General features: G+C 38.3%; 1 protein-coding gene across 4 annotated transcripts; it reads left to right on the top strand.

The window, feature by feature from the left end:
* The first annotated feature begins 123,531 nt into the window (after window positions 1–123,531).
* Window positions 123,532–280,926, top strand: GLRA2 (glycine receptor alpha 2). 4 transcript variants are annotated; one of them, XM_084869863.1, is made up of 11 exons: window positions 123,532–123,745; window positions 123,928–124,105; window positions 124,976–125,044; window positions 126,245–126,378; window positions 163,409–163,476; window positions 171,730–171,953; window positions 188,940–189,022; window positions 191,609–191,746; window positions 193,778–193,992; window positions 246,761–246,910; window positions 279,372–279,777. In XM_084869863.1, the coding sequence occupies exons 2-11, from the start codon at window positions 124,038–124,040 to the stop codon at window positions 279,648–279,650; spliced, it is 1,428 nt and encodes a 475-aa protein (XP_084725989.1). In that variant the 5' UTR covers window positions 123,532–123,745; window positions 123,928–124,037; the 3' UTR covers window positions 279,651–279,777. The 4 variants fall into 4 exon arrangements, with proteins under 4 accessions (XP_084725989.1, XP_084725990.1, XP_084725991.1 ...); XM_084869864.1 differs by lacking the exons at window positions 124,976–125,044; window positions 163,409–163,476 and adding an exon at window positions 163,572–163,639 and having other exon boundaries at window positions 279,372–280,926; XM_084869865.1 differs by lacking the exon at window positions 124,976–125,044 and having other exon boundaries at window positions 123,532–124,105.
* The last annotated feature ends 7,432 nt before the right edge of the window (window positions 280,927–288,358 follow it).

Raw genomic sequence — 288,358 nt, 5'->3', positions numbered from 1 at the left:
TGAACTCAAAAAAAACCTTCTGCCTGCCCCCCTTTACTATCTGCAAGAATGTGAATTAGTGGTCTTAACCACAATAAAACTTACCACCAGAAATGACATTTTCTGAACTATCTATAGGGCAGGGCAAACTATTGAACATCTGTCCTTCTTACTGTCCTACAAATGGCCCTCTTCTCCTCTGAGGCCCCAGGTGCCTCACCTCATTCCCTAGCCAAGGATATCATAGGTCCATCATTTTACCTTTCTGTCCCTAAACTCCCATGTATGTGGGGTTCCCGTGTATACATATGTATTGATTGTGGTTATTTTTCTCTTGCAAGACTCTCTTGTGTCACTTTAATGATTAGACCAGCTAAGAGAACAGAGAAGGGGAGAGGAAAGTGTCATCCTCTCCCACAGCTGGAAGCTAGACTGATACAGAGAGTGTTAGAAGAGTGTGTGTGTGTGTGTGTGTGTGTGTGTGTGTGTGTGTGTTTGTGTGTGTTTGTGTGTGTGTGTGTGTGTGAGAGAGAGAGAGAGAGAGAGAGAGAGAGAGAGAGAGAGAGAGAGAGAGAGAGAATCTTTGATATATCTTCCCCTCCATAAAAAGAGCAGGCATACACAATACTAAACAGAATTGATAGAAGGAATGAAAGGTGGGAGCAGGAGGCCTGTTTTGGACAAAGTGTATCTGCCTGTCTTCACCGTCTTTCCCATTTCTCTGTCACACTCTGGCAGAGCTAATGATCTGAAGGAGCTCACATTTCAGGCAATTTTTCCAATTAGTGTTCATACTTTGAGAGTCCATTCAGGTCCTTCCTTTGGACTCAAAGAGAGGACAAAAAAAACCTAACCAGCCTTTTGCACACCGTTTTTTTAACCCCTGTACATTTGCAATAAGATGTTCTTGGGTTGAGAAATACATTATCTTAATGTTGAAAGTTTGAGAGCGTTAGAGAATAGGCAACCTTTCTTTAGATGCCCCTCCCACCCCCCATAAGGGACATAGCTGCTCTTGAAACTACTTGGAGAAAGATGTCAGGAGAAAAATTACTGAGGGAAATTACCCTGTCTGATGTCTGTTGAAAGTATTTACTGAGAGGAGCTTCTTAAATAGGAAAACCTGACTGCTTAGCTGGTGTGTGTGTGTGTGTGTGTGTGTGTGTGTGTGTGTGTCTGTGTGTGTGTGTGTGTGGTTAGTTAACAGAGCACAAGTGTTGTAGGAGCAAGATGTAGGAGAGTGAAAAAATGGCTGACAGGGGCTGATAATCACAGATCAAATACCATGCAAAGACAATATGGAGAGCTTGTGAGACGTGCAGGATAGAATGAAGCAATAAAAAAGTCATTTCACTCTGCCTTGGAGAACAGTGAAAACTGTTCACATGGCTGCAACTTCCATGATATGGGCTAAAGTTTAAGCACACTATTACAAGTGCAAAGGAAACACAGCTTTATTTTTTTATTAATATTGAAAGTATTTATATATATGCCATATTGAAAGCATTTCAATATTGAAATTATTTATATATATATAATTTTATATAGATGCACAAATGTGAGTATGTATATATGTATATGCTGTGCTCTTTTAGATCATGGGTCAGCAAACTTTTTCTATAGAGACCTAGAGAGTAAATATTTCCAGCTTGGGAATCATAAAGTCTCTGTTGCAACTACTTAACTCTGCCATTACACTGTGAATTCAGCCATAGACAATACATAAATAAATGAGCATGGCTGTGTTTTAATAAAACTTTATTTATAAAATTAGCAGTGAGCTGCATTTGGGCCAAAGACTGTAATTTGTCAATTTGTTTTAATTATTTTTCTCGCTTTTCTGTCATACTAGAGGCTCAGTGCACAAAATTCGTGCATAGGAGGGTCCCCTCAGCCCAGCCTTTACTCTCTCCAATCTGACACCCCTTGGGGGATGTATGACTTTCAGTTTAGGACCGCTGGCTCCTAACAGCTCACCTGCCTGCCTGCCTGATCACCCCTAACTGCCCCCCTGCCAACCTGATCACACTAACCACCTCTGCTTGCTGGCCTGTTCACCCCTAACTGCCCCTTTTGCCAGCCTGATCACTCCAACTGCCCCCTGCTGGCCTGGTCACCCCCAACTGCCCCCTTGCCAACCTGGTCACCCCTTACTGCCACCCCCCACCAGCCTGATCAGCCCATGCAGCCTGATTTTCAATCATTTGGCTGTTCCTCACTAACTCCCCTGCCAGCCTGGTCACCCCATGCAACCTGCTGTTCAGTCATTTGGTTATCCCTCACTAACCCCCCTGCTGGCCTGGTCTCCCCATGCAGCCTGCTGTTCAGTTATTACTGTGTTGGTGTCCCAGACAATTTGCATATTCCTCTATTATTAGTATAGTTTGTACTCATTCTCAGATCCAGGTTAAATGTCATCTCTGCTCAGTAGTTTTCCTATATGTTCCATGAAGAATTTATAGTTTTATTAATTCGCTGCATTATTAATAGTTTCTTAATTTTTAGTCTTAAATAACTTTACATATTAGACCTGGTCACGATATTTTACGTCATTTTGCTCAACTTGTAAGTCTGGGTCCATGCTAGTGTGTAGACTATATTAGGTCAAAGCTAGTGATTTTGTTAAAAAATGATTTTATCTGTCCCAGTCCTAACATACTGCTGTATACAAAATTTGCACTTTGGAGCCAGCTCTTTTGGTTGAATTGCTGTCTTTATGAAACTTGCTTACACTTTTTGTACTGCAATTTCCTAAACTAAAAAATAGAACCTACCTCATAGAGTTGTAAGGATCAAATGAGATGATATTTCTAAAGTTCTTAGAATAGTCCATGGAGTACAGTAAGAACTATGTAAGTCCTTAATAAAAATAAATATTTGTAATAAATGTGTTTTATCTGGCCAGCTGAAGCCAATCAGGATTCTGCCCTTTCTAGTAGTAATTATGTCATTATTGGATATGACCTTGAGTGGAGGCTTTCCCATCTACATTGCCCCAACTAATGGCCACTGTTCAATTGTTACCTGAAGCTCTACCCTGTTTTCCTGAAAATAAGACAATGTCTTATATTAATTTTTTTCTCCCAAAGTTGCGCTAGGTCTTATTTTCGGAGGATGTCTTATTTTCAGGAAAACACGGTAGTACTGTAATTGGTGGGTGCCCTCTGTGTCCCTACCTGTTACTGGTAGAAGTGAACTCTTGGGGTAAAGGAATTTCCTGAGATCCCAGTGGGAGGATGAGGTATCATGGAAAGCTTTATTTCTGTGGAATTAAACTCCTGGATTTCCAAGGTCCTATTTCCCTCCAACCTTCCTTAGAAAAAGTTCAGCCTTGTGTTCAGCTGAGCCAGGATTAAAGCCACTTCCCAGACTTTCCACTCCATATTAAATTCTAATCCAGTGCAGCATCTGGCTAGCTTAGCTTGTGCTCCCAGCTTCAGTCCATTGTGTGGAGGTCCACATGGCTCTGAGACATGTCGCTGCCTAAAACTACATGGCAGGCTAGCACAGGGTGAGTGCAGGTCATGGAGCAAGCAAGAAACAGGAATGCAAAAGAGCAAACAAGCAAGAGGGTGAGAACCCTTTGTCTTGAGGTTATAACTAGGAGCGTAACCAGCCCTTCAGGATTTTGTGCGCTGACAGTGCCTCTGCTTCCCCTGCCAATGATATTTGTTCCCCAGCTTAGACTTACAGGCAAGCACCTTCTCTATGTTACCCCAACTTCACTACATATGTGTCCATTTCCTTCTTTGTTGGATTCCTTTCCCCAGTGAATTGCAAGGAATGGACTGGTGGTTATTTGGGGAGTTGAAACTGTAGCTTCCCGGTGAAGCTGTCCAGATGGCCATGCTTATAATGTCAGGACTCCCCTTTGCTCTCTTTCTATTATGAATACTAACTAGCTAGTTACAACAGTAATAGTGCTGCATGTGATATTAGTACAAGCTGCCATGGCCTTGTTGTAAAGCTTTCTAAAATGTAAATATCATGCAAACTAAAAATCCTTTTGAACCTAACTTTGTAAGAAGAGCAAATGCAGTAAAAGAACAGTTCTGTATAGTTAAGCTGATATGGTCCATACTGGTTGCCATAAGAAATATTTCAGATGTCTAGAAGTATAAAAATAATTAAAATTGTGTGTGTGTGTGTGTGTGTGTGTATGTGTGTGTGTATGTGTGTGTAAAATAGAGAAGTCATATGTGTCTGTCTATTGAGGATATGTGACAGACTGGTTCCATGGTATAAATATTAATGCAAAGGCCAAGGCAAGAAAAAGACTTAATGATTGTAGAAAGACAGATAAGAGAGCTCAGAAACAAAAACAGTGGATGGCATAAAATGGGATTCCATAATGCAAGAACTCTTTCCTACATTACTTAATTACCTACTTTCTCCAACTAAAATCCTCACCCTTAGTCAATCAAACATGACTTATCTTTGGATTTGTTCTCAACAACTAGATAACTTACGGACATATGAATTGAACTGCAAGTATATTTATCCCTCATTACATTGAGATGTCGGGCTTTATGTGGGGAGTTTGACATAAACTCATCATAACACCACAACTCATATTACTCTTCCAGAAATCCTCCTAAGGATGTAATACATGATCAATATTCTGATTTATTTACAATAACATTAATTTCAGATGCATTTATAGTAGCAGAAAAAAAAGGAAACTGTAACAATGAAGAAAGGTTAACTAAATTATGGACTATGTATATTCTGGGATATTATGCAGCTATTTAAATTCCTATTCTCAAAGTTCATTAAATGACAAAGAAATATATTAATATAATAAATGTTAGGTTTTGTTATAAGATTACAGAATTAATTGCACAAGATAACCCTTATTTTATGAAAATTTATATATATGCATTGACTCAGAGGTGAAAACTAAAAGAAAAATGTCAAAAAAGTAATATTAAATATATCTAGGTATTAGATTTATGAGTCACTTGTATTATCTTCTTGTACTTTTTGTAGTTTCCAAATGTTCTTTTATAAGTGCATATTACCTTTATTAAAAGAACAAATACATTGTAGCTAAAATAATATTCATTTTTATTGACAATTCATGTGAAACACTGTTAGGTTAGGAAATAGTTCTTTGGACAAAATTTTGCAGAGCTCCAGAGTATAGTTGCAAAAGATGCAGAACTGATTAGAGCTACAGCAACCAAAACCAACCCATAGCTTAAAATGTAAGAAAGAAAAATGTTTTTGTATCACTGTAACTAACCTAAAGATACAGTGGTTTAATTACAAAACCAAAATTGGAGTTCTCTTTGTCTAGAGCTCTTTCACTGTATTTCTAGTAGGTGGGGTAACAGAAATTATTGGGAAGATCGTATATGTCGGTGCCCAACCATGGCCACCTAGGTCCAGATTTTTAAAATCATAGTATTACTTAGCAGCATGATTTCTGGCCTCCGTGATGTATATTATAGATCTAGAATCAGAAGCAATGTTATAAACATGCTAAACTTGTATATGGACAAACTTATTAAAAGTCACCAAAGAACACAAACAAATGTTTGGGGTTAGAAAGTCAAAACAATGTAAATATACAACTTTTTTTCCAAATTGGTCTGTAGAATCAGTGCAAGCAATTCAATACAAATCCCAACAGATTTATTTTTAAAATTCAAAAATGTATATGGAAGAGAAAAGAGTGAAACTTTTCTATACATTCATGAAGAAAAATAGGGAGGAATTATTTATTATGGGAGATTCACTATATATTATAATAAAGACAAAGGCATAATAATTAGTATGGTGAAGACTTCATACAGGGGTAGAAAAAAATAGACCAGTGAAACAGGAGAGCCCAGAAACAGATACAAAGATAGCATTTCAAATCAGAGGAGAATAGATGGGGCTCTCAATAAGGACTGGTCTGACAATTAATCTATAAAGAAAAAACAGGATCCTAATCATAGCTTATCCACACAATCAGTTCTAGGTAATTTAAAAACATAAGTGAGAAAAGCAAAACTTTAACATGTCTAGAAGAAAAATAGGAGACTATCTGTATGAATTTGGGGACCGAACATTTTTTATAAAGTCCATACAGGGTAGAGCAAAAGTAGGTTTACAGTTTTTCATATGGAAAATAATACAATCATTAATAAATAATAATACAATAAACTATGAATGAAAAAAATAATTTATAAATGTGACTACACTTTTAAAAAAGAACTTTTGATAATCAAAACGTTATGTAAAGAAACTGGAAATATAAGCTATAAACTGGGAGAAAACATTTGCAACTTGTATGACCAAGAATCAGTATCCAAAATACATTAAGAAAATATAAAAATTAATATAAACATCCATAGAAAAATATAAAATCCATGTAAGTCCATGTAAATATAAGCAAATCAAGGATAAATGATTGAGACATTTATTAGAAGAAAAAAACCTCAATAACCAATAAATTTATAAAAAACATGTTTGATTTCATTAAACATCAGGGAAATTTAAAGGAAAACTATAATGAAATGTCTTTGCATTTCACCAAAGCTATGAACTGAATTGTGTTCCCCACCCCAAATTTACTTAATGAAATCACCTGATATGACTTTATTTGAAGTAAGTGATTAAGATTAAATGAGATCATAAAGGTGGGGCCCTAGTCTGATAGGATTAGTGTCCTCATAAGAAGATACACAGAGACCTCTCTTTCTCTCCCTGCCATGTGAAGCCAAAAAGAGAGAGCTCTCACTCAACTATGCTGATACACTTACCTTGGACTTTCAACCTCCAGAATTCTGAGAAAATAATTTTTTGCGTTTAGCCATCCAGTCTACCATATTTTTTTAAATGGCATTTTGTTATGGCAGCCCAAACTGATTAAGCTAACCAGATAGGCAACATATTTTAAAGTCTAACAATACCAAGTAGTGTGCATACGAGTGAGGGGAAATCTTATGGATTCCTACTTATAAATGAGTACTTTGGAAAAAATTGGCACTATTCAGTAACTTCAAAGATAATCTAACCTCCAACCGAGATAGATATTCTACCTCTTACTATTACCCTGTCTCCTCTATGTGCACTCAGAAAACAAACAAAAATGTTCCTAGCCACATTTTTGTAATAGGAAAAAAACATGCAAACCAAATGAAAATCAAGAACAGCAACAACAGCCGAAACCGGTTTGGCTCAATGGATAGAGCATCGGCTTGGGGACTGATGGGTCCCAGGTTCGATTCCAGTCAAGGGCATGTACCTTGGTTGCAGGCATATCCCCAGTAGGAGGTGTGCAAGAGGCAGCTGATCAATGACTCTCTCTCATTGATGTTTCTAACTCTCTATCTCTCTCGTTTCCTCTCTGTACAAAATCAATAAAATTATTAAAAAAAGAAAAAAAGAAAAGAACAGCAACAACAATGTGGAAGTCTATAATAGGAGGACTAGAGGCCTGTTGCATGATATTCATGGAAGAATAGACCTTCCTTTCCCTGGCTTCACTTCCGGCCACTCTGGAGCTGCCAAGTCCCTGCTCCAAGGCTGCCTGGAGCTGGCAAGTCCTTGTTCCTGGCCCAAGCATCGCTTCTATAGCTCCCTCCATCCCCACCCCTTCATAGCAGGCGTCCCATCCTGCCCAGCTGCTCTGCACCTGCATATGCAAATTGAGCCACCATTTTTGTCAGGTTAATTTGCATACTCGTTCCTTATTAGCTGTGGGTGTAGCGGAGGTGCGGTCAATTTACATGTTTGCCTATTATTATGTAAGATGGTTAAGAACATTCTGGAATAATAATGTAATGGAACACTACACAGCAGCAGAAACTAACAACCTAGTACTAAATTCATCAACATGGGTTAATCATAGAAACATAACACTGAATAAAAAAGCAAATTGCAAAAAAAAAAAAAAAGTAATTGCAGAAGAATACCATTTACAAGAATTTTAAAAATGAGTTTAAACTATTTGCATTTAAAAAATGCATAGGTATTTGTCTACACGTGCCACAAAAATCTTAAAGAGAAACAACATAATAATATAAACACTACATTTTGATAAAGACTGCCCTGGAGAAATATGGGAGAAGGAGTAATGAAAGGGCTTCAAATTTTGGTAGTATTAAATTTCTTAGCTTGGTGCATAAGAGCGTATTTTATTGATATTTTACATGGTGCATATACTGATTTGTATTTGCAAAATATTTTAGAATAAATGATAAAATTAAAATTATTGAGACGTGAATTTTGGCAATTAAATGTAATTTTCTTAATTAATGGGTGCATGTTCTTAGGTTCTTCTAGACTACACTGGAGGAATACAACTAAAGAAACAAGGTGCATGAGTCATGTCAGAATATGAATATGACTAATTGGAGCTAATTGCTCAGAGGCACCATGTGAATTGCTCAATTTTATCATTAAGTTCAGGGCAAGAGAAACTACCATGAAAAATCAATGAAACAACATCTCAAAATGTACTTTGCCCAATTATGCAATGATTATGTTTAGCTTCAATTAATTATGACAATTAAGTAGTCCTTACTATACTGGTAGCATTAACTCATTACATTAATTTGTTAGCAAAAAAATTAGCTTGTGACCTGAAAGGGGATCTTGTGATATATAGCATTTGAAAAATAATTAATATACCTCTTTTGTAGGGATGAATGCAAATGTTCCTTTCATTCATCCCACCCCCAACCCCTGCCCTTCTGACATATGTCAGTCTGTTCATGTATCCATGCCTCTAGTTCTGTTTTGTTTCTCAATTTCTTTTGTGCATTAGATTCTCACAGATGAGTGAGACCATGTGATACTTGTCTTTCTCTGACTGGCTTATTTCACTTAGCATAATACTCTCCAGGTCCATTGATGCTGTCACAAAAGGTAAAAGTTCCTTCTTTTTACAGCTGCATAATATTCCATTGTATAAATGTAGGTCTTTTTTATCCACTCATCTACTGATGGGCACTTGGGCTATTTCCAGATCTTCACTATTGTAAATGATGCTACTATGAACATAGGGGTGCATACATTCTTTCTAATAGGTGTTTCAGGATTTTTAGGATATATTCCCAGAAGTGAGATCACTGGGTCAAAAGGCAGTTCCACTTTTAATTTTTTGAGGACACTCCATAATGTTGTCTGCAGTGGCTGCACCAGTCTGCATTCCTACCAATAGCGCAATAGAGTTCCCCTTTCTCCATATTCTTATCAGCACTTGTTTGTGATTAACCGATGGTAGCCATTCTGGCAGGCGTGAGGTGATATTCCATTGTGGTTTTAATTTGGCTCTCTCTGATGATTAGCGACTTTGAGCATTTTTTCATATGTCTATTGGTCATTTGTATGTGTTCTTTGGAGAAATGCCTATTCAGGTCCTTTGCCCATTTTTTAATTGGATTGTATGTCTTCCTGGTGTTGAGATGTGTAGGTTCTCTATATATTTTGGAAATCAATCCCTTATTAGATATATCATCGCCAAATATGTTCTCCCATACAGTGGCTTCCCTTTTCATTTTGTTGATCATTTCTTTTGCTGTGCAGAAGGTTTTTAGTTTGATTCAGTGCCATTTGTTTATTTTTTCCTTTGTTTACTTTGCCCTAAGTGATACAGAGGCAAAAATATTGCTATAAGAGGTGTCTGATATTTTGCTGCCTATGTTTTCTTCTAAGATTTTTGTGGTTTTGCAACTTACATTTAAGTATCTTATCCATTTTGAGTTTATTCTTGTGTATAGTGTATGTTGGAGGTCTAGTTTCATTTTCTTGCACGTACCTGTCCAATTTTCTCAACACCATTTATGGAAGATACTGTCTTTACTCCATTTTATGCTTTTGCCTCCTTTGTCAAATATTAATTGACCATAAAGGTGTGGGTAGATTTCTGGGCTCTCTGTTCTGTTTCATTAGTCCATATGTGTGTCCTCATGTCAGTACCAGGCTGTTTTTACTACAATGGCCTTGTAGTATAGTTCTATAGCTGGTATTGTGATCCCTCCAAGTTTGTTCTTTTTTCTCAAGATTGCTGCAACTATTCAGGGTCATTTTTGGTTCCATATACATTTCTGGAATACTTGTTTTAGACCCATGAAATATGCCATTGGTATTTTAATGAGAATTGCTATGATTTTATAGATTGCTTTGGGAAGCATGTACATTTCATTGATGTTAATCCTTCAAACCCATGAACACGGCATATGCCTTATTTGTATCTTCCTCAATTTCTTTCTTCAATGTCCTATAGTTTTCCGGATATAGGTCTTTTACATCCTCAGTGAAATTTATTCCTACCAGGCAGGTACCTTATTGTTTTTATTGTTGCAGTAGTAAATGGGATTGTTTTCTTAATTTCTCTGACAGTTCATTGTTGTTGTATAAGAATGCCACCCATTTCTGGATATTAATTTTGTATTTAATCACTTTGCCAATTCACTTATTAGATCTTCTAGCTTTTTATTTTATTTTATTTTATTTTATTTTATTTTATTTTATTTTAGTGTAGTCTTCAGGGTTTTCTTTGTATACTAGTAATATCATGTCATCTTTGAATAATGACAGTTTCACTTTTTCCTTTCCAATTCGGATGCCATTTTATTACTTCTTGTCTAATCACTGTTGCTAGGACTTCCATTACTATCTTGAATAAGACCTGTGTTGTTCCTGATCTTAAGTGAACCACTTTTAGTTTTTGACCATTGAGTATGATGTAGGTTTGTCATATATGTCCTTAATATGTTGAGGTATGACTACTCTATTCCCACTTTGCTAAGAGTTTTTATCATAAATAGGTGCTGGATTTTATTGAATGCTTTTTCTGCATTAATTGATATGACCATGTTAATTTTATCTTTCATTTTGTTTATGTGATCTATCACATTTATTGATTTGAGAATATTGTACCATCCTCATATCCCCAGAATTAATCCCCTTGATTATAGTGTATGATCTTTTAAATATATTGCTGGATCCAATTTGCTAATATTTTGTTGAGGAATTTAGCATCTATGTTCATAGGATTATTGTACTATAATTTTCTTTCTCTGTAGTGTCTTTATCTGGTTTTTGAATTAGGATAATGCTGCCTTTGTTAAAAGAGCTTAGAAGCTCTTTATTAAATTTTAATTTTTTTTGGAATAATTTTAGGAGGATAGGTGTTAGTTCTTCTTTGAATGTTGGTAAAACTCCCCTGTGAAGCCATCCAGTCCCAGGACTTTTGTTTGCTAGGAGGCTTTTTTTTTTTTCCTGCTCAAATTTTATTAGTTGTTATCACCCATCACCCTATTCAGCTTTCCTAATTTTTCCTAATTTAGTTTTGGAAGATTGTATGTTTCCAGGAATTTGTCCATTTTGCCAAAGATGTTTAATTTGTTGGCATATAGTTGTTCATAGTATTTTCTTACAATCCTTTGTATTTCTGTAATGTCAGTTGTTACTTCTCCTCTTTTATTACCAATTTTATTTATTTGTGTCCTCCCTCTTTGTTTCTTGATGAGTCTGGTTAAAAGTTCATCAGTTTTGTTTACCTTTTCAAAGAACCAGCTCTTGGTTTCATTGATCATTTATATTGTATGGTATTTTTTTCTTTTTAGTCTCCATGTCATTTATTTTTGCTCTGATCTTTTATTATTTTCTTCCTTCTACTTACTCTGCCCTTTTCTTATTGTTCTTTTCCTAGTTCTCTTAGGTGTAGGGTTAGATTGTTTATTTGAGGTTTTTCTTGCTTCTTGAGGCAGGCCTGTAATGGTGTGAATTTCCCTCTTAGGACTGCTTTCTCTGTGTCTCATAGACTTTGGGTTCTTGTATGTTCATTTTCATTTGTTTCCAGGTAATGTTTTATTTCTTCCTTGATCAGATTGATAACCCAGTCACTGTTTAATAACATGTTATTTAGTCTCCATGTATCTGAATGTTTTTGAGGTGTGTTTTTTTTTAAATTGTAGTTGATTTATAATTTTTTTTTATTCCTGGATGTCTTTGATTCCAGGACCAGAAAGAGGATGACCCACGCCTGTTGGTTACTAAGGTATAGCAGCAAGACCATTGCAGCTAGGGATGGCCCTGAATAAAGTGAGCTACATGTTAGCAAAGCAGAATGTCTGTCGGTCTCTTCAGGGAGCAACGAGCAAGAGAACTTTGGAAGCAAACAATAAAGTAGTGCACCAGAGAGGAAAAGGGGAATCAATCATATAGGACAAGCCGTTGAAGCTCAGTGCCTATCCATCGTTTAGTAATACTAAAAATGCATTGAAAATATAACTCACTGTAGCATCTCTTATCATCAAGCAATCTTGATTACAACGTTGGGTATACACATCCACATTTTTAAACAGTTAATGAGAGCCAAATTATGAAGGAGAGACAACAAACACAGCAAATGAAAAAAAAAATTACATCCAAAGTAACAGAAAAAATAGAGCAAATGGAACAGAGTTCTAAAATAAGTGTAATTTGTATCCTTAGAGAATAAAAAGGATGTGTACCTATCAAGTGAAACAGAATGTTGTAAAAAAGAACTAAATGGAAGTCTTAGATATTAAAAATAGTAATTATAAAATAAAAAACTGCACATAACAACTACTAACTGGTCTAGAAATTTCAATATCCTTAAATATTTCTGGTAAGAGACAATGGAGATAATAAAGTATGATTCAAATGTGAGGATTTTCCCATAGTAAATAAAGAATAGTGTATGGGTTAAATGGCCCAACCAATTGCTGAGCAAAAGAAATAGAACAATGTTCCCTGCCCATACAAATACACACACACATTTAGACATACCATAATTAATGTTTAGGACATCAGTAACGAACAGAAAACCCTAGAAGATTGAGTGGATAAATATAAGTGAAAGAATAATACTTGTAATGATATTAGAATAAAATCAGAAACTATGAATTTATGATAGTTTTGCAGTATCTTCAAAGTGGAGAGCAAAAAAATCACTTTAGCATTAGAAATTTTCATCAAGTTAAAATATCAATCACGTATAACAACAAAAATGATATTGTGCCTCAGATGTGCTACCAGCAACTAATTCGTTCTGAAACAATTAATTAAAAAATGTATTCAAGCAAGAAGAAAAGTGTGTTCAAGCAGAAGAAAAAATGAATACACAGGATAGTGGGGTCAAGAACCAATGCTAAGCAGAGAAATTAGTAAGACTTCTTGTTAAGTCAAATGAAGCATTCATTATAAAGTTCAAAACATTCCATAATACATCTCCACATTAGGGGAATGACAGAGAGTAGGTAATCTGAGCATGCTAATTCTTTTGTTTTATTCAGGGAAGGATTTGTATATTGATTAACCTTAGTTTAGAGTAGGGAAAATAAAACTCAAACCATCAAAGAGCCAGAAAGAAGAGTACCTACAGTGAAAAAAAGAGAGAATATATCATAGATTTACATATATTAGTATTAAAAATAAATATGTCTATAAAATATAATTCAGATAAATAAAAACATGAATAAAATATTTCAGGCAAAATGCCACTAATTAAATGATTCACAAACTGATTAAAAATAAGTCATTGTAGAATTCTACTTAAAAAGCCATTACAAATGAAGTTAGCACCTATACTGGGACAAACCAACCTTATGTGTCCCCCAATATCACACACCTAGAAGGCCACAAAATCACTGCTGTAGTATTCCTGTTGATAAAGAATAACCTGAAATTTAGTCATGAGAAAACATTATGAGGGACATTCTGAAAGATTATTGGCCTATCTCTTCAACAATGTCATGATTAAAAAGGACAAAGAGGCTCTGAGATAGAGAGTAGGAGTGATGCTACTATCTTTTATTATTTTCACAATGACAAAAAAAAAAAACAACTAGGAAAACTGCCTTCACAATTTTCTTGAACCATTGAAAAGCTGACTTTTCAGAGCAACCATTGACCCAATATCCACAGGAAGGCAGGCACCCTCGGGGACAAATGAGAAGCAAGTGCTGATTCGCCTGGGGTAGACATCCGTAAGAAGAGATCAATGAATTTACAGAGGTTTTAAGTGTACTGAGGAGAGAGTGTGAAGCTTCTGGGGACTGCATAATTTTTCTCATACCCCGCCTCCAAATACACACAAAATAGATTTGAAAAAGAATTAAGCAAATGCCCTTTGTGGAGCAATTGGCGGCGGGGGTTGGGGGTTGGGAGGGAAGCACAGTAGCAGCTGAGGAAGTGGTACAGACCATTCTCCATCTATTTTTCCCTATGAAATGAAATCCTATCATAGAAATGATAGAATGGCTACTGAAGTTCAGCTGGCTCTTTAAAATGAAACCTGTATTGAAATTTAATATATCAAAAAGTGCTGAATAACAGTACAACTTAATGCATCTCATAAAATAAACACACCTGTGTCACCAGCATCCACATAACAAAAACAACATTAATAAAAAAAAAAAACCAACAGAATCCTGACTCCTATTCTTATCTCAGTGTTTTCTTCTCATCTATAGTAAAAACTATCCTGACTTCTAACACTACAGATGAATCCTGCTCACTTTTGAACTTTATGTAAATGGAATTGTGACGTATGGATGTACAGTTAGTTTTAACATGCCAGGAAAATAAAGATAATAGATCATAAATAAGCTTCAAATTCCAAATCCTCATTAACAATGTCTCTTGTGTCAAATAGTATTAAATAATCAGCCAAAGAAACCCAGTGATTGCCAGAGGAAAGTGTGCCATACCTGTGTGCTCTATCTTCAATCTTAATGATTTAAGTTTATAGCTAGAATCCTCGTTAGAGAGTATACGCCCATTAAAAAGTGACTCAAAAAGCTTGAAAAAGTTATGAGGTACTCGTTAATATTTAGCTGTTAAAAATGTGACAGGAGAAGCTGGGGCAAAAACAAAAAGAAGTTGGTAACTACAATATACCAGCATAGGAATTCGCAAACCTGTCTGTTTGTGAAGAGTGATCCCTGAGAGCACCCTTTTCCAGAGCCACCTTAGGAAGTATTCCATCTGTTGTATCTGTGGTAGTTGTCACTATTGTTTTGGAATATGACAGGTTTGTATTTTCCTGTCTCCTTGAAGCAGTCATGTAACTTGCTTCAGTCAATAAAATGCAAGAAGTAATCTGAATAATTCCTAGTTGCTAGCTTTAAAAGCCAGTGATTTGCCACAGTCCTATTCTCTGATGTGGTAATTACAAAGCAAGTGCTAAATAAAGCGCATTCATAGAAACCCCTGCTGACCTGTGCTGCTCATATGCCGTAAGTGAGAAATGATGTTTACATGCATTAAGCAGCTGAAATTTGGGGGCTGTTTGTTGCTGTATCATAACCAAATCCTGCCCTACTAAAAGAATATAGATTCCCATTTCTTTCTTGAAATGATTGAAAGATAAAATCTTGATATGAATATTTTTTTTCTTGAAAGAGAAATGTTTTGAGATTATATTCACAATGATATTTTATATGATATCGGTTATGTATGGCGATTAATGGAAATCATAAGAGCACACTCAATAATGACTCAAATTAGAACTTATCTGTAAAGTTCCCAATAGCTGTTTCTATCCTGAGGCAATTACAATTAAATTTCATTTAAGAATGAACTTGGCTGGCCAGTGTGGCTCTGTGGTTGGGTGTTGACCCATGAACCAGGAGGTCATGGTTTGATTCCCAGTCAGGGCATATGACCAGGTTGCAGGTTCGATCCCCAATAGGGGGTGTGCAGGAAGCAACCGATCAATGATTTTCTCAATCATTGATGTTTCTATCTTCCTCTCTGAAATCAATAAAAAAGGTATAAAAAATAAAGAATGGGCTGAAGGGCAAGACAGACTTACAAGCACACTGAGGTTTTAAACATTAGCTAGTGAGAGCATGGAAAGGACAATAGCTCTATGAGTTAACCTAGAGATGACCTCCATCAGACCCACGACTTGCATCCATTTAGTCCAAATTCTCAATTTGCACATCAAGATTACTCTAAAACTCCCAAAGACAGTGTGAAAAATTAAGTGGTGAAAATTATATAACTGTGACTTTTCATCCATTGAAAATGAAGGCCATCCACACCTGGCAGGTGTTGTTTGGATACTTGCAATTGCAAAGAGCAGTGGCTATCTCTACTTATTGTCACTTAGCAACAAAGCTCCAAATTATACAAATAAGCCAAGTCAGTGTTGAAATACAACATGCCAGAATCCTAAATATTATGCCATCAAAATACACATTGTTAAATATTAATTTATGATTTGACTACTCAATCACCAACTCAAATATTTATGTAACTTTGAATTAAATTTGTTAATGCATTATAACATTTTCCTTAGAAATGAATTTAAAATAAATCAAATAACTATCTCACTTAAACAGTTAAAAGTAAAATTGTCTTTATGAATTATGATTATTACTATATTTTAATTAAACATTATATTAAATTATTTAACAGCATTATGACCTTAAATAAAACATATGTGACATTTTCCCTTAAAACCACTTCTTTACCACTTTCCAGGCAAAAACTCCTTATTTAAAAAATGTTCTAAAGAGGTTTAGAGTATTATTATATCTATACTAATAAAAGGGTAATATGCTAATTAGACTGGATGTCTTCTGGATGTCCTTCCTGCCAAAGCTGGGCCTGGGAGAAGCCGCCCTTTAGTGGTCCCAGGTGCCTGCAGCAGGCCAGAGGGAGGGAAGCTTGGGTCCTGGGTGTGGGGCCAAGCACAGGTGTTTAGGGGTGATCAGGCAGGCAGGCAGAGGGGTTAGGGGCAATCAGGCAGGCAGGCAGGTGAGCGGTTAGGAGCCAGTGGTCCTGGATTTCGAGAAGTATGCCTGACTGTTGGTTTAGGCCGAAGGAGTCCTGGATTGGAGAGGGTGTAGGCTGGGCTAAGGACCCCCTCCCCCCCGCCGCCAGTGCACAAATTTTGTGCACCAGGCCTCTAGTATTTTTATAAAAGAAGATCACAAGTCAAGTTAGGTTTGCAAACAGTGTTTTAAGAAAGCATTATTATCTTTATAAATAAATTGATTTCTAGAGCTAACCATTCTATTAAATCAATTGAATATAATATTAATCCCAAGTAGTAATTGTAGAGCCATTTGTTGGTAAACACTTTTACATTTTATTTTTATTTAAAATTATTTATTTTTTTAAATAGCTGAGTGGATTAAAGAGTTAAAGAAACTTGCCTAAAGTTAACACTTTATGTAATGGGAGAGCCAGGATGAATCTTCTATAAATTATTCATTCTCACTATATTAAGATCAGGAGGAAATATACCCAAAAGTATGAAATTGTATGAGAAGAATTAAAAGAGCTAAACATGTTTGGTCTGAAGATAAAAAAAGAATAAAGAAGAGTAAAGATTGCAGAATGTAGGATGATTACTATATTATCATCTAGTATTCTAAGAGGTGAATTAAGATTCTTTTTATAAATCCTTTTCTTACAGAGGGAAAAATCTTCTGTTTCTTAAATATTTTATATATGCAAAAAGTCACAAATGTTCTGTGACATGATTGAGTCCTCCTACACAAGCAAGGCTACAATTAGAACTTCCAGCCCAGCTGGCATGGCTCAGTGGTTGAGTGTTGACTTTTGAACCAGGAGGTCATGGTTTGATTCCCTATAGGGCACAAGCCTGGTTTGCTAGCTCAGTTCCTAGTAGGAGTCATGCAGGAGGAAGCCGACTGATAATTCTCTCATGATATTTCTCTCATCAGAGGTTTGTAATAGCTTTCTAACCAGATTCCCTGCATCCAATCTCATCATTCTCAGATCTACTTTTTACAAGTACAGCCCAAGAGATATTTTTGAAATGCAAATGTTATTTCTCCAACATAAAGTTTTTTTTTCATGGCCCTGAGGAAACAGACCAACTCCTTGACTAAAAGGTTCCCCATGACAGGAATCACACTGATCTCTAAAATCTCACCCGCTGGCTTTTCTGACCTCATTCTCCATGTATTGGTGGTAGAGAATGAATGGCTTTTCTCCTAATAGGCCATGTTCTGTTCCATCTCAGAGCATTCACATAAGCTGTTCTTTCTGTATAACACCTCTGCACTTTCAGCCTTTCAAATTCTTACTGATCCTTTTGGTTTCTCCTTAAATGCCACTTCTTCCAAAGGGGCCTACACTATGAACATTCTGATGGCAAGTGCACTTCCCACTTTATAACATCCTCAATCTTATAATTATTGTCTAAGATCTGTCTTTCTGTCTTAGTGTAAACCTTCCTAAGAAGTGAGATGGTCCATCCTGTTCACTGACTCCATTATAGCAATTAAATAGGGCTTAATAAATCTTGGTGAACAAACAAATGAACAAATTAAGGAGTTCCCATGCTGAAGCTTTGCTTAACACAGATCCCCCCCCCCTCTCTTAAAAAGGTGTGTTGGGATAATTCTGATCTTTGAGAAGACTAAAGTGAAGTAGGAACCCAAATTCCTCTTTCAATTTAGTCTTGTGCAAAGAAAGCTCTGAGATGAACAGGCCAGAAGGGAGAAAGACAGGCATGGCAGGCATGGTTTATAAGACTTCAGCACAGACATAATAATAAGGTTCAATCAATGAAAATGCTTGAGTGAGACAAAGGAATCTTTAAAAGGTGAGCAAGAATAATTTTCTATTTCTTCTGGATCAGTGACCTCCCACAGGACTTAGAAAAGTATTAAGACACATGATACCGTGTTGTCAAAGAGCGGGTCGTCTTCTCATCAAGTCCAGAGTAAGCATGGAATCACTGAACGACGTAATCAATAATACAATTTAGATTTCATAACCATTGTGTCATGACACTTCTTACATTGCTATCTCCAAAAGTACTTATTTCAAGAATCAGGTATTCATTGGCTAGAAGATGAGAATTTATAATTGTGTCTAATACATTTTTATGAACACATAAAACTTGATTCTATTTTCCTCTAACTTTAAGGTTAGTCTTTCACTGCTTTTGTAGATAACATCCTTTCATGCTAATATTAATTTTTATTGCAGGATACAAGGTAAGCCTATTTTTAAAGCTTTCTTTCTATGTCAAAATGCAGGATGAATAATTACTTCTTTGTGTTTTTTTTTTTTCTTTCATCCTCCCTTTCCCATTTATTTCTTTATTAATTGGTAGAGGCAGAATGAAAGGAAACATAAATGAGTGTTTTCTTTTAAAGTCTATTAATTATCCTTTGCCATCAATTCCACCGGGAACATAAAAAACAAAGCCCAGCCCAGCAGGCATGGCTTAGTGGTTGAGCATAGTCCTATGAACCTGGAGGTTATTGTTCAATTCCCAGTCAGAGCACATGCCTGGGTTGCAGGCTCGATCCCCAGTGTAGGGCGTGCAGGTGGCAGCCGATCAATGGTTTTTTCTCATGTTTCTATCTCTCTCTCCCTCTCTGAAATCAATAAAAAAATATATTAAAAAAAAAACCAAATACCAAAACACTAATTTCAAAAGGTAAAAATAAACAAAACACAAACTTTTCCAAAGCTAATGTTTTTATTTTTTGAAAGAAGTCCTGACATACCAGTCTTTGGTATAAAAACATGACTATTTAAAAAGCTCTCTGTAAACACAACTATTATTATTATGGGAAGTAGATGTTGTTAGAGATTTTTAGTCACTATCGGTGGGAGAGAATATATTATGAAAAGAAATTCCCAAGGCAGTGATATCTAAATCATCTCCCTTCACTCCAAATATCTCTCCAAATATTGATTGATTTTTCTACTTAATGTGCTTAAAATTCTGATACTGGGATATTCAATTAGCTTTTCAAAGCTATCTTTTAAGAATTCAAATTCTTTTGGAAGGATTAATGAATTATTTTCATGTTAGTATAATTTAGTGCAATCTAATATCTCAATTTCACTGAATGACTCAGACTTTCAGAGCTTTGATGGGAAATGGATGGAGAATTTGGGACATTATGAAGATACAGATAGCCTGAAGAGAGGGGCAAAAAGGTAAAATAAGACTCATAAAGAGAGATGGGAGAGTACCCATGTAAAGGACATTTTCTTATTTTTCCTAACATCTGAATGAATCCAGTAGTCAGGCACATACTAGTAATAGCAGGGGCTAGCTAAAACATAGTTCATACAATCTCTTAAAATTACCCACAAGACGTAGCTGACATTTAAATATATTTTATTGATTGAAAAATATATTCTGAAATTGGAAAGATATCCTGAGATTCAAACCTTGATGTATAATCATACTTTTAATATTATAGATTGTTCCTAAATTGTTATATGCATCTAATTGATAGGGGTACTTATAATCCAATAGATAGAGCACCTGAATTAATCTGAAAGATAATCATGTTATTTTAAATTTTAGAACACATATACTTATGTCAATAGAGGGTTAAATTTCTCATAGGTAAATAGGGGGTTAAGTTTTTTTCAACTTTCCTTTTCAAGGCCTGTGCAAAGCAATTAAGGAGGTGACTTGGCTGTGAATTCAGCAAGTAGTACTGATAAGCATGGTTAGACTGACCCACCAGGAGTCAAAACATCATCTTGTCAACTTCCATCTCATCAAAGGACAATAGCTGACTTTGCGGACCTCCAGGGCTGCATTTCATTCCTAACCTCACCCTAGTCCCTTCCCCTTTATAATCCTGCCCCCCTGCACCTTACTCTAAGACAGGATTTGCATTAAGTGCCTGTATTTTTGGTTTGCTGGCCTTCTCAATAAATATGATTCAATACTGCCTTTGTTATTGGATATAGCGACAGGCAGCCTGAAACCAACTGGGGGTTTCCCGGTAACAATATTACATCACTTTGGAATATAAATTTTGTAGCCAAATACAGTAAAAACGTAGAGTCTAATTATTAGTTATGGTTTTTTACATTTGTAAAAAATCTTAACATATCTGCTCCTTGGCTTGTTGTGAAGAAAAAAAGCCAAACCTTTCTGTAGTACTTTTCTAGACTAATACTTACGTTTGAAAAGTAAGCTGTTAGAGTCTTGTAATGTTTTATAAGGAAAACAGAAAAACACCCTCACTTTGTCAGTTCTCAAGTTGCCACAGCAAAAATAGGAAGAACCCAATTGTCAATCATCAGGGAATGTTTCAATTAATGCTTATCTATCCCATAGTATGCTATACAGCAATTAAAAATCCACTGGCCCAGAGCTACATGTATCCACAGGGATGATAATCTAAGTTTAATAGTGAGTGAGGAAAGCAACTTTCAAAGGATAAAAATTATATATCTCTTATGTAAACTTTAAAATATTAAATATTATTCAAATAAACATACATACATAATAAAACTTCAAAGAAATTCATATTACTCACCATATCTTAGGCTGTGATTACCTATGGAAGAATATGAATTTTGATCAAAAAGGCATTAACAGGGAGCCCTAATCCTTCTGGTAATATATTATTTACTTTGGTAGTATATCATAAGTTGGGTCAGATGTACATATATATCCATTATATAAATTTAATAACATTTTTATGACTGAGATATTTCAAGATAAATTAAAAAATTATAAGATGATATGAAACATTAATTACCACATACCAAACCAAGATTCTCTCAAATGAATATCATTAAGATGACAACAGAGTTATAGTTCCCAGAATTCAAGTACTTGCTAAACTCAACTAATATAAATAAAACTGAACTTTAGGAAGTGGAAAAGTACATATATTCAGATACTAATGGGTACACACACATAATTATAAATGCACACATATTCACCTGCACACTCATTTGTAGCCAAGTTAAAAAAAAAATCCATGCATGAAAGACTTCTATATTACACTTTGAAAAATACCGTAAGTAGACATGTTCATAGCTATAATAACTGACAATCAACTTCAAGGAACAGGACAAAAATAACAATTATCCAGAAACAAATTGCAAAACTTTAGAAGCGTGGAGTTATATAATATAGTTCCCAATGTTTATGGTAGTAACATATGTTATTATTGAAGTCACTGCTTTTATCATCAATAAACCTGTCAATTTTCTATCCATCTTTTATTCCCCTAACACTATACTTTATCCAATCAAGCACATGTTGCATTCTCCACTTAATTCCAGAAGCTAAACCATCAATCACATGTCCCTCTTACTCATGCAAATGGATTGATTAATCCTAGGTAGGCTATGAAAGAAGGGCAAGAGGGAATTCTACTCCTTGAACAGTATAATTCACCTCATGTCCCTCTTGCCCCTCTGAGGAAGGAGAAATGGCTGAAAAGACAAAGCCCGCTGGCCTCACCATATTATGGATCTATAGAAGCAGTTTCTATAGTTTCTAGTTCTTTGTATTTTTCTTCAGGGGAATACTTTTTAAGGAACTAAAATAATTCATTCTTCTTGCTCAAGATCATTAAGATTTGCTATTGTCTGGAGTATATCCAGGATAGCCACTCAAAATTAAGCCATCTTCATATTGGACAATTTTTGTCTTTCTGTTCTCTGTAGGGAAAGAGTAGTAAGTAATATTAAAGTAATATTAAACCATTTCATGTAGTTTTATACAGGGTGTAGCAAAAGTAGGTTTATAGTTCCTCATGTGAAAAATAATACAATATTTAATAAATAATAATACAAAAATAAAAAATAATAAATAATAAAAAAGATTTGCTATTGTAGAATTCCTTAGTTGTTTTCACAACTAATGTTGTATCTTCCCTTATTTATCTATATAAAACCCTAATATGTAAATCAACTGAACAGTGGAATGACTGCAGAATGACCAGTCACTATGACATGCACTGACCACCAGGGGGGCAGATGCTCAATGCAGAAGCTGTCCCCAGCCCGCAGGCCCTGACCAGCAGCAGTGGCAGGAGGGGGGATGGAGCTGGTAAGAGGGCGTGCCAGGCCAGCCAAGGTGGGTGTGAGCAGGCCCCCCCCCCATCACCCCACCAGTCACCCCACAGATTGTCCCTGATCACCAGCCAGGCCTAGTAACCCTACCTATGCATGAATTTCGTGCACCAGGCCTCTAGTTCAGCGGTTGCCAAACTTTCAGAACTCATGGACCAAAATGGCCCTTGAACCACCAGTTGGCAACCGCTGTTCTAGTTCATATATAAATTCCTAGATTCCATCCACTTAGTTTATATTAATAACCAGGTTAGATTCATTTGGATTCAAGTTTTTGTTTCTCTTCACTCCTGGAGGCTTTAATTCTAATTATCAGCAGAAATGCACTCTAGACTGGCAGGTTGGGAGTAGAATTATTTCTTGTTCATTGCCAATACTTGCCTTGTAGGTTGATGTGATGAGTAAAGCTAGTGGTTAATTCCATCCAGACAGAATTTTTCTCAAGAACGGCATGCTCCGCAGACCTTTTCATCCTGAAATAAAGGAGCAAGTAGTCATAGTACCAGTTAAAGCCTTCTATTAACACCTACTTTATAATGTATCCCAGACAAAATTGGAGATTGTAAATTTTTACTTGTATCCTTGAGCTTTATAAATGGCCCTGAGAATGCCATACTAGTTAACGTATTTCATTAGTGAAAAGCTAGTTATCAAAGGGAGAATCCCAGAGGAACAGTAGGAATGGATGAGAAAGTAGTGCTGTTTTGCATTTTAATGAAAATAGCTAATAGAATGTAACTTGATTTCATCCATTACTCCTCAAGAAAGAAAACCACCAGGGCATATATGTCAATTTTAAACACATCTTTAAACACATTGTTTGGAAAGACCATTCGTTTACAGGGTAAGGAAATAGACTCATAAATTAGATAGTGGGTCATTTTTGGAGAAGGGCAGAGTGGGTCCTCTGCTGCTGTGTCTGAGGTTCAGTCAGAAGCTGTCCCTTTTGGTAAGATGTGTCAGCAGGAGGCTAAGTAAAGGGCTAGAGAAGACAGTCTTTTCTGTGAGCCAGATACAGTGCAGTCTGGCTGATGGATTGGTTATCACCTACCTCTGGCAGGTCTGGACAGCCTTTGGGCTTCTGTAAATATAATGCCTGTTCTACTCTGGAACTGCCTTTCAGATATTCCAGAAATTTCTACCTACCCCCTATTTATTAACAGACCAAATCCTAGAAATTCCTTACCTTTATTCAAATGGTGGCTAGATTTGTTGACTACTTTTTTTTTTCCTGATGAAGACTCTGCTTTCCCCCTTAATAATGGCCATTGCCTTTTTTTTCATCTTGAAGTACCATGGGTAGGGTGAGACCCTTCTCAGTTGGTCATCTGAAACAAGTAAAAAAAAAATCAATAAAATACTAATGACAAATTTAGGAGAAAAAGAGGAGAGGAGAGAGTGAGGAGGGAAGGAAAGAGAACAATGACTATTTGCAATAGAAAAGCAAAAGCTGACTCAGTCTACCTCCATCTTTCATCATTTAGGACATCATTACTGTACATAATGAATGCTATTTCATCAGAAGAAATAATTTTAGTTTCTCTCCACTACAGAGGTTTTGACTCCAGATATTTTACTGTAATCCTATCCTCAAATGTAAACACTCAGACAATGGACGTCCAAGACAATGCCTTATTGAATCCTTCTTTAATGATAGCAACAATTGTTTTACCTAGAATCAAAGTTTCAGAGAACCATTAGTGTGTTTCTTGTCTAACAGGCCCAACTAAGTCCTATGCTCTCTGTGGCCTTTGGGGCAGCTTATCTGGATTTCTTAAACAGTTTTAGGTTAGGGCTCTGTAGCAGACATCATCCTCTCAACACATCTCTGATTTCAGTCCCTGATGAATCAGGCCGAGAGTTATTTACAGGCTTAGTCACACTGTGTTGATAGTGTCTCACCCAAGAGTACACATTGCACATATTCCTGATTTTTCTTAGAATATTCTCTGACTCTATTGTAGCCCATGTGATCCAATAATACAGGAGAATAAACACACCAGGGGGCAACCTTCCAAACAGTTCTTGGAGGCATTTATATTATTCTCAGAAGATGCTGGTGGAATCAAACTTCATTGCCTACAGCAATAACTTGGCAAACTCATTGTTATATTGTTTTTTTAATTTCTCAGTCTCACTCCAATTTCCTTATTCTTGCTTTCTGGTATAATTTCCAAAATCCTTGCTTCAGATTCTACTTGGAGGAAACCTAAGCTACAACAAGACCCTGAAAAAAATGTACATTATGCAAAATCTGATTCAGGTACCTCGTGTAGGAAAATTAATAAATGCAACCAAGCCTTTCCTGTATGTCTACTGTCATGATCATTATTGGTAAACACAACAGTCAGTATCCCCAATTTCAATGTATAATCTGTCAAATACATCAGGGAACACAATTAAAGTGAGGCTAAACTTAATGATATCTGGAGAGAGCTATATCCCTTTTTGAAAATAGGATATACAAATGCTAAAGTCATTATAGCCTAGAGTTGCCAGGTAAAGTAGTATTCAAGAGATAGGAAGGGAAATTATTAAATACTACAGGGCCAAGAAATCACTCTAATGTTTTTATCCTTGATATTTGACCTTCTATTCTATGTCCCTTTCAAAGCTCTCTTCTTAAGACAACTTCCCCATTATCTCCCTCAATTTTTCTATCAAGGAAAGTGATCTAATAAAATAATTGAAAACAAGTGCTTTGATGAATCACTATGTTATGCTGGCCATAAATTTCCAGAGATATTTACACTCGCAGGCCTATGTTTTTAAGAGCTATGCCACCATCCAAAAGAAAAAGCCCATCTACTCCATTTATTTGGGTGTGTTGCTATGATGTGGTGGTAATGATTTGCTAGTAACCTCTAGTTCAGTGTTTCCCAAACTTTTGACATATGTGTACCCCTTCTATAATTTTCGTAATGCTGAGTACCCCTCGTACTCATGAGAATGTAGAATTAGGCGCAGCTAAGCACGGTGCAGTGCATATCCCCACCAAACTCTGGTGCAACGCGTACCCCCACCAAACTCTTCCCGTACCCTTAGGGGTACACGTACCACACTTTGGGAAACACTGTGAGATGCTACAGCAGAATTTATCTAAAATGAAAAGATTTCCCTTTCTTTCACAAAGCATGTAACACTCTATTGTCCATCTCAAAAGGCAAATTCTGATTGTGTTACTAAAAGTTGAATTTTTAGAAAATCCATTGTCTTCACTTTGAAATATATACATTCTTCTTTTATTATTAAAACTTTTCAGTTTTTATTTGTCCTTAACCTTACTGTTACATGATCCTGAGACTTGTATTTTATAATCAATTCATCCAAATTCATCAGGCCAAATTAGTATCAAAAGCCTTCTCACATGGTTACGTAAGATTTTTAACATTGGGGGAGGATCCAAACTCTCTTTGCAACTCTTCTGTAAATCTAAAAATATTTCAAAACAAAATGTTTTCTTGTCTGTTGTTTTTGTTTAAAAGTCTTTCCAGGTGGATTTCTTCATTTGTCAGTGTCACGACACTGATTTCCTATCTGAACTTTATTACTTTCCTTTTTCTCTCTGAGACAGAAGGTATGTGCTGAAAATTATAGTAAAATAGATGCACTTTTTATGTCAAAAGTATGTATTCTTATGAGGTTCTTTTTTTTCCATTTAAGAAGGGAAAATGGCCAATCCTTTTAAACCTAGAGAGTGTGAGATAGTGTGTACACTCCAGTAGGAATCTAGCTGATTCTTGAGATAAGTGTGAAAACAATGTTTGTCATCTCCCCCTCATATGAGAAATAAGCTCAAACTTTAGATTAATTCATAAGATATAAATTGTTTTATTAAAAGCATTCTCCAGAACTGATTTCTTCAAATCCATTATTTTTATCAGAAAAGGATTTTAAGCTGAAAAAGTGCTCAAATAAATTAGGCACAAGTGCAAATTAGTCATGGCATATGCTTTCCAATCATGTTTCCATTTTGTAAACAGAATTATAGACAATAAAATTTAGCAGAGATGGGTGAGTTGCAGGCCCCATTGGGATGACATATAAAGGCAGATAATGGGATGCAGATCTTCCTAGTCCTTTGATATGCACAGTATTTTAGTAAAATAAGAGCCTTATACCAAAACAGACTTGGAATTGGGCTTTCTTTTCTTCTCTGCCATAGTCCTCTTATTAACTAAACTAGTGGCCCGGTGCACAAAATTCATGCACAGGGGGGTGAGGGTGTCCCTCAGCCCAGCCTGCACCCTCTCCAATCTGGGACCCCTCAGGGGATGTCTGCAGGGATCAGGCCTAAACTGGCAGTCAGACATCCCTCTCACACCCAGGACTGCTGGCTCCTAACCATTCACCTGCTTGCCTGCCAGCCTGATTGCCCCCTAACCGCTCCCTTGCTGGCCTGATTGCCACCTAACTGGCCTCCCCTTCCAGCCTGATCACCTCCAACTGACCTCCCCTGCCAGCCCTATTGCCCACAACCATCCTCCCCTGCTGTGACCCGCCTCCTCCATGCCACAGGGAGCCACAGGACCCCCTGGCTTCACTGTGCAGAGTGGCCCCCAGGCCCCGCCTCCTCTGTGTTCATGACTATCTTGTGGCAGCCATCTTGTGATGATGTCATGCACGAGGGGCATCTAGGCTTTTATTTGTATAGATAAGCCATTCATTCAGGGAAAGGACCATTTTTTATTTTGTACTTCTAGGAAGCACCAATATATATGGAACCCTCTTTTATAAAACTACATCTAGCACTGGCAATTTATTTTCAGAGTGTTTATTTTTGTCTTTGGCAGGCCTCAACCAACCCTTCCTAGGCAGTCTCTCCTTGGATAAGCATCCCAGTGATATCTCGGCAAGAAGAGAAAATAGTTCTCACTTTGGGACCAGTTATGACTCAAGTTGTTGGGCAGACTGAAGATGTTCTCAGGAGGCTGTTCTTAGTCTAACATTCTGGATTCTTTTTCAGTAGATTCTAGATTTGGGCTTGCCTTAATGTTTCTCTTCCACTTGAAATGTTACCAGGTTCTAGGTTTATGGATTTTTTTTCCTGCTAACTTCTGAAGCCCGAAATGTATTGGCTATGCCTAGAAAGAAGCAGGTGACCTCTTTGAGGCTGTTCATCTCTTCTTTCCTCTCTTGATGGCCAAAATTATTAGTTGCTTAAGGAAGCTGGTCATGTTGTTGAAACTCAAATCTGCCAATACCACTGGGGAACTGACTGAATCTTTTTGTAATCTAAAAAATTAAGGTCATAATTCTTACCTCTTAGATATTTTATGAGAGTTTAACATTATTGATTTTATATCTATATAGACATAGATATATAAAACCCTAATTCAGGTGTTCCCTATCTTTGGTTTACTTGCCCTTCTGAAAAGATTCTTGTTTTTCAATGCTGCTCCTAGAACTGGCAATAGTGGCTCCTCTTAGTCCATCTAGAGGGCGGTCCCATTGAACTTGACCCACTATTTGGTGTAGATCCATCCAGATGTCTCATTTTTAAGTGATGAGTGCAAAGTACTTCAGGGTCCCTAATGGAGAAAGACTTGATGATACTATGCAATGTTTTTCCAAAGTTGATAGATACTCCATCTAATGCACCTTGAAACCTAGTCTTGCAATGACTCAAGAGAGGCCACCAAGTAAGCAGTAATCATTACTGCTTCCTCTGCAGTGTTCAACTTTGTTACCAGAAAAACTTGGCCAATGTTTCTGGGCTGAGAGTCATGGAGTTCAAACTGAATCATAGATATTCTCTATTACTCAAGCCCAAAATCTAAACTAAGCCCAATAGTTATGCTAGTTTGTTTACACATAAATACATTCACCATTATGGATTGTCTGGTCTTCCATCCTGTTGTACCCAACACTTTATGCCCTTCCTTTCATTGTTCCTTATTTTAATTCTATTGACCTTTTAAGCTTAAAATTCATCTATTCCACCAAACCTCTCCAGATCACTAAACTCAGACTGAAGTTATGTATCTCTTCTCTGAATTGCTGTTGGTATAATCATGCATAAGCTTATGATCATCATCATACTCTCAAAGAGTCATTTAAAATTTTCACTGTTATTTAATGAGAAACATGTATCAGGTTTTATTTTCTCAAAAAAAGATGGTGAACCCTTAGAGAAAACATTAGGCTTTTTGTATCTGCTATAACGCCTACAACTAATGTTAGTGGACATGATATTTTCATTTGCATAATGGCTTCTTCAAATACCTGTGTAACATCAATTCTCAAATATTTCTGCTACTGGAGTCTGTTTCTATTTTGTTTGTTAGTTTATTTTGTTCATTAGACTAACAAACAAAATTAAAACCGACTCCAGTAGCAGAACTCTTCCAGAGGGAAGGGGGGTTGTTGCAGGGCTGGGTGAAAAGTGTAAAGGGATTAAGCAAAAACAAACAAGCAAACAAACAAACAAGCAAACATCAACTCATAAACACAGACAACAGTATAGTGGATTATCAGAGGATAAATAGGGCAGCATGTTATGATAGAAAGTCACTCAGGCTATGCCCCTCATCATTTACTAAATAATAGATACCATTTTTTTTCTATGTGTAAGATGCTATTTATTCTAAAATTATTAGATTGAAAATTGAAGGGCTTCTACACAGAACTCAGCTTAGGAGGGAGCCCCTGGATGCGTAGCTGCCCATACCTTGTCAAACAGGCTTCCTCCAGTCACGAGCCTTATTGTTACTGATATCAGCTGAGGCAGTAATTGGAGGTGGAGGTGGAGAGTGCGCAGATGCAACAGGGACTGGAGGGTTCTGAGCCCATATAGATGTAAAAAAATAAAAATTTAAATACCAGTAAGTGATTGTCTTACTCTGCAAAATTCAAACTGAATGTAATCAGCTATGCAAAAGAGCATGGACATAGAGCTGCAGAGAGATCCTTTGGACCTCCTCCCATTGAGTGTATGAGCAGACAGTGGAGAAAACAGCAAGAACAACTCCTTAAGATGCCAAGAAAAAAGAAGGCCTTAGGAGGAAAACCAGCAAAATGGGCAAACTTGGAGCAGAGGTTTAAGACTTGGATTATGGAGCAGGGCCAGAGTGGCTTATGTGTGTCAACCAAGCTTATTCAGTGTCAGGCAAGAATGTTTGAAAGTGAAATGAACATTGTTGATTATACAGGAAAGGCAAAATAGTGCTTCAATTTAACGAGGAGAGAAGGGTTGGCCATGAGAACACGAACAAAGTTAGCTCAGAAAATGCCACCAGTTTAGGAAGATGATCTCACATATATAGACAGTGACTCAGAAGACAGCAGTGATATCGTAGAAGTTGAAGAAATTGATTTGTCTGGAACTAATAGTGATGAAGAAGAGAGCAGTGATACAACAGAGGCTGAATAAAGTGGTATGTTGCATAATATCATAATACTGGTATGTAAACATTACCTGTGGCGGTAATTACTAAATAAAAATGTGTTCTGTTTTATGTTTAAAATATTAATTTCTTAAGTTGGGGCTGGAAAAGTGGGGGGTGTCTTATACATGGGGGCATCTTATAATGGAAAGCATGGTACTTTCAAGACTATTATGGGGAATATTTGTTAAGTATCTAGTACAGAGTCTCGTATATAGTAGAGCCTCAAAAATAATAGCCAGTGTTGGTACCTATAGAATATCGGAGTATATTTTATCATGATGCTGCCTCAGACACTAGTAAGCACAGCTGTTTCATTATGAGCCTGGGTAACAGTAGTAACTATCTTCAGGGGTTTCTGCTCATCTCCCTGAAGTAACATCAGGAAAGGACACAGGCCTAATTCAGAATCAGAAGCCCATGACATAAGCAATGGAACAAACTTAAGTGAGCAGCTACAGCAAACTTCAAGGACAGACAAGGTCCTTGAAAAGGCTGATCTATTCCAAATTATAAATCAGGAATTCTGTCTTCAGCTTTTCTTTCTCCTCCTTTAATCCTTTCCCCCCTTTCTTTACCTAGAAGTGCAGTGTGGACCTGAAGCTGCTTTGCTCTGCCCATCAATGGGTATAGGAAGCAGTCTGATCAAACTCCTAAAGACTAACACTTAAGAAATTTATTAAGTCACTCTTCCCACAGATATTGGTGTTTGAAAAATATTTCAAGGGGTGGACAGTATTTAAATTATTTTGTCTGTGAGAAGGGGTTTGGGTGTTAGCAACCAATCAACAGATGAAGTTGAGAGTGAGGTGGTTATGACCAGAATTCATTTTGTATGGAGAAAAGCAAGGTGAAAGGAAGAAGTTCTTGGCATTTAGAACTATGGGAAATAACTTAGCATCTCAACTCTGGCACTTTTTAGATATTGATCCTTGTCAAGCAATTTTACCTCCCTGTTCTCATTTTTTCAAGTGAGTAATGAGAATGATAGTCCTTACCTAATACAAGATGTTCTTAGGGTTAGATAAGCACTTCCCAGATTGAATGTGCACACAAACCACTTGGGCGTTTTGTTAAAATACACATTCTGATTCAGAATTTCTGGAATGGGGCCCGATATTCTGAATTTCTAATGAGTTATCAGATGTGCTAATCCAAGGACCACATTTGCTGCAAATCCAAGGACCACATTTTGAGCAGCGAGAGGCTGTTAGATAATGTAATTAATAATCAAGTGGGCTTTTTTCCCAGGCAATTTGGTGGGAAGAGATCATTTCTTGCCCTTGACTTGCTACCAGTTATTAAAAAAAAAAAAAAAAAAAAAGTTGAGTTGAGGCTGGAGACTTGTCGAGAAGAAAAATTGCCACCAGGATTTGGGGAGGGAGCTACTGCTTAAGCAGAAAGGCTGAAAACTGTATTTTTCATCTTGAAAGGAGCTTCTTCAGAATCTCCTGGCCACAGCTGCTGAGGGCGGTCAATTATGCTGTGAGTTTTTCTCCTCTGAGCACCAAGCAATGGCTGCTCTGTTTCCTGAAGAAGGCTGCTTCGTTCTAGTGCTGGTTTTTAGCTGTTGCTCATTTGGTTGTAAACATGATTATATTTATTTTAAGGAAAATAATCTTAGTTTTAGTATTCTCACATTTTATCCCACTTCTATAAATGTGAGTAGCTAGATTTCTAAAGGTTTGCTTCATACATGTGTTACTTTCTCTTCTCAGAATGGTTCCTCCCCTACACTTTGTCTTTAGTCTTCCTCATTTTCTTTGTCCAGCTAATGATGAAATTTACATTCTTGAGGAATGTATTCTGGTATCAATTACAGCCACATCACTCACATTCTCTCATTTACTGGGTCAATTATCCTGTAGTTGAAAAACGTTGTGTGTTTCTATGCATAGGATAAAAGTCAGCCTCTTGACCTAGACTTGGTTCATTTTAATCAGTTGGGAAAGCATGACCATTTCATCTAGGGCAATATTACCTCCCTGAGTCTATGCACACGTTGCTGGTAAACACTTGTTTAGTACCATGTTGGGTGCTAGTCATGCACAAGACATTGCAGAGAAAATAATGAGAGCAATAAAAAAGGAAAACTATATTCTCCCCTAGCGGGGTGAAGAAGAGAATGTGGAGGAGGTAAAGGGGAGGGTGGTAAGAGAAGATGCTCCAGTGTTCCTTTGCCTAAGTGGGTCTCCCGTGTGCAAAATGAAGGTAGGCTTTAGTGAATCTGTAAAATAAATTATAAATTGTTTTAAAAAGAGACTCTTGTAATTTAAAAAGTTAAACCCTTGACAACCTGGTTTAAAAAATTAAGGGATATTTTTTTATGCACAGAACATGGACATATAACACATAGCAAATACTTTAGAAGCACAATTTAAGTTTTGACACATATATACACCAATAAAACCATTATCACAATAAAAATATTGGACATATTCATTCCTCACCCCAAGTTTCCTTGTGGCCCTTTGTAGTCCTTTCTCCTGCCCTTCCGGTCACATCACTCATCCCCAGGAAATAATTGGCTTGCTTTCTGTCACTATAGATTAATTTGCAGTTACAGAGTCCAACAATATGTACTTTTATGATTGAGTTCTTTTACTCAATATTTTGACATTCATCCAGATTATTGTTCACTTTTTTTTTTTTTTTTGCTGAACAATATCCAATTTTATGAGTATATAATAGTTTGTTTATCTATGAACATGTTGATAGATAATTGGATTGATTCCAATTTGTGGATATTACAAATAAAGCTTCTATGATAGGCTTTGTATGGGCATATACTTTTTTTTTAATTGGATAAATACCTAGGAGTAGGATAGTTAAATCATTTGGTGGGTGTTGAATGTTTTAAAAAATTGCACAAACTGTTCTCATTTTATATTTGTTACGCCCAGACTTCGTGATCCCCAAGGACCACCAGGGAGCCGAGTCCGATGTAATAAACAAAAGAGCCTTTTCCATGCTAGCATGGGCTCTGTCCCACTCATGCTGGCAGCATGGCAGAAGAGAGCTAATTTCGCCCAGCCCAGGGGTTTTACTCCAGTCGGTGGTGATGTCACTGCCTCGGCTAACCCTGATTGGTTGGGTGAGGGCTAGGGTTCAGTTTCAAAATGGAGGATAACTCCGCCCTGCCCCACAGTGGAGTCAGGAGTTTGTCCTCGCCTCTCCCTGCCCTCTCAATATTCCCACCAGTGTATGAAAATTTGTGTTCCTCTACATCCTTGCCAACACTTGATATGTTTAGTATTTGTTATTTTAGACCTTTGAATATGTGTGGTAGTATCACATTGTGGTTATAATTTTAATTTCACTAATGACTAATGATATTGAGCATATTTTTATTGCTTATTTGTCATTTGTATGTCTTCTTTTTTAATATATTTTATTGATTTTTTTACATAGAGGAAAGAAGAAGGATAGAGAGCTAGAAACATCGATGATGAGATAAATATTCACCAGCTGCCTCCTGCACATCCCTTACTGGGGATGTGCCTGCAACCAATGTACATGCCCTTAACAAGGAATCAAACCTGGGACCTTTCAGTCCACAGACCGACGCTCTATCCACTAAGCCAAACTGATTTCAGCTGTATGTCTTCTTTAAGTATATATTCAATCTTTTGCCCGTTTTATATTAGAATATATATATTTTTTTACTTTTTATTGAGTTTTATAGTCCTTTATATATTGTGTACAAGTCTCTGACCAGAAAAATGCTTTTCAAATATGGAGCTAGCATTTCAGTGGATTCAGAGGTTAGTATAATAAGAGCCAGGCCTTGCTCATAGGAGCTCACAGTTCACTGAAGGGGCCAGGACAATAAAAAAATAGTTGAAGACTAGGGGATACAATTGAGACTCTTGCAGAATGCATGGGAATGTTCATGAGAGTACAAGTTTCACCTGGGAGAACTTGGAAAGATTTCCCAGAGGACGGGAACTTAAAGCTTTGTTTTGAAATGTGAAGAGTTGGGTAGGTGGCTAGCATTTGTAAATGAACATTTTTGGCAAGGAGATTCTGTGAGAAGGCATGAGGGTAGTGAAAGGTGAATATGGTAGTGGGTTAGCATGGTGGTGCGTGGGTAGGGTAAATGGCCATCTCAGATGGTAGATAAAGAAAAATTGAATTTATTAGGGAAGGGGATAGGAGATGGGATATCCTAATGGAAGGGCTGCACAGCATGGAGTCAAGGGGACAGTGGGTTGAGATGGCAGGACCCAGGAGCTGGACTTTCACCCTTATCTGCAGTCACTGGTGGGAAACTCTTGTCAGTGTGTTTAGGGGCTGAGCTGGGCTGGGAATGCGATGGAACGCAGGTGTGTGACCAGGTGCCTTAAGGGCAGTTTCCATTCCTTGTGTGGTCTGACAACTGCTGTCCAGCAAGCTTTTCCTGGCCTTTGTCTCCTAGGACAGGAAGCTTACAAATTGCCATTAAGGATTTTATTGCCCTATAGGACTAACAGGTACGTTTGTGGATCATGAGTTCTGGATGGTCAGAAGGGACAGGGAGGATGAAAAGAGGTAAGGCAAGGAAGGGTGAGACTATACAGTGTTGTCAGATTGTGGAATGTTTTGTTAATCAGACTTAAGAATATTGTGGGAGTTTTTTCTTCAAAGCAATAGAGATTTTGATAAATGTTCTTAAGCACCTGAGTAAAATGTTTAGATTTGCATTTTAAGAAAATGTTTTGCAGTGATGGTAAAGGATTGGAAGATAATGAGTTCAGAAAAAAATGACAAGAATTAAACAAAGCCGTGATTGCAGGGATAGAGAGGATACAATTGCTTATAGGAGCTCACTCTACGGTGTGGCTCAGTGGTTGAGAATCTACCTATGAGCTAGGAAGTTGTGGTTTGATTCCCAGTTGGGGCACATGCCAAGGTTGCTGGCTCGATCCCCAGTGTGGAGCATGTAGGATACAGCTAATCAATGAGTCTCTCTCATAGTTGATATTTCAATCTCTTTTTCCCTCTCATTTTCTCTCTGAAATCAATAAAAAAATATGTAAAATAAAATAAAAAGTTACAGGTGAGGGCTCTAGCTGGTTGTCTTCAGTGGTTAGAGCATCAGCTTGTGGACTGAAGGGTCACAGGGTCATAGGATAGATTTCTGTAAAAGTCACATACCTTGGTTGCAGGCTTGATCCCAGGCCCCATCAGGGTGCATGTGGGAGGCAACCAGTCAGTGTATCTCTCCCACATCAATGCTTCTCTCTCTCTGTCTCTCCCCTTCCCTTCCATTTTCTATTAAAAAATCAATGGAAAAAAATATCCTCGGGTGAGGATTAAACAACAACAAAAAAATGTTGCATGTGAGGGAGATGGTGGTATATAGAATGACTCCCGGATTCTACTTGAAATAATGGGATGATTTCGGGTTACATTCACTATGCCCAGGAGTAGATGAACAGGAACAGAAGAGGTAGAGAATATTATGGGTTCATTTGTATCACTGATTACATTTATTCAACTTTTTAAAACTGAGTGTCCACTATATATCAGGAACTGGGAATGAGATGGGGATCAAAGCACAAACTGCACCAGCTTTCACAAAGTAAAAAGTCTAGCATGGAAGTGAGGAAACACATGTGTCATTTAAAACAATTAGCTCTAAATTGCTTAAGGTAAATAATGAGGTGTTTATATAGTGCATTCAGGTAGACTTCAGTCTAAAAAAACAATACTTTAAAGAAGTTATGTTTAAGTGAATATCTGAAGAAGTTAGGCTGGTGAAGGTTAAGAATAATGTTTCCAATAAAAGGAACAAGACATGTTAAATATTGTAGGACATCGGTTTCCAATAGCAGACAGAAACACGCACTCAGAAATGAGGCCTGAGATGAAGTTATTAATCCATGGTGGCAGGTAAAAGTATGGCAGAAAATGAAAACTTCAAGGGAGGTTTTGTCTGATAAGGAGAGAATAAATCTGATGCTTGACCTCTGGGATACCAATATTAAAGTGTAGACAGTGTAGGAGTGCAAGTCAGCTAAAGAATAATCAAGCATCTAAGAAGAGAAGAAAGAAAAGACAAAGCCAAGAAAGGAAATTTATGGCTATAGATGCGCAGTGTATGGAAATGACTGTTCTGGTTTAATAAATTCTACTTCTCCTCACCTTATATGGAAACCTCTGAATTGTATCAAGTAAATTGTGATCATTGTCTGTTGCCAGGCTGAACCAGGTTCCTACCTCATTAAGTCTCAGGGAAGGTATGCACATAAAGAAAAAAAATATTTTATATTGATATGAAATGTTCTCAAGGAAATCTGTTTTGGCATTTCCCCCTCTGCTTGTCATTCTAAAGAGTGATTGATAATTTTGGATTCATGAAATCACTTCCTAGCATATTTTAAATGTAATTACATTCTACATTATGTACTCCTTGTTCCATGAAATGAGTTAGAATACTGTGGCCATTTCTTCTCTTCCAGGAAGAAAAATCAAGATCCCCCCAAAAGTCCTCCCTCCCTGAAATAATGGCATGCATCCATACATGAACAAGAATGTTTGCTAGGCAGCTACTATCCTCCTCTCTGCCTCCATGCTCCTATAGGTTGGTCCTTCAAAGTCTAACTCACAGGTGTCAAACACAAGGCCCGCGGGCCAAATCCAGCCCGCCAGGCCTTGCAATGTGGCCCGCACTGCGCTGTCATCACTGCACTCCGCTGTCAGTTTATGACATTGCCAGTTTATGACTGTTCAGTAAACCATTCGGCCCGCGATTTTGGCTGGATTTTAGATTTTGGCCCCTTCTCTGATTGAGTTCGACACCCCTAGTCTAACTCATCATCTTCTGCATAAAGTTAACTCCACTATTATAGTCCTCTATTCGTTGCCCTTCTATTAATAACAATCATTTCTTAAGAACCTGCTGTGTATCATGCACTGTGCTAAGCACTATTGAACAATACATTGCGAGGTAGAATTATGACAGCCATATTATAGCAAAGGAGGCTAGCCATATTATAGCAAAGGAGGCTAAGGCTTAGACATGTTAAATTATTTGTCAGATCTTTTGAAGCCTAATAACCATCAAGTATCACACAAATCATGATAAAGATCATTTATCACTTAGCTATGCGGTAATAAACAACTATTTTGTTATTATCTTTTTAAAAATATATTTTATTGATGTTTTACAGAGAGGAAGGTAGAGGGATAGAGAGCTAGAAACATCGATGAGAGAGACATCGACCAGCTGCCTCCTGTACACCCCCTACTGGGGATGTGCCCACAGCCAATGTACATGCCCTTGACCGGAATCGAACCTGGGACCTTACAGTCCTCAGACCGACGCCCTATCCACTGAGTGAGTTATTTATTTATTTATTTATTTATTTATTTATTTATTTTAAATCCTCTTCTGAAAGAAGTGCTATGAACTTGGAGCTCATTTTTCAATGGTATACAGAAATTTGGTTTTCAGAAATAATTTAAAAATATGCAGAGGACATATTATAGAATTGTACTCCTGAAACGTATATAATTTTATTAACCAATGTCACCCCAATAAAGTCAGTAAAAATAATTTTTAATGTGAACTAGACACATTCCAAGTAGAAAATCAAAATTATTAAATTAAAATATGAAACTGCCAATGGAAAAAAAATAATAACAACTAATCCCTTTTTGAAAATTCTGCTCAAAAGATGTGCATGTAACCCAGTGAAATAAAGTATTAAGAATGTCTGAGAAGTTGTAAACTATATTCATAATTATGTCCAGGGTGAGACATCGTTCCAAAGGACACTGATTAGAAACCATCTCAAGACAATACAACCAGTGTTAAATAATTGATATTTGAAGACAAAATTTTACTTAAGAAAAACTGACCTTGGGACAGAACCAACTGAGATAAAGAAGGATATACTGGCAGAAGCCTAGATCTTCTTAATTTTTGGGAAAAGACCAACTATTTTTTTCCTGTCTGTAACTTATAGAATTTTGACTTGAAACTGTAAAATGGTGCATGTAGGGGGTGGGGAGGAAGAGTAGGGGGATAAGGGCTTTTCCCCCACTCCCACCTTTTCAATGAAAGAGAATTCAAAATTGGGGAAATTCCTCAATACAAGTTTGGCTAACTGAGATTTGATATTAAAATAGTCAAAAAGAAAATAAGTTTTTTAGTTTTCTTAGGCAAATTAGTAAGGATCCTGAGAGAAGGAAAGGCAAACAGGGAGGAAATACCTTACATCTCAAAAAAAAAAATTAGAACATTGGATCCCCAAAACTAAAGAAGGATTAAGCCTTTCTGCAATATAGATCATAGATGGACACACTGCAGACCAGTGGCCATTAAAAGTAAAACCACTGGATGAAAGAAGCTGAAGGGATTAGTCAAATATATATATATATATATATATATATATATATATATATATATATATATATATATATATATATCAGACACAGACAAAAGTGTGGTGATAGCCAGAGGGCAAGGGCAGTGGGAGGTAGTGGAAATGGGCAAACGCGGGGTGGGGGTGGGTTGGGGGGATGCAAAAGACTTTTTTGGGGAATGGGTGCATGATGCAGTGTGTAGATGATGTTTTATTGAACTGTACAATTGAAACATATGGTTTTGCAAACCAATGTCACCCCAATAAATTCAATTAAAAATAAAAAAGTACAATATATGTTTAAAAAAGTAATACCACAAGAGATTTTAAAATGGTGGCCAAATAGACAGTATAATACACGCCTCCTGGGGCCAGGCTAGAAAAGCAACTAAATCGGAAAACATCCACCTAGAATTAACAAATTAGACACAGCTGAGGAGATAATTTTCAAAAAGGAAGGGCAGAGGACACATAGAAAATGCCACTTGCCAGCCATAATTCACATGGAACCACCACCGTGCCCTGGAAGTGAGTGGTGCAGTACCTCCCGCCAGGCTCCCAGATGTCTGCAGAGAGCACTTGCCAGAGTGACCTCCCACGCCAGACCTCCTAACCAGTTCAGAGACCCAGCATCCCAGGATCCAACTCCAGGACCCCTCAGTGAGTGCAAGCCAGGGGAGCCCATGTGCTCCACCCCTGCCCCAGACCCCAGAACTATGCTGCCAGTCTGACCCAGAGCCACTTGGTGCCTGATCCACCCTGAGCTCTAGGACCTGCTGCTAGGATGACACAGAGCAACCCAGTGCACACCCCATTCTAGGCCACAGGAGAGCATTTAAATAATTGGAGATCATATAGTTTGAGCCACATAGACCAGCAAATGATTAAAAATAAATTAATTACTCTTGGCTTCTTCTAGATTCAAGTGGGAATCCCAATATACAATGTCTGTTTAGATTTGGGCAAAGCAATATCTCACATTTGAAGATCTTATGATGCCCTATTCACCAAGTTCTCTAGAAGAAAGAGACCTCTTGTTCCTTGTCTGTAGTAGTTGTACACAGAATTAAACATTAAAGGGGCTAAAATCCCTGTAAAATGTTGGATAATTTCATCAAAATATTCTATGTCTACAACTTGTTAAATCCTCATATTTGTTTCATATGGGGATTAAAACTTCTGGGATAGGTCCAAAAATGTTGGAAGAATTTCTTGTACAGAGAGATTTGGGAATGTTAAAATGTAATGTAATTACAAAATTGCAAATGAAATGTACTATAATCCAAATTCACTAGTGTTTTCTTTTTTTAAAATATATCTTATTGATTTTTTACAGAGAGGAAGTGAGAGGGATAGAGAGTTAAAAACATTGATGAGAGAAAAACATGGATCAGCTGCCTCCTACATACTCCCCACTGGGTATGTGCTCGAAATCAAAGTGCATTCCCCTGACCAGAATTGAACCTGGGACCCTTGAGTCCACAGGCCAACACTCCAGCCACTGAGTCAAACCGGTCAGGGCCACTAGTGTTTTCTGAGTTAGCTCTTATAGAATTTAGGTAATTCATAGAAATTATTCTACTTGGACTCTTTGGGACTAAGTCTTGGTTGTATTTTCTTTTTCTTTTTTTTAAATATATTTTATTGATTTTCCACAGAGAGGAAGGAAGAGGGATAGAAAGCTAGAAACGTCGATGAGAGAGAAACATCAACCAGCTGCCTCCTGCCCAGCCCCTGCCGGGGATGTACCCGCAACCAATGTACATGCCCTTGACTGGAATTGAACCTGGGATCTTTCAGTCCACAGACCGATGCTCTATCCGCTGAGACAAACCGGTTTCGGCTTGGTGGTATTTTCTAACTCTTAATTGGTTTTTGAAAAAATGGACTGGTATAACACTGAGGTAAGTAATTTTAATATAATTTGTATCAGTTATTTATTACCACGATAACACATGACAAATAGAAAACAGTAGCATAAGACACTAGGTATTTATACTTAAATATCTGGAGTTGTTGGTTAGTATGGCTTTGCCATTCTTGGCTAGGTTCTATAATATTATATGTGTGATTATTGCTTGCTGTTATACTGGTTGATCTTGGCTGGCTGTGGCTTGGGGGAAATATTAAAGATTTATAATGATCTATATTGACCTAATTCTTGCTTTTGCTGGTAAATTTATTTTATGGAATCTAGCTGAACTTCTGGCAGCTTGTGTCTCTGTATTCTTTAGTATGCGCTTAGAACAGGGGTGAGGAAAGTCTCACTTGCAGGCCATATAAGGCTAACAAAATCATTTTGTCTAGTCCTGCCAAGGCAACCACAGGTGAGACTCAAAATTCAATGAACTAGGAGCTTTTTTCATAGCGGCATAAATTTATATTAAGTGAATTATATTAAGCAAATGATGCTATAAATATCCAAATGACCTTTGGCAGAATAAAGGTTCCCCATCCCTACCTTATAAGGATGTTGGATTTTTTTTTTCTTTATTGATTAAAGTATTACATATGTGTCCCTATTCCCTCCATTCCCCCCCCCATCCCCACCCCCACTTGCGCCCTCACACCCCTAGTGTCTGTATCCATTGGTTAGGGTTATATGCATACATACAAGTCCTTTGGCTGATCTCTCTCCCTTACTCCCACCCTCCCCTGCCTTCCCTCTGAAGTTTGACAGTCTGATCGATGCGTCTTTTTCTCTGGATCTGTTTCTGTTCATCAGTTTATGTTGTTCATTATATTCCACAAATGAGTGAGATCATGTGATATTTATCTTTCTCTGACTGGTTTATTTCACTTAGCATAATGCTCTCCATTCAATCCATGCTGTTGCAAATGGTAGGTGTTCTTTCCTTTTTACACCACTGTGGTATTCCATTGTGTATAGATGTATCACAGTTTTCTAATCCACTCATCTGCTGGTGGGCACTTAGGCTGTTTCCAAATTTTAGCTATTGTAAATTATGCTGCTATGAACACATATATTCTTCTGGAAAACAAATCAGTTTCACTAAAAAGAGATGTTGACAAAAAGCCAGGAAGGCTGATCAACAACCTTAATTGCTCTAACCACTCACCCTTTAGTTGAGACATTGTTAGCTGAGGAGGTTCCACCTTGTTTGTCCTGTGAAAGTTTCTGTTATTTCCTGCCTAAGGGCTACATGTGAATTTCTGTTTATGTTGCCTAAGATGTTTTCCCCAAAGCCTTAATAAAAGGGGATGGCAGGGCGAGGGCAGGAGTAGTTCTCCCACTAGAGTTGGACTACCGCCTGGCCCCCCCATATCGCCAAGTTGAATTTCTTCAAGTCTCAAGTCTTTTCATTGGTGTGCGGCCCTTCTCCAGAACTCAAACCCTGAATTGGAACTCTTTCAACACGGGTCGCGAAAGAGATTCCTACAATATTCTTTCTGATTGGTGTTTCTAGTTTCTTGGTATATATTTCTAGAGGTGGGATTACTGGGTCAAATGTGAGTACCATTTTTAGTTTTTTGAGGAAACTCCATACTATTTTCCACAGTGTCTGCATCAGTCTGCATTCCCACCAGCAGTGCATGAGGGTTCCTTTTCCTTTGCATCCTTGTCAGCACTTGTCATTTGTTGATTTGTTGATGATAGTCATTCTGACAGGTGTGAGATGTTACCTCATTGTTGTTTTGATTTACATCTCTCAGATGATTAGTGACTTTGAACATGTTTACATATGTCTCTTGGCTTTCTGACTGTCCTCTTTCAAAAAGTATCTATTTAGGTCCTTGAACCATTTTTGATTGGGTTGTTTATCTTCCTTTTGTTAAGTTGTATGAGTTCCCTGTAAATGTTGGAGATTAAACCCTTATGGGATAAAACATTAACAAATATGTTCTGCCATGCAGTGGGTTTTCTTATTTTGTTGATGATTTCTTTTGCTGTGCAGAAGCTTTTTATTTTGATGTAGTCCCATTTGTTTATTTTCTCCTTAGTTTCCATTGCCCTAGGAGCTATATTGGTAAAGATATGTCTGCTATTTTGCTGCCTATGGGTTTCTTATGTTTTTCAGACAATTGGTAATTACAGACAATGAAAATCATTCAGATTGAGAGATGGCAGATAGTAAATATTTCAGATTTTGCAGGCTAGGCAATCTCTATGACAGCTACTCAACTCTGCTCTTATGGTGCAAAAGCAACCACAGACAACTTGTAAACAAATGGGCATGGATGCTTTCCAGTAAAATTTATTTTAAAAATTAAGCAATGGGCCAGATTTGGGTGATGGGCTGTGGTTTGCTGACCCCTGATCTAGATTTTCATACTTCGGTGCCAAATTTGATGATGCTTGAGCAAAAGAGAAAGAAAATAAAGTAAAGATTTCTAAATTTGAAGCAGCAGTAAAAATTGAGAGCATTGTTTGTAATGACAAAATATGGTATTATACACCAGCAGTTACTGGAAAGAATAAATAAAATAGTTTAATAAGATCTCATATTAGAAAATGATGAAAAGGACCAGAATGCTTAGACTTTGAAGAAAATGATTGATGTTCTTTCATTATATTCTGGACATCCTATCTATAATAAAATAATAATATGCAAATTGACCATACTTCCGCTATACTCTCACAAGCTAGGCCCACCAGCCACACCCACCAGCCAATCAGGAGTGAATATGCAAATAAACCCAAGCGAGATGGCTGTGGCTACAGAGAGCAGGAGTGAGGCTTGGGTTTCTCTGGTAATGGAGGAAGCCAAGCTTTCTGCCTGCCCTTGCTGGCCCAGGCTTCCGCTTAAGGCTACAAAGTTTCAATTATAGAAGATAAATAAATCCTAACAGAAATGGCTTTCACCACAGAGCAAGCAGGAGGCTTGGCTCCACTCAAGGCTACAAAGTTTCAATTGTAGAAAATAAATAAATCCCAGATACCAGGGCCTCTGCTTGGGTTGTCAGGGGGTGTGGCTGGCCTGCAAACCACCACAGGCCTCTTGCCTCGGCTGTACCATGCCTCAAAGGAACCCACACCCTGACTTGGGACCCCCTTCAGGGCAAACCAGCTGGCTCCCACCCATGCACCAGGCCTCTATTCTATCTAATAAAAGAGTAATATGCAGATTTACCATCATTCCAACACACAAAATGGCTGCCCCATGTGGTCAAAGATCTTGCCCCCATGTGTACACAAGATGGCCACCACAAGATGGCCAGCAGAAGAGGGCAGATGGGGGTGATCAACCCTGCAGGGGAGGGCAGTTAGGGGTGACCAAGCCTGCAGGGGAGGGCAGTTAGGGGCAAATAGGCTAGCAGGGGAGCAGTTAGGCATCAATCAGGCTGGAAGAGGATTGGTTAGGGGGTGATCAGACTGGCAGGCAGAAGCAATTAAGAGCAATCAGGAAAACAGACAGTTGGGACCCAGCAGTCCTGGATTGTGAGGAGGACCCCATTGGAGAGGGTTGCAGGCTGACCTGAGGGACACCCCCACCCCCATGCACGAATTTCATGCACTGGGCCTCTAGTCTCTAATAATATTCATAACTTAAAAACAGCTTGTGTTTAGAAAAAAATTGAATTAATGCCAAATTAAGAATACAAGGATCATGGTTTCACATGGAGTGATTTTAAAGACAGAAAGGAAACATTTTTATAATTAACATGAATATAAAACTTTTTTAAAAAAAACATTGCATATACATTAACTTATTTAATTTTTGCAGTGGTTCTTTTGCATATAGTTGGTATTATTTTCATTTCACGGATGAGGACACTGAGGCACAGACAGAGTAAACAAACTGTCCAAGCTCACACATCTGGTAAGTCACAGAACCTGCCCTTGAACATGGATTTTCTGCCCCCAAATACTTTGCCAATTAAATATATTTGCAAAGAGTTAGGGCAAAATATTAATTTTGAGGGTACAGTCTCCAAGACTGCCTTTACTTCTGAAACCAATTGCAAGTTTGAGGGGTTTCCCAAAATAACCTCAGTTATATATGTCCTCAGCTATTATACTCATGGTATGGTTTATTACAGGGAAAGGATACAGATTAACACCAGTCAAGGAAAGTACATAGGACAGAGTCCAGGAAGGTTTCAAACACAAAATGTCCATTGACTTCTTTCCATGGAGTCAGGACATATTACTTTCCAGGTATCAGTAATTAACAATATGCATGGAGTATTGACAAGTAAGGAGACTCACTCAAGCTGCAATGTTCAGAGTTTTTATTAGGGCTCCATTATATAAGCAGGTAGATCAACTGATTGACCACATAGTTGATCTCAATCTCTAGGCTGACTGATACCTCATGACCCATAGACCATACCCTAAGTCATAGTGTATTCTGGCATTGCCATTCCCCCACCTTATGACTATATGGGTGTGGCCCTAAATAACTTGGTTAGACTGTCCAGTATAACTCAAGGCACCCAGGAAAACAAAGATACTCCTAGCAGGCATACCATTACAAAAGGCCAGAGACTACCTCCCAGAAAGAAGGCAAGGCCAAATTCTTTACTATACAATCATGTCAGGAAGAGTTTTCATAGCCTAAAAAGATGTACAATGAAGACAGTTGGTAAATGCTTATGTATACACACATATGTCAACATGGCTGGTTGAAATCAAATTTTGAAACTTGATTTGGTTTTGTTGTTATATTAATATTTTCCCCTAGCCGGAAGACAAATGAATTGGGAAATGTGAGAAGTCCTAGATGACGGGGATTATGTCATTGTCATGGTTCAGGTATAGCTTTTGTAGCTTATAATAAGAGTTACAACTGTGAGAAGTGATAAAAGCATACAGTCTATTGTTTGAGGAGAAAATTCTGCTTGGTTTATGGTTTTTTTGTGTATTTTTTTAAGGAGCTCTTAGTTGTTTTCAGTTTAAAAAATTGATATCCATTATCAGACCAGCAACAGTCAACTCCTGGGGCCTTTTGCTAAAATTAGTTTTGATACCTTAAAGAATATTGATGACATTTTAGAGTAGAACAGCCTAAGAGATCCAAAATAAAAGCTTTCTAAAAGAGACTTTATCCTGTAGCTTTATCGAGGCCAAAAAAGAAATAAAAATGAATTCTGCTATTAGACATAAAGGCTCCAGTTATTTCTATTTATACAACTGCTCAGCTTTATCTAGCATAAAATAAATTAGAAGGAAGCCGTGCCATATATCTGAGTAAGCTGGGTATGTGCATAGTAATTCCTTTTGGCTTAAAATTTATTTTCCTTTGGTATAATTTTTAACCATTGAAGTAGATGGGGACTATCTCTGGTGCCCTGAAACCCCAAACTACTACTTCCCATGCCCGTTTGCCAACTCTGTCCTCTCAGAGACCCCCTTTTAAATCTCCTGAAATTCTAAGACATCTTCTGTTTCTTGGATTTTCCTGGGAAAAAGGAAATTCTGTGATTTTCGGGGTGGTTTTGTTTCATGTGCTACTCCTCTTCTTATGAGCATTTAAAATTAAGAGACTATCATGAAGATTAATTTTTCTAATTATATTTACCATTCTGGGTTTATTGGTTAGGATAAGCAAAGCTCTACTGCAGTAACAAAACTCAAAATTTCAGTCGTTTGACACTAAAAAGGTAGATATTTCTATTAGAGCAGATTCATGTGCATTGGGGGTTTCTTCTGCCTGCTATTCTTTTCTTTTTAAATCTTCAAGTGTATTTTAATGTATTCATATAACACCCCTTTTAGATTGACAAATGCTCATATTAATATCCCATTTTAATGGGTGGAAGAACTCAGAAAATGGTCTATTGCTGAAGTCACACTTTTGTCAAGTAACACAGGCAAATTTTTGAAATCTCCATGTTTTCCAGTAATCATCTGTTCTAAATAAATATCCTATATATGCAGTGTTACTTTCATTGCCTTTTAAGTTTATCTTTATTATTGAAAGTATTACAGTTGTCCCCTTTTGCTTGCTGCTCTTTCAAATGTTGACTCAGGGACTGATGACTTTTATTGTGCAATTCTGATGTATGAACCTAAGAGAGAGAGAATGGAAAACATAGCCTGCTCTTAATATCCTGGAACTGGATGTGACACACCTTTACTCAAGCTGCATTGGTTAGGATTAGTCACAGAGAAGCATGACAGCTAGAAAATGTAGAGAGTAGAATGAGATATGTTTGGGATAGAGGGAATTTCAGGAATGTACAAATCATACTAGCAGAGAATTGCTACTTTACTAAACAAACAGCTCAAGTTTGTATCAAGAGTTCAGCAGACCTAGATTGTTGATCTATTCTGAACCAAGAACTGTGCTAGATGCTGGGTGCACACAAAAGGAAAATGTGGTTGTTACCCTCAAGAACATCACAGTTGAGTTAGGGAGGTTGACAGGTACAGCCCTACCTACAATGCACTATGATATCCTATATAATAAAGAGGGAATATACTAATTGACCCTCACACTGTCAAAAAGATGGTGGCATCCACAGCCAATAAGGAGGGGATATGTTAATTGTATGCCACGCCCTCAAAGATGGTGGCACCCAGTATCCTCAGCCTCACCAGGTCAGTGGCATGTGGCAAAACTGGGCCCACCCCCAGGCAGGCCTGGCCACTCCATGCGCCTGCCTCTGGAGTCTCCCAGTCCCCTCTGCCCCTCAGTTGCCCAGGGCCTGCCCAAGGTGCAGGCAAGCCTTGGATGGTGGCTGCTCAGCCACCCAAGGCTCCCTAAGGCTCAGGTAACCAGAGACAGCCAAAGCTTGTGCTGCCAGCAGTGGCAGCAGCAGAGGTGTGATGAGGCATCACCTCCCACCACTGAGGGCTCCTGGACTGTGAGAGGGAGCAGGCCAGGCTGAGGGACCTCCCCTCGAGTGCATGAATTTTCATGCACTGGACCTCTAGTCTACAATAATAGACATACAGTATGTACAAGTTACATTTGTACAGCATGTAATTCTGTAAGACCGCAATATGAGGGGTAGAATTAGGGAAAGCTTTCCAAAGGAAGTGACCGCTACACAGATGTTGAAAGAGTTTTCTAGGCAGAAAAAGAGGAAGAACCTGTGAGAAAGATAATGTCAAAACTGCAAAAGAAACTGAGAATGTAGTGTGTTGAAAAACCTAAAGTGGAATGCAGAAGATTCATTTCAAGGTGGGGCATAGTAGAAGCCACCTAAAGGTTCTGGGCAGGGAGAAGATCAGTATCTAAGCTATTCCTAAAAGCTTAAAACACTTCTAACCTTTACTGAGCTTTCACCATGGACCAAGCACAGAGTGAAGCACTTTCTGGGCATGATCTTATTTCATCCTTTCAAAATATTATGAGGTATTATTATTATTACTACTACTATCATTTCTAGAACATGCAGCTAGTATGTAGTGAAGCCAGGACTGAAACCCAGGCAATATGATATATAGTCAGATCCTTTTATAAACCATAGCTATCCAATAGAAATATAATATGAACCACCTAAAAAATTTTAAATTTTGTAGCCAAATGAAATAAATAGGTGAGATTATTTTTTTTTTCATTTAACTCAATATAGCCAAAATATTATCATTTCAACCTGTAGCCAATATAAACATTATTCGTGGGTTATATTACATAATTTTTTTTCATCCAAGATCTTAGAAATCTGGTGTTTTACCTTTGTAGCACACCTCCATTCAGACCAATCACATTCTAAATACTGAACAATGACATGTGGCAAGTGGCTACTGTATGGAAGGATTATTTCTGTGATTTTAGAGGAATTCAGCTGAAGGGTAATAAGAAACCATAAAACTAAATGTCTGCCATCCTTTTCAAGTGGATTGTTTATAATCATATACATATACTCACAAACAGATTAAACAGCTCAATTTGAGACAATTTTCTCCTATCAAAACTTTTTTCTAATTATCCTTTCCTCCTTATAGCAGTATTCAGTAGTAATTATGCCTCTAATACTAAATGAGCACACTTAGCATTGATAGGTGGCATGGTTCATTATCAAGACTAAATGACAAATGGACTATTCAAACTCCACATACGGAAGGAACCATGATTTGTCTGGCATGTAGTAAGTTTTCTCTTCCTATTTTGTGTCCCTCAAAGAGATGATAGATGTTATACATACCCAACATGTTTTGAATGCCAATGTGAAAATTCTAGAAAATCCAATTAGGGTCAGCTTGTCATACTCCTGAGAGTAACATTAAACATGGATAATTGAGTTTCCTAAATAAAGGATGACCTCACTGTTTACCCTTCACAAATATGCATGGTCTCTTAGCCTAATTCACTAAAATGCTATCTAAATATGTTCTGTGTGGAAAAGGAGTTTAAATAAAACCATCAAATAGTCTCTCAATCTCCCTACTCCACCAGGTTTCTTTGTGTCTATTATATGCCTTTATTGAAAATCTATCTATCTGTTATTGCCATGCTAACCAAGATAATTCAAACTATATTTTGAAGCACATAACACACATGATAAAGTTGTCTGTGTGCCAATGGAGTAAGTTTTTATCATTTAAAACCTACAATTTAATAAATCTCTTGGAGTTTCTATGACTAAGGAATTATCCTAGATCTTGGGAGATGAAAAATGATACAAAAATGATTATATATTGCCCCTGACTACAAGGAGGATAGCACAATGGCTAAAAGTTTAGACCCTGATCTGAGATGAATCTGTGTTAGAGCAACAGCTTCCTTGCTTATTTGACCGTGGAGTAAGCTCTCTAGGCTTCACTTTCTACATCTGTAAAATTGAGTTAATGATACAGGTTGTGAGGTCAAACCCTGAGTTCAAAATAAGACCACCAGAGGCTGATGATTGATTTAAAAAGCAGGCAAGGATTTATTTAAATAACTGGCCAGGACAGCCGCAAGAGTACCACACTCAGGTGGACTCCACACTGACTGCACTGTTTCAGGGGTAGGCAGTCCCTTTTAAAGGTTAAAACCACAGGAATTTTCCTTTGTTCTAAATTCTAGATCCTAAAGACTACATTCTAAACACTGGGGTCCTGCTGGACATTGGAATGTGGCCCTATCTTACTATAGCCTATAACACAGAAGCAGAGCTCAGAGGTTATCTACAGTTTTTATCTCTGAAGGTTATCTACAGTTTCTATCTCCTGTGGTCCTGGTCCCAGGCAAGGGAAAATTACCTTAGCCTCCAGGTCTCCACCTGGAAGCTGAGGTAAACATTTGGTTGTTTACTCAGGTTTAGGTGCCAGACTTAGCAGGGTTAAAATTCAAACAGCAGTTTTTACCAGAGATGTATATTTTTAATGTCTTATTTCAATACAGAACCTTCTTTATAGAGTTGTTATCTGAATTCAAGTATGAGATATGGAAGGCACTTAGCCCAGATACTGGTAAAAAGGTAATTGGTAAATAAATACTCTTTTTCATTGTCTTTTTCTTTCTATTGTCACCATCTCCTAGTGGGGGAAGGCAGAAACATAAACACCTATAACAAATGCTAATTGTGGTGCAAATCAACACTAGGAAGGTAGAAGAACTATTCATTCTGATTAGGGGTAGAGATATTTTAATGGAGGTGATAGCATTTGCCTAGGGCTTTGAAGAATGAAAAGGGACAGAGAAGAAAGAAGGAAATATTTGGCAGAAGGAAATAGTTGCAGCAGAAGAGATTTGTGTGTTTTTTGTGGAGTATAGTTTGGTCCTCAGTAAGAGTTCTGAATAGTAGATTAAGAAACTTGGCACCTTCTTAGTAAATGGACAGCCATTACTTGTTTGTGAGAAGGGCAATTACATACAATGCATGTCTTTAAGAAGGTAACATTGAAGGCAATGTAGAAAACAAAATTAAGATGGAGGCCATCTGGGTAGATTCAAGACATAGCCAGTATTTTAAGATGGATCATGAAAAATTAAAATTCTTGATTTTCAAGCCTCACCTGGTATTAGCACAAAGATATTCTAAATAGAAAAGAGACTATGTCAGTGGCTGTGAACTCCATCCCTCCTCTCTTTTCACCATGTGTATTTTTAAGCCTCGAATAATTATAAAATAGATCTGTAAAATACATCTACCCCTAGTCAAGGTGATACACACATTTAAGATCTCTTATTATGATCTGGTATAATCACAAAAACACTGCACTGTGGTAAGAAAAAAATCTGGAGTACTTTTTAAATAATACTGATGCCTATATCCCAGCTGAGTTCAATTACATCAGAACCTCTTGGTGTGAAAACCAATGATCTTTCTTAGGTGCTTGATATGAATTTGGATATTTAATAAGCAATGACTATGACTTGTGATAATATATACATGATGTTACACACAGATTATCCCAAAGTATCCATTATGGCAAAATATAATCTACTCTCAGGGAACTAACAGGCTTATCTTTTTGAACGAAGCCTTTTAAGAATACTACATTTGCACAATACATTTATATTTGCTTAATTTAAAAATAGTATCAAATGAAATTCCATCAAGTAAAATTAACATGCCAGAAATTCACCAGGGTTTCCTGTGGCTTCCCTTCTGCCTGACATCTCCAGGAATACATGCAGAGCAGTTGAAGATGCATTGAGAGCAGAGAGGTTTCATTAAAAATGATCAGACTTGAGATTTAAATAGTTCTGCTACTAATCAGTTAAGTGGCTTTAATAAATAACTTGACCTTTCTGGCTGTGTGCATGTGTGTGTGTGTGTGTCTGTGTGTCTGTGTGTGCGCGCGAGTGTGTGTGTGTGTACATGCACGCACACACACAGACACAGAGTAAATGCTATTTGGAGCCCTTTTATATTAAAAATATTGCAGATGGACATTTTGTAGGCTCTTATAGAGAACTGTAAGTAAGAGACTTGTATCCAAGAGGTGAAACAGAAAAATTCTCAAATGGGAGGTGTGTGCATTTACATGATCTCACTAATTTGTGGAATATAATGAACAACATAAACTGATGGGGGAATATATATATTCAGAGACATAGAAATGCCAATCAGAATGTATAACCTCAGGGCAGAAATTGTGAGTTAACCAGAAACTCAAGAATGCCTGAGAACGCCTTTCTAGCCTACTAGCAATCATCAGATGTATGGTAATATTACCTGGGGCAAATAGGGAAGTCTTTTAGCCATGCTCCTGACACTTCACAGGTAAGACCCCTTACATGGCTGATCCCCCACCAAATGTAGTCATCAATAATACTAAACACCTTGGTCATCCAAGAGGACCATGGGAGGGGCAAGAAAGTGAAATTATTTTGTTTCTATTTCCTTGGGAGTCCATTTCACAGAGATGTAAATTTACTCGAAGTTTGGAAATCTTACTTTTTCTTTCTAAAAACTTTAAAACCTTCATTTTTTGCTGATAAGTTGCTTTTTAAAAATGTCATCGTGAACAATTTCCCTACATTGTGTTTCAATGCTCTTTTGCTGCATAACAGCTACCCCCAAAACAGAGTGGCTTGGAACAGCAATGATCTATTACTCCTCACAATTCTCTGGGTTGACCAGGCAGTTCTGCTGCTCTCATTAGAACTCATTGCACTCAACTTTGGGCTCTGCTTGGACGGTTGGGCCTCTCTCTTCAGATGATCTTTCATGTCAACTTCTCCACCATGGTTTCAGGGGCCCAGGAGGACAAACCCCAACAAACAAGCATATATTAAGCCTCTGCTTCAATCACGTTTTGTTGTTTGATTACCCAAAGCAAGGGACACAGCCAAGTCCAGTGTGGGATCCCTTAACAGGACCCGCGTGGTTCAGGGCTCTACTCAGAGTCCAATTTCTGGAAAAGGCCGCACACTAAATGAAGAAAGACTGGAAAAAAAGTTAATTTGGGAAAATGGGGGCCAGGCGGGAGTCCATCTCTAGGGGGAGAACCACCCAGGGCTCTGGCCTTCTGCCATCCCTTTATTGAGGTTCTGAGACAAAGACATCCCTTAGGCAGGAACTTCCAACAACAGAAAATCAATAAGAATTTACATATGATTAATAAATTAAAGTTCCCTCAACTACCACTATCTCGACCAAACAATGAGTTGATAGCTCCGACCATTCAGAGCCATCAAGGTTGGCCAGCTCTTTTTACATGTTACTGCTAGTAACAATGTTCAGTTTCAGCATCCAGAGTCCAAGTGGGAGAGAATCACATAGGGTAAGGCTTCTGGGATGTGTGATTCACTGGGAGCCATTACTTAACAATCTACCACAACTATATGTCCACTTGAAAAAAGTGGGGGCAACACTGTGATTTGAGGAATGCTAGGAAGACATTCTCTCTTTACAAAAGATCCCTTTGGCCTTGGCTGGTTTGGCTCAGCGGATGGAGTGTCGGCCTGTGGACTGTAAGGTTTCTGGTTTGACTTCAGTGGAAAGATGGGGGCACATACTGGGGTTACAGGCTCAATCCCCAGTCGGGGGAATGAAGAGGGCAGCCACTCAATGGTTCTCTCTCATCATTGATGTTTCTCTCTCTCTCTCCCCTCTCCCTTCCTCTCTGAAGTCAATAAAATATATTAAAAACCTCTTTGCTATATTCTCAGGGAAATATTCAGTTTCATTTCATTAGATTAAAGCAGTGGTTCTCTACTGGAGTTCATTTCAGAACTATTGTGGCATTTTCTTAAAAGACAGAGACTTGTCTGATTCCCCTGGGCAGAGCAATAGAATCAAATCACTCCACAGTTGATTCTGACACACATAGCTGGTTAAAGCCAACTGGGTTACAAATCCCATTTCCAGTAATGGTGGCTTAGCTTGTGGGAGAGCAAACCAAAAGTGGAACAGCAGTTCCTAAAGGGCAAGAGCAGGACAAGAAGGAAACTCATTGAGGCTTTCCGATTCCTCCTTTTCCAGTCCCGCACAATGGCGCAGCCCCTCCCTCCAGAATGTGGGGATTGTTGCCAATGATTGCTTTGTTCTCCAGTCTCTCAACCAAAACTGGGAGTTTCATTTGAATATCCCGTTACAAGAAATTTAAATGTTGAATCCTTCGGAAGTTGCTTATTTCTCCCCACTGTATGTAGGTAAGTACCACCAGGTAAAGAAAAACAGGTTTTTCCTGATGGGGTTAGGGCTTACTCTTCTTGAAGATAACTGCTATGATAGATCAGTACATTATTTAATCTATTCATTTCGAGTACATTTAAAATATGTGAAAGAATAAAACATACTAATGAAATGCTCTTGAGCAATTAGGGATAAGCAATATCAAATTTAGCACCGCATTTAATTATGATCTTGCTTAATTTAACTCCAGTTTGTCTTCCAAAGTTGAATAAAGAAACCATGAGCCTTTCTCATCTCACTCTGCTAACAGTGCTTAGCACTCGCTCTCTCAAGGGAGAGAACCTGCTCGCCCTTCTAACTTCCTTTGTCCTCTTCCCCAGTTGGCAGAGGCAAGGGGGAAAACAACAGGCCGTATTAGTATTGTGACATTCCAGGTCTCAAGTGAGAAAATAATATACCCAAACCACCTATTCCTTTCTTGTAAAGATGCTTGAATCAGCAGGCATAAGGGTTATAAATACTAACTTCAATCAGACTCTTGAGATTATCCATTAACCACTCACACAGGCACCTGGCTCCTTTGGAAACAGTTCTATTTTTAAGGGCTACACCCCCTTTCTATTTTTGGACGCCGCTTTTGAAATTCATTTGCAAAGAACCGCCTCTAAAGGAGCAGGTACAGGCGCTGTGGAATGCGCTGGATGACGCAATCTGGGCAGGAAAAGCTGTGGGCTTTTTACTTTTGCGAGACTCGGTCATCATGCAGATCACATCCATGGATGGGAGCGAGCCACAGCACTGATTTGATTCATAAGACTGGACCTGCAGTTCTGGCTCCATCATCAATTATCTGTGAAGTCTGGAACATGTCATATCACCACGGGAAGATTTATTTCCTGTGTGGTAAAAACAGGGGGTGGGTAGTTGCTAGTTTATTTCTAAAGCCATCACTGGATCTCCTAGCTGACAATTCTGAGCACATTGCACTTGGCTTGGTACTGACTTGATTCAGACTCCGGTTTGAGGTCATAAATATTTTGATAACCTACATTTCCTTTAAGAATATGTTACACAAATGTTTGAAGGAAACAAGGGGGTTGAGAACTGTTCTTACTTAGCAGGAATTTTACATTTAATGCACTCAAAATTTGCAGCCTTTTCTTACTGGAACTGTGAACCAATATGGGCTTATATATTCTCCAGGGGTTCTCTTATAAATTACCATGATTGGACAGCTAGGAAACTACATGTTGATTCATGAACAGACCAGGTAGGTTAGCAAATTATTTATAGTTGCATTCCCCAAGGCAATGGCAACCCTTTTACTAGTCAGTAAAGTGTTGTGATAGTAAACATGCAGAAGATTGGAACAACACATCACTGAAAAGATGCCATTTAGAAATGTTCTGAGACTGGGTACCTCCAATGTAACACACAGACACCACCTGGGCATCTTATTAAAATGCAGTTTCTGCCGAAACCGGTGTAGCTCAGTGGCTAGAGCGTCAGCCTGCAGACTGAAGGGTCCCAGGTTCGATTCCGGTCAAGGGCATGTACCTTGGTTGCAGACACATCCCCAGTAGGGGGTGTGCAAGAGGCCGCTGATCTATGATTCTCTCTCATCGATGTTTCTAACTCTCTATCTCTCTCCCTCCCTCTCTGTGAAAAATTAATAAAATATATTTTTTAAAAATGCAGATTCTGATTCAGTAGGTCTGAGAGAGGGTCTGAGATTCTGCATTTCTAGCAAGTTCCCTGCTGAGGCCAATGCTGCCATACAGCCCTTCGCTTAGCAAGGCGCTAAGGTGCTGAATAAAATGCGTGTGGATCTCTCATCAATTATAAGGTTGCCCATTCTAAAGATAGAAAGGCTGTACACCACTTCCAAAACACAATACCTGCGCTACCTTGAGAAGGATCCCTTTTCAAATGGCACATCAATAGAACGGCGTGTTTCAACTTTAAATATTCATGGCTTGTCTTCCTCTGGTTTCTTTCAAGCATTTTGACATTTACTTAAGTAATTACTGTCACTTTCAAATGGCGGCCCATATTTTTGTCCTTTGTAAATCCCCTACCTTATTATTCATGCCTTTGTTCTGCTCCTACTCTTGGAAGCCGCCTTTATCAGGTTTGCCAGGCGGATGCTGCACATATCAGAATTAATCTCCGCGGCCCATCAGAGTGGAGCTAACTTCATTTAATCAAGGAAGAAACAGGGAGGGAAACGGACTGGGAGGGACACTGGAAACCTGATGACCACTGCAACTTATGAGGATGAAACAAAAGAAAAAAGACACTCTCCACTCATGTCTTCTTAGCACTAACATCGCCAGAATCTCAATGTGCTTTGCTAAATGCATTGCAAAGAGTTGTCTTCCAGACATACAGATGGATATGTTAGTGTCATATAGAGAGTCTTTGCTTCTCAAGATTATCTATATATAGCCAGATATTTTGGAACTGACACATTGTCTTCTTCCCTCTTTGTGAGTCCATTTGGGGGTTGAGTTGTGGGAGATGCTTAAAGGGGAAGGGAGGTGATAGGTGCTATGATTTTTAATATATTTGTAATCCTCTAAGCCTATTTAGTGTTTTTCACATGTAAGTAGTTATGCATGAATCTCCTCTGAATGGCTGATTTTTTTATTAAAGGGAAAAATCATTTTATGATTAAGCAACTTTTTAAAGTTCCTTTTTTATTAACAGCCTTTTTTAATGAAAATTCTTTTGGTTCTGCCATACAGAAATAAAGAATCAAAGATCTCTCAGTATTGCCCATAAATATTTTTGTACTTGAATACTTTTAAAGTAAAAGTTGAAGTCATTTTCAAGTTGATCAATTAGTCTACCAAGATTAAGTACATTTAAGTGTTAGCGTGCTATTGCATAACACAGTGAGCTGGAAGAACAGAGAGTAATCAGCCATAGCTTGTTTATTTTCTGGAGACCATTAGGCAGGCAATTAACCAGTACTTTACATTTTTCTTCTTTTTTTTTTTTTTTAGGTAAAGTAATCCAGAATGTGTTAATTAGCTTAACGCAGGATCTGAGTGAATCAGATGGACAGTTGAGAAGCTACTGTTTTATGGTATCTGTCACTGTAGCAGTTTAATTTGGGGGGAAATTATATTTTAAAAAATGACCTCTTGACAATATTTCTTTTTTTTAAAATATATTTTATTGATTTTGTACAGTGAGGAAGAAAGAGAGATAGAGAGTTAGAAACATCGATGAGAGAGTCATCGATCAGCTGCCTCTTGCACACCCCTACTGGGGATATGCCCACAACCAAGGTACATGCCCTTGACCGGAATCGAACCTGGGACCTTTCAGTCCCCAAGCCGACGCTCTATCCATTGAGCCAAACCGGTTTCGGCCAACAATATTTCTTTAGTATTGATAATAAACATTGTTTTTCTTTTTTCCTTCTGGCAGGCCATATGCCTTCTTCTTTTCCCCAAGAAACAAAATAGGCCCTAACTGGTTTGGCTCAATGGCTAGAGCGTCAGCCTGTGGACTGAAGGGTCCCAGGTTCGATTCCGGTCAAGGGCATGTACTTGGTTGCGGGCACATACCCAATAGGGGGTGTGCAGGAGGCAGTTGACCAATGTTGCTCTCTCATCGATGTTTCTAACTCTCTATCCCTCCCCTAACTCTCTGTAAAAAAAAATCAATAATATATATATATATATATATATATATATATATATATATATATATATATATTATTTTTTTTTTAAAGAAACAAAATAGCACTCCTTGTAGGCAGCTTTTTGCTATGTGCTCCATACTGTTGAGTCTGAGTACCACGATGCTGTGAGACACTGCTCATCCTGTGAAGTGGTATATGCACCCACTCGCACACATATATTTCCTTTGCAATCAGAACTTTCCGATTCTGCCAGGTCGCATTTGGAATCGTTGAGGTCAGCACTGTGACGTCAGAGAGCGTTCCTTTTAAGGAGGGAAGGTTCTCTGTAGGGTGTGCTGACGTCTATCTAGCTATGGAATGATTTCAGTACTGATGCTCTGACTCCTCCTTTTGGGGCTACAAATCCATCCTGACACACATCTGCAGGGAAAAAATAGCTCACAGTTTCATTCACGCAGGCACAGCCTTTTTTGGCAGCCTCTGGGCCACTGCAGGTGAGGTCTACCACCTGCGTGTTTGCGAACATCACAGAGCAGAGAGAGAACACAGGACTATGGTTCAGGCTACCCTTTGCTGGGCTCATTTCCATGTTCCTTTGGCAGTTAATCTTTTGTGTCCTCCTTTCTATATAACCTCTTAGCTCTTGAAATGTCTGATATTGAATATGTTGACCTTATTTTACGCGGTAGATGCTATTAGGAATTGGAAATATCAGCGGGGACACTTTAAAAAGTATATGATTGTCTAACTACCATGATGTACACCTGAGATTGATACAAAATAATATTGAATATAAACTGCAATTGAAAAAAAGAAAATATAAATATGTTAAAGAAGAATTGGTAACTTAGGGTTAATCGTCTGTCCTCTGGACTCAGATCATCATGTGAGATGATTTATTTTCATTTCACAGTGATTTAACATTTGATATTTGGCACCATTCGTCAGTCAAGTAGTCAGTGATCTGTAGACCATCACAATGTACTAAGGAATTTTGTTATTTACAGGGGCTTTCAATGCAATGCTGCAAGGGTTAAGGGGTGTGAATCAAAGAAGTATGATTCTTTTTCCTCTGTGATGTCTCTTTGTGGTAAGCATATTAATATTGGAGAAAATTATATTGGGAAAAAATAAACTCTAGAATTTCCCCCTAATATTGAGTTCGATACCACTGAATAATATCTGATATTAGAAAGTAAACTCAACATCCATATCACTAGTGAGGAAAATTTTAATCTATCAGAGACTGGGGATCTTATAAAATGAGGCTTGACATGGGAATAATACATATAAGTGTCTATTCCATAAGTGGAATAATGCCTTCTAGTTCACATTTCCCCCTGAAATGGTATTATACTATCACTTCCAAACTGGATGATTAGAATTATAGTCCAAATTGTTATTTCCTTTACAATCCTGTTTAGGAACTTTTGCCTACTTATAAGCCATGAAAATAGAATCTTTTTCTTTATTGCTCTTTATATCCACACTAGAGTCCCAGTGCACGAATTCATGCACCAGTGGAGTCCCTCAGCCTGGCCTGCGGGATCTGGCCAAAACCAGCTCTCTGACATCCCGGAGGGATCCTGGATTGCGAAAGGGTGCAGGCTAGGCTGTGGGACCTCACTGGTGCATGATTGGGGCCAGGAAGGGATGCAGGAGATTGGCTAGATGAGGAGGGACCGCAGGAAGGCTCCACAGCCAGACCCCAGCAGCAAGCTAACCTACTAGTCATAGCATCTGTCCCCTGGTGGTCGGTGTACATCATAGTAATTGGTAGACTGACTGTCTGCCCCCTGGTGGTCAGTGCACATCATAGCAAGTGGTTGAGTGGCCTTAGCATATCATTAGCATATCACACTTTGATTGGTTGAATGGCTGACCAGCTGACAGGACAACAAGACTCTTTCTATATAGTGTGGGACAGTGGTCAAGATTCATTATTTTTCTCATTTGGACATTTAAATAATCCAGGACCATTTATTGAAAAGATAACCCTTTTGCTCATTGTCAATTTTGTCATAAATTATATGACTGTATATGGGTGAGTCTGTTTCTCCACTCTCTATTTTGTTCCAGTGGTCTATTTGTCTCTCTTTGTACCAATACCACATTGCTTTAGCTCTATAATAAGTCTTAATATCTAGCAATGTGCCTCAGCTCTTCAAGATTGTCATGGATGTTCCATATAAATTTTATAGTCAGTTTGTACATTTTCACAATGATTGAGATTGCATCAAATCTATGCATCAAGTTGGAGAGAAGTAGTACCTTTATAATATTGAGTCTTCCAATCCATGAATATAGTATATCTTGAGGAGCAGAATTAATGTTTTTAAAGGTCTAGACTAAATCTTGCTCCCTCCCAAGACATTCAGTTGAGTGCCAGATAGATACTTTAAAAAATGTGAAGGTGAATATTAGCCTTAGTCTTTCTTTCCATTCTTTCTGTCTTCTTTCCCTTTCCTACAACCAAATGTCCAGGAACTTCATGAATTCTTTTGGGTGTCTAGGCATTCATTTTAATTAAACTTCATACCACTTCTCTGCAATCAAAATCCAGTAACACAAAACAGAATTGTGATGAGTTACAGTAGCTGTAATTACAATACTGCTGCCTAACAATCAACCACAGAATCTTAGAGGCATAAGCTCATACTTTCTGTGTGAGCTTTCTCAGAGGAAAAGGGAAATAGCCAGAGTAAGTTCTTCTCATGGAAATAGGAGAGGTATAAGTGACAAAGCCCAACCGCTCCAGTGGTTTCAAGTTTCAGGTCTCCTGACATCTCACTGTCTAATGCAAGTAAATTAGCAAACCCAGAATCAAGGGATGGCCAACTATATTCTACCTACAAAAATGGGAGAAGGGTGAGTAAATAATTTTTAATGTATACCATAGCTGGGAAATTTTACCAGTACTTAAATCATATGAACTAGTTAATTGCCAATGAATAATCAAATTCTGTTTCAATGAAATAACAAAAATTAATAGGATGTTATGTTGCCCAAGAATTCCTTTGTTTCATATGTATCCACAATTCACATTTCATTAGTGACATGACCTCATAAAATATGACTCCAAAATTCATTCTATTAATCCTGTCCTTTCAGGATTTCAGTTCACTACAACCTCAACCTGTCCAAATTGGCTCTCTCTGCATTCCTCCAAGTCTCTGAGAATGGTCCATCTAGATCTTCAAGCAGAAGTTTGGGAAACATTCTTGATTATTTCTTTCTTTTGGTCACCCTTTATATTCAATGAATGCCCAAATGCTAGGAATTATTTTTTTCTAAAATTCTCTCAAATCAGACCACTGCTTTTTATAGTCCAGGACACCCTCATTTTTCATTTGGCCTACTGCACTAACCTCCTAACTGATCTCCATATTTCTTGGCTTGATTCCCTCTAATCCACATTCCATAGCTTAATCTAAGTGATTTTGCAAAAATATAAATCTCCTAATGCTACTTCACTTGCTTTCCAGCTAGATCTCACTGTACAACTTACCAACTGAATAGTTGTGTCCAAAACTGCTACTGGCCCTCATTATCCATTCTTTCCTTTTTTAAAAATATATTTTATTTATTTTTTATAGAGAGGAAGGGAGAGAAAGAGGGACAGAGAACTAGAAACATCGATGAGAGAGAAACATCGACCAGCTGCTTCCTGCACACCCCCTACTGGGGATGTGCCTGCAACCAATGTACATGTCCTTGACTGGAATCGAACCTGGGACCCTTCAGTCCGCAGACTGATGCTTTATCCACTGAGCCACAGCAGTTTCGGCCATTCTTTCCTTTGACCTTTATTAGTAGTATCCTTGAATTTTTCCTGTACATATGACTGACTGCATTTCAGCCTCTCTTGCAATCATATCACTAGGTACTGGCCAAAAGGATGTGAGCAGAAGTGATGAGTGAAATACTTGGTTCATTCACTTTAAAGAAAAGGAGCATGTCTTCCACACTCCTCCTGGAACACAGCCATAATGGTGAGAGTTGGAATGGCCATTCATATCATGAAATAGAAGTCATGGGCTAGAGATTACAGAGCAACAAGATGTAAAGGGCCTGGGTACCTGCTGTAGATCTATCGTATGGCCCTGGATGATTTATGACTGGAGTGTTACATGAGGGAAAATGAATGCCTATCTTTTTAAGCTACTGATATTTTGGTGTCATTGTTAAAGCAGCTAAGCCTATATCCTAAAATAACTGATGTCTGCCTATTTTTACTGCCATATTAATGTATCACTTTCCAACCTAGCTGGTGATCCTTGCTTTGTTACATCTCTGTGCCCTTACATGTGTGCCCCACCCATCTGTTAGATTAACTTCTATCCTTTCAGTAGGTCTTTCCTCCTCCGGAAGCCTTCCTAACGCTTCCCTCCTGTTGTGTATTTGAAAATGTCTGTCCCTAGCTTCCCATAGCACTCACACTGTGAATTCATCTATTAAAGCACTTAATACATTGTATTCAAAGTGGGATTTGCTTGTCTGCCTTACTTTAACATGTCTTCTCTCTCAACTGTCCCATCCATTCCCTTATTGTGGCTTGCATAAGGGTAGGACTGGTTTTTATCTCTTTATAAAAACCAATTATTAAACCAGGTAATTAACAGTGGGCTATAAGTAAACTCATGTTAAATTATGAAATGAATGAATAATTTGTGCATATTAAGTGAGTGTAGTTCTTCTTGGGCTTTTTTTTTTTTTTTTTTTTTTTTGTATCCAAGAAAGTAGCAGCATAATTCAGTCAGAGCATTTGTTAAATTACATGTTTTTGGTCTATTTAGATATTTTATGTATGCCGAAACTGAACTCTGGTTGGAGTACTCTTATTTTTATTCAGATAAGAAATGGAAAAATTTTTCAGAGGAGAAAATTACTTAAATGTGAAGTCTTATTTTTATTTAAATTAAAAAGTAAGTTGCCAGATAAAATCTCAAGTTATGCTTGACCTCAGGAAGAGACCAAGTATTTCTACACCTATTATATTTACATCTTCTGTGACTTTGGTCTCTTTGAATTTTCTTATTGAGATTTATGAAACAATGGAATGGAAAAACTCGAAATGCCCCTGAAGAGAAAATGCGTTGATGACCTATCTTTCTAAGTAGCACTCACGCAGATGTGCCTTCCCCCAGCTTACATCTGTTTGTCCTGTGAGGACCTATCTTCCCTCCTTCCTCCTTGAAAGGCCAGTTCCTTCTTCTTCAACAGCCCAAAATATGAGATCCTTCTGATTCATCCATTCACTGGCAAAAGGGGAGAACCAGTTCCAGAAATTCATAGGACATAGAATTGTAACCTGATAGTGACATTTGAAACTCCTTAACTTTCTGTTGCCTTGAGTGATAGCTAAGTTTCTGGGTAGAATGCAGAATTAAAGATGCTTATATTGACATTGGGACTCAAAAGAACTGTTGGCCCAGAAAGAAACTCACTACAGACTGATTCGTTTGCCTCTCAGCATAACCATTATGGCTTGTCTCATTTTTGTTTCTTATAAGTGTATTTCTAGTATCACATGATCTCACGCACCTAGGGGAAATAATGAACAACATAAACTGATGAACAAAACAGACCCGGAGACAAGGAAGCATTGATCAGATTGTCAATCCTCAGAGGGAAGGTAGGGGAGGGTGGGGGTAAGGGGAGGAGAGATTAACCAAAGGACTTGTGTGCATGCATATGGGCCTAACCAGTGGTCACAGACAACCGGGGTGTGGGGGCATACGTGGTGAGAGGTTTGGGATGGGAATGGGGGGATGAGGACAAATATGTAATACCTTAATCAATAAAGAAATAAAAAAATAAAGATGCTTGTTATGTATATTTTCTTTTAATGTACCTAAAACCTCAAGATTTGGTTTAAGAATTTCTTTAATGTACATTTTCCATTAATCAATTCCTTTTTCTAGTAATAATTTAATGTTTCTAAACAATGTATAGTCATTGTAGAAAATATAGAAAATAGCAAAATAAAACAAATAAAACTTAAATGATCCCTAATTTCAAGTATATATATACTCATTATGGAAAATAAGAACATATAGTAAAATAAAAATAATAATATTTAAAATATCCTTAAGGTAAACATCTATTAGAATAGAACCACTATTAAAATCTAATAGAACCACTATTAAAATATCTTTTTCTCTCCATGTACATATACATATTATATAAATATCTACGTTTGTGTATATATAATTCACATATGTAAACATGTTTTTAAACAAAAATATATTGTACATGTTGTTTTTAACCTATTTTAACTTTATACTATATAATGAACATTAATATTTTCCCAATTCTTTTTTTTATATATATTTTATTGATTTTTTACAGAGAGGAAGGGAGAGAGATAGAGAGCTAGAAACGTCGATGAGAGAGAAACATCGACCAGCTGCCTCTTGCCCACTCCCTACCGGGGATGTGCCCGCAACCAAGGTACATGCCCTTGACTGGAATCGAACCTGGGACCTTTCAGTCTGCAGACCGACACTTTACCACTGAGCCAAACCAGCTTTGGCTCCCAATTCTTAATTATTTTCCATAATATTACTCTAATGACCAGATTATATTCCATTGTGTTATATAATTAATTTACTCAGACCCCACTTGGTATATATTTAGACTGTTTGTTCTCTCATGTACATAATTTTAGCAAATACCCATGTAGCCATAGATTTTCAAAGCCCTATGATTTTTTTCTCCCTTCGGATAAATTCCTAGCAGTAGATTTGCTAGATCAAAAGATATGCAAAGTACAAATTAAGTCTTTTCATATGCAATGCCAAATTGCCTTTTCTGGATTTATTTTAGTACTTATATTCTACTTTTCAGTTATAAGCAGCATGCCTTATAAGCTTATCCTATCTTTTGTTCACTTCCTATGATCTCCGGGAACCCTGAGGGACATGGGATATTATGAGCTGTGGTTGTGCTACCTGCTGACTGAGCTTGCAGAGCCAAATCCAAATCAGACACACACGGGTGTCTGCCTTGCTGGGGTTCATTTTTTTACAGCAAGGCCCTAAAACTGCCCCTTAAGCCTTCATTGTGGCCTCTTGGGGAACAGCCGGGCACAGTGTCAAATCTTACATCCGGTTCCATGCCAGCAACAGCTAAAAGGGCCCACTGCTGGTGTTTTATTTTTAAAGGCTAGTCAAAATACACACTAGTCGCAGACTTATTTATTCCTCAGAATCAGTTTTTTCACTGAGTGCATTTCACAAAGGATGATATTCTCGCCATACTTTCTACATAGACACTGCTAAAAAGAAATCACTGTGGGAGTGGGTGTATAAAGGTTACTGTTAATTCAAAAAGAAGTATGAATATATGACAGTCGTGGCCATCTTCCTAGCACAGTGCATTGCTCACAATGGACAGTCAGTAAACTTTGGTTCAAAATGGAATGGATAAGTAAAGAATCTTGTCTACTCTTCTTGATGTGTAAAAGAGTTTATGTACAGTTGTAATACTTTAGAATCTCTTCCTATCCCCCCCCTCTACTTCTTTGATGCTCTGAAGATTATTAAGCATTTATAGACAAGAATTCGTATTCATTATATATTGCTACATAACAAGTTACTCCAAATTTTAAATCAGTATACATTTATTATCTCACAGTTTCTGTGGGTCAAAAGGCACATATAACCTGACTGGATTCCCTGCCACATATTGTCAATCTAAAATATCAGTAGTGAAACACCTATCAGATATTTTAAAATAAAATATAGTGACACATCATGTGCTGGCAAGGATAGAATCACTTATGCATTGCCGGTTGGAATGCGAAAAGGCATATCTACTTAGGAAAAGTTTGGCATTTCTAATAAAACTAAACCTGCAACCACCAGAGGAGCCAGCAATTGCACTCTTGAGCATTTAATCAAGAGGAATGGAAATGTATTTTCCTACAAAGTCCTATGTGCAAATATTCAAAGCAGCTCTACTCAGAATAACCCCAAACTAGAAAATACACAGGTGTCCTTCAATAGATGAATGGTAAAGCAAACTATGCTTCATTCATACTGTAATATTACTTAACAGTAAAAAAGAATAGACTATTGATACACCAACTTGGATGAATCTCCTGAGAATTATGCTGAGTGAAAAAAGCAAATCCCAGAAGGTCGTATACTATATGATTCCATTAATATATTTTTGAATTGAAAAATTGTAGAAATGGATAATAGATTATTGGTTGCCAGGAGTTAAGGACAGGGAGAGGGAGAGAAGATGGAAGGTAAGAGTCTTTTTAAAGGGCGATATAGAGGATTATTGTGGTGATGGAACTGTTCAGGATCTTGACTATAATGGCGGTGGGTTGACAAATATAACCATGTGATAAACTTGAATGGTACGACCCCACCCCCCACACACATACCAAGGTGCGATTAAAACTAGAGAAATATGAACAAGTTCAGCGGGTTATATCAATATCAGTATCCTGGTTGTGATATTGCATTATGGTTTTGTTGTATATTATATTGAGTAAAATGTACATGGATATCTGCATTATTTCCTATAACTGGATGTGGATCTATAATGATCTAGAAATAAAGAGTTAAACTATTTAGACTCACATACTTTGATTTGCTCAATCTTTCAGTAGAATATACTTTTTCTTTCACCATATAATTTTTGTTTGCTAATGCTACTGTATTTCCTAACTACTCATGCTTCACTAGGCCAGTCAGTGGTTGGCAAACTGTGGCTCAAGAGCCACATGCGGCTCTTTGGCCCCGTGAGTGTGGCTCTTCCACAAAATACCACGGCCTGGGCCAGTCTATTTAGAAGAAGTGGTCTTAGAAGAAGTTTAAGTTTAAAAAATTTGGCTCTCAAAAGAAATTTCAATCGTTGTACTGTTGATATTTGGCTCTGTTGACTAATGAGTTTGCCGACCACTGCACTAGGTTAAGAAAATCTAGCCTGTTGCCATCAATACAAATACAGCACTAGAAATATGGCCATTATTTATCAGACTCTAACTTATCTCAAATATATCATGATTCATAGAAAGAAAGGATAATAATATAAAGCATAGTCTCATCAGATATTTTAAATATGGGTGACATTCTTTTAAATGAAGTTTTCAAAATAGTTCCTTCATTCCAAGTTTTATTTGCTCAACATTCTTAATTAATGTTTTCTATTGGAACTCCATAGACATTGCCCATGTAAATGTTGAGTCTACTATGTTTGTTCTTCTGTTAATTTGTTACTGCTAAGAATATATCTCTATTTCTTCTGTTCAGAATGAACAGTGATTTGCCAAACAGTTCCCTGGTGCTAGTTGCTTTGCTTCTAAATCAGAGTCACTATCATACTTCTGGTACTAATGAAAATTCAGAGTGATGGGTCAAAAATATAAAACCTGCTTTGTAAAATGAGGGATATTTCTATTTCCGAAACTGTGGAAGATAGAAAGCAATAGGAGAGGGTGAGGTCTTTCAACTCTTCTGTTTGATTTACTTGACAAATAGAAGATAATAATAGTCTGTATGTCAGAAAAAGAGAGAATCAGTGTCAGCATAATTTCAGAGAAACATCTGGAAAATCACATAGGACAATGATATTGTATGCCTTTGAAAGCTGAGCAATATGGTACTTTAAGAACTTATCTGGCAAAAAAATTTGAGGATAAAATTGGACTAATTAAGGCTCAATAATCTAGTTGCTTTACTAAAAGTATTCTTTGTTTTCAACAATGATTTTGATAACTGAATGAGTGTTTCTTATTGAGCAGGAAGATGTTGAAAAATTACGTGATGAATAGGTATCATTGTCTTCATCTTATTTTTAATGGAAATGTCTCTACTATTTAGTAAGAAGTTTGTTGTTAGGCTTTGATAAATATGCTTTGCTCAAGTTAAAAGGCACATTTATATTCATCACTAAAAGTTTTTAACATTAACTTCTGTTTAATTTTAGTACATAAATCTATAAAGATTATCATATGTATTTTTCTTCTTTAATTGTATAAATTGTTTTGTGATGTTAAATTATTCTTATTATTTTTCTGTGTAGTATAATATTCCTTTAAAATCTACTTTAATATTCAATTTGCTAATGTTTTCAGTATATTCATAATTGAGATTGGATTACAGTTTTCTTTTGCAGAACAGAGATATAATTATCTAATTGGTGTGCTAAAGATAAATTTGTCTCTTAGAAATAAATATAGACAATCTTTTCCTTAGCTTTGACATAGTTTAAATAGAATACATACTATCTTTTCCTTAATATACGATAGCTCTGTTCCATAGAACTAGGTGGTCAGAGGGATTTTGTAGGGGGAAGTAAACATTTTCACCATTTATAAATTTTTCTTTTATGGTCTGTTCAGTCTTTTTAACTCTACCTGGGTCATATTTAATAATTTTTATTTTCTTTGAAAAATGTTCCAATCATGTATATTTTCAACGCTATTGGCATATAACTGTGGTATTCTCTTGCATGCTTTTGTATAACTTAGACAAAGCATGATTTGAAAATATTTACTTCTTCCTACCACCAGCTATTGTATAAAAAATATAGATTTAGGGAAACATATCCTGATTTACCTGTGGGAAAATTAGGACTTGTTTCTTAAGTGTCATCTACTTTCACAAAGCCTTGCCTTAAACATAGTCAGAATTGGCAGTTGCCTGGATGACATGCATTAAAGGGAATCAAAAGCCTCTTTGCCCCAAATTCTTTACTATTTCTTAATCAAAATAAGGGGCAATTGCACCAATTAATCACTTCTCTACATTCGGACTTTGGAGACCTCAGGTTAAGTGAAAATATGCTCTAGGAAAAGAGCGTCATTCTCCATTTTACCTTATGACAATTCTGTTCAGCCCTAATGGATCCTTGGACATCCTGGTGGCACACACACTCATGGTTTTCAAATTGAAATATAAATGGCCCCAAGTGCTTGCCCTTGAGAAATATAGCAATGCTTATTGTTTTATTCCAGACTTTGTATTCTAGATATTATTCCACGCCAGGCAACATAAATTTAATTTCTGCCTCAGATTTGTTTGTATGCTTGATTTTGGATATTTAACCCTGGGTTGTGATTTTTGGTTAACTAAGGCATAATCCTTCGGCAGGAAAATTCTGAATCCCCACACTAGATGCAGATAGATGTCCATTGGCCCCAGGTAAGCTGGTGAAGTTAATTAACAATTAAGTAATTAACAACCAAATACAGGCCATCAGCATGTATGGAACCAATGGCTGGGAAACTTAGTTATTCATTACCCTGGAGATTTGTGTTGACTAAGATGTATCTTAAAGGCTTCTTGGCATTCATTTACCTCCTTAATATAAAATCAAAGGATGGCTAGGACTACCTAATAGTAAACCTAATGAAACTAAGAAGTTAGTTTTCCTTAATTCTAAAAAAAAAAAAAAAGGAGTCTGGGGACACCACAACATAGGGTATTCAGCTAAGAGCTAGTAGTCTGGAATTGAGCTCACCATGTTTAGCTCTCTCCACACATTCTCTCCATCTGCTCTAAGATTGAGCATAATAAATATTGATCCCATTACCTCACAGGGATTTTTTTATGCAGTTTAATGAGCTGCTTGTGTACAGCTCCTTTGAGACAGCAACTGCTAAGACACAGCACTTCAAAATGCATGCAAAAGAAATCAATCACAGCCTTATCAAATAAGATTAGCACACAGTCACACACACCACCTCTTAGAATCCCTGAGGAAAGTCACACTTTAGGGGTGGGGGGTGTTTAAATCACGAAAGCATTAAAGACTCAATTCCTTTTTGCCATTAGTCCTGGGAAAATAGCTGTAGGGAAATTGGAGTGGAAGTGCCGGGATCGAATAAAGCCGGAGCCTGATTGCATTTCTGCTGTGCATGGGAATGCCTCCAGACAGCTTCACGCAAGGAGGTGAGGGGGCTGCATTGATTCCATCCACACCCCTCCACAGCTCCGCTTCATGCCAAGCCGGGCTGCCCAGCTTCAGTTGTTAGTCCCCGGAGGGAAGCAGACTGCCTGTTAGCTTACTTTATATCAAAGTCAAATAGCCTAAATTAGTTACATGGGCCATATTTCATATTCCCTTTCAAATGTTTCAGAAGGGCTCTGGGTTTGTTTCTATTTCACAAAATCAAAAGTTCGTACACCCACTATTTAGCTTTGGTGTATATTTCAGAACAAAAAGGGATGTTTGAGTTCAGAAGAAGGTAGCAAGTAAACATAATGCTTTCCAGTGTCTCTCTCACAAATCAAATCCTTGCTTTGTAACATAGTTTAGACCAATGTTTTCCTGATTTAAAGTGCACAAAAACCCATGAGGATTGGAACTGGGTGGAGGGAAGCAATGAGGGGGGGGGGGGCGAATCTCAACAATAAAGATTTTTAAAAACGCAGAATCTGGCCCAGCTGGTGTTGCTCAGTGGTTGATCATCAACCCATGAACCAGTCAGAGCACATGCCCAGGTTGCAGGCTCGATCCTCAGTAGTGGGAGTTCTCTCTCATCATTGATGTTTCTATCCCTCTCTCTCTCTCCCTTCCTCTCTGAAATCAATAAAAATGTTTTGTTTCATTTTTTTTTAAAGCTCAAAGCCATGTACATTTCAAACAGTCACAATTTACAATATTTTAAAGAAAAAAATGCAGAGTCTGACTCAGTAGGTCTGGATGGGGCCTGGGATTCTGCATTTCTAAACAATTCCCCAAATAATGGCCAAATAGCTAGTTTACAGACCACACTATGAGAAGTAGAGCTATACTGTCCTACAGAGACATTAACCAGTCTTTAAATGTCATAGGATATTAAAATAGAAACAAAAAAGAAATGAAAAAGAGAAAGTAACCTGATAAGAAAGAAAATATGGGAAGGTCGCCCAGATAGTGTAGTGGCTAGGTGTTGACCTATGAAGCAGGAGGTCACAGTTCGATTTCCAGTCAGGTTGCAGGCTTGATTCCCAGTGTGGGGCATGCAGGAGGCAGCTGATCAATGTTTTGCTCTCATCATTGATGTTTCTATCTCTCTCTATATCCCTTCCTCTCTAAGATAAATTAAAAATGAAAAGAGAACATATGGAAAGTCTGCATTTTCAGACAATAAGTGAACAATAAAAATTTACTACCACTGAGCAAAACACTCCAAATTGGAGGTGTGATGTGATGGGCCTGCATGCCTAATCACTTAAGCTCTTTAAAGACAGAAAACAGATCTAATGGAGATAAGCAGTAACTGTTCTGAACATGTATTCCACTTCAGTCCCCAGATGGATAGAATTTCACTCTCTCATGATTACTCAGGTAATGAGAAAAAACTCCTGAAGAGTGACATAAATGGCCTTCAATAGGCATTAGTGTTTCAAGACAAAAAAAGAAAAAAAGAAAAAGTTTTTTACTTCAAGGTTACTGGGGGAAAGGGATCATTTCAAATGAGCAGAAATGGGGATAGCAAGTGATGAGGCAGAAGTTTTCTTCTTAAGTGGGTCAGTTAATGAACTAATCAAGTCTGTTTATAATCATCCAAATATTCTCAGGCATGAGAGTGTATCGCAGTGTGAGGTTGACTTGTATCTTGGGAGGAAATGTCAGAAGGACTATTTCCTTCTCTGTTTCCTTGAGTGGAGGAAACTTTAGGATGGATATGGAAGGGAAAATTGGCACCTCTTGATCTTTGAGTAAAGGTGTAAGAAAAATGAGCCAGGAGTCAGAATATCCAAGTTCTAGTGCCAACGCCACTACCTGTTGGACCTTGAGCAACAACTTTCTGAATAAATTTCTTTCTTGAGAGGATTCATCTAAATTAGCATTCCCCAGAGTGTGACAGAATGCTAACTGTAGTTATGTGGGAAAATGCTGTCTGTGTTCAAATGAGGCAGACAGACAGATACTGGGTTAAATACACTTAAACAGGTTTCATTAGCACAAGCTTATTGAATTCTTTTTCTGGAGACTCTGAATATGGAGAGTAGTGTTTTCCAAACTTATTTTATTATGGAATCCTTTTTATAAGGAGCATCTCACAAGGTTAATATTCCATGGGACTTATTCTTGGAAAAATTTTTTTAAAGGATACTTCCACTTCTAGCACAATATTATCCTAAATGAGGAATATCCAGAAAACTACCTATATGAAAAACTTAAATTAAAAAACAATGTGGTAATGCTGTTTTTAATTAGTTGCTATTTTAATTTGATAAAATGTGTTTTTAAAAATAATCTCTTGATCTGATTTTAAAGCCAATGCACTTTTATTATAAATTTTAATTTGAAAAATAAAGAAGTCCACAAAAATATATTTATTAAGATAGTTACAACCATTAATATTTTCATAGAGATCCTTCTAAAAATAAAAAAGTATTTCCTAAATTAATTAACTTTATTGTTTTCATTCTTAAGTCAAGGTTTTTATTTCTCATTTAGCAGGTCTCATATTCAAGTTTGCTTATGGTCATGCCACATTCACATTTTGACCCATTGTTGTTATTTTTTTTTTTAAAGGACCTTAACATACAAAATGTTTCTGAAGTTGAAATAAGCCAGTCAGAAAAAGATAAATATCACATGATCTCTCTTGTTTATGGAATATAATGAACAACATAAACTGATGAACAAAAAGAGATCCAGAGACAGAGAAGCATCATCGATCAGACCGTCAAACCTCAGAGGGAAGGTAGGGGAGGGTGGGGGTAAAGGGGAGAGATCAACCAAAGGACTTGTAAGCATGCATATGGGCCTAACCAATGGACACCCAGGCGGGTGAGGGCATGAGTGAAGGAGTGGGGGTGAGGGGGACAATAGGGCGATAAGGACACATATGTAATACCTTAATCAATAAAGAAAAAAATAAAAATAAGAAACATTGAAGCTTAAAATACCCTCAAAATTAAAGATAATAATAAATTGCAAAGTAGAAAATTAGTTTCATCATTACAGTCATATACACTATTCTCATTATAATATTCTAAGGCTGAATTCATGTTACATATGGATATTCTCTGATGGTGGCATATTTATAACCTATCTTGTTATAAGCATAATTTACGATGACTGTAAGTATCTTTAAATTGACTCCAAGAATTAAAACTCACTGGCTTTAAGATATTGAGAGATCATAGCCTCTTAAATATCTCTGAGGGTAGGAGATGATGACTTTCATTTCATATATTCATCAGAATAGCAGGATTAATCATAATACCTGGCTAATACCTTCACATTGGGTGCTTTTATTGAAAAGGCTAGAAGAAACTCTAGAAGACTTTGTTTATAACCCTGCCTATAAAAATGAGGGAGACACTAAATGACTTCTGAGCTGCCTTCCAATCTGCTATGAATCCTTTCATTGGGAAAAAAAGAAAAAAGCTATTCAAGGAAGAAACAATAAGCACAATAAAAATAGTTTTTCCTCAAAATGGGTTTTCCCCTTAAAATTGTGCAGTCATTTTCTAATCTTGCAGTCATATTACTGATGTTTAAGGGACAAATCACAGGTTTTTGACTAGAAAGGAGTTTTATTGACTTTCTATGATTAAGGGATAAAGAGAAGATTGTGCAATGCCAATCTTCCTTTGCCAGCTGCTGGTATTTTGATTGTAAATACCAAAACATATTTCTCTTTCGTACTCTCAGAAAAATGAAAGCGCATCTAAGAATTGGAAGTAGTCATAGTTCAGAAGGTTTGCTGTCAACTGAGACCCCCGGATAGCTTAAGGATGAACAATCAGGCTCTCATCCTAAAACTTTTGTTTTTAATAATTAACACAAAGTATGTGTTGCCACCACTGTTCTCCACTTAATTACTTTTCTTTTTGATCAAACACATTAATGAAAAGAGACCTAATAAATCATGTGCCAAAACAGTAAAGCACTTAATTAACATGCGCTGCCCTGATTGATAGTGATGGAAAACTGCAGCCGTGCTGAGCAGGCTCACAAGGGCACCTTCAACCAACCTGGTATTTTGAGCAAACATAAGGCTGAGAGCAAAATACATGAACCCCATTCTCATTAAGAACCAGACATGACAACTACAGATCACATTGTGATTACAGTGTTTTTTCTTCTCTTTGGCTCGGGGGTTATTTCCTCCTGGCCCAGGAGATGTTAACAGTATGTGGGAAACATAAACCAATGAATGCTGGGGTAGGCTATTTCTAATACTAACAGCCAGTACTTACTGAATGCTTATTATGTTCCAGATACTATGCTATGTGTTTTAAAAGATCATCTTTAGAAACAGACTCATAGATACAGAGAGCAGACTGATAGCTGTCAGAAGGGAGGGGGGTTGCAGGATTGAGCGAAATAGGTCAAGGAATTAAGAAATAAAAACCTCATAGACACAGACAGCAGTATGGAGATTACCAGAGGAAAGGGGGGTGGGAGGAAGTGGAAGAGGGTAAAAGGGAGATAAATAATGACAGAAGGAGACTTGACTCGGGATGGTGAACATACAATAAACAGATTATGTATTATAGAACCGTATATCTGAAATATACATAATTTTATTAACCAATGTCACCCCAATATATTCAATAAAAAATTTAAAATAAAAGAGTGCCTTATGTAACTCCTCAACAATGTACTTAGCTAGTAATCATTACTATCCTCATTTTATAAGGAAGACACTGATGCACACAGATGGAAAGCAATGGCCATATTGCACAGCTAATAAGAGAGGTAGCCCACTCAGTTTTATCCCATACCCTCATTTGATTAGAGACCCTTCAGGTGCATCATTTGTGTATTAGGGGATGTGAGGGGAAGGCTAATATGTGATGCATCTCAGTTCTGCTAAATGCTCACGTATAAGACGACCGAGAGCAGAGTTCTGGTGGCTGAAGTGAGCCAGGGGAATCACAAAGGATGCTCAGAGCCAGGACAATTCCTTTGGATCACGAAAGAGGCAAGAGAGCATCAGGTATATTGTAGACTAAGAGAAAAAAAACTTCAACTAGGTGAAAGGACCAAAGAAGAAATACATAGAAGGCTGTAGTGAAACTGGAGAGGAAAATGGAGGAGTTACTCCTTTTTGCTTGACCCTGTTTTAGGCCAAGAGATTCCAAATTAACAATTGGAAGATTTTTTTCTTTCCCATGAGAACACACGCCTAATTTCATTATACAAGGAGAAGAAAAAATTCACATTGTATATGCAATGCAAAGTACATCTGTGTAAAGGATAATCAGGGTCTGGTTTAAAAAGAAAAACACAAGGACAGATAATAATTCGGGGAAGACCTGGGAAGGGGACAGGAGCAAGGGTGAGAGGGCCAATGGGGGTGGGTGGGGGGAGGGGACATTCGTAATACGTTCAACAATAAAGATAAATTAAAAAAACACAATTGAACAACAGCTCTCCATGGGAATGAACTGAGATGCTTGCGAGTTAAGATTCCATTACTGGAATGGTTCTTAGCTTTTTGGAAAAGGTAATAAGGATAAAGATTGTTTTATAAATCTGATGAAAGCGACTTAACCCACTCCACAGGATCAAAAACCCACATTCACACATATGAATTGTACTTAGTCCCGGTGTTTCTGCATCCCAGCCATGGCCAATCCATGGAGCCCATTAAAAAACACCAGCATTAATGATTGCTCTGTGTTGTGCCAGGTTTCGTTTCTTCCCCAATAGGTGTATACGTGTTGTCCTTGTGTTGTAGGCATCTCTGTGTTTTATCATCTTCTATGAACCCAACTCATCTTTCACTCGATAGTTGTCCACTCCCACTTTAGAATGATAAACCAGACTGTTCAGACTGCATTTCCGCACAGAAGGGACTGTGCATTGATAGGACTTTCCTTTTTCTGTGATCAGTGCAGGCATTTAATGATCTCATGAAAATAAACTTTCAGATTTGAAAAGGAAAAGGAAAACTTTCTGAATTGAAGAAAATATGGGCGAGAGGTTCTAATTTCTTCCTTTCACATTTGATAGCAGGGTAAGTGGTTTTGCACACAATCCAGATTAATAATGAAATATTGAAGTACTTACATCTTCTCAATATGTATGATTTTCTTAATAAAAATGGCCAAAAGCAATTCTTAGGCCTAAGAGGCTGTGTATATAATGACTACCCTAATTACAATTGTCAATCTGGAATTTCTGTAATGCTGTACAATCCATTATCCATTGAATGAGTCTGATCATATCATTAGACCATCCAATTTCCCAACTCACCAGGCTCTTCTTGAATCACTTCAGTCTCTCACATCATCAAAACTAAACCACTCTACCAGGCAGAGATTTATTGGAGATTATCAAGCAGCCTATACAGTTTACTGTGGCTTTGAGATACCTTGTACCTCAAGCTGCCTTTTGTAATGGTGTAGCTTGTTCCTAGTACATGTTGTTGATCTTAGGGGGCTTGGGTAAAGACTGAACTCCAATCAGAGCTTACTAGCTAAGTGTCTCATTCACGTCACTAAATACCCCAATACCTCAAACTGCAGTGGCTTAAAACAATAACTATTTTTTATCATAAATATTATGGATTGGCAATCTGGGTTGGGCTCAGCTGCATGGTTTTTCTACACCTGGCTGATCTAGACTAGCTTGCTTTTTACCAATAGTCAGCTGGTGAGTGGGCTGAAGCTGGCTAGTTTAGGGTGGCCTCAGCTGGGATGGCTTGGGTGACTAAGGCCTCTTCCCTTATAGACTCTCATTATCCATGTGGTTAATCGGGCTTGTTGGCATGGTAAGAAAGGTTATTGAGAGCAGTAAGAGGGAAAACCCCAATGTATAAGCTTTTTTCAAGTCTCTGTTTTCATCATGTTTGCTAATGTTCCATTGGTCAAATCAAGCCTTCATGACAATGTAGAATGACTGTAGGAGGGCAATACCAAAGAGTTTGGATAAGAGACAATACTTTGTGGCCCATTTTACAATCTACTACACAAAACCATGGCACTGGCCTGAGTGTACATTAGCATGATGGAAGGGGCAACTTTTCTAGAGGATTCAGCCATTAGTTGTGACTTTCCCTAATTTCATTTTCCCAGAGTAACCTTTTTTTTTTTTTTTTTTTTTTTTTACTACTCACAAATGCATTATATGTGCTAGCTGAGACTGATTGCTCCAAAATATGTTTTGTCTTCCAAACTGGATTATAAGTGGTGAATAACATCCTCTGGGATATTTTACCCTTTTTCTGTTTAGTAGACTTCCCAAATTAAGCAGTCTCAAAAATAGAAACTGCTTCTTTAAATTTTTATGTCTTTGAGGGAAGGATCCATTTTTTATTCAACTCTGTAAACTCCATAGCCTTTACCCTAGCATTAATTTGGGCTCAAAAATAATCTGCATTGTTAAATTTTTATCCTGAATATTACTTACAATCTCTACCCTAGAACCATATTGTTCAAAGTGGATCTGTGGACCACTTGAATCAAAATCACCTTGAGTGCTTGTTAAAATGAATATTCCTGGGTCCATCTTCAGTCTAGTGTACCAAAATCTCTGCTTTGGGCCTAAAAATCTATCTTTAATCCACCTGGGTACTTCTTGTGTGCATTAAAGTTTAAGAATCAACATCTTAGAGAAGAGATTTTTGCAATGTTTTGAACTCTATCCACCCTAATCCCAATCACACACATTCACACAGAGACAGATAACTAAATAAAAGATTTTGAGGAGAAAATACCCTAAGTGCAATACATATTTTCTAATTTATGTAAGTTTTCTAAATGCTGATCAGCGACTTGGATTTATTTCATGACCTAATATTGTGTCATGACCTGGTTTTTGAAAAATACAGCCGTAGGGAATATGCTTATAGTACATTTACTTAGAGACATTCTTTCTTCTCCTATGTATACATGACAAATATATAATGCTTCTCCTATAATTAATAAATGCCTCTTAATATCCATTCCCTGGTTCTGGAGGTTCTCAAGTTTGTTAAATCACAATTTCTGGAGGCCCCCCTCCAGAGTTTTTGATTCAATGAAGCTGTGGCAAGGCCAAAAATGTGCATTTATAACAAATTCCCACATTGATGCTGCTCCTCCAGAGACCAACTTTGAGAACCACTGCCACCTATGTTCCAGCCTCTTTTATTTGGTCCTAAAACTCTAAGAAATTCCTAAGTTTAATGATTGACTTTTATTACTCTTTTCTAACTGCATTTGTACCATCTCCTGATTTATTATTACTACTACTACTACTACTACTACTACTACTACTACTACTTTCCAACTACATTTGCTTCAACTGGGTTTGCAGACTTAGCTTTGCATGGCATAATGAACATACTGGATTCAGCTGGCATTTTCCTAATGGCATGTTTCCTAACTATGGTTCTAAAGTTGTTCTTTTAGGTCCTCCATTTCTTCAGGATGCACTAAGGTGGCTCAGGTCTCAGTCTAGCGGGCTGTTTGGTAAACTTAGATTACTGTCATCTCAGAGACAGCAGATCAGTCCTTCAAGAAGGGTATTCTGATACTACCAATACTTTCTTCCTCCAAGGCTCTGCTAGGTCTCAGCCTGAGTCTACTGGCCTGTGTTATTGTGCCTTATACTATTAGAAATTCATTACAACAAGAAGAGAGTGAAACATTTTTGAAAGTTTTATGTGTTTGCTGGGAATTGGACAAAGTAGCAAGTTATTATATTGCCTTCTCTTCTCCTAATGCATAAATGTGACTTTTGTTCTAGCCATTCTATCCAGTTTCTCTGAGCTGTGAAGAAAGGGGAAGGGATACCCAGATAAGTCTAGATTTCCCTAGAAATTCTGAATTATCCATGGTAAGACCAGCTTTGCATGTTTTAATACAGGGAATAGGGGACTCATTCCTAACCCAAGAACCCTGAATCCGGCCTCACAATCCTCTTGGTCATGATAAGCTGATTAATGCCTATGTCACAAATGCTTTCAAAGGAAAACTATTTAGAAATCTAATATCATTGTGTTTTCTCTCCTTCGCTTGTGACCTAGACATTCACAGCCAGAATGCCGTTATGGTGGTCATGGCAGTTGACCCTAAAATCTCCCTGTAAAGTTTCCAAGGTCAAAATGATCTCTCCTCTATCCTATGTTCTCTGTTTATCTGAGGAGTGGGGTTGGATCCCTAAGTTCTCATACAGGATTTTGAGAAGAATTTAAGTTCTTTTCTGAGGAAAATTAGGACTCGGTGCTTAGGTCCATCTGATGCTTTATTCCATTTAAAAGTAGGATGACTTTTTACCTAAGTGAAAATACAAATCAGATTCTTTAATTTTACAAAAGAAGGATGTTTATTTAACCTTGCCACACAGTCATCTGAACAGAAAGCATATGGGTTTCATTTCATTCATCAATACAAAATACATGTCAAATGCTCATTGGAAAGCTTGTTTTGAAACTGACATGTGCCTTTGGCCAAAATCATGGTTGTGAAAGATTGTACATGCAATACATCATCTAGCTTATCAAGCAATAATTCTAGGATCTTTAACTCCTAGCTTTATATTAAGTATTAGATCCCCTGAAAGTACTGCATTCCATAATATTATCTTGGTTGCACTACAGACCTTCTTCAGAACATCATGCCACTCACACCCAAAAGTGAGAGTAGTCTCCTGGCAATCATTTTGTGTGATATGGCCTTGACTTTCTGTGCACAGTTGATTGGTTCAGACTTGAATGTGTGACCCAGATTAGACAAAATAGAGGACCATTCCTGAAATTTGGAATTGGGATTGAATTTCCAGTTTCCACCAGGACCGTTTATTTAAAAGGAAGCACCGCAAGTCCATGAGTGATAGTGTGATCCTATTTTTCATCATGTGGACTGGAGATCAGAGAAGCCCAGGAGGAGGAGAGAGAAACTTACAGGAAAGAGAAATAAATGAAGACTTGTAGAGTAATGCAGAGATGAGAAATGGAGATAGCAAAGAGGGTGTGTTAAGCCCTTTTCCTAATCTATCACCAAGGCCTTTTTGACAATGTTATTATATTTAAACTAGAGGCCTGTTGCAGGAAGATTCCTGCAATAGGGCTTCCTGCTATGGTCACTGCCCCATCTGCTTCCCTCCCTTCTCCCCTTCCCTGCCCTGCTTGCTTGCTTCTCTGCAGCTTCCCTCCCTTCTGCAGTGCTTGGCTTCTTTTACGCTATCTTCAGTCTTTGCTGTGGCCTGAATATACAAATTAACCACCATCTTGGTTGGATTAATTTGCATGCTCACCCTGATTGGCTGGTGGGCATGGCTTGTGAGCACAGCAAAGGTGCGGTAAATTTGCATGTTTCTCTTTTATTATGTAGGATAATAAATGGTGGCTTTTTTGTTTACACTAGTTTGGGTACACTTAAGCCTCTATCTGGTATATGCAACTAAAGGAGTTTTAATAGCACTTATTCCTTCTATGAACAACTATCTAATGTTATCTCTCAGCTTGTATTGGAATCCTTACAGAAAAGACATCTGTGTTTTATATAGAGTCATGGTTAAAGCAGCCCCTTTTGCATTGCTAGCTTGGTAAAAAATATTTACACTGCCTGGCCAATGTGGCTCAGTGGTTGAGCATTGACCTATGAACCAGGAGGTCACGTTCGATTCCAGGTCAGAGCACATGCCTGGGTTGCAGGATTGATCCCTGGTTTAAGGCATGCAGGAAGCAGCCAATCGATGATTGTCATCATTGATGTTTCTATCCTTCCCTCTCCCTTTCTCTCTGAAATCAATTAAAAATATTTACACAGACTTATATGTTATTTGTGTGAGTGTATTTCTGTGTGCATATAACATTACATTTTCTCTATGAAAATATTTACTTTACAGAAAAGATGTCTGTGTTCCATATGGAGAAATGATAGAAGCAGCCCCCTTTGCATTGCTAGCTGGATAATAAATATTTACATAGACTCATATGTTATTTGTGTGAGTGTGCTTCTGTGTGTATATAATATTACATTTTCTTTATGTTTACCTTTCTGTAGTCATTTGACAAATGTTTACTGAGTACCTACTATGTGTTAAGCATTATGATAAGACCTGGTTTTAAAACAATGGCAATTTCTTTTATTAGGACAGTTTTATGATTTATAATGTTTTCCTAATTGTCTTGCCTTCCAGCAAGCTCCCAGCTAAACTTGCATGTTTGCTATGGGGACTATTTCATTTAATTATTTTATTCTTGTTACACTTACAGTCTCACTTTCTTTATACGATTCCTGACTATAATTTAAATTCATTTTTACAAGCTTTGCTTCACATGTCTGCACATTTTTATTTTAGGTTGATTTTAACACCTTCATGAGAAGGTGGACACATATAATTTGGAATTCATACAAATGAAATTTGGTTTCATTTGGGTTGATCCTTAGAGTGAATATGTTATTAACTAAGGAGTTGAATCATGACATGGCCATGTTTTCTATCAAGTGGATGATGGAGAAAAGGAGAAAGGGAGTGTGGGAGGGAGGGTAAGACAGAAATATCAAGAACACAAGAGAGAAGATATAAGTAGGCATGCAGAGAAGCAAAGCAAATAATGTAAAACTAAATTGGACTTTCATCATTCACATGCATTCTTTCCTTTATCCTCCAGAGCTTTTCGGATGTTTAGAAGAAAGTGTGCTGAGTGATGAATATCAGACGGTTCGCTCTCAGTTTTTATATCACTAAGGGATAATAATTTATTTATTTTTAAAAAATATTTTATTGATTTTTTTTACAGAGAGGAAAGGAGAGGGATAGGGTGTTAGAAACATAGATGAGAGAGAAACATCGATCAGCTGCCTCCTGCACACCCCCTACTGGGAATGTGCCCACAACCGAGGTACATGCCCTTGACCGGAATTGAACCAGGGACCCTTCAGTCATCAGGCTGACACTCTATTCCCTGAGCCAAACTAGATAGGACCAGGGATCATCATTTAAAACCTCCTTTAACTGAATCAGATTTCACATTGCTGACCTAGGATATTTCTTTTTTCTTTTTACTTCCAGACTAGTTTTCAATGGGCTTTCTGGCTTTATCTCTGATCTATGTTGCTGGATTCCACATTTCACCTACAGCCTAATTAATACTCAGGTGGCCTGTCCCAAGCTTCACAAAGCTAAAGCCAGGGATAAGTCAGTATTAGGTCAGCACCCAATGGTTTCTTCACTAAGGTCAATGGTGAGCCATGAAAAGGGGATGAGCACTTGATATTGGTAGCTGGCACTGCATGCAAGCAGCAATTTAAAGTGAAAATCCAGATGCCTGTCCCCTGAGCTCTTTCACATTATAACAATGGATATTTACTGGCAGGGGAAGTGATATCTGTGAAAAAACAAAGATTGGAAGATAAAACATCACCCAATCTTCATTACTGAAATTAGAGCTTTGCTACTTTTCTTTACTAAATATTCTAATATATCGATCTGAAGAGATTTTCCTTCACTGCGTGACTAATGAATTTTCAGAGATCCACAAAAATACCCTTATCATTCAGAGTCTGAAGTGGTTACAAGGTATGGGCATAAAAACAATACATACACACACACACTTAGTGGTGAAATTTTCTTCCACTTCAATGAAATTTGGTCCCATTTATAGGCCTGTGTTTCAGCCCACTCACATCTAAGAATGCATTATAAATATTGCTTAAGAAAGCTGAAAGAAAAAAATCAATTAAATGTTTCTATTTTACAGAATTGAATACAAATAAATGCATATATATTAGCAAGTAGAACTCCATTGGCTTAATTATACATTCCTGATTTTTAAACGTGTGCTTTAACTTCTAATTGGCATTCTAAAACCTGAGAGCAAACTTCTTGTGATAATGAATGGAAGGAAATGCAGAATCCAAAGGAGCCTTTCTTGATGTCTCATCATTGATCACAAAAAACACATATGCTTAGTGAACAAAATTATAAATTAATTTAGAATATCCAATGAATTGTTTATTAAAATTCAGTGTGCCTGGTTACAGTAGACCAGGGGTCTTCAAACTACGGCCCGCGGGCCACATGCAGCCCCCAGGGGAGTCTGATCCTGCCCGCCAGGTTTTTTGGGCAGTGAGCGCAGCCAAGGTGTTACAGTAGGGATTAGTAGTTCATATAGTCCGGCCCTCCAGCTCTCTGAGGGACCGTGATCTGGCCCCCACTTTAAAAAGTTTGAGGACCCCTGCAGTAGACTTTGTATTGGAAGTAGATGCATTTATAGTATGTACCAGTATAATTAATTAGGTGAGATATTCCATTTGCAGGCAATATTATCACACTATTTATTTCATCTCCAGGAATGCTCCAATCTGTTAACAAAATTATTCAGAATTATGTTCTGCAAATTATAATACCTGAGCAATGTGGGGGGTCAGAGGAGAACTTTTATCTGAGCAAAAGTCCTCACCCAATTTTATTCAAATGAACTCTGGCTATAGGGCAATTGGTAAATGTTTCTTTCAAATGCTCTTATAATGTGTCAGAGAGATGGCAAAGATGAAACAATGTAAGATTCAGTAATGAGCTACAGAAAAACTCATTGATAAAAATGTTTCTAACATCTCAGTTAAGCATCTAAAATTGAAGGTTATAAGAGAAACCAAGATGGTGGCATAGGTAAACACCTAAACTGCTGCCTCACACAATAATTTCAAAACTACAACTAAAAGACAAAACGGACATCATCTAGAACCAGAGGAAGGCTGGTTGAGTGGAAATTCTACAACTAGAAGGAAAGAGAAAAGCATACTGAGACTCAGAGGAGCTGCAGGAGGCAGAGGTACTGAGACACGTGCATGGAGAGGACTGGCAACTGAGTGTGCAGCTGGCTTTCTCAAGCGGGAGGGAGAACAAAGCTCTCAACTACTCTGAACTCCAGTTCTTGGCGAGACTCTGGGGACCAAGACTCATTCAGGGAGAAACTGGATTGTCTGACAGTGGGCAGAACTTGTGGACAGCTTTTTCTCAGAGGTGCTTGCAGTGATTACCATGAGACACTGAGACACAGGGGCCTATTAGGGCGAGGCTGATGAGAAACCAATGATTTCTGCTCCTCCCTGAGACTCTGCCCCATCCAAGCTGAACACAGAGGCTTTTGCAAGTCTTCTCCCATAAGGGTGTCTTCAGCACAGAAATTCTCCCAGCATAGACACAACTGATCCTCATAGCTAATTGGCTTGGAGGTCAGTTCCTCCCAGTGATCAACAATCAAGTGAACAACAATCAAGGCTTAACTACAACAAGACTGTGGACACAGCCCACAAAGTGTTGCACCAAGAGTGTTCACCTCAGGTAACTGAGGCGGATGAGCCACTGGGCCCTATAGGACACCTTGCACACAAATACACTCTATCAATTCAGGGGAGTAGGCAAAATGCAAAGACAAAGGAACAGATCACAAATGAAATAAATGAAGGAAAGCAAATGACTGGATATAAAGTTCACAACCACAGTTATAAGGTTTTTCAAGAATTTTCTAGAAAAGGCCGATAAATTTAGTGAGACCCTCGAGGATATGAGAAAGGACCAACTAGAAATTATGCATACACTGACTGAAATAAAAAATATTACACAGAGATCTGCCGGGACCAGTTTGGCTCAATGGATAGAGCGTCGGCTTGGGGACTGAGGGGCCCCGGGTTCGATTCCGGTCAAGGCATGTACCTTGGTTGCGGGCATATCCCCAGTAGGCGGTGTGCAAGAGGCAGCTGATCGATGACTCTCTCTCATTGATGTTTCTAACTCTCTATCTCTCTCCCTTCCTCTCTGTACAAAAATCAATAAAATATATTTTAAAAAAATATTACACAGAGATCTAATAGCAGACTAGAGGATTGCAAGAATCAAGTCAAAGATTTGAAATACAAAGAAACAAAAAAAACTCAACTGGAAAAAAAAAGAATCCAAAAATATGAAGATAGTGTAAGGAGCCTCTGGGACAACTTCAAGCATACCAACATCAGAATTATGGGAGTGCCAGAAGAAGAGAGAGAATAAGATACTGAAAACCTATTTGAAGAAATAATGACCAAAAACTTCACCCACCTGGTGAAAGAAATAGAATTACAAGTTCAGGAAGCACACAAAACCCCAAACAAAAGGAATCCAAAGAGGACCACACCAAGTCATATCATAATTAAAATGCCAAGAGCAGAAGACAGAGAGTGAATATTAAAAGCATCAAGGGAAAAACATTTATCTACAAGGGAGCACCCATACAACTGTCAGCTTATTTCTCAACAGAAACTATGCAGGCCAGATGGGAGTGGCAAGAAATATTCAAAGTGTGAATAGCAAGAACCTACAATTAAGATTATTCTACCCAACAAAGCTAACATTCATAATTGAAGGGCAGATAAAGAGCTTCACAGAGAAGAAAAAGCTAAAGGAGTTCATCACCATCAAACCAGTATCATATGAAATGCTGAAAGGTATTCTTTAAGAAGAGGAAGAAGAAGAAAAAGGTAAAGATAAAAATTATGAACAACAAATACATATCTATCAACAAGTGAATTTAAAAATCAAGTGAATAAAAGAAATCTGATGAACAGAACAAACTGGTGAATATAATGGAATCAGGGCCATAGAAAGGGAGTGGACTGACAATTCTTGTGGGGCAAGAGGTGGGGGTTGCAGAAAGAGACTGGACAAAAATCATATACCTATGGATGAGGACAGTGTGGGGGGGTAAGGGCAAAGGGTGGGGTGGGAACCAGGTGAAGGGGAGCTTTGTGGGAAAAAGAAGAACAATTGTAATAATCTGAACAATAAAGATTTATGAAATTAAATTAATAAAATTAAAGGTTATAAAATTGAGCATGTCAATAAAAGATAGTGTCCTTATCATCATCACTACCACCACTATCATCATCATCATCATCATCATCATCATCAATGCCATTATAATGGAGTATTTTTCATGTGCTAGGCATTTAGTTAAATCTTTGACTCTCAATAGGTCATTTAATCCTCACATGACACTATAAGGTAGCCATATCATTACTATTCTCCTTTTACAAGGAAACAAACTATGTCTCAGAGCAGGTAACTATATAACACTAAAGTTCCAATTCTACTATCCATCTAGTTATTTGCCAATATAGAGTTAGAAACCTTAACTGTTCTTTATTTGGTATCCTTCTAAAGATAACACATTTAAGGTTTGAAACATGCTATAAACATTTGCTAGACTAAAGGGCAATCCTCTTCCAACGTGAAGTGTAAAAGAGATATTGAAATGTCATTTAAAGATTCTTTTACCATTACCTGACTAATCAAGAAGCAGCTATTTATTATCATGACTACTGCTTTCCAAATTTGTAATAGTGATGCACAACGAGAAGGGCACAAAATTAGAAGCTCACTCTTTTCACCCATGCTTAGTCACTACAGTAAGTGGTAGAGCCAATTTGGCTACATATCATAATGTCAGAACAACACAGAGATTGTGACATAGATTCTGGAACAGGACTGTCTAGATTCTTCCAGATCCTGGTTATACCACTTGAACTCTGTGTGAACTTGAGGTAGTCACTTAACCTGACTATACCTTTTTTTGTCTGCAAAATGGTGGTAAAAAAAAAAAAATCCTACTTTATAGGGTTGAAGTAAAGATTAAATGAGATGCTACATGCAGCATACTTCAAACTATGCAATAAATGTTAACTTATATTATCATCTGACTATAGCATTCACCTCTTACTCACTGATAAACTATCCCCTAGAAGTGATCATTGGGGGTTTTGTTGTCTCTAAAACTATTGGTTTCTAACTGACTCCCCATAAAAATCAACTACTTCATGATTGGGGCATTTGTTATCTCTTTATATCCTTTGGTGCCTAGGACACTTGCCTTTTTGTGTGTAAGAACTCCATAGCATCTTTTTTTTTTTTTAAATTTATCTTAGCATCTTACTGCATTAAAAAGTTTGGTTGATAGAGAATACCTTTGATTATTTTACTCTGGCCTAAGTTTATATTAGTTTTTCAGATTTTGAAAGCTGAAGTTGATAATATAAATGTAGCTGCTGTACTTGGCTAATGATACAAATCGAAAAGATCTTCAAATAACATTAAAGTAACTCATATACTTTGCATTACTTTAAAGAAAGCGTTTTACTTCAATCTATTCAATGTTCACTGCTGTTTAGTGCCCTGTATTTTTTTTAACTTAAAAAAGAATGCCAAATCAAGAACACGTAATGTTGCTGACTTTATATTAGCAATAAACCCAACTGGAATGGGTAGTGAAATTTGGCATAATTATATGAGTCCTTAGGTACTTTTATGAGTCCTTAACTCACTGGATGATGTTAGGTACAAAAGGCAGGAGAGTGGCACAGAGGGATGAAGTCCTTGTCAAGGTCTTTTGGTTAGACATCTTATCTAATAAAAGAGTAATATGCAAATTGATCACCATTCTGCTACATCACAAGCCACACCCACCATCCAGTCAGGAGAGATTATGCAAATTAACCCAAACCAAATGGCTGCAGCCACAGAGCGAGTAGGAGGCTTGGGTTTCCCTGGCAATGGAGGAAGCCAAGCTTTCTGCACACCCTGGTGGGCTCAGGCCTCCACTAAAGGCTACAAAGTTTCAACCATAGAAGATAAATAAATCCCAACTAAAATGACAGCAGCCACGGAGCTGGAGAGAGCAGGAGGCTTTAGTTTTCCCCAGTGATGGAGGAAGCCAAGCTTTCCACAGCCCTGGCCTGCCTTAGCCTCTGCTACAAAATTTCAATTATAGAAGATAAATAAATCCCAACAAAAATGGCTGCGGCCATGGAGCTAGCAGGAGGCTTGGCTCTGCTGAAGGCTACAAAGTTTCAATTATAGAAGATAAATAAGTCTTAAATACCAGGGCCTCTGCTTGAGTCACTGGGGGCACGTGGCCAGCCTGCAAACCACCACAGGTCCCTCACCCAGGCCGCCCCATGCCCCAAGGGAATACCCACCCTGATCCAGGACACCCTTCAGGGCAAACCAGTTGGCCCCTACCCATGCACCAGTCCTCTATCCTATCTAATAAAAGAGTAATATCCAAATTGACTATCACTCCAACACACAATATGGGTGCCCCATGTGGTCAAAGATCCTTCCCCCATGTGGACACAAGATGGCCACCATAAGATGGCTAGCAGTGGAGGGCAGTTAGGGGTGACCAGGCCTGCAGGGAAGGGCAGTTAGGGGCAAACATGCTGGCAGTGGAGCAGTTAGGCATCAATCAGGCTGGCAGAGGAATGGTTAGGGTTGATGACGCTGGCAGGCAAAAGTGGTTAGGGGCAATCAGGAGCAGTTGGGAGCCAGCAGTCCTGGATTGTAAGAGGAATGAACTGGCCTAAATGTGAGATTGGACATCCCTCGAGGGGTTCCATACTGGAGAGGGTGCAGGCTGGACTGAGGGACACCCCCACCCCATGCACGAACTCCATGCACCAGACCTCTAGTCTATTATAAACCCAATGGAAGAGAAAGCACAGCTTTTGTATCAGCCACAGAAATTCACTTGGTTTTGATAGTGTTAACCTGAAAACCAAGTACCTGGTACTAGCTTTGAACACTGAGATATATGGGAGACACTATGTCATATTGATGATAGGGTCTGTCATCTCTGAAAGTCACAAACTCACTAAGGTTATATTAAGCCATCCATCATAAAGGGATGATGCAATTAGAAGAACATGTGAAAAGTATTTTCCACTGGTCAGGAGCAGCAGAAAATGATGGTCATCTTGGTAAATAAATAACTTTCTTCCAAGGGGCTCAAGTGTTCTATTTATATTCAGACAACACAGACATCTCAGAGCTCTCTACTGTAAACATCACCCGTAGGCTTGTGTTAAAATAGCACTTGGTCTTAAAAACATTGGCCTCTTGGAAGTAGCTTCATTCTAGATACTCTCATTTACTCTTATTATTTCCCAAGATGGCCAGTGTTGTTAGTGCCTGTTAGTTGCCTAAGAATCTAGCCTTACAGACTCTACTCTGTCAGCCTGACTTCATTATCAGGCAAGGGTCACCACTTGAGTGGGAGGGTATCACTAGCTCTAAGGAACTATGTAGGATATTCAAGTCTGAACTAAGTTGTCCTTTATAACCATGCTCCCTGAGGGAGAAAGAAGGATGATTTATTGAACACATATACATACCATATTTCAAACCTATATTGGGCACTATTCATGTATGTGTGCTTTATATAGTCTATATATGCCATATACTGTATATTATATGTGTACTGTACACTGCATAATCTATCCTTACGATTGCTCAACCAAAAATATTAATGTGTCATTGTTGATCTCTCTCTACTTCCAAGGCCTCTCTTATCTTATATCTCACCATAGATTCATCAGCAAATATGATTATCTTTAACTTCATAATATACCTGGAATCTGACCACATGTCACTATCTCTTTTGCCACCAGTTCCATCTTCCATTGTCTCTCACCTGGATTATTGCACTGGCCTTATAATTAATATCCCTGCTTCCACTCTTGCCTCACAAAGGTCTATTTCAATTAGGCTCCAGAGTAATACCTTGAAGACATTAAACCAGGTCATGTTGGTTCTTTGTCATCTCACTACATGATCTGTACCACCTATCACCTCTCTGGCATCATCTATTGCTCTTCTCCATGCCTCATTGGAGAAAATGTGGAATATTCTGTTTTAATTTTATGTAAATGGAAGCATAGATTAGTTATTCTTTTGTGTCTGACTCCTTTCTTTTACCATTATAGTAATTAAGAGGTGATAGCATCTTCTCAGGGTTAAACAGACTAATGGAACAAAAGGAAAGGTCTGGAATTGTGCCCACATATACACAAGAAAGATTAAAAGAGAAGATAGATATATGAAAAGAGAGAGCCTAGAATTGGTCCACATATACAAGCGTGGACCTGGGAGATCATTGAGTACATAACTCATCTATTCAATAACTACAACTGGAATAGTTATCCCTATGAAAAGAAATTAACTTGTATCCCCATTTTATACCATAAATAAAAGTCAAATACAGATTAATAAAATATTTCAAGGGAAACAAAAAATAAAGCTAGAAGAAATATAGAGGAATAATGCTACAAACTCTAGGTGGAGAGGATTTCTTTAAAAATATGACATGCACAAGCAAAGGAAATACATGCTAAATTAAATATATATTAAAATTAACAATTCCTAATCAATAAATAGGCTACAAAAGATAAAAGACAAGTCACAAAAATAGGAAGAAGATATTTGCAATATATATAACTGACAAAGGATCAATATCCAGAATATTTCTTAAAATCCCACAAATCAATGAAAAACACAACAAGCATGCATTTAACAAGAAGAGATGTATGGATAAAAATATCCCCAGCCCATTAATAATCTGGAGATAACAAAGTTACAATGAGATGGCATTTTTATGCTTACTAGATAAACAAAAATTAAAATGGCTGACAAAGATGATTATTGCCAGGATGTGGAGACCCAAACATGTTGTGCTGGTGGTGATAAAAATTGGTACATTCACTTTGGAAAACAACTTGGAATTACCTCATAAAGTAAAAATATTTGTACTCTTAATACCTAGCAGTTTGACTCCAATAAGATATGTACCCTAGAGAGAATCCTTCCTATCTGACCCTGGAAATATGTGAAAAACTATTCTGAGTATTTTAATAGCAAGAAGATAGAAACAACATTATTAACATTGACTGCAGAATGGATGAAAAAACTATAGTATATTAATACACAGGATTAGGGCAGAAAATAATACTTAATCTGTGCTGGGATTTCCAATATGATAGCTCTTAGACATATGTGGCTATTTAAAATAAAATTATTTAAAATTAAATAAAATTAAATATTAAATTCCTCAGTCATACTTCCAAATTACAAAGGCTCAATAACCATATGTGGCTTGTGGCTATCATATTGAACAGAGCAGACTATTGGGTAGCACTGTTCTAGAGCATTCTTATCTCCTTAGAGTTAGATACTATTTCCATTCACTTTTTATAAAATCAAGCAATTCATTTGATTTCTGTCAAAATAAATACAAAAATCATGTCTCCAAAATTCTGTCAATAACAGCAGTGGGAGATGAAGCAAAGATTTGCTTCCTATGGATTTTGTTGATCCTCTTGGTTAAAGGAAATTCCATTAACAAATTTGTAAGGCTTTATATTTCAGTTCACTTAACTCCATCAAATGCCAGCAGGAGCCTGATTATTTGTCTGCTTCAGGAAGTCAAAGACTGTTTCCATGCAGCTTGTGCCAACAAGATTATGAGCAGACTTTAATCTGCCAAAAAAAAATTATTGTGTGAAGATTTCCAAAGTTATATATCTTCCAAGGTATAATTCATAAGTGAACTTCCAGAAAGAGATCCATAGGTTCTATAAAGGAGACCTTTGCCTCCATCCCACCTACTTCCTAGATCCTAAGTCGATATTGCTAATATGAGTGGTTCAGATTCTACTACTCTAGTGTGTGTTTGACCCTGTGTGTTAGAGGGCCAAAATGCATGGGTATATTTCCCTTGCCTTCATGGAGTACAATCCAGTCATGGGCTCTGGCTTCCCTTCTTTTCCAAGGGAAGGGACGAATTTTGCCTCCCAGGATTCCTGTCCAGTTGCCCAGAAAGCTCTACATTGGGATTTTAGATATAGACTCAATGAAAAGAAGTGTAGCTGTTTTTTTTCCTGCCATTGCCCATTGTGGGCACAGTGATTCTGGAAACTTCAAGAAAACAGAGGTTGAATTAAGATAAGATTCAGTTGATAGTTGATGCCTTGTCATTTGCTTAAAGTTCCATTTAACTGCACTTGACAACCCGACATCACTCCCAGAGATCCCAGATATGGATTCATGATTCAAAGTTGAATGGACAAACAGGGGGCAGGGGTGAGGGCATGAGTGGGGGAAGGGATGGGGAAGGCTAATGAGATGAGGACACGTATGTAATAATCAATAAAAAAAGAAAAAAAGTTGAATGGAAAGTTACAGAAGTAGCATGGCTCTGCTAGGAGCCAACACCCTCTTTAGACAGGTGTTTCCCTTACCTATGGGTTATCATTATCCCATCAATACCATCAGTGGTATGGTAGGGGGCATTATCAAGTTACCTTCCATCCTCTCTTGGGGTGCTTAGGGCAAAAGAACCTTTTAATTTATCTGTTCACCAAGTATTGGTTGTATAATGAATAAAAACAGGTCTTCCTACATATGGGCTGCTTTTTGAAATGTATGCAGGAGCTATGATCAATCAAGTACAAAATCATTTAAAATTGTCTTTGAAACCTAGTAATTTTTTGTTAAAATATTTTCTCAACCAACTAACACTAGAAACAAGTAAAATTACACAACTTTTCTTTTCAAATTGAATTTATTGGGGTAACATTGGTTAATAAAATTATATAGGTTTCAAGTATAGAATTCTATAACACATCATGTATGGTGTGTTTGCCACTCCAAGGAGAGTTTTTCTGATGGTATAAAGGGATTCTCAGACTCGTAAGGAATAAAAAATTCTGGTTTAAGTCCTCTCCCATTGTGAATTAGTGTCTGCAAATGGACTATTCAAATCCTTGAGCAACAGGAGCCGTTGCTGATCAGTGACTACATTAGAATGTTGCTGGAGCAGAACCTGGGACAGAGTCTTGAGATACTAACAAAGGAAAATGAACAAAGCTCTCTTAGAACCAAAGAAAAAAACCCTTTTGTTTCTTGAAGGTGATTTTTCCTCCTTTCACTTTCTGAAAAATTCTGCAACACCATGATTTATTTCTAAACAAAGAAATAATCAGAGGAAGCATGATGAGACGTCAAGGAAACCCAGGCATCTAGCCATCTAGTCTTTCATCTAAGCATTCCCTTGTTTTGTTTTTGACTTCCCTAGGTGTTTGTGGATGGAGGCAGGGCCCAGTGAATTCATTAGTCAGAACCCTCTCTTTCAAACAATCATCTGCCTCTTCTAAGGCTACTAATCTTCCCGAGATTCAAGCTGTAGGAAGATGGGGAGTCAGCTACGAGCCCTCCAGGGGTTGCATATGCAATGTGTCAAATATCTCTGCAGTTCCAACATTATCTGCTCTTCTTCGATTGAAGTGTAGGGTAGGGCAGAGTGGGGACTAAAACTGGCAATGAGCCTGGGCTCCAGTCCCAAGATCAAGATAAGATGCAATAATTAATTCACTTCTGATGAATTTTTCATAGAGAAATTAATTGGAAAAACTTAAAAGTACTACATGATATGTATCTTTTGCTTAAAGTTTGAACAGCAGAGAGAGACAATTTTACAAAATACAAGTTCCTCTGTATATAATCTCCTTTAGCTTAGTTAGGTGTTCAAACTTTGCACCTTATTTTGCAATATGCATGTACTTGGTAATAACAGGCTGAATCAGAGGATTGTCATGGCTGGATGAAACAAAGAAACAATGGAAATTCTGTGCCCCTGATGCTAAGTCAGCAGTATTAGCTCTCTGTGGAAGAAAAACACACCTTGATAAGGTTTGGGGAGGTTGTGGAGAAGTGGAAGGAAGGAGAGCACTGAGGAAAATAATAAAACTTTGCCTTCTATTGCCTACAGGGTTTTGGTAGACATTTTATAAGGCTAGCTTATCATACTTCCAAAATGCTATAATGATAGACAGCTTCAGCACGAGGCACACACTCTGCACATAATAAGTACCCAATAAGTATTTATTAACAGCATCTGACCAATTCAAGACCAATTAGAAGAGTGCTTCTGTTTTTTGTTTGTTTGTTTGCCCAGTTTGTCAGTTTACTTGATTTCAGCTCTCAGAATTCTTTTACCTCAGCTCGAGACTGAGATTATAGTCAGAATTACTATTAAAACTTACTCACCTTATCCTGGTAGAATGCTCAGAAAACAATTTCTTCCTGAGGGTAATGTACCACAAATAGCTCTGCTTGTTTTTCCCCCCAATGCTTTCCGAATGTTATTTTTTAAGAAAAATAAGAAACTGTCTTCATTTAAAAATGACTTTACTGTATGTATTTCCTTCAAAATAGAGCTGTATTTTTACCTACATTTCACAATACGATTTTACCACCTATGATTGCAAAAGGAGGGCCACACACTTTCCTGGAAGCTGGCAGTCTTATTCATTGCTATTACTGAAGTCATGTTAGCTCTTCCTTTTTGAGGTTTAGGAAAGTCTGGTCCTAAAAGAGTAATAGATCAACACTCAGTAGATATTTCAAAATATTGAGAAAGTCATCTCATTTCCTCTTCTCAATTTTTTAGAATTCAGCTTCATAATAAGTATTCACTAGTCAGTGTTTTTTTTTAATTCAAAATTTAGAAAGAACTCAGACAATTTAACAATAGGAAGACAAACAATCCAATTAAAAAGTGGGCAGAAGACCTGAATATACACTTTCCAAAGAAGATATACAGAAGGTCAATAGACATATGAAAACATGCTCAATGTCACTAATCGTCAGAGAGATGCAAATTAAAATCACAATGAGGTATCATCTCACACCCGTAGGAATGGCTATCATCAATAAATCAACAAATGTTGGCAAGGATGTGGATAAAATGGAACCCGAGTACCCTCTGGCGGGAATGCAGACTGATGCAGCCACTGTGGAAAACAGTATGGAGTGTCCTTAAAAAGTTAAAAGTGGAACTGCCTTTTGACCCAGCCATCCCACTTCTGGAAATATATCCTAAGAATCCTCAAACACCAATCAGAAAGAATATATGCACTCCTATGCTCATAGCAGCATTATTTACAAGAGCCAAGATATGAAAACCACCCAAGTGCCCATCAATAAAAAAGCTATGGTACTTTTACACAATGAAATATTACTTGATCATAAAAAAGAATGAAATCTTACATTTTGCAACTGCATGGATGGACTTGTAGAGCTTTATGCTAAGTGAAATAAGCCAGCCATACCATATGGTTTCACTTATATGTGGAATCTAATGAACAAAATAAACTAACAAAATAGAAACAGACTCACAGATACAGAGAACAGATTGATGGTAGGCAGAGGGGAGAGTGTTAGGGGACTGAGTGAAAAGGTGAGGGATTTGAGAACTACACATTGGTAGTTATAGTATAGTCATAGAGATGTAAATTACAGCATTGGAAATATAATCAGTGTTTTTTTGTGTATTTTTTTTTTCCTGTTAACTTCAGAATGCATGAGAATGCCTTGTGTTTGGTAAGATACAGATTCCTGGGCCCACCACTAGAGGTCTGATTCAGTGTTGTCTGAGCATTGGGATTTCTAACAAGCTCCCCAGCAATGTGAATTCCAGTGGTCTTCAGGCCATATTTTGAGTTAATGGAGCCATTCAAAAGACCTGACATCTTCCTAGAGGATTATGTGTGGGTTCAAATAATCCTGCCTAATAAGTGAGGATGGATGTCAATACTTGGACATATTAAGACTTAAGCTCTTGCTACACAAGGGGTAGTATCTTTTAAGAACAGCTCCAGCTTGACAAATGTATTGTCACAGTTGATCATCATGACCCATGCCGCCCAATTCTGTTGTTAAGGCAGCCAAGTTGAGAAGAGTATGTACTGAGGGGAAAACCTGTTTCCTTACCCTGAGAACTACTGAGTCGAATCATTCTAGTAGGACTGTGCAAAAGAGGGAAAGCACTATATAAGATCCAGCTACTTTCTAAAATAGCAGTTTAAAACATTATAACCCAAGGGGAATGGGTGAACTTCTATCCTTAGAAAGCAAAATGGGTTGACAGTCAGAAAACAAGTGTGGAGTGCATTTCCAATGAACCGACATGAGTTCTTTTGCCCTCTTGAATTTTTCTGAAGCCCATCATACAGAATAGCAGGTTTTCAACAAACTTGGAGACATGACCCAAACCAGAAGAGGTATCTTTGAGTGTCACTGAGATGCATTCATCTCATCTAGAGTTCTCATGCTTTTAAGTCCCATTTGTTTGCTGTACTGTCTAAACCACATTCTATGACAAACATACTAAAATCCAATTACAAAAGTATTGATGACTTCTGAATCTGGCTGAGAAGAAATAAGCAAATACATATACCCTATTATCCCATGAAATACAAGGAAAAATCCTGGGTAGAATACATAAAGTAACTATTTGAGGATGGCAAATAAGCACACGGAAGTATGTTCAACATCATTATTTATAAGGGAGATGTAAATTAAAACCACAATCAGATATCACTACACAACTATCTGAATGGCATATATAAAATAATCTGACAATACCAAGTGCTGGTGAGGACATAGAATAACTGGAGCTTTCACACATTAGTGATGGAAACTCAAAATGGGACAGTCATTCTGGATAACAATTTTGCAGTTTCTTATAAAGGTAAATAAAATACCAAATATACCAACATTTCTAAGTGACTATCCCAAAGAAAGGAAACTTACATTCAAACACAAACCTGTGCATGAGTTTTTATAGAAGCCTTAAAGTGAAAAAGTAAATGCCTTTTAACAGCTGAATTAAATTGTAATCCATACAGTGGAATGCTATTTAGTAATAAAAAATGAATGAACTAAGTATATAGAAACAACAAAAATGAATCTCAAATAAACTGTGCTAAAGAAAAGAAACCAGTCTAACAGAGGTTTCATACTGAAAAATTCTGATAGAAGCAAAACTATAGAGTGATCAGTGTTTTGTCAGGGAAAAGGGTGAGTGAGGGACTGACTACAAAGGGGCAGCATGAGGGAATTCAGAGGAATTTTTATTGTTTAATTCTGATTGTGGTGATGGTTACATGACTCCATGCATTTGTCAAAATGAACAGAACTTTACACTGAAAAGACTGTATGTAAATTTTAAAATAAATTAAATTAAAATAATATCTGTTAAGGTTTAACATATGCATATTATGGAACCCAGCCATTCTACTTTTTGGATTATATCCAACAGAAATGCACATATTTGTTTACTAAAAGACATCATGGAAATGTTTATAGTAATATTCACAATAGTCCAATTCTAAAAACTACCCAAATGTCCACCAATAATAGAAGGGATAAATAAAATGTGATATGTTAATGGAATATATGCAAGGAAATAATGAACTGCGACTATCCTATAGAATGAAAGGCTAATATACAAATTGACCGAATGGTGGAATAACTGGTCGCTATGACGTCCACTGACCACCAAGGGGCAGACACTCAATGTGGGAGCTGCCCCCCTGGTGGTCAGTGCGCCAGAAGCCAGGCTCACAGCTGGGGAGCATAGCAGCAGTGGCAGGAGTCTCTTCTTGTCTCTGTGGCAGCACTAAGGATCCCCCAAGGGCTCCTGGACTGTGAAAGGGTACAGGCCAGGCTGAGGGACACCACCCCCAGTGCACAAATTTTGTGCACTGGGCCTCTAGTACATAATAATGCCATCTATTCTTATATACATAATGTTAGTGTTTTTTTTTTTTTTTTAAAGAAAAAAGCTTTATTGTTGAAAGTATTACATATGTCTCCTTTTCCCCCCATTGACTTCTTCTAGCCCACCTTCGGCCCCTACCCCAGGCCTTCACCACCCTATTGCCTGTGTCCATGGGTTATGCATATATCCAGATATCTTCACAAAATCATATATATATATATATATATATATATATATATATATATATATAATTAGAATCCACATAAGTGACATCATGTGATATTTATCTGTCTCTGACTGGCTTATTTTGCTTAACATAATACTCTTCAGGTCTATCCATGCTATTGTAAATGGTAAGAGTTCTTTATTTTTTACTGCTGTATAGTATTCCATTGTGTAAATGTAACACACATTTTTTTATCCACTCATCTACTGCTAAGCACTTGGGTTGTTCCCAGATTTTAGCTATTGTAAATTGCATTGCTATGAACATAGGGGTGCATATATTCTTTCAATGTTGAATTTTAAGAAACCAAATATTAAAGTGTACACTGTAGATGATTTCATTTACATGAAATTCAAAAGCCAGCAAAATAGTTAGAGTGTTAGGGACAGCATTACCATTAGTGGGCAAGTGGCAAAAAGGGGAAGATAGATCCTATTGGGGTACTAATAATGTTCTATTTTTTATCTGAATGCTGTTGGTATGGGTATGTTCATTTTTTTTAAAAAAAAATTATCAAGCTCCAACCTTTAAATTTTTAAATTATTCAGTTACAGTTTACATTCCATATTATTCTGTGTTCGTTTTAGATGTACAACATAATGGTTAGACAGTCATGTATTTACAGAGTGGCCACCCCAGTATTTTAATACCCACCTGGCCCACATTTTTAAAGTATATTTTATGTATGTTAAACTTCAAGATCATGTGACTATGCATATATTTTTCTAGGTAAAGGTTCCACCGTTTTCATCAGTTTTTCAAAGGGGTTCCTGCCTCAAAAATAATTGAAACCATTAAATTGGGAAAGAAAAAGAAGATCTTGGATGGCATTGGGATTGTGGGTTGACCAGAAAAATGCTTTGTTTTGTTTTTCTGGATTTTTATAAATTGAATAAGTCAAAGTCTTATTCTATTTAAAAAAGTTGGTGGACATATGCCATTCCCTACTCTTGGCTATATTTATAGGAAAGCTGTTCTGTTTTCTCAGCACTGCAGGGTTTCCCAGGACTATGGACCACTGAAGCCAAAAGAGTCCTGGGCAAACCACAACCGAAATGGAAGCAACCCCTGCTCTGCTTTTCTTTCTTTTTAAAGAAAAAAGAGCAAGTCTTCAAAGTCCCATGTCACTGGAATCAGCGGGCTTTGGGAATCATCTGCCTCCATAGAAACACCCAGATGGGTTTTGTGGGGAAACAGAATGGAATTTCCAGCAGTTCCTATATTTGAAAAAAACAGACAAAACCCATGTGGGTCAGGGCAGTGTTCAGAAATCCCCGTGTGTCCTGAGGGTGAGGGCTATCATAGTAGTAGCCCTTTAATCAACCCACTGAACGATTCCTCCTTTCATCTTCCATGCTAAGTGCAGGGACTTGCTTTCCTATAGCACTTCAACTGGATGCAATTTCAGCAGCAGTTTGAGGACAAGTGATTAGAGGAATGCCTTTCAGAGTCCTTGCTGGTGGGTCAGATTTAGCCAAGGCAATCTTGTCTCTGTACAATGAGCTCCTGAATTCCCAGGGAGAAGGCACACATGTGCCCCAGCAACCCTGGAGAGTTTTCAGTATAAATAAGGTGGCTCTCTCTCTAGGATTGGCTTTTCATGTTTTTCCCCCTCTTATAATACATGCATACCACTTAAAATATTCAATATGAGACAAAACGTTTCTCCAAGAAAGGACCAAAGCATCCTTTTTAAAAATGTAGAATGATTCTTTGCCTGTTTGCACTTGTGGTTAACAAATGATCTCAGCAAGAAGTGGAGAAACAGGCAAAGTGGCTGGATTCTCTAAATGTTGCAGAAAATTATAATGCAGGCTAATGGACAATGTGTTTTATTTTTAGCCTGGTTTTAATTCTCCTCCAAGGGAAAACATCTACACATTTATAGTGCTAGGTGGCATAGGGCCCTACTGTCTCTTCTGGAAAAGCTGTCATGATTGGTACTAGAGAGCTGGGGGGGGGAGAGGGGGAGAGAGAGAGAGAGAGAGAGAGAGAGAGAGAGAGAGAGAGAGAGAGAGAGAGAGAGAGAGAGAGAGAGAGAGAGAGAGAGAGAGAGAGAGAGAGAGAGAGAGAGAGAGAGAGAGAGAGAGCACAATGCTACCAATAACAAGTTTATTGAGCACTAAATACTTATGAAATTTCTGGAGAGGGATATCTATCTATCCTTATACATATATGTTTATTACACATATATCTTTTTTAAAAATATATTTTATTGATTATTTACAGAGAGAAAGGGAGAGGGATATAAAGTTAGAAACATTGATGAGAGAGAAACATCTATCAGCTGCCTCCTGCACACCCCCTATTGGGGATTTGCCCGCAACCAAGGTACATGCCCTTGACTGGAATTTAACCTTCAGTCATCAGGCCAACGCTCTAACCACTGAGCCAAACAGGTTAGGGCTATTACTCATATATCTTTATTTAATCTTCTCAACAACTTTGAGTATATTATTATCTGTTCTATAGATGAAACTCTAAATTGAGAGAGAGAAAATTATTTGCTGTATATACAGAAAACACCAGAGAAAGCATTTTCACCTTCTTTATGCCTAGTGATACCTCAGAGGTGTTATGATCACTGTGGGCCTGGGACGTCAGAGTTCATTTTACAAAGAAAGACATGAGCGGGTGTTTTCAGGATAATTTTGTTCAGATCATTCAAGAGGACTATGTAAAACAAATGAAGGCAGAAGTCTGCGAGCCTTTATGCTTACAAGTGTGAAGAGTTGGATGTGTTTGGGAAAGAAGAAATAAAGCTGCACAAGGGCAATGCAAAGTATGCATGGGGCACTGTGGAAAAAGCAAAAAGGAAGCTCAGATTGCTGGGGTGGAGAGGGGCTTGACCCCTGGGCAGGGCATATTGCCTCAAGTGACCCAAATTTCCACCCCTGCAGGCATCAAGAGAGGCAAAACCCAAATAAAGCCTTTTTATATTCTGTTTATGGCGCTATGCACATTGTATCTGCAGCTTCTACTCCTTGAAGTGACAGACTTCTCTGATAAAGATTAGCCAAATTAGTGCTGAGTAAATTCCACAAATGTTGGATTGGCCTTAGACATAATTCAGATTGTTTTTTAATACCTCAATATGTTTTTCCCTCAGTTTTCATTGCATTTACCACTACTTTATGTCCTAGAGATAATTACGTAAACACAATTATCTCATCTATAACACAAGTAGACAGGCTGATATTACTGTATTTGCCTTCGAATTTTGGAAATTGGAGACTTAGCTGATTCCACTTTCCAAAGTTAGCTTCGTGCTAGCACCGAATTATTCTAAATCTAATGTTTTCCCGAGTGCATTCATTCTAAAGGATTCGAACTATTTTCTGGATTCATCACTAATCCTCACAATATGTGCCAAAGGGACCATTGTCAAATGTCAAGCCCATTTTCCAGATGGAGGATTTGAGCAGCTTGACAAAAGATAAGTCAGTCACATCCTCAAAGGAGTGAAGTTCCAGCCCAAACATGGCCCTAGCCCTGTTGGTTCCTGGCTGTTGCTTTGTTCATTAAGGAACGTGGCTTCTCTAGGTTCCTCTCTGATGCTGGCATTCAGCTGGTTACTAGGCAACTTGAGATACGCCACCTAGGCTGGTTCATAATACCAGAACATCAAAGTCCTAGAAAAATTGGGCAAAACCCTGTCATTGTATACATGTTAAATTTAGTCTAGTATCGTGCCATTCCAGCTAGGAAAAAAAAAAAACAAGAGCTTTGAAGGGCGACCTAACACTGTACATCTGATGGATTTGGGTTAATTTTAGGTTGATAATTATTACAGGTGCCTTAGAGCACAGAAGAGGAAAAATAAAGTACAGCTGCTTGCTCTCCAGAACTCAGAGCCCAAGGCACTGGAACAAATATGTGTACCACATGCAAAGATGATGCAAAGGGGATGATGTGAGGTCAAGTTAGAAGAAAGAACTCATCTGATAATCTGGGGGTGGGGGGCGGGATTTAGTTTACCTTCACTTACTGACCTTGTCTGGTAATTACAAAATGGAAAGCAAGAAGATGAAGGTAGAGGGTGCAAATTACCCCAGCTACTTATTTCTAAAGCATAAAAAGGAAGTCCCCCGCTTGTCTCATTTTTGATTCTTATAAGTATATTTCCAAAAGGACATGATCTCACTCATCTAGGGGAAATGGTGAACAACATAGACTGATGAACAAGAACAGACCCAGAGAGAAGGAGCCATGGGTCAGACGGCTGGACCTCAAAGGGAGGGTGGGGATAAAAGGGAGAGATCAACCAAAGGACTTGTGTGCACACATATGAGCCTAACCTGTGGTCAAGGACAATAGGGGTGTGGGGGAATGAGAAGGGGTGGGGATTGGAATGGTGGGTTGAGGACAAATAGGTGATACCTTAATCAATAAAGAAATTAATTTAAAAATAAATTAAAAAAATAAAAAGCAAAAAAAGAATAAAGGGAGGAAAACAAGCTCTGTGCAGTAATTTATAATCCTCAGTGTGTGACTCCATGTGGGCCTGGTTATGGAAAGTGGGTCTTGTCATTGAGGACAAAAAAGGTTATGACATATGGACCTGGGCTTTGCAAACAACAGCAGAGCCACAAACCTATAGCCCGGTCACCAGGCACAGTGAGGGAGCGGCAGACTGAGGCTCCAGCTTCCCATCGGGCACAGGATATACTGTGGGGAACATTTCACTCCACTTTGTTTAATGAGGGGGCATGTTGAACAGATCTAAAAAATAAAATATTCAAATTATCTTGGTTTTTAAAATATCACTACAATTTTATGTCACTACAAATTTGTGTCAGGCAATTAACCCAGAAGTGCTTTGCACCCTGCCCTGCCTGCTCCCTTCTCCATCCCCCCTCAGCTTCACCGCAAAGAACAACTTTGTGAATGTGTCTCTTAAAAACTCTCTGGTGGTTTGTTTGTTCATTTGTTGCTTTCAGTTTTATATCCCACTCAGGAGTGAAATTGTGTGGTTTATATGACTCATTTCATTTACCATGATATTCTCAACAGCTTATATATTCTCATTAACAATGTCACCCTAATAAATTTAATTTTAAAAGACATTTAAAACTCTCTGATTGCATGTGGCTCTGCTCAGGGAGGCACTCTGAAACAGCAATATCATCCTAAATGAGACAAACAATAGAATATATCACATGTAAAGTACCCCCTCACAACTACAACTGTAGCATAAACACTAGCCAACAGCATATGCTTTTACTCTCTCAAAGAAGAGATGCTACTATTTTCATTATTCAGAGTTCTAACTAATGCAATAAGCCTTAAAAAGTAAAGACATATGTCAATATTTGAATACAGTCAGATTATCCTGATTTGCAAATGCTATATGATGGGGTCCTAGAAAACTTAAGAGGCACAATGAAAGTTAAATTGAGGTGGGGCAGGGGCTGGGTGGAGGGGGTGGGGGCAAAGAGGAGAGAAATCTATAATGCTGTCAACAATTAAAAATAAAATAAAACAGCCAAAACTGGTTCGGCTCAGTGGTAGAGTTTCGGTCTGCGGACTGAAAGGTCCTAGGTTCGATTCCGGTCAAGGGTATGTACATTGGTTGCAGGCACAACCCTAGTGGGGTGTGTGCAAGAGGCAGCTGGTCAATGTTTCTCTCTCATAAACGTTTCTGGCTCTCTATCTCTCTTCCTTCCTCTCTGTAGAAAATCAATAAAATATATTTTAAAAAATAAAATAAAACAAAACAAAATATATGGCACCTGAAAAGTAAATTACTGGATTAGAAGTAAAATAATTTAGTAAGGTATTGACTACCAAAAAAAAAATTTTTTTTGAAAATCAATTCATTTTCTAGCAGAACCCAGATAGAAATAGAAATGAAAATGTGGGAGGGGGGTGTCAAACACATACACACACACACACACACACACACACGCACACACACACACACGCACACACACACCTAATAATAAAGAGACAAACACTACAAAACATGTATTGAAAAATTTAACAAAGAAATGGTGGGAGAGAGAGGGAGGGAGAGGGGGAGGGAGAGGTAGAGGGGGAGAGAGAGGGGAGAGAGAGAGAGAGAGAGAGAGAGAGAGAGAGAGAGAGAGAGAGAGAGAGAGAGAGAGAATTTATTAATTGCCTCCTGCATCCACCAAACCAACTGAGCCTTACCAGCCAGGGCAAGAGAGCTATATATTTTGTGGCATTTAAAACAAGACCATAATAAATGTAGAGACATAATGTGCTCCTGGATTGAAAGTCTTAATGTAATTAAAGTGTTCATCTTTTTAAAATAAATATATAAACGTTATGCAATTTCCATCAGAAACACAATAAGCTTTATTTTAAAACTGAAGATAATGATTTAAAATACATACAAGAAAACAAAGTATGTAAATAGCCTAGAATGCTTTTGAAAGGGTAGAAAATAAGGAGAAATTTATCCTCCATGCTATTAAAATTAAAAGCTACTGTATTCCAAAATATTCCTCTCAGCACCTGCTTCTGGGGAACTCAACATGACACAGTAATGATAGTTTGTCATTCAACCATATTTTGATGGGGCTGTCAGAATTCAATTTCAATGTTGTGTTCTTTATCCATATAAAGGAGCATGATAGAGAAGAGGGTTTAAGCTTTTTAAAACTGGACCCAACAACATGGATGGCGATAGAGAACATTATGCTAAGTGAAATAAGCCAGGCAGAGAAAGATAAATATCACATGATCTCACTCATTTGTGGAATATAATGATCCAGAGACAGATAAACATCAATTAGAACATCAAATCTCAAGGAAGGTAAGGGAGGGTGGGGGGGTAAGGGAGAGAGATCAACCAAAGGACTTATATGCATGTATATAAGGATAATCAATGGGCACAGACAAGAGGGGGGCATGAATGGGAGGTGGGGGGTAATGGAAGAATAAGGACATTTGTGTAATACCTTAATCAATAAAGAAATTAAAAAACAAAACAAAACAAAACAAAAACTGGACCCTACTGCCAATTGGGTCTATAGGTTCAGAAAGCATTCTTCATGACCCCTTTCCGATGCCTTATGGCTTTTTTAAACCTTGGCCTTTGTGACCTGGTCCTTCTTCTTGCCTGGATCATTTGACTTGTATCTTGTCCAACACAATTCCTCCCTGTTTTGTGTGTGATTCTGTGACTTGGCAACCCTCCTGGCGTTTTGTTCTGGCTTGGCCACCTTTATGCCCCACTTGGCTTTCGCCCAATATCCAGCACATTTTTTCCCTTGCTCCATCCTCGCAGGCAGTTCCAGAATTCCAGATTTAGTCATAGACTCATTCACAGTTATACTGCTCCTTCCCTGAAGAGATCTGCCTCCAGAGGATTATGACAAGTGGCTAGCCCCTGAGTGGTTTGGAGTCTTAGGCCATGTCTTATTTATCAACCAGGCATTAAGGTGTAGTTGTATTCATTTGCTAGGGTTTCCATAACAAAGTATGATAGTCAAAGTGGCTTACAGAACAGAAATTTATTTCCTCGAGTTCTAAAACCTACAAGTCCAAGATCAAGGTGTTGGCATGACTGCTTTCTTCTGAGGCCTCTCTCCTTGGTTTGTTGATAGCTGTCTTCTACCTCTGTCTTCACATGGTTTTTCCTCTGTGCATGTCAGTGTGATAATTCCTTTTTATAAAGACACTAGTCATATTAGACTATTGCCAACCCCAATGATCTTGTTTAGCACAATGACTTCTTTAAAGACCCTATCTCTAAATAGTCAAATTGTGAAGTCCTGGAGGCAGGGTAGGTCTTCAACATGAATTTTGGGAAGGACACAATTCAGCCAATAACAGTAGTCAAACTACCTACGTTAAAATTGCTGACCACATATACAGATGATTCTTATTATTTGCAGCAGTAATGTACCATAAAGTCACCATGAACACTGTATTAGTGAATATTGAAACACCGCTTCTAGAAGAAATACAGGGTTAGTTTCCAGAGACTCCAGTTACAACATTCTCATCAACTGATCAGTATATAATCTTGTTTTAAGTATGCTTCTGTTTAAGATACCTTATTTACTACATATTGTTGGTTCATTAACATTGACCTCAAGGCCAACATCATTATAACTCAGGCTTGGACAAAGCTTATCTAACACAAGTATTTTCTCTGTAAGGTACACACAGAATTCTTGTGTTTGACAACACTAGGCAGCACTTCAGGATTATACTTGGGAGTAATTTTCAACAGTGAAGTCACCAACAAAAAGCACATTTTTCCCCCCAAACATGTCATGAAAGTGAACAGAAAAGGGGTACTTGTTCACAGCAGAAGAGCTAAAATAAGTAGGCAGACCTCTGTCTTACTCAAAATCAGTTAGAAGCATGCATGTGCTTTGGAAGGTTAAATTTTATTTTTGTTGCCATGCATATGTACACAAATGACCTTGAAAGTACTGAAGGTATTGATTTGGAGGTTACAAATACGTTTTAGTGAGTAGATGAATTTACAAATATGGAACCAGCAAATAAAGAGAACTGTCTAGGTGTGAAGTATTGCATTAAGGTCTAGAGCACACTCTGGGACAAGGCAGCTTCTGTCTAGCAGGGGACAGGGTGGTGGGTGCCAAAAAGGGGCTTTAATGAATGACCTGCTGGCAGGAGTGTTCCGAATCCTTGAATCCTCTGGAAAGGAAGAGAATTCTAAGCACCCGCCTCCTAAAGGCACTCCACCATCACTCTGTTTACTGAATGAGTTGTATCTCTTTTCAGGGGGTACCACGACCAGGGTAAGACCCAACTAAAGTCCAAGCTGAGTTACAGAGTATGTCAGCATGCCCTTGTGTGTTCTGTGTCTCCCTGTACTTGAATGACATGGGACTTGCATTCCTTTTACTCAAACAGTCCCTGGCTGCAACACTTTCCCTCTCCAGTGTGGCCATGGCTCATTTCCTTTTATTTTTTATTGATTATGGTATCACATACTTGTCCTCATTCCCCCATTCCCATACCAAACCCCTCCGTACATATGCCTTCATCCCCCTGTTGCCCATGGCCACTGGCTAGGCCCATATGCATGCACACAAGTCCTTTGGCTGATCTCTCCCCCTTACCCCCACCCTCCCCATGCCTTCCCTCTGAGGTCTGAGAGTCATTTCCTTTTAGTGCTCTCTGCAGTGGCCACAGCCATCATTCTGAACGGTGGCAGCATGGGGGCAGAGGACCCACCTCTGATCTTAGACTCACAAGGCACTGTTCTACTCCCCATTCTGCCACTGAGCCTTAAAACATGGATTCTGGACTTTGGCTATATATGAGAACCATCTTAGAGGGTAACTTTTTAAAAACCATCAGTACCAGACTTCATCTCTGACCAGTTATATTGGTTCTGGAAGAGGAGCCCAGCATCTCTAGTTTCTCAAGCTTCTTGATAGACTTTCTGTGCATTCAGAGCAGAGAACCACTTTGATCTCTTTCCATCTCACTTTCCTCATCTGAAGAAAAAGGTGCTGGTCCAAGATAAAGCTCTGAGCTAAAATTATAAATTTCATCTCAACTCTACCAAGGCACCTCCTCCTCTAGTCTTTCTTTCATTGATGTAGCTTCTATAGCAAAGATGTCAATGAACACATTTCCTTCCCCATAGCATGTTTACAACATAATGTAATGTCTGTCTCCTTATTTATATCTTTGGAAGGAAGTTAAGTGATTTTTTTTCTCCACAAAATCAAAACACGAAAGCACTAAAAATATAACTTAACATTCACTAAATGGAAAGAAGAGCACCGTGATCTTTCACATGTTAGCTGAACTTAGTTTATGGCATGACCGTGGATGCCATTTCATGTCTCCAAGGGCATTCCTTGAGCACTTAAGTCTGAATGCCATAAGTGCAACTGGAGAGAGCAGGAGAGACACAGAGGTGAGCCAGTATGGTTTTTTTGTTTGTTTGTTTTTGAAAAAGAACATGTCTGGGACTCTGAAAAATAGCTCAGATCAGAATCTAGGAAATAAGCATAGAAAAGATGCGAGTGGGAAGATGAACAGAGCAGAGGTGACAAGGTCTCCCCACAGGCCAAATGCTGAGTGAAGGAACAGCCACACTTGGGCAGAGTTCTCATCAAGAGACACTAAAACTCCACACTTGAGTTACTTAACCTTCCTTGGATGATATGTAGCAAATCTTCTTCAGCAAAGCTAAGTGGTGAGAATAATTTAGATATACTGATCAGCAGTGGTGCAAAGAGACTCTTTCTAAATGGAATTTAAAAAATATATATCCCCTGCTAATCTGGTATGTCTGGGCACTCGCTTCAGGGACTACATAGGGGGGTAAAATATATAGTTGGCCTCCACCAGTCAAGATATAATGTTTTCCAAGACTGTCAGCAGTTAAGTAAAAGGGTGATTGAAAGAAGCTGTGCAAAAGTCTGAATTGGTGTCTAGGAGCTTCCAGAATGTCCCAGAAGTTTGGCAGAACTGATTAGGAAAGCAGCAGTGACTGCAATTCACATGGACAGCAAGTGACACTCGGTGACTTCTTCAATGACTGCATGCAGTCAGATCTTAGATCAGAAAAATTTCAAGGCTGGATAGAGGGTGTTGTCCATGACAGAGAGAAGTGAGCTGATAGAATGTTTCTACACAGGTATGAATGAGGAACCATGGGGTCAGGAAGCAGAAATGAGGAAGCCAGGCTCAAATAGTGGGCCCCAAAGGTTGAATGACTGTGGGAATCTATAGTGAGATGGCAACATACTCAGGCTTTTACCAACAAAAACAGAATGTATGGAAGGAAATTTGACTTGGGCTGGTGAACAGATATGTATTATAGAACTGTACACCTGAAATCTATATAATTTTATTAACCAACGTCACCCCGATAAACTAAATGAAAAAGAAAAAAAATAATAAACAACAACAATAGAATTATTTTAGAATTAGGGGCTTCCTGGTAGGGTGACCAACCATTCTGGTTTGTCTGGGACATTCTCAGTCTTTGCACTCAAAATCCTGCACCCAGGGTAACCTCACAGACCTGGGAAAGCAGGGACAGTAGATTATCCTGTTACTGTGAAATCCTGAACCAACACCAGACATTTTCTGAGTAAGAGGCAGCCAATTGAAAAACAAATGCTATAAAAAGATACAGCTGATTTGTGGGGAGATAAGGACTAGGGAATCAAGAATATACCTTATATTAGTATTCAAAATGGTTACGTAGCTTAATGATTACACAAACTAGTTGTAAAGATTGGGGGCTAATATACTGTATAGATTCTACATGTATAACCATACGTGTATGCACACAGATGTAGAGTACATTGAACTTCCAAGCCTAAATGAATAGAAACACATTTTCTTTTTGAAATATATTTTTATTTATTTCAGAGAGGAAGGGAGAAAGATGGAAACATCAATGATAAGAGGAAATAATTGATTGGCTGCCTCCTGCTCTACCCTCATTGGGGACAGAGCCTGCAACCCAGGCATGTGCCATTGATGGGAATTGAACCCGGGACCCTTCAGTCTGCAGGCTGATACTCTGTCCACTGAGCCCAACCAGCGGAGGCAGGAACTGTTGTTCCTTTTTCTTGCTTTATTTGAGAGTGTACAGTAAAAGGGATTTTTTTCAAGTTACTTTTATATTATTTTAGCTTTAATTGTGCTGTTACGCTTGAAACAGCTGCTTTGCTTCTCTCTCAGAGATGACAAGAGCTTTCTCAGCATCTCATTTATGTGTGGAACTTAAAGGAGTAAAGTTTTACTCCACTCTGTGTGGGAAAAATGCTCCTTATAGCTACCAGGTATGAATGGCCATGGGAGCTTCTAAATTTCCTTTCATCTCTTGGAACTTCAATTACCTTAATTCGTTAGAACAATGACTTTTAATCATTTTTATTTTAGTCTTTTCAAAGGAACAGAATCCTTTCTTCAAATGAAATCTTACTCAGAAAGGAAAACATACATGAGATAAAGCAGAGCCACTGTGTTGAAGCCAGGTAGGGGGACCTAAAGCCTTGACCACTTTGCTACACACTCAACCATCCCTTATCCTGCCCCGCAGGCAGCCCCTGAGCTATCTGTGCCAAATCTACACAGCTCTGAAAAACAGATTTTTTAAATTACCAACTGGATGATCTGCAAGTTGTCTCTGGGTCAGAAATCCTACAATGCTTCAGCCATCTGCAACATTATCACTGTTTTCCAGAAATGGATTAGCTGCCCCTATTTTCAGAGTCCTGGCCTCAATACCCCTCCCTCTCTCCAACACACACACTACCGAGAATACAGTTAGAGAAACAGCTCGGTCGGGCTTTACTTACTCTCAAAGTCAAATAATGTAAAGAAAACACACTGAAATTATCATCTTTGGATCGTGGGAATATGGGTGACTGGTTTCTCATAGTGTGTGTGTGTGTGTGTGTGTGTGTGTGTGTGTGCGCGTGCGTGCACGTGTGTTACTGCTTTTCTGTATTTTATACAATTTGGATGAAATACTTATTTGATCTTGTGCCAAACCCTGGGGCTTAGACATTGCCTAATCTTCCATATTTGACTTACTACCTACTCTGTTCTTACCGTTTCCTCTTGGATCCTCCCTTTCACCTTACATCCCTGTTATGACAAGGCACTTTTTAAAAATTTTCCCTTATATCATTTTCCACCTTGTATTTCTTCCTCCTACTTTAGTTTCCCACGTGAGTTTCTAATATTAGCTTTAATGTCCCCTGCTCCTAAGAGATTATCCAACTATAAGACACCGCACTTTGTTTCAAGTGGGTATTCCTAGGAGCTAATTCCCTGGCAGTCTTCTGCCTTCACTGCAAATAGCTTTAGTCACCCTGTGCCCACCTCCCAGCCTTAGGGGGTGATCTACTTCCAGTTCTGTTGGCCTCACAGGATCTTCTTCCCTGTAATAAGGATGTTCTGATAAGCAGAGACAAGTCCTTAAATTTGATAATCCTGGATGGTATATCATTTGGTCTCTGAGGATAAAGACCCTCCAACTGAGTCTCAAGCCGGTCCAAAGGATTTGTCCCTCCCTTTGCCATACAGCAAACTTATGGCTATATATTGATGACCCTACCACCATAAGAGAATCAGGACAACTGTATATTGTAAAGTGATAGAAGAATCAGGTCTTTGGTTGCTTTAGAAAAAAGGATGATTAAGAAAAACAAAATCTTTTATTCCATTTTTTTTCACATTGCAGTAGTTGATTACAAGGAACACTCAGTAGTCAACCCAGTTTCAACCACTCTTATCTTCCAGGACCTGACTCAAGCCTGATCTGGTTCTCCTGATCTTTTGCTTCCAGCATCTGATTCTGCCTGATGTCATTCTTCTGCCAATAACCTTGCACATTACAAACTACCCAACCTTGCTACTTGCTGATCCTTAAGAAAAGATGGTGGTGGATAGATTTGAGTCAAGGAGAAAAAACATTTTCCATCACTGATGGATTCTTTTTTTACTTTCAGCATATTTTCTAAACTCTGTAAATCTCCTTTTTTTCTCATTAAAACAGAAGAGTTGCTTCAGAGGATTGTTATGAAAGACTACAAGTATGATATTGATGAAATATTTGGCATAACACCTGTCCCTTAGAAGGTGATGACTTTTATTTACAGAAACTAGGGCTATGCAAAGTGTGGTTTGTGGACTAGTGCTAGTTGTTTGTTACTAGTTTATGGTGAAAAAAAAGTACAGAAATTGAGAGCTCATACTTAGAAACTTTTAGACTGGAAATTTTCCTTCTTAAAAAAACTGGTCCTTTCCCAAACATACTTAGAGAAGCACTGACATAAATGGGACCTCAGTTGAGGAAATGTCTGGGGTACCGCTTAGCATACATCACCTGGAAAGACATTCTTAAGAAATTCCAAGTGGTTATTAGAAGGGAATGGGTAGGGGAAGAATGAAGAGGGTGAAGGGGGTCAAATACATGGTGACAGAAGAGCACCAGTCTTTGGGTGGTGAGCACATAACAGTGGGTACAGATGTTGTATTATGAACTTATATACCTGAATTGATATCATATTATTAACCAATGTCACCCCAATAAATTAAAAAAAAAAAACACAAATATTCCATGACCTCCCCCTTTTCTGCTGGCCAATTACCTTCTAATCCTTGAAAGTCCTCTCATCACACCATCACATTCGTGAAGGGCTTCTTTCCCTGTTCTGCTCATCTGTTGGTGTCTGTTAAGGAAACACAAATTAATGTTAACATTTGTTCAAAACATAACTCAGAAAATCTGTTTCAAAAGCACGCAGGACGCATTCCAAAGCCAACTGGCATTTCTGATTTGTGTTACCCATGCCATTTCCTAAAGCTGTCAGGGGATAATTAAAAGTCAGAGGGGAAATTTTAATTATTTTCATGTTGCGGTATAGTGGCTGTAGTAGAAAGAGAGCATTAACACTTTCAGGGGAGGAGAGAGGGATGCTTGATGAAATCTAAAGAAAACAGTCAATTGTAGGCACAAGCTGTGGTCACTGTATCCATCAGTTTCAGGATGAGAGCAGCATTTGGAGCACAGTCTTTTCAAGGCATTGGCACCAGGCCATTCCTGAAGCACACAGTCATTATGGAGACATTTAATTAGTGCATTTTGCTTGATTGCCTATGGACATAGGAGTGGCATGTGCCATCTAGCTCTTTTAGGGTCAAGTGCAAGCCTGATAAGACATGCTGAATTCTATGCTGTTAGGAGCTTCATATTACTTCCATTTTTATACCCCCCGCTCAGAATAGGGCCTGGAACATAGTAGGCACTCAATAAAATATCTGTTGAATGAATAAATGATTTCAGGGTCACCAAAGCTAGAATCCTTCTTGAAACCTGGTTCCATAACTGTTTCAGTTCAGTATGCTCTGGTCCTAGTAAATTACAGAACCAGGGTTCAAATACAGACTTGCTCAGAGTTCAATGCTCATTCTACAACAGCATGCTTCAGAGATAACACCAGAAACAAACACCATGCTCTCTGCAGTTGGGGAGACTCCAAAATGTGTGGTCTGGGCCACCCTTCCCCACACTCCATGGGGCTGAGTTACTCTTCACTTATCTCTCTCCTCTTTAAAAAGGGATAGGGATATATAGTGGTACCTTAAGTTTATTATCAGAAATATAAAACTGGACTTTTTTACCATGGACAAATAAGTCCCCCTTCTCTATCACCATTTATGGAATGTGCCCTGGCCCTGTCTTGAAGAACCCAACCAGGACCTTGGGGTACAAAAGGAGATTATAATAGATTGAAGTATAAGGCCCAAATGGAATCTGGTTCTACAAATCCATTCCAGTCTCATCTTTATTTATCTCCCCTGATTCAACAGCCTCATGACAGCAGACTACATGACCCTTGAGCATCCTTCACTTGAATTTTGTTTAATACACTAAAATAACTAACAACAGTGTTTAATTTATGTAAACATGATAGCATTTTCCAAGTAAATTGACCTCCTTTCTTTGATCAGAAAAAAAATTCAAATGAGCTCTGTATTGTGCCCTGAAGAGTGGAAAATTCCCTTTGTTATATTGAGAGAGCAAAGGACTTTCAGACTCACAAACTCATAGTCCTTTGATTTGTCATCAATAATCTACTTTGGTGGCTTGGGAATGATGGGGTTATAACAATTGAGTCCAGGAAAAAATATGGGTAAAGGCATGGATTAAGATTAAAAGAAAATAAGAAAGATTAGAAAGGAGGAAAAACAAAGCAAGCAATGATGAATTAAAATTTCAAACTCAGCTCCTAACTATTGCCTCTTCCTGGACTAAAGACTATGAGAAGTATGAAGAATGGATTTCTGTGTCATCTTTAGGTAAAATATGTCTTACACTTAGCTAAATAATTATATGCGAATTTAAAGCAAAGCAAAAAGTCAAAATATTTAGAGTATTGAAATTGTGTGCTAGAGATGATATGGAAGAAAAGTATATTGAATCACAGCTTGCAAAACAGGGAGGTGAGGAAGAATAAAGAAGGGAGTTATGCATGTATGTTCTTTGGTTAATCCCTCCATCTTCTTTCATCCTGTCTCCCCCTACCCACCCCCTCTGGCAGCAGTCAATATGTTCCATGTATCCATGCTTCTGCTTCTATTTTGTTCATTAGATTCCACATATAAGTGCATATGCATGACGCATAGACACAGACAACAGTGTGGTGATAGTCAGAGAGAAGAGCAGTGGAGATAGGTAGAGGTGGGCAAAGGGATGGGGGAATTGGAGCATCTGTAATAGTGTCAACAATGAAAATGAAGATAAAAAGGGAGTTAAAAGTCAGAGAGAAGAGTTTGGACATGATGCTTTGTATGGGAAAGGATCCTGGCTAGGAACAGAGGGTGTACTCAAATGAGTTAATTGAAGAGGGTTTACTAATAGGATTCTTTACAAAGATCTGTGGTCAGGATTAAAAAAGCTAACCAGGGATTGTGAGACACCCAGGAGCCAGAAACAGCAGGAAGATGTTATCTTCCTAGGCTTGAGGGCACAGAGTGGAGCCATAGCTGTAAACTGGAAAGAGCTGTAGTTGTAAGAGAGAGCCACTTTCTAGGAACTATGGCCCTTCCTTCCTTCCTTCCTTCCTTCCTTCCTTCCTTCCTTCCTTCCTTCCTTCCTTCCTTCCTTCCTTCCTCTTCTCCCTCTTATCCCTCCCTCCCACCCTCCTTCTCTGCCTTACTTCCTTGTCTATTTTCTTTAATTGATGTTAAGGTATATTTTTCTTGGCTTGTATTTTTGTGTTATGATGTCACTTTTTATTGTCTTTTTTATTCGTCCATATTTTCTTTGATTTGTGCTACAAAAATTGGATTGACATACAACACTATATTAATCTCAGGTTTACACATAATGATTTCATGCTTTGTATATTGCAAAATGATCACCACAAAAAGTCTAGCTAACTTTTTTCACCACATATAGTTACTTTTTTTCTTGTGATGAGAACATTTAAGATCTACTCTCTTATCAACTTTGAAATACACAATACATCATTATTAACTATAGTCACAATGCTGTACATTATATCCCCAGGACTTATTTTATATCTGGAAGTTCATACCTTTTGACTCTCTTCACCTATTTCACTTACATACCACCCCTTGCTGTGGCAACCACTATTCTGTTCTCTGTATCTATGAGCTTGGATTTTTTTCTGCAATTCAACATAAGTGAAAACATACAGTATTTTTACTTCTCTATCTGACTTATTTAAGTTAGCATAATGCCCTCAAAGTCCATCCATGTTGTAAGATTTCGTTCTTTTTATGGTTGAATAATATTCTAGTGTATATTTCCTATCCATTTTTAAAATATATTTTATTAATTTTTTACAGAGAGAAAGGGAGAGAGATAGAGAGCTAGAAACGTCGATGAGAGAGAAACATCAACCAGCTGCCTCCTACACACCCCCCACAGGGGATGTGCCTGCAACTAATGTACATGCCCCTGACCGGAACCAAACCTGGGACCCTTCAGTCCGATGCTCCACCACTGAGCCAAACTGGTTTCAGCTTTCCTATCCATTTTAACTGAGATATTGTTCATACATCATTAAATCCACCCATTTAATATACACAAATAAGTGGTCTTAGGGTATTCACAAAGTTTTGCCACCATCGCCACTATCTAATTCAAGAACATTTTTATCACCTACCAAAACCCCATATCCATGAACAATCATTCCCCATTTTCCTCTCCCCTCAAGTTGTTGGAAACCACCATCTATTTTCTCTCTTTGGCTTTGTCTTTTAACAGAACAACAAAGCCTCTACCAAATTTTTGTTTAGCTGGAAGGGAACTGATAGAATAAATACTCTAACTTCTCTTTCCTTCCCTATTGTGACATCCTGCTGGTGCCTCCTATTGCCTGAAATCATACTGAGGCCAGATGTCAATAAAGGCTGATTTGTGCAGTTCATTAATATCAGCCTCCAGAGGCACAAAGCAGGAATGGGGGGTGGTGGTGGAAGGGAATCTGTAGGGACAGGAAAAACCAAGTGCCCCAGTGCCCTACAGATTCTTGATGGGAAGATATTAGGGAGAGAATGGATTGCCAGAGAACCAGAAAGTAGAAGGGTGTGCAATCCTGGGGCAAGGAGCTGGGTGGAAGGAGGCACCCCTGGGGATATTTGGTCTATTCAACGGAATGGGTCTGGTGGTCACAGTGTTTTCAATGTCCTTATGTAACAACAGATTAATCATGGCATCCTTTCATTTTAATTTTAAGTGGATTCTGGAGACCAAAGAAAATGATTCATCATCCATTATTCATATTTCATTTTCCTTTTTATCAGTATCAATGTGACTTTGTAGACATGACATTGAGAATTGTATTTATCCTTTCTTTATGGTACCCTATAATAAATAAAAAGCTTATTTTCTAATTATGTGATGGGAGCCTGTACAACTAGATTTGTCTAGTATATTTACTTAAAAATTGATTTCTTTTTGCAGTATAAGTTGGCCTTATCACCAAGGAATTGCAAGCCATAATAAAAATAGTTGTCTTTAAAAGGAGAAAAATGAATAGTTATTCAAGTGTTTCAGTCTCTTTAGCTGATTATGTTTTTTGGTGTCCTGTCAAAAAGTAAACACAACTTGCCTGCCGGTGTGGATCAGTGGTTGAGCATTGACCTATGCAGCAGGAGGTCACAATTTGATTCCTGTAGGGCACATGCCAGGGTTGTGGGCTTGATCCCATTAGGGCAGACAGGAGGCAGCCAATCAATGATTATCTCATCAATGATGTTTCTATCTCTCCTTCCTCTCCCTTCCTCTCTGAAATAAACAAAAAATATTTTTTTTTAAAAAGCAAACAGAGCTCAGTATTTTGCACAGAGTTGGTCTTATGGTTAGATTAAATTACCTCCCACGACTGAGTAAAGAGGACAGATAATATAAATATTCAGTTTCATGGATGGGTATTAAAGTTGGAGATGGCTCCATCAGTGAATATATAATCACCAATCAACCAGCCAACAACTATTAATTGATAATTTACTATATACAAAGTACTGAGTATTTTTCTGAAGATGAGGCAGTGATATGACATTATTTTGTCCCTCTTGGGACTTATGATCTATATGTTAAAATAAGAAAAATAAGTATAGAGGTGGGGCTGTAAGCCAGGGTATCATCTGGGGAGATCAGCTTGCTGACACACAAGAGTTTCAAAATGTGGCATTCACCTATGTATTCTATGTATTCACAGTCTAAACTCTGGTTCTTAGCTTGGCATGTTCACAAAATTAATCCTGTCAGTGTCCCAACTATGTTACTAATCAGGGATGTGACATACTAATTCTAAATACCTAATAGCCTCCCTAGCTGGTTTGGATCAGTGCAGTGAGCCTGCAGACTGAAGGGTCCCAGGTTCCATTCTGGTCAAGGGCACATGCCCTGATTGCAGGCTGGATTCCCAGTGGGGGGGTTAGTGTGCAGGAAGCAGCCAATCAGTGATTCTCATCATTGGTGTTTCTATCTCTCTCTCCCTCTTCCTTCATCTCTGAAATCAATACAAATATATTAAATATATAAGATCCTAACATATAAGCCAGAATGAAAATATAAAAAGTATAGCTATCAGGCTGCCAAGTAACCCATGTGGGCTGAGCATCATATAAGTGTATTTGATACACATTACCAGAAAATTTTTCCTGATAAACATAGAATAATAGGATTTTTCTAATTTTTAATTTGTTTAAAATTAAACTTATTGGGGTAACATCTATATATAAAAGCCTAAGTGATTGTTATGACTGGATGACTGAACAACCAGATGACTGGCTGGTATGATGTGCACTGACCACCAGGGGCCAGATGCTCAATGCAGAAGCTGCCCTTGGGGTCACTGCACTCCCAGAGCCAACCTCCTGACTAGTCAATCTCCCACAGTATCTCCCCCCCCCCCCCCCGGCCAGATGGCCCCAATGAGGCTGGCTGACGGACTCCACCTGTACATGAATTTGCGCACTGAGCCTCTAGTTTAGGGGTGTCGAACTCAATCAGAGAAGGGGCCAAAATCTAAAATCCAGCCTAAATCGCGGGCCGAATGGTTTACTGAACAGTCATAAACTGACAATGTCATAAACTGACAGCGGAGTGCAGTGATGACAGCGCGGTGTGGGCCACATTGCAAGGCCTGGCGGGCTGGATTTGGCCCGCGGGCCTTGTGTTTGACACATGTGCTCTAGTTGATAAAATAAGATTATATAAGTTTCAAGTGTTATTAATTTGACAATTTTGGGCAATCCCCTTCTTTGAAAGCAGCTCTGATATTAGTTCTATAATGGAGACAGACTTGGTTAAGGTTGGAGTGAGGGCAGGGTGATGCTAGGCTGGGCAGGTTAATGAAGCATGGGGGTTTTCCCAAAGGGCACTCACAACTCTTGCCATTTTTCAAGTTAAAATAATTCATTTTTTTCAAAATCAGCTTCTTTTCACCCATCTGTGAACCAAGAAGAGGCATTTTATGGGAAGGGAGAATAATATTATTTAAGTAAATAGTAAAACTTTAATCCCTGAGGACTCTCCAAAAGAAATTTTTAGCAAGAGTATAATAATGAAGGTGATGTAAAGGCGAAGGTGATGTCACATCAGTTGCAGAACCAAACCTAGGAGATTCTAAGAAGAGTGATACACAACAATAAATCTTATTGTGATTCATTATTTTCATTTTTAGAATTGTAGCAGAGGAAGCTTTCTAATACATTCCAATGGTATTACATTTGCTTTTATTACAAAAGCCATTTGTTGACCTCAACATTAATGTTTAGCACCTGATGTTTATAAAAAGAAATGCTGCATTTCTCACAATAGTCAATAGAGAAGCAATCAATTTATGAATCATTGCTGGAAATAGAATTTTTTCAATTACTGCACACATATGTGGTCTGTGAACATTGAACACTAATAAGCAGAAGAGGTCCAATCCTAAAATGAGTTTTCTGACTTCTCCGTAATTTAATCCAAAAATGCTTTGGACAGACATCCAATTGTCTGCATGGAACTTGGAAGAGCAACGATTTCATATTTTAGACTTCATGGCCTTGGTGCTTACCTTTCTGGATGCTGAGCATTTTTATTCATTCCATAAAATAAAGAAGAAAGAATCAAATTGGTTTCAAAAAATAAAAGTGAATAGATGGAGGATGACATCAGCTCTTTAGGCATGCTTGCTCTGTGGACAATGCTGGCCATTGAAAATAGCCTTAAATCCATTACTACTAGCACTTGTAGCAGCCTGCACAGATGAACATGCAGGAGCTATGCTTCATTTTCATTCTTTCTTTTTAAATTCCTGTCCTCCTGGCAACTTATTTAACACAACAGAGTGGGCTCTATAGTGTGCCTTTCATTTCAAATACAATGGTTGCAAGGAGGTAATGGATATATGAATCAGTGGGTGGCCATGAAAGTTGAAAGCCATTTGTTGACTCTGCAGTGGTAGCTGAGAGATCTCAGATTTAAGAGATGGACTCTCTACCTGATCCCTGAGAGATTATAGTAAATAATGACAAACACTAATTATTAATCTCACAAGCGACATGTTTTAACAAATATCATAATCATCACACATCCTCATGTTAGAGGGTTTTATTAACCAAAAATCTAAACGTGAGCCCAACAGTGAGAAGAGTATCTGTTTGGGACAGGAGACTTTTTCCTAAAATTCAAAAGGTACATTTTATCAAGATGGAATTATCTCTATTGTTCTCTGTGAGGAAGCATCCTCAAACAAACAAAGATTTGGTAAAACAATTTCTTGCCCTCTCTGATTTGCCTCAAACTCTACTTCTTGGTTGGTGTCCATGGTACATTAATAAGTCCTTTCTTAATCTCTATCTTTTCAAGTGGGGAAATAATGCCCATATTTTAGGATGACCATCTCTCTGCAGGAAGACCCATAAGACTTCATGAGGAGACCTGATAAAGGATGTTGATATATTAGAAGTATTTCAACACTTTCCCTGAAGAAATTGACTTTCGGACTCTTAATAATGGGCTTTCCTTCTGTCACTTATGTGTATGTGGAATTCAAAATAGAAAGCAAAATGTCATAAAAAATTTGACACTTATTGCAAAGGAATAATAAACATAGCTATTAAAAATAGTTGTGGACATATAGTAGATTTTAAGTGACTTGGAAAAATAGCTCTGGGGTGGTGGCGAGGCCTGTGTTCCACTTGGGAGAAGCTGAGTGTTGCTTTGTGGGTGCCAGATCCATGGTGCAGTTTCTCTGTAAATAGCCAGTGCATGTCATAGCAGCCCCTGCATTGAGCATCTGCCCCTGGTGGTCGGTGTGCAATATAGTAATAGGTCAGAGAGTTGGATACTTAGCATATTAGCCTTTTATATATAGAGATGGGATGGGTCAGAATCTTCTCATTTATCTGCCAAGAGTAAAAAGCAAGGATGTCACATGCCTCAATCAGTTGTAATTTGGTGAATTAGAAGCATAGGTGGATTCTACTTCGAGATCCTATTGCATTGCAAATATGACCTTTCCAAGCTCTGAAACTTACTGTACTTGCAAGTATACTTGTCCAAGGGATGAAATGAAAACATGAATTTTAGTAGTCAATAGATGTTAAGAACTAAGATTAAGAGCTTAAAACACATCCTCAACTCTGATTTAATATGACTTTTAAGAGTATTCCATGTAGAAATATTTATGTAACAATATCACCATCACATTACTATCTGTATTTTGCATATTACAAAAATGAGACTTAGTGGGATTAAACGACTTGTGCAAGATCACGTAATTGATTGATGTTAGAGGTGGAATCTGAATAAAGCACATCAGATTCATAGTCTCCTACTTGTATTTTCATCTCATGCTATAGACTCCTGAGCCACTGAGCTTGGTTTCCTTTCAAATAACCATAGTTTTTAAATTGTTCATTTACTCACAAGGAATTTTTGACAGAACTACATATATTTAAGTATATTGTTTTATTTAAGTAGTACTTCTGGGTGCATTTTAAATATTGTATCTTAATCAGCATTGATATCATTATGATTATTGTCATTATCATTGAATGCATGGGGATGCAATAGTGGACCAAAACAAATGTTGTCCTGTCCATTATAAAGCTCATTATCTAAGCAATTAATCATACACATGTATAACATGTATATACCGAGTGGCCAGATTATAATGATCTCTGAACACATAATAATCTGGCCAAGCATGAATTCGTGCATGGGTGGGGTCTGGCCAGCCTAGCGGGGGGGGGGGGGGGGGAGGAAGGGGAGGGGGGAATGGGCAGTTGGCCGGCCCCCGCCTGCTGGTCGAACTCCTGGTTGAGGAAACATTTTGCATATTAGCCTTTTATTATATAGGATATACACTGAGTGGCGAGATTATTATGCAGTCAGAGACCATAATAATCTGGCCACTCGGCGTATATGCAATGATGACCAGCTCTTTGAATCAGAGTTGTTGAGTACTAAGAGAGCATATAATAGGGAGAGTTTATAGTCACACAGGTCATGGAAAGTCTTCTTGAGGAAATAACACTTGATCAGATATTTGAAAACTAAGCTAATGTGAACAAGACAAAATGGGAGGCATGAGAATGCCATGGGATTAAGCAACATGGCAAGCACGAGGGACTAAAACGAAACCAATGTGGCTAGAGGGGAAGAAATGAGATGAGTATGGGATGAGATGAAGGATAATGTAAGCATAGGCCAGACCTTATAGAGCTTTTAGGTCATGTTACATTTTCTTGTTCTACCCAAAGATAACTGGAAAGTCATAATGTTAATCAAGAGGTGTGACATGATCAGGTTTGGATTTTTGAACAGTCATTCTGGCTGCAATGTAGAGAATGAGGTGAAGGGCGATGTGCTCTTGCTCCAGGTAGATCAGTAAGCTATTGCTGCAATAGAATCAAGAAATAAAGATAGATCAACTGGAGTCATAGTGGTTGAGATGGAAAGAATAGACAGAGCTTGGAAATATTTTAGGGATAAATTCAATAGGGCTAGGTGAAGAACTGAATATGGTGGATGATGGAAAGGGAGTCTTAGAGACGATGCCTTGTTTTTTGGCTGGCAACAATGAAACAGGCACAGTAGAATAGAAACATCATTTGGATGAAATATTAAAGGTTTGATTTTGAAATGTGGAGTTTAAGGAGCCTTCGACACATTCAGCAGGAATTGTATAGGGAACAGTTGGATGTACAGGTCTGGATAGAAATACATATTTGTATATCATCTATATAAAAGGATATTGGAAGTTATGGATGGGCATAATATTGTATACTAGTGAGTGTAATATAAGAAGAAAGGACCCAGAATACAGCCTTTAGGAAATTCAACTTTCATAAGCCAGGTAGAAAAGGATATGTCTGCCAAGAGATAGAACAAGAGGCAAGCCATGAGTTCACTGTGTCACAGAGTCAAGGGAGGAAAGTACTTTGAGAGCAGAGTGCTGGTTGCTAGGGACAGAAGGGAGGGAGCTATTAATCAAAAGGTATAAAATTTCAGTGGTGCAAGATGAATACGCTCTAGAGAGCCACTGCATGATATTGTGCCCATCATTAACAATATTGTACACTTAAAAATCTGTTGAGAAAGTAGGTATCATGTTAAATGTTCTTACCACAATAAAATAAAACTTTAAAAAAGTGAAAAGAGACCGAGGTGATCACAGTCACGGAACTGTCAAGTAAGATGACAACAAAAAATATCCTTTAGTTTTAGTTACATGGAATTCAGTGACAGACTCAGTGAGAGCTATTTCTGTGGTTTTACAGAATTGGAATCCAAATGGAGGAGAGCTGAGAAGTAAAATGAGGAGGTTAGACTAGATCCTCTCTGAAGTTATCCCAACTCTAAAATAGTTAATTTCATGTTGTTAGCCAGAGTGTCCCTTTGTCACAGGTTTCTCTACTCACCCTTCTCCTGGGTAATAGCCAGATTGCTATTGAAAGAAATTATTTGCAAAGACTAATTACTTTGAGCAGCATTACAACCTCAAGTCAATTTGGGACAAATTGTTTTCTTCTACTTTTACATTATAGAAATACATATTTGTATATCATCTATAAAAAAGGATATTGGAAGTTATAGATGGGCATAATATTGTATACTAGTGATTATAAGTGTGTGTGTGTGTGTGTGTGTGTGTGTGTGTGTGTGTGTATGTATATGTAATATATATTACTTTTGGAAAGCATCTTGAGCATAAAAATCTTGTGTGGTTTTTCCCATAGCACCAACTGGAATTCATTTTTTGGGGGGGGTGGGGGGGTCAGGATTGCAGGGATAAAATCAGGTCTAGAGCTTTCATGTGGGTGAATTTGGAAGTGACCAGATTTGGAGATGCAGTCCAGAGATGTCTCACACTACACTACACTGTCTTCCATTTAAATTGAATCACTTTTTCTGGGCTTTGAGAGTTAAGAGAAGACATCGCAAAGAATTGATTTTGTATGTAAGCAGAATGCTTGGGCGCTGCTGCTTTTCATTAAGGAGAAGTTCCTATATTTTCACTGGCTTGGTGGGATAGAAATCCAATAAAAGTGTGTACAGTCCGTTGCTCCTCAAAGTGTGATCAGTGGACCAGTTGCATCAGCCTCAGCTAGGAACTTGTTAGAAACACAGCATCTCAAACCGCCACCTCAGACCTACTAGATCAGAAACTGCATTTCAACGAGATTCTCAGTGATTTATATTAACATGAAAAGGTGAAAAGAACTCACAATTTCTTCTCGTAAACTTTTTCTACTTTTGAAAAATATGAAATTCTTGGTTACTCTGCTATGAAATTCAAACAGATCCTTGGGAGATTCATCCTTTATGGACTAAACATTAACCATATTCTTTTAAGACCTGCAGTGGAGTGCCAACGTGACTAACAACGTAATTTTACCGACAACAAGTAGCTTGTTCACTCAGCTCGTGGTTAAACATGCATTTTTCAGTTCCCCCTCCCAGAAGCTGCTAATTACTTGCACTGAGCTATTTACCTTTCCTCTTTTATTATTAATAATATTTATAATTTTCATTTGAAATAGCAAGATTGCCTGTCATGCTTTTTGCTGACTCTTGAGCCAATTTCGAAGAACGTCACTATGTGACATGACCCTCCCTAGGGATTAACATCTGGAATGGGCAGAGGAAACCAGCCACAGTCTCCCCATTCCTTGCTCCATTTCTGACTCGGAGCCCTACTCTAACCTTTAACCAGGGCAGGAAAAGATCGCTACTGCCCCCTTCTGGCCCGCTGTATTTTCTCTTCTAGAAATCCGAAACTTCAAGAGGATGCCCAAGGATTTGGAGCCACTGAAGAGAACTCGCGGAAGGGGTTTTCCCTAGCAGAGAGGTAGAGAGATACTTTGGGAACAGGCGGCTAAAATCAAACGAAAACACTCCAGGGGTGAGGAAGGCATAAAGGGTTTCTCAATTAATTCAGCAATCCCCACGTATCTCTCCCCGCACACGGGTTTCTCTGGGCCACGGAAATATCCCCTGCTCTCCAGCACAGGACTCCCCTTTGCTCCCAGCTTCTACTCGTCAAGAGTGGGCAACCCACTCCCCGATTATAATTTCCGTACTCCACATCCTGTCTGGTGCTTCCCTGATTTCGTTTGCCCACGCCTAGACCTCATTCCCTTCTCTTCTCTGCTTCCAACTCCTGTCCCGCCCACCCACCGGCAGACAGCTCAGACCCTCCTCTCCCTCACCCACTCCGTCTCCCCTGACCTCTGCTCTTCCTTGGCTGTCATCGCGCCCCCTTCGGCACCCCTGAGCTGAGCGGGCAGTCACTCTCTGCCTCTGAATGACAGGCAAGTCCCCTCCAGAATGCCTCTCCCCGACCCCCGCCCCAAGCGCCTGAGAAAGGAAACATGCGCACTTCAGAGCTAGCAGCTGTCCTAGTGCTGAAATTTATAGGCTGGGGAAGAGCAGGTCTCCCTGTCTTTCTGTAGCCCTCATTCCAGCACAGGAGCTCAGCGTTTTCGCCCTCTCCTCTCTCCCCACTCCAGCCCGCAGAGTCCTTTCGTCTCCCTCATTTACAACTTCTTTGACAAAGAGAACCTTTGCTAGAGAAAGGGGATTCGCTCCACAGAAAGGACTTAAAAGCCACGGCAACCAGACTTCCAGCATGGCACTGTCACCAGCCCCCTTTGCCTGGTGATGCGATTAAGGTAGCGGCATTTTTATTATTTAAGGGGAGCAGCTGGGGGGATCATCAGTTCTGAGGCTTTGTCTTCTCTGGGTTCACTGATGGTCCCGAGTCCAGTCTGACCTGAGCACGATGCTTAGTACTGGCACTTTTTGTTTTTTCTCAGCAAACTATACAAACCCCAATCTCTTTCTGATTTTCAAGGAAACTAGATCCCTGCCAGGTTTTGAATCTGGACAATAGACAGATACTTTGTCCTAGCTTCTCACTGGAATCGTTTCGGGGCTGTTTTCCACAAGATCGCAGAAACAGGAATGAACCGGCAGCTAGTGAACATTTTGACAACCTTGTTTGCATTTTTCTTAGAGACAAGCCACTTCAGGTAGGTGAAAAGACTTTGCATGTTGATATTTTCCACATGAGAACTGTTTGAAAGATAACATGTCATACAGTTTTTCTCAATTTCCTATGCCCCAGATCATATTATTTTAATTTTATGGGAGGGAGTTAGATTTCTTTTGTTCTTTTAAAAAGATTAATTTTGATGGGAGGGGTGTAAATTTTCACAAAGGCAAGTTTTATGATATAGAACCCCACTCTATGCATTTCAACATATTTTCACAGCCAATGTGATATTAAAGTAGTCTGATGAGTTGCATGCTCTTTAAATTTCTATATAATGGTGAATTTTTTTTTTTTTTTTTTTGCTTTCAAATTCTGGAAGTCATTTAAAAGGATTATTGAATGCAATACTTTTCATATGCTGGAAGTGCTTGGATAAATTTACCAAGATCATGCTTATTTTATATGAGATATTAAAAAACCTTAATTCTTAACCAACTTGGGACTTCTATTATATTTCAGCAACTAGATGCATACTATGAGGACTACAATTCAGGAAATTTCTTGAAACATCAGTAACATTTCAAATCACATTTTGCCACTATATTCTACTGTTCGGTATAGTCGAAATTGATTGCCTACCAAAATGTAATTAAAATGACATCTTTGTATTTATGTATGCATGTGAAATAGACTATGAATAATTAAAATAATTGAGAAATCATTATTTGCATGCTTGCATTTTCTACCTAATTTAAAAATTGTCAAATCAATTGATACTTCAAAATATCAGATTATTACCAATAAGTAAAATAGCCAACCTAATGAAAGATAGATAGGAGATGTTCATACAACAAAGTACAGAACTCTTCATTTAATTTTCACCAAATTTTATGGTATTTTTTCACAGAACCAAGAGAAATGAAACATATAGCAGCAATGCTCTGAGTACTGGGAAAACCCACTACGTTCCTTTCAGGTTCACACCTCCTACTATGATTAAGAAAAACTGTAGGCTGGGTTTTATTAGAATCATCATCATCATCATCATCATCACCATCATCATCATCTTCACCTTCACCTTCACCACTACCACCACTATCATAATCAAATAGTACTTGATTAATCAGATGATCTGCATATGGGAATGTGAGTATTTCTAGATGTTCATATCAATTTTTTAAATCCTATCAAATGTTTGCATCATCTTTGCACTTATAGTTAATATTACTTCTTTGAAAAACTGGAAAAAATGTGGTAATTTTTGTGGTAATTTTTTTAGTTATAAAATTAACAAGACTATTACATTATTGAAAACAAAGCTTGTAGAATTTCTTCAGGGTAGAAATCAACATTCAGTCACCACTATATATTGTGAAATAATTCATTTTCACTATAAAATAAATGTGCTCTTTTTATAAGCCCTTTAAGGAAAATACAAAATTTCCAACCAACATTCAGTATTTTTGATCATTCAAGAGAAAATAATTTAAAAGTTTTTTTCTATGAATACTTTATTCCAGTCAACAATTTAAATGCTTATGTATAAATAACAACTGATACAATAGAAGTACAGGCAAGCTCGTTGTTGACCTATTTTAGAATGAAGTTAAATTTCCAAGTGAAGATTTGCTTTTAGACATCACAATGAAAAGTATTAATAGTTGATAGCTGGAATAGAATCTAGCAGGTGAGAAAATAAGCAATGGGATAATTAGTTCATGCTTACTTTGTTCTGCCTATATTTCTTATAAAAAAGTAGAGGACTTATTTTAAGGGCTAAAATATTAGGTAAATTTTTTGAAATGCACGAGGAAATGATTTTAAGACAAACACCTACATTTTAGAAGTTATCATCTTCATTTCTCTGTTGACTCTAGAAAGAAATGTCCTTAACAATATGTCCATAAAACCTACACTCTAAAACTCTGCATGTTGTTTCATCTTAAACATCTTATGTATGGCTGAAGTTTGAAAACTTAGGAGATATGACTCAGAATTTGTACCTCTCATCATTTAAAGTTAACTCTAGACCAGAAGTTGACCAAAGAGTTTGTCATTTATTTTCTTCTTAGTAACATATCAAATACATTTACAAAACATGTGAAACATTATCTGAGTATTAGTTCTTAGGCTATGAGAATGGAATTATTGCTAAAATATTCAATGATATGTTTAGGGCTGCTTTCTGCAAAGACCATGACTCCAGGTCTGGAAAACAACCTTCGCAGACCCTATCTCCTTCAGATTTCTTGGACAAATTAATGGGAAAGACATCAGGATATGATGCAAGAATCAGACCAAATTTTAAAGGTACGTTTTACTTAAACTTATGTTAAGCCTGTGGGAAATCTAGACATTTAAATATTCTTTAAAAAATTTTCAGGTCTTTTTATTATAAAATGGAAACAAGTATAGCATTCATTTCAATTTGGGATTCTTTTGAACTAGTCTTTGTTAGCAGCTTAAATTTTACATGTTGCTTGCAACTTTTGAAAACTTTCATTTGTGCTCTATTTCACAAAGAAGACTAATGTCAGAGATTATTACCACATTCGCTCTTTTCTCTTAAGTAAGACAGTGATTGGAAATGAATACAAGAGCAAATGATGGGCTTCACTTGTATGAATGCCTATCAGGACTCATAATTCAATGGTTACACCAAAATCCTTGGTTTGGGTTTTAAATACCTATTCCCAAAGTAAAGATTAAATCTCAGTGTAAAACATGCCATTTTACACATTTCAGGCCTCTCTCATTTTTAAATATTGTGAGAAGAGGCTCTAATACCACATCAGAAAATTTTGATTTCCTCAACATTCTAATTATTTATTTGACATATCTGAAATTAACATAGAAGATAACAGAATTATAAAGTGCACATGCCAAAGACAATACTTTCTTGGTTCAATTAGAAACAAACAGAAAAAATTGATATTATTGTTGAACATTACAAAAATTAATTAATAGTCTGAAGAAATTATTTTTAACTATCTGGTTTATTTTTATTCTGAATCAGAAAAGTACTGTAACAAGAACCAATCACTAATAATTGGATTATTGTTAATGTTTTACATTTTAAATGCTTTAATTTTTTAATATATATTTTAAATGACAACTGCATTTTATCTTATAGTTTAATACATTGTGAAATGTTTATAATATTTCATAAGAGGAGAAACCTATAATATTCTTGATGTTATGTCACAGTCCATGCATTGCTTTGGTTCTGCTTATTAGCACTTTAATTGGATTGCTTTCCTTGAATTTTTATTAATTTTTATTATTAGCAAATGTGAGCATAAAAATTAAATTCTAAATTCATTTATTCTTTAAATGCTATACCTGAATATACTCAGCTAAGGACACATTTCATAAAGAAATATTAGAATTTTAACAAAACGTGTTTTTTATTTATAGGGTATTTCCAAAAGAGACAACAGAACTAAGTTCAAAGCTTGATTTTCCTGAAAACAATTTTCATATTCATCCCATTTCATATTAATTTTGTGATCATTGCTTTGGAAGTCAATATTTGAAACAAAATCCTATGAGTAACATGTCAAGAATCAGCTTTCAATGGCACTGCTCATTCATACATTTATTCATTTAACTCTTCAATAACTCTGGAGTTTGAACTATATGCAAAATGCTAACTCCTGCATGCTTTGAGAAGTGGAAAGATGACACAGTTTTGGGTGCTACCATAAAAATTTTCAGTAAGGAGATTAGATGTTACATGAATATTTATAAAATATAATGATATAATCTATATATTATTATACAGAAGTAAAGTAATTAAGAGTTAAGTAACATTAGGAAGTATAGATAAAATACTACAGGTTTCCAACAAATAAAAAGATGATTTCTATTAAGCTATTCATGGAAAGCTTTATAGAGAAGGTGCAGAGATGAAAAAATTGTTTCAAGTTCATGAGCATCCTGTTTAATAGCAGTTATTATTATTTTCTAGTACTAATTCTTCAAAAGGAGATAGAAGTACAGAGAGTAATAAAAATCCATGTTGCTACTTTAAGTAACCATATAGAATGAACAATCATTTCCAAATGAAAGCTTTTTTTCTGGTTCTTCTGGGGATGTCACCCTTTTGAAGTGACAGTTCTCATTATTCTAAATGATAAATAAATAAGGGGAATATCAAGTATAGCAAAGTATGACTATGTTTTGAGATCTATCCACTACTTGAAGACCTGGACACAGGATATTTAAAGACTTATAAGAGGGAAATATGTGGATATAATTTAAGACTCTATTATTAATGGACTTCACTGAGTTTTGTCTCCCTCTCCCTTTATATACCCATTTCAATGAACCCTGATACTCTTTCATAAATTTTATTTACACAGACAAGTTATAACAACAATTACCTAACAGTTCCCACAATTCTCATTACTTTTAGGATCTTGGCTTTTCCTGTATATAGAACATTCCTCATTATTTTAGACAAAAATAATTATCCCTCCTTAGTGTTCCCACAAAACTTTATGTTTAATATGGTTCTTTAGCATACTTATGTTTTATCTACCCACCTGTACACCACATCTGAGAGGGCAGTGAAGTGTTATTATTTAGAAGAAGAAGAAGAAGAAGAAGAAGAAGAAGAAGAAGAAGAAGAAGAAGAAGAAGAAGAAGAAGAAGAAGAAGAAGAAGAAGGGATAATGATCATGATTAATAAGACACAAGTGCAATATTTGGCCACAAGAATAAAAGCAAGAGCCAGATATGGGCTGCTGAGGCAAGGGGAATGGCTTTTCTAGAAGTCTTACTAAATAATAGCACATTTCTCTGTTTCCTTGCTGCTATGCACTAGCAAGGGAGAAAGAAATGCATATGCATTATTTTTCTTATTGGAAGGCATGTCTCCTTCATACTTATAAGTCAGTAAAATATATCATGTCTATTCAATGTCCCTGATAGACTCTGAAAGATGTCATAATGGGGATACATGCAAGAAGGAAGATGGACTGGACGTAAGCTAGAAAAGGGAAGCTGAGACATGATTCAGACGTAGGTCTGTAATTGAGAGCCATTCTTAGAAGCTATAGGGAGAAAATAGCTTTTCTGATGTGAAGCATAAGTGTATAAACAAAGTCGTGAGTCAGAGTTGCCAATTGCATTACATCTATAAGATCCATAGAGACCTGGGCCAGATCTTGTTAAAACATAAATTTTCAAAATCCTCAGTTCAGATAAAAACACAAGCTATGTCTGCCTGGTTTTGAAACTATGGTAAATATCGATTTTATGCCAACAGATGAGTCTTTTTCCCCACTTGGGTGTTTTATCTCATTGTCAGTTGATTTATAATGATGTTATTCTATCATTCTATCAGCTATTCCTTTGTCAGTATTATTGTATCTTGAAAATGCCACTTTAAACATTAAGCTTTTAAAGAAGCCAAATGAAATGCTCAAACCAGAGCAAAATGCATTAGTTCTAATTCTCTGTCTTTGAAACAAAGCCTTTATCTATTGTAATGAGATTTGCTTTGAAAATTAAATTAACTTGGAGTTATAGCCTAAGTTTTATCCCAATATGAATAAATACATTTCACTATCACATTCGTTTTGCAGTAGGATCTTGAAAAGATAAGGCCAGGAGATAATTATTCACTTTACTTCTTTGTGCATGCCATGCATACTATTCTCCCCCCTCACCCTATGTCTGGAGACCTAAATCTGAAAGTGTCATGTGTGACATTAAAATCTACATTTGCATGCAATATGGCTTCCTTCATTTCCCAAGGAGATATCAGCTCAAGAGGTGTTTCAGATAAAAGTAGAAATAAGTTCCCTTCTAGAACAACTAAAGGTCTTCAGGTTTCTCCCCTTGGAAATTCTCTTGTCTGTAGCCATGTAAACCTCAAACTCAAATCCTGTGCTTATCAATCCTTATAGGGCGTAGCTTGAACACAAATGTACATCAAGTAGGGATGCTTGGAAAGAGTGATTTTCTCACTGACAATGTAGCCACATAGTGTGACCATTTCTTTGATCACCCTGGTAGATGTGGGCATCACATACTAATATGAAGAGTAAAATGCTGCCAAAACTGGTTTGGCTCAGTGGATAGAGCATTGGTCTGCAGACTGAAAAGTCCCAGGTTCGATTCCTGTCAAGGGCATGTACATTGGTTGTGGGCACATCCCCAGTAGGGGGTGTGCAGGAGGCAGCTGGTCGATGTTTCTCTCTCATCCATGTTTCTAGCTCTCTGTCCCTCTCATTTCCCCTCTGTAAAAAATCAGTAAAAAATATATTTTTTTTAAAAAGAGTAAAACGCTTTCATGTATCAGAAGTATTTGACCTAAGTACAGAAAGTAGCAATAGCCTTCAGGCACCTGAAAGGGTAAAGCCATCTATCTAATAAAAGAGTAATATGCAAAGTAACCATCACTCTGCTACACCAACAAGCCATGCCCACCAGCCAATCAGGAGGAAGTATGCAAATTAACTGAACCAAGATGGCTGCACCCACAGAGCTGCAGCAAACAGGAGGCTTGGGTTTCCCAGGCAATCAAGGAAGCCAAGATTCCCTGCCACCATGGCCTGCTGTGGCTTCTGCTCATAGCTACAAAGTTTCAATTATAGAAGATAAGTAAATCGCAACAAAAATGGCTGCAGCATTCGAGTAAGCAGAAGGTTGGCTCCGCTCAAGGCTACCAAATTTCAATTATAGAAGATAAATAAACCCCAGATACCAGAGCCTCTGCTTGGGTCACCAGGGGGCATGGCTGGCCTGCAAACCACCACAGGCCCCTTACTCAGGCCACCCCACACCTCAAGGGAACCCCCACCCTTATCCGGAACACCATTCAAGGCAAACCAGCTGGCCCCCACCTGTGCATCAGGCCTCTATCCTATCTAATCCTATCTAATAAAAGAATAATATGCAAATTGACTGTCACTCCAACACACAAGATGGTTGCCCCCATGTAGACACAAGATGGCCACCACAAGATGGCCAGCAGGGGAGGGCAGTTGGGAGGGACCAGGCCTGCAATGGAGGTGCACTTAGGGGTTACCAGGCTGGCAGAGGAGGGAAGTAGGGGGCAACCGGCCTGAAGGGAAGGGCAGTTGGGGGGTGGGGGGACCCAGGCCTGCAGGGGAGAGCAATTAGGGAGGACCAGGCCTGCATGGGAGGGCAGTTGGGAGTGGCCAGGCCTGCAGGGGACGGCAGTTAAGGGCAATCAGTCTGACAGGGGAGAAGTTAGGCATCCATCAGGCTGTCAGGGAAATGGTTAGAGGGTGATCAGGCTGGTAGGTAGAAGCAGTTAGGGGCAATCAGGAAGGCAGGCAAGCAGGCAGGCAAGCATTTGGGAGCCAGCAGTCCTGGATTGTGAGAGGGATGTCCGACTGCCCTACCAGGATCAGGCCTAAACGGGCAGCCGGACATCCCTCGAGGGGTTCCAGATTGGAGAGGGTGCAGGCTGGGCTGAGGGACACACAAGCCCATGCATGAATTTTGTGCACTGGGCCTCTAGTTTTAGAATAAGACAACAGGAGATAAAAGGAGGAGAAAAGTTATTGAAAAGAAAGGCTGTGGATAACAAAGGGAATGATATTGTTAGCGATGATATTTATGAAGATTTTTTTAAATATCTGAAGTCCACTTTGTCATAATTTATTTTAGATTTTGTGTTCTGGATGGACACCAAGTAATACATTTGTATATAGTAGGCTACTACTACAGGCCTACAAGGTCCCTGTTCGGGATTACAGGTGGTATCAAGAAAGAGGCATCTTTCCTGGCTGGTGTGGCTCAGTGATTGAGCATCAACCCATGAACCAAGAGGTCACAGGTTCGATTCCTAGTCAGGTCACATGCACATGCCCAGTTGTGGGATCGATCCCTAGTGGAGGGGGGGGGGGTTGCATGAGAGACAGCAGATCAATGTTTCCCTCTCATCTATGTTTCTATCTTTCTCTCCCTCTCTCTAAAAATCAATAAAAACATTTTTTTAAAGAAGTAGGCATCCATGGCATTCTAGCACACTCTAGTAAAGTATATTCCAATAAGTTAACCTTAATGGAATATGTCTTTTATTCTGTGCTGACAGAACGGTATAGTAGAAAAAGCCCTGGACATAGATCCAAAAACCCCAGGTTCATGTCCTGACTCAGCCACTTTTGACCTCAGGTTTTCTTCTGCCTTTTTTTCTCATTTGGGTTGTTCTGAACATCAAAGGAGATTATGCATCTGATAGATTTGTTTTGAAGTAGGAAGACCTAGATAATTTGAATTATTATTATTAGTAGTCCTCCATTTCTCCTTTTAACCAACACTGATTATATATTATCAAAGCTTACCTTTCATGGCAATTGGGTCTTTTTAATTGTTTGATGTTTTAAAAATGTTTTTATTGATTTTAGAGAGAGAGAGGAATGGATATATATATATATATATATATATATATATATATATATATATATATATGAAATATTGATAGGTGCCTCCTGCATGCCCCCTATGGGTAGCATGCCCACAACCTAGGCCCCTAACACTCCTCCCCACCTCCTCCTTCCTTTGTCAAAACAGGCCCTGACTAGAATCAAACCAGCAATCTTTCAGTCCATGGGACAATACTGGAGCTACTGAGCCACATTAGTCAGGGCACTGTTTGATTTTTTTTTAATGAAAAAAAAATCTTGAAAAGTTCTAGCATCTTAGAGTTCAAACACACTAACAAGAACATAGATAACGAGTCTCAGCTAGTTCTCCCTTTGTTAGTTTGATGAGGAAATTTTCAACATGAAAGGGCTATTTCTAATCCTAAATATATAAGAAAGAGGGAGCCATTTATGAAAAGGATTTATCATTATCCTTTCAAATCGAATCCCTCATTGTTTTTGGACTCTTTAAGTGAAGAAAGAAAAAGACATGGAACTAATTTCATGTGGTCCTAGAAAGAACCGTAAATTTACACGAAGATATATGACTGTCATTTCTGATGTATTTTCTTGTGCAGTTACTGCAGTTGCAAGGGTTGTTGCAATAATATGCTGAATTTATTTCCTATTTTAGAATAAGTATTTTTTTAAATATATTTTATTGATTTTTCACAGAGAGGAAGGGAGAGAGATAGAGAGCTAGAAACATTGATGAGAGAGATACACCGACCAGCTGCCTCCTGCACATCCCCCACTGCAACCAATGCACATGCCCCTGACCAGAATCGAACCTGGGACCCTTCTGTCTGCAGGCTGACGCTCTATCCACTGAGCCAAACCGGCTTCGGCTAGAATAAGTATTTTTAAAAGAACGTGTAGTCTCTACAACACAGAAGGTTAAGAGCATTGGAAATGGGAAACCTTAACTTAGTTTTTGAGAATGTATTGTATTGTATTGTTTCTTAGTTGATTCTGGGTGACTTTATATCTTGAGTTTTCATTATTGAAAGTGCCTGAACATTTATCCTGAATTCTATAGTGCTTGTTGCTCCTCCCCATCCTGAAAGGCAATTTATCCCATTTTGCTGATAATCTGAAACTTTATTTTAAAAAAATAATGGCTTAGATATCAGGATATATTAGTCCTTACTGGGGTCTTCAAACTACGGCCCGCGGGCCACATGCGGCCCGCAGAGGAGTCTGATCCTGCCTGCCAGGTTTTTTGGGTAGTGAGCGCAGCTGAGGTGTTACAGTAGGAATTAGTAGTTCATATAGTCCGGCCCTCCAGCTCTCTGAGGGACCGTGATCTGGCCCCCACTTTAAAAAGTTTGAGGACCCTTGTATGTGTCCAGCTGGAGCAAGCCATTTTAGAGTGACAAAAAGTCATTAGTTTGTTTGTTTTTTTCTTGCTGATGTTGAATATTTTTCTTGGTGTGTTAGATCAGATACATTTGGAATAGGGTCTTAAAAATGAAAATATAGTTGACCTAACCTCATAATAACAAGGTCATTAGAAGCACTCTGGGTTCTCCTAGGAGTTAACACCTCTTAAAAGAGGCAGTCCTGAGGGTGACATGCAGCATTTGCTCATTGACTTCTTTTTTGAGAGGGCTACTCTGGACACTTGTGACTGATTGCAGACACATTTAGCCACACAAAACCCACTAAAGAAAGAGCATGACCAAAAGGAATAGGTCTCTAAGTGGTACTCTTATGTGTGCAAGATGTTTAAGAATAAAGTCACTAGGTGACCCTCTTGGAGTCTAGTCTGGCTAGCCAACTACTGTGGTCATGGGGCAAGTACCAGAGTGATGCTGGGCCCTCTCTGACTCATGCCCTGGCTTATGCACTCAACATTCCCTTGTGAGCATGAATATACCAAATGGTGGCTGCGTTTTATTAACATATTCATCCAAGAGGGCAAAAGAGAATCCTGGCTTGAGTCAAAATATGGAAACTCAATAGGCATTTATCATGGATATGACTGGATAAGTCTTGTTTTTCTCTGATGGGAGGGGGTTCCGAACCACTTTCTTGAGGAAAAATAAATTACATGCCCATGCATTGTCAAAGCAATAGAGTACATTTTTGTCAAGTAGTGCACATGTGGGCACAAATACTATATGTAAATATTTACATCTTTATATTTGAGTCTAAACACACATTTGCTTATTCCTTTAATAATTGGTAAACAATTAATATGTGCAGGTGCCATGTTACTACTTGCTAAGCATATAGTGGTAAACAGAAATTTAAGTTTTAATTTATATTTTTGAAAATTGGAAGAACAGAAGAATTCCCTGTATTATTTAGTGTTTCCATATAACTTTACAGAGATGTGCTTTATTATTCATGAAACAAGAACTACATTTACCAGATTTTAGAGACAAAGAACCTAAGACTTGCCATGACATGATTTGACTAATGTTACAAAGCAGCTCTATCAAATTGGGAATTTAGAACATCAAGAACCTGAATATTCATGACAATTTTTGTTGCTATCTTTATTTTTCAGTTACAGTTGATATTCAATATTATTTTGTATTAGTTTCAAGTGTGCAGCATATTGGTTAGACAATCATATACTTTATCAAGTGCCCCCCCCCATATTTCCAGTACCTGTGTAGCTCCATACTTAGTTATTACAATATTATTACTATACTAGTGGCTCGGTGCACACATTCATGTACCCGTTCCCTAGGCCCGGCCAGCGATCAGGGCCTTTCAGGTTCCCTGCCTCCCCACCTCCTCCTTCCTTTGTCATCCACATCTGCTGGTTCCGACATGCAGGCTGGGAGAAGGGGCCAACCGCCACCACAGTGGGTGGGTGGCAGGCCAATTGGGCCTGCTAGCTAGAGGTAGGGAGGATTGGGAGAGGGACCCAGGAGGTTGGCCACCAGCCCCAAGGAGGGATCCAGTCCTCAGCTCCTCTGAGAAAGGGGCTGTGTTAGCTGCCACCTATCCCCTGTTCCCTGTCCAGGCCTGGGGGCCCAGCTCCAATCAGGGTTTGCTAGCTGTGGGGGCAGGGACTAGGAGGTTGGCCAGCAGGCCCCATTGGCAATCAAGGCCTACAGGCTGGAGGCAGCTCCTGCATTGAGCATCTGCCCCTTGGTGGTCAGTGCTCATCATGCAACCAGTTGTTCCAGTTGTTCCATTGTAATGGTCGTTTAGGCATATATATTCCCTATGCTGTATTTTATATCCCCATGACTATTTTGTAACTACCAATTTATACTTAATCCCTTCATCTTCTTCACCCAGTCCTCCAACACCCCTCCTCTTTGATAACCATCCATCTGTTCTCTGTATCTATTAATCTGTTTCTACTTTGATCATTTGCTTTGTTCTTTAGATTCCACATATAAGTGAAATTACATGGTATTTGTCTTCTTCTGAGTTAGTTCACTTAGCATAATACCCTTTAGATCCATTCATAGTGTCACAAATGGTAAGATTTCATTCTTTTTTATGGCCAAATAATACTCCTTTGCATATATGTACCACCACTTTTTTATCCACTTGACTGTTGATGGGCACTTGCATTGTTTCTATATCTTGGCTACTGTAAATAATGCTGCAATTAACATAGCAGTGCATATATTCTTTCAAAATAGTGTTTTGGGTTTCTTTGGATATAAACCTAGAAGTAGGAACACTGGGTCATAAGGCCATTTCATTTTTAATTTTTCTAGCAACCTCCATACTGTTGTCCGTACTGGCTGCACCAGTCTGCATTCCCACCAATACTGCATGAAGATTCCCTTTTAACCACATCCTCATCAACAACTGTTTATTGATGTTAGCCATTCTGGCAAGTGCAAGGTGATGTCTTATCCTGGTTTTAACTTATATTTCTCTGATAATTAGTGACATTGAGTATCTTTTCATAAAGCAGAGGCCCTGGTATCTGGGATTTCTTTATCTTCTATAATTAAAACTTTGTATCCTTGAGTGGAGGCCAGGGCATCACCAGGGGCAATGCAAGCCTCCTGCTGAGCTCCAGCTCCATGGAAAATTTTTTGTTGGGACTTATTTATCTTCTATAATTGAAACTTTGTAGCCTTGAGAGGAGGCCAGGGCTGATCAGAGTGGGCAGGAACCTTGGCATATATATATATATATATATATATATATATATATATATATATATATATATATATATATATATTAAGAGAGGGAGGGAGAAGGAGAGAGAGATAGAAACATCAATGATGAGAGAGAATCATTGATCAGCTGCCTCCTGCACACCCCCTACTGGGGATTGAGCCCACAACCCAGGCATGTACCCTTGGCTGGAATCGAACCTGGGACCCTTCAGTCCCGCAGGCTGACGATCTATCCACTGAACCAAGCCGGCTAGGGCCCTTGGCTTCCTTCACTGCTGGGGAAACCCAATCCTCCTGCTTGCTCCGTAGCTGCAGCCATCTTGGTTGGGTTAATTTGCATACTCGCTCCTGATGGCCTGGTGGGCATGGCTTCTGGGCGTAGGAGAGGTATGGTCAATTCACATGTTTCTCTTTTATTAGTGTAGATAGTATAGTTTGATATCAGGTAGCATAATAACTCCAACTTTGCTCTTCTTTCTCAAGATTGCTGTGGCTATTCAGGGTCTTTTGTGGATATATATATATATATATATATATATATATATATATATATATTATTTGTTCTAGTTCTGTGAAAAACGCTATTGGTATTTGCATTGAATCTATAGATTGCTTTGGGTAGTATGGACATTTTAATAATATTAATTCTTCTTATCAATAAGCATGGTATATGTCTCCCTTTATTTATACATTTTTCAAACAAATCTATGATTTTAAATATGTTTTTATTGATTTTAGAAAGAGAGGAGGGAGAGAGAGAGAAACATCAATGAGAAAGAAACATTGATCAGTTGCCTCCTACATGCTCCCTATTGGGGTTCAAGCCATAACCAAGGCATGTGCTTGTGGGCATGTGCCCTGGCCAGGGATCAAACCAATGACCTCTTAGTGAATGGAAGTACACTCAATACATTGAACTGCACCAGCCAAGCAGAAATCTAAGCTTTTAAATGCCAGTTCTCACTTTACTAAAATCTGAAATATAATTTCTAAGTTGAATACTATATTGTCTAGGAAAATAAATGGCATACTCCAGTGAGGTATGGCAGGTATGGCAGCGTTTGGAAAACCAATCTCTAGAAGGAGAGTATCATACTCTGAGCCTATCAAGAGTAGACTTGAGAGGCAAGGAAGAGAGTGGTTACCAGAACCTAGAGGAAGTGGCTACATAGAGAGGCCACCGAATGAGTTCTGTGGAGCAATGTAGTTAATCTGTGCTGTCCTAGCAGGGAAGAGGCTAGGGTATAACTAGTCTGACCTCATGCTTTTCATTTTCTTGTGGAAGCCCCTCATTGGCCAAATACAACTAAAAGTCAGAGGGCAGGCTCAATGATTAAAACCTAGAAGATCAACTTTCCAGGGTATGGCAAAGAACAGAACAGAAAAGAGAGTGTCTCTGGGAATGAATATATGGAAGATAATCAGCACAAAGTCGTTATGAGCAAAGCCACCCCTCAAGTAGTCAAGCAGACAGCTCTAAAATTCATGACCAGTTCAGTAAGCCTTCCTTTATCAGACTTAAGATAGAATGGAAATCAAAAAGTCATAACCTTTGGATAAATTATCCCAATAGATACATGATAATTCCAAAAGGAGAGAAGAGAGAGGAAGATAATATAACATGATAGTCCTGTCTCATAGACAGACAGTTAAAAGGGGCACAACCAATGGACTAGCAGTAGTCGTGGGGAGAGTTCTTCCTGTGGAATATATGAAAGTAATTAATATAATTACTTTTCTCTCTGATTTAATATGTGTATGTTTTCTAAAATCACTGTCCTTGCCCCACAGTAATCCCCTCAAAGATCCACATATTGGGATGTGTTATGGGCTTAGATTTGTGCACAAGACTTAATGCCAAGTCTCTTTGGGGCAGCACGACTGAGACACATTATTTCCCTCCATGTTGTTCTGTCCTACACAGAGCTGAAGAAGGAGTGTTAGAAGGAGAAAAGGTTAGGTATGTGAGGGGGGGTAGTTAGAAGAGTGTGAAGACAGGAGCAGAGTAGTGTGTGTTTGAGTAAAATGGGAAATCTGAGGGACAGTTGTTTGTTTTCAATTCCTTGGCTGGTTTGATTAGTGTACCTGAAATACAGCTACTAATGGCAATTCTACTTATTTAGGAAAACCTCAGACCACTTTACCACATAATTTTCTTTCATTTTAAAATCCAATAGTACAAAGGAGATAATATAATTATTCTTCTTATGATTTATTTACATTTAAATACTTCAAGATGTTGAGTCCTGAGAACCACTTCATGTCCAACAACGCAGTTGAGATTTCTTTCATCAGGCTTTCTCTTAGGAAAAGCATTATTTGCTCCCCAAAAGAATGTGTTGAGAAAACAAGGGGTCTGTTCACTTAGCTTTGAACCTTAAAGTCTCTCAATAGTGAATGATACATACATTTGGTAAACCACACTGTAACTACTCAAGTTAAATGATATGATTCAGAATAATTTATAAATATACTGTACAATGTTTCAGTAGATTTCTTACATTCTACTGTTTCATTTTAATTATCTCTGGTTTTAGTACTTGAGCACTATATAGAGTATTACAAATCAAAAGACTTGGAATTTAATACTAAACCAAATTATTAACCAACCAGATGTGTTTCTCAAACCACATTCTTCAGAACGCCTGCTTCAGAGCTGAAGAGCTCTGTTAAAAAAAAAGGTACATACAGGGAACTACACTTCTCCAACTCTACCTCCCCAGAATTATGGGATGATGGGAACTTGAAATAGTCACTTTAACAAATTAATTACTATTTGCAGTTTAAGAATTATAGGACTAGAATGAGAAATATTTCCTTTTGAATCTGAAGGATACAGTATAGTATTTCCCCCAAGATACCCTGTGTTGGTATTGCCTTACCAAAAATAGAGGGGGAAATACCAAATGAGATTTAAAAAAAAATCTAAACTAAGACTCATGAGACCTGGTTTGATCTCCAGTTTTGCCAGCTGTGACAATTTGTGAAGCATGCCACTATACCTCTCTGGGATTCATTCTTGTCATATCTAAAAGGATTTGTACCAAGATGTTTTCCATGTCACCTTCCACTTTGACAGTCCCTCTCTTTATAGTCTATATTAATATATTTGCATTTGTCCTTTTGTAAGTTATTGTTTCCCCCACAGAAGAACTTGGATGCCTCCACTATTCCTAGAGAACTGGCCTCTCCTCTGAGAAATTCTTAATTCTGTCCAAAACATTTTTTTATAGTTGCACATAATTTATTTCAACTCGCAATATTTCAAGGATGATTCATTATACTCTGGGGAGACTCTGGAAACTTATGAGGGGATTACTGAAGAAATCAGCCATTGAAATTTTTGCCTTGCTTTTGATCTGGAGGTAGCAAATCCATGTACAGAGGCTGTCTGAGAAAAGCAGCTAGCATGCTTTACTAGTTTAGCATTGGGCCAAAGATGTTTCTCAAAACAACCAGTTCCATGAAATGTTCTCAGATATAAGGTTGAAAATCTATCTACATAAAAGCCTAAGTGACCATCGCAACTAAACAGATGACCAAACAGGCTGCATGGGGCATTCAGGCTGGCGGGGGGCAGGTGAAGGACAACCAAATGACTGAACAGCAGGCTGCATTGGTGACCAGGATGGCAGGGTGGCAGTTGAAAGTGATCAGGCCAGCAGGAAGAGGAAGTTAGGGATGATCAGGCTGGCAGGCAGGTGAGCAGTTTAGGAGTCAGCAGTCCAGGATTGTGAGGGGGATGTCTGACTGCCAATTTAGGCCCAATCCCAGGGCCTAAACAGGCAGACATCCTCTGAGGGGTCCTGGATTAGAGAGGGTGCAGGCTGGGCTGAAGGGACCCTTCCCTGACTGCTTCCCCACCACCATGCATGAATTTCATGCACCGGGACTCTAGTGTAAAATAAGAATGGAAAATTCTTAAAACATCCTCTAAGAGAGTCCTAATATTTATTAGCATATTAAAAGGTTTTGAGAAAACCTGCTGTAAAAATACAAGTTTTTTTTTTTTTTTAATTTTTACACTGAGGCTTATCCTATCTAATAAAAGAGTAATATGCAAATTAACTATCACTCTGCTACACCTACAAGCCACGCCCACCAGCCAATCAGGAGCAAGTATGCAAACTAACCCAACCAAGATGGCTGCAGCCACAGAGCAAGCAGGAAGCTTGGGTTTCCCCAGAAATGGAGGAAGCCAAGCTTCCCACCTGCTCTGGCCTGCCCTGGTCTCCTCTCAAGGCTACAAAGTTTCAATTATAGAAGATAAATAAATCCCAATAAAAATGTGCTGTGGAGTTGGAGCTGATCAGGAGGCTTGGGTTGCCCCTGGTGATGGAGGAAGCCAAGTTTCCTGGCTGGCCCTGGCCTCTGCTCAAGGCTGCAAAGTTTCAGTTAGAGAAGATAAATAAATCCCAGATACCAAGGCCTCCACTTGGGTCCCCAGGGGGTGTGGCTTGCATGCAAACCACGACAGGCCCCTCACCCAGGCCACCCCATGCCCCAAGGGAACCCACACCCTGATCTGGGACATCATTCAGGGCAAATCAGCTGGCCCCCAACCGTGCACCAGACCTCTATCCTATATAATAAGAGTAGTATGCAAATTGACTATTACTCCAACACACAAGATGGCTGCCCCCAGGTGAACACAAGATAACTGCCACAAGATGGCCAGCAGGGGAGGGCAGTTGAGAGGAACTGCCTGCAAGGGAGGGCAGTTGGGGGTGATCAAGCCTGCACGGGAGGGCAGTTAGAGGTGACCAGGCTGGCAGAGGAGGAAAGTTGGGGGCAACCAAGCCTGCAGGGAAGGGCAGTGGGCAGGACCCAGGCCTGCAGGGCACAGCAGTTGGGAGGGGGACCAGGCCTGCAGGGGAGGACAGTTAGCGATAACCAGGCCTGCAGGAGAGGGCAGTTATGGGCAAAACAGGCTGGCTGCAGACCAGTTAGGCATCAATCAGGCTGGCAGGGGAGTGGTTAGGGGGTGATCAGGCTGGCAGGCAGAAGTGGTTAGGGACAATCAGGAAGGCAGGCAGGTGAGCAGTTGGGCACCAGCAGTCCTGGATTGTGAGAGGGATGTCCGACTGCCCATTTAGGCCTGATCCTACTGGGCCTAAATTTTGTGCTTCGGGCCTCTAGTTTGGTCATAATTCTTTAAATGAGTACCATTTACAGAATATACTTTAGAAAATGTAGTCTTGGTAAGCTTCATAAATCTAAAAATGTTTCCCATGAAAATATATGATGATGATGGGAAACCTAACTATACATAAAATACAATGATCATCTCGAAAGATAATCATGAGAGAAAAGGCCCATGCATTCAGTAAATGCGGCTTTCTTATTGATACATGGTCAACATTAGCATTCCAATGCCACAAGAGAATTACTCTACAAATGAGATTATTATTGCAGGCTATTTATCTCCTGCTTCATTTATATGAATAAATAAGCAAACTGTGGCATTATGAAAAACAAATATAGAAGACAAAAGACAAGACAGTGAAACTTTGATCTGATAATCACCATATGTTATAACCTTTATAATTCTTGAAGGATGAGTGACAAATACACATTTAAACAAGTAACCTTTGACAAACTACAGACATTTTTCCCCCAGCAGAATATGACAAAGTTTTATGCCTGAATGAAGAATTTCCTTTTAGACTGCCATCTTGTCTTTCATGGATAAATCTTGTGGTTGTACAATTTCCATTCAACTGTTAAAAAATTTTCCCATCACTTCCTTGAAATGAAATTTTAAAAGTCTGAATCCATAGTAAAAAACATTTAAAATTGAAGTCATGCAATATTTATCTTAAGTTACTTGAATAGATTTAAGGTTAGTAATTTATTAGTATTAAAATATATTTTAAGTTATTCTGCTCAAAATTATGCTTCATACACTTACATATATAGATTCCCAGAAAAAGTATTGAAATTGTTTCAATAGATGGATGCCAAAAGAGAAATATATTTGAAATAATACTAAATGTCTTTGGGAAATGGCATATGTTTGTGTATATATATATATATATATATTCCTGTGTGTGTGTGTGTGTGTGTGTGTGTATAAACTTCTTTATTGCTGTTCTCTCCCCAAGCTTTCTTTGAGAGAGGTTTTTTTTGTTGTTGTTTGTTTGGTTTTTTGTTTGTTTGTTTGTTTGTTTTTATAAGCAAGTATGATTTTTTTCTTCCTGTTTCTCATTCGAGGATCTTAGTAAAATATACAAAACAAAGTAGGGGGTGAGAAAATACGAAAGCTACTTAATGGCTGATGACCATGTCATTTATTTTATACAACAAATGAAGGCACATTGGTGATGAAGCCACTGCACATTCTGTATCAAACTAGTCCTTTATTTGTAGCACTGCTTCATAATATCCTCAAATTTTGTTTTCAAATTTTGTTTTACAGAGTCTGGTGCCTTCCTCAGATTCCTTGTTATCATTTGCTTCTGATATCACTGCTGCTTCTCCATTTCTAGAAGAGAGTGGCATTGGATATCGGGGGTGGGGAGATGGCTTTGCTGAATCTCTAGTTATAGAAGTCATGGAATACAAGAGGATAACTGTCTCTAGGATTGTAAGATTTGCTTTCAAAATGAAATATATAGTATCTTCCAAAAATATAAAAACGTAAGAATAGATACTCCTGTTTGAAAGGAAGTGTACATAGGCTCAATGCCATGTCTTGGGAATAGGAAGCCCTGGGTGGCTTTGTTATAGATAAAATGCCTTTTTGCTTGTTGCCATAGCTAGATAGCAACAAGTTGCTATGCTATTCAGGGTTTCCCCCCCCCCCCCCCTGACACATCCCTATTTCATTTAGAGGAATTAGTGACCGCTCTGTGACCAGTGACATACTTGACTAGAATCTTGCCAAACTAATCCTATATTACCAGACATTTTCTCTAGCTACCAAAAATAGGAGAAATTACTCACCGTCTTGGCTATCTGTTCTTTTTATTTCCCCTAAGCACCTACATTTCCAATATTCACTTTTGTTTATCGTGCACATATGCCTCATTTAAGCTCATCCTTTATTCAAAATTTCTGAGCAAATATTCCCCCTGAAAACCCAGCAGGAGGTTTCCTGTTCCAGAGATAGCCTGGTGCCAAGCAGGTTTATAACATGCAAGGCTTTGAGCAAAATGTATAAATTTGTAACTTGGGAAAATATCCCAAAGCCCATTACAGAGCAGGATTTCTTCAGCAAGAGAACAGCCTAGCTCAAGGAAAAAATTCCACATGTCCACCTGCCAACCAGACTCTGCAAATAACATGCTTACACACACGTTTTTTATTTCCTGCTTAATTTTGAAACTGGCTTTGCATAGAGCCCATGGGTAAAAACACTTTTCATAGTACCCACTTTCTACTCATCCCAACTGAGTTTAAGAGGTGTCAATTGTACAGTTAACAAAAATATGGCTTGGGTGAAGGAATTTTGGTGGAGCTCTATGGAAGTGGGTTGACATGTGAAGCTTCCATGATTGAGCTATGAGTACTTTATCATGGGAACTTTCTCAACATCAATACATTAAAAGAACAGAATTATTGCATAAGAATCTGGAACTAACAATATGTGCCATAATAAACTGTGCATAGGTAAAGTCTCAAGTGAGGAGGTATCCCCTCAGCATCTAACTTCAAATCTATATCTATATCTATATCTATATCTATATCTATATCTATATCTATATCTATATCTATATCTATATATCTATATCTATATCTATATCATCTATCAGAATAAATTATGTACTTTAGCAATTGAGTAAAGCAGTTGAGGGTGTTAACAAAAAGTGCCCATCAGTGACATCATGCAATATGCCATATAAATCACAGAATGACACCTTTGAAAAAAAGTTACTCACTTCTGAGGGGTGAGGTGGCAGGTGCAAAGAAGGCAAAGAAATATAGAGAGGATAATAAATAGATCCCAAAGGAAAGCTAAGATCCGAAATAAACTCCTATACTTTTTTTTAGAAAATCCATAGTGCAGCTGCTCTGGGGAGCCTGATTGGCTGTATCTTTATCCGAATGCACAGGAAGAGCAAGCTGAGCTGTCACCCTAGGGAGTGCAGAGCTCAAAATACTAGTATCTTTGCCGTTCTAGGCCTCGAATGACTCTTGAAACTCTCCTGAGATTTCTCATCACTTTCTGATAAAGTTCACACGCCTGCAAATAGCTTACAAGGGCCTTGGTGATTAGGTTTTTTACTATATCTGCCTGAGATTGGATTTCTGAGAAGCAGACCCTGTGTGCAAGTAATTTATTAAGGATAAGTCAGGAGGGGAGGCATATAAGAGTGATAAAATCAGACAGGGATGAGAAAGCCCAGGAAGCGTGTGATCTCAAGAAAAGTTCAAAGGGGTAGGTCCACCTTAATCCCTCAGGGGAATGCTGGAATGTAAACTACATCCCAAAATTGTCCTGAATGGAAACAAGAAAGTTGGTTTTTCAGATTTCCCTCTGTCAGCTACTGGGTAAAGCTACCCTCAGGTGTGTGTGGGGGGGTGAAAGAGTAAATGCTCCATGTGAGCAAAGTGAGCTCCAGTAGCCCCAGAACTGTCTTCTGTGAAAGACTGTAGATGTGGTTATTGGAAGCAAAAGCACAATGAGGTGAGAGGCACAGATTGGTAAGTGAGATCCCAGGAATCTGAGTGGTGCATCAGTACTGTCCACATTAATATCACCATTGCACATCTCTAGTGATGCCCTCCAACTCTGTTCCAGCCTCAAGGCCTTGTTTCTTGTTTCTCAAACCATTTACTTCACCATACCTGCCTTCCTACCAGCCTAATGCCTACTCATACTACAGAACTCAGCATCAATATTATTTGGTCTTTTTTTGCGAAACTAGAGGCCTGGTGCACAAAAATCCATGCACTCGGGATTGGGGGAGAGGGTCCCTCAGCCCGGCCTGCACCCTGTGGCAAACTGGGAGCCCTTGAGGGATGTCTAACTGACAGGGAGTGGGCCTAAGTCACAGTTGGTCATCCTTAGCACTGTGGAGGATGTGGGAGAAGCTCCTGCCACTGCTGCTGTGCCTGCGGCCCTCAGCCAGGCTTGTGGCTGAGTGGAGCTCCCCTTATGGGAGCAGACTGACCAGCAGGGGGCAGCTCCTGCATTAAGCACCTGTTCCTTGGTGGTCAGTGCACATCATAGTGACCAGTCATTCCACTGTTAGGGTCAATTTGCATATTACTCTTTTATTATATAGGATAATTGACATATAATAGTGTGTAAGTTAGGGTGTACATAATGATGGTTTGAAATATCCTATACAATAAAGAGGTAATATGCAAATTGACAATCACTCCAACACATGATGGCCGCCCCAATGTGGTCAACGATGGCTGCCCCCATGGGACACAAGATGGCTGCCACAAGATGACTGGCAGGGGAGGGCAGATGTGAGCCATCAGGCCTGCAGGGGAGGGCAGTTAGGGGCAACCAGGCCAACAGGGGAGCAGCGAGGCATCAATCAGGCTGTCAGGGGAGTGGTTAGAGGGTGATCAAGCTGGCAGGCATAAGCAGTTAGGAGCAATCAGGCAGTCAGGTAGGTGAGCATTTGAGAGCCAGCAGTCCTGGATTGTGAGAGGGATGTCTGACTGCCATGGGATCAGGCCTAAGAAGGCAGTCAGATATCCCTCGAGTGATCCCAGATTGGAGAGGGTGCAGGCTGGGCCGAGGGACACAGCCCCATGCACAAATTTCATGCACAGGGCCTCTAGTACTAGTATATATGCTGTGCAATGATTACCACAGTAATTTCAGTTAACATCCATCTTCTCATAAAATACAATGAAAAGAAGGAAAATGTTCCTTTTGAGAATAATTCTTACATTTATCCCTTTAACATTTTTTGTATACCACATATGGCAGTGTTGGCTATAGTCATCATGTTACATAGTATATCCCTAGTATTTATTTATCTTATAACTGGAAGTTTGTACCTTTTGACCACTCACACCAATCTCCTCCCCCCCTTCACCTCTGGTAACCACAAGTCTGATCTATTTTTGCATGAGTTTGAGGTATTTTAATTCCACATATAAGTAAGATCATACAGCATTTGTCTTTTTTGTCTGACTTATTTCACTTATAATAATGCCTTAAAGTTCATCCATTTTGCCAAAACCGGTTTGGCTCAGTGGATAGAGTGTCAGCCTTCAGACTGAAAGGTCCCAGGTACAAGGGCATGTACCTGGGTTGCAGGCACATCTCCAGTAGGGGGTGTGCAAGAGGCAGCTGATCAATGATTCTCTCCCATTGATGTTTCTAACACTCTATCCCTCTCCTTTCCTCTCTGTGAAAAATCAATAAAATAAAATAAAAAAAGTTCATCCATTTTGTCATAATTTCATGGCTGAATAATATTCAAATAAATATAACTTTATTCCCATGTTTTCAGGTCTTACATTTAAATCTTTAATCAATTTTGAGCTAATTTTTGTTAGTGGTGTAAGATATGGCTCCAGTTCCATTCCTTTCTTGTGACTAACTACTCCAGCACCATTTATTGGAAAGTCACTTTTCTCCATTGAGTATTCTTTGGTCCTCTGTCAAATATTAGTAGACTGTATATGTATTAGTTTATTTCTGGGCCTTTCATTCTGTTCCATTGGTCTATTTGTCTGCTTTTATGATAGTAACATACTGTTTTGATGACTATAGCTTTATAGTATAGGTTGACATCAGGAAGTGTGATGCCTCCAGCATTATTCTTCTTTCTCATGATTTAGTTGGCTATTTGTGGTCTTTTGAGGCTCCATTTAAATTTTGAAGTGTTTTTTTTTTTTATACTTCTATAAAAAATTTCATTTAAATCTTGATAGGGACTACATTGAATCTATAGATGGATTTTAGTAGACATTCTAACAATATTAATTCTTCCTATCCATGATCATGAGATAACTTTCCATTTATTTGTATCTTCTTTGATTTATTTCATCAATGTCATAGTTTTCAGAGTTTAGTTTCTTAAATTTTTCATGTTTTTATTGTTTTTTATGCTATTTTAAATGGGTTTGATTTCTTTACTTCTTAATCAAAAAATTCATTGTTAAGTGTATAGAATAAATGCTACTGATTTTGTATGTTAATTTTATATAATACTAATATTTAAATCCAAGAATTTGTATTAATGCAAAATTGGATCTGAGCAACTGAAATAAAAAATAAATTACCTGCTAATACTTGCTAGTCTTTTAAAATGCATTAAGTCTTTTCCCATGTGTTATCTCATTTGACTCTATCCATTCCTCAGAATGGAAGACAGCTGCAATTTTACCATTCTTGTTATTTAGGGAAAAGAAAAAGTTAATTTTCTGACAGACAAGGCTTAGACCAATTCTACCTTTTCATTTAGAGAATGATGACAAAGACACTCATTCTTGATCTCCAATACCTTAGTGAATGTATTTTTAAATTATGACTGTCCCACTTTTCTATGACAGGGTGAGTCTAGTATATCTTTGAAGTTCCAGGTTTTTGTGCACTTCTAGTCTTTGTGGAAGCTTAATGAATATTTAATGCCAAGTGAGTGGATTCATTTGGGATAACTTCCCATTTATTTGTATCTTCTTTATTTTTTAAATTATAGTTTTATTGATTTCAGAGAGGAAGAGAGAGAGAAATAGAAACATCAATGATGACAGAAAACCATTGATCAGCTGCCTCCGGCATGCCTTCTACTGAGGATCGAGCCCAAAATCTGGGCATGTGCCCTAACTGGGAATCAAACCATGACCTTCTGGTTCATAGCTCTATGATCAATCACTGAGCCATGCCAGCTGGGTTGTATCTTCTTTTATATATAGACATATAGCAACCATTAATAGGTATATAGCACTATAGTAAGGACCACATAGAGGAGAATTTTTAAAAATTGTTAATGTATGAGAATTCTAACCTTCAAACCATTCTATCCCCCTCCTTCTAGTTTACCGCTATTCTAGAGCCAATACTGCATACATAAAAAGCTTTATATTCTATGATCAGTACTGAAGAGATCACGGGGACAGACAGTAGTGGAGGAAAGGAGAATGGATACAGTGACTGCTACCTTCATGGGTTACACAGTCTGTGATTTTGCTTCTAACTAATGGTATTCTGTAGTAGTCATTTTTTTTTTTACATCTTCTTTCAGTAAAAAATTCTGATATATTTAAATATATTCCAGTAAAATGCTGACTGTGACACAGCAAAAGCATGCCTTCCATCTGGCATTTTCTTTAATCCTGTAGTCTACTTCCTAGCGCAGTTTACTATCTGGGCTCTGTAATGCTTTCATTCAGTAATCTCAGTCCTTGGGCCTAGTGAGAGAAAATGCTAAGTCTGAGGCCGGAAGCCTGCAATTTGATTCTCTTTATGATTACTTTAGAACATACGCAAGGGGAGGTAAGATTTTGAGTGCTTCTTGCTGGGGCAGGGTTCTTTCAGAACCAAGGACACTACTCTCTGAAATGATATAGATGATCTTTTCTTAAGCAAAGGAAGCACTTCCTGCTTTTGAACAAAGCTGAGCTTACTTTGTAGCAAGGTACAAATTAATCACAAAAATATTTGGGAGCAACGCTTATGATGTGTCTAACTTGCAGGGACTTAAGGAACTTACTGAAAGCACTACAGATAATTCCTGTCTTTTAGCAATGGGTAATCTTACTGAGCAAACGAAATGCCATACATAAAACAAGTCTGAGCAACACAAGCCAATGCTTGTCTATACAAACATGGAGCTATGTATGGAATTATGTCACAGAGGCTAGAAGTTCTGAGCAAGGGGGGGTTGATAATGGCTAAAGCAGAAAGAAGGTGTAGAAAATACATGAGGACTTCCCAGTATGAGTGGGATTTACAGAGACAACGTGTGCCTCATGACATGCCAGGCAACATGTTAAGTGTGTTAAATGTATGATCTCATTTATTCTCTACACTATTGATAAATACTATGTAGGACATGATCTCACTCATCTAAGGGAAATGGTGAACACTATAAACTGATGAACAAGAACAGACCCAGAGATAAGGAGCCATGGGTCAGACTGTTGGACCTCAAAGGGAGGGTGGGGATAAAAGGGAGAGATCAACCAAAAGACTTGTGTGCATACGTTTGAGCCTAACCAGTGGTCAAGGACAATAAGGAGTGGGGGCATGAGTGGGGGGTGGGGGTTGGGGAATTGGAATGGGGGGTTGAGGACAAAAATGTGATACCTTAATCAATAAAGAAATTTTAAAAAATTCTATTGTGACCAATTCCAGTTTTCAGGTCCAGAAACTAATGTTCAGAATCCTTACAGCTGGCACAGCTGTGAGAGGCCGAGCAGCTGGTCAAATCCAGGCTCTGTGGTGTTGGAGCCCACATACTCACTGCACCATTCGTCCTGGTGGCCTAGGCAGGGTATGAGTGGCCGTGTATGTAAATACCCAGGACATCTCACTGGAAGGGGCCTTTTCGAAAGTTAGGCATTGACCCAGCCTACTCCCCAGAAAGAAGACTCTCTTAGGTAGAGTCTTGCTTTATTTTAATTCGGGGGGCTTTCTAACTCTAATATCTGAGAATTAGGAGCATTTCTCACCGAAGTACTTTATTTCCTACAATTATGCTCTATTGTGTTTGGAACAACACACAAAGTTAGAGCCTTCTTTACTCAGAGGAACAGCTCTACTCGGCTCAGCATCAGAGATCCTGCCACACTCAGATGGAGGTGATTTTACATATTAAAATCTCCAACAATGAAAACTTTGGGGTGGGGGTAACTCAATTTCAGGGAGGATATGCAATAAAAAGGTCAATAATGCTGATTCAACCTTAAATTGCTGATTAAACTTTGGCTAGTGATACATTTTTTATAAAATAGAGCCTGTCTTCTCCCCTCCTCTGTCCATAAAGAAATACTTCATGGCCGAAACCGATTTGGCTCAGTGGATAGAGCATAGGACTGAGGACTTAAAGGTCCCAGGTTCGATTCTGGTCTAGGGCATGTACCTTGGTTGTGGGCACATCCCCAGTAGGGGGTGTGCAAGAGGCAGCTGATGATTCTCTCTCATCAATGTTGCTAACTCTCTGTCCCTCTCTCTTCCTCTCTGTAAAAATCAATAAAATATATTTTTTTAAAAGAAAGAAAAGAAATACTTCAACTTTCCTACAAAGAACCTCTCCTCTCTTTTCCTTTTCCCATGAACAATTTGTTGCCATAGCTGCTATATTCCCTTAAAAAGTTTTATTCCTATCGCGTTGCATTATAGTCTAATTTATGTCTTTCTTGCCATGACAGATTGTGAATTTACAGAAGTCAAGGATCAAATATATTTTGGTATTTTCAGCATCTTACAGGTGCTACTGTCAGTGCCCAGCCCGTATCCCCAATTCGTTACCATATCAGTGAATCATTTGACTTTGAAATGCCAGCAGTTGCATTTCTTTGCTTGAGGGCTTTCTCTGACCCAAGCCACCTTATCCGCCCTTGTGGCAGACCAGAAGTGAAGATGAATTAATGGCCCTTAAGAATACTCTCATCTAATGACTGGTGGGAGTTGATGTAAAATTCCCCAGCTCCTTCTTCCTTTGGGCAGAACAGCTCAAAAAGTGTCTTCCAGAGTTGCTCATGGGATAAAGCTTCATTTGCCCCCAGGAGATAATGAACTTGCTAAAGCACCTTTTCTTGGTTTCCTTTCTTACTGTTTCTGTTCCCCACTTCCCAAATAGTGTAAGGTTCACTTTCCTAATAAACTACTTTCACTTGAATCCTTGACTCCAAAGTAACCCAAACTGAGAAGTCCAATAAATGTCCTTCTAATTAAATGGATGCACCGTGTAACACGAGATAAGAGACACAAAAATACTATTCTACAATAGTGCTAGAGGTCTCTCAGTCAATTCTGAGTGCATGTAAACACAACAAGCATCATGATTTCAGGGTTTCCCTCTGGGGTAGGGCAGTGACTGTCCTAGTTGTTAAAGGAGAGTGTGTGGCAAGAACTCTAGCTCCTATTTTTAGATCTCTTGCTGAAATAGAAAACCTCTGTTTCCTTACCGTACAACAGTGACCTTCCTACCCTCATAGAAATGGTGCAGAATGGCTAACAAGTCCCATATGTGGAAGCCACAGAGGAACAGAGGAAGGGGAAATGAGAGCTTTGGTACAATTCATTGGCAGATATGGTGCTCTCTGATCTCTTTTGTCAGCAAAACAGCAAGTGCTGAATTGCCTGGCAGGGCAATGGCCTTCAACAGGATTTAGGTCTCCAAGTTTCCAAAGCCTGGCTCTGAATATAACATGTCCAAAGGGTAATCATTTCTTTAAAAAACTCACATTAAAAAATGTTCTTTAGAAAAATAAACGTAAAATCATGACTCTCATGCAGATATAAAATGAAAACGTATTCATGATTTTGTTTTAACTAATTAATCAGTGAGTGATCCAGGCAGATGGTAACTAGTTCAAAAGAAAGCCCCAAAACAGACACATGTATAGATCAAGAATATTGAAATGAATGCTCAAATGGAGGCAAACTAGTCTCTTTCCCAGCAAGGGAGGGAAGCCACTTGAACATTGACAGGACAGGACAGAATTTGCAAGAATAAGCGAAAGATATTTTACATGTCTATCAGTTATGCAATTTATAGAGTTGTAATATAGCTCTAATAGAACCACAGTCAAATAACATGGAAAGGTGTACTATAAACAATGCATAGTTTTCCATTGAAGTACTATTTGTTTCTATACTCTTAATGGTTAGACTTAATAACACAACACAATTCTTTGCCAATAAGGAGAATATCATTTTTTTTTCTAGAGCCTATTTATACTTTTAAAATACGGGTCTTTTTCTTAACATTCTGAGTGGAGGTGAGAGTGATAAAATGTAGGGAAGAGATATGTATTTGAGAAAAGTACATCTGATCATTAAATGAAAGGGGAAATCTCAAGGTTTAGGAGAAAGATCCTTCCTTGAAAGGGGAAGGAGATGGAAAGAGAAAAGAAATAGATGGTATTTCACACGCACTATCACATCCAGTCTTCCCAATGAACCTGGGATTTGGGTAAAGATATTGCTTCTTCTATAGCTGAGGAAACTGCGGAAACTGGATCTCAGAGTGATTGAATAACCTACCGAGGGTCACATAAAGAGTACATAGCACAGCCAGGATTTAAATCCAGTTCTAACTCTGAAGTTTAGTACCTTTTCCATGATTCCATGCCCTGCTAGTCAGGGATGATGTCAGGAGGGAGAGAAATAGTAAAGAAGTTTCCTAACCCAAAGAGGACAACTCCGCAGCAGTTTCAAAGGGCCATGTTGCAATGCTGCTCCTTGGTGATTGTCATGTTTTTATCACAGTTTTATTATTCTGTTGATAAATAGAATTCACTCCTGATTCCACAAATTTAAATGAGACGCTTGATTTACATGAATAACCTTTTGAAAACAAAAAAAAACAAAAAACCACTATCCTTTGACCTTGCAGGGATGGGGCTAACAATTGGGGTTAGAATGCCACGTATTTGAAATGAAATGGAAATACTATGGGCTGTTTAAATCGGAGTCATAATCCTCCCAGACAATTTTTCAATCCATCAGGCAAAACCAATTTTTAATAACATAGCATTGTTAATCAAAATTCAGTGAATTCAGATGTTTTTCCTCTTATGTTACCATCAGTGTTGACAATGGAGAAATATAAATGCTTACATTTAAAAATTTAAAAAATACATAGACTTCTTTGGATGCCACTGGCATTTCTTTACCCGAGACAGCTTATATTCTGATCAATAAGATTCACTTTTAGCTTTTATTGAACGTCTACTATGTGCTTAGTAATATACTGAAAAGCCTTGGGAGACATTACAGTGAATCAGATCTGAACCATACCCGGTCTAGAAAATAATAGAAAAGATTAGACACATTTGAAAAATTTACTATAACATGATAAGGGTTATAAGGCTATAACAGTGCCAAGAAAGATGATATTCAAGTTAGGATAATTATGGAAAAATTCACTGAATAGGTATCATTTGAACTATATTTTGAAAGAAGAGAATATTGGAAAGGGGTGTATCCAAGCAAACATCATGGAGAGAACATTTTTGGAAACATATGTATATATGTGTGGATTGCACCTAATTCCATTATTATAAACCCCAATACAGAATAGTTCCTTCTTTAAAAATTATTAGTGGAAAAAATATTTTCAATTTGTCAGAACCTAACAAGTTGATGAACCTGCTATTCATTTTGCAATGTAGTAGATGATTCAATTAATATGAGAGAAAGTTATCTTCAATTCTATTTTTGTTACTTCCTAAAATGAAAGGAAATATCATTTGGGTTCATTAGAAATTCTCAGATCTCTTCATTTCAAATCTAATTCCAAATGACATTTAAAACTGTCTTCTTCTAAGGTCAAATGGGCCTCTATTTATTATCTCCTCCAACTCCAAGAGAGCAAGAATCTTATGTTTTTCAGCATTTCTCCATCTGATGACATTTTATTATAGCACAAATAAAAATATATGTAAATTACCCTTATAAATTTCTTCCAACATGAAAGTTTCCATTTAGTCTGAGATCTTTAAGATGGGAAATGAACCTTGTCACCACAAGCAAAGTGCCCTACATCTCTCAGAACACAAACTGCACACTTTAAGGTGACTAGAATCCTGCAGTGAGCAAAAAGGCAGCTGTTCATCTGTATTAGAAAGACTTTTAACAAAAATGTTCTCTCCATGATGTTTGCTTGGATACACCCCTTTCCTTGCATTTGACATTTCTTATAGAATGACTCAAGGGCTTTATAGAAAATTGTCCTTAATGCCTGATTTTTTAAAATATTTATCCCCCCCTTCCCCAACTCACTTTATCATTATAAACTAGAGGCCCAGTGCACAAAATCGGGGTGCTTCCACCTGCCTTGGCTGGCCTGGGGCCTGTGGGCTGGGGGCAGCTCCTGTGTTGAGTGTCTGCCCCCTTGGTAGTCAGTGTGTGTGATAGTGATCCGTTGTTCCGCTGTTCAGTAGATTTGCATATTAGGCTTTTATTATATAGGATTATATAGGATGATAATTAGAAGACCAATAATATACTAGGTACATAATGGGTACTCAATAAATGTTTGTTGATTTAATGAATGACTAAAGATTTATAAGATGGAAAGGCACATAATTTAGCAAATACTTGTAAAGAGGAAGCAAATTAAAAATTTTAATAAACAAATCCAAAAAATGAATATAAGTTTAATAATAATGCCACATTTTCTTCACCCAGAGTATGTTTAAATTTTTTAATTTTATTTCTTTATTCTAATTTTTCTGTTAATGCTCATCCAAGGATATTTTTCCCATTGACTTTTAGAGAGAGTAGAAGGGGGGAGTGGAGGGGAGGGAGAGAGAGACACAGAGGGAGAGAAACATCAATTGGTGCTTCCCACATACACCCTGACTAAGGCCAGGGATCAAACCTGCAACCCAGGTACATGACCTTGACTGGGAATCAAACCTGAAACCCTTTGGTGCAAGAGCCAATGCTCTAACCATTGTGCAACACCAGCCAGGGCTAAATATTTCTTAAATCTATATTATTTGTTGATTTAAATGAGAGATTACTTTCTTATGAGAGTCATATCACCAAAATATTTTAATATTTAACATATTAATAATTTGGTTGAGCACAACAATATAAAGCTCATTTAATTATTATATAACATGTGATCTGTATTGAATAACCTTTCTGCTCATCCTATCATTTTTACCTTACTCTTATAGTTTAGTGATTTTCCAGCAGGGGTGATACTTTTTTCTCTCAGAGGACATTTGGCAATGTCTGGACACATTTTTGGTTGTCATAACAGAGACTCTAGGAGGTGGGGTGTTACTGGCAACTAGTGAGTAGACACCAAGGAACATCCTACTGTGCATGGGACAAGCTCCCATAACAAAGAATGATTTGGCCCAAAATGCCAATATTCCCAATTGAAAAATCCTATTTTTAATAAAGACAGCAGTAGCAGTGATCTCAAACCTACAATGTTACAAGAAAGTTATAAAAGGTGGTTTTATCCTGCTAAAATATTCTACAGAGCATAGAACAGAACAGTGTTTACAGAGAGAAGAAAAAGGAAATTGTGTGAGATGGGCATATTTCAGTAAAGAGTAGTATAGAAAATGTTGGGAGATCTAAGTTATAATCTCAACATTTGTTGAATTAAATAAGAGATGACTTATTATTCTATATTTAAATGTGTTTAATGCTTACTCTATATTAAAATGTGTTTAATGATGTACCTCCTTACATAGGCCTATTTTGATAATCCAATGAACTTGTAATAATGATAGAAGTACTACTACTATTACTATAAATAAACTATACTTAATTGAGCAACTGTTATGGGCCTTCCATATATCACTAATAATTCTCACAATTAGCATCAAGTTAAGCATCATAATGATCATTCTACAGAAGAACTAACAGACTCAGGAGTTTCTGTAAACTGTCTAAAGTTCACAGATGGTAATAAGCAGAACTAGTGGCAAAAAGCAAGTCAGACTGGTAGTTGCCCTACTTCAGATATATCTTTGAGGAGTGTGACACATGCCCACGGTTTCTCAGGACAGTCCTGGTTTATGCCGGGTATTTCTGTGTAATTATTAATAGCACCCACTTTCTCTCATAAAAGTGATTCTACTATATCAGATAATGCTACCTGCCTTATTCCTTCTCTTTAAATCATGAATAAATCTATAACATGCAAAAATAGAAACTTGTCAGCATTCTTAAAGCCCTCTGAATGTACATCTGGTCGATGTACATCTGTCCATTCACTCATCCTGATGTGAGAGCAGTTGACAACTGGTAACCATTAGTAAAAAGAACTCACAGAGCCTGCCATTTAGTTCTCCTTGTTTAAGCTACCTTAAGAGCTAAACTAATTGCTTTGTCTGCCAATTTCATAATTTTATCACATGACTGATCCAAAGCAAATTGTTTGCTAGACAATCTCACCAGGCTGTGGGAATCAATAAATGCCCAATTTCTTTCTCTGAATATTTTGCTCTTTGCACAGACCTGGATGTCAGTCAGCAACCCAACTGAATGTTGTAGAACTGGTAAAATCGTTTTGACCTTGTGCTGGGAAGAAGAATCAATTACATATAATTCATTTGTGGTAAATTTTCAAGAAGATGAATTTAAGTCAATGGGTTATATTGTGTAACTATCTCTAATTACCATCATAGCATTACACACACACACACACACACACACACACACACACACACACACACTACTTTCTCCATTCTTTTAGATTATGTGCCTCAAATAATTCCTCAAAAAGGGAGTATCACAATGAAAAGCCATTCCCTCCCCTTGCAATCCTCTAAGGCTCTTTTTTTCATGGGCATCAAAGCACCATGCAACATAGAAAGCCATCATAAGAAACAGTGCTTCCCCATGTTCATACAGCGAGACTCTGACCTTTAACTACATATCTTCTTGCTTCCTGTGTGCTTTATTTTCCCCTTTATCACTTGAGTTAACGGCAAGAAGTTTTCCTCTAGACAAAAATCTTATGCCAAAGGAAATTTAATTTCTGTATAATTCAATCACATATATTTCATATATCATTCCCATCCAAGGGCCCCATACTAAAGCAATTGTAGTACTTGAGGACATGTTAAATTATTTACGAGAAATAAAATGCAAAATGAAAATGCCATTCTTTTCTATTTGTGGCAAGAGAGGGGGGAAAAAACATTTTCATCTTAGAAATGAAAGAATTTCCTCTGTATTCATCTTTTGCCTTAAAATGATGTTGGGAAATAACATTAACTGAGGCAAAACTAATGATTAGTGATTAGCTGTTTTGGTTTTATACATGATCCCCTATTTTTCCCTTCTACTTATTTTTCATATTTGCTGCAGGCTTCTTTTCAATTGTTTTCCAGCTTTATTGAGATATAATTGGCATATATATATATATATATATATATATATATATATATATATATATGTGTGTGTGTGTGTGTGTGTGTGTAAGTTTAAGGTGTACAATGGGTTAATTAATACACTTATATGTTGCAAAATAATTACCATCATAGCATTAATACTATGAAATAATTAGCACTGTAGTGTGAGCTAACACCTCCATCACATCACAGAATTACAATTTATTTTTGTGGCGAGAACATTTAAGATCTATTCACTTAGCAACTTTCAAGTATACAATACAGTATTGTTAACTACAGTCACCATAACTTATTAATCTTATACCTTTTGAACAACAGCTCCCCATTTCCCTCATCCCCCACTGCTCTACTTTCTGTTTCTACCAAGAAAGCTTTTTTAGATTCCACAAATAGGTGTTATCATGCAATATTTGAGGTGTTTTTACTTTCCCTTGTCCTATCCTCTCCCAGGAGTGGCTATAGTCTTGAATCAGTGACAGCCTACATTCTCAGTGTGGAACCCTGGTCCTTGGGTCTGAAGGGGGTAGAAACAAAGAATGGCATATATAATGGCATTTCATATATATATGTGTGTGTGTGTGTGTGTGTGTGTGTGTGTGTGTGTGTGTGTGTGTATCCACATATATAGATATATAGATATATAGATGAAATATGCTAATTAACCAGGACCCTGTAATGAGTCGACCAGACAGGAGGAGGTTGTGTGCACAGTGTCGGGAAGAGGGCGGGCAGGGACCTCCAGCACCTGCGCTGGGGGAGGGCCTGATCAGCAGTGGCTGCGCCTGTGGCTGCTTCAAGGGCCTGAGAGGGAGGCAGGGCCAGATGCTGCTGAGCCTGGGGAGGGAGGCAGGGCTGTTCTGGCAACTCAAGCGCGGGTAGCGCCTAGCAATTTTGAATTGAGCACTGGGCTCCTAGTATATTGATCAAAGGGCCAAATCACTAAGATGATATAACAATTCTAAAAATATATATACCAAACAACAAAGACCCCAAAATACATGAAGAAAACATTGGCAAAACTGATGGGATAAATAACACTTCTACAATAATAGTTGAAAACTTTAATACCATTTTCAATAATGAACAGAACTTCTACAGAGATTGGTAAGAAAACAGAGGACATGAACAATACTATAAACCAACTAGATATAACAAATATATACAGAATGTTCTGCCCAATGACAGAATATACATTCTTCTCAAGCACATGAACAGTCTCTAGGATAGTCCATATATTGGGCTATAATACAAATCTTAATGAATTTTTAAAGATTAAAATAATAAAAAAGTATTTTTTCCAACCATAATAGAAAGAAGTTAAAAATCAACACTAAAAGGAAACCCCCAAAATTCAAATAATCCATGGACACAGACAACAGTGTGGTGAAAGCCTGAGTGGGACTGGGGAGGAGGGAGTCAATGGGATAAATAAATTGGGGCATCTGTAATACTTTCAACAGTAAAGATAACTTTAAAAATATTTGGAAATTAGTGTACTTGTAAATAATCAATGTGTCAAAGAAGAAATTGTAAGGGAAATTAGAGATGAATAAAAACAAAGATACAACATAGCAAAACTTATGTGATGCAGTAAATGCAGTGCTCAGAGGGAAATTTAAAATGTAAATGCATGAACTGAAAAAGAAGACAGATCTCAAATCAATAACCTAATATTACAACTTGAGGCACTAGTTAAAGAAGATAAAACTAAACCCAAAGTTCTCAGAGAAAGTAAGTAATAAAATTTAGAGAAAAATAAAAAAAAAAAATAGAAAAGCAATTAGAGAACCAACAAAACCAAAATTGGTTTTTTTAAAAGATAAAAAATACAAACTTTTAGCTTGACTACAGAGAAAGAGAAGGCTCATAAATAACTAAAATCAGAAATGAAATTAGAGAAATTACTTACTGACCTTACAGAAATAAAAAGAATTGTAAAAGAAGATGTTAAACAAATTAGATAACCTAGATGAAATTGTACAAATACCTAGAAACACACAAATTACCTAAACTGACTAAAGATTAAATGGAAAATTTTAACAGACCTGGAGCAAGAGATTGAATGAGTAATCAAAAATCTTGCAACAAAGAAACATTCAGGGCCAGATGTTTTTAATTTGAATGAGAATTATCACACATCTTTCTCAAACCTTTCCAAGAAATAAAAGAGGAAAGGATACTTCCAAACTCAGTCTTAGAGGCCCACATTACTCTGATATCAAGCCAGATAAAGACATCTCAAGAAAAGAAAATCACAGACCAATATCCTCTATAAATATAGATGCAAAACTCCTCAACAAAATGTTATCAAAACAAATCCAATAGCATTAGTAAAGAATTATACTGGTATATCATGAGCAATTGGTATTTATCTCAGGAATGCAAGGGTGGTTCAATATCATAAAATCAAAGCAATACCCCATAATAACAGATTGAAGGAAAAAAAAACACATCTCAATTGATATAAAAAAGGCAGTTGACAAAGTCTAATGTCCTTTCACAACAGACAGAAGAAAACTACTCAGAAAACTAGGAATAGAAAGAGATTTATTTGACATGATAAAGAGCATTTATGAAAAATTCAAAGCTAACAACATGACCTGACTTTATGCCATCTACAGAAAGCATACCCAATGATAAAAGACTAAAAGCTTTCTCCCTAGGATCAGAAACAAGATAAGGAATATCTTGTTTCACTATTGCTATTCAACATAATATTGGAACTTTTCTACAGAGCAATTAGAGAAGAAAAAGGAATAAAAAGCATCCAAATTTAAAAGGAAGAAGTAAAACTATATTTGTTGGTGACATGATCCTATATATTTTAAATCCCAAATAATCTAAAGGAAACTACCAGAGCCAACAAGTGAATTCAGCAAAATTGCAGCATTTAAGATCAATACACAAAAATCAGCTGTGTTTTTACACAGCTGCAATGAACAATCTGAAAAAAATTAACAATTCCATTTAAAATAGCATCTACAAGAATAAAATACCTAATAATAAATTAAACCAAAGAGGTGAAAGATTTGTAGCTTCTATCATTAAGATAATTCTATTGGCCTCAGATATTTTACTTTTATACTTAAAAAAAAGTGTGCCTAATGTTAAGCAATTTCTGCCTCTTACAAACTCTGTGACTGTAAAAAAATTAACTAACCACCTTTGTGCCTCATTTTTTTTATAAGATGGAGGGCATGGCAACACCTAAGAATTGAAGAATTAAATAAGACGACTACTGACACACAGTGAGGATTTAATGTGTGTCAACTCTTATTATATGCATGTGCTAATCCCTCATTAAAAAAAAAACAAAACTTTTTTTCTCTTGGTTTTATATCTAAATGCAAATGAACCTTGAGACAATGCCTAAGATTGAATAGGTCAGATGTAAAGGATCAAATTATCCCAGAAAGTTACAAACCAATTGGAAATGCTGTGATTGGTGGGTCAGAAGGGAGAGAAGAATGCAATGGAGCAAATCGGTTGAAAGTTTCGGTTTGGGGGATCAGAATGATGAGACACAGAGTCTCTGCTTTTCTAATTACTGTGACATGACTTTAAGCAAGTTACTTAACCTCTCTAACCCCCAGTTCCCACATTTGAAAAAATGTACTGGAGCAATAAAACAATTCCTCTTTGTAAGGATTAAACTAGGCAATTGTAATATGCCTAGTAGAGGGTGCCAATACATGGTAGCTTAAAAATATTTTTTGAGTTTAGCAACATATTCACACTGCCATTTACTGGGAAGGATAAAAACAAATGTATGCCCTTTCAATGGTTCCAAGTCAGAGGCCAAACAGATATTGTACAGTACAAGAAAACACTCCTGTGAAGATGGCATTTCTCTTTTCCTGTTTCTTTCCACATCATTCATTTTCTATATTTCTTGCATATAAAAAATCATGAAAGTTTTCCATCATGAATTAGACAATCTAAAATAAAAGTTTTTATTGTAAAAAGAACAAAAATGAAAACATATAATTTCTCATGACTTGCTTCTACCTTGCATAATGTATTTCTTATTAGCAGAAACATTAGTGTTATAGAATAGAATTTTATAACAAAAAAGATACTCTTTTTATTTTGTTTTGTTTTGAGTAACCAAAAAACAAAAACGAAATCAAGCAGAGCAGGAAGTGACTATGGAGAAGCCATCTTAGCAGATGCTGAAATAAGGGTGAAGAGATGAGCTACAAGACTTGGAGGCTTTAAAACATTTTGGTAATACGGTGGTGTCGCCTAAGCCGGTTTGGCTCAATGGATAGAGCATCGGCCTTCGGACTGAAAGGTTCCAGGTTCGATTCCGGTCAAGAGCATGTACCTTGGTTGTGGGCACATCCCTAGTAGGGGGTGTGCAAGAGGCAGCTGATCGTTGATTCTCTCTCATCGATATTTCTAACTCTCTATCCCTCTCTCTTCCTCTCTGTAAAAAATCAATAAAATATATTTTTTAAAAAATATGGTGGTGTCTGCAAACTTTTTAAAGTAATACATTTTTATCAGAAAAGCTAATTATGCTGGAAAGAACAACAGATGAACATATCTCTTTCACCAAAACTCTCCACTCCTTTTACAAAGGTCCTTGCCTGCAGATTTAAATTTGCTGTTTAGCCTGTTTCCTTTCCTCATTTTGAAAGCCCAACATGGACTTGTAGAGTTCAAAGACATGGTGTTCAATGTGTTTTATTAGCCTTTGAAGGAAGCCTCAAGCCAAACTCCTCCTCGTTCAGATCCTATCAGCTAAGTGAGTAGAGCTCCAACTAGGTGTAGCTTGCATCAGGCTGCTGAGCCTTTTATTTATTTTATTCATTTTTAAATTTCTTTATTGATTAAGGTATTACATATCTGTCCTTATCCCTTTTATGAGTGAAGACAAACTTCCACCAGGAAAAGCAAAGTTGGTTCACTGCAGTATGTTCTTATCTCAGAAAGCACAGGGGAAACTTACATGAGGGCAATAAACAAATTCCCCAGCAAAAAATTAAACTGAAAATCATCAGAGTGATTTATCTATTGTCAAACAGCAAAGAGTCTGTGGCCATATCTTTCTGAACATACCTGACCTCATCTGATCACTGAAGCTTAGTAGTGTCTGGCCAGGTTAGTGCTTGGATAGAAGCCAACGGGGATGGGAAAAGAGAGCTACTCCCTGTCTCTTTAAAGAAAAAAAAAGGGCTTTATTCAAAGCACATCTAGCATTAATAAACCATTGCTTTTACATTATATTTGCTGAGGCAACAATCTGGACATAATTGACATCTATTTTTTTTCTTTTCTTAAAGTGAGCTAATGTTCTTAATATTTTTGTATTTCTATATGTCATTTTTTTGTTGTAAGAGTACCAAGAGATTATAGAAAAATGGGGTAAATTCAAAGGCATGAGAATAATCAAACTAGACCTACTGATTTAAAGGGTGTCACAGGAAAGGAGGTGAATCCTGACCCATGCACAGTTCAAACTACAGCTCCATTTCAACTCATGACCCAGGCTTATTTCATCACCATGGGGTGCTCACTGTTGATGTCTACAGTATTGTTGAGTCTAAGATGAAAAAAATCCACCTACCCAAAAGGCTATTTTGATAGCAACTATTGACAATGAATTCAGTTTAAGTCTTCAGTTTGTATTTTCCAAGTCCAAAATTCTTCAGGGTAAGTTACCATTGCTTAACTGTTATTATTTAAAGTACCAATGGGAATGCTATCACTATAAACCTCTGGGTAAACATTTTTTTTGCACTCTCACCATCATTTTATTTTTGTTTACATCTCCAGTCATTTGCACAGATGTTGATGAGGCTGCATTTTTTGCTTCCATGTGTATTGCAATATTCTTATTGCGTTCTGCAGGTCCTCCAGTAAACGTTACTTGCAATATTTTTATCAACAGTTTTGGATCAGTCACAGAAACCACCATGGTAAGTGCTACAATGCCACTGGCAAGAGAAAAACTTGACTTGATTATGCCATGAACACAACCTGTCAAATTTTCTATTTATTGTTCAACTTGCAGGGCCTCCTGTAAATGTTACCTGCAACATATTTATCAACAGCTTTGGGTCAGTTGCAGAAACTACAATGGTGAGTGGGACTGAACATTGAAGCCATGGTGTGAAGGAATGGGATCTAAGAGCACTATTGTATGTCTGTGGGATATTTACTGAGTGCCAATTTCCAAGTTCATTCACCTTTAGAGAGTAATTATTTATACTCTTTTACTTTAGAAAGTCATTAGTCAAGTGTTCATTACTTAAAACTCAATACTCTTTTATCCATCATGCCAAGGAAATTTTGAAAACACTTGATGCTAGTTAGATTTAGGTAAAGATATAGTTAAGGATATTTAAATACTTGCATCTCCAATGCCTCAGAAAAATAATTTCAAAGTTTGGAAAACATTTTCTAGCCATTATTTTTTATATACTCTAAGTTTTAATATAGTCAGGCCTCATGTATGCAATGTTTAAGATATATACCAAGGGGCTGACTTTACAATAAATACATTCATGCACACATGCACACACGCACACACACACACACACACACACACACACACACACAATTTTGTTGACAATAGAAAGTAGTCTTGAGTCTATAGTAATTACATGCATGGCTTTAAAAAAATAACATAAGACTATTTAAAGCTCATCATAATGTACATGCAAACATGTTTCACGTATGTGAAAATGGTTTTCAATACTTTAAAATTCACTGGATTCTTTATAGATGTCATGGTTATGGTGTTGCCTTTACACAGCCTATTTGATCAGTAGCTATACAGTGCTAGGCTATAGTGTGGAGATTGCTTTTGGAGTGAAATATTATCTTGTTCCCTATACAATTTCTTTTATGTCCTAAGTCAATTGGCTGGTTTTAATTTTTATGACTGTAAAATATAAAACCATATTATTGGATGAGATAAAAATAAAATATAGTTGAGCTTGATCAAATAGTAATGATGGCTGATGTACTAGAAACACTCAAGAAGTGAAATAATGAGCACAATGCCACTGAGATGTAAAAAATAATGTTCCCCTGTTTTATGAATTTTCTCTTTGAGCCTACTAGGACCATGTCTAACAAATTATTGTACTTTTCAGTATCCTTGATGATAGAAAAAAATAATTTATGTTTTACCACTCCTTCCCACTGGCAAAATTAGGTATAATCAACCCCACTACCCACTATAATATTATGATGACATACAGTACTCTGGCATAGCATTGTCCAGAAATGAGACTTATAGGCCTTGACAGAACATAGTGCATAAATAATTTTACCCAAATAAGATAGTTTTGATAGGGTTATTAAATGACATAATAAAAGCTGAACATGGAAAGAATACTGAAACTCTGAGCTTGGCATTCAGTCTGTGTCTCTCCCCTCTTGGTTTTATCCTGATAAATCTCCCAGCAGCACAAATCACTGTCACCAGCTTTACACGATGGCATTCAATGACAATATTTGCACGACCTAATGCTAATTGCATTAATTAGTCTCCTAAGTTGCTTTGATTAAATCTCCTCATTGCATTTTACCCTCAATCAGAAATGCAAATGCGCACCTTTTCGATGCTCATTAATGCAAGAAAAAGCTTACTATTTAAGGAGATGAACATGGAGACTATGGAGATCCTTGTTTTCCAGAGTCTTTATCAGATACTGAAGGTGTTTAGTAAATGGGCTGCTTTGATGCTTCCGGTCATTTATGATGGTGTTCTTTGTCATGTTTCCTATGAGTGAATTTGGAAATCATTGCTCCAGTGTAATATCAACAGCTTGTCTGTTCTGCTGCATGAGCTATATTGAATTACATGGTCAGAAGAGTGATGTGTATTAAGCTTCTATTTTATTTCTTAGCTTTTAATGTAATGACAAACTTCATTTGTTTTTTTAAGCTCATTTATTTTCTTCAATATGTGTGAAGCTAAAAAATGTTTTTGAAACTCTATCATATTTAAGTCAAGTATAAATCCTTGCACCACATAAGGTAGGGACTGGCAAATTTTCTTTCTGTAAAAGGCCATTCCATAAATATTTAAGACTTTGAGGGCCAGGCAGTCTCGGTCATAACTCAGTTCTGCCCTTTGGCATGAAGCAGTCATAAACAATAGTAAGCAAATTGATGTGGCCACACTAAAAAAAAATACTTATAAAAACAAGCTATGGCCAATTGCCAACCCCGAATTTAAGGCATCACATTTAAATATCCAGGTACTCATAAGAATGTATGAATTGCTCCACCCTCAAAAGGGTCTTATCTTCCCAGCTCCCTTAGGCCCTGCTTGGGAATCTACCTGATGTGTCTACAGTGTCATCACAGCCTGAGCTTCCTTTACCAAAACCCAAGGTTCTACCATCCATGATTTTACCCATACTTTCAGAAATTTGTCTCAAAAATTGGTCAAAAATGTTAAACAGAACCAGATTCTTTCAAGCACAGTAATGGATGTGGTCATTGAGGACAGTGATTATGCTATTTGAGGGGTAATAGTTTCGCTTTCTCGAAATTTTCTGGAATAGATTTTTACAAGAATACCTCAGAATTTTGAGTTTCTAAACATGATTTTCTTCTCTCTATATGTGCCACTCACACCACATAGCCCTATAGCATTATTGCAAGATTTATTTTAGGTGTTTATTTGTTCCTAAATAAGAGGCAGTAATTTTCTGATTAAGAACTTGACACGACTTTCTTTTGGTGCTATCCAGTTTTCCCCTTTTATGTTTGATGAATCCCATACTATGTTGGATGAAATACTAAGTAATTGTTGGTATTACCTGCCCACAAAGCAAGGCTTGCTTACAGATTGAATGTGGCCTCTAACTCACTCTTCTGATATGTTAGTGTTGAAGATGTGTGCTCACAGGATAGCATATTTGTGTTATTCTAAGAAATATTTTTATGGATCATTATGATGACATACATTATTCCAAAATACATACTTTTGTTCATTAAGAGCCACAGGGATCTGTTGATGGTCATTGCTATTGTGTTAAGAGTATTCAGTGGAACAATTTTTTTGTGTGGCTTCCAAAAGACTAGTAAGGGATGTATAATGAGGAAGGTTATGTTGTTTTTGGGAATGACAGTTTACCATTTCCTTTTCTTTCCTCCTTCTGTTTAGCTGCTGATGGCAAGTGAATTTACAGGATGGGGACTATATTTGCAAACCCCTCTTTCCTGATTTAAAGGCATAGTTTGGGAATATTAATAATGTCAGTAAAGGTCAAGAGGATTTGCATGACATCTGCATGCAACTCTCTCCAAGGATAGGCCATCAGAAAATGGAAAAAGCCCAGCCAATGTAGCTCAGTGGTTGACTGTCAACCTATGAATCAGGAGGTTATAGTTTGAACCCAATCAAAGCACATGCCCAGGTTGCAGGCTGGATCTCCAGTAGGGAGTGTGCTGGAGGCAGCCAATCAATGATTTTCTTTCATTATATATATATATATATATATATATATATATATATATATATATATATATATATATATATGAGAGAGAGAGAATAATTTCTTTCCGTAAAAGGTCATTTATATATCATTTCCTCTCTCTGAAATCAATAAAACATATTTTAAAACAATAAAATGGAAAAAGGAGGGTCTCCTCAAAGATTTCTAATGACTGCCTGGAAGGATGTGGGCAGACAGAGGAACTGTGGGTGCTGAACACTCACTACCCATGCCACAGCATCAGATCTGACACCTTCCTCACTGAACAGATTTGGAGAAAGGAAGCAGCAAGAGCTGAAGTATGCAAAATTTGTCCACTTAGTGAGCATCTTCACAATATGATCTTGGCTCTCCAAAATTCTGTCCCGGAGGAACAATTCCACATTCTCTGCGGATTACTACTGTTGCAGGGTAAAGAGTTGTTTTATCTCTGATCTGAAATTATGTTCCTGAGGAACTGGATAAGAGGTAGACAGCTCCTTATAAGAACACATGCTGTGTTGTAACTGCTGAAATGACACTATCAGCTCCCTTTTATTCTATAGCTGCATAAGCAACTCATAAGGAGATGCAAGCTTATTAGGAATAGCAGGTAACTATCTATTTTATTTTTGATTTTTAAAAGAAGAACCAAGAACCTTCCACAAGCCGGGCATTTTGTTAAACTGAGATATAAGGTGACCTTAGCCTCTACATTAACAACGCAATGTTAAATCCTGAATTCATCATAAAGTAACTGCTTCCCCATGATTTCAAATTCAAGGGTAACTTTCTATATCAAAGCTAGCATAGACTCAAGATGATGAAAACTGTACTACTGTACAGCCAGAGGTTAAAACCAAAGTGCCACATAGCCACTGTGGGGAATCAATGAAGAATACCTTTGTCTTTGATAGCATTATAACATAATTGGATTAAAATGTATATGCATTTTAAATAATAAAACAGTAATGGTAAGGTTTATATATATATATTATTGATTTTTCTTACAGAGAGGAAGGGAGAGAGAGAGAGAGAGCCAGAAACATCGATGAGAAACATCGATCATCTGCCTCCTGCACACCCCCAACCGGGGATATGCCCGCAACCAAGGTACATGCCCTTGACTGGAATCGAACCTGGGACCTTTCAGTCCACAGGCCGACGCTCTATCCACTGAGCCAAACCGGTTTCGGCAGGTTTAATAAGAGTATGTATAAGGCAATGTGGGAACCTCTATGTACAAATTCCAGGCTAAATATATTAGAAATTACCAGAAAAAGTAAAACTTTAGAAATTCCCAACTTAATAGGAAATAACAGTATGGAATATAGGTACCAGTAAAACCTATATTAAGAATATAGTAAATACTGTACGACTTATACATAGCTTATGAAAAAAATATATATATCCATTAGCTAATCCAATATCCACATAGTCAATAATAGGAAGATAAATGTTAACACGAGGAAATATTTATTTGAAGTAGAATCTGTCTCTGGAGAGAGATGACAGTGTAAAAGAAAATTCAGACTGCATCTAGGCATGTCTCTCAATATTTTCCTCCCCTTTAATATTTCATTAAACCTAGAAGCAAAAATAAAAACAAAGAAGACTACAGAACAATATAACTAACTCGTGTAGTTTGGAGTGTCATGAGAGAATAAACCTATCTATAAATAAACAGAGATGATGCACAGATAAAGCACCCATGAGTAATGTCTACCCTGCAGTGACAATGATAGAAAACTGAAAAAATTACAGAGGCACAACCTCAGAAAATATTTTCTTGGGCTATCTACTTCTCTAGGTCCTTGGGTGTCCTTTTCTACTTGAATAGGTGTTAAGGGCTGCTATTTATTTTGGAATAGTGTATGTCATCATAAATAAAATTATGGAAAATTTAATTCCTATATATTATAAAAAACAAATACTTCTATAAGATCTAATAAAGGACTTATTTCACATAATTCCTTTAATTGTGGCATAAGATATATGTTCTACTTTAAGTTTTCAATTATCCTTGTTTACAAATAGGAGGATTAAATTATTTTAAATTAACTGTTAAACAGTTAATGGTTCTACTGTGGCATAATAGGTTCAGTGATCTTTTTGAAGTTCTAATAGTGGGATAATCTATTGTATTATTTTATCTCTATATATAATTTAAGAAAACACCCAGGAAAACTGGAGAATACTTGTGGAAAATACTTTTTAAAAAGATGTTACATTCGCTGTAAAAAATTACATTGAGATTCTTTTGAAAGGTCAATGTTTTCATATTGTATGTCACTAATGTAATGCTCTCTAGAGTCTCTCAACATGCATATTTAAATGTTTCACAGGTTCAAGGGAGAATTGCAACATATCCTGGTGATTTTGCCTCCCCATACATTTTATCTGGCTTCTTATGTCCTCTTGCAGCTAGCATCCTATGATTACTTCCTGGGGGTCCCTCCTTGGCCTCGTGATGGCCTAAAATATTTAACCCATTCACTTCGGTTATTTCCAGCTGTCATTACATTCTGTATCTAAAGTTTCTCTACCTCCACAATTGGAATTGTTTTGGATAACTGGTTCTCACTCTAAGGGAAATAAAAGGGGTGAATATCAAAGACTGGAGAAGCTCCATTTTCCCCCCTCAGAAAATCTTTAAAAATCTCACAATTGATGTATCTAGTGCATACTTATATTGGATTATTACATTTTCAATGGCCTTTTAAAATTTTCCCAAAAATCACACCTTCCATTCTTTACTCACACAAAACCCCGAAGCTTCCAGTAACTCCTATTGACAATGAAACACAGACCTGGTCATCTCTTTCCAGTTACAACCTTCTGGTCCCTTTGGACAATTCCAAAATACATGATGAGGAAAACTTTGAGGTCTGCCATTCCTTTGGTTGGATCACTGGGGGAGGGAGTATATACACAGTGAACACATAGGATGGGATGGAAATATGGATGGGCCAAACACAGCACTCTCTTAGGTCTGAGAATTTGCTGCACAGGCCTGGTATAATCTCAAAAGTCAGCTGGTAAAATTTTCCAAGTCAGAAAGTCATTAGGTTGTACAATTGAGAATTATAAGGTTATTTCTTTTCATACTTCAGCCTTTCAAAATAAGCTGGGTTTTGATGACTGATTTTCAGAAGTTAGTAACCATTTGATTATTAGCATTCTTTAGGCCAAATATATTGAGCACTCATTCTAAAAACCATCACCTTCAAAATACTCTATCAGCCTGATCATCAGCATGGTTGTATTTGAAAAGAAGTCATGGAAAATTGAACAGTTTAGTAATACCATGTTTCCCTGAAAATAAGACATCCTTCGAAAATAAGACCTAGCGCATGGAAAGATAAGACATCTCCTGAAAATAAGACCTAGAGCAACTTTGGGAGAAAAAAATTAATATAAGACACTGTCTTATTTTTTGGGAAACAGGTTAGGTAGAAGGAACTGAACTGAAACTCTTTTCCATATACCCTGATCTTTATAACTTAATTCATTTTTTTTCTTTTGGCCCTGAGGTTAGTTAACCAAAACTGACCATCCTGAGGTGGCCTCCATTATAGCTGGTAGAGTAACTAACCATCCCAATTTCACCTGGGATTGAGTGGGTTCCCTGAATATGGGACTTTGGGGACTAAAACTAGGAAGTTCTCAAGCAAACAAGGACAAGTTGGCCACCAGTAATGTAAACAATTATCAAAAGTCCAGGTACCAAAGGTGTGGAAATAGAGCAAATTTGAATAAAATGGTAAAGGGAAGAATGTAAGAAGGAATGAGTACATATCACCCTAAATGTCAGGAATGGACAACTATTAGCTCTAAACCTTAGTCCCACTTGACCAGGGAATACAGTTGAAACCTACATGGGGTCCATTCTATCAAGCAAAGCAACAGTTTCCATGAATCTAAAGACTTTTGAGTAGAAATCCCCAGGAGAGCAATCGCTGCCCTATGCTGATTCATTAGCACCGAAAGAAATTTCCAGACCAAGTGGGAATAACAGGGTGTACCTGAGGCTCCCACAAAAAGTAACACATTTGTTAGAAGGTGCTCAGGTGAGAAGAACATGAAAAAGATCTCTGTTTTGATGAAGCATCAAGTTGACTACTATAGATACCCATTCACATAAGTGCTAAAATATTTAATAATTTCAAAAGTAAGTAGCTGTACGGGAATTATCAATATGAAACACATTAATAAATATTTATGTTGATGAGTTAAAGAAATATTGCCCCATCATGTAAGAGTTTTTCAATAATATTTTCACTATCAAAAGTACAGAGTGGGCTTGGTTCTGCCCAGAGCATCTGAGCAGAATGAGGAAAGAGATCAGAGCATTTCTGATTTGGAAAATGAATCCATTTTATTTGACAATCTGTCATCACAGACTGACTTCTGTACTCATCATTACCTTTTCCTATAGAAAAATCAGCTTGAGTTGATACTATTTTCTCCCATAATTAATAATTCAAATGTAAACAATTCAACCAAGTCTACCTGATTTGGTTGAGTTTTTTTTTTTTTTTTACTTTGTCCCCTTTTCCCCCACTCCTAATAAAATGGAATGGTTTATTTTTGACCACCGTATACACACCCTGCTTTACTCCAAGGTATAAACCAACACTGCACCAAATTAGAGAGAAGAGTGAGGGGAAATGTAGATGGGCCTCGTATGCCAGAATGGGTGATAAGTAACACCTTTCCATGGCATTTCTGTAGGATTACCGAGTGAACATTTTTCTGAGACAACAGTGGAATGATTCACGTTTGGCATATAGCGAGTACCCTGATGATTCCCTGGACCTGGATCCATCGATGCTAGATTCCATTTGGAAACCAGATTTGTTCTTTGCCAATGAGAAGGGTGCCAATTTCCATGATGTTACCACTGACAACAAATTGCTTCGGATTTCAAAAACTGGCAAAGTGCTTTACAGTATCAGGTAAGCTTGCTTTGACTGCACCTGTTCAGTTCGCTATATTTCTCCTGGCCTAGAGCTGTCTAATTCTGCATGGCAAGACATATGTGAATATTTGACTTTTGTGGTCTCTTGTTTATGTTTTGAATCTTAAAGTTGGTGAGAGGTTCACATGATCTCAGAAGGGTGATTACATATATATATATATATATATATATATATATATATATATATATATATATATAGTGTGTGTGTATATATATATAGTGTATATATATATGTAGTGTATATGATGGTATTGTGTAAATATCTGCACAAATGTGTTACTGATGAATTCAATAAAGGAACCAGAGCCTTTTAGTTCAATTATAATAGAATATAATGTACAAAGTATCATTTCAAATAATACTGCCATACAATAACATTTAACCACCCCCCCCTCCCACACACACATGGAAATTCAATGCTCACCATGGTCACTGACACCATACTTCGGGCTGGGTGAGTGGAAAACTGGTTCTAATGCCAGCTTTGCTTCTAACTAAACATGTAAACTTGATCTCTAAACTTTTCTTGAGCTTGAGCTTGAGACAGACAATTCCTAAGATCCATTTTAGCCCTTATATCCTATCTAATAAAAGGGTAATGTGCAGATTAACCATCACTCCATCACAAAGATGGCAGTGCCCATAGCCACAAGATGGCAGCGCCCAGTCTCCTCAGCCATCCCGAAGTCTCCCCATCCTGCAGGGGTGGCCACTGAGAGCAGGCAGTGTGAGCAGCCTGGCAGAATGCTTATGTCATGGCTGAGGCAATGAGGCGCCCTGGCCACCGAGGGTCTCTGAGTTGTGGAGAGCCTCTGAGCAGCAGACACAGATGAGCCAGGCCCCACAGAGAGCTACTGGTGCACGGATTCATGCACAAGGCTACTAGTTCTAATATAACATCCAAAATCTTCATCACTCCAAGCTCAAAATAATCTCTTTTCTGAATTCTAATAACAGTTTCTCTGTGAATTTCTAAAGCTCTTATTTCTTAATATCTCACATTTTGGTATTTCTATACATAAATATAGCATAAGAACATGGACTTTGGGAATACAACATATCTAAAATCAAATCCAAGCTTTGCCACTTATTAAGTAACATAACACATATCCCTCAGGTATCTTAACAGTAAAATGGGAAACATCATATTTATTTCTGAGTATTCTTGTGAGACTGGATGATATAGAGCAAATATTTTTATTTTTTGTTATACAGGGCCAGACAGTATTTTAGCTTTGGGGGCTCGACTGTCTCAATTTTGTCACAACTACTCAACTGTGCCATTGTAGTGTAAAAGCAGCCATAGACAATACTCAAACAATTGAGTGTGGCTGCATTTCAATAAAACTTTATGTTCAAAACCAGGTTGTAGTCTAGATTTGACTCTTTGTTCATACTTTTCTGACCCCTGATATAGAGTATATAAAAATACTTGCCACCACCCTGGCCAATGTGGCTAAGTTGGTTGAGCATTGTCCTGTGCTTCTAGAAGTTGCTGGTTTGATTCTGGTTCAGGGCACATGTCCACTTTGTGGGTTCAATCCCTGGTTAGGGTGTATATGGGAGGTAACCAATCAATGTTTCTCTCCCCCTCCCTATCCCTTCCTCTGTCTCTAAAACCAATAAAAACATATTTAAAAATACTTACCATAATACATGACACAGAAGATGTGATCAATAAATAAAATCATGGCTGTTTGTATATTAAAGTTAACATTCTTTCAAATCAGTAAGCTCTTTTTATTCAACATATTTGGATTTTGCATCTTCTATAATCCCTCCCAAAGGCCTAGACAATGTATTGTATATTAGACTGTCTAATACACTGTACAAGTATTGACATTTTAAAGACCCTTTATAAAATTCTTCCTTTTTCTCCAATATTATTGTATTATCCCCCCAAAAAATGGGCAGCTAGTATCTTTGTGAATAATTTCTACAAGTTTATAGACTCATACTATTAAAACTTCATTTCACAACTCTATATACAATTTATGTTTGTACATATATTCCATTCTTAACCTAGTAATTTCACAGCTTGATAATGGTTGACATCCCCAATGCCATGTGGAACAAAGGAGGCTACTCATTTGTAAAAAGTAATCAGTCACTGCTTACACAAAGAACGAGGAAATTCCCTTATTTTATTTTTAAGGAACTTTACTTTTATTCTTATAAAAAAAAAATTAAGGAAACAAAATATTACACTTGGTGATGCATTTGGTGTAAGATGCAGTATTGAGCACAACCTAAGTTGATGTGACCTGATGAAATGGGACATATGTAGAGCGTGGTACAGGGAGGAAGAGTTATAAAAAGCAGCACAGGGCATCAGCTGCTCCAGCTAACCCTCTGGGCTTTGGGTGGCATTTGCTCTAGTAAATACCTAGCATCTTGCACTGCTGCAATAAAACCAGGAATTTTTTGTTCCATGAAGTCCTTTCTATTCTAGAACTACGAAGAATATAATGTTCCCCAGACCTAGATCCAGAGGCAATTCTATCTTTGGTTCCAACTGTAGCACATTACAGGCTTTGAAATACATAAAATAGCTCTGCATAGAGTGGAGTTTGTCCTGTGGCTGGCTGGGTTAGTTTCTCCTCCGCTGTTTGTATTCTATGAGATTAATGAATAAACTGACCGAGATAGATCCCTACAAACTCCAGATATTAAGATTGGGACTGACCCACTCCTTAAGGGATGCTTAATCTGAGGGGTAGGTGAAAACTCCAAGGTGCTTTCCAAACAATCCTATCTAATGACTGATTCCTTAAATCCCCTTTGGGATTTAAAACTTTGCACATTTTTTTTTTACATTAGGTTATTTCAACTCTTTTTTGTTTGTTTAGAGAAAAACATAATTATCTTTCTAAGGAAGCTATGACCTTCCAACTGTTAAAAATTGCTTCAATGCCAAAACCAGTTTGACCAGTGGATAGAGCGTCAGCCTGCGGACGGAAAGGTCCCAGGTTTGATTCCGGTTAAGGGCATGTACCTGGGTTGTGGGCACATCCCCAGTAGGGGGTGTGCAAGAGGCAGCTGATCGATGATTCTCTCTCAATGTTTCTAACTCTCTATCCCTCTCTCTTCCTCTCTGTAAAAACTCAATAAAATATATATTTTTTTAAATTGCTTCAAGGGTTACTGCATGTACAGAACTCACTTTCTAGTACAGGTATGACATAGCAATGTTATGAAGGAAATACTATTTGCCTTTAATGCCTTCTTAATTGACTTACCCGGTACCTGGGGGTCTTTGTTACCCTCAACTGAAGAAAGTTTTCTAAACTATAAATAATTATAGGTTTGTCCCTCCACAACAGCACCTCATAGCACCAAGGTATTGGCTACCCTCATAAGGAAACTCTCCCTGAACTACAACTTATTCCTTAATAGTGTTGGAGGATATTTGCTTGTTAATCCCTTTTGATGCCATTCATAATTCTAGGTATTGATGAGTCAGTCTTCCCAGCAGTACTTGTTGGATAGAGAACTCTTGGGGATTGACAAGCCTTCCCCCTCTAATGGTAGGTTACAGACACCACTGAGTGTAGGTGGAGTGTAGATTTCTAGAAAGCTATCCAGTGGTGCTTTCCAAACAATCCTATCTAATGACTGACTCTACCTACCCACATACAAGGACAATTTTTTTTCACATAGCTATCCATCCTTGCCTCATCCTAAGGTCCGATGCAAGAATTTAAAAAGATTCCAGCTTTAGTAACAGAATGCTTTTTATGGCATAGGAAAAAAGAACATTCTCTATTTAGATGTCAGAGCTGAAAATAAAATGCACAGTGAACTAAACCCTGTTTAATTGTTACCAATGGTGATACTTTGCTTATTTTACTCTCAGTTTTGATGAGATGCATAAGTCCATATTTTCTGCTAGAAAGCAGCTATAAAAATCTGTGATTTCTTCTCTCCGTGCTTATTTGGATCATGTTTATCTTTATATTCTATAATCCAGGCAAAATTACATTCTCATTTTCCTATTCTATGTCCAAACCATCATTAGTTTGGTGACTTGATTTAATGCAGTAATTAATGACTGTAACGTAAGTGCCCACATCAGAATTAAGCAGTGAGTTTTCAGAGAAGTGCTGGGAAATGCCATGGAAACCACAATGATTCCATTCTTCCTAGAGGCATGCAAGGCTGGGAAGGTGGGAGGCACTGGCATGCACATACGTTGGTGGACTCAGCAAAAGCTGAGCTAAGTGGTGTGGAGGGGGTATTTTTGGAGAGTAGTTTTCAAAAAAGGCATGGCTGACAGAAGTATTAAAGTCTTGAAAGTGGGTTCTGTATGTGACAGACTCTCTTAAAGTGCTGAAAAGCTCTGTTGAGCTCCTAATTTGGTTCAGAAATACACATATACTCCAAGGCATAATATCGGTTCAAACACAACAGAGTAAGAGAAAAGAGGAAATTGTGCAAAGAAATACATGGCAGCTGGAATGACCACTTGCCTTTGGTTGTTTACCTGATAGAACTGGCAATAGCAACCAGTAGGTTTTCCTCCATTTGGAGGCAACTTCCCACTGCATTAATATTCATCAGAGGTTGCTTTGAAAGTGACGGTGCAAATAGCAATACCAATAAGGTGGCTCATGACATCAGGAGCTCCACACTTCCACCATTTACTGTATCCTCCAGGTTTATAAAACAGCCTCTATAACCCCATCAGTTTATCATTCTGAGTCTTAGTTTCCTTATCTATACATTGAGTTTGAACCAGGAGATTAGATGAAGTCTGAAGCTCCTTCTATATCTAGTAGAAGTCTACTAGAGTCCCAGTGCACACATTCATGCACCGGTGGGGTCCTTTGGCCTGGCCTGTTGGGATCCGACATCTCCCAAGGGGTCCTAGATTGCAAGAGGGTGGTTCTTGAGCAACACATTCTGGAATTGGGCTCTCTCCTCTCTTCTCCCAATATTATGTCACTTTCTCTCTGTATCTCTTTTGCTTCTTTCATCTCAATTTACCCTAAGTTTGGTGGTAACTGAGGACTTGTGGGCATTTAGCTGCAAAATGCAATTATTTAGCAAACAGGATTTACTTAGCCTGGAATCTAGTGGGTTTAGGGCAGGACCCTGCTCAATGTCAGGCTCCAACCCAGGCCCTTCTACCCAAATGGAGTCCTGTGGCTGCAGGAACCTCCTTCCTCCCACCTGAGCTGCTCCTTCACTTCCTTCCCTCCCAGGAGGTTGCCCACTGGTGCTACTGTCTGCCCAGAAGGAGGGAAGCTGTGGCTGGTTTCCCAGCCTAGAATGGTAGCAGAAAAATTCGCTGCCTCCACTGGTAATCAATATTAAGTGAATGGGCCAGCACAGGCACCAGATGTCAGGGCCACAGTGAGTAGGTCTTGCATGTCTCATCATTTAGCTAATGGAGTTGAAAAGTTTCTGTAAGGGCTAGACCCTCGACCTCTGTAATGGGCTAGAAGCTCCCTCTGTAGGGAGCCAGAACTGAAGTGGGAAGCCAATGGGCTAGAGGCCCAGTGCGTGGATCAATGCACTGGTGGTATCCCCGCAGACTAGGCCAAAACTGGCTCTCTGCCATCCCTCAAGGGGTCCTGAATTGCGAGAGGGTGGTTCTTGGGTGACGTGTCCTGGAATCAGGCTCCTTCCTCTCTGATTCTGGGTGCGTCACCCAAGAACCGCAGCTGCCAAGTCATTGTATCTCAGCAGCTCCTGCTTTGAGCATCTGCTCCCTGGTGGTCAGGGTGTGTCATAGCTACTGGTCGGACAGTCAAACAGGTGGCTAATAGCTTAGGCTTTTGTATATATAGATAACTCAAAATTATCTTCTCTTTCCCAAACCACAAAATTCCTTATGGATGAGGAAATAAGAATAGGTCCCTCATATCCCTTAGATCTTGGGAGTCATCAAGAAGAGGTTTTAAATTTAAGGTGCCTATCTCAAATTATTTTGGGATTTTTGAACCTGCTCTCCCAAACTGAATATCCAATTTCTGAGGAGAGAAACCTGATTTTGGAATGGGTAGCAAAAGTTGGACTACCTGCATTTAACATAAAGCTTACATAAAGACAGGTACTCAATACTAGACTCCTTAGTGAGAAATTTTCCAATTAAAATTTAGATAATTTGTACTCTCTTATTTAACCAGTCAGAGTACCCATGAGATATTTTAGAATGTGTTCATGAATTATATGTTTATATACTTTTAGACAATTATACAGAAATGGTTGGCTGAAACAATTATTACCTGGATATGTAGGCTAAAGGAAATCACAGGGCAGATTTGAGCTAGCAGAATTGAAGGGCTAATCTGCTATTACTCATTATCTGAATTTTCTTGTGGCAGGAAGCCAAAGAAAATTCAGAGGTCCTGGTGAGCCTGCACAACTTATGTTGACATGGGTTTCTCCCTGGTCCAGAGTGTTGCTTTTGAAAGGCTCCCTGGATGGCATTAATCCCAAAATAAACACACTATGTCTCTCTTGGGACACATGAATTACTCTAGCACATTCTCATAGCACATAACCCAAAGGAAAGGTGCTCCATTTTAAAATGGAAAAAAAAATTGTCCATCCTCAAAGCTCAGCATATTCTGGCTTGTGGCATTTAAAATTACAAACCAAAATCTGTCCTGAAGAGGATACAACATTTATCATTGGACAGTCATTGAAAGACAATTAAGGACATATATAATTATGTGAAGTTCCACACACAGCCCACATTCAGAGCCGGTCCATCCAATATCTGATTGTTCATTTCTTTCAAAGGACAATAAAATAAATGTTTTATTTGATGTTTCATTTTCGATAGTTTTCAAAATTCTTCCTAACCCATACACATGGACATTTCTTTATTCGGTACCTTTAACCCCACTCAACTCCCCATCCATGCTTAGTCCCAAGCACATGGGTTGCCTTGTCTTGCGTTTCCTTCCTTTGGGAAGCATGTAGCTCATAACAGAAGTGACAGTTGCAACTTCTTTCTGATAATGGCTTAGGCCTCCTCTTTAGCTGCTTGGTAATAATAAACTGAAGAATTGTGCCTAATTTTAATGTGTTATCTAATAAAGGATGGAGCATCCTACCATCTTACCAGGACTTTGTTCTTTCTCCAACATTTGCCACCAGAAACATGGCCACCAACTCTCTGCCAGTTACTACAAAAGAAGTCTCAATGCACAAAACACCAGCAAAATAATACCATCTTACTGTCAGCCATCAGCAGATATAAAGTTACTTTAGTTTTCTTAAAGCCACATTGTCACTGCACAAGTGCTTGTTCTCTTTCTGTTTTGCCAGCAAAATGATCCCAAATAAAAGGTTAAGAAAATGTTAAGAGAAAAGCATTGTCTTCACTTCAATGCCACCATTAAATATCTATAAAATTACACATAGTGATCATGGAATGGACAAATCAATCCTCATTATTTTAATATGCAGCTAATAACATTTCATCTTCATGAATCTTTGGATGTATAAGTATTATTAGAGGTAAAATGACTTTGAAATTTAAAATGTAACTAAAATAGAAGCAGTATTGGTTATCTAAATATTTGGTAATTTGAGCTCTTCATTCTGGTGGTGTTCACTTTAGCCCTCTCCAATTCACACCTTCAAAACATTTTTGTTCAGGAAAAATCAAAGTATTTGGAAAAGTTTTAGCTGCATATTTATTGGTTAGGCTTCAAGTTGAATCTTATCCATATTTGGACTTAATTAACATGGGCCAACCATTGATGTGCAAATTTTCTGAAGGGCACAGATGGGAGAAGATACTGTATTTTTGTCCTTCCCAGCTACCCTGTTTCCCTGAAAATAAGACAGTGTCTTATATTAATTTTTCTCCCAAAGTTGCGCTAGGTCTTATTTTCAGGGGATGTCTTATCTTTCCATGGGCTAGGTCTTATTTTCAGAGGATGTCTTATTTTCGGGGAAACACGGTAGTATTGCCCAATGCATATTGGGTATTTTCTGCTTTGCCTTTATAATGTTTGCTAAACATGAACCTTCCTTGTTAGCCACTGGCATTCAGTGGAGAGGAGTAGAATAGCTGATGAATCCGCAGTGTTGCCAATTCATCATCTCCAAATCCTAAGGTCAACAGGGAAAAACAGGTCTTATATTTTCCTATTTGAAGTTATCTAAGAGGATAGTCTAACTGTACAGCTAATACCAACTTGGGGCTTAGGTTCAGCCTGAGACAATATTGAAAAAAAAATTTATCTCTGGTGCCATTGCCACACTGTTTTGAGCTCTGTTTTCTATCCAGTATCATCCTTCTGTTTGCTATTCTCAGTATCAAAGTCAGCTCTTGGGAATATTAGTAGGGAACCTGGGAATCTATCAACTCATATACACAAAGGAAGAAATGACTAACAATACTCGAAATATAATTCTCTTCCTAGATTTGCATCTTAATAGTCATGGGGGCTTTTAGTTAAATGTCTATTAGTTTATTATATATAGCAACTAAGAGTTGAAAGGTATTTGAGCAAGGACAACCACTGTGATCTTCCTAAAACTCCTAATAATTTACACAATATGAATTTCAACCTTTACTTATATACCGTCTTTCCCCGAAAATAAGACATCCTCCGAAAATAAGACCTAGCGCATGGAAAGATAATACATCCCCTGAAAATAAGACCTAGCGCAACTTTGGGAGAAAAAATTAATATAAGACACTGTCTTATTTTCGGGGAAACAGGGTAGAAGGTCTTCCTAAGTATAGCCACATCTGTGCCTGCCTCTGAGCCAGGTGAACAGCTTAGGGCCAGAGTAAGTAGGATTTGCTCTATGTTTCATATGATGAGTGACTTCAAAGAAGTCATTTAATTACAGAGTATAAAATTTCATTTCTTGCCTGTCTAGCCAAACTTGGTTTTTGCTTTCATTGGATCAATATTTTTTGGTGGGTGCCATGTGTTTTTATTCAGGAACATCAAATGATTATGGAAAGTCATACTGCCCTGATAAACCAAAAGGGCTCTCTCGGGATCTAGGCCTGTATGGATAGATGATCTATTTACCCAATCAGTGTGAGCCCTTATGTAGGCACCACGGGAATAATGAAAAGTCCTTTTCTTGATTCAGTTCATGTGTCTGATTTATATAATCTGGAAGATTTTTTGTATGTGTGTGTTGTTGATCTGTTTAATTTTAATACAGCAAGTAGTAAATATGTGAATATATGTGAAAACATGAAGAGAGAATAAATACCTAGAAGGAAAAAAATAGAAATCTTTTTTTTTAATCTTTTCCACAAATGCTCCCTCAAGTTTTCTAGCAATAAGTATTATTAACAGTTCTATCTATCTGTTTATCTATCTATCTTGAAAGGATTCCTTAAATGGAGATTTGAAAACAACTTTAAAAGGTTGAATAAATGTACAAGTATTGAGATATATTTCTTTAAAATAATATATTAACTTATAACATATCTTATTAACATATTTATATTAAACTATAGTCTCCTTCATGAGAGAAACTCTTTTTTCAAGTATCTGATATGCATGACACCCAAAAATTGCTGGATGGATGTACTAGATTACAACTCAGGCAGAGTTCTACTTATCACTAACTCCTCCTCACTAAGGACATGGAACTGGTCCTTCTATATATTCTTCCCTCATCCCTGACTAGCACCATAAGCTTTTATAAATTTTCAGTTGAGTCTAACCCAATACATGTTGCAACCACTTCCCTAACTTCCTCTGAAGTTTCTCCATAACTTATTTTCTAGTCAGAGATCAGAGACAGTGCCCTGATATACTGCTACCACCATAAGTAGAGTCCCACTGCCTATCTTTGCACATTAACATGTGTTAATAGGCATTCTGATTTGGTTTATATCTGTGGCACCTGGAAACTGTTCTCCCATCTCTCTTAGCAGCTATCCCAGTTTTCTAGCCACACCCCCATATTCTTGGTTACCAGTGGACTAACCTTGGTTTCACTGCCTTGACTTTACTTAAATGCCTCTCCACTGTGACCAAGCTCTTGATCAATCCCCCTTGTCATTAACCCTGGGTCCAGTCACGTTGAAGCCTCCTTGAGCCTAACTGTCTTCCCCTGGTTTTGAGTGGAAAGTATTATTTTCTAAATGGTGCTAGTGCTACTGAAAAGCTGCAGAGCATTTCCTTAATCCTCTTTCTTATCTCAAAATTATCTTATTTTAGTCTATCATGTAGACCAGTGATTTTCAACCAGTGTGCCACAAGAATCTTTAAAATATGCAATACCTGACTATTTAGTCAGGGGCACTGACCTGTTTTCTCTCAGATGTCAAATAAAAAAAATGGCAACAGCCAATACAACAATGGCTGTCTGGTGTGAATGAATCAAAATTATAACTTTTCTTTGTTAGATCAATAAAAAAAATACATGCTTTTGGTGTGCCACAGAATTTTAGTAATTAGTTTATGTGTGCCATGAGATGGAAAAGGTTGAAAGTCATTGATCTAGAGTCCTAGACAGTAAAATGTCATCCCTTAGAGTATGCTTAAAATAGTGCTTTTAATATCTATATCTATATAGATTTGTATTATTGATTTCAGAGAAGGGAGAGAGAAAGAGAGATAGAAACATCAATGATGAGAGAGAATCACTGATTGGCTGCCTTCTGCACACCCCACACTAGAGATTGAGCCTGCAACCCAAGCATGTGCCCTGACTGGGAATTGAACCATGACCTCCAGGTCCATAGGTCCACATTCAACCATGGAACCACACCATCTGGGCTAAAACAATGCTTCTTAAAATGGACTCCAGAACACCAGCATCAGTGCTACCTGGGCTGCTTATCAAGAGGTCCTGAGAATCTTAATTCCTACCTCAGATAACACTTATAGCCACCAGAGTTTGTAATCAACTGTGTTAAAGGCTATCTTGATCAGACAGTCATCCTGACAGTGCCTTTTAATCCACTGACTCCCTCACTTTTCCATCCCTCTTTCCATGTGTGGGTTATATTAATGATGCACTTTTAGCTTGACTTCTAACTTGCCCCCAGGCTAATTTCACATAAGGTCTAGATGGGTTAAGATGACATTCTTATTCAATATTTGATGCATCCTGCAAATCTCTGACATTAGCATGTCACATGGTTCAGAAATTTCAAGGTACAACTGAGAGGAGAGATTCAACAGACCTACATTGTAGAGAAAGGCTGTCAGTATGCTCTTGGGGAAAGAGTGGATTGTTTTCTAGGATGTTGGATGACAAAGCCATATCAGGACAATAAATATCTCACCTATATACCCAGAGTGCCAGAAATGTGCTAAATTAAAAGCATTATAACTTGCACTTAAGGCTTTCATCATATTCAAAGTGTGTGAACTCATCTATAAGAGGAAATCCTTTAAGCTGGTCACCTTCACTTAGTTTAGAATCAGATAAATGTTGAACAGCATGGGGTTTGGGGTGGAGAATGAGGCCCAGAGATTTAGTCAAGGTCAAATAGCTTTTCCCAAAAACTATATTTTTATTGACTTCAAGAGGAAGGGAGAGGGAGAGAGAGAGATAGAAACATCAATGATGAGAGAGAACCATTGACTGGCTGCCTCCTGAACACTTCCCACTGGGGATTGAGCCCACAACTTGGGCATGTGTCCTGATCAGGAATTGAATCATGATCTCCTGGTTCATAGGACGATGTTCAACCACTAGCCTCACCAGCCAGGTAAGGTCAAATAGCTCTTTAAGAGTAAGCTGGGTCAACCAACCAGTTCCCTGGATCCACAGTGAATGTACTTTGTGAGGCTGCAGGGGAAGGTTGGAGGTTTTTTTTTTTTTTTTAAAGGACAGGTCATGAGAAGTCCGACACCTGAGGAAAAATGAAAGGGGTATCCCTGAGCAGGTACAAAACAACTAAGGTTCCTACAATCCACTCTGCTGACTTCACAGTCAAGACAGGATGATAAATTAGCAATAGGCTCTTTTACTAAGGAGGAAATATGGTAGAGTGGAAAATAATAAATGAACTTTGACATCATTTAAAGTTGGGTTCAAATTTAACTCTGTTCACTTACTTGTGAGATTGGGAAATGGCTAATCTCTTCAATTGGCTTATCTCAAAAACCGTGAGAGTACTATCTGCCTTGTGTGATGGTACTCCATAATTGTAGAGTAATAAGAGTGTTTGAGCAGGATTGTAATTATTAATACTATCATCATCATCATAACTTTTTAAATATTTTCTTAACTATTTTAATCCTAAAAGAGCACCATGGGTCCTAACCCCTTTGATTTCCACAAACTGCTGAGGGTTTATAGCATGCTGCATGGAGTGTGCTAAATGCAGTCCCCAAACTAAGATACAATAGCAAAATATTCAAGACTCTCTTGCGTTTCCTGAATAAAACACAGAAGCTCCCAATTGTTATTACTTTCCAAATAAGACAGACTACTGTAACCATTAGAATCAACTCTCCCAAAATAGTACATTGGCAATCTTTGCTTCAGGCAAGCAGATCCCTCATTAAAATGTGTATTTCTTTCTGAAAATTGCTTTTCTCTTCAAATGGTTTTCCTTTCCTCAAGAACATTTCACTTGGAATGGACTCTCAATTCTAACACTACTAAGTTTCTTATGAGCTAGAAGTTCCTTTATGAATGAAGGTGCCTCTGTCCACCATGATGTTGTAAAGTTAAATAATTCGAGTCAGTCTAGCAATGTGAAAACAGTCCTGGCCATGGACCCAGCCACCTGACCAAGGCTCAAAGACAGGTGGACGGAGCTTTCTGGCTTTCCTTCAGCTTGATTCGCTTTATTTCTAGCGGGAATGTTAGCAACTTACAGAAGAGGCCAGGCATGTTTCGCTGGCTTCCTGTGCCTATCTTGTAATTTGGCAACACCCTATGGGTTCTGGTGCCCAGGCTCCTCTCTCCTAAATCCCTAATCCATTCCCATTTCCGCAGGATAAAAGCCTGAAATTCTCCCGCAGAGTTTTAGAACACTGATTCATTCGTTAAACAAATATTTATTGATTACTTACTCTGTGCCAACCACTGTTTTAGAAGGTAAAGAACAAATATGGGACAGAGAATAAGTAGGGAACAAATAACTCAATAAAAATATAATATTTGATTTATAAAAAACTAAAAGGAAATGAAATGATTTACAATGTCTGCATCTATTAGTCATTTAAACTTTAAGCAAGGTATAAAGCCACAAGTTGGTTTTATGATCAAGGTGCACTGAATAGGAGAGTAGTAAGGAAGGGAAGTGAAATTTTGGGAGGCATTGTTTTATTCCCTTGCCTTTAAAACTGAAATGTTTGCTCAGCCTCTTAGTCTCAGGTAAAGAAGCAGGGCCTCTCTGTAAGGAAACTATATTCCTTCCCTTTTACAAACCGGAGCTTGTATGTTGGCCACAATGACAGTGGGGAGATGTGTGATAATGCTTCAGGAAATGAATTCTTTAACAGATATCAAGTGGAAGATGGGCAGCCTCGGCTGGCTGCTCTCAGGTGCAATGGCCTTAATATTTTAAATTATGACAAAGAGGAGAGCAAATCTGACATGCTGTAGGCAGTGTCTGCCAGCAAACAGTCTGAATCTCAATTAATATGCTTTGTGAGACCCACAAAAAATAAATGGAGATTTAGAATAAAGCAGATAAAATTTGTTCACATTTTAGTGTAATGTTGTAGGTGTCCATCTTACTTGATGCAACTTCTGCATCTGTACAAAATATTCAGTTCATTTTACTCAAAACTACTTTTAAATAAAAGAATAGCTTTTAAAAAAGCAGCGGTGGTTACTTTTGAAGGTTCTTGACTGGGAAGAGAGCACAAGGGAATGTTCTGGGGTGAATAAAATATTCTAAAAGTGGATCTGGGTGCTTGTTAAATAGGTGGATAGAGATATAAAAAGTCATCATGGTACAACTTAATATTTGTATAATCTTACTGTGTCCTATAGTAACTTCAATGAAAAAGGAAGAGAAAGTCAGTAAAGGGCAGGCCCACATTTCAGTCTGCAGATGTATAGTAAACTAAACATCATAAACTATGGGCTCTGCAGCCTATGAAGGGACTGATTCAGATATTTATAATTGCCTCCTATTTGCTCAACTTGATTACATGATTTAGCAAACCATGGAGCTGTTAACTTGCCTCCTTGTTATTGGCACCCAGTGGGTTCCAATACTACACCCATGTAGAAAGGAAATTAGAAAACAAATAAGGAGAAAGGGAAATACCCACGGAGTTCTCAGCTGAGCCAAAATTCAGAGACAGTTTCATGCTTATCGGGAATTGCTCTCAATAGGGTATTCCATGCTGGCAATAATTTACCCCAAAAATTCTGGGTCTCCATGGGATTGTTAGATCTGCCACAAAGGCAGAAATAATTGGGTGTGGCTTCTGCTCCCTAAATAAATGTGAAAAGTTCACCTCACAAAAGAGTCCTATGATTAGGAATATGAAAATTGGGTTGTTTCCAATAGCAAACAAAATATAGTTGAATTCCACGTTGCATGCTTTTAAAACTGTACTTATTTCCACTATTATTACTTACTAATTTCTCATAAGAAATTTATAGATTTTTCAGAGTTTGATTCACTTAAATTATGTACATGCTCACAGATTATTTCTTGTATAATGAACATACTTTTGTTTGATGAAAGTATTTCCACTTTTAAAAATAGGAAAGAATAAATAGATTCTCCTTGAGTTAATAACAGTTTTAAAAACTCATAGATTCTTCTGTGGTTTTTACCCCTTTACAAAGTGTCAGGTTTTTTTTAAATTGATTGCTAGAGATTTTCATTTTGATCCTTTTACTCTACTGTTATTTAAAAAGAGTCCATGGCATTAATCTCAATAAAAGCGTGTTTTCTAAAAAGTAAAGTCTTCTATGGAAAAAAAATTAAATATCTATATAATATCTATAGCTCTAAATGAAATTCATGGCTGACAAAAATTATTGTTCCTGTCTAAAATGTTGTCAGTTGTTGATAACTCAAAACTCTATTTTTTCCCTTTAGAGACATGGTGTTTGTGTTCTCAGAATAGCCCACAGAAGCTAGGTAACTTATTTAGCAATGGAGGTGACATACTGTATGTTTATGGCAAAATTTAAACAATAATAAAAATATTATAGCAATAGCAGTATCAGAAGGTTACTGAATAAGACAGAATTTTATAATTTTACCTTTCAGGTATTGTTTGAAGACATGTTTAATATAAAAGACATCTTCAAATAAACTACATGTGTCAATATAGATAATATAGAATAAAAAGTAAAAACAAAACATGAATCATGCTACAAACCAAAGATATCTACTCTTAATATAGTGTTGTGCTTATCTCCAAGAATAAGAATATATTTTTACTCAATTGAGGTCACACTGCACTGTTTTGTATCTTGCTTTTCCTAATCACTGTTGTATTTTAACTAGTTTGAAGATTATCAGCATAGATTCTTTGTCTAATCTCACTTCAGATCCCAAATCTTTATTTTCTTTGAAGTATATGCCACTACTTTTTCCATATTATTTAGAATGTACAAAATGAAAGAGAGAAAGAAAAGAGGACCAGTAGGAGAGAGTGAGAATGAGCATGCCAGCAAGGGAGAGTTTCGGTTGTAGTGCCAGAATCAAAGGCATCTACAGATATAAAAGAGTTCTTAGAGAAAATAAACAGGACTGGAGCAGTGAACTTCAGAATAACAGGGATTCTAGTATTGGTGTTAAATAGAAATAAACATTATTTTATCCTATCCCATCATTTGATAAGGAGATGAATGTTTATCAAGTTTAAAATCTTTCTTAGGGGAAAGAGATAGTTTGAAGAAATACTGATAAGGGAACTCAGATATGCTAATTCTCTACCTTAATTTTCTTCTTGAATCATTGAGGTAGAAAAATTAAAGAGCAATAAGTAAGCACCCTCTCACTGAGGACTAAAAAAAAGAAAAATGGTAGCCCTTGCTGGTTTGGCTCAGTAGACAGAGTATAGGCTTGTGGACTGAAAGCTTGTAGGTTTGATTCTGGTCCAGGGCACATACATTGGTTGCAGTCTGGACTTCCAGTCCTAGACAGGAGCATGTAGGAGGTAACGAATCGATGTCTCTCTCTCTCATATCGATGTTTCCCTCTCTCTGAGTGTCTCTCTCTCTTCTATTTTCTCTAAAAATCAATGGAAAAAAAATATTCTCAGGTGAGGATTAAAGACAATTGAATGAATGAATGAATGAATGAATGAAATGGCGCAAAAGAAATGGTGGCTCAAAGAATATCCCAATGATATAAGGCTTGATCATTGCTAACTGGGAGCTCAGGAGAGTTAAGGAAAAGGGAAAAAGGGAGCAGAGTAGCCCCTTGGGTGCAGAAATGTAAAAACTATGTACAAACCACTATCCTTCAATGTTTTTCTTTCAGCTCAAGCATGACATGCTCCAGATTTGTGAAAATTCTAGAATGAATGCTGCAATATATGGTTAACTCATCCACATAGATTATCAAATGAAAAGACATTCAAGTTAAATTTGCTCATTTGATGGAAAGAGAACCAATGCTCAATCGCAACCAAATATGCTTTTCACATTCTTTATTGTCATTGAAGCAAAGTCCACCTGTCCAAAGTATAAATCTAAAAACAGTATAAACTTTATGTATTTTGGACAGCAGTATGGGTGAGAACCCATTGTCCTCATTATAATATTTCTCAATGCTCTTGCTGATCCTAAAATAAACGTGTGACCAGTGCCACTAGGGAGGTAGGGGTCAGAGGTTGGAAGATGGGAAATAGAAAGTAAGGGGTTATAGTAAAACTCTACATTATTTTTAAAGTTTACCTATAATGGTAAATTTAAAAAATAAAAAGCATTGACCTGTATGCGAGCTTAGATTTCATTATTTGAATCAGTCACTTTGCTTTAATATCAAATGTATGTTTGGTTTGTTTATCAAGAATCAGACCTCACAGATTCAAAACTTACTTTTTTATTCTCTATAATTTTTTTTTTTTTTACTAAGGCTCACTTTGACCTTATCCTGTCCCATGGACTTGAAGAACTTTCCAATGGATGTCCAGACATGTACAATGCAGCTGGAGAGTTGTAAGTCACTGCTATTGAAATGACTGCCTCCTTGTTTTAATCAATAACCTGGTTCTTAGTGTGTCATTAATTAAGGAGAAAAGACCCATAAGTCTCTTTCTCTACCTACCTCCCAAGGTCCTAATGAAAGGGCAAGCAAGAGTGTGTGCGCATGTCTGATACCTAATAGGCAATCTTTCAAAGTAAAATGCCAATTAACTCACCTTCCTCAAAAACAAGCCTAATTGAGGAAGCTATTTTTTGAAATGAAAATGTCTCCTCAGAAAATTAAGATGATTCATCATTCAATCTCTACAATGAATTGCTCTCTAATCAGAAAATGATATGTCTATCTTATGCTCATATAGACCATCACCCCCAGAGGAGTTTTGGCAGGGAGGGATTATTGATTTGAGGACAAGATACAAGAGAGTCAGAGGAGGATGCAAAACGGAGGGGCCTGAGGTGATATGGGACAAGAGGCATCTCCTTTAGATGGCCAGTGGACACACAAAGGCATGGTGAATTAAGTAGAGAAATGCTATCTACTTAGTCCCCCCTTTATGCCCCAGCCATGATGTCACTGAAATCTTTGACACATGCCATAAGCTGCTAATGCCACCAAGGTAATGGTATGTTCAGTCAAGAGACATGAATTTTTTTCTGGCTTGCTCTGACAGTTTCTCTGTTTGTAAAATCTAGAGAATAATAAGTCCTACTGACCTATGGGGATGTTAGAATATTTAATGAGGCAAGGGTAAGGAAATACTTTTAACTTCTTGGTTTAGAAAAATAATAAAAAAGATATCAACTATTATTTTAAAGAGTCAATGACAGGTGTCCTTCTGATCATTTAAAATCACCATTAATTTCCCTTGAAACTTCCTACAGAAATAAACAAAATAATGAGATGATTTTGTATAAAAAAAAAAAAGCTGTCAGGTATAAAATGAGAATTTTTGATTGACAATAAACTTTATGTATTTTTCTCCCCTATAACGCTTTCTCTTGAGAAGGAAGAAAATACTTTTTTTTTCTTATATAATGATTCCTTCTTCATATATTCTCTACTGCTCCAAACTCACCCCTGCCTCAGCCCAACACTTAGATTCTCTATAAATATGCAGAGTTGCCATTTGAGGCTCCTCCAAGGCTTAAAAAAAAACTCCAATTAGTAAATAAGGTTGGTCTTTGCAGGCCCTAGAAGTAGGGTATCAAAGAAGTAATGTGTTTACCACTAACTTTGAATATGAAGAACAGAAATTACTCTCCGCTTTTCTACCCTTATATTATATCCTCCTTCCCCACCTCTTTAGCCGGTCTGTCTGCCCTAGGCTGGGTCTGAAGGGTGGCTGACAAGACTATTATCATGGTGGCCAGCAATAAGCTCTCCAGACAAGGATATGGGGTGTTTGATGATCTTCTTTTATTTGTTGGAGACACCCAACTACTCATATAGCATTGTAATAGGGTTGGCCATTCTTTCTGTTGCAATTTCTTGTTTTGTAATCCCTCACTTTCCATATTATTTTTGGCTTTGAATGGAAAAGTGGTCCAAAGAAAGAGCAAAGTAGATTCTAATTGATATGGACATTGATTCTGAGTAGCTTTGGTGAGTCACTAAGCTATAGTAAAAAAGTCTAAGAATCTATAAATTTAATAAACATGCTGAGGTTATTGGTTAATCAAAACTTCACATAATATTCCTTATATTCCTCACTCTAAGTTTAGTGTTCAAATATCACAAAGGGAGAGGAGAGAGAAATAACATCTGAAAGAAGAGCAGTCTTCATTTCTGGGGTGCAAAAATACCCAGAGCACTTTATAGATAACGAACTAGTTAACAAGGAACTTGGAGACTAAGAACTAACTTTGGTTTAGCAAACTGATAACAATCTTACTTTGGATGGTTCAAGAGTCATAACAATATGACATTACATATAGAGAATGTTTTACTTCATATTAATCATTTGTGATGAGTGGATCCATTTTGTAAGACACTAGAACAAATGAATATGCTTGATTTGCATATTCTGCAACTTCTTCTTAGGTTACCTCTCTCTAGTTTCCCCCTCATGCTAAAGTAGCTAAGGATTAACCATAAGAACTTTAACATAAGCTTTCTGAAAACAAAGCTAAGAGACCATAGGAGATGGGCCAGGTTGCAATGGGAATGCTTCAGGCCTATGATGAATTCATTCTCATTTTTTTAATTTCATTTAAAATACTAAGGCTAGCACCATGAATTGCATTGTCTTATTGGATTGTCACAGACAGAGCTCTTTCAAGTCAAGCTGGTCTCCAATGGGTTTTTATATTTGTTTGTTTGTTCTTCAGAAAAATTGAGTGAAGAAAATGGACTTTCTAGATTCCATTCTCTCATTAAATGGAAATAAATCATTCAGAAATAGCTTGTTGTCTTCAATTTTGTTGGCTACAATGACATGTACTTGTCATGATGATTGCAGCTATTTTATTAAAAAATGCTCTTAAACTGATTGAGCATGTGTCTGCTTTAGACAGTTTTCTTGTTTCTTTACATGGCTAGCCTTTCAAGGTTGCTTGGAAAGATGCATTCAGTGTTTCACTGTGATTTGTTTATCTCAGTTGGATACACGATGAATGACCTAATATTTGAGTGGTTAAGTGATGGTCCGGTACAAGTTGCTGAAGGACTGACCCTTCCTCAGTTTATTTTAAAAGAAGAGAAGGAACTCGGCTACTGCACAAAACACTACAACACCGGTAAGTTTTCTTTCAGCTGCTAAACCCAAGTGGGCTCCATCTGCAGCTTGGGTTATAGATCCCATCGCCTTAATTGCTGCATATTTACCAAGAAAATGGCGCTGAGCTACAAGGCAAGGGCCTAGACTTGATTCCACCTTCCCCCCCTCCACCCCCACTAAGATAAGATACCAATACCCTCTGGAATAGGTCAGTGAGCACAACAGAAAATTTCTCCAAAACAGAGAGATAAGTAGAGATTAGGGAATCTTTTACTGTTCTCTTGCTGACCATCTGCTGTCAAATGAGTCTGGGAACAGGTGTATGGGACCTTGTAAGTGGCACAGGAAGTGTATAAATTCTGGCCAGTTCCTGGCATCCACTTTTGACATGGGACCCCCAAGTCAATTTGCACTCTCTGTCTTAGTAGAAGAGAAGAATAATAACATAGGTCGTTGTAAACCCAGAAGCACAGCTGCTGTGCTCTCCAGTACTGAACAATAATAGGAGTTTGGATGAAAATCAGCTGGCAGGAATTCAGCTGGCTCTAAAGACCTGCATTGTCAGTAGTGCTGACAGACACATGGCGGGGGAGGGGGGAGAGAGGAGAATTTGAGTCAGTAGCAACAGTGGGCATCTGTGGTTACCGGGAAGATTTTGCCTGCCCAGTCAAGTTGATGGCTTTTCATATGCATGTCCCAGTTTTGATGCCACACAAGCTGATCAGAGGTAGGCAATGAATACATGATAGTTTGTTCAATGACTGCTCCAGGTCCCTTGCTGAGTAGAATGGCCCAGGAAAACTTATTTTAGCAGTCAACAGTGCTTTCTATTCAAGTAACTAAAACTGTTCTTACTGACAAAGCAGAATCCAACCCTACCTTTTATCATTTGCCTAAACTAAGTCAAATTACCTTCTGGAGCCCTAATGTCAAGCCAATTAAAGAGGGGAAGTGTGCAAAGGAGAAGGAACATTTATTTCTTAGTAGTATGTCAAAAGTTTTAATATCTTTATATGTACTCTTTTTATAGGAAGTGTCACATTGTAAACAGATTCTAGGAATATTATAAATTATCTTAAGCAATTACCCAAAAGGCTAGAAAATGTTTACAATGACTGGATTACATGCATGGCTGATACAAATATATACATATTTTTCTCTTGCTATTGACAACACAAAAATAAACACACAATTATTCAATTTTTTTGGAGGCCCATGTGAACTTGACAACTTTGGAGAGAAAGGTTCAAATGTTATATATTACATGTCATATATTATATACAGTGGTGCCTCACACAACGAACTTAATTCGTTCCAGGAGCAAGCTTGTTATGCGGAAAGTTCGTTATGTGAAACACGTTTTCCCATAACAATACATGTTAAAAAAATAATTCGTTCTGTAGCATAAAATATGCTAAGATGACATAAAAAAAATATGCTAAGATGACATATTTTTATTTAGATACATCTAAAAACATAATTTTTTTAAAAAAAAAACACACATTTTTTTAATTTTAAGACAGACTGAGTAGAGTCTACCGAATCTTGCACATCTTCATCCATTTTCTGCTTTTTGGCCGATGGTTTCATGAAAAACCTGTCCAAAGTTCGCTGTGCGAGGCGTTCGTTATGCGAGGCACCACTGTATTTTATGCTGTATACTATATACTATACATATATTCTGTGGGTTATATATTATATGCTATATATAATAACCCCACAAATGTGAATATTTTATTTCCATTGGTAAGCTTATGACAGTCTTGCAAATTCTGAAACTCTATCAAAATAAGTTGCAAAAAGGCACAGGTTTTGAAAATTAATAATCCCACATGGTTTTGGTCCAGTGACTCTTTAGATCACTCATTCTCCCACTGTCATTTCTATTACTGGTTAAGTAGGAATGAAGTTCAATTGCTTATGTAGAGTGAGAATCTTGTAAAACCTTCCAAACCCATCTATAATACTCTTATTTTTTTAAATAAAGTGTGAGTCTAATAGGAAAGATAAATTCTAATTGGATTTTAAGTAATCATTTCTTGCCTTCCAGGAAAGTTTACCTGTATTGAGGTTAAGTTTCACTTGGAACGCCAGATGGGATATTATTTGATCCAGATGTACATCCCCAGTCTCTTGATAGTCATTTTGTCCTGGGTCTCCTTTTGGATAAACATGGATGCAGCCCCTGCCAGGGTCGCACTGGGCATCACCACAGTTTTAACGATGACCACCCAGAGTTCAGGTTCCAGGGCATCTCTGCCAAAGGTAAGAAATCTCCTCACTTGACAACAGTGACCTGAAAAGTTTGTCAAAGGTTTTGTAGGCTGGAGGATTCTGGGAAGTCATAAATGTTTACCAGTTTGTGACACTGTTGGAGATGCAAATGCAATAAGAGAACAAAGAACTGAGTTTGAGATCATTAGAGCTCTGAGGACTTGGGGCAACTCCATAATCAAATCAATTAGGGGGAAGGGGAGTCAGGGTTGAGAGAGGAGGAATGAGTGGAGGCAGAAACATGCAGGAATTCTAAGAAGTGCTTGAGTGCTTTTGACATTATGTTGTTTATGAACCATGAAGCTTGCAGAAATTGAAGTAAGATTGAGTCAACTTATGCTGTATTGTCAACGTTTTATTGGTGACATTATTGTGATCCATATGCTCAGTAAAGTCACTTACATTAATAAAAATTTAAAATACAATAAGTTCCTGGCAGCTTATCAGTTTATGCAGAAAAGCCATCTCAATGAGTATGTAAATATGAAATATATATATATATATATATATATATATATATATATATATTTCATAGTCTTATATTGAATAGTCTTATAGTATTATTGAATGTACAATATTACGGTGCAGCAAATGATATACTTTGTTATGCCTTAATTGACCATAATGGCTGATACACTACTATTTTCAAGTGACATAATTAGCTAGAGAAAGATCAGCAGAATCCTCCAATTTGGTGGACATTCTGGTAACTGTGGGAGGTTTGAAAGAGAAGCGTGGGGTGGATACAGTGACACATAGACATTTTTTGGCAAGTGAAGTAATAATCCATAAAGGCTGCACAATCTATTTTTATGTAAGGCAGGCCCTCTGCATTTATAAATACTACTTAAGCAAGTAATGATATATGCTCCACTTGTGAGGTATCCCAGCTCCCCCAAAGTACGCCTATGTGTGTTTCTCCCTTTCACTGAGTACATTGAGGCACTGGCTTCGATTTTACAGGAGTGTGCATTCAATTTAGTATTCAGTGTATGCTGCCTCATATGGTTGAGCAGTCTTTCCAAAAACCAGTTCCAGAAAATTGAGATGTAATCCCATATCTTTGCTGGTGTAAGCCTATGCTCAGTTGTGCTGCATTTCACATGATGAGAAATATTAGATTGTGGTCCACATTATTTCCTATGTTGGAAGATAGGGTGACATGTGAAGAAGGTCTGTGGCTATAATGAAGATGGACTGGATGCTGTGAAAATAGTTCCACAAACTTTCCAGGTCCATGCCTCCAGAGATAAATATTAGATTTAGTATGCTAAAAGAGAAAAGATGTCTCTGATAGTTTTTTTTTTTTGGAACAAATAGTACAAAATACATGTGCCATATTTCTATTGGAATAGAGTTGTTAGAAACACTAACAGCCTCTTATTCGGCTATAAAATCACAAATCAATTTTATTTATTAGAAATTCTAATCCACAATGTTCTCCCTCCCAAACCAGTTCATTTGCTTATTTCTCTTTAGTTATTAGTTACTGCCATCACTGCATGCCATGCAATTATTCAACCCCAGGATGCACAACCATGTATTTTACAATTTAATAGACAGCTAAGTTATTGGTGACAAATTGTAAGCAGATAATGTCAAAAATAAGATATTTAGTCTCCAACCACTTATCGCTATGAAAATACTAGCCATTTATTTTCAAAGTGAGAGCTTGGGTTTTTAAAAATGTGTTATTCATTCTTATTAGCTACTTTGTTTTTATATCAATGGTTAAAACTATTGCTAAATAAATTGTCATTTATCAGTGATCTTAGCATGCAGAGATAATCAGGAACCAAAAGAGGGGTTATTAAAAAATCATTTTATTTTTTAAAAATATATTTTATTGATTTTTTGCAGAGAGGAAGGGGGAGAAATAGAGAGTTAGAAACATTGATGAGAGAGAAACATCGAAAAGCTGCCTCCTGCACACCCCCTATTGGGGATGTGCCCACAACCAAGGTACATACTCTTGACCGGAAACGAAACTGGGACCCTTAAGTCCACAGACTGACGCTCTGTCCACTGAACCAAACCAGTTAGGGTCAAAAATCACTTTATACTGGGCTCTGAACTCATAGGGGTTATCTTTTTGCCATCAGCAGGTTTATCTTCCTACATGTATTTTTTCTAAGGCTATTATTAAACATGGTTGGCTCTCAGCTGACTGTGAAGAGATGTGACTCATATAGATGACAAGTGAGAAAAGAAAATAGGATCAAAAGTGAGTCATGGAAAATAAAATATTAATCATACACTCACATACACACAAACACACACATACACATATACTCATTTTAATTTACAAACACTGCAGTCCCTGAGCAGATGCTCCACTATGCTGACTGTAAAGATACTCCAGTACCTGTGGCAACAAACTTTACAGAGAAGGCATGTACATTATTTCAATTAATTACTTTTAAATGTCTAGTCAGCTGCAATAATACAGAGTTTAGGGGTATAAGGGTCTCTAAATAGCTTTTACTTTCTCAGGAATGTCCTGCACCCTGCATGCAAATGTATATGTAGTCTCCCTTAAGAGTGAGGCTTTAGTCAAAATTATGAGGTAACAAGATTACCCCCCTTCAAAATTGTTAAACTTATAAAAGAAATACTTAACTTTAGAGTTTTATTTGTATGATGGTAAAAACTCCACTGATTTTATCCAAGTTTTCATACCCTCCACTAGCAAAACACCCGGCTCATAATAGGCACTCAGTAAAGTGTTGATTAGTGAATGAATGAAAAATATTGAATAGTCTTGTAGTCAAGAGGTATTCCACAAGTAATTTAACTGGCAATTAATTCACCCATCCATTTATTCAGCTAACATTATTAAATGTTTTCTCTGTACCATTCATTATGCTAGGGGCTGGGGAAATGAACTATAAAGAAAACATAATCCTTGCTCTCAGGGGCTTGTAATCTTTAATGTCAAAGACAAATACTTGAAATAGTGGTTATTAAACAACTAGAGGCCCAGTGCTCGAATTTGTGCAAGAGTAGGCCTTCCTTCTCCTGGCTGCTAGCACCAGCTTCCCTCTGGAACCCGGGACCTGGGCTTCCCTTGCAGCCCCAGCTTCGTCCGGAAGGTTATTCAGAAGGATGTCTGTTCTAATTAGCATAGTACACTTATTATAATTTAAAGGTGAAATACAGTCGTGCACCATATGACAACAGTTCACTCAATGACAGACCACATATATGATGGTGGTCACACAAGATTATGAGAGAGCTGAATTTCCTGAAAAAAAAAAAAAACTGAAGGATTTGTGGGTCAGGACAAACATTTTTTTCTTTAATTGGAGCAATACCTGAGGGGTTTGGCAATGTATTATGACAGCACCTAAATTTTGAGTGCACAGATTATATTCCAATCAGTCAGCCACTGACCTGTTTCAGCACAGAAGAGCCTCCCCCCCACAACACTACATAGTCAGAAGGTCCCATAGCTTCCCAGGCATAGTTTGATGGTGTTCAGAGTATATGGATGTAAATTCTTTGTTGAGGAACTAAGATCCTATAGAAGGACACAGGTTCATAAGAGCTACCTTAACAAGTATTAAGTGACACTGCCACTTTAGTAAAAGCTCTCAGTGATAAAATGGAGCCAGCCTGTACCTGTACTTTGGAAATATTTTCAGGTTGTAATGATGTGAATCATAGATAGGTTTTATTTATCCCCCTTTGTGCCAGGTAGGGTCAATGGAACAAAAACAAATTTCCAAAGCCCAAATATTGGGTCCTCAGTTCTATACTCTCTCCATGTTAAATACCCTCTTTTTTTTAAAATATTTTTATTGATTTTTTACAGAGAGGAAGGGAGAGAGATAGAGAGTTAGAAACATCGATGAGAGAGAGTCATCGATCAGCTGCCTCTTGCACACTCCCTACTGGGGATATGCCCGCAACCAAGGTACATGCCCTTGACCGGAATCGAACCCGGGACCCTTCGGTCCCCAAGCCGACGCTCTATCCATTGAGCCAAGCCGGTCTCGGCATACCCTCTTTTTTTTATTATTAATATCACAAAGTTCCTTAACCTGACCACTGTTCCAATATATAACAGCCAAAACTACATGGTCATGACAGTCCCGTGTTCCTTTATCTCACCATTTTGATTTTCTTATTCCTACCGACCCTCAGACAACTTTGATCCCCTCCTGACAATCACTATTATGGTGATCCATGCCCTCCTGCTAAGATATGCAGATGACACGGTCTTACTGGCAGAAAGTAGCAATGATTTGAAACAACTTCTTATCAAGATGAAAGAAGTGCCAAAGGAGGACTGCATTTGAACATCAAGAAGACATACGTGCTAACTACAAAAGAACTATACAACTTTAACATATTTGATTAGGAGTCAAAATTGTCAAATATTTTTGTTTGCCTTGGTTCTGTCATCAATTCAAATGGAGACTGCAACCAGGAAACCAAGAGAAGGCTGAGAAGGACAGCAAAGGAAGAATTCAGAGAGATCACTAAGAGTAAAGATTGTCATTAGTGACCAAGACTGAGATCTTTCACACCCTCATATTTCCTATTACTATGTACGGATGTGAAAGGTGGACAGTGAAGAAGTTTGATAGGAAAAACTTGATTCATTTGAAATATGGTGTTGGAGGAGAGCTGTTCAGATACCCTGGGCTTCCAGAAAAATGAAACAGTGGGTCCTAGAGCAAATTAAACCTGAAATATCCCTGGAGGCAAAATGACCAAACTAAGTTACCCTACTTCAGGCACATCATGAGAAGTCAGAGTTCTTTGGAAAAGACCGCGATGCTGGGAAAATAGAAGGCAGCAGGAAAAGAGGAAGATCAAATATGGGATGGATTGACTCCATAAAAAAAGCCATAGGCATGAGTCCGCAGGAGCTGAGCAGGGCTGTTGAGAACAGGACATCGTGGGCATCACACATGGATAGGGTCATGAGCAGTCTGAGCCAAGTCAATGGCACATAAGAGAAATACGCCTTACCCAGCCAGTTTCTCCTCAATATTTCTAATCTATCCAGTCCACATCCCTAGCCACAGAGTAGCACAGACAGCTTCAATGTTCTATTCCCAACTTTGCCAGAGGACACAGGCAGAAGGCTTGTGGGACAATGTTTATGAAGTCTGTAGTATTGTACAGTAATGTCCTAGGCCTTCACATCACTGACCACTCACTCTTCACTCACCCAGAGCAATTTCCAGTTCTGTAAGCTCCATTCATGATAAGTGCCCTCTAAAGGCATATCATGTGTATCTTTCATGCCATATTTGTACTGTGCCTTTTCTAGGTTTGTGTAAGTACACTCTATGTTCGCACAATGATGAAATCACCTAGCACATATGTCAGACTATACCCCAATCATTAAGCACACATGACTGTATAAGTACATCAAGAAAGATGCCTAACCTATTAAATAGAGGAGGGATAAGAGGAAGGGGAGGAAAAGAGGGAGGATGGAAAGAAAAGGGAAGCAGGAGAAGGAGGGAGAGAAGTTAGGCAAAAGGCTAAAGGAGGAAGCCTGAGTTGAATCTATAAAGCAGATTAAATAGATGATGTAGGAGGAGGTAAAGGTCATTCCAGGTGATGAGGACTTCCTACTTATATTTGGGTTACACTTAGAAAATAAGCCTTTCTAGAAGACCATCTGGGCAGGTTTCCAACAGGCTTCACAAATCTTCCACACATTTCATGTAAGAAACTTGTGTTTACTGATTCCCAGTTAATATCCTGCCTTCCGGCCAACCCAAGGCTTTTGTGGATTTTGCTTTATTTGGTCTGGTTTTGTTTGCTTCGGTTTTCAGAAGTCCATTGTCTTCCCCAGATACAGGAAAAAGAAACACCAACATAATATCTGTTCCACAGATACCATCCCATTTGAAACTGTAAAACTAGTTCTAAAAATAAAAATACCTGCCACCCTGGCCACTGTGGCTAAGTTGGTTGGGCATCATTCCATGCACCAAAAGGTTGTTGGTTCGATTCCCAGTCAGGGAACATGCCTAGGTTATGGGTTCCATACCCATGGGTGGGGAAGCAGAGGCAGCTGACTGATGTTTTACACTGATGTTTCTCTCTTTTCCTCTCCCTTCCTCTTTGCCTAAAAATAATCAATAAAATATATCTATCTATATATTTTTTCATATATACATACATACAAGGTGTCCCAAAAATGCATACACCTTTAACAGCTGATAGCTCAATTGAGGTTTATTTCTTTTCAGATTTAACTCACTGGAATTAATAATTATACAAAGTAGTATACATTTTTGAGACACTCTATATACATCTCTGCCAACCTCCAAGAAACCGTTCAGCTGATAATTTTCTAACCATTGGAACATGAAACCCCCAGTGGCAGACTATAGGCTGTGCGTATTGTTGTCTTTCCAACATGCAGGAAAATATCAGGATGAATTGAATAGCAGGCTGTGAACCATCAAACAGTATTTTCCCTTACTCTGTGTTTGTTGTCATAGCTGAATGTGTTATGGGAACTCATAATTGTCTTGAGTCCTCATTTGTGGCTGAGTGAGCATTGGTAGGGGACAGTGGGGATGACACACGTGCACAGGTGACTCTGACAGGTCCATAACCATCTCCTTGGAGCAAGGATCCAGAGGCATCCTTAACAGTTATTAACCGAGATTCCCTGTTTCCTACAGAAGAAAATGCCCCCTTATTTTCAGCCATCTGATAAACTAAGACCAGCCGGACCATTTCAAGCAGCTACCAAACCCAGGACAGCTTAGAATTTAAAACAAAAGAGGCTGTAGCTCTGCCACATTCAGTCTTGCTTTATCCCCTACGCTAATGTTTGAATGTAGACACTGCAGTAAGAGAAACTAGGAAAGCAGTAAGACTGATAGTTATAGAAGTTCTGAAATAAAGATTTGCATGTCTGTTTTAACTCTAAAAAATAAACATAATTGCCCCTTGAATCAGGCACATTCCTCTCTAATGGGAATGAATTTCTTAGGTCTGATTGGTATTTCTGCAAGAGATTGGGAAATGTTTTTGTATTTTAAAATCAGGATGCCGCTAAGTTTTGGATAAAAGATTAAAAAGTCAGAACACCCAAGGTTTGGCAAATTGATCTGCAGACAAGCTTGCTTTATAACCAGATGTCTGCATATGTGGGAGACTTGATAAATTTTCCCTCTGACATTTCCCAAGCCACAGCAAACTGAAGAGTCATTGATGTAGTGAGTGTGTGATAAAAATATGCAAAGAGATGACGTGGGTGAATTCTCTCAGGACAGAGCTGGAGCATCAGGGGCACTTTGGTTTAAGAATGTTGTCGGCAGCCTTTTCAGGGAAGCTGACAATCATAGAAGCTACTTAGGCTATGCTTCTTCTCAAGTAAGGCTCATACATTTGGGGAAATAGCATTTTGAGGTGCACTATCACTTCATACACTCTTTCCATTTCATTAAAACGAATAGCTCTCTCAGGGTCATCCATCCTAAGTGTCTTCAGGTGAGGAAAAGATGAACTATTATGCAGAATGTATTACATACTCAAGATACAGACCTGAGAAAACAAAACTTTTGTCCTTATGAAGACTGAATAAATACATAAAATAGAGTATTTTAATTCAGTAAGCTAAGGGCAACGCAGTAGTTTTCTGTTGTTGTTTTGTTTGTTTGTTTTTTATAAAAATGACCATAATAATTATGCTCTCTGTAGCCATACCCTTAGGTAATAGCCCCCTTCCACATTGACTGTCAACTTGACCATATGACTTGCCTTGGCCAATGGACAATGACAAATATGATATAAGCAGAGACTTGAAAAATGCTTGTATATTGTAGTTAGCTTTCTCTTGCTGCTCTTGAGGCTCCTATGGACACCCAAGTGAATAAGATGAGAGACACATAGCCCAGTTATTTTTATTACCAAGATGATAGCCAGTTAACTGTTACTTCCTTGTTCACTGCTCCAGGTACTAGTCTCCTCGTTGTTTCCCAAATATGCCAGGCACACGCTGTCATTCCTGGGCCTTTGCAATGACTGCTCTCTGTACCTGGAGAGCTCTGCCCCCAGATATTCACATGACTAACTTGTCTGCCTTTTCCAAGTATTTTTTCCAATTTTACCTTTTCAATAAACCCTGCTCTGGCCATTATCGCCTAACAATGCTTCAGCAATACCTTGAACCCACTCAACATAATTGTATTTAAAATTTTTCAATTTGTATTTGTTTCCCCACTGTATTTTATTACCTTACTAGAGGCCTGGTGCACAGATTTGTGTACCGGTGGGGTACCCTTGGCCTGGCCTGCAGGGATCAGGCCAAAACAGGCTCTCTGATATTCCCTGAGGGGTCCTGGATTGCAAGAGGGCACAGGCCAGGCTGAGGGAGCCCACCGAGGGACCCCACCTTTCCATGATTGGAGAGACTGCGGGAGGGCTCCAGGGCATGTCTGGCCCATCTCATCCATTCCCAATCGGCTGGACACCAGCAGCAAGCTAACCTACTGGTTAGAGCATCTGCCCCCTGGTGGTCAGTGTGCCTCATAGCAACTGGTTGAACAGTTGAAGAAATAGTTGGACATTTAGCATATTAGGCTTTTACTATATAGGATAGCAACTCCAAGATTTATATCAAACTCTACTATGGATTATGTTTATTTTAATTGTCTTATTCCCCTTACTTGACTATGAGCAACATGAAGACAAATAGAAAGAAGCGGGGGGGGGGGGGGGGAGGAAAGCAGAGCTGTACATAGAAAAATAGAGGGTGGGGCAAAAGTAAGTGTACAGATGTGAATATGAGAAACAAAGATTTTATTTTTATATTTTTATTAATTAATGTATTAGTTTCCATATGAATAAATGTAGACTTACTTTTGTCCCGCCCTGTACATGTATTACATAGATGACCAGAATCAATAAGATTTATATCTTAATGCCTGGTTTATTAAAACAATGAATGATTTAATGGAGTCAGCAATATATGAGCTGATGTATTAAAATTTGATAGGATTATAATAAGCAAAAATTACAGGGGAAAACCTGAAATAAATATCAGAGATGAATAAGCACTGAAGATTTGGGGGATGAGACAGTCCTATTTAGCTGGAATGTTGATTATACACACAAGTGAGGTGGGAAATAGAGAAATGTGAGGCCTTTGGATTCCCCCCCACACACAGAGATGGTATCTTCCTTTTCCAAAGTGGTTAAGCTCTTTCTTCCATCCTTTATCTCATTCTGTCTTATATTGTGGTTATTTTTGCATTTCTCTTTGTTCCTCTACTATATAATCCTCACATTTAGGGCAATGATTATATACTGCTAATTTTTTAATCTTCACTGCTTCTAGCACAGAGATGGAAGCCAGCAGCAGAGCAAAATTATTTGTGGAATAAATTAAACCATCCACTTTTGCCCAAACCATTTGGGCTTGCTAACTAGACCCTGAGGCTATGCAGAAATAGTTTAAAGACGAGCTGACTAACAAGGAGTGAAAATGTTCACTAGTTACAACAGTAGCACCTTTATTTTTCAACAAGAGTTTGGGTAAGAGACCTTGCAAATCCCCATAGATTAATTTCTTTGATTCCTTCATCATGCAGATTTGACCATAATTAGTAGCCACTTGAAATACAGCTTCTAAGTTGTAATTCTCCACAGTCTATTTGAAGGGAGAAAATCCATATAGATAAGTACTAGGGTTTTATTTTTTAATCAAAAGGTTAATTAAGTGAATTAATCTTTATGTTTGAAGGCATTTTTTGCATGGAATTTTGAGTAAATAATTTAAATGGGTTAAAATTAAATTAATGTGGTATTAGAATGAATAATAAAGCTTAGGGAATGAATAAAAATCTCATGTGTTCTATTAATTATGTAACAGCAGACAAAATTGCCTATGGCAAGTTTAACCTGAAAAGACAGGAAAACGGATAGATTCTCAAATCCTCCTGCAATTGCTGGTACCTCCATAGAAATCATTTTGTAAAATGTATAGTGTTCCATGATGACATAGTTTTTGAGCAGTTCTTTAATTTTTTTTATTGCTTTTCAGAGAGGAAGGAAGAGGGAGGGATAGATAGAACCATCATAGATCGGCTGCCTCCTGCAAGCCCCCTACTGGGGATTGAGCCTGCAACCCAGGCATGTGCCCTGACCGGGCATCAAACCTGGGACCCTTCAGTCTGAAGGTTGATGCTCTATCCACTAAGCCAACCCTTCTAGGGCTGAGCAGTTCTTTAAAGAAAAGTACTAAGCAGTTCGCATTTAAATGAATCTTCTGAATTGCAATGAGAGTAAATAAGTGTAGAATCATAATTCAACTTTGTCATGCCCGCTAAGAAAATGAAGATAGACAGCAAAAGTGGAATCTGAGTATACACGTGTGGCTGAGAGAAGAGGCCCAGAATCATTTAATGAAGATTTTCTAGGTGCAAATAGCGATACCATCCATCAGCAGGATCTGTTTATATAACACCTGTGTCTGTGAGATTACGTAGGTGGTGGCTTATGAGTAGGAACCTTTTTTTGTTAGTAAATGTCACCACTAAGCAAGTAAGCTAAGAGAAATATGAGGGCCGGATTCTGTATTACTATTCAGAAGAAAATGGACAGTAAAAGAATAATGTACATTTCAAAATATGAGAATGTAAGACAAGTCCAACATGGTTTTAGACAGTCTCCAGATAAGTGCTAATTTCTTCTTTATGTGAAATTAGTCAGGTCATAAGAAATGTATACATGCATATAAGTACAACCAATGAACACAAAACTCTGGGGAGGGAGGGTATAAATGGGAGGGGGGGACAATGTTAAAATATGTACACAGATAATAATTTAATAAAAAAAAAGAAATGTGTATCTCATGTTAACTCTATTGGAAATAATTCCTAGGGAGGAGTTTTGAATATGCCTCCTATCTAGAAATTATGGGGATCAAATATTGCAGTTTGAATAGAAAGCAAAGAGATATTTTCCTTAGTGTCCATACAGAATCATTGATCCTGGTCTTCCCTGTCCATACCAAGACTGGGTTTAGGGGGGAAAAAAGAAAATCATAAAGAGAGGGGTATTTTGAAGGGACATAGGGGCCAACTGGATGAGTTCCCAGTGGTCAAAACTAGAACAATTCAAGCAACAAAATAAATAATATACTATTATATTATAACCCATACCTACACTAATAAAAGAGTAAGATGCAAATTGACCATACTTTCATGACACCCACCAGCCAATCAGGAGTGAGTATGCAAATTAACTAAACAAAGATGGTGGGTTAATTTGGATACACAGGCACTGAGCTGCCAGGTGTTGGGGCTGGATGCTTGTGTCGTCACCATGTTGACGACACAGGCATTCCACACTGCCCCAGCCTCTCCAGGCTTCTGGGCAGCATGGGAAGTCAGAAAGGCAGCACCAGGCTAGAGCAAAAAGGTGGCTCCAGGCTGGAGCGAAGGTGGTGCCAGCAGTCAGGGGAAGGAAGGCCCATTCTTGCACAAATCTTCATGCATTGGGCCTCTAGTCATAAAATAAATACTCATGAATCCAGAGAGCTATAAATAAATGAATGGATAAGATAATTAAGGACAGTAGACAAATCTCCCATGCAGAATTATTCTAAACTAGAGGCCCAGTGCATGAAATTCATGCATGGGAGGGTAGGTCCCTGAGCCCGGCCTGAACCCTTTCAAAATCCAGGACCCCTCGGGGGATGTCCAACTGCCAGTTGAGGCCCAATATCACTGTGGATTGGGCCTCAACTGGCAGTTGGACATCCCTTTTGCAATCTAGGACACTGGCCCCTAATGTTCACCTGCCTGCCTGATCACCCCTAACCACCTCTGCCTGCCTGATCAGGCCTAACCACTCTGCCTACCTGTCAGATCGCCCCTAACTGCCTCTGTCTGCCTGATTGCCCCTAAGCACTCTGCCTGCCTGATCTTTCCTACTGCCTCTGCCTGCCTGATTATCCCTAAGCACTCTGCCTACTTGCTCACCCTTAACCACTCTGCCTGCCTGCCTGCCTGCCTGCCTGATTGCCCCTAACTGCTTGCTTGGGGGCTGCCATTGAGGATGAGGGGTTGTGGTTTTTCTGGTTTCTGGTCATTCCACTGTTTTGGTCACTGGGCTTTTATTATATAGGATGACTTATGTAGATATTTTACCCCTAAGGAGTTGGAAGATAATTCCCCACTTAAACACAGGTTGTGCATAGTGACTTTCTTCCACAGACAGTATGGAAAGGAAAAAAATAATAACTTTACAGTAAAGACACCTGACAAACACTACCTCAATCAGAAGATCAAGATCAACAACAGGCCGAGACCAGTTTGGCTCAGTGGATAGAGCGTCTGCCTGTGGACTGAAAGGTCCCAGGTTCGATTCTGGTCAAGGGCATGTTCATTGGTTGCGGGCACATCCCCAGTGGGAGGTGTGCAGGAGGCAACTGGTCAATGTTTCTCTCTCATCGACATTTCTAGCTCTCCCTCTCTCTTCCTCTCTGTGGAAAATCAATAATATATATATATATATATATATATATATATATATATATATATATATATATGATCAACAACAGTGATAACGATTAATGAGAAAGGAACTTTAACTCTGTAGTCTTCCTCCCCAAAACCCATAACCATAATAATCACACAAAAAAAAAACATCAGACAGTTACCAATTGAGGGACATTCTATAAAATGCCTAACCAACAAGCCTCAAAGAAAAAATTCCCTCCTGTATTGCAATTATTAATGGTTTTTGTTGTTCAGTGACAACACTTTTTCTATTTCTGTGACAGGTCACAAAAGACAAGTCTGAGCCTGGCCACTGTGGCTCAGAGGTTGAGCATTGACCTATGAGCCAGGAGGTCAGGGTTCTATTCCCGGTCAGGGTACATACCTGGGTTGCAGGCTCAATTCCCAGTGTGGGGGCATGTAGGAGGCAGCCAATCCATGATCCTCTCTCATCCCTGTTTCTATCCCTCTCTCCCTCTCCTTTCCTCTCTCTGAAATCAATAAAAACATTTTTAAAAATACAAGGAAAAACAACTTTAAAAGACTGAAAGGAAATACACAATATCTATGCTTGTTTTAAAGGATAGGCTAACTCTATTAATAATAATACCTTATTTTTACATAATGTTTACAGTCTTCAAATCTGTTTTATGTTATTTTTTTAATTATCAAAATAATTCTTGGATATAAACCAGACAAATACTATCATTGCTGTTTATGGATAAGAGAGGGATACACGGGAAGAATTTTACTAGAGAAAGGGTAGGATCTCTGTTGCATGTCTTGTAACCACTAATCCAATGTCCTTTAACTCTGGCACTTTGGCAGATGGAAAGCGATTATTGATTGGCATTTTCAGCATGTAGTTAACACCATACCACAGCCAATTAAAATGCAGTTTCTTTGAAGTTTTGAGGACTATGGAAAGGAAGGTTTCCTAAAGTTCCTTGGGAAGGGTGGTGATGAGGCAGTCTTCTGCAGTAGCATAAAATAGCCAGGATTCAGAGTTCCTTGGATCTGAATGCTGTAGGCGCCCTCATTAGTTGTAGGTGCCCTGGTTAGCTGTAGGTGTCCTTGGTCAAGCCAGTTATTAAAATAACTACCTCTTAAGGCTGTTTTGGGGTCTTTCAGAACAGTCCTTAGTAATGTCTTACATGGCATATTCATAAAAGATAGTTCTATCCTCTTTTCCTTCAAATTCCTGTGTATTTTTCTCAGGAAGTCACCCAAACTTGCCTTCTTAGTTGACTCTTAACGAGAACTGGGTCCCCAATGCTGAGAAACATGACCCTGTAGATGATACACTTTGTGAAGGCAGAGAACCACTGTGTACCCAGCATAGAAAAAGCTTGATATGAAACATCTGTTCAATATGTATTTGTCAAAAGAACAATTAGAGGAAGATTGGGAAATTCCTATTGGAAAAAGTCCCACTTCAGAGGCAAGGAAATCCTCAACAGTTCATTAGTTAAATTGGACAATTTAACATTCTTAGAAAAAATTCCCTCCTGCATTGCAATTATTAATGGTTTTTGTTTTTCAGTGACAACGCTTTTTCTATTTCAGTGACAGTATGGGAGCCCCAGACATAATTATGAAAGACAGCTCTTCCGTTCTGAGCCCTGTTCCCTCTGCTTTCTGTTCCTTAATGCTGCCCATCATAAGCAATTCTGAGACTTGTGTTGCCTTTGTAAGATTCTAAATTCTTAAAGTGCCCCCAAACGCCACAAAAAACCTGAAATTTGTCTAAACTTAGAGAGTTCACATCTATTTAAAGAAATCTCCTTATGTTTATTTGCAATATTTATTTTCTTTAATATAAATGTTTCTATACAACTTTTAAAACACATTACTTTATAGAGTATTTCTTATAAAAAGAACTGCTGATGCTGAAACAGATGTCAAAATAGTCACAGTAAAATATTTTGTATGATGTATAAAGCAAGTATATTCTATATGTGAATTTCACATATCTGGTGATGCTATCAGTATTTTAATAATGAAACTCAATTGTAACTTTTAATTGGAAGAATATTTGGCAACTCTGTTTCTGTGTCATTGCGTGGTTTCTTCCTCTTTGCCTGGTCATAATACACTAACACCCAACCCAAACCACAGCATGCAGGTACACATTTTAAATGGGCATACATGGTAATGATTACTTTCATTAAAGATTTGTGTTTGTGGTAAGAACAAGGAGGGAGAGGTTAGAAGGAGGTAAGAAGAAGGAGGGAGAGGTAAGAATAAAGGCAAGGAGAGGTAGAAGGAGGTCTCAAATTGCTCATTGCTTTACCAAGAGATAGGCAATATATAGCAAGCATTTTTAAGGAGGGATATGTGTAATGCTTCCACATTTTGTTTGGGAGATTACTAGAATTATGCGGTAAATTTTATCATAACAAAAGTAATCAACAAGGGTATTGCTTGCATCATAAGAAAAATAACATGTAAGTGAAAAAGAAGTGAAAATAAATCTAAATGTCTTATTCAATCAGCAATTTAAAAATTTCTAGGCCCTGATCTTCCTTTGTTTTTCACTTGGAATTTTATATTAGTACTTTATGACTGGATTTTTACATAGAAACTAATTTCTATGGGCTGTGCTTATTTTGTGTGGCTGTAATTTGTTTTTTGTTGTCCAGCCTCCTGTTGATGGGCATCACCTCCAGGTCTTAGTCTACTGTGTGTTAAATCTGCTATGAACATTTACATAACTTTCATGGACATATGCACCCACTTATCTTGAGAATATATCAATGAGCAGAATATTCTCAAGATAAGTGGGTGCACACAGTAGACTAAGACCAATGTGGAGCAATGGGAACTCTCATACATTGGACCAGTGAATTGGGAAAACTGTCAATATATACCAGAGCCAAACATATTCATATGAGAGTTCCCATTGCTCCACATTGGTGTCAACATTCATTGTCAGTCTTTCTCATTTTGGCTATTCAGATGCTACTTAGAGGTACCTCATCATGGTTTTAACTTGCATGCCCCTAATAACTAAGGATGATGAAAACCTTTTCATACACTCATTGGCCATTTAGTTATCTTCTCTTGTGAAGTGTTTATTCCAAGTTTTGCCCATTATATTATCATCCAAGCACATTTTTTTAAATTTACCTTTATTGTTACAAGTACTACAGATGTCCCCTTTGGTTTTTTTCTCCATAGATCCTCTCCACCCTGCACCCACCCTCCTAGGCCTTCACCACACTATTGCCTGTGTCCATGGGCTATACACATATGCATATAAGTTCCCTCCTGAATCTCTCCCCACCCACCCCCACCTTCCCTCTGAAATTTGACAGTCTGTTCCATACTTCTATGTCTCCAGATTTATTTTGTTCATCAGTTTATTTAATTTACTAAATTCCATATTTGAGTGTGATCCTGTGATACTTATATTTCTCTCACTGGCTTACTATGCTTAGCATAATACTCTCCAAGTGCATCCATGGTGTTGCAAATGGTAAGAGTTCCTTCTATTTTACTGCCATGTAGTATTCTATTGCATAAATATACCACAGCTTTTTTATCCATTCATTTGCTGACGGGCACCTAGGCTGTTTCCAAATCTTAGCTATTGTAAATTGATTTCTGGGTGTTAATTTTGTATCTTGCTATATTACTGATTTCATTCACTAACTCTAGGTGTGTGTTTTGGTGGAGTCTTTAGGGTTTTCTACATACAATATAATGTCATTTGTGAATAATGACAGTTTTACTTCCCTGTTTTCAATTTGGATGCCTCTTATTGTTTCATCATGTCTGATTGCTGTGGCTAGGACAGCACAAGCAGTCTTTCAATTTGACCTCAATCAGCTGAGTTCTCTATGTTGAGTTCTACATAATTTTATTAACCAATCTAATGAGGTTTTTCAGCGGTAATAATTTTTGCCTTTTTAGGAGTTCTCTGTCATATTGTCAAAAAACAGTGCTTTTAAAATGACCATGTTTTTCCAAGTGCAGAATTCTACATGGTATGATTATTATCCTCTTATATATTATCAGAAGTAAGATAAAATCCCTTACAGTTTAGTGGTTCAGAGCATAGACTAAGTTCAAGTCATATGATCTTTGTTGTATATACATGCCTCTGATATCTCTTCTGTACAATGGCTATCATGACACAACTTGCCTTCCAGTGCTGTAGAGATCACTGGATTAACCTATATAAAACTCTTAGAATGATATGCAGTGTACATGAAGCCATCAATAGTAGTTATTGATAATATTACTTAGGGTGCCATTCTGTCTGTTCAACCAAGAGAGGGTTAGAACATTATCCAATGAATTGGGGGAGACATTCACATGTGGACCTGGACCACTCAAACAAAAACTGGGAGATTGGATGTAAATCTCCAAAATTTGCTGTTGTGAAATGACCACTAAATTGATCACTGAAGCCTGTTGAAATGTTCTTTCTGGTCCATTTGGCTTTGAGTACCCAACATATGCCTAATGGCTCCTTTGGTGTATAAGTTAGGAGGGCCCAGGCCAAATAATACATATTCATGACTTGTAAATTGTTCAGTCTGGCTCTGAATAGGAACTAAAATATTTAGGCAGCCCAGGACACAGGAACACTTTAATAACATAGGCATGTGGGTTCCACAAGAATCATTTTGTAGAACCTACAATGCAGTCCTGTAAGGTTATACACTCAAGGGCATCCAAGAAGCTAGAGAGAACAAGTCAAATGTGGCAGGGGAGAAACTGCTTAAGTAAGAACACTTCCTCCCTGTCAATAAGTTGAAAGGGACAATGGGCTTTTTCTCTCATTAAGGCCATCTGCTTAGGCTACATGCCTGGCAGTTCCTCTGCTAATGAGAATATGCTCTTCCTAATACTGGAAGAAACAAGTCTTTATCACTGCCCCTTCGCAAGAGCCAGTGTCATATCAGAAATAATTTTTCAGGAAAGAGACATTTCAAGGCGCAACCAGGTATGATCATTCAGTCACCCAGCTTCTCAGTCTTTTGATGTAATGAGGACAGGGGACAGTACTGACTGTCCCCGCTGACTCATTAGATTCAGAAGGAAATCACATCTTTTATTATCCATCACCACCAGAATGTTAGCTTTCATAAATGCTCACATAACAATGTGTAATTATTTGCACTTGGTAATGATTATTTTGTACAATTCATTAAGTTATGGTACATGGGTTTCTTGCTATGAATATGTCCACTGAGAAGACAATCATTTTTATTTTGCTAAGTTTTTTTTTTAACTCTCTACTTCTTGGATTTTAAGAAAAATGATTCTTAATAATTATTTCGTTCAAATAAAAGATAGTCCTGGGGTCCTTTTTCATATGCTTATTGATCTGGTGTGATAAGCAGAATTCTAAAAATGTCCTCTCACATCAAACGGCCAATCTACAGAATGAGCTAATAAAATGGATGTTGTTTTAAGCCAGTAAATTAATAGCAATATATTACAGGGCAATAGAGAGCTAATACATCTGATTTCTTCTCTTTGCATTTTTTTAAATGGCCAAGCAATAAAAGTGGATAGAGTAAAGAAAATTAAAAGGCCTGAAAAATATCCAGTGATGAACTCGGGTTATTAGAATTCATGAGGTCATCTGGAGAAGAAGAGGATCCAATTATAATTACAACAATTGGGACAAGGAAAACAATATTGAGTCTTCCAGCATAAGCATAAGAGATTCCACCAGGAGTTGGGTTTGACAATTACTTTTCTTCAAATTTGAAATCATATCAGGAATGCCATTTGCTTTTTGTGCTTCTCTTTTCTCCTTGGCTTAGAAGAGCTCTTTCTCATTCCTGTAGCAATATGGCTGAGGTCAGGAGTGCCATGACAACTCCATGAATGGGTTGGGATCATGTGTCATTGTCACAAACCACAACATTGGTGTCACTAGGTGTTAGAAAAGTGAAAGGCAGGAAGTGGTAATAAAAATATTTTGAAATTTCCAGAATCACAAGAAAGTATAATATGTGGAATCTTGAAAGAGAAAGAATCTTGAAAGAAAAAGAAGATAGAAGAATAGGTCCTTTAGGATAGGAAGCCACTAAGAGGGATATACTTCTCCATTCTCTGCAGTACCCAGGAATAGATCTGCAGGCCCTCTACTCTGGTGTAAAGTACCCCACTGGGCTCTGATTCCACAGGTGTGCCACCATTCTTGCTGGTTTTCTCTATACTTATCACCTCCTTTGCCTCTCTCCTCTGTGGCCAGCAGGAGAGCCCTTCCAGTTATTAGGACAAAACTTTTCTCCCTAATAGTGCCTACAAGACACTCTTCTTCCTGATTTCCAGAGTCCTCTTCTCATTAGAGTGCATTATCTCTTGCTTTGTTTAGATAGATTAATGGGATAATCAAAGAAATGAAGTAAATTGTTTAAGGAATAGAGAAATTAAGAGTTATGAATTTTAATAAACTAATGGGAGCAATCTAGATATTTGGGAAATCCCTATTTCAAATAATATTCCAAGGTTTCTAAAAATAGAGAGTTCTTTATGGGAAAAATGTGGATTCAAAGCCTGTTAGTTCAAGCAAGGTAAAGAAATATGACATTTCCTACAGCCAAAGGCTCAAAAAGAAAAGCACAGGGCATCTAGCCTATGTAATTTATTTTACTATCATAACTTATGTTGTTTCTTTTGCTGATATAAATATGTGTTTTAATTAGTATGCTTTGAAAAAAAAACAAAAACTAAAACACTCCTTGGTCTACCAAACAATCTATTTTATTTCCTATCTAAGTGAGTTGTTTTAAATTGTTTAAAGTATTGCTCTATCCTTAATTCTAACTAGTCATTTAAGTGCTGATATGAAGAAAAGAATAAACAGGAGAACATAATTCAGTTCAATATTGGCTTTTGGCTTCATAGTTTGATAAAAGCAATTTCTTGCTTGCTTGTTTATCCCTTAGCTTTCTTTCTAGTGCTAGCCTCTAGGACTAATCACAACATGTTAGTGAGTGTTGTAAATAGTGTTGATTGTTCAATCTCTGAAAACATATTAGTACTTAAGTCTTCATCTTCATGTGAAGATTTTTTATGGTAGTATAAATAAGTTACCTGAACAACTTGCTATATTAACATTAATGGGAAATATTGATTTTATATCACTGATATGACTTCTGTGATCCATAACAATGGCATAAGGAGATAAAAGTGAGCAGCAAATTCCATGCTTGCTCTGTCCATGGTTTGATTACTTAGCTTGGGTTGATAAGAGATAATTGCAAAGTGGAAGCTGTAAAGTTTCCTTGATTTCAGCTATAGATCCTTTTTAACTTAGATCAGAGTCTAATTAATATTCTTTCTTTTCTTTCATTAGCAAAGATGAACCCTTAATTGATGCCACCAATTTTGATGGTTATATGTGCTTTGTATTATTATTGGGTTATATTTCCCAAGTTCTCCCTCTGGGATAGGAATTAAGTTATACATTTAGCAACAGAAAACTGAGAAAAATATGGAGAAATGAACTCTATTTTTCTCTTTCCTTCTTTGAACCCATAATTAGACACGTTACACATATATGTGTGCAAATGGCAGTCATTTTTTTCAAAGCCAAACAGTTTAAACATAGATCCGAACAGAACACAGCTCTCAAGCCATTAACTTGCCTCTTTGTAATTAACCTGAAGGAAAGACTAGAACAAGAACTCATCACAGCTTTTGGAACAAAGTCCTCTTGGGGCTTGCCAGACTTGGCACAATATTAGATAGCTGCTTTTCCCACAGAGGGAGATAGATGTGTTTTGAAAAATAGCTCCTCTACCTTCCAACCTGACTTTAAGACTATACCATGAAAGCCATCCCTCTGAGATAAATGGAGACAATTGGACAGTGCTCCAGAAGACCATAATTAAAGAATTAGAGAGGGAATTCCAATAACCTAAGGAAATAAAAACAGCCAATCCAATTGTTTATGCTTATTATGTACTAAGCACTGTGCTAAAAACAATTTATACATATGCTATGTAATGTTTAAACAACCCTATATGGTGAAGGCACTATTATTACAGTTGAAGTTTGGCTTCTTCAACTTTAATAATTACTTACAGTTGAAAAATTATTATTCTAATTAGTTTGTTATTTATTATTCTAATTAGTATTCTAATTAGTATGTTATTAAAAATTAATATTTATTCAGGAAAAATTATTCTATTACAGAGAATAATTACCTAGTCTTAGACTGTGTGGCCAGTAAGTAGCAGAGACAAGATTAGAAACTAGACAGTTAAGAGTCTGAAGCCATGTGCTAGGTTTCTTTAATTCAATTAATTGGTGTATTGCACTTGTATTGACTGCTTACTTGGTATTGAGCAATGTAATAAATTCTTTGTGTGATTAACTCATCAAAACCTTCAATTAACTCACTTAATCAAAGTTCAAATGAGGTAAGGATTCTCAGTAGTTCATTTTGGAGTTTTACAAACTGATGCAAAAAGAAGTTCATAACTGGGCATCTTCATAAAGAAACTATGGCACAGCTGGAAATTTATCTCAGAAAACCTTGCACTAGAAGCTGTGCTTTTAACCCTGGCCTCTCCTTCTGTCATTAAAAAACTACCTTGAACCTTCCCCCTGAGAGGGACTTGGCAAAGTAAACTGAATTTGGGGAGCCAGACTCAGTCTCAAACCAACCCAGAGGCCTTAGGAGAGGATAATTGGGGTGTGTAGGCGCACACACAGCAGAGAAGACTCCGAGGGTGATAGAGTCCAAGGGGAAGATTTGACAAAGGTAGGGAGGGTTCATTAGCAAAGGAAGGTGGACAGCTGAGTTGTGGGAACCTCACAGTCTTGCCTAGGGGGGCAAGACCCTTTGATGGTGTTGAAAATAGGAAGTGACTGCTTACTCAGCTTCAGCTTTCCTCTCCTGCCATCCGTATCTTAGACCTCATAAGACACAGTGACAGCCATGTTCAGGCCAGGTTTTCACAACTGTAAAAACCCAAGTAAATTGGGCAAAAGAAGCCATTATTCCCTTCATATTAGCTTTAGAAAGTCTGACAGTAGGAAGCATAAACAGATGCTGTGCAGTGCATGCAGGGACCTAAAAGTATCAAATTAAACATAAAGCCAAATGCAGGGAGGTATTAGAAGTTAGTGTTCGGGGTTTGCTTTAGTCATAGGGACACTCAGAGGTGAAGAGCCATTAGGAAATGCCAAAAATACACCTGCCCTAACACGCTTCACCCAAACACATTTGTCTTCAACAGCAGGGTTGAGAGATGCATGGATTCAGCTGAAGTTTGATTTCAATAATGATTTGCAGTAGTTTATACTTGTATGGCATATTAAATTTATAAGTGGTGTTCCCTCCCATTGTATTATTTAATTTCCAGATCGGCCTTCAAAAGCAGGCAGGAATAGATCTCCTTTGCAAAGAAAACAAGGGCCCAAGCCCAGCTGCCAGTGCCTTACAGCTGAAGTTGAAATCCAGATCTCATGACTCCTGCTCTGAGTTAATGTGAGGCTGAACAGGGCAATTTGGAGGGAGGATCAACAGGGGAGCAAGGGTGAACCTACTGATAGAAAAGAGCATGCCACATCCAGGAGATAGGTAGCAAAAAGGAAATGATAGAAAGCTAAAGACAAATACAATTTATTTTATCTAAGATAGGAGAGATGTAGGGTTATGGTTGTGTACACAAAGGAGCACTTGCATTGACCTGGTTATTTATCTGGTGAGATCATGAGAAGATATATAAAAGTATTATCTTTTGAACTGGGTAGGATATTCTTAAGCAGAAATGGGTGGTGAGACTTTTAAGATGGTTGAAACAATTTGAATGAATGTGAAGAGGTAGAAATCAAGGTCATAGATGAAGAACAATGCATTGCCCGGTGCACTTTGTTGCACTGGATATGTGAAAAGGAATAGCAAAAAATAGAACTGGAAGGGGACGATGATATCATAGTCATTTTTTAGTGTTAAGCTAAACTGATCTGATTCATAGGCTTTGGAAAACCAATAATAGTTTATAAACATGGGGGTAACACAATGCTTCGTGGGTTTCTTGTGAGATTTTAAAAAACAATGCAAAAGTGTCTTGTAAAACAACACGATTTAAGGAATTAATTTTTTTATATCTTATTAATTTTTTACAGAGAGGAAGAGAGAGGGATAAAGAGTTAGAAACATTGATAAGAGAGAATCATCGATCAGCTGCCTCTTGCACACCCCCTACTGGGGATGTGCCTGCAACCAAGGTACATGCCCTTGACTGGAATCGAACCCGGAACCCTTCAGTCTGCAGGCCGACGCTCTATCCACTGAGCCAAACCGGTCTCGGCAATTTAAAGAATTAATATTACATACAGTGAAAACTCAGTTCTTGAACTTATTTAATTCTGAAAGGCTGTTCAAGAAGCGATTTGTTTGAAAACCAAATCTTTCTCTCCCCCCCCCCCCCCCGTTAGTATTAATGTAAATTGAATTAATCTGTTCCAGACTCCCAAATGATTCCCTGTTTTAACCTTTCTCAATTGCCTATAATGGTTGTTTCATGAGCACTTTCACACCCTTAGAAACATAAGCACTCTTGATGATCCCTTTTGTGTTTTAAAATTGTGCTAATCTTCAATTCTGCAATGCCATATTTGGTAGCCAGATCAGACAGGTGAACACCTCTATCATACTTTGCAATTACTTCTTTTTAAAGCTCTCTTGTTGTTCTCACAACTCTCCTTTTCACCTTGCTGCTATCACTAACCTCCTTAGGATTCATGGTGACTTACTGTACATATCTTGCCTAATAATAGACAAACATGTAAATTGGCCATACCTCTGCTAAGCCACCAGCCAATCAGGAGTGATATTCAAATTAACCCAACAAAGATGGTGGTTAATTTACAAACACAGGCACCATGTGACAGGGGCGGATGCTTGTGTCATTGCCATGGCGATGATGCAGGTGTTCTCCCCCCCACCAATAACACCCCCACCACCACCATCACCCCTTGTCTCTGGGAAGCATGGGAAGGCGGGACCAGAGCAGAAAGGTGCTGGGCCATAGTGGAAAGGCAAGGCGATACCAGCAGCCAGGGAAAGGAAAGCGCATTCTAGCATGAATCTTCCTGCATCAGGCTTCTATTTTAATAATAAAAAGTAACAAAAGCAAAAACACACAAAAAAAATTCATAGCACAATTTCCTCATGTTAACAATGCAAGGTTTAGTAGTAAACTGGTTCATACTTATGCATCCTCTCTCCTTTGTCATCTGAGAGATACAGGTATCAGCAAGAAGTGGTTAGGTTGCAGGGGTCTTCAAACTACGGCCCGCGGGCCACATGCGGCCCGCAGAGGAGTCTGATCCTGCCCGCCAGGTTTTTTGGGCAGTGAGCGCAGCCGAGGTGTTACAGTAGGAATTAGTAGTTCATATAGTCCGGCCCTCCAGCTCTCTGAGGGACCGTGATCTGGCCCCCACTTTAAAAAGTTTGAGGACCCCTGGTAGAGAACCAAAGTTTTGTTTGACAACTGAGACTTTTTTTTAAGTGAACACCTTTGTCAACAACCAGATTGTTCAAGATGGGAGGCATCTGATAACCAAGGTTTGACTATAATTGCATTATTTTATACATTCATTTCACAAGTATTATTTGAGAGTCTAATTCTTATCAGGCATGGTCTGTCTAGGTATTTGGTATTCATAAGTGAACAAGACTTATCACTATGCATTGAAGCTCAAAGTCTACTAGGGAAAATGAACATTTCAATAATTACAATTAAGTACTCGGAGATAAATGAACATATGGTGCTGAGAAACTACAGAAGGATGGTTTGATGAACATTTCCAGGCAGTCAGGGGAAATGATATTTGAATTGAATCTTGAATAACCAGAGATATAAATGTAGGAGCTAAAACTATTAAAGTCTGAAGAAAATATTTGAGATACTGGATTAAATGACGTTTTCTCAGAAAAATCAGAAAAAGTACAAACCATAAAAGAAAAAAGTGCTAACATGGACCTTATTAAATATTAAATTGAACATAAGTAAATAAAAATAAGCCATGGACTGGGAGAAAGTATTTGCAAAATATATAATGGAACAGAACTCTTCTATCCAAAATATATTTTTATAAAAGCTCTTGTAGGTCAATAACAAGAGAAACAACCAAATAAAATGATGAGTCAAAAAGTTTCAACAGACACTACAAAAAGATATACAGATGGCCAATAACCACAAGAAAAGATGCTCAACATAAATCTCTAGTCATTAAGGTAATGTAAAATAAAATCGCAATGAGATACCATCATTGTAAGCCAAAAAGGTTAAAGTTAAAAACACTGAATATAATCTAATGTTGGAGGGAATGTATAGCAATTGAAATCCTCATGTATTTCTGGTGAGAATCGAAAATATTAAAGCCTATTTTTAAAAAATAAAAAATAAAATAATATAGAACTGCATTCTAAAGTTAAAAAGACACTTAGCATATAACACAACAATTCCATGTCTAGATATTTACCCAAGAGAAATTAAAATATACGCCCACACAGACCTATATATATATACATATATATATATATATATATATATATATATATATATATGTGTGTGTGTGTGTGTGTGTGTGTGTGTGTGTGTGTGTGTGTGTACTTATTAGTAGTATTATTCACAATGTTCTAAAATTGAACAAAACCCAAATGCCCATCAATACTTGAATGAATAAGTACACTCTAGTATATCTATACTATAAACTTTAAGAGTTTAAAGACTGGTGGTACTTATGTACCTCTACAATTAAAACTAAATTATGGTTATAAAGGACAAAACAGTACATAATGGCTTTATGCTTTGACAATGTAGATGCAGTATAGCTAGCAAAGATAACAGGACAATGAGAAGAATAAATTCACTGCTCAATTATTTAAAAATACTTAAGAAACTTTAAATAAACTTTATGTTATGCTTAGAGATTAAAATGACTTTAAAAGAAACATTTAAAGTAAATAAAGTCCAGGATGCAACATGTCATCTTTCTCCCTAATATTTCAGTTTTCTTTGACCTGCCTAATCTAATTCCAAATAAGTATTATTGTCTAAGATTTCTTCTTTATCTGATCAGGGATATATAGATGTTGGTCACTTGCCCTAAAAAAATTTAGAGCTAAGAAATATTAAGCAGTTATCCTAAAACTTTTAATTGTTTTTTGAATAAGTTAGTTGACATTTATGTAATGACTAGAGGCCCTGTGCATGAAGTTTGTGCACTCAGGAGGATCCCTCTGCCTGGCCTGCACACCCTCACAGTCTGGGACTCCTCGGGGGATGTCCACCTGCCTAAGCCAGCAGGCAGACATCCCTCTCACAGTCCAGGGCTCTCACAGACCAGGACCCCTCACTCCTTACCGCCTGCCTGTAGCGGAGGCGGGAGAGGCTCCTGCCACCACCATGAGCCTGGCTTCTGGCTGAGCAGTGCTCCCCAGGGGGAGCACACTGACCATCTGGCAGCAGTTCCTGCATTGAGCATCTGCCCCTGGTGGTCAGTGCATGTCATAGTGATTGGTCATTCCACAATTAGGTAGATTTGCATATTAGGGTTTTATTATATAAGATTACTCAATGCAAGTCTTTAAAATATGCCAAAGAAAACACCAAGTTATAGATTCATATAAAACATGATATTCCAACCCAGGAAATATAACATTGCATATATTGAAGCATAAAAATATTTTTGTTTCTGATTATCACAGGACTACTGCACTAATCACCTTCAAGAACTAATAAAACATTGGTACAAGGAAAACAAAATCCAAACACACCATAATTATTACAGGGAAATCTCTGATGAAATATTATTATATATAATAAATGACAATTTTGAAAACTTTCTCAAACTGTGTTTTAATCATGTTTGTCTCCATTAAGCTTATAAGTTAATTAAGTAGGCAAGCCAACTTGAGACATGGAAATTGATTTTCTGTGTAAGACACTCTCAACAGAGTAGCATACATAAAAAAAAAAAGATCAATTTTTCTTCGTGGTGTGCAAATTAAGCTCTGTTCAGAAAAAAAAAAAAATTAACAAAATCCCTGTTCCCTTGGGTTCTTTTGTTCTTCCGGGACATGTTAATCAAGTAAATATGGCAGGAATGAAAAATACATTTGAATGTTCCTTGTACCTTTCACCTTTGGGAAAACAAAGAAATCTCCTGTCTCATTAGAGGGAACCTTTAACTACTCCTTCCAGCACTCTGACTAATGGAGCATGGGTATTGAGATGTAAGGAGTAGCTCCCAAATCCTCTCCACCCATCAAGAAATTTTAGTAGCAATCTATTCTGCATGGAACAAAATTAAGTAGTTTGTGCACTGCATTTTTTAAATTAAAATAAAGACAGCCTATTACTTTGCCTTCCACTTCATCACAATTTCCTCATCTCCACTCCAGTGCCCCTAAACACATAAAGGTCTCGTTTTTACTTGCCTCCCCAAGAGAAAAATCAGGAGGATTCATAGTTGCCTATAAACTGAGTGGCCAGATTATTATGATCTCTGAACGCATAATAATCTGGCCACTCAGTGTATATCCTATATATAATAAAAGGCTAAAATGCAAATTGTCCCTTCGACCAAGAGTTTGACCAGCAGGCAGGCCAGCCAACCACCCATGTCTCCTCCCCCTGGCCAGGCTGTACCTCACCCATGCACAAATTCATGTACTGGGCCTCTAATACACACACACACACACACACACACACACACACACACACACACACACACAGAGTAGCCATATTATTAGGTATTCAGAAATAATCATAATCTGGCCACTCAGTGTATTTGCATGGCTAGAGAAAGCTTAGCGGGGCCATCAATAGCTTGATCTTTTTGACATGGGACTTTATTGTTTTAGTGACTAATTCTAGAATTAGTGAATGGAGGATTCTCTGGTATGCTACCTAACTAAAAAGAAAAAGAATGTCCTTTTGTGAATGTTGATGCTGAGAAGTATGTTTTTGGATAGAAGGTGGAGGAAAGGATTTTTCCTATACCCTTATACTTATCATATTCATAATGATATCAGTAAAGCTCTCTATATTCCAGAAGATACATGTTAACAGTTAAAATATCATAGTGTAGCATTCACTGTAGAGCATGCCATCTCTGAGATAATTACATGCAAATGTAAATATACTGTTTCTTCTTCCATTAAAATTGAATAATGCCAACATCATCATTTGTGAAAGTGGTATTACTGTGTCATGATGGAAGAACTTGCTAATAAATGAAGTTCAAGCAGGAGCTTTTAAATAATTCCAGAAAACTTTTCTCCACACTTTGTCATGCTAAATCTGTGGATAGGGAGCAATATGTTTTTTTAGATGTAAGGATCGGAGTGTTGAAAATTTTTAAAGTAAAGTTATGCCTGACATTATATTATAATTATCCTACATTATAATATAAATTATATTATATAATTAAACAGCCATTAAAATATAAACTTACATTTTATATTATAATGCATCATTCAATTATAGCTTAACTCCATGTTATATTCAGACACCCCACTGTAAACTCAGGTTGCTTGAAATGTAAAGCTCCAAAGAACATACCTAACTTAGAACATATGTGACTAACTTTGCTTAGCATGCTCTATTAAGGTTGTCATCTAGTCATCCTTTGCTTGCCTGAACAGAAATCAAATATGGATGACTGGACATAAATGAGGACAGAGTCATCCTGATGTCCTTAAGATAAAAGGTAAACACTGCTCTGTTCTCCCTCTTCAAGTATGCCCCCGCTCCCCCATACATATTTAACATGGACGTTTCTACCCCTAATCCATTTTTAATTTTTGACATCAGCATCCACCTCTGATAAACTCACATTCACACTCAGTACCCTATGCATAATATATACTGAAAATATTTGAAGATGAGGATAGGGAACTCTGAATTCTCAAAGTATTCCAAAATGGATGAGAGCGAGTGCTGATTGAATAGAAACAAATAAGCCAGGTGTGAGACTTACACTGAGCAGGGACCACCTGAACAGTGGGAATTCTCTAAAAGTGAAAGTAAGACCTTACTTGGGTAAATCCCAGAATACTGAATTTTAATTTTGGAAATGGGAGAAGCTGGGTAAATAACTGAGACAGGAAAAGTTCTAGTCCTCAAAGAACTTATATTACATAAGACATATGAATAATGAACAAGCAAATAAAAATTAAAGTAGAATAGATAGATAGGTAGCAATAAATGCTAAGAAGAAAAATAAAGCATAGTGAAGTGTTGCAGTGATAAATTGATATGTTCAAGTGGGGAGGGTTAACTCCATTGAGTGATCAGAGAAGACCTCTCTGAGGAGGGGTCATTTGATCAGAGACTTGAATGTTGCAAGAAGCAAGCCAAGCAAAGACAGGCAGAGTGCATGCAAGGACAAAATCCCTAGGTAGAAACAAGTTAGGAGAGGTCAGGGGGTACACAGAGAGCAGTATATTCCTTGAAGTATTGAAACTATCAAAGCTTAAGTGCATTTATGGAAAACGTAATTTATTTGAAGGCAAAAATATCCTATATTTGAGGCAGTAGAAAAGGAACAAAAAGCCAGAGCATCATCATCATTGGCCCGACTTCTCTACTTTTCAACATAGTAATATTTTACTTTGGAATCTGCAGGCCTGTACTTCCAAGCACATAAAGAGATAGTATTTACTACTCCAAGCAATGCCTTGAGTTCAGCAGATTTACTCCTTCTCTATGATGTGATGAAAAGGTCCATGTAGGCATTCTTCTGCTTTTCTCTCTTCCCCTTTGATTTACCAAAGGCCTGTGAACTGTTCACAAAACCTGGACCAGGAGAAAGCCAGCGCCCTTTAGGCCTGCCCTACAGAGTGCTGAAGCATGGCTCTGGTTCCAGGCTGCCTGAGTCTCTATTTCCCACCAAGAAGCAGAACAACACTTTTGTTGCTGTCATCCTTGAACACTTTTTCCCCCCAGATGTCATGGTTTTATTTATAACATTCAATTGCTGAAGGACATCTAGGGTTCAGAGATTTGTGTCCCAATTATGGGTCCTAATTACAAAATCTTGAAGTAAGAATATAAGCCCCCAAAGAACCAGTGTCTGGTAATGATGATTTGTGATGGTGATGGAAATGGCGATGGTGATGATGATGATAAACATATCCATGACGGGTCTCCTCTGGTTTTTTTTTTGTTTGTTTGTTTTGTTTTTGTTTTTGTTTTTTTAACATTTACAGCTGAAAGGTTAGACTATTATATATATAATTGATTTTTTTACAGAAAGGAAGGGAGAGGGATAGAGAGTTAGAAACATCGATGAGAGAAAATCATTGACCAGCTGCCTCCTGCACACCCCCACTGGGGATGTGCCCACAACCAAGGTACATGCCCTTGACCAGAATCGAACCTAGAACCTTTCAGTCTGCAGGCCGACACTCTATCCACTGAGCCAGTTAAGGCTAGGCCATTTTCAAATATATTTTCAATTATTTCAGAGAGAGGAAGGGAGAAAGAGAATCAATGATGAGAATCATTGATCAGCTGCCTCCTGCACACTCCCTACTGGGGATCAAGCTCACAACCCAGGCATGTGCCCTGACCAGGAATAGAACTCTGACCTCCTGGTTCATGGATCTATGCTCAACCACAGAGCCATAGCATCTGGGCAGGTCTCTTCTTTTTCATAGGCTGTTTGACTCCAGTAGTGCAGGTTAAATACTCATTAGAGCAACATTGACTAACACAAGATAAAACTACAATAGTTACATTTCATCTCTCTTCTAAATAGCTTACATTGGTAATCAAATTTAATTCCCACAATCTCCTTATACATTAGTTACTGCCATATTCATTCCCAGAAACCTGAATCACATAGATTTGGGGCAACTTATCCAAAGGCATACAAGAAGTGAACACACCAGTCTTCAAAGTCCAGACTTTCTGGTTCCAATGCCTGAGCTCCTAGTCATGTCACTTACCTGCTTAACAAACACCTACTTGTTTATAAAATACAACTTAAAGAGTTTAATTTCTGTGCAGTTTTACCTTATCTCTCCTCATAAGGTGTAAATACCATAGCAAAAACTATATAACTACCATTTTAAGTTCTGTGTCATGGTCTGTGGTTAGTGCTGTACTTATGTAACCCTTACAAAGTTAGATTGCCTCCAGGCCAGGCAATAAAATGGTTTTATTCCAAGTCCTGTGCTATAAGATTAAATTATAGTTTTAGTCTTTATTGAATCCTCTATAAAAACTGCAGAGAATTACATTCATAACACAGAGCAACACTTCTTAGAGTCCCTCTCTCCCTCCTCCCCATCCTGCCATGCATCCTCTAGCATCCCTCCAGCCTACAAAGCAGTGTATTAGAGCTGCCTCCAATCCTACTTCTTCCAAACTTATAAAACTCTCTTCCTGAAACCCATCCCAGGATGGCTTTTGTGCTCTCTCTCCCTCCCTCCCTCCTCCTTCTTTTTTTCCAAATCCATTTTTTTTTCTCCTGAGAGTAGCTTTGTATCCTCTCCGGTATAAATCAATCTATTTCTTAGGTTTCTTTTGCCTTGACCTTGGTTTACTTGGCCAATAGGATGAATGCTGAATAGTCAGCAGCCCTAGCAGCAAAGAAGCCTTTTTTCAGGAGAAAAGAGAAGACAATAACCATCCATGTGTTTATATTTTGCCCTTGTCATGTATACTCTCTCAATTTATTATCACTACTCTCAGATGGGTTTAAATTTTTGCCATTTTCAGGTTTTAAAAAATGAGAGTTAGCTCAATCACCAATAGGATAAGGCAAGTTCATGCAGATACAGAATTTGAAGGCAGAAGGCCTGGGTCCTGGGTGCGGGAGGAAAACCACTGCAGGCAACCAGGGGAAGGAAGGCCTATTCTTGCACAAATATTCATGCAACGGGCCTCCAGTGTTTTTATAAATAAAGATGCATTGGAATGGAGTCACAGTCACATAGTGTGTATGGCTGCTTTTGCACCACAAAAACAGAATTAAGTGGTTGTGACACAGAATATATGGCCCAAACTCAAAGTAATTATGATGTAGCCTTTACAGAAAAAGTTTGTTGATTTCTGCTCTAAGAAGATTCATAACATGCCTAACAGTTAACTGGAAACAGGCCAATTCACCACAAATAGTTTTAAAATAATTTGGTCATTTCATGAATTATAAATATGGCAAATTGGTCATTCAATTAATTTATTTGATGCAAACTAAGTTCTGGAAAAAATTCAGTCAACAGATTCATTAAAGAAATATTAATGGAGTACCAACTGTGTGCCAGGTTATCTTAGAATTTATTAATGAAAAATATCCACATACGCATATGTTACATTCCAGCAGAGAGAAACAGATAAGAAACAATACATATACTACAAAAAGCATATAGTACTTTGGAAGGAATATGTACTATACAGTTAAAAAAAAAAAAGATTGGTGAGCCCTAGCCATTCTGACACAGTGGATAGAGCATTGGCCTGTGGACTGAAGGGTCCCCGGTTTAACTCTGGTAAAGGGCACATGCTTGGGTTGCAGGTTCAATCCCAAGTAAGGGGCGTGGCAGGAGGCAGGCAATCAATGATTCTGATCATTGATGTTTCTATCTCTCTCCCTCTCCCTTTTTCTCTGAAATCAATAAAAATAGTTGTTTGGTGTGTTCTTTTAAAGCTTGATGGGAGGTTGAGAGCAGAAATAGAAGAATACAATTTTAAATAGTGTGATCAGAGCACACCTCATTGAGAATAAGATATTGAGCAAAGACTGAATGGAGTGATGAGAATGACACATAGATATCCGGGAAAGAACATTCAAGGCAGAGGAAACAGTCAGTATGAAGACTATAAGGCAGAAGCTACAAAGAGGACAGTGTGTCTGAAGTAGAGACAGGGAAATTAGTACATGAGGTCAAAGTTATTATGGTAGATGGACCATGTAGGTCTTTGTTGACCATTGAAAGGATTCCAGATTGTCTTTTAAGTGAAATGTGGGCCATAGAAGGTTTTGAATGGAAAAATGACATGATATGATTTATGTTTTAAAAGGTTACCTCAGCTGCTTTGTTGATGATACACTCTGGAAGGACAAGGGTGAGTGGGGGGTGGGGATAGCAGGGATTCTAATTAGGAGGCTATTGTAGTCATTCAAATGAGAGATGATGGAAGAGTGGGACCAGTGGCTGGAAGTGGGGAGATGAGAAATGGTCACATTATGATGGATGTATATTAAAGTAGAACCAAGAGAACTTCCTGATGGATTGGATGTGAAAGTTAAAAGTATTCAAACTTTTTAACATAGCAACTAGAATGATGGAGTTGCCAACCAATATGACCTTGGGAAAGACTGCAGGTAGAGCAGGTTAGTATAGACGTATCCATTAAACACCAGAGTTACTGAGTTGGCATTGGGAATACAAGTGTGGAGTTAATATAAAATTCTGGTTAGAGTGCAAATTTCATTGAATAAAATACAGCTCACGGCATTTTTTGTTTCTTTTACTACACTGTAAATTCTTTGATGGCAGGACACTTTGGCTTCTATCTTATTATCTCTAGCACTAATAGAGTGCAGGAACAAAATGGATTACAATGTACTTTACTGATATTCAAAAATGCTACATGAATAAATGAATGAATATATGGATGGATGGATGGATGGATGGATGGATGGATGGATGGGTTGATGAATAGATGAATGGACAGATATTTTCATGAGACCAATTTACACATTTGGAGAAAGGAATATCATCCTTCTATGGAAGAGAGAAAACATCTAATTGTTTCATTTACCTTGAATAGTATTTAGGATAAAATATGACCTTCAAACTTGGCAGTGTGCTGTCTTTCCTATCAATTCTGTTGTATGAACAGATAATAAATACATTGGCAGTCCCATTTTGTTATTCTTGGTATAAGAGAATGACTCATTTTGTTCAAAGAAGACTTGTCAATTTCTGGACAAGCTGAATAATCAGAGAAATTAAATTCCAAAGAAAAAAGCCAGGAAAATCCATCCAAGAAAAACTGTATAGTTGAAACTATGCCAAGAGAAAAATAATAAATTCTAGGAAGTAGATAACTTGGCTAAAACTTAACTTTAAAATAGAAAAGATTTGCCAAGAAAAGATTTGTCAAAATCATTCAGTCAGAATTAAATGCATTTTCACATATTATTAATAATTGTTGAACAGAATAATATCTCAAACCTATGCTTTATTAAAATTTGCAACTCTGCCCAAATAAATATAATACTAATAAATATTTTATAATTTTTAATTTCCATAACATATTTGAAAATGGGGGTAGAATAGTTAAATGGATAGAACTGAAGTGCCCAGGACATCTGGAATTTATTTTTCCTGAATAGCTCCCAATTTGTCACTATAATTCCTTTTGTTGACTTCTGATATATAGGGATAATTTGCACATTCTAAGATCTTTGTTTGTCTCTGTAAAATTCATAAAGCAGAACACACACTTTTAACTCCTGCCCTCTTCACCCCCCCACACACAAACACATTTATACACAAAGGCCTATTAATGAACATTCACAATCAACAACACAATTTTTCTTAAATGGGCAGATATAACTTGATTTTAGAGTTCCAGAAAGCTTAGCTCATATTTTTTCACATTAACTTTGTGTTACATATTACTTCAAAGAAAGACAAGCAGCACAATTCACTTAAGCTCAGTTTTAAAACTCTTTTTCAGGTATGAATGATGACAAAAAATATAGAAATTATTCTGGTAAGAATTTTTGTCCCTTAACAAAATGTATATGAATGTTCAGACTTTAGAGGTTTTGTTGCACCTGATTTATATTCATGTATTTTTAATTTTCTGAATAGGTAATAATACATTTATGTAAATGCCCATTCAGAGTATTTTATAAAAGCCTTCCCTGACCCCATATTCCACAGGCCCAGTTCCTAAGTCTGTATCCATCTCAATGGGAGAACATTTCATATATTTATCAGGAACACATCTGTATATATAAAAAGACTGCAACCAGAATGCTGTAACGACCTGAACAACTGGTCGCTATGATACCCACTGCAGCCAGAAAACCAGTCCAATTGGGGGGTGGGGCTGGCTGGCCAATCTCCCATTACCCCTTCCCCCAGCCGGCCCCATCCCTGATTGCCTCCCCTATCCCAATAGGGTGTGGGGCTGACCATCCAACCTCCTGCAGCCCCTCCCCCTACCCGGCCCCACTCCACATCAGCCCACCCACATTGCCCCCACCACCACCACGATCAAGGGCAGGGCTGGCCGGTCAACCACCCATGGCCACTTCCCCAGCCACTGACCCCCAATTGGCCCCCCCTAGCCCATCTGGGGGCGGGGTTGGCCAGCCCACTGCCCACAGCCCCTGCCCATGGCCAGCCCTGCCCCCTATTGCCCCCCCTCTCCAATCAGGGGTGGGGCCCACCAGCCAATCAACTGCAGCCCCACCCCCCAGCCAGTCTGGCCCTGATCATCCCCAATTGGGCAGGGTGGCCAGACAATCTCCTGCCGTCCCCTCCTCCCAATAGGGATGGCCCCGATCTACCCTGATTGGGGCCAGGCCAGCCAGACCTCACCTGTGCATGAATTCATGCACTGGGCCTCTAGTTTAACTATAAAAGGATTAAAACTTATATATTGAACCTTTCTATGCAAGTACAAGGAATGTCTTTTTATTTGTTCAAATTAACTTTTGTGTTCTTACATATTTCTTACTAATTTCACTCAAATGGTTTATTTTTATACTAGAGGCCCAGTGCACTCAGCCTGGCCTACACCCTCTCATAATCTGGGACCCCTAGGGTAGGTTCCCTAGGCTTGGCCTGAGATCAGGGCCTATTGAGGCTTTCCTTCCCCAGGCGGCAGGCAGTTGGCCCCACCCCCGATGCTGCCACTGCTTCCCATCTGTGCAGTGCTGCCCCCCCTCGCTTGCCACCAGTTGTCTCCCTCTGCAGGTGACAGGCTGGGGTGCAATGGCTTGGCTGGCCTGGTCCTCCCTCTTTCTTTGCTGGGGGGCAGGGCCAGCCCTCCAAGGGGTCATCTGCCTAAATGATCAACCCTAACCCTTCACCTACCTTCCTGATCACCCCTAAACACTCAGCATGCCTGTCTGCTGATTCTGGTTTCCATTTTTTTTATTTTTAATGACGGTTTTATTAATATATAATTCACATATTATAAAATCCACCCTTTAAAAATGTACAATTCAGTGGTTTTTATTATATTCAGAGTTGTACAATCTAACAATTACCCCTAGATAGGCTTTAGGGTCTTTTCTTTTTCTTTAAGAAAAAATATATTTTATTGTTTTTTTACAGAGAGGAGGGGAGAGGTGTAGAGAGTTGGAAACACGGATGAGAGAGAAACATTGATCAGCTGCCTCCTGCACACCCCTCACTGGGGATGTGCCTGCAACCAAGGTACATGCTCTTGACAGGGAATCGAACCTGGGACCCTTCAGTCCGCAGGCCGATGCTCTATCCACTGTGGCAATATTTCTTTCTTTTTAAAAAGGCATGCTCAGCCCTAGCTGGTTTGGCTCAGTGGATAGACCCTGGGCCTGCAGACTGAAAGGGCTAAAGTTGAATTCTACCTCGGTTGCAGGCACCTACCTAGCCCAGGCCCTGGTAGGGGCTCATGCAGGATGCAACCGATGTGTTTCTCTCATTGATATTTTTGTCTTTCTCTCTCAAGTATCACATGATCTCACGCATATGTGGAATCTAATGAACAAAATACACTGATGAACAAAATAGATCCAGAGACATAGAAGCATGGAACAGACTTTTGAATCTCAAGAGGGAAGGCAGAGGAGGGAGGGTAGGTGAAAGTGATCAACCAAAGGACTTATATGCATATATGCATAACCCATGGACACAGACAATAGGGTGGTGAAGGCCAGGGGAGGCAGGGACAGGCTAGAAGGGGTTCATGGGGTGGGGGAGGGGTATATGTAATACTACAACAAAGACTTTTTAAAGTATGGCTTTGCTCTTAACTGGCTCTTTGCATTAGCACAATTTCTCAAACTCTCTGACTTCAGTATCTGCATAACTATAATATATGTAGATGGAATTAATTATATATTAAAATATTTTTGAAAAACCAATGTACTCTACACAACATACATAATAATGATTGTGGATGGTGACAATATGCTTCAGAATATTAGAGAAAATTGGGTAAAATTATGCAAATTTAGTATTTTCATAATGGTACTCATAAACAGAATGCCTTCAACATTATCACCTTGAGTCATATTGGATAAACTTCAGCAAAAGTTTATGGAAAAGATCAAATTCTATTATGAATTATAAAAACATAAATGAATCGCTAAGTAGCATTTGAGAGAATATAGTTTACATCCTGTTTACCTAAAATTCCATAGGAATAATTTTGCCCAGTTTTCTGAAATTAACATTTTTAGATTTAAAGGTAAAATTGAGCCACTTCAGGACAAAGGATAATTTAAAAACAAGAATAATAGCAGGAAAACTAGCCCCTCAATGATAGCTTTTATTTAAAGTACAGCAGTTGCCTAAAATTATTGTAGGTGCTTCCATCTAGAAAGAAGTCATATGAGATTAACTCCCACATTCAAATTTAATGAAGATCCTAAATTGGATGAAACCATTAATTAATCTAACTACTTTGCAGTAGTCAAGGAATAAACTCTAAGAGGTCAACTGTACAGTGATGATGAGACTTAATGTGTCTGAGCATTGACAAGGTACCAGACTCAGTTCTAAGCACTACCTACTTATTATTTCGTGCTTATCTCAATCCTTACCATACATCTAGGAGATAGGCTCCATTGCTCTGTCAGTTTTTCAGCTGAGAAACCTGAGACACAGAGTGATTAAGTATCTTGCCCAAGAAGTATAGCTAGGAAGAGGCAAGGCCTGATTTTGATCCTCCAAGTTGAATACTGGTGCTAATGGGTTTTATCAGCACACCAACCTAGCACTGGTAAAGTGCTTGGTCATCATCTATTTTTCTTTTCTTCCCCTCTAAAAAATAGGTTTCTCAAGGGCAGGAACCAAAATTATCTCTCAGCATCTCACACATAAAGAACAGTTTATGATGATTTGTTGACTGGCTGCTGAAAATACTCAATTCATTTTGTGGCCCATGTCTATGTATACAATAACATCAAGAAATCGTGATGAGAATTTAAGTGATTCCAGAACAGAGCACAATAGATAATATGTAAATGAATGGGTATGGTAATAAGCCAGATTTAACTCATGGGCAGTAGATCCTTGACCCGTGACTTCAGCATAAGTGAATTTATTTTTTAATAGCTACTTTATAAATGTTCAAGTAGGGAACATACTTGAATGAATCGATTAAAAATAATATATTATGGTTCTTATTCACTTATTCTAATTAATTATCCTCAAAGACATCTATTATTTTTTTTAAACTAAACTTGCCTGTTTAAAAAGTCCAAAGTAGCCCCAGCCAGGGTGGCTCCGTTGGTTGGAGCATCATCCAGTACACCAAAAGGTCATGGGTTCGATTTCCCATTAGGACAAATGGGAAAGTTGTTAGGATGTGTATGGGAGGTAACCAATCAATGTTTCTCTTTCCTTTTCCCTTCCTCTCTCTCTAACATCAATAAAAACATATCCTTGGGTGAGGATTTTAAAAATTTCTTATTATAACAAAAGTCCAAAAATAAATCATCAAATCGTACCGAATTTTGAATTTGTGAGGCCTCCCCAAAAAATGTATCTCTCAGCTCTCTCCCTTCTCCTAAAGATATCCTATATTAATTATCTATTACTTCATAACAAATTACAAAAAAAAATAGCCACCTAACAACATTTTAAGCACATAGTTCCTGTGACAGGTCAGGAATCCAGGCACAACTTAACTGGGGCCTCTGTTTCAGGGTCTGTCAGGAGGTTAAAGTCAAGGTGTCAGCTAGGGCTGCAGTCTCACATGAAGGCCCAAGTAGAGAAGGATCCACTTCCAAACTCACTCACGTGCTTGCTGGTAGGCTTCAGTTACTCCTGAACCATAGACTGAGGTCTCAGTTCTTCAGTGACCGTTTGCTGAATGTGACCCTCAGTTTCCTGCCAGGTGGTCCTCTCCACCAAGGCTGCCAGAGGAGAGCCAGAGAGAGAATGCCAGCAAGAAAGAAAGTGCAAGCAAAAAGCAAAGTCGATCTTTTATAACCTAATCATGAAAGTGACATTCTATCACTTTTGCCATATTGTGTTTGCTAGAAGCAAGTGGCTGGGTTCAGCTCACAGTCAAGGGATTCCCAATGATATGAAACAGGAGGCAAGAGTCAATGGGGGGCATTTTAAAGGCTGCCTACCACGCACTATTAACACTAAGTCTGCATTGATCCTTTAGTGTAATGCTGTTAACATTTTTCATTGATGTTCTGTCAACAGGAGTAATTTGTATCTTCAAAATGTCTATATCTTTATATAACTTTAACTCAATATCCCTAGGTATGATGTGCAAATTTCATACCTACATGGAACAAATTATTTATATAGATCCCAAATTGATTTCATACTTGCTTCTCCAGATTCGTTTTTGCACCATGTCAATACACCATTCCTACCGATGATGTGTAAAGCAGCCAAATGGAGAGCTTTTGTCAATAAGAAAGGAGTTTTCAGGAGGCCGTATGGTTTGTTTGCCATCCTGGTTCTAAATAGTGCATGCTGTGGCAGGCATCATTTATGTGTCAGGCCTTCCAGATCTATTTCATGTTTGGGTCATTTGTTTCTGTGAACTGCAGATCCTATAACAAGTGTTTGCATGCAGATAGTTCTGTTGGGATGTGGTCTCAGAAAGGACAAGTGAGAGTGTGTGAAGTGTAAACAAGGAAAGGAGAAAAGCCAATGAAGTTTATTGATCAGACGGTTAACATGGAGGGCAACGAGGGGTCAACCCAGCTGGGCATTCTCTGGAACACCATGCAGAATTCTCAAAGACTTGTCTCACCAGGCAACTGGAAATTTGGAGTCTTTAGCCACCAACTTCCATCCATTTGTGCCTGAGAGCTGGCCCTGTGAGTGCTCTAGGCTTCCTTGTATGCAAGTTGAGAAAGTTGTTAAAGTGCTAGAAAAACCTCTGGGATTGAAAAAGCAAAAGAGTTCTAGGGCTTGAGGCGAGTTGCTGAGGGTTTACAGCAGACTTTGCCATTAAATGTGCAGGTGAACTCAGTGCATCTGCTTACACATGTGTTTTTTGCCAATACAATTTGTTTCTAAACAAGGAATTCACCATTTTAAGCAAGCTCTACCTGGCCCATTGAAATACTCAATGAAAATTCATTATTGGATGACACTGAAGGTGATAAGAAGGCCAGAGGCTACTGCTGGGACTCAAGTTTCTGATCACCTTGAGATTGAGACCCCACGTTGCTAGTGACTTAGTTTCCTCTATCATCACTTTCTCTTTCCCTGGAGTCACAGACTCACAGATGTCTAGCAGAAACCTTAGACATCTATACTAATAAAAGGGTAATATGCTAATTAGACCAGATGTCTCCAGATGTCCTTCAGACGTCCTTTCAGAAAAAGCCACAGAGGCTGCAAAGGCCAAGGGCATCCCCTGAGGGCTCCCGGCCTGTGAGAGGGGGCAGGCTGGGCCGAGGGACACCTCCCAGTGCACTAGTTTTCATGCACCGGGCCTCTAGTAGTCATTTAACCCTTTCATATTTTCAAGAAGTAACCTGAGGCCCAGAAAGGTAAAATGACATGGCTAAGTCAGCCAGTGGCAAAGCCAAGACCCATACCCTTGGCATCTTCTCACAGCTCTCTCTATCACAGCTCTGCCGACTCCTCTTAGTTTATAGAACCCTACAGGATTGATTTCCACAAAGGAACTGAAATTGAGCTCTCCAGTGCACATATATGCAACTGATATATTAGAAACTGATGTGCTCAATGAGCCCAAACAAAATCTTTTCACATTTACAATTTATCTTTTTTTTTTTTTAGCAATCTGTACACTTCCATATTGAAATCTAATAATGTCTCCATAATGCATGGCTTTTTATATTTCTCTAAAGTGCTTGCACATCTATCTGTGTCATTTTATTCAAGAGGCCATAGAATTTCTTTTTAATTATAACAGACTCCTGCGGGCTAATATCTATTGCAAATAAGTCATTACAAGTGGGTGATTTGTGGTTCTGGTTTTTGAGGTGAGGAGAAAGGTGTGGAGCGGACTGTCATCAAAATGCTGCTTAGCTACAGGAAATGGACACAGCGGAGGCCAGTTCTTCGGTAATTTACAGTAACAAAAAGTGAGATCACCAGCCCAGTCAGAGGCTTTTGTGCCACATTAATTTCCAACCTCTGACTGACCTGTAGCTCCTTTTCTTGTTTTCTCCTCCCCACGTGTAACCTGGAACATGACGGGGGCCTGGCATTATTCTATTTCAGTTTCGCTTTGGATGGCACGAACTAGCAGGGAGCTGATTAGCTTCAAGAGCTTTAGCACACACTAGGCATGATTGTCCGGGGTCTCACACCAAGAATGGAAGGTTTCTTTCAAGGGAGCTCCCATGGAGACATCCTCACCAACCTGCTGCCTCCACTGTGAGCTTCCATTAAAGTGCAGAGATGATGTTAAACCAGGCCACTGGCCAGGGGTTGGGTAATAAAATTTCTTGGCTACCACTGAGTCTGCCTTTCAATGAAATTAATATTTTGTGCTATATTCTTAGTTGTGAATTACGCTTTGGCCCTACATCAAAGCTCATCCCCAGGACGTAGCATCTTAGTGCTGGGAGGCTTCAGGTGCACAGTGGGGAAACTTAACACCTGGAGAAACCTCTTTGTACCCTGGAGTCATGACAAGATTCTAGGTATTCTTGAAGAAATGATTCCCTATCGCTGAAGGCTGAACTGGGCTTCCAAAGGCTGCCTCCATTTTGTAGCCCAGAATCTCTCATTCCCCACTTATCTTACCCACCAGTCATCTCAGAATCAGGCTTGCATCAGGATACACCATTGTGCTTTCTGTCTGACAATGAAGAGCCTGCTATTCAACATTGACCCTCACCCAGCACTGGCCTTCCCACTCACTCTGCTAAGGTTCTGAGTTTCAGAAATGGTTAGGGGTGAGAAGTTTGGCCCATGCTGCCTTCCTGATTTGGCCTCCTCATACTATTATTCTAAGGAGCATAGCTCCTAGAAATCATAAGCCAGCAAGCCCAGTCTAGGAGGTGGGGTCTCCTCAGCTTTTCCATACTCCCCCTCCCATCAAGTCCCCTCTCTGGGTAACTCAAGATGGAAAGTAAGAGTACACCTTTGTCACAGCTCTAAAACCTATCCATCATTCATTCCAAGGCCTTTCACTCAGGTTTAGTTCAAAGAACAAGACTGGACTGTTATTATTAAACTTCCTGCCTCTCCATGCTTGTTTACGAGTATGAAAAATTGAATCTGGGGTGGCATGTTTGGGGGTATAAATAAAGTGGAAACAGCACTTGGGGAATTAAATGAAGAACAGCCTGGTTATCTTTCATCTTTAAACATTGATTTTCATAGTATCTCTCTGGCTGTAGGTGACTGACTATGCTGCTGTTTTTTTCCTCGCCCACCCCACTGCATGAACTTTCTCAACTCTCTTTCACATCAGATGTTGTCATCTGGTGTGAGTAATCCTCCTGACTCACTCCCCAGAGAAGGAAGTTCCTCCAGGGGTCAGTGAGCCAGAAAAGCAGAGTGTGGCATCAAACCAGAGTAGATGTGAAGAGCAGCTCAACCCCTTTTTATCTGTGTGATCTTGGCAAAGTTAATGGGTCAACTCAGTTTTCTTCCATTGATAATGGAGACAACACATGGGTTGTTGCAAGGTTTCTGTTGATGACAGTGGTGGTGGTTTGTTGTTTTCTTTTGTTTTTCTAACAGTGTGTCTCAGTGCCCCTGACATACAGGAGTGCTCACTACAACCAGGTCCCATTTTATGTGAATTTGAAATAGGGCAATACAAAAATACTAATAAAGTCTTAATGCATACACAGAGCATGAAATACAACAAGTTCTACTTTACATTTTTTTCCTCTAGGGTTGAATTATGCAAGTTTTGAATTATGCAATGTCTTTAAGAGCTCATTCCTGGCAAACCAATGTGACTGAGTGTCTACAATCTGCCAAATGAGTGATAAGATTTACATAAAGTGTCTTATTCAATCCTTCAACAGCACTGTGACATTGGAATCCTTGGGCCCTACTTTAATATTAGGAAACTGAGATCCCAAAAGGTTAAGTAATTTTCCCCAAGTTCACCGCCCATTCATCTAGGATCAAATCCAAGCTGGACTGGTTCCAAAGCTGTTCATTTCCTTCCTTTCTTTCCCATCTTCATCTACTCCCCAACCCTCCCCCTCCCATTCCTCGCCTCCACATGCATGCACTAACTACACAAATCTCTATTAAGTGGAGTGTCATCACATTATTCCCCAAAGCCTATGGTTGTCTTTCCAATACTGAGATAACCCAACTGACGCTTTTTTTAGAAGTTTTTTTCCCCCCTACACTAGTGGACAATCTGCTCCTGACTCCCACTCCATCCTCATTCCTGCTTTTGTTTGAGAAGCAATATGCTGCACTTCCGGTGGCTGCACAGCAATAAGGTGCAGCCAGCAGAAGTAGACTATTGAAGGAATCATTATTCCTGTCCAACAGTTGATAATGTGGTAGATGCAGACACAGGAAGATGCCCCCTAGTCTGCTCCCTCCCCTTCCTCCTGATGCCACTCCTTCCCCATTCCTGGCTCCCTCCCCCAGATGCCAACATTTGCTGAAGACTGATATTTGGGGGTACCTTCCTGAAGGTTATCCCTATGGTACCTCTAGCAGTGGATATCACTTAGTACTTCCCAGGTCTTCTGGGGCTGGCAGTTCTACCCTTCTCTCCTGCACTCACAAAACTGATGTGGATGCTGTGCTTTGGCAAGATACTTTGAAGTTTTCTGACCAACATAATGGAGAGAAACTTATTCCTCTTTGGAAACAATATCAGCTAATTGGGTCGTTATGCCACCCAACACCAACAAAGTGGTCCCTGAAGGTTGTTCAGTTCCTACCCTGATGAGTTTTGTTAACCAGTACCATTTGTAACTAGTTGGCCCCTAAAGATACCGGGTTTGGAGGCACTGCCACCTACTGGCTGTTTATGCAAACAGCACCTTTGTAAGTGTGTTGACTATACTCTCTACCCAGAACCCAAGAGCACAAGATATAGATAGAAAATGGAGCGGCCACTGGATAGGCCAGGTAGTCAGTGCTGCCACTATCCCTCTCTGCCCATGAAATCTTACTTTCCTAGAATTAATAGGTTTCAGCTCTTTAAGCGGGCAATACAAATGGTAACTTGGTAGCAAAACTATAAAGATAAAATGTACAACACCATGAATCTTTGGCACTAGGATTAATTTGATAGTCTATATATATATATTTTTATTATGTCTTTACAGTGATTGAATACTGTAGGTAAGAGACAAAACCAAAAATCAAGCCAGAATTCTCATTTCCACCTTTGTTGATTACTAGTTGTATAAGATTTAGGCATGGATTTAATAAATTTAATAAATTTATTTTTCTCTCCCATAAAATGAGAATGGAGAGGATGTGATGTACTTCATAGCACTTAATAAAAAAGTTTACTGGAGCTACCGAAGTCTTTTGTTCCTACAATGGAAGCACAAGTCAGGTTACTGTGACCAACAGTATCTTTCATTTCAACAGCTTCATTAATGAGGGTTAATTGCAATTTTCTCTTAAATTAGATAAAAAGAAATTTTACTATACAGAGCAGAAAAGCTTCTATTTTGATTTAGCAATGGGTTACATGGTTACAAGTAGTTTCCAAATAATTAAGCATTGACTCAAGCAGGTGGGTGTGACAGATCATTCCACTTAAAGAAAACTATCTCATTATTTTGAGATTATCCTACAAATTACATTTTGTTTCTTTTCTATTAAAATAATACTTTATTATAGTCATTATTAATATTTATCCACTGTAGAACATGTCTCTATATATGTTCATAACCAATCCTCCTTGATTAGCTGATGGGAAAATGTCACAGCTCTCTGGAATCAGCCTAGGGGCCAGGAATGTGGACATATTTTAGTTGGCAAATACACACATGGGAGTGCATTGTCCTTGAGAGATGGACAGGGCATCTGAGCTGAAAGGATAGTTAGGCAATCCTTATAAAGTGATCTACTCTTCTATGCTGGGGATAAACACCAGGTAGAAAATGATCCAACTCATGAACAACTGGCTTCATGACACAGGAAATGAGGTGGTTATTTTTTTTTTAATATAGACAAAACAAATTATGGGACTAAAGTAAATAAATTCTTGGTTTTGTTTTCCCCTTTGATACCAATCTGAGTATACAATTAATAAAAGACTGACTTTAGAAAACTTGCCAAAGTCTTCCAAAATGCCAAGCCAGTGTTGAAAGAACAATACTGGAAATGTCCACATGATGCCAAAACTGAGCAAAGAGCTAAGTAAACTCTACCATCTACTTGATCTGCTCAAATATCCACTGTTTACTTAGTGCCACCAAAAAACATAAAGCCCTTGAATGGCTCTAATTTTTTTTTTTTACCAGATATGTTTGTAAACTACATGAATTGTAAAGTCATAAGAATAATAAGCATTCTTCTTGCCCTCTGGATACCATCAACTATCAGGTTTAAAATACCTATGCCATTTTTTTCCTTTTAGCTTTCTTTCTCCCATTTTTAACATCCAAACCTTTATAAATAGCAGTGACTGTGAAAAGAATTTGGATTTATATATGGCTTGAATAATGTGTCAATCAACAGAAATAATGGGGCCTTTACCATAATGCACAAAGACTTGTCATTAGTGGCATAGATAGAAAAGACATTACTGGGTCTTTATACTCTAAGTATCCTATACGTTAGTTGGATAGATAAAACATGCATGCATGAAGCACATGCTAAATTTTATTATCCTAAATGTAAGTGCATTACAAATTCTAAAGATGGGTAAGACCACTGTGAGCTAGAATAGACAGAGAAAGTATCACTCTGGAGATGGAATTTGAGCTACTCCTGAGGAATTATCTGGAGATAAAGATATAGAAAAGGCAGGAATAATTTTTGTGCTGAGAGAATAGTACAAGGATTTCTCAACCTTATACAATTAACATTTGGGGCTTGGATAATTTTTTGTCGTGGGATCTGTCTTACGCATTGGTTGGATGTTTAGCAGTACCCCTGGCCTCTACTCACTAGAAGCCAGTGGTAAAACCCCACTACCCATTTAGTTAGGACAATGAAAGACATCTTCAGATATTGGAAATGCCATCTCAGGGCAACATCACCCCCAATTGAAAGCCACTGGAGTAAACATTGATACCTGGATTTTCGAGGATTGCTTTATAAATCTCAGAATTTATCAAACTCAGAATTATTGACATTTGTAGCGAGGTAACATCATTGTGGGGGCTGTCCTGTACATTATCACATGTTTAGCAACATTCCTGACCTCAACCTACTAGATGCCAGTATTAACACCCACACTGCACGACTCCCCCTCCCTCATGTGACAACCAAAAATATCTCCGGACATTGCCAAATGTCCCCTGGAGTGTAAAATCACACCTATATGAGAACCACTGTGGTTTTCAGTGGGAATGGACTTGGCTTCCTCAGGGGTAATAAAGTAGAATTGCTTAAACAAAGTACAAGGTATGTGTCAGCAAAGAGTGGAATAAGATTGAATAACTAGGGTGGCCACATGCTGTGTGAGATCTTGGATGCTAGAGTCTGTAGTAGGCAGCCAGAGCAGTTCTTAAGCAGGTGTGTTGCAAAGAAAATTGGTGTTTTAAATTTAATCTTGCAGAAGCAAAAGGATAAAGTGCCACCGGGGCGAACGGAATGCAGGGGCATCAGTTAGAAAGCTGTTATAACAACCAGGTGTAAGTGTTGACGGCCAGAGTTGTGGTGACATCTTTAGAATGGAGACGAGAGACTAAACCCAAGGGCACTTTGCAGAAAGAAATGATGAGCTTTTGCAATAGATTGAATATGAGACATGAAGGCAAGGAAAGACCAAATGATGAAACTAGGGTTGCTAGTGGAAAGAAAGATGCAAATGAGATAAATGGGGAGGAGGAGCATTTAATAAGTTTGATTTTGCAAATGCTAATTGCAGGCATTTTAGAATTAACATGGGAATGCTGCTGAGAGGTCATGACTGAGTGATGAATTTTGGAGTGTTGAAAACACACAATCCTGAAATCTCTGTGGCTTAATACAATAAAATTTTATTTCTCATTCACATTACACTCCACTATGGAGTGAGCGGCCCTGAATATTTTAGGGATCCCGATTTCTTCCATTTTACGGCACTGTCATCTTAAATGGGTGACATCCAACGTGACTGCAGAAGGGCTAAGTCCTAAGGAACTTGTGGGAGATTTTAGAGGCCTTATGAAGTGCTATAAATTACACTGAGTGGCCAGATTATTATGATCTCTGAACGCATAATAATCTGGCCAATCAATGTGTGTGTGTGTGTGTGTGTGTGTGTGTGTGTGTATTGGAGGCCCATTGCATGAATTTGTGCATGGGTGGGATCCAGCCAGCCTGGCCAGAGGGAGGGGACATGGGCAATTGGCCAGTCTGCCTGCTGGTCTAACTCCTGGTTGAGGGATAATTTTGCATATTAGCCTTTTATTATATAGGATATACACTGAGTGGCCAGATTATTAAGCATTCAGAAATCATAATAATCTGGCCACTCTGTGTATTCCTGCCCACATCCCACTGAAGACCCAACTGAACTAGAAAATCTAGTGTTCCTGGAACAAAAAATTTGATTCACGAGAACTTGGCTAATCTCTGCTATAACACACACACACACACACACACACACACACACACACACACGAAGAAAACTATAGGAGTGGATGAATTAATTAATTAAGGGCGTGAAGATTAAGAGTGAAAATTGAAGAGGAAAGAGTTCAAAGAACCCAATAACAGAAGAAGATCCAGCAAATGATTCAGGAATGTTGTTAGAGAGCTTGGAAGAAAGCCAGATTTGTATAGGGTGGAAAGTGGCAAGATCAGGGAAGGTAACTTTCTGTTAAGATAGGAAAATGTCTGCTTTTGCTAATATCTTGCTTTTGGATACAAAGTTCACAAATCTTACAAAAAAACATATACATCAATATCCCAGCTCAAACCATCATTAGCTTGTCTTTAAAAGCAGTCTGAAACTGAAACCCCTTCAATGTGGTGGCCCAGCCTATCTGCACACACCTCACCACGCACTTCCCAGGTACCCAGCATATCCTGTCACTGGGTTGCTCATCCTGAGCCCACCTTCTCTCTCCCATCTCCATGGCTTTGCTTTACATCTTCTTATACCAATCAAAAGCCTGGCTTTCCTCAAACCCTAAGTCAAATGCCACAGCATCCAGGAATAAAGCTTTTCTGATCTTCCCTATCAACATCCACTTCCCCACAGTCCATCAGCCTTTTGATCTTCCTTACACTTTGGCACATGGGACCATGCATTTCACATCTATCAGTTGACATTCTCCTTAAATAGACCACGGGTTTCTCAAGTATCAAGCAGGGCCACTGGGATGTATAATCCCAGGACAAACCAAACAACACTACAGTCTAGGTCAAGGGCTGGTAAACATTTTCTGTAAAAGACCACATAGTAAGTATTTTCAGCTTTGTAGGCCATATAGGGTCTGTCACAATACTCAACAGTGCCATTTTAGTCCAAAGCAGCCACAGCCAATATGTAAATGAACGAGTATGGCTGTGTTAAAAAAAAAAAAAAAAAAAAACAAGTTTATTTATAAAACACGTGGTGGGCCAGATTTGATCGACAGGCCAAAATGTGCTCCCTGTGAATGACACTCTCTGGAGCACAGTGTGAAAGGGGTTTCCGGGGCCTGGTGTGAGAAGTCATAGGAAGAATCGATGAGCATCTTAATTATCCTGATCCCTTCTGCCCCATCTCCCAAAAGCACTTAGTGCATTGCCTTCCACATAGTGGGCTTGCGATGTTTTTCTAAATTAAATATGCCTGGAACTCAGTGAATCATCTTAGCACTTTGAGAGCTTAATTACCTTTGGAAACTATTTTGTAAGATTGTAGTAAAGTAGTTCAGGAAGGAATCACATAAGCCCAAGAATCATAAAAAAGAATGTGTCAGGGAAAGATGTGAGCTGAAAACATCTAAGGATTAGCAGCCAAAGAGAGAGAATCTGACATCAGAGCTGGGTAAAAGCAACAAAAAGGTATTTCAATCCTGGGAGACTAGCACCAAGTGGCATCACACCATATGTAATAGATGTCCCCAAACACCCTCTAAATCCATGTGAATAATTCATTTAATACCAGCACTTCAATGCTGGAAAGATGTTCGTGATTTGGAGGGAATTCAGAGACCAACCAAAATGATGAAGAGGCTGAAAGGATTCATTTATGAGCGGCTATAAAAGAATTCAAATACGTGCTTGGCCTGCTGATAGCCAGAAAGAGATGGGGGGATGTTTTACAAATTACTGAATGTTGTAAACACCAGGCTGGGGAAGAATAATGGTCAGTTCTATTGGACTTAGCTCTTGGTATGGACCTATCTCAGGCATTGACAAAGTCCTCTCATTATTGGGTCTTAAAATATTTATGGGCCATCTGAATAATATATAACCGGGAGTGCTGTGATTGGTAATGTTCTATTATTATAAGAGAATAGGATTGCTCCAGAAGAACAAATACAAGACAAATTATTGCTTATTAAAGAAAGAAACATTCCAGGAATGCTAGGTGTACTGAAGAGAATGGAAATGCGCTAATAGTCTACTTTTTAAAATATCAAATACACAAAATTGTGGATGATATTATTTGGTGTAGAATTGTTGAAATTAAAGTGCAAAATGGAAAGGTAGACAAATATTTCCTTTATTCCTTCCTCCTGTCATTCAGTCATTTATTTTGCTATCTATCTCACATAGCTAATCCTTACTATTTGTCATGTCCTGTCCTGGTGATACAAAGGGTAATACTTCACAGGGCCTGTCAAAAAGAAAAAGATTACAGGTCTAGTGGTGGGATCAGGGAATCTATTAGACTAAAAAGGAACAGCAGACGGGCTCAATAGAAACTGAAAAGGAAGGAAAGAAAAATGGCCCTTAACCCAGACTGGTGAAAGCAAGAAGGTTAGGGAAACTTGTCGGGGGAGCTGATATCTGAGCCAAGTCCTGAAAGATTCTGAGAAGTCTATTAATCAGAAAGAAGGTGAACAGCATCCCAGGTAAGAAGAGTGGTCATTTACAGTGGTGAAGATGATAAAATGCTGGACCTCTTCACACCTTATGTGAGACTGACAAGTAGTTCAGATTGACTGAGACAATTAGTGTTAGGAATGTGGTAGCCTTAAAAGAACTGATGAACCAAAAGATAGATATAGATACAGTAAAGCAACAAGCAGACTGTCAAATTACAGCAGGGAGGGTAGGGAGATCTGGGGGAGATAATAGATCAACCGAAGGACTTGTATACATGCATATAAGTACAACCAATGGACACAAATCTCTGGGGAGGGAGGGTATTTATGGGAGGGGGGAATGGTAAGATATGTACACAGATAATAATTTAATTTTAAAAAAAAGAAATTGTATTAGAAAAAAAAAAAGAAGAAGAACTGGAGAGCATTATGCTTAGTGAAATAAGCCAGTCAGAGAAAGATAAATATCACATCATCTCACTCATCTGTGGAATGTCATGAACAACATAAACTGATGAACAAAAACAGATCCAGGGACACAGAAGCATAGATCAGACTGTCAGACCTCAGAGGGAAGATAGGGGAGGGGAGGGGTAAAGGGGAGAGATCAACCAAAAGCCTTGTATGCATTCATATAACTCAGTGGTTGACAAACGGCAGCTCGAGAGTCACATGAGGCTCTTTGGCCCCTTGAGTGGGCCACAGCTTGGGCAAGTCTATTTGGAAGAAGTGGCATTAGAAGAAGTTTAAGTTTAAAAAATGTGGCTCTCAAAAGAAATGTCAATCGTCGTACTGTTGATATTTGGCTCTGTTGACTAATGAGTTTGCTGACCACTGGGCTAGGAAATGCTCACTAGAAAGGTCAAGGGGAAATGCGAGAAAACAAACTGTATAATCCTACTAACGTGTTTGTGTACATCTGGAAGGAAAATTCACTAGTCGGACTGGGATCCAATTAAAATCTTTGCTCTGCCACTTACTACATTTGTGATCTCAGGTAATAATTTAACCCCTCTGTACCCCAGTGTACTCATCAGAAATGGGAGCAATATAGCTGTTGTGATGGTTAGAAAAATTAATACGTGTAAAATAATTAAAACTAGAGGCACAGTGCATGAAATTAGTGCATGGATAGGGTCCCTAGGCCTGGCTGATGATCAGGGCTGGTTGGGGCCTTCCTTTGTTCTTTGCTGTCCCCTGGTGATCAGCACATGTCACAGAGAGCCATCAAACTCCAGGCCTCCCGGTCAAATTCCTGGTCTTCCAATCAAACTCCTGAGGGAACACTTTGCATATTAGCCTTTTATATAGATAGATAGGTAGATAGATAGATAGATAGATAGATAGATAGATAGATAGATAGATAGATAGATATTGGTAGGTAAGAACTCAGTGTTATAAAAAGAACAACAACAACAAAACCTATTTATATGTTCATAGCAGCACAATTCACAATAGCCAAGATTTGGAAACAACCTAAGTGCCCATCAGCAGATGAATGCATTAAAAAAAACCTGTGGTACATCTACACAATGAGATACTACGCTGCTCCAAAAAAGAAAGAACTCTTACCATTTGCAACAATATGGACGGACCTGGAGAACATTATGCTAAATGAAATAAGCCAGTCAGAGAAAGAAAAATATCACATGATCTCACTCATTTGTGGAATATAATGAACAACATATACTGATGAACAAAAATAGATCCAGAGACATAGAAGCATCAAAAAGTCCATCAATCTTCAGAGGGAAGGCAGGGGAGGGTTAGAGTGGGGGTTAAGAAATCAGACAAAGGACTTGTATGCATGCATATAATCCTAACCAATGGACATAGACACTAGGAGGGTAGGGGCATATGCTGGTGGGTTGGGGTGGCCAATGGGGGGAAAGGAGATATAATACTATATGTAATACTTTAAACAATAAAGAATTTTTAAAAATAAAGTAAAAAAAGTAAAGTAAAAATAAAACAAAATTTTTTTAAAGTTAGGACTAAATAGTACACATTCAGCCGGCAGTTTTATAAGCATCTTTTGAAGTCTAGGGTCCAATATACTACAACTTGATGTAGTTATTTTCACCCATACATTTAACAAATAATTGAAAGCTGAGTGATATGAGGGGCACTTTCCATTGAAAGTAAAAAGTACTTTTCTTGAAAATTAGCTTTATTAAATTGTAAGATGTAGTAAATACTCAAACAACCACTGAAGGTTTATAAAAGTGTTCTTTTTAACCACTTTCCCCAAGGCTAGAGCCCTGATGTTTTATTTTGGTTCAATATCCTTAAATTGTGATAGTTTCAATATCCTTAAATAGTGTTTAAGGATAGAAATAGAAATGTGTTTTCATGCCAGTTAGGGTCAACAGATGGATGAAAATTAAAAATTGATTTTTAAAGGGCCAAAGACCATAGTTTATTTCTCATCCAAATTATGGAGTGATCTTAATGATATTTGTTTTTAAATGTTAAGAAAAAAAAAAGCCCTGACCGGTTTGGCTCAGTGGATGGAGCCTTGGCCTGCGGACTGAAAGGTCCCAGGTTCGATTCCAGTCAGAGGCATGTGCCTGGGTTGCAGGCACATCCCCAGTGGGGAGTGTGCAGGAGGCAGCTGGTCAGTTTCTCATCAATGTTTCTAACTCTTTCTCCCTCTCCCTTCTTTTCTGTAAAATATCAATAAAATATATTTTTAAATAAATAAATGTTAAGAAGAACAGTTTTGAAAATAGTGTCCTCCACTCTATTCTCCTCAAAAGTTTTGGTTTTGTGTCTCTTTTCTTCATTAAGAAACTTCTTTGGAGCTGTTCTCAAGGATGAGGCTACTTGAACAGATGGGCTACACTGAGAAAGGTGGCAGAAGGGCTCAGGACATTGAGGGCGGGGTGTGTGACTTCACTGCTCTGCCCAGGATCCACAAATGAGGCTATTCTGCTCACAACGTTAGGAACGGGGCTCCTCGCAAGCTGTCATGGACTCTCTCTGTGTGTCTCTCTCAGGTCTCCTATGTCAAAGCCATTGACATCTGGATGGCAGTGTGCCTTCTGTTCGTGTTTGCCGCCTTGCTGGAATACGCAGCAGTGAACTTTGTCTCCAGACAACATAAGGAGTTCCTGCGGCTCAGACGGCGACAGAAGAGGCAGAATAAGGTACAGTTGAGCCTCAGGTGGCTAGTCAGGTAGTGCTTGAGGTGGTGAACCAGACAATATGATTCAGTAAACACAAGGACATATAATGAGCAAGAAACTATGGTTAATTTTTGTTCTGCTCGGCCCTACTATACTGAATTACTGCTCAGGTTAGTCGTTTATAACTGGGGCAAGGCTGTCATGTATATAAGCACACAGCTAAACTTCATTTTCAGATAAAAAAATAAACACTATATATATATATATATACATACATATATATATATACATATATATATATATATATATATACATAACATGGGGCATACTTATATAGTGAAACCTTGGTTCTCGAACTTAATTTGTTCCAGAATGCTGTTCAAGAAGTGATTTGTTGGAAAACCAAATCATTTTTCCCCTTTAGAAATCATGTAAATGGAATTAATCCATTCCAGACCCCCAAATGATTTCTTGTTTTAACCTTTCTTCTATATAGCACATGTCTGGTGTACTGCTTAATCTATAGATAAGTGTGTGTGTGTGTGGTGTGGTTTTTTTTTGTTTGTTTTTTAATTTATTAAGCCACCCCCCGCTAGCCTTAACAAATCACTTTCAGCACTTGTCCAGGGGTGTCTCTCAGGTCAGCATGTAGCATCTTTGCTTGTTCACATGTCACTGCCTCCGAAATGTTGTCACAGGGCTAATTGCTTTTCCTTTATCCAAATCAACAATAGTTTTTCTGCTTCTTCAATTGCCTGTGATCATTGCTTCTTTCACACCCTTAGCAACTTTAACACTCTTGATGGCCTCTGTTTTGAAATTATGCTAATATTCTACTTCACCACCAACAAAAGCATTCTCTCCTTTGTTTGTTTTCTGAGAGAGGCTTGTTGTCATGCTGAGGAATCACCATGAGAGGGTTATCAGCTCAAAAACTGAAGTTTTGTTCCACAGCCTAGACTTGTTTTCAGTGAACAAGTTGATCAAAAACCAAATTGTTCGAGATGGGAGATGTTCAAGAATTGAGATTTGACTGTATTAATAAATTATTCATTGTTTATCTATAATTCAAATTTAACTAGGAGCCCGGTGTTTTAGCTGACAACTCTGACTGGAGATATATACTTAATCTGACAAAATTACCTTAAAATCAGGTTTTGAACACTGATAATTGTATGTATTATTATACATACAATTATCAGTGGAACTTTGTGCTATAACTTCTTTAACCTTTTCATCAATTGCTCTGACTTTATGTAAATAAGGTTCCTACCCATGTTGACTGCGACTTGATAAATCCAGTCACATGGATTTCATCATCTCAACTTAAACTTGAATGCAGAAACCTGAACTTTATCCAGAGGATTGACATTTGAAATACATGGCTCCAAATATCCAGTTCAGTGGTTCCCAAACAACTTGCCTGCACATTAGATAACCCCAGGAATGTTTCAAAAGTCCCAAACCTTGCCCATGCCCCATACCAGTTAAATCCCAGTCTTGGGATGGAGCACAGCAGTCAGTATTTCTGAAGTCCCCTCCCCGCCCCAATAACTGCAGTATATAACTGCACTGGTTTATAAGCCAATTTTACATAGGACAACAGAAGGTTCTGGGACAGAAACATAACCTTGGTCACAGCCTAAGGAAACACACACACACACCCACACTTCTATACATTGTTGAATATCAAGCCTTTTGCAATTTTCTCCTCCCTGCCTCCCTGTGATAACCATTTTTTCAACCTCATCCACAGGAGTCTAGCACAAGGTGACACAAGTTTGACGTTACTTGTGCTACCCAGGAAATTTTATTAGAATGTGAGGATACTTCAGCACATAAGCAGTGTTCTCAGAATTCCCTGGCATAGCATAGTAGGTGGCCATTGACTGCATGTTTTCCTAGACCAGAGATAGAACATTAATTTCATTTTGCTTCTCATATCTGAATAATTGAAATGCTATGGGGAGGAATCTTAGGCTGTATCTGTACCTAATCTTACCATAAGAATCACCAGGAGTGCTTGTTAAAAGTACAGATTCTTGTGTTCCACCCTCAACCTTATGAATCAGAGTCTACAGGGAGGTCACTAAATTACTGTGGTATTTTTCACAAGAGTTCTGGTGAGTCTTATTATGATAAAGTTGGTTTGGAGAAAGTTGAGTAGTATTAGAGCAAGCAGTAGCAAATGAGAAAGGCAAAGCAGTAGAAGACGAGGTTGGAGAAATAACTAATTTCAGGTTCATATAGGTCTTTGCAGACCAGTGTAAAGGAATGAATTTTATTCTAAGTGATAAAAATCCATTGGTTGGTTTCAACATATCAAGTGTCAGGCTATTACATAGATAGCCTGTGAGGGGTAAGAGTAACAGCAGCACATCAGTTAGGAGGCAATTGTAGAAATATAGATGAGAGATGTTAGTGGCTTTGACTATGGTGTTGATCAGGGGTATAGAGCTAAGCGGTCAGATTCAAGATCCATGCATTCATTCTACAAATATTTGCTTCCTACTGTGTGCCAGGCAATGTCCATAGCTTTAGAATACATGGTTGAACAGGACAAAGTGCAATCCCCTTGATGAAACTTACATTCTAGTGGTTTATCCTTTGGAGGCAAAACCAATAGGTCATACTGATGCATTTGATGTGGGAAGGTGAGGAAGTGAATAATATGGCTCAGATATTTGGATTAAGCAACTGTGGTGGGCAGTGTTACTATTTAGGATGGGGATTATTGTGACAGAGCACATTTGGGGTAGAACTCAAAAGTCATATTTTGATGCTGTTAAATTTAGATGCCTGTGAGACATACCAGTAGAGTTGGAAAGGAATTAAATATATGTACCATCTCTAAGGAGTCTCTTTTTAATGCCCACCTCTATCAACCATCTCAAGTATCCTCTTTGCTCCTCATTGCGATGCCTGAACAATCATCTCCTTTCCCTCCTTCCTCAAACCCAGCTCCATTGGCGCCTCTGAAGTTCAGGTCTTTCAACTTCATTGATGATTTCAAATATCACTGCTGTTATCTATCAGCTTCCAGCCACATTCCTTATTAATAACCTTAGCACCCTTTTCACTATTAACCCAACACTCTCATTAACTTTACCTTTCCTGCAGGGTCTTCAATATGCATATAAATAATTCACCCCAGCTTTGGCTTCCCAATTCCTGGATTGCCTGGCTGTCTATTTTTCCTGTATTCGCCTTTAGCCATATACTCATATGGTTATAATCACTGCTTTGTTTTCTTTAAAAAATATTTGAGAAATCCAAGCTTATATGGTTTGCACGGAGATGTTCTCCAATTTGACTGTGCATATCAAAATGGCTATTCAAAATATGAAGTTTAATTAACAAAGTTAAGACTTGAGGGAAAGAGGGAAAGCAAAACAAATCATGCTTGACCTTTGCAGTCAAGGCAGTTATTGTCATTAACGATTACATTTTGGAAAAAAAGAGCAGGAGAACTTTCCAATTTTTGTCCCTTAGGAAATGGCATCTTTTTCTCTAAGGTGGAGCTTCTAAAGTTTTCTGAGTCTGAACCATGGTAAGGGAAAAAAATAACAAGAGCTAACACTGTTTGCATGCTTGCTATATGCCAGGCACTTTTCCAGGCACCTCCCATCACAGTGATTGACTTAATCCCCACAACAACTGTGTGGTAGTGTGCTCATAGAGCCTAATTTACCATGACGCATTCTTGATGTCTTGCGTGATTTAGCATGTGTCCTGGATTATTCATTGTAAACCAATCACTTATATTAACACTTGCATTAAAGTAAACTGAGATGAGTTTTTGACCTCCACTTTGTACATCTGGTTTGTGTCATGCTGTGATCTTCTGGGGTGGGAGTGTGCATATGCAGTGCACAAGTTCTCTTTAGCATGTGGTGAAATCTAGAAAATAACTATAATTGTACTTGGCCTCTTTGGCTCTTTCCAGAGCAATGCCATAACTGATACTCTCTCCGGGATAGATCAAAGGGCCTTGCTAATATAACACAGTACACTCAAACACAAGAGGCTGGGGATAAATTATTCTTTTTCTTTGTCTCTGTCCATGGTGAGACTCCCCTGTCCTGCTGGCCACCTCAGGTACCAGCTTTGATCCATGACAGAATATGCAAAATCCATTAAACCACTAGCCCACCACTCAGTGGGGCCAGCGGAAAACATGGAAAATTCCATGAATATGAAATAAAATAGAGGCTAAACAGTCTTGCTGTTGAACATCTGAATGTTCATGATTGAATGGTTTTGTCATTTTTGTATGATATTAATCTGTAACTGTTTTACTGTTTGAAAGTGCTTTTTAATTTTGCAATAATTAACATTATAAAGCTATATTGTCTGTTAGTGACACTTTCCACTATCAAAATTGTCCTTGGATAAAGTAAGTGGCCATTCTGCCAAAAATGAAGGCAGTGTTCTTATCTTCATTTACACTTGAGGAAACTAAAACAAAGCCAGGTTAAGTAAAATGCCCAAAGCCACACATGCAGGCATTCTGGCTCCACATGTCCCTCACCGTAACTACTGCTGCTCTCAGCTCACATTTTACATCTTACATTATTATGATCCATTCCCTTATATTCCCTCCCCTCCCCTCCGCTCCCCTCCCCTCCCCTCCCCTCTCCTCTCCTCTCCTCTCTCTCTAATGCACTCTAATAGTCTACATTCTATTGTGTGTTGTTGTTTTTTAAATACTGGCCATCAGGGAAGAGATTAGGTGAGGCAAGTGAGATAAGACACACAAGTGCAGGGTCAGATCCTGTTTTTATTTAAAATTGATATTTTCTCACCGCGGATTTTTGCATTAATGATGATTTTTTAAAATATCGCATTAAATATTTATCTGGAGTCCTGGGGTTTTGACATCTATTAAATTTTGCACCTCGTCCTAGTTCCAGCTCAGCTGGTCATGAACCACTGAGTTTTCAAAGACCCTAACAAATTGTAGCCTGAAGTTAAAAACAAAACAACAACAACAACACAACACATAAAATCAAACACGACCACCACCATTTAAAAATGTTGAATATTCCCAATGAAAAAAGTCAACTCTAACTTTTTACTGGGAAACTGACCTCCACAATACAATATAGCTTGATTCTTTAGTGGGTATTAGTAACACCAAGAGCAGATTATTTCCACAAATGACATTGGCATTCAGATTTATTTAAGAAAGATATATACTGATATTACACTTACATGCATGAGAAAAGTGCCTGGTGTTTACTGAACAATCAAGTTATGAAATAGGGTCACTTTCAAGGAGGGTTCAGGCGACTTGAGACTCGGTGCATTTGCTTTATCTTTTCTACATCTCAAAAAGCAGTCACTGTCAATTTTATCAAAGTAGAGTTTCTTAGAATCAATCAGGTCCAGATGTCACTGATAAAACTAGCTAATCCCTATGTTTGGCCAACCTCAGCGTATTAGAAGCAGATGTCCCAGGTCTAGGTGGTAAAATCCTATTTTTATGTGTTGCCTTCAGCTCCAATAAGACGTTTTCATACTGTGTGATGTTATAGCAACTTCCCCACACGAACTTTAAAGCCTCTCATGCCTTTCTCCTTTTCATTTTATATCAGGCCACACCCTAACTGACTTCTGGCAGTGTGCCTGATTTCAGGCAGGTCCAGCTGCCCACATAGCCTTTATTTTCAGTGACTAAACAGACATTGTGGCTTCTTGAGGACATGGTTCTGACTTTTAGGTCACCTAGTGATAAGCCACCATTTAAAATGATTGATGTTAACACCCTGTTTAAACTTCAATCTTCAATCTTTGGCTTCCCAATTCCTGGACTGCCTTGATGGGAAGAAAATACTACGAGCCCTCTTAACCTGATTAGACAATAGGCTAAGAAAGGGAGACCCTGATCAAAATGTCTCAGGTGATGATAACTTAGGAAAGCAGGAATTCAGTACTCAATTTTTTTGCATGATTTTCCTCTCCCTTTCCCATCTATTCTATCCTTTTAATCTTAGCTAAATTGTTAATTCTTCAAAAGATAATTTCCTGATCCTACACAGGCTGAAATAATCCCACTCATTCAGGCACCCATAGTACCTAATGTGTTCCTATTTGTAACTTCTGTTACTTCTACCCATTTGTTGTACATGAGTATAAAATTGAAATGATATTGGGAGATATCATTTAGGACACTTTACCTATTAATACCTGAATCCTGCTTTCAACAGATCATCTCCAATTGACCTGTTGGAGGGAAATAAACTTAAAAGGACAATGAACTATTTTATTTTTATGAACGTGTCAGCTTCAAACCCCAATGTAATGTCACAGGAGGAGACCTACTTAGAAGGAGCCCTGTCCCTCCACTTGGTAGGCCCAGAAGCCCTGAACTATGTTCTTCTCAATGTTCCAAGGAGTCACCAGGCCCAATGATGAAGATAAGAGGACAAGGACCCAGAGCAAATGGTCACCTGGGAGTGGCTTATTAAATGCATGGGGTCCTGGAATGTCCCCAGTTAGACTGGCACTCTTCCTCCTTAGGGGTCAAAATCTCATCATCTCTTCCTGGAGACATCCCTCAAATATTTCAGGATGGTGAGCTGGTATCAGGGGTCCTCAAACTTTTTAAAGTGGGGGCCAGATCACGGTCCCTCAGAGAGCTGGAGGGCCGGACTATATGAACTACTAATTCCTACTGTAACACCTTGGCTGCGCTCACTGCCCAAAAAACCTGGCGGGCAGGATCAGACTCCCCTGGGGGCTGCATGTGGCCCGCGGGCCGTTGTTTGAAGACCCCTGTGGTAGGTAGTCTCAATTCTTCTGTATAAATAGAACTAGTCCTTCCTATGATATGGCTTATATCCCTCAGCACACTGGTCCCCCTTTCTCTAGTTTGCTAGTGAACATCTTGAAGTATGACTTACAGAATCTGAAAGAGTTACATGATCAACATGTAATCCAGTTGAGCAGTAACATCCCCTGCCTTTATGTATAATTTTTAATAGAGCATTAAATTACATTATTGCTTTTAAGTACTCATATTCCATTATTGGCTCATTCTGAACTTGCTAATGCCTATTAATTTCCCAAGTCTTTTTGTCCTATTATTAACATGATTGGCTATATGAACATGGTTGGGGGGGGGGGGTTCTAACCTAAATGAAGGGCTGTATTTATTCCTGTAAATTCTTCCCTCATTGTATTTGGCGACTGTATCAATTTTTCTGATAGTTATTTAGAAAAAATTAGTAGCTTTGTAACATTGAAGATGTCAACACCCTTCAGCCAAAGATCACAGGAAGCAAGCTTGCATATAGTTAAACCAGTTGGGTTTACTGCTCTTTGTAGTGTGAAAGATGGCACACCATCTGGCTCCTTGGAGAGGGTGCCACTATAAATTGAGTGATTTAAGAAGAAAGTCTAAGGAAGCAGGGGTTTGCTCTAGATTGGATGCTGTCAGAAAGCAGGGAATGTTCTAAGACTGGATATCTTAGTAAATCTTATCTCTAAGGGGGCAGACTAGATAGACTGAGAAGAAAACTATAATTTGTAAATAAACAGCACTCATTTTAACCAAAAGGAAGATGTTTAGCATTTTGGGGATGGCATAGGGACCTTGTTTTTGCCTGTGCTCAGACAAAATTATGAAGTGGCCTTGTTGTGTTTCACTTGATCATGGTCACAGATGAACCTTGTCTGAGGTTGGTATTCTTAAATGACTTAACATTTTGGAATTGTGATTTTCACCTCCTAAAATGAGAGACTAAGCTACACAAATTAAAATGGAGGCTCTATCATGTACCAGTTCTGTGATCCCAGCAAGTTACTTAAAAACATCTCTCTGTGCCTCAATTTTCTCATCTGTAAAATGGAGTTAACAGTATTCACCTCAGATAATTGTGGTGAGAATAAAATTAGTCCCGTCGATAAAGCTCATAAAATAGTCCCTGGCACATGGAATGGAAAGTTTCATGTTTAGTGATTGCTCATTTTAGCGTGTACTTTTTCCACCAGAAAAGTATGTAGCAGATGATGGGTCACAAAGTTATTGTTCAATTTGTTGGGGAACGTGTTCTACAAATTAAAATCAAGTATATTAGAATAGCTGCAATAATAGGCTGCCTACATACACCGTCCCCTATTTTTACTCTTATTTTTCCCACAAAGAGAAATGAGATTGCACAGTAAGATGTGACCTATGTACAGCTATTTTTATAATCATAGGATTGAAATAATGAGTTTGTGCTTTTTTCTCTATAGCCTCTAAACAACAGAAGTGGGAAGAATTAGGGGCAAGCTGAAATCTCATTTTACCTCTCACTGATTCTGACTTTGGCTGATGTACATCTTAAGTACAAGAGCACTTTCCCCAAAAGTAGAAAACCCATTAGGACCCTCCCAACTCAATTAGAATGTAAACTGACTTTGAAAGAAGGCTGTTGAAATGCAGATGCTACTACTACTAAGTCTAATCAGAAGAACAAATCTAAGCAAATGAGGAACCCACAGAACTATAATCAAAGGAGGGTCAAGCTTTTAGAACCTTGCTAAAAGTCTTTCACCTTTCTCTCTTCTTCTCCAAACACTTAGAGCAGTGGTTCTTAACCTGGGTCATTCTGCACAACAAGAACATGGAGCAAGATATGTTTTGTTGTCACATCTAGTGGGGTGGGGGGTGCTACTGGCATCTAGTGGGTAGAGGTCAAGAATGGTGCTAAACATCCTACAATGTACAGGACAGCCTCTACCACAAACAATTATTCAGTCCTAAATATTGATATTCTACCATGGAGAAAACACTCGTTTATAACACTGTGAGGCTATACTTCTCAATATGAGATTGTCTTACTTTGTTTCTTGTATGCAAATTGTATCTCTCTTGCAAACACTGCTCAGTAATCCAGGAGAATGCTCTCAGTTCTGCTGACCTCACTCAGAGTCAATTCCTGCATATTCATATGTAGGTAGAGCACATTGGGTGATGGCCAGTTGTCTTTCTCTTACGTTAGAAAAAAGCAAATTCTTATCCAGCAGCCTATCTTTGAAAATTTGATTTATTTATTCAAATTCACACTCAACTGACAAATGAAAACTAAATCTGACCGGATTCATTCATTAAAGACAAAAATCATGTGGATGTACACACCATGTGCCCTAACTATGATCTCTTATGTTATACATAGCTTCATGCATGAAGTAAGGCAGAGCCTAAATCTGGTAGATAGAAAGCTGGTGCTTATCAGAGAAATATTAGGTTCAGACTCAATTAATATCCAGATTGTGGGAGAGGAAGATGCTTGTATGTGTGTAGGAAAAATTAAATTCTTCATCACACCTATTTAGGGAATATACTGTGGTGTGAAGAGTCATAATGAAAGCTTATTTTTAGTATTAACACCTAAACATGTGCGATTGAACAGGCACACACAATGATGCTTAGTGTTAAAGAAAAAGGGAAGGCAGTAGAATAGTGTTAAATAAGAGAGAACAACAATTCCATCCATTCCAGAAAGAACCCAGTAGGAATTTTATATTGGGTTGGCTACTAATTAAGAATCCTCACTAGTTAGACTAGCAATAAATACAGGAACTGAGAACCTATAGTAATAATAGAGGAATATTCAAATTCTCTGGGACGCCATCACAGTAACAGTAACAACCAGACAGTAGGCTGCATGGGGAGACAAGGCTGGCAGGGGTGTTAATGAGGGATGACAAAAGGACTGAATATCAGGCTGCATGGGGCAACCAGACTGGTGGGTGACTAGGATAGCTGGGGGAAGTGAGGAACGACCAGGCTGGCAGGGGAGGCAGTTAGGGGCAACCAGGCTGGCGGGGGGGGGGGGCAGTAAAGAGTGACCAGGCCAGCTGGGGGGGGCAGTTAGGGGCAACCTGGAGGGCACGGGGGCAGTTGGGGGTGACCAGACCAGCAGGGGGTCATTTAGGGGCAATCAGGCAGACAGGCAGGCAGGTGAGCAGTTAGGAGCCAGCAGTCCTGGATTGTGAGAGAGGTGTCCCAGATTGGAGAGGGTGCAGGCTGGGCTGAGAGGACTCTCTCCCCTGGTGCACTAATTTTGTGCACCAGGGGAGAGAGTGCAAAGTCTGATTCGGTAGGTCAGAGTCTGAGATTTGACTTTTCCAACAAGCAGGTGCCAGGTGATGATGCTGCTGCTAGTCCAGAGAACCACACTTTGATTAGCTAGGGTCCAGAGGACTCCTAAAATGTGGCCTTCAGTAAAAACAGTGCTATGTTATTTCAGATCTTTGCTATAAATGTGTCCATAGTCATGTCCAGTCCATTAATCACAATGATTCCACAGTGAAAACTAGCCATTGAAGGATTAACCACGAGAAAAGAAGGCACTCTTTAAAGACATATTTTATAGACTGGAAATCCTTATAGATCTTCTTCCTTCTCTTTAGAAAGGAAACTCCATAATTCTAGGTGTTTGGGGTTTTTTTTTTTTTCTTTCTTTTTCAAGAATATAGTGAATTGGCAGGTGCTCTCTTTTTTTCATTTAGCATTTTTTCATATTGTGCCACATGTTTGTACAAGATGTTTAAAGAGATTTCATAGATCATTAATTAAGGTAACAACTGCTTTCTTAGCAAGCAGGATGTTGAAGAGATAGTAACTTCTTCCCTGGGCAGGCAAAGGCATGGTTGTTTATGTTTTGTCTTAAAGGTTGAGGGGTTTAGATGAGGATTTAACAGGCCTTCGTAGATGAGGAATTTGGACTTAATTGTGAAATCCAGCAAGAATAAATAAATGTCATGGTACTTTGTAATTGCCCTATACCACCAGGATAGAAAGCTGGTGCTTATCAAGGACATTGTGGCCTGAAACATTTTAAGGTGTTTTTCTTCCAAACCTGTTCCATTTTTCTAGGTATTAGGACAGACTGTTATTTTGGGGTTTGCAATATGCAAAGTAATTTGCAGAAGCAGCCTATCTTTTTAGTGTATCTCTCCAATTCCTCCTTTCATCTCAGGCTATTTCCCGTTATCTCTATTTTCTTTACAACCTTCCTTCCTACTAGATCATACTTTTCCGTTTCTAATTTTCATATTTCCTTTACCCACAATCTCATCACTTTAGACTATCTCATTTCATTCATTCATTCATTCATTCATTCATTCATTCATAAATATTCAGTATAAAGCTACTGCACACCTACTACATGTCATACAATAGATTTGGCTCTTGGGAACACACTGTAGGGACCCTGTGGTAAACACTGTCAGTGTTCCACCTATATCCCTGTGGCACTCACTGTTTCTAATAGGGATGCATACATTCTTTCTGATTGGTGATTCGGGCCTCTTAGGATATATTCCTGGAAGTGTGATCATTGGGCCAAATGGTAGTTTCATTTTTAATTTTTTGAGGAAACTCCACACTGTTTTCCACAGTGGCTGTACCAGCCTGCATTCCCACCAGCATTTATTTGTTGATTTATTGATAACTATCCATTTACCATAGCAGCAAAAAAAATTAAGATACTTAGGAATGAACTTAACCAAGGAGGTAGAAGATCTGTACCTGGAAAACTATAGAACATTGCAAAAAGAGACAGAAGAAGATATAAACAAGTGGAAGAATATACCGTGTTCATGAATTGAACATCATTAAAATGTCCATACTACCCAAAGCAATATATAGATTCAATGCAATCCCTATTAAAATACCAATGGCATATTTCACAGATCTAGAACAAACACTCCAAAAATTTATATGGAACCAAAAAGAGATTCCAAATAGCCGCAGAATCTTGAGAAAGAAGAACAAAGTTGGAGAAATTGATATCAGGTTATACCAAACTCATTAGTCAACAGAGCAGCAAACCTCAGCTCTCGAGCTGCAGTGTGCCGACCACTGGACTACAAAGCCATTGTACTCAAAACAGCCTGGTACTGGCACAAGAACAGGCATATAAATCAATGGAACAGAACAGAGACCCCCCAAAACAGAAATCAATCCAGGCCATTACGCTCAATTAATATTTGTCAAAGGAGGCAGAAGCATACAATGAAGTAAAGACAGTCTCTTCAATAAATGGTATTGGGAAAATTGGGCAGATACATGAAAACAAACAAACAAACAAAAAACTAGACCACTAACTTACACCTTACACAAAAATAAACTCAAAATTGATAAAAGATTTAAATGTAAGTCATGAAACCATAATAATCTTAGAAGAAACTAACCATAGGCAGCACAAAATATCAGACATCTCATGTAGCAAAATATTCATTAATTAAACACACTTTTAATTGTATAGTTAATCTACAATTACCTGAAAGCCATCCCTACACACACATGCTAGTTCAGTGGTCGGCAAACTGCGGCTCGCAAGTCACATGCAGCTTGCGAGCCGCAGTTTGCCGCTCTGTTGACTAATGAGTTTGCGGATCACTGGGCTAGTTCATCTTTTGGGAATTTTGCTGGAATTACTTTCCCAAATCTGGGATACATACTATGACCACAGCAAAGCTTGTCAAACAATCATAAACACAAAAATGCTTTTGTGGTTCGGATTAATGTGCAATAACCAATGCTTGTTATCATTGCTATAACATCACTCCAACTTTAGCGCCTTAAAAGAAGACGGAATTATTACATACAATTCTGGAGGTCGGAAATTCATTACAGAACGCACTGGGCAAAAATCAAGGTGTCAGCAAAGTTCAATTACTTCTGGAGGCTTGTGGGGTTTCTTGGAATTTGGGAGCTGATCCAGAAAAAAGACATACTCACCAGAGGCAGTGCCACACAACAAGCTGAATGGGAGGGGCTTGGGCAGGGTTCCATGTGGGAAGTCCCTCACAGCATAAGATGGTCCAGAGGCTTACAACCAAGAGCTACCATCCAGAAGGGGAGAGATTATCAAAGAGGGGGTGTACCTCTCAAGGTGGCATTGTTCACAGCTGGGAGTGTCAGAGAACTCCAAAGGCCAACAGCAGCTTGGGGTCTTATAACAAAGGTTCCGGTGAAGACTGATTTCTTGCCTTTAGTTTTCCAGCTTCTAGAGGCCACGCACATGTCTTGACTTACAGGTCCCTTTCTCCCTCTTCAAAGCAGGCGATGTTGCCTCTCTTTGACCTTCTTTCATAGTTGAGTCTCCCTCTGACCACAGCTGAGAAAGCGTCTCCACTTACAGAGCCATATTGTGAAATCTGGGCTCACCTGGGTAATTCAGGGCTTTCTTCCCATCTCTAGCGCCTTCAGTTAATCACACCTGCAAACCCACTTTGCTCTGTTCAACAACATATGCACAGGTTCCAGGAATTGGGACACCAACACCTTTCTAGCCATTTTTCTATCACAACAGCAACGGTTTCCTGTGACCATCTGGGTATCTGTAGGCCACTCTAGTGTTCTCCATGCATACTCGAGGCAAGCCAGAAGTGCCAGGAGGTAAATGCCCCAGGGGTGACCCTCAGCCAATGAGTTAGGGGTTTGGTGGCCTAATACCCCACACCCTCACACCCCTTGGTAGGTCAAGTCTGAGTCTCAGAAATTTGAGCCTTATCTGCCAACAGTGGTAATACACTAATCATCATGCACTCTTTACAGCCTTTCCTCCCTTCTCTGTCCCACATCCTCTCTCCCTCACCTCACTTCTGATACTGCTCCCCAAATAAACTACTTGCACACCAACTCTTATCTTGGAGTTGTTTTAGAGAGAACAGAATCAAACTACAGTGCAATGCCTCCTGGGTCAGGGGCCTGATGACAATCATGGTCCCATTTAAACCCATCCACTGCCTCCTCACGAAATACCAAACAGATCCCAGGGTACCTTTTATATCTAAAGTGTGGAAAAAGGGGGCTAAATTTATAGAAGCAGCAGCAAATGCCACCCTTGAAGACAGAATAGTACTCTCTTCAGATACTATTTACAGATAAATAGTACTCTCTTCAGATACTATTTACTAATTACAGATAAAAATGAATTTCGTTTATTGCAACTTCCAGTTGGTATTGCTAAAATATTTTTGTGCTACTGGGTTTTCCAAACAATTTGACAGGTTTCATAATACAGCCTTCAGCTCTATGATGGCAGGTATCTTAAACCTCCTCCTTTAACTGCTCAGCTCTTAATTGCTATAGCGTGGTTATCCTATATAATAAAAGGGTAATATGCAAACAGGCTGATGGGTGAAATGACCAGTTGCTATGATGCACACTGACTACCAGGGGACAGATGCTCAATGCAGGAGCTGCCCCCTGGTGGTCAGTGCACTCCCAAAGGGGGGAGTGCCACTAAGCCACAAGCCTGGCTGATGGCTGTCCCCCAGCAGTGCTAAGGATGTCCGACTGATGGCTTAGGCCCACTCCCCACAGGGAGCAAAACTGCGAAAGGACACAGGCCTGAATGAGAGGGGACCCCCTCCAAGAATGTCATGCACCAGGCCTCTAGTTTCAATATAACTGGACTCCTAAAAAGATCAAACTGAATAAGAGAAATCTGGTGCTTCGCTGGTATTACATTAAAGAGATACAGGTTTGCCTTGTCACGGTATTAATTTGTCTTCTCTCAATATTATTCTTGTTTGTAACAAGCACATTTGGGAACAAAACATTTAAATGAGTTATTTCCTACCTAATTGATGTATTTTCATAAGCAAGTGTAACCATTTAGAAAATAAATGTTCCTGGCTCTGTCCAGAAGCAACTATACAGAAATGGCCCCCATTCTCTTAATTTTAACTCCAAGCTGCAGGACAACCCTAGAATTCATTTGTTCAACCATTATTTTGTAGAATGCTTGATTTGTACAGAGCTGGGTTTTAGGTAGGAGAGTGAGGATATGAAAACTGCTTGAAACCTGTTCCCTGAAGCTTTAGAAATCAATAAGAGAAAAAATTAAGTGCAAAATGTTTCTAACATGGGGTAGAGAACATTAACCATAACAGTTACAGTTGGAGCTCTGGCTGCACATTAGAATCAACTGGGAAGTACCTCCAGCTGAAGAGGAGGAGCTATTTTCAAGGAGGAAGTGGCATTTGCAAACTTCATTTAGTCTTGGAGTGTTAACTGTAAATTATCTTAACCGCATTTGGTTATTGTGAATGAATAAATAAAATAGAATTAAATAATTAATCAGGTAATGAAAATTCCACTCTTTAAGGGGGCCTTCAAGGCTCGCCAGAAAATGGCCTCATCCTACTTTGCTGATTATCTATCCTTTGCATCAGATGAACCTGGAGAGCTTTCCATACTGAGTCCAGATAAGAGTGGGAGTCAGTGATATGGAAACCTCCCTGGATCTAAGGCAGTGCTTTTCAAGCAGGGGGTATGTGTGGGAACCCTTAACACAACCCGCGTGATTAGGGCCCACGCAGGGTCCAGTTTCTGGAGGAGGCCACACACTAAAATAAAGAGAGAGGCTAGAAAAGAGTTAATTTGGGACAAATGGGGGGCCCGGCGGGAGTCAACCTCTAGTGAGAAGACTCTCTAGGCTCTGGCCTTGCTGTCCCTCTTATTGAGGCTGCTATGGGATACACCCAGTACCCTTAAGCAGCTTTGGGAAACACCCATAGCCCTTAGGCAGGTAATAATCGGATTATCATATCAGTAAGGATTTACATGATTACAAGATGGGGAAGTTGCCTCAGTTACTATTGTCTCAATTACAATAGATAGGGTGTGGTTGGCTCTGACCTTTCAGAGCTTCTAGGTTGACCAGCCTCTTTCTATTAGTGAGACAATGATTGGTTTCCGGCAGGTATGTCTCCTCTCAGTGGGTATGTCTCCTCCGCCCCAGAGGGCTTCTGGTGCTGTCTGAAGGCGTTCTTAGTTCTCACAACTTGGGTGGGAGACTGTGTGAGCGAATGGCATTGAGTGGGCGAGGCTCGGGAATACTGGTCAACATCCCACAACTTCCAGGACACAATCCCCTCAGCAAAGGGTACAGGGGTGAGAAATCCTGATCCAAGGGACAGAGACATGCTGGGCACACAGAGAACTGACGGAGCTTTCTGAGAGAACATTTTTAAAAGTTTAGCCTCACAATTACAACTTGCTTATGAACAAAAATATCACTCCTGTCAGGAGTCATTAATTGGAGCTAGTATAACCCAAAGGATGGTACAGAGAAAAACCTTTAAGTTAGAAATTTCCTCTTTAGTTAGTATTTTACTCTGGACAAGCTTTGTTTCTTTACACCAGAGACCAAAAAAGGGGGTCTGAAGCCTGGTTCTTTGCACTGGTAGCAGAGGAATGAGTTTTGTTGGGTGTATAATTCCATTGCTTTTCAGGAAATTGACATGGGTGTAAACATTAGTAGGCGAAGTTACTGAACCTTTCCACTTCATTTCCCTCTGCCTGCTGCTGGATTTATTCCAGAGCAACAAGAGTCGCACCAAACATGAGTCCTTACGTTTTCTAGAGACAAGGTAACCCAGGAGAGTAAGCTTCTCCAGCCTGGCTGCACATTCTAATCACCTGGAGACATTTTAAGATCTCCATGCCCAGACCCCACCCCGGTCCAATTAAGTCAGAATATTGGTGGGGATAGAAAAAAAAAATCAGCTTGGTTTTTAAACCTTCCTGGTTGATTCCAATGTGTGGCCAAGTTGGAGAACCAATGCTGTAGATCGTCCCTCCTTGGTGACCAGCAGCACCAGCAGCACCTGGAGCTTGTTAGAGATACACTCCCAGCCCCCCCCCCCCCCACATACACACACACACACACACACACAGGACCCGCATTAGACACAACCCCCACCCTGAGGGACTCACAAGCACACTGACGCTTGAGAAGTGCTGCACTCAAGCATATTGCAAATAGTCCACTAAAAATGCACACATATTGCAATGTGCACAGTCTTAAGTAAGGCGTACTATGAATGCAGGGAAAATCCCCAATGCTCTAAATAAAATTAATATCTGTTTGATGAAAACTGTTAAGTTCACCGCTATGGTTGTTTGTGTGTTTTGTTTTTTTTAAGTACATTTTATTTCTTTTTAATTGTGAAAGATTTCAACCATACAGAATAATATATTCCTACATTGCTTGTGGTGTTGTTTTCCTTAAACAGAGTAGCATTATCATTCTGGTATTGGGAGCCAAATGGGAACTCCACGAAGCGCCTTTCCCTGTAACTGAGAGGGTGCCCTCTAAGCCCTGTGTTCACATACATACCAGGGAGATGATCTCAGATGCCACCCAATAGAATCCATGCCAGGGTGATGTTTCACCTTAGTTATCTGGATTGAACTGTGTATACAGGTATAACGTAGTAAAACAATTGTTCTAAATATTCATATGGCTTTATTCTAGAAAGCACAAAATGCTTCAAATTAAAGTAGTTTGGCAGTAAAGTCTGCACAGGGAGTCTATGAGGTTAATGTCGAACAGCCAGACCTTACTTAAATGCTTTAATTCATCACAGAATTATCAAATGCCCTTTCACACTTCCTGTGATTAAAAAACAAAATAAAACATAAAAATCCCGGTCATAAAACAACTTTCCTCATCCCGGCCAACTGCCATGTCAACATGTTTTAATGTTTCATTACAGCACCCTTTTCTGGAATAATTCTGCAATGTGAATGTCTGTCCTCTTAATATACACTGAGTGGCCAGATTATTTTTATCTCTGAGCCCATAATAATCTGGCCATCCAGTGTATCTGTAGCAAAAATGGGTACCAAAAGTATTCTAAACTTTTGCTGGAAATCAACTACCTATTTGCCCTGAGCTTTCTATCAGCCAGTGCAAAGAGGGGAACTGATCAGGTGCACTAATTCATCAGAAGTCATGCCATTTCTTATGTGGGATTGATAGCAAAGTCTTCCTATGAAGTCACCCACTTGCAAATAACTTCTAGCACAATGCACAAATCTGTGGGAAAAGAAATGCACAACCACCTGAAATAGTAAAATTGAGCTCTTCATGTAAACTTACCTTCTTGCGTTCATATAAAATGTCCCCTGACTCTTAAAAATGATCCTTTGTGTTAGTGTGATTAATTTCCTTGCCCATTAGTGCACAAGAGACTCACAACCATATTGTTAAAATTCAACCTAATAAATGCAGGCATTTAGGAGAGAATATAACAAAAAAGGTGAGGTTACTGCTAAACATAGGTGGCAGAAATCAAAAGGAAAGAACCTTCTAGACGGAGCTATAATTTGACCTAAGGATTCAGAAGTCTCAGGGCCTACCACAACGCCTGGTACACAGTAGATTTTCCAGACTCCCTATGGAATCCCAGCACCTTCTTAAGCATGATGGACGAACTGCAAAGAGTTTTAACAGAATATCTGACCCTTTGTCAGGACTCTCCTGTGTATTTGGAAGCCTCCCTTGCCAATTTCCCCATGACTAGCACACGCCTGTCGTATGATAAATACTCAGTAAATAGTTGATGACTGAATACTGACAGTGAAGAAATCAATCAAGACCATTAAACACAGAACTTGTCAAACTGTGTGCTGTGATTGACTTGTGGGTCCAAAAGTCAGTTCAGGGGCTCACCACCAGCTGTTTCTTTTTTTTTTTTTTTTTTTTTTTGATAAAAATTAGGGAAAAAATTAGAAAATATCAGAGTTGCATTTATTTTTTCATTTATTTGAAAAAATAAATGTCACTTTGTGAAATTTTGTTTCTGTTAGAGATACTCATGTTTGCAGGGTGTATATGTATGCGACCTGGTCAATAATGGAACATGTTTTCTGCTTTGGGTCATGGGGAAAAAGTGCTTTCCGAGTGTATCAGGTGAAGTAAACAAATTCACCTAAGTTTCAATGGTTTAAATGTTCTTAGGTAGCCTTAAGAGTCTGTCACAGGTCCAGTAGCAGGGGGTCCTTATTTGGTTGCTGTGATGACAGGGACAAGAGGCATACCTTGAACCTCACTAAAACTCACTGACCCCTCACCCCTGTTTTACCAGTCCACACTGACTCCTCACCCTGCCCCAGGCTGGGATGCCCATGACCTGGGTTCATCATGCAGTGACCTGTGCTGGCAGTGTGGAATTTGGCATTTACATCTGAGCATGACATCTGCCTTATAACGAAGCACACACTAGGGTAGGGGGAGAGAAAGAAACACCTACCCAGAGACTAAGTCTGTTTCTAGAAAAATATATCTTCTTATAACATTATAAGGTTTCCTCTTGGCCCTGATTATAACTATTGCATTGGCATCTCTGAGAAGGAAAAGGAGGCAGACTCCCATTAAGTGCCAATGCTGCATACCTTCATGAACTTTCTAAATGAGAAATTCAATTGGTCAACAATTAGGTCAACAGATACTGGCATTATTTTCAAATTGTGCCCAATTTCTGTCTTCTCTGTTTACTGCGATCAATCTTGCCTCTGGGCCTACAGAGAAGTTTCAGTCTGAAATGTTAAATCTGGTAACCATAGTAATGAAGTAGCGAGAAGGTAACATTTTGGAAATGTACTGCAGATACAAAAACAAAACAAAACAAAAACAAACAAAAACCAACCTCTCATTTTAACCATTATTTCCCATTTGCTTGTCTAATTATTTGTGTAAGAGTTGCTGATGCTATAGTTGAAGTGCTAGTGAAAAAAAAAATGGTGGTAGGAAAGTTAGGAGAGAGGTAGAGGAGAGATGATCTGCAAGCTAAATAATAAGCCGGAATAATGAAGCACGGACGGTTTCTGATACACTTTGCTGCTTTGAACATTCTTGGGAGAAGCAAGGAAGTGCCTCCTGGTGGCTTACAGTGTTCATCTGCTTCCGTTACTGCTAATTTTAAAACAGAACTAACAGTCCACATTCATTAGAGAAGAGCTAGCTTACCAGGATCATTCAAATTCAGAAGGAAGTAAGATCGGCCAGAGTAAGCACATTTCTCATTTTTCACCTGCTTGTTCTGCAGCTAGGGAAAGCAATGAAGTGGGAGCCCATAGCTGCCTTTTTCCTTACTGTTCCTCCTTCAAAACCTGATGCTTCTTCGAGGCACGCCTGGGTGACTTCATCATGACATTAACCTGGCTCTTAAAAGTGAATAGGGAGGGGTCAAGGCCAAGACCAAACATAGAGCCAGTCCTATGGATTCAGTTCTCAGATCTTCAGTTTATTGAAATAAATAGTTCATCAAAGTCAGATGGACAAGAGCATTGACTCCTCTCCCTCTGAGGTCCTGTCATCAGACATTGAGCAGTGGGAGGAAAGAGGAGAAAAAAAAATAAGTGGCTATTGAGAAGATTGATATTATTGCTTGGAGCCTCTAAAACCAGGTAGACACTTTTTAATAAAGACAGGCCTCCATGAACATGGTGTGCTGACCTCTAAAATACACCTATTCAGTGTATTTTACAGTGAAGTTACAGGTTACTCTTTTAGGATTTTTATTGTTCTATGTTATATATTTTATACGCTCTATATTAGAATTTCCCTCAAAACTATAATAGCAGCAAGGGACTTACTGCACAAATGACACCCTTAAAAATAATGAAATAAAATATTTTTCAAGTCAAAGATAAATAAAAGAGAAAACACATCTTAACCAAATTGTTGCTATGGTTTTCTTAAAATGGGATCAGAAGGACTTGAAATTTCTAGGAGGTCAAGGAGGGTCATAGCAGGGCACAACTTGTTGAATACATATTTCCTGCATCTTCAAAGTAGTTTGTCCTTCTGGACTTCTTCCCTTAGCAATTTTATATACAATCAGAAACTCCCACAATTAGAAGGTACAAAAATAGTCATCTACCTCAAAGCCACATGTTACATCAATACCCATAAGCTCCAACAAATGAATAAACACTTGATTATCTCTAGTAACAAGGAATTCATTACCTTCCAAGGTGTTGTGCTCCATGTTCATTTTCAGAGTTGTTAGAAGTTCTCCCTCATACTGAGTTAAATTCTGTCTCCCTGTAATGTCAACCAATTGCTTCTGATTAGCAACCTTGAAGCCATTAATACAAATGTTCTTTACTCTTTTGAAAACACCTTCCATATGAGCCAGACTGCCACAACCTTTTGATCCGGAGAAGGGGCTGCGCATTAACAGATACACTAGACAATAAATATAAATTTAAAAGGCAGGGGGGAACCAAGTGGAGACTACTCTGTAGTGAAGTGGCTCTCTGAATCTCTGGACCAATAGCTTTTTATTTACTAGAATATGCATTTGTCCTTTAGCAAAGCAAACACACATATCAAAGATAAGGTTTTTTAAACAGGAAAAGATTATCAGGTTAGGGGATTGCCTTGAGCCACCATTGTCTCAACAGAACAATCAAGTTCTTACTATCACCTAATTAGAGTAATTCTTCCTTCAAATTCTTGAAAGAGATTTTCATTGATATCCTGGTTTATGGACTTGGACTGTTGTACTTGGGACATTGGACAGATAAAGGGGTAGGAGATACACAATCAGGACAGCCTAAGGACAGGGCAAAGAGCAAGGGACTCCTCCCAGGGTGATGAATGTTCCCAAAAGCACACCACAAGAGGAACCGTAGAACAATGTTTTTCAACCTTTTTTGGGCAAAGGCACACTTGTTTCATGAAAAAAATCACGAGGCACACCACCATTAGAAAATGTTAAAAAATTTAACTCTGTGCCTATATTGACTATATATAAAGTAATTCTCTTGAATAGGAATCAAATAAACACAAAGAAAGTATTTTATAATTACTTTATTATGAAATATTAAGTAAACAAAATAGTGAAAAATTATAAAATTCTTGTCTTGTCTGCACCTACGGCACACCAAGCAACATCTCGCAGCACACTAGTGTGCCGCGGAACAGCGGTTGAAAAACGCTGCCATAGAAGAAACACAAGAGAGGTTGGCCTTGAAAACAGATGAGTCCGGCAGAAACCGGTTTGGCTCAGTGGATAGAGCCTCAGCCTGCGGACTGAAGGGTCCCGGGTTCGATTCCGGTCAAGGGCATGTACCTTGGTTGCGGGCACATCCCCAGTAGGGAGTGTGCAGGAGGCAGCTGATCGATGATTCTCTCTCATCGATGCTTCTAACTCTCTATCCCTTTCTCTTCCTCTCTGTAAAAAAAATCAATAAAAAATATATTAAACAAAAACAAAAAACAGATGAGTCTGGTGCTAGAAGCTACCCATTGTCTTCATTATCATGAAAGTGCAGCAGGGAACACAGAAGGCTTTAGCAAGGGCTAAAAGCTATGCACTGATTGTTCTGTCAAGAAATTGGGGTTTATATGAATATGGGAGTAACTAGGGCAGTGTTTTTCAACCTTTTTTGGGCAAAGGCACACTTGTTTCATGAAAAAAATCACGAGGCACACCACCATTAGAAAATGTTAAAAAATTTAACTCTGTGCCTATATTGACTATATATAAAGTAATTCTCTTGAATAGGAATCAAATAAACACAAAGAAAGTATTTTATAATTACTTTATTATGAAATATTAAGTAAACAAAATAGTGAAAAATTATAAAATTCTTGTCTTGTCTGCACCTACGGCACACCAGGCAACATCTCGCAGCACACTAGTGTGCCGCGGAACAGCTGTTGAAAAACGCTGAACTAGGGGAATGGAAGGTTATAGTCAGTAGATGGGACTTCAACATGAATCTCTGGGTGGAAATTAGGTGTTCACCAAGAAATCTGAGAAACCACCTGCTAAAGTGAGATCATAAAATGGGATCCCACAGAAAGGTCTGGAAAGTTGTTGTGTCTAATCTGACCCCCACATATTCCCCAAAATAATAGCCTCTAATTCCCTTCCACTTTCCAAATCTCCCAAGTTCCTCTCACTGGCAAACCCTAACCAAGAATCAATCAAGAAGGGAATTCTGGGAAATGTAGTTCTTCCCTGCATTAGGCAGGAACTTCTACAGGAGTGATGCCAGGTAAACAATAGATAATTTCACACAGTAACCAGTTTTTGACACCAAGTCTCTCTCTCTCTCTCCCTCTCTCTCTCTGAAACAATAACGGTCTGGAGAACTTGGTGGTCATGATCATCCAAGTTAGAAAGCAAATAACTGCTTGGTGTTATTTATTGTTAATGCTATCATTATTATTGTTCTTAGTTTGGCAGTTGGCTCATATACTAGTACTAATCACCTGTCTCCTTCAGTTTGTGCTGTGTAGACAGTCTCAACATTCACTTTGTTCGCACCCTGAACAGATGGCAAATGATGTTAATAATTGAACAGCTCATCCTCCAGATGGGAGATGTTCACCTTCATGCTTCTTAGAATTTAGTGTGTCTTCTGAGCATTCTAGATAGACTAGAATTGACAGAGACAACTAGGAAAAAAAATGTCCATATGCAGGGCATTGCTTTCCTCTTGAGAAACTGAAACATCACAACCATGTAATTGATTTCTAAACTATTCTCTAAGACTACAGCTGACAGTAAGTGAAAACATTTCAGTTTAAAGACTGTGAGCCAAAAGTCAAACAATTACTTTTAAATAATTACTTCTAGTCCATTAAAATATGGTGCTATAGGTAAAGTGTGGTCCAAAGTACAGTGAAATATGTAATCCACTTTAGAAAATTTGTTTCAAAATATACATTGAAAAGATATATTCTTCAGAGACTGTATGGCCCATGAAGTCTAAGATATTTAATGTTGTGGGGTCGGACCCTAGGTTCAAAATAAGACCACCGGAGGCTGAAGATTGATTAAAAAAAACAGGCAAGGATTTATTGAACTGGCCAGGACAGCCGCAAGAGCACCACATACAGGTGGACTCCACAAGACTGCACCGTTTCAGGGGTAGGCAGTCCCTTTTAAAGGTTCAAACCACAGGAATTTTCCTTTGTTCTAAATCCTAAAGACTACATTCTGAAGACTGGGGTCAGCCCGCAGGGTTGTAGCTAGTCACATCCTGCTGGACATTGGAATGTGGCCCTATCTTGTGAAAGCCGACAACACAGAAGCAGAGCTCAGAGGTTATCTACAGTTTCTATCTCTGAAGGTTATTGAGTCAGTGGGAATTAATCTCCTGTGGTCCTGGTCCCAGGCAAGGGAAAATTGCCTTAGCCTCTAGGTCTCCACCTGAAAGCTAAGGTAAACATTCTGTTATTTAATCAGGTGCAGGAGCCAGACTTAGCAGGGTTAAAATTCAAACAGCAGTTTTTACCAAAGTATGGTTGCTACTATATTTCATTTACTATTTGGTCATTTAAGGACAGTGTTTGCTCACATCTGGGCTAGAAGGAGAGCAGCAGGAATGGAGGTCTGAAAGGCAAAGGGGACATTACAAAGGCCTGCTTTTTACTGAGTGAGGTGAGAGCCACCAGAGAGTTTTGAGCTGATGATCTGACTTGACTCACATCTTAACAGGATCTCTCTAGTTGTTGTGTTGAGAATAGACATTATTGCTGGGAAGAAGGGTCTAGAAGCCAGGGGACCAGGTAAAAGACTACAACAATTCTGCTGGGAATGCTTTGATGAGTCACCATTGAGTGGCTCAGACCAGCATGTAGTGTTGGGGGTGATATAAAAAGTGACTGAATTCTGGTTTGGAGATTGAGCTCATTAGACTTCCTGACACTAGATGTGTTACATAGCCCCACATATGTGCAGGGAGGTTAGAAAATGCAGTCTCCCCACGTGCACATGTTTAACCAGCTAAAGCAGGATTTCTTAAAGTTATGGCAGTGTTATGCCCTAGGAGACATTAGGCAACGTTTTCATTGTCACAACTTGGGGAGGAGGGGTTGCTACTGGCATCTACTCAGAAGAGGTCAGGAATGCTGCTAAACATCCTGAAATACACAGTACAGTTCCCTCCAACCAAAAATTATCTGGTCCCAAATATCAATAGAGCTGCAATTAAGCAATCCTAAGCTAAAGGAACGTCCACCATGGAAGAAGAAAGATGGGTTTAGGTGGATAACTAGAAATCTTAGCCAACTCTACTTCCTATGATGTGGCAATATCAGTTGCTCATACCACAGCTGAATTCTGTTTCTCTGGCCTTACCTACATATTATCCCACTGTTTTGGGGGGTGAGCTTTGTCCTGAATCAGAGTCTCTGCTGGCTTTTTGTTTTTTAACAGAAAAACATTTAACTTCATTTAACATGTGATTGAAGCAATGAAGGAGATTTTGATAGCTAAATGGTGAACGGCACCAAGTATAGGTATTAATTTGTTTTAAAAGATTTGTGAAGGAAAATGTTTCATTGATTAGAGTTTCAAGATTTAACTGATGTTTGGTGGTAATCATTAGATTTACAGGAATTTTATTCTCTTCACCAAACCCAAATGGATAGCCTATGGTTCAAATAACCTTAATGTTATGCAAATGCTCTGGTCTTTTGTTATGAGTAAGAACAGACAAGGTCTAATTTATGTGGTGAAATATTTGCATATAACTAATAAATACTGGCTTTTCATTTACCTAGCTTTATTATTTTGATTTGCCAATAGATACATATATGAAAAAAAATATTTCCTTGTATTCTGGAGTGTTTGTCTATTCCATTTATTTTCTTTGCAAAGAAAGCATGCTTTTTTTTTACTGAGATTAATAAAGTGCATCTAATTTTACATATTTTCACACTATCTGGGTTGCTCATTAGCTTAACACTGAGCTCAAAAAAGATGGACAGTGTTTCAAATATAGAACACAAATGCCTCAGTTCCTGAGTTGCATTGTTGAGTTTAAGTTTGACTTAATATTATATAAATTCAATATGTGAAAATAAGCCACATAACAAATAATCAAGGAAAATACTTTTCTTATTACAAAATACTTTTTCCTACCATTAGTTTAAGAAGAATTTATTTTATATATATTCAACATAGGAAGCTTCAGCCAATTATTATTCTAGGTACTAGGGCCATCAAGATATATAAAACTGGGCCCTGTACTTAAAGATTACATAAGAGGCTGACATATAAACAGCTGATTTTAATAGCAGGTTCCACTATGGAGACATTACCAGGTGCTACAGGAGCTAAGGAGGAACCCATGGCCCAAGCTCAGGAGTCAAGAAAAGGCATCACAAATGGGATGATGGCAGAGTAGAGTCTTGCAGGACATGCAGGAGCTTGCCAGGTTAAGAAGGAAGGAACATTCTATGCAAAGGGAAGCAGCTGACTAAAGTCAAAGACCATGAAACCTCAAGAGAGGCATAAGGCAGGACATAGGAGTCCTTGAATCTCACACAAAGGAGCTTGGGAGCGGTCATTAAGGAGAAGAGAAACTGGGTAAGAAGGCTGGGAATGGAAGCAATTGGCAAATGGCATTCCATCAGTTGTACTACGGCAGAAAGCAGGGCTGGCTTAAAAATTTGTGGGGCCCACTACAAAATGAAAATGTGGGGTCCTTTTCAAAAATTATTTTGAATTTCAAGATGGCTACAATAGAGCATTAAACCAGTTATAGGACCTTTCTAAGCATTGGGCGTGTGACACTGCGTTATGCATGCCCTTGAAGCCAACTTTGGCAGAGGGCATCGAGGCAGGCATAGGATGAAGACAATAAGACCCTTATTTGTGGAGTATTTGAGCTCTTGATCCCTGGCATATATCATCAGATTAGCTCAAATAAACTTTTTAAAAATTTAAGACACTTAATTTGCATTCTGTCTACTCTCTGCTTGGAAAGAAGAAACATATCAGCTAGCTAGAGATTAGTCTCAAGGCAATATACTAGCCAGCATTATAGGCCTTTACTCAAACTCAGAAAATGGCCAGATGCCTAAGGTCTTCATTTTAAAGATAAGGAAATAGAAGAGCAAGAAAGTTGAGGGACTGTCCTAAACTCAAAAATCTCTGAGGCATTAATGATATGAATTCGACCCAAGTCTTTCAGGCTCTATCCCAATGTTTTCCTCTGGTCCTCTACAATATCAAGGCTATTGAGTCTCTAGTGAGAACAATAGGATGAACTTCTTTAAGGAAAATTGATCCAGAGGCTATGCAAAGGACTGCAATTGGCAAAAATGAGGGAAATCTGCTAGGAGATAATTGCTGTTGCCTTTTCTCCCACAGGGAGCATTACCTTTCGGAGCCCTTACTCAGAATCAAGTAGATCATTCCAAGTACAGTTATTGAATAATCAGGGGCCCAACACTGTACTAACAGATAGGGCTGACTTTGGCATACTCCCAACTTCACCCTTCAGTGAGTAAAGACAATAGTGGAAATCAGTTATCAAAATTCACAGTCCCTGAGTACCCATTATTTTATATGATTGACAAGCAAACATTTAAAAATAATAATAAAAAGCAAAAATACAAATGAATACTGAAAAGCAATAGGTAGCTACAGAGTTCTTTTCATATTATCAATAGATGATTTGTGCATCTCAGCAATATTACCTCACCAACTCTGGAGACCTCAGGCTTATTTGAATGCCAAGAAACCTTTTTACATAACTCAAGAATATCTCTCATATTAGACTCTATAGTTCTCTATGCCTCTGTCCCCACAAAAAAGCCAAGGTTTTATTCATCTTTTCCTTCCCTTGGCTCTTAAAATAAAGCTCCAAATAGGCAGGTGGCTTGCAAGGCCCTACATGATCTAGCCCTTGGTTATTTCTGAAACTGTCCTCATCCCCACTTTTCCTGTGCATTTCAGGAGCCATCCTACCATCTCTCAATGGCAGAAAACCCTCCAATCTCAGACATCTCCCAACTCTGTTTTCACCTCTTTAATGCTTTCATTTTTCCACAATCTTTAATGAAACATCATTTCCTCAGGGAAAAGCTTCTCCTATCTGTCAGATTAGATGAGGACCCCCCACTAATAAGCTCTCACAGCACCCTATAGTTTTCCTTCAGAGCCTTTGTCATAGTTAATAGCTATCTATTCAGGCAATAATTTTATTTTTGTTTTCATCCCAAGGTTGAAAACTCCTTGAGGGCAAGAATTTGATCTAGTTTGCTCACTACCAGATCCTCCAGCACGTGGCATAGTGCCTGATATCTCCTTGGGCCTTTTCTGACCACTCAATCTAAAACTTCTATTTCCCCACCCCTCACTTCTCTTAAGTCTCTTACTTTGATTGTTTTCCTTCAAAGCATCCATAATTATCTCTGTGTATATGTGTGTGTGCTTGTAAGTATGTGGAAGTGTCTTGTGTATGTATATACATGTGTATATGTACATTTTTATATGTGTGTATATATGTACATACATGTATACATGCATGTGTTTGTGTATAATTTCTTTATTTGTTACTATTTGTTCTCCCCACTAGAAGATAAGCTACAAAAAAGCAGAGACTATGTATTCTGTTCACTGCTTCATCTCCACCACATACCTGGCACTTAATAGGCATCCAATGACTATTTTGTTGGAAATATAAATACATGAATGACAAGTGCTCAAGAAATGCTTACCAGAACTTTCTTCTTAAAAACTCAATAATAATTATATCTTTCACTGAAAAAGATATGATCTATTGATATGCTTTTCTTTTAGAAAAATTGTCTTTCAACTGTCTTCCCAAAATGACACTTTGACAGTTTGAATTCATTTACCACGTGTCATTACTAAACAAGTACTTATATTTGGTTTACTGTATTTCAACTTTGTTTTTCTGCAAAGTTCTGTCAGATTCTTCATCCATAATCTTTAATGAAAGCCATGTGGGATTTTATAGGACAAATACATAAAAATAAAAGACACAAAGAGTCTTTGGAATCAAACAGAGCTGCATTTGAATCTCAGTTTCAACATTCATCAGAAATATAATTTTTGGAACGCCATAGAATTGGTCTCAGCCTCAGTTTCACCAGGAAGTATGTGATTGACAGGATTGGCTTAGTGATAAGATTGACTGTAGTTTTAAGTGCATGGTGTACAGTCATAATCAATAATGATATTTATTCATTCTTCATATCTATTTTCAAGTCCCTGTGATACAAAAAAGGGAATTGAGGCCACAAGAATTGAGTATTTCTCAAGACCATCCTTCTTCCCTAAGTCCACATGATAGAAATCAACAGGCCTACAATTATTAGTAAGCATCATCTAGCCTTCATCTGCTCAGGAGACTTTTTGGTAAAAACACACTGTGTTTGAACTCATACTGTTTCCCAAGTGGGACAGGGGATCCCATTATGCCCTTGCATTGATTGAGGCTCACTACAACCTCAGTTCCAACTGAGCAATTTCTTATTTCAACAAAAGGGAGTCTTAATCCAATCAAAGAATCTGGGTGAGAAATGTGAGGAAAACAATTTTTTCCTACCCCAGTTTTTTTATTTTTTTATTTCCTCCTCTCTAGGGCATAAAAGAATAATTGAAACTATAGGCTCTCCTAAAATCTTTAATTTAAGTACCATGCTTTTTAATTATATTAAAATTATCTTCTTAAACAATTCATTACAATGCAGTTCTAGTGATGCTTTGGGTCTAATTTCACATCTAAACAACAGTTATTCCAAACACAGGAATAAGTAAATTTTACAGTAAGTAAAATTGATTCTTAAATAAGATAGTAAATCTCAAACAAATTGCAAAATGCCATGAAGTGCTTCATACAGCAGACAAAATTGAAGATTTTTATCAAAGTGGGATATAGAAATTGTATATATTGATACTTGGACTGGATGATTCATTTTCTATGGGGATTTAGTCAGTGAATAACAAAATAAATGAGTTTTCTGCTCAAAGTTATTGAAGATGGCTGGTCTGCAGCAATAACTAATTGGTTTCCTGGCTAATTAGAAGAAATGGATAATATGTACCTAAAATTCTATTCTTACTGAGATGATGTATCTGATTCTCCCGGTGAATACAGCTATGCCTACATATTGTTCTTTATTTTAGCTTCTGTTTATCCATGACTCAAGCTCATCTCCATTCTGCCCTCATATAGGAATCTTTCCATATTACTATAACATTTTATTCTGAACCTGTTATAACACAGAAATTGGTTTCAATTATGAAGCAAAACCATATGCTTTTATGTGGCTAGTTTAAGATTCTATATTTAAAAAGCATTGAATGAGTCATAATGGTAAATAAGAAGACCCTTAAATTAGCATTCATATCTCCTGCATATGAAACATTCAATGGATAATTTTCTACCTATGACAGATTTATTTCTATGGTGGAAAATTTTAAAGAATTGATTTAACTAGCTTAACTATAATAAGAAGCATAATTTAAAATACTGTTGAATAAGGAAAGTATTTTCAAGCATAGAGAAAACCTCTTCGAGTTTCTTTTTGTTCATTATTCAGCAAACATTTATTAAGCACCCACAGGTTGCATGGCAATGTACAACATAATTATAACCTAACCTGGCATCATTCTGTTCTAGCTCTGGTAGTGAAGTGAATAAGTTAACCTCTTCAGCTATCCATTCACAGTATGTGAGGAAAGACTATAAAAATTAAATGAATGAGTCCGTCTGAAAATAAATATGGGCATGCGTATTTATGTTTCCTTTTTTCATGTGCTAAACGTGGGTTACCAGCTAACTACCCTTTCTATTTCTTCAGGGGCCCAAGACTTTTAAAATAATCTTATCTCACCCAGGCAGTAAATTGTATGCTTAATCACGAGTTTGGAAATGTTTATAGAGGTGAGAACAGCAATTTGCAGGATTCTACAGACATGGAAAGAATAAACAGCACAATAAATTTAGGCAGACAAAGGGAAATTTAAAAGATTGCTTCCATTTGAAAAGTCACTTTAGACTCGATAATACAGAACCGATTCAGGATTTTAGAAATGGACATTAGAGCTCATGTAGGCCATTGGTTTCCAATCTTTTGCATTAGAGTCACTTGATTGTTCAAAATACAGATTCTCGGTATTCTTCCACAGAAATTCTGATGCAGTTTGTCTAGAAGTTGCTGAGAGGGAAGACAGGCAGACATATACTTACGAAGCTCTGCAGAAGCCAAAGCTGAGATCCACACATCTAGTCTAGCCTCAACATTTTCTTTGCATGAAATCATGAGGCTTTGAAAGAATATATATCTTGCCTAAGATCAACATAGCTTGTAACCCTTTGAGCCAGGCCTAGAACCGAAATACCCAAAGTCCTAGTCTGAATCTCTACTAAACCAACTGGCATCATTTCTTCTTCTCTGATACACTGGTTGAGATCTAATTACCAATCAGTAATAGGATGTCCAAGACAGCCTATATCCCATGTGATAAGCAAATCCCCTTCCCCTAATGGCCTCTATGCTTCCTTTCCTGCTAAGTACTAAATAAGTCTTCCAATTATACTGCAATGATTAATATATGTGTTTATTCCATATTTTGTGAAATACTATACTTAATTAAAACTTTTGCATCCATAAAATATATCATTCTGATTTGAAGGCAAGGTAAATAGTGCAGTGCCTCTGGTTTTTTGAAAGGGTTGCATAGTGTTGTAGAAGGCAGTAATCTAGTTTCAGAAGAAGATTCAATCGATGGCTATTCAGAACTAAATTTTCATTAAGCAGGTCATTTCAATCCTGCCTTTTCAACCCCACTATTTTGACCCACCTCACACCCAGATTCCATACATTTGTCTCTATTAAGTCTATTTACTCTTTACCCTCAGGAATAAATACAATTTTCAGCCTTTCATCTAAATAATGTAGAAATAATCAACACAAAATACCACTGACATCAGCTAAAAGGGCACATTTAAATATGGTAGAAATAAATAACTAGCCCAAGAATCAATATTAAAAATTAACACTAGAAAAATTAGCCATGGTAGCCCTGGCTGGTTTGGCTCAGTGGATAGAGCATCAGCCTGCAGACTGAAGGGTCCCAGGTTTTACTCCAGTCCAGAGCACATGCCTGGGATGCAGGCTCAATCCCCAGTAGGGAGTGTGCAGGAGGCAGCTGATCAATGATTCTTTCTCATCGTTGATGTTTCTATCTCTCTCTCCCTCACCCTTCCTCTCTGAAATCAATAAAAATACGTATTAAAAAAGAAAAATTATTCATGGTAGAAATATCCAATACCAAATAATGAATATTTAATCTCTGCCATATAACTGAAATGAACTAGAGTGCTAGAGGGGAAACATAAACTTGTAAAAGAATAATCTTAGATCTACCATTAATGTTAAAATCAATGTCAATAGAAGGAACTGGACTGTGAATAAGCCACAATACTAGAAGTTCCTACCTCAGGGCCAAGTATACTGCAGGAGTTAAGTAAATGCTTTTTGAATGAAAAAATGAATGAACTAATGAGTAAATGAATGAATAAGTAATCCTCTTCATAGATTTAGAGTATATGTTTGTGACTTAGAGACTTCACTTTAAAACAATCTATTCAAAGCTATGGATTAATACATTAGATTTTGGAAAAGTTGGTGCTGAGTATAATGTAGGTGTCTCTCTTTGTTAATTGAAATGACCACAAAGTCATTATTCTTACCCTTAATTTCTCAGCCTGAAAGTTAATGAACTGTATCTATTCCATGAATAATTGAGTTAAACTTGAAAGAGAACCACCCGTTCCAAAATCCTCCCACACTATCAGTTAACTGTGATTTATTCTTTTACTTCTAAAGAATTTTAAGCATCTTCATCTGATTTGACTGACAACCAAACTGTGCTTCCTCCGTCTCTCTTCTCTCAGGAAGAAGATGCTACTCGTGAAAGTCGTTTTAATTTCAGTGGTTATGGGATGGGTCACTGCCTCCAAGTGAAGGATGGAACAGCTGTCAAGACCGCACCTGCCAACCAGGCCCCGCAACCCCCAAAAGATGCAGATGCCATCAAGAAGAAGTTTGTGGACCGGGCAAAAAGAATTGACACGATATCTCGAGCTGCCTTCCCATTGGCCTTCCTCATTTTCAACATCTTTTACTGGATCACATACAAGATCATTCGGCATGAAGATGTCCACAAGAAATAGATGTGCCCTTCAGATCCTGGGACCTTCTTGCCTAAGTGTTGTGCTTGTAAATACACAGTGAAATTGTCTTTATATCACTTTGATAGAGGAGAAGATTGGGAGAGGGGAGAGGGAGGATCATGGGGCGGGTTTCCTGGCACCTAGGTGAATAAAGATAAGTTATATGGCAATGAAGGAAAATGTTTGCACAAAATTAAGTTGTTGCAGAATCACGTGAACATAATTCCCTCCATAGTTGTCAGCATTGTTCTTTCAGATGATACATCAATTAGGCATGATATGCAAGGTCAAGTTTTCAAGGGCAATTTGTCTTTTGGTCTGGTTTTGACTAATTCTAATACTGGAAAAGCTTAACACACACACACACACACACACAGAGAGAGAGAGAGAGAGAGAGAGAGAGAGAGAGAGAGAGAGAGGGAAATTGCTTATCATCAGACCATAGTGACTAGCCTATTGTGAGTCGAGGACCAAACTTTTTTCAGGAAAATGCTGCCTCATTTTTAAAACAAGCCTCCTGAGCTACATTCTTTACAATGTCTGTAATTAGTGTTTCACCCGTGAAATCCTTTCGTGGGTCATAAATTATTTCTACTCATAGAAAAAATGAACACGAATCACAAAGAACAGATTTCTACTTTACTGTCTGTGTAGGTGTGCATTTTAATATCATTTTCTTTCCTAGATGTAATTTGGGGTTTAAATTGTGTCTTGTGAAGTTGTTTAATAGTATACCCTCTTAAAAATAAATGCCCACTTTATTTTAGATCCAAGTTAGCACACTATATATTTTTTTTGCTTTGGCTATATTTATGAGTGAAGTGTTCAAATGTGATGTAGCCATTGCAACCTCACAGCCACAGTATTTATGAAGATGGTGTATCCTGAATGGTGTAGCTCTTATTAGCCTGAACTTCCCATTTCTGCTCTCATTGTAGGTGTAACTACTAGTCCTAATGTCAACTGACCCATGATTTCTACTGTCAATCCAAGTGAATATCATTTTAGATATCCCGAATTAACTTAAATAACTTTAAAATTGTACTGTGATTTTCATAACCCGTTGCCTTTTTGGTACCAGAGCTACGTGGTTTGAATCCTGGCTACATAATTTAAGTGAGAAAAAAAAACAAACAAACGTATTTTTGCTTACTCAGATAAAAGACAACCTGTAAAAACATAATGAAAAAAAATTGAACTTTACATGTGTTGTAAAAGGGGCTATTTAAAAAAAAAAAAAAGTATTTGTGTAATTACAATAAAGCTAAGTGTGCCATAGAACTTCTCTAAGAGTCTTTCTGTTTTTTGTACTACAATGTGAATAATTTAGATCACAATGGTAACTTGGATTTTTGTTTCTGGTCTACCGTATAAGCTTGAAGCACTTATATAGCTATTATATTATTCTTATCTATCTATATAAAAGCCTAAGTGACCATCGCAACTGAACCGATGACTGAAGAGGCTGCGTGGGGTGACCAGGCTAGCAGGGGGAGTTAATGAAGGGTGAACAAATGACCAAGCAGCAGGCTGCATGGGGCAACCCGGCCGTCAGGGGGGTTAGTGAGGGGTGACCAAATGATGGAAGAGCAAGCTGTGTGGGGCGACTAGGCCAGCAAGGGGGTTAGTGAAGGGTAACCAAACAACCTGAGGGGTGACCAATGACTGAGCAACAGGCTGAGTGGGACGACCAGGCTGGCAGGGGAGATTAGTGAGGGGTAACCAAACAACCAAGCAGCAGGCTGCATGGGGTGACCAGGCTGGCAGGGGAGCAGTCGGGGGTGATCAGGCAGGCAGGCAGGTGAACAGTTAGGAGCCAGAGGTCCAGGATGGTGAGAGGGTACAGGCTGGAATAAGGGGGCCCTTCACATCCCCTGCATGAATTTCATGCACTGGGCCTCTAGACTATAATAATAAAAGTGTAATATGCTAATTAGACCGGATCTCCTTCTGGAAGAAGAAGCCGGGGCTGAGAGGGAAGCCCGGGTCCCAGGTGCCAGAGGGTAGCTGGTGCAGGCAGATGGGGGAAGGAAGGCCTACTCTTGCACAAATTTTGTGCATCGAGCCTCTAGTCTACACTAATAAAAGAGAAACATGCAAATTGACCATACCTCCACTACGTTCGGAGGCCACACCCACGAGCCAATCAGGAGTGAGTATGCAAATTAACACATCAAAGATGACAGGTAAATTTGCATATGCAGGCCGGTTGGGCAGCATCATGGCCCACCCCTGGGGTTCCGGGTCCATCAGGGACCAGGGAAGGCTGGTAGGGCAGCACCAGATGCCACCCACAGATACCATCTGCAAGGTACCAGTTCATTGGGGCCCGAAGAGGTGGGGTTGGCAGCGCCAGACACCATCTGTGGGCTCCAGGTCCATCACAGACCCCAGGAGGGGAGCAGGCCCACCTAGCAATGTATTGTACACAGGGCCCTGGGAAAATCGCCACCACCGGGAGGCACGGCTGGGCCTGCCTCACCACTCCCATGGGGCCCTGTGAACATGACTGTGGGGCTGCCTGAGGGGTGGCTCCAGGGCGAGTGCCACAGCATGGCAAAGTGGCTGGCCAGGAGGTGGGCGTTCTATGGGGCCTCACCATTCTTCTATGAGGACGCCCCACACAGGCACTGCCTTCGCCAGCAGGCTCTGGGCGACATCTGCAAATGCTACTGCAACCTCTAGCATTCTGGGCAAAGAACTGACCCTGTGCCTCTCTGGGTACCAGGTTGCTAGGAGTGTGCTGTCACCAATGCCATAGATCAAAGGCAAAAACCTGGCGAGGCGGGGTGCACCAGAGGAGCCTGGGCTGGGGCAGGGATCTGCCTCACCTGCAGAGAGAGAAGTTCTGCAGTGGCCCCAACACCCAGATGAGCCCAGCCAGGGATCAAGGGGCATGGAAGGATGTCTGGGGGAAAGTGCAAGGACCCGCAGCCTTGAGGCGGGGGTTGAGGGGCGGTGCCACCTCAGTGGAGGGGTGCTGCACTACAGGATACTGGACTGACTGACTTGATTCAGAGAAGCTCCCAGTGCTAACAGGCTCGCCCAGGCAGCCTTTGCACTTCAGAGGCAGCGACTCCTGCTCCTGCCTTGACCCAAAAGCAAGTGGGAACCGCTCTGCCCTAAGGCAGAGCAAGACTAGGTGGTGAGTGCAAAGCTTTCCTCCTGCTCTGGAGAAAGGAGGGGTGCAGTAAAGAATGGGGGTAGGGACTAGGGAGAGGAAAGAATGTGGAGCATCCACAATGAAAAGGTGCTTGAGAAAGAGGCTCAGAAGCCTGACAGGAAGGGTTTGTTTTTTGTTTTTTGTTTTTCTTTTTTTATTTTTTTTCTGTTTGCCCAGCAGCTGCCCCTTAGGCAGAGAGTATGGCTCTGAGGGCTCCCTGTGCCCTGAGACAAGTGTCCTGGTCTGTAAAATGGATTAAGCGTGTCCCAGTGCCTTCACCGAGCTTTAATGGCCAATTGAGATTCTATATAAGAAAAATGAGGGAAGAAGTGAGAAAGAAAAGGAAAGGCAAACAACACAAAAGAAAGACTGGAAGGAACCTGTAAATCCATTGACACTTAAATAGGGAAAATAGTCAATAGTGTTGTAATGAAGGTATGATGCCAGGTGGGTACTGGAAATGTTGGGGAACACTTTGTAAAGTATATGATTGTCTAACCACTAGTCTATAACTAATATAAAACCTGAAATCAGTACAAAATAATATTGAATGAAAATTGGAGTGAAATTTTTATAAATTTCAAAGTTTATTTTTTTATTTTATTTTTTTAAGTTTTAACTTCTTTTTTAAAAATATATTTTATTGATTTTGTACAGAGAGGAAGGGAGAGAGATAGAGAGCTAGAAACATCGATGAGAGAGAGTCATCGACCAGCTGCCTCTTGCACACCCCTTACTGTGGATATGCCCACACCCCTTACTGTGGATATGCCCGCAACCAAGGTACATGCCCTTGACCGGAATTGAACCCGGGACCTTTCAGTCCCCAAGCCGACGCTCTATCCATTGAGCCAAACCGGTCTCGGCTAAATTTCAAAGTTTAAATAAAGGCTGTAAAGGAAGGAAGGGGAGAATAAAAATAGTGTTTTTCATTTTACCACTTCATTGTCTTTTCAGTATATGAAAAAGACAGTTGTCTTTTTATGGTGCTTTTATACTTTTCTAAGTCATTATCTCATTTTAATTTCAGGGCAATTTAAAGACAAGATAATTGCCAAAACCAGTTTGGCTCAATGGATAGAGAGTTGGCTTGAGAACTGAAAGGTCCCGGGTTCGATTCCGGTCAAGGGCATGTACCTTGGTTGCGGGCATATCCCCAGTAGGGGGTGTGCAAGAGGCAGCTGATTGATGACTCTCATCGATATTTCTAACTCTATCTCTCTCTCTTCCTCTCTGTACAAAAATCAATAAAATATATTTAAAAATAAATAAATAAAGACAAGATAATTATTCCCTCCACTATTCAACAAAAGGAAATCTTGTTGTCTTGTCCCAATGATTCAATCATCAAACCCTTATTGTAAAGCAGGGTTAGTAAAATTTTCTGTGAAAGGTCATATCTATACTAATAAAAGCTTTGGGGGTGATTAGGCCAGCAGGGGAGGTTAGATGGGGGCAATCAGGACAGCAAGGCAGCAGTTAGGGGGTAATCAGGCAGGCAGGTGAGTAGTTAGCATCTAGGGGTCCTGGATTGTGAGAGGGATGTCCAATTGCATGTTTAGGCCCTATCCCTAATTGGGCCTGAATCTTCAGTCAGACATCCTCTGATGGGTCCCAGATTAGAGAGGGTGAAGGCTGGGTTGAGGGACACTCTCCTCAGCACACAAAATTTGTGCACTGGGCCTCTAATAATATAATATTAGCTTATAGTATTCCCATGGGGGGGGGGAGTTATTATAATTGTAGAAATAGGAAAATGAAGACATGAAAGCATTAGTAGTCATTGTGAGCGGAATACTGGATACTTCATATGAAATATGGAAATGTTCCAAGAACACTGAGGAATTATAAATTGTCAAAGTGACAAGAAATACAAAAGACTAACCTGTCCAGCTATCCATCCTGATTTTGTCAGGAATGAAGTTCTAAGATGAAAAAAAAAAATCTGAGAGCACCAGTGAAGCAGAATTAACTCATCTTTACCCCAGTAGATTTTCCTTAACCAGACATATGCATCACAATATTTTCAGAGAGATATGAAAACATAAGTCAATGTTTATGCCCTCTTAAATCTATTCAAATAATAACTCATTTCCATAGAGAGAAATATTGCAGAATGGCTAAAGCATGAATTTTGGTGATAGAAAGACTAGCTTGGCTACCTATCAACAGAGTGATCTTCGATGAATTACCTAAGTTTTCTGAGTATTTTCTCTTTCATAGATTTTAAGAGGACAAATTGAGGGAAGGAAATGCAAGTAAAGCCATTAGTTTGGAATCTTACACATAGTAAATTCTCAATAACTAATAGAGAATAATAAAATTATTATTATTAATATGAATAGTATTGGCTATCCACAGGGTAAAAAGCTTTAGTGTCTAACCTTGACAAGATTAATGCCAGGCTTTTTGTACCATTTCTGAAATACTATCTCTGTTTTATTGCTCATTCCTTTTCAAATAAATAAAGCAAAGTCTTTGATTGGTCTTAATTTTCTTCCTTCCCCTGCAACCAGTAAAATTGAGACTAAAATGTCTCTCAAAATGAGTCTGACCCCATAAGTGACCTTGGAAGAGCCCCGATTCTACATATGGTGGGTGAGGAAGTACATTGGGGGAAATTCTCAGCTAAGTAGTCATGTCTAATCAATGTGTGTACCGTATAATTTTTTGTTAGGGCATGGTCCCCACATTAGAAAAAAATTTAAAGATTTACTTCTAAATATATCTGTCAGCTACTCAAGTAGGCAAAGGCATCCTGGATTATAAGAGGGATTCTTGGCTTTTGTCTAATTCTAGACCATGTTCAGTGGAAAGAACTCTTTTTTTTAATTTTATTTAATATATTTTATTGATTTTTTACAGAGAGGAAGGGAGAGAGATAGAGAGCTAGAAACATCGATGAGAGAGAAACACCGACCAGCTGCCTCTTGCACACCCCCTACCGGGGATGTGCTGGCAACCAATGTACATGCCCTTGACCGGAATCGAACCTGGGACCTTTCAGTCCGCAGACCGACGCTCTACCACTGAGCCAAACCGGTTTCGGCATGTGGAAAGAACTCTTGAATGTACTGATTTGGGTTATATAAATAAGATAAAATCTCAGGGAAAGGATTTTAAGTGCCACATATTCTAGTGAAATAGATAGTTCCTCTAAAATGTTATTTTAGTTTTTATGTAGGACATTTTCTTTCATAATAGTAGTTGAAGAAAACTAATTCAAGAGTAAGATTACAGCCCTGAAGAAGAGAACTTACTACCTGTTTTCACAAGATATGAAGCTTCTGAAAAATTTGCTATGTTTTAATTGGCTCTCTGGAATTCCTACCAAAGCTCAAAGGCTCAACAGATATTACTATCACTAGGAAATAAGTTGGTGAAGGAGGATATGCTATGCCTATTGACAAAGTTATGTAAGTTTACCCATCCAAGCAATGATATGAGGTAACCAGTTACTGCCACCATTTTTTAGATAATGGGTTACTAAGGGATTTGTGTTTTAAACATTTTTCAATTAAGGCTTAAGACTCTTTATGACATTTTCAAACATCTTGGCCCAAAACAGATACTACAAACCAAACAGGCTGTAGATTTTTAAAAATCCTCATGAAAGTGTTAGCATTAAGCTCATATATGCCACTGAACAGATCTGCCAAATTCTGAAAACAAAACTTCCAATGTAAATGAATATCATTTTACATTTTGCTTAGTTGATATTTGCATAAAGGTTCTAACCAAAATATAACACGAATTCCATATCATAAGATTCACAGCTTTGGAAAATAAAGACATAATCAATTTGGAATTATTTTAATTTATCCATTTCCTAATTTAAAACTGAAGCCAATTTGTTGGATGAATATGTTATATATCTGCTAGATATTCCTTTTTTAAGTATTTCAGCCTCTGCTATAAACTTTTTATTTTCACCAATTCAATTTTTTTTTCTTTTTAAAGTATAAAGTTGAATGATTCAGGTAATACATACTTTTCATAGATCACAAAGTAGGAGAACTAAAGCTAACACCACAACCTCCTATTCATATAGTGTTTTCCACATATCAAGATGTTTTGATGTATACAACAGCATTTAATTCTAATATAGTAGTCATCCAAGGTGGCCAGATCACAAAGAGTCAATATCTATCCTTTGATCAATAGATAAACCAAAGCTCAATGAGTTAAATGCCTCCCCCAAAGTTCCTATAGTGTTAGCGGTGGAATATTCCAGCACAGTTTGATTCCTATAGCCCTTCACTATATCCACACTGTCTAGGAAAATAAAAGCCTATAAAAAATAAAAAGCCATGCCACCACTAACCTACCCGCATGGATAACAAAGCAGATTGGTAAAGGAGAGCATATAATAGAATATTTCTGTTGAAAATGCCTAAGAGAAATAGCTCAAAATTGTGTTTACGGCATTAGAAACATCTTCACAGAGTAAGTATCATATGTGATTGAATGCCCAAAAAGACACTGGGGTTGAAAAAAAACAAAAACAGAATTCAATTTAGAAAGTGTTTATTTCCATTTTTGAAGGAGAGAAAATGACCTTCATATTGTGACACATGCCCCACATAACATGCAATATTTCTGCATTGGTGCAAATGCACTTTAGAAATAAGTAACATAGTTTCCTTCAAGCTGAGGGCAGTGTGTATTAGATGTTTTTAGACTACAAGCCAGCATTTATGCATACATTATCACTTTGCCACAAATGATTTATAAATAGGTGAAGGCATCTTGAAAGAGGAGAGCAAAGCTCTGGGGTGCTCTTTGTGAAGCAAGCAATCATACTGGCCTTCTTGTATGACCCAGGGCTGGTCATGGAATGAGAAGCTTGGTCAGTCCTCATGCAGACTGAATCTCATAAGAGGCTCCAGGTTCTCAAAAATGATGGAACCAAGGGCTAGAAGACCCTTCATGTACAAGTATCAGAAATAACCAAGACTCCATCAATTTAAATGGTTAATCATTTCTTAAGCTACCCCTGCTTTCTATGGAGAAAGATTTGGGAAGCTGAGAAGTGGGGAAGGAAGAGAGATAAAAAGAGATAGTGGAATCTAATGAACAAAATAAGCTGATAAACAAAACAGATCTAGAGACAGAGAAGCATGGAACAGACTGATGAATTTCAGAGGGGAAGATTGGGGGGTGGGGGGGGAGATTAACCCAGGAATTTTATATGCACACTAGAGGCCTAGTGCATGAAATTTGTGCACGGTAGAGGGTCCCCTCAACCCAGTCTGCACCCTCCCCAATCCAGGACCCCTGAGGGGATGTCCAAATGCCAGTTATCCCTCTCACAATCCTGGACTGCTGGCTCCTAACTGCTCACCTGCCTGTGTGCCTGATCACACCCAACTCCTCCCTCCCCCTGTGCCAGCCTGATCACCCCTAACTACATCTACCTGCCAGCCTGATCACCCCTCAATGCCCCCTCTGCTGGCCTGATCACCCCCAACTGCCCCACCCCGCCTAGCTGCTCCACACCCGTGGATGCAAATTAACCCACCATCTTTATTGGGTGAATTTGCAT

Source organism: Pipistrellus hanaki (genome assembly GCF_964339955.1).
Source record: "Pipistrellus hanaki genome assembly, chromosome: X".
Taxonomy (NCBI): domain Eukaryota; kingdom Metazoa; phylum Chordata; class Mammalia; order Chiroptera; family Vespertilionidae; genus Pipistrellus; species Pipistrellus hanaki.
The sequence above is the reverse complement of the archived record's forward strand: the minus strand, read 5'-3'. Positions and strand labels throughout refer to the sequence as shown.

Coding starts and splice junctions, on each gene's coding strand:
- GLRA2 (XM_084869863.1), top strand. CDS start 124,038: ATGAACCGGCAGCTAGTGAACATTTTGACAACCTTGTTTGCATTTTTC. Junction 191,747..193,777: donor CACAAAACACTACAACACCG/GTAAGTTTTCTT, acceptor CTTGCCTTCCAG/GAAAGTTTACCTGTATTGAG. Junction 246,911..279,371: donor GACAGAAGAGGCAGAATAAG/GTACAGTTGAGC, acceptor CTCTTCTCTCAG/GAAGAAGATGCTACTCGTGA.